At 43.6% G+C, this 288,358-nt stretch overlaps 12 protein-coding genes across 19 annotated transcripts; 5 read left to right on the top strand and 7 right to left on the bottom strand.

Annotated features, from left to right (window-relative positions):
• Window positions 1-50,883: 50,883 nt before the first annotated feature.
• tbxas1 (thromboxane A synthase 1 (platelet)) lies at window positions 50,884-59,409 on the top strand. The gene is made up of 15 exons (XM_084554712.1): window positions 50,884-50,931; window positions 52,484-52,576; window positions 52,709-52,852; window positions 53,137-53,230; window positions 53,484-53,536; window positions 53,695-53,791; window positions 53,909-54,025; window positions 56,170-56,258; window positions 56,352-56,500; window positions 56,822-56,952; window positions 57,056-57,400; window positions 57,504-57,592; window positions 57,691-57,828; window positions 58,506-58,668; window positions 59,011-59,409. Exons 3-15 carry the CDS (start codon window positions 52,752-52,754, stop codon window positions 59,089-59,091), a joined length of 1,647 nt encoding a protein of 548 aa, XP_084410838.1. The 5' UTR covers window positions 50,884-50,931; window positions 52,484-52,576; window positions 52,709-52,751; the 3' UTR covers window positions 59,092-59,409.
• A 367-nt stretch (window positions 59,410-59,776) lies between these two features.
• LOC311495424 (protein mono-ADP-ribosyltransferase PARP12-like) lies at window positions 59,777-63,208 on the bottom strand. Its single transcript, XM_084554860.1, has 7 exons — window positions 62,610-63,208; window positions 61,174-61,409; window positions 60,971-61,058; window positions 60,709-60,839; window positions 60,614-60,628; window positions 60,317-60,573; window positions 59,777-60,121 (listed from the first exon to the last, which is right to left on the bottom strand). Exons 2-7 carry the CDS (start codon window positions 61,266-61,268, stop codon window positions 59,865-59,867), a joined length of 843 nt encoding a protein of 280 aa, XP_084410986.1. The 5' UTR covers window positions 61,269-61,409; window positions 62,610-63,208; the 3' UTR covers window positions 59,777-59,864.
• Window positions 63,209-66,808: 3,600 nt separating this feature from the next.
• LOC311495423 (thromboxane-A synthase-like) lies at window positions 66,809-71,701 on the top strand (the record flags this gene model as incomplete). The annotated part of the gene is made up of 6 exons (XM_084554859.1): window positions 66,809-66,909; window positions 67,689-67,785; window positions 67,903-68,019; window positions 70,948-71,036; window positions 71,123-71,271; window positions 71,558-71,701. The coding sequence occupies 6 exons, from the start codon at window positions 66,809-66,811 to the stop codon at window positions 71,695-71,697; spliced, it is 693 nt and encodes a 230-aa protein (XP_084410985.1). The 3' UTR covers window positions 71,698-71,701.
• An 876-nt stretch (window positions 71,702-72,577) lies between these two features.
• On the bottom strand, window positions 72,578-80,810 carry LOC311495308 (protein mono-ADP-ribosyltransferase PARP12-like). 2 transcript variants are annotated; one of them, XM_084554708.1, is made up of 12 exons: window positions 80,318-80,810; window positions 78,436-78,571; window positions 77,890-78,154; window positions 77,629-77,790; window positions 77,299-77,494; window positions 77,009-77,183; window positions 76,463-76,698; window positions 76,262-76,349; window positions 75,995-76,125; window positions 75,603-75,754; window positions 74,647-74,899; window positions 72,578-73,474 (listed from the first exon to the last, which is right to left on the bottom strand). In XM_084554708.1, the coding sequence occupies exons 1-12, from the start codon at window positions 80,635-80,637 to the stop codon at window positions 73,429-73,431; spliced, it is 2,160 nt and encodes a 719-aa protein (XP_084410834.1). In that variant the 5' UTR covers window positions 80,638-80,810; the 3' UTR covers window positions 72,578-73,428. The 2 variants fall into 2 exon arrangements, with proteins under 2 accessions (XP_084410834.1, XP_084410835.1); XM_084554709.1 differs by having other exon boundaries at window positions 73,322-73,446.
• Window positions 80,811-81,315: 505 nt separating this feature from the next.
• LOC311495271 (protein mono-ADP-ribosyltransferase PARP12-like) lies at window positions 81,316-87,425 on the bottom strand. 2 transcript variants are annotated; one of them, XM_084554668.1, is made up of 10 exons: window positions 87,047-87,425; window positions 85,115-85,250; window positions 84,629-84,893; window positions 84,378-84,539; window positions 83,980-84,287; window positions 83,648-83,883; window positions 83,441-83,528; window positions 83,201-83,328; window positions 82,760-82,911; window positions 81,316-82,599 (listed from the first exon to the last, which is right to left on the bottom strand). In XM_084554668.1, the coding sequence occupies exons 1-10, from the start codon at window positions 87,364-87,366 to the stop codon at window positions 82,343-82,345; spliced, it is 2,052 nt and encodes a 683-aa protein (XP_084410794.1). In that variant the 5' UTR covers window positions 87,367-87,425; the 3' UTR covers window positions 81,316-82,342. The 2 variants fall into 2 exon arrangements, with proteins under 2 accessions (XP_084410794.1, XP_084410793.1); XM_084554667.1 differs by having other exon boundaries at window positions 83,980-84,539.
• A 300-nt stretch (window positions 87,426-87,725) lies between these two features.
• Window positions 87,726-90,711, top strand: cfap263 (cilia and flagella associated protein 263; the record flags this gene model as incomplete). The annotated part of the gene is made up of 9 exons (XM_084555992.1): window positions 87,726-87,817; window positions 88,140-88,263; window positions 88,560-88,718; window positions 88,816-88,965; window positions 89,469-89,579; window positions 89,821-89,919; window positions 90,077-90,184; window positions 90,300-90,455; window positions 90,571-90,711. The coding sequence occupies 9 exons, from the start codon at window positions 87,726-87,728 to the stop codon at window positions 90,709-90,711; spliced, it is 1,140 nt and encodes a 379-aa protein (XP_084412118.1).
• An 846-nt stretch (window positions 90,712-91,557) lies between these two features.
• srgap1a (SLIT-ROBO Rho GTPase activating protein 1a) lies at window positions 91,558-200,920 on the bottom strand. Of its 3 annotated transcripts, none has more exons than XM_084556068.1 (22): window positions 199,807-200,920; window positions 172,115-172,310; window positions 136,830-136,992; window positions 130,490-130,552; window positions 126,154-126,333; window positions 125,285-125,413; window positions 122,491-122,712; window positions 121,816-121,917; window positions 116,662-116,859; window positions 116,164-116,248; window positions 115,142-115,169; window positions 113,565-113,670; window positions 111,727-111,787; window positions 111,041-111,118; window positions 110,784-110,918; window positions 108,592-108,697; window positions 108,162-108,386; window positions 106,578-106,657; window positions 101,250-101,430; window positions 99,019-99,156; window positions 94,867-95,257; window positions 91,558-94,181 (listed from the first exon to the last, which is right to left on the bottom strand). In XM_084556068.1, exons 1-22 carry the CDS (start codon window positions 199,868-199,870, stop codon window positions 93,768-93,770), a joined length of 3,345 nt encoding a protein of 1,114 aa, XP_084412194.1. In that variant the 5' UTR covers window positions 199,871-200,920; the 3' UTR covers window positions 91,558-93,767. The 3 variants fall into 3 exon arrangements, with proteins under 3 accessions (XP_084412194.1, XP_084412195.1, XP_084412196.1); XM_084556069.1 differs by lacking the exon at window positions 113,565-113,670 and adding an exon at window positions 112,858-112,891; XM_084556070.1 differs by lacking the exons at window positions 91,558-94,181; window positions 94,867-95,257; window positions 99,019-99,156; ... (5 more) ...; window positions 111,041-111,118; window positions 111,727-111,787 and having other exon boundaries at window positions 112,911-113,670.
• A 1,069-nt stretch (window positions 200,921-201,989) lies between these two features.
• rxylt1 (ribitol xylosyltransferase 1) lies at window positions 201,990-206,109 on the bottom strand. Its single transcript, XM_084554645.1, has 6 exons — window positions 205,814-206,109; window positions 205,472-205,657; window positions 204,792-204,894; window positions 204,354-204,668; window positions 204,095-204,265; window positions 201,990-203,310 (listed from the first exon to the last, which is right to left on the bottom strand). The coding sequence occupies exons 1-6, from the start codon at window positions 205,959-205,961 to the stop codon at window positions 202,908-202,910; spliced, it is 1,326 nt and encodes a 441-aa protein (XP_084410771.1). The 5' UTR covers window positions 205,962-206,109; the 3' UTR covers window positions 201,990-202,907.
• A 167-nt stretch (window positions 206,110-206,276) lies between these two features.
• On the top strand, window positions 206,277-208,153 carry uqcrfs1 (ubiquinol-cytochrome c reductase, Rieske iron-sulfur polypeptide 1). Its single transcript, XM_084555308.1, has 2 exons — window positions 206,277-206,488; window positions 207,424-208,153. The coding sequence occupies exons 1-2, from the start codon at window positions 206,377-206,379 to the stop codon at window positions 208,032-208,034; spliced, it is 723 nt and encodes a 240-aa protein (XP_084411434.1). The 5' UTR covers window positions 206,277-206,376; the 3' UTR covers window positions 208,035-208,153.
• A 115-nt stretch (window positions 208,154-208,268) lies between these two features.
• On the bottom strand, window positions 208,269-210,218 carry LOC311495745 (protein C19orf12 homolog). Of its 2 annotated transcripts, XM_084555310.1 has the most exons (3): window positions 209,974-210,218; window positions 209,445-209,605; window positions 208,269-209,311 (listed from the first exon to the last, which is right to left on the bottom strand). In XM_084555310.1, exons 2-3 carry the CDS (start codon window positions 209,602-209,604, stop codon window positions 209,046-209,048), a joined length of 426 nt encoding a protein of 141 aa, XP_084411436.1. In that variant the 5' UTR covers window position 209,605; window positions 209,974-210,218; the 3' UTR covers window positions 208,269-209,045. The 2 variants fall into 2 exon arrangements, with proteins under 2 accessions (XP_084411436.1, XP_084411435.1); XM_084555309.1 differs by lacking the exon at window positions 209,974-210,218 and having other exon boundaries at window positions 209,445-209,904.
• Window positions 210,219-211,792: 1,574 nt separating this feature from the next.
• On the top strand, window positions 211,793-220,477 carry uri1 (URI1 prefoldin like chaperone). 3 transcript variants are annotated; one of them, XM_084555014.1, is made up of 11 exons: window positions 211,793-212,096; window positions 214,494-214,528; window positions 216,399-216,477; window positions 216,694-216,829; window positions 217,947-218,038; window positions 218,128-218,191; window positions 218,340-218,517; window positions 218,599-218,833; window positions 218,922-219,067; window positions 219,177-219,417; window positions 219,732-220,477. In XM_084555014.1, exons 4-11 carry the CDS (start codon window positions 216,718-216,720, stop codon window positions 219,918-219,920), a joined length of 1,257 nt encoding a protein of 418 aa, XP_084411140.1. In that variant the 5' UTR covers window positions 211,793-212,096; window positions 214,494-214,528; window positions 216,399-216,477; window positions 216,694-216,717; the 3' UTR covers window positions 219,921-220,477. The 3 variants fall into 3 exon arrangements, with proteins under 3 accessions (XP_084411140.1, XP_084411139.1, XP_084411141.1); XM_084555013.1 differs by having other exon boundaries at window positions 211,793-212,155; XM_084555015.1 differs by lacking the exons at window positions 211,793-212,096; window positions 214,494-214,528; window positions 216,399-216,477; window positions 216,694-216,829 and adding an exon at window positions 216,845-217,060.
• Window positions 220,478-269,020: 48,543 nt separating this feature from the next.
• tshz3a (teashirt zinc finger homeobox 3a) lies at window positions 269,021-285,664 on the bottom strand. Its single transcript, XM_084554919.1, has 2 exons — window positions 285,254-285,664; window positions 269,021-273,363 (listed from the first exon to the last, which is right to left on the bottom strand). The coding sequence occupies exons 1-2, from the start codon at window positions 285,291-285,293 to the stop codon at window positions 270,053-270,055; spliced, it is 3,351 nt and encodes a 1,116-aa protein (XP_084411045.1). The 5' UTR covers window positions 285,294-285,664; the 3' UTR covers window positions 269,021-270,052.
• Between the last annotated feature and the right edge of the window lie 2,694 nt (window positions 285,665-288,358).

Below are 288,358 nucleotides of genomic sequence, written 5' to 3'. Positions count from 1 at the left end.
TGGTTCACCCTGGAGCCTGAAGTGTATTAAACTCAGCCGGCGGGTGCGTAGGTGTTTTTTTTTTTTTTTTTTTTTTTTTTTTTTTTAATTGTCACGTATCACTTTTCACAGGCCGTCGCAGCAGATATACGGTTCATTCACCACTAATATTATAAAACCCGATGATTGCATGATTGCGAGTGGGCTGATGATATTGTTTGTGGATTTGCCCACTGCTTGCCTACCTGCCGATCATAATGCGGGATTATTCACGGAGTGAAACAGCAGAGAATTACTTTGAGCCCAGTGTAATTATACGGTAACTCAAATTGGCCTTATGTGGGCGACGGAGATATAAAACTCACATGACAGCAACAACACTACATCTGATTAAAAGTTTTGTTTGCAGAGCACCCGCTAGGTCATCGCGGCATGCTGTCACTCTTAACTTTGTTAAGAGTATAAAAAAATATTAAAAAAATATATATAAAAATATAATCAACTGTGACAACATGCATACAGTACAGTATTAAAATTGTACTGTATAATGCACAAGTGTCTGTTTAAAGCACACACAAAGGCAACACTGTTGTTTTACAAACGCTTTATGTGCTCAAGTGCACGGCATGAACTCTGGCTGCAGCTCATGTAACCCAGGAGGAAGTCTGAATTATGATGATCATGAACGAAGCTGTGTGCTCTGCGTTAACTGACATTAGTGATAGTAATGTGATCCTAAATTACCCACTGCTGCCGGGCTTTTAGGAAAGAAAACCAGCCTCTTTTCTTACCACATCTCTTCATGTCTTCCGCGCGTTACCACGTTACGTTGTTAAGCGTTGCGCAGCACTGTAAGTGTTGCACGTTCTGGGTTGAGGAATATTCATCCAGACACGCGTGCAACGTAGTGCGGCGGCGTCTCTGGTTGGCGTTTGACGGACGGATCGGAGTTACTTATACACAAATCTGTGAAATGGTTTAACGATTTGCCTTAAATGTGACCAGGAAGGGCAACACATCATGTATTTCAGACCTCTTCAGAGTCCAGTAAACATGACGTATTGTCTGAATCACTGTAGTTGTACAATATAAGAGTTCTCGCAAGTGACTTTAACTCATTGCCCACAGTTTGAGCAACACTTTGGTTCCTTTTGCAACACGAAGCCTCCGGCACGCTGACAATAGAAGTTTGGTCTGTTAAACCCGTCTTCACACATTGTAAGCTCCCTTATTAAGCACGACTGCGGTTATTGATATGCATATCATATCATATGCAAGCTGCAAGGTGATTTGTATTCATTGTTAAATCACACACACACAAAAAAAACACCTTACTTTCATTGTTATAAATAAAACAATGAGCTATAATTCATTGCATGGATAATTTCTATTTTTACCCAGTTTTTGCTTCATTCCCTTGAAAGACAAGTGTTACATCTAGTCTAGTAAACATGCAGTGAGCAGAGTTGTGAAGGTCGTGAACGAACCGAATCTATTGACCGGCTCTTTAAAAGGAACTGTGGGAACCGTGTCGTAGTTGTGAGCCGTTCCTTTTTATTTTTATGTATTTATTTATTTATTTTTGCCGTGTTTCACACTGATATACACAGAATATGGTATAATGGCGAGCATAGCAGTGGATCCGGATTCGACTCCTGGTTAGCACAGAGGTGTTTGCTAAATTTCTCAAGCGATACATAAGGCATCTGTCTATTTCGAATCTATATTTCAGATATAGATAGACCAACCAAGAGAATATGCATTGGTGGGATTTCTAAGTTTGTAATCTTACCCTCTCACAGTGCTTACAAGCCAATCACAAGCCAATCTTTTGAATGGCTATTTGAAAAGGAACGAATCCACCAGATCCGGCTCCCTTCAAAGAGTCATAAATCCCATCTCCTAGTAGTGAGGGACCTCCGTAAGACGTTCTTAACAACAGCTGGCACGTCTCAACTCGGCATCCTGATCAGGCCACAGCTGCAGTTTAATAAGTCAGGGGACTCTTATCAGCTATAACATTATGATCAAACCACTGAGTAACATGTGAACTCTTCTCACACATATCTATTTCTTTCTCCAGCCCTCTTCCTTTGTGTTAACAAGGTTTTCACGTTTCCAAGTCTAATGCAACAAAGCCTTATCTCCGTCATAATATGAACAGAATGAGACATTATATTATGACTTTCCCTGGTTTCTGTTTTTAAAGCCACTAGGAACGAATATGTAATTCTTCCGAGTAAATTGGAGTTTAATCCCTGTGAGTGACATGCTTTAGTTTGAGATGTGCTGAGCTTTAACTAACTGTCACATGAGCACGCTTGGTCAATCACGTCTGTCCTCAGTGTTCAGAGAGAAAAAGAGAGAGAGCTTCTGTTCATTCTGTTTAGTCCACATACACTAATATGCCGTATGTCTCAAGTAGGCGATGTTGCAACGATTATTCGAAGCAGCCGGGCCCTGAGACGTGGTGTCCATGCAGAGTGAGGCGTATTCAAGAAACCTGTTTGGTTGCAGGCGGTGAGTAAAAGTGAGTTCTGCTCCAACACTGTGGCGCCATCGGCAGACATGGAAATTCTTGTATAGTAGGGATCTGAAGTTGTCAATAAAACAGTAAAACTGAATTTTGAAATAAATAAATAAATAGGAATTATGGACATAAAGCTTGCATTGCGGCCTCCACAATCTCCCCATCCCACTCCAAGTACATTGTCCGAAAGGAGTATATGCTGCTTCCAGGAGCTTATTCCCAATCCTTCCCTCCATCCTTCCACCCCCACCACCTTTCCTCCTCTTGCTTTGTGCTAGTGCAGGAGATGCATCTCCCAGAGAGGTTTATTTCTCACCTCTTTCTCTCTCTGTGGTAAGAAATGAGTCTCTCTCCAGTTCTCTTTCCCTGTCCGTGGCCTTCCCAGTATTCCTCCGTCTCTCCACCCCCCTCTCCCCCCCACCTCTGGTGCCTTGTTTAGAAAGGGAGAGAGAGAAAGATACTGGTTCCCAGAGGCAGACTGCTCATCCCTCAATAACTCCGGCAGGCTCCCCGCGGTGCTGAGCCCTGTCCTCCATCACTCAATTACTCCGTTCCATAAAAACGTACAGACGGGCTGGGGATGCAACACACACTTTCCACTCGCGCAAACATACACATGTACTCATGCCAACATGCACTCGTTGACAGTGCACACAGTCAGGAATCAATGCACACATGTTTTGATCAACCAGCATACAGTAGTTCGCAGACCGTTCGCCGCCCTTCCTCCTCTCGCACACTCACAAAAGAGGAAGACAAACCTTTCCTCATTTTCCTTGTTTGCAGGATTCGGCGCTATAATCATCGTCTCTCTCTGTATTGTTTTGTTCGTCTATCCCATTGTTTTTTTTTCCCTCTTTCTTTTTCCCCTCGCTAACTGTGCAACCACAGGCGGTTAATGAGAACACAGCACAGATCGGCTCACCTGCCCGCCTTCCCGCCTCTGTTCGGCAGAAAGCCTTTCTGAGCCCGACAATGACTCGCAGTCAGCACATCACAATCACCAATAAAGGCTGTAAAGGAAAAGGAAAATACAAATGCGCACAGACACGAAGGTTAATAAAGGGGCAGTGCCGTTGCTAATCATGATTTCCACAGGTTATTAGGGGACGGCGCACACGCAGCATTTCAGAAGCAGTACAGGTAAGTGTTGTGCTGCAGGCGTAATGGTGTAAATGAGACGATCTGTTGCCCTCACTACACCCTCAGCTGCATGAATGCTTGAAAAGATTTATGTTTTTCTTCCCTTGTTTCAGCTTAATCCTAATATTTTTCATTTTGCTTTCATTAATTTAAACTAGTCTTGGTCACTTTTTTTTTTAATATCGACCACATTTATTTGCATTTTTTTATATTTTATGCTCCATCGAGCGTCGAAGTAAAAAAATAACATACTCCTTAAATAAATACTGAAAATAAATCTTGTTTGCACTCGTAGCAGATGTCTGCCGTGCCAACACTGATTGGTGGATTTCTACTTGTTGCATCTTGCAAGCAAACACTGAAACACGTGTTCAATTTTAGGGCACTGAATTAATTTCAAATTTGGCCTCAAAACACGAGTCACTTATGTTTTTAATATTCCTAACACCAGAATATTAAAACACCAAGTTGCTTGTTACAAATACAATGAGTCTGATGTAATTTCATTCAACTTTTCTTGCAGCTTTTGCTGACGACAATCATAGTGATGATGAACATTTACAGGAAAAAGACAAAAATATTAATGTTTGTGTACACCGATCAGCCACAACATTAAAACCACTGACTTGAGAAGAAAATAACATTGACCATCTTGTGACAATGCAATGTTCTGCTGGGAAACTTTTGGACCTGGCATTCGTGTTACTTAGACATGTAGCACCCACCTAGGCCAGACCAGGCACCCCCACCCCATAGCGATGACACTCCTTGATGGCAGCAGCCATCCAAAGCAGGATGCAGCCTGACACAGACACAAAAACAGTTTAGGAACAACCAAAATAGCAACTAAAAATTGTATGAAAACTCATTAGCAGCCGCAGTATCCGGGGGACAAAAGGTTTGTTTTGACAGTGTGCCTGTCTTTTGTCAGCACAATGAAAAGGAAAAGGCACAACCTTTATCCTGCTCTGGTATCACACATGCGCACTCACACGTCGTGGATCGAAGACAAATAAATTAAATAAATAGAATTACTGCCTTGTAGCTGTATGCTTCTGCCAATTCGAGTCAGGTAGAAGTGTACATCAAGTCCATTCAGACTCATTTTTATGATATATGTACGCCGATCAGCCACAACATTATGACCGCTGACAGGAGAAGTAAGTAACATTGACCATCTTGTGACAATTCAATGTTCCGTTTGGAAACTTTCGGCCATCCCCAGCAGGATGCAGCCCGACTAAGGCACACACACACAAAAAAAACAAAAAAAAAAAAACAGCACAAGGTGTTGACCTGGCCTCCAAATTCACTAGATCGCAAACTGATCAAGTATCTGTGGGATAATCCACAGAGGCCCCTCCCCTCAACCCATAGGCCCCCCACTGACAACATCGTGTTGCCAGACACTACAGGACACCCTCAGGTTTTGGTACAAGGGAGACCTACACGATATTAGGAAGGTGGTCATAATGTTATGCCTCTAGTACACTGCATCTTGACCCTTTTAAATCGTGAGTGGTCTAGATAAGCGTTCGTCCACTGATTCAAAATGAAGCAGGCCGTCATCCGCTCTGGTCTGTTTTAACCATACCTAACATTATGAAGCTGTGATATTATGCATCAAACAGCACACTCTGAGCCCTGCATATTCCTCTGTAGAAAATCTCTGAGTTAGTTTCTTTTTTATTTATCTGTAGCTATTTGTACAGCCTCACATTTGTTGATTTTTATGGCTGGAATCAAGAAAACAATGTGTTTTCCTCTCATATACACACACACTGCCTTTTTCCCTTCTCCGCAACACACACACGGACCTCACCGCGACGGCAACAAGGGAAACAAACATTGTCTCTCCCCCAGTCTGCGGCGCTTACGCTCACATTAGACGCCAACCGCTGTGTCACTCAAAGCCACAGAATACAATCCATTGAACACAATGGAAGCTTAGTGTCAGACACGGAGCAACAGTAAACTGTGTATGCTATAATGTATCTGGGGTTTTTCAGCTTAATGAGAACTCCTGCTGAGAGTATCCCACACCGAACGCTGTTTAGAACACAACAGTCTACTGTTGTTGTTGTTTTTTTGAATTTTTTTACATTATTCAGGCTATTTTGTTTAAGCTTCCCACAGGTTCTGGGGGTTATTTGTAGTACGGCGTGGATTGGGCATGAAAGAGATGGAGAACAGGAGAAAATAAAGTCTTGTGTAAACGCTCAGTCGGAACGTACCAGAAGGATTTTTTTTCTCGATCAATTGAAAACTGTCAATAATTTGTTCATTAGGAAAATATTAGCATCTATTTAGCCGTGTAAACACTTGATCCAGTTGTTTATTCATCGTTGGAATAAATAATTTTTTTCTGTGTGTGCTTGACACGTGTGAGACAAATATTGGGAAAATGGAGGTAGCAAACAAATCTGTTGTTTAAATGCTGCAAGCGTTTGATAAGATGCCTTGGTTTTTTTCTGCTGTTAAATTAATTTAATGTCAGTAAAGCAAGAAGGTTCCGGGTTCGAATCCTTCAGCCGACTGGGGGCCTTTCTGTGTGGAGTTTGCATGTTCTCCCTGTGTCTGTGTGGGTTCTCTCCGGGTACTCCGGCTTCGTCCCACTGTCCAAAGACATGCTCGTTAGGTTAATTGGTGGTTCCAAATTGGCCGTTGGTGTGAGTGTGAATGGTTGTCTGTCTCTCTGTGTTAGCCCTGTGATAGACTGGAGACCTGCCCAGGGTGTACCCCACCTCTCGCACAGTGTGAAGTCAAAAAAGGTTATATTCTGATGATTGATGTTTCCAAGTATTTATCTTTTTCATTTTTTAGAAGTTAGAATCTCTAGAAGGATTTTAATCATGCTGATGATCCACAGCTAATGACGCCTTGAAGGGATGTAATCCGCTTGCAATAGCATCTGCATCACCCCACTCTCCACTCCTTCTGACACACTGGACGTTGTCCAATGTCCCATGTCCATTCTCTGATGAGTCAGAATCTTTTTTTGGAGGCACAAGGGAGACCTACACAATATTAGGAAGCTGGTCATAATGTTTTTTTTGTATTGCATAAGCTGTATATAGTAATATACAGTTGTAACCTGTGCATCTTGACTTGCAGGTACCACATTTAGATGCCAATACCGTAGTTTTAGTGTCTTTTGCCGTCATCATGTCGTCACCAGGAAGGTTTCCAATGGCCTATTTCGATCACCAGTGAATGGTAACTCAATCTATGATTCACTGATTTATTTTATTTTTTTTTGGAAGTTCAAGGGGACCTACCGTTTTTTACAACCTCGACCTTATTTTTGGCATAAAATACAATAGCTTACTCACCCATATAACTTTGGTGTCATTTGTAGTCATTCGGAAGATATTTAGATCCACGTATATATATCCATGTAATGGGAGTGACTGGGGCACCGAAACGCAGCCTCTAAATAACGCATTATCTGCCGCAAAACTCGTTCATTTCACCAATATTTTGTTGTGATACGCTAGTGCTATTCCCCGTTGAGTCTGGAGTTACCTGCTATCATCATCCGGGGTCTGTAGATTGACCTACTAACCTCTGACCTGGATGATGTCATCTCTGAGCGGCAAGCGGCTTGTTTACCTGTAATTTGCTACTGCTAGTTTTTTTGCAATGTGGCTGAATATTTTTCTGATTCTGAGGTTGTGGACGACGACTTTGTTTATGATGGACGCCCTTACTGTTTTGAGCCAGAGTATACGGATGAGGAGCTCGTTGAAAGGAGGATGCGGAGGCAGAGAGAGGAACAGCCGGCCAAAGAACAACAAACCGCTGCACGTCTGCGAATAGATAACAGGTAACTCCGGACTCAACGGGGAATAGCACTAGTATATCATAACAAAATATCGGTGAAATGAACGAGTTTCGCGGCAGATAATGCGTTATTTAGAGGCTGCATTTAGGTGCCCCAGTCACTCCCACTATATGGATATACACAGATGTAAATATCTGACTCCAAATAACACCAAAGTTATATGGGTGAGTAAACAATCGTATTTTATTCCAGAAATAAGGTCCAGGTTGTAAAAAAACAGTAGTTCCCCTTTAAGCTGGAATCTCTAGAAGGATTTTAATCATGCTGACAAAAAAAAACTCTACAGCTAATGACGTCTTGAAGGGATGTAATCCGCTTGCAATAGCATCTGCATCACCCCGCTCACCAATCCGTCTGACACACTGGACCTCGTCTCGGTGCCAGTGAGCAGGTGAATAAGCCAGTTTGTCATTGCCGTGTCTATTTATAATGCGGGAAAGTTGATTATGAGCTGAGCCTATATTTAGCGTGCAGAAGAAGAAGAAGAGGAGGAGGAGGAAGACATAGTGTGTGTGAAAGAGGGATAAAGATCGAGTGTGTGTGTGATGTATGCAAGGGCCCTGTCTGTCAATTCTGACACATGCAGTTATAATTATCACACTGTCATTAAAATGACTCAGTGTGAGTGCCTGGCAGGCTTCTTTATTGCCGGGTTTAATCTATGACCGGTTCACATCTCATTATTAATATGGTAATGGATCTCCTTGAAGAGATTAAGGGATGGAGTGGTTGGTGGTGACAGTAAAAGCTATTTTAGATTTTAGAATCAGCAAGGGCTCGGGGAGGTGGGGGGTTGATGCCGCTGCAGATGAGTACCGTAATGTAGAGCGGGTCGTTTCATAGCCGCCGCACTTGATACGGGAAAGTGACTTGTTGAGAAACATTATCAAGCGATACGTTTTTTTGGTGCGCTGCGCAGGAGGCTGGCGCGTGAGGGAGTCGAACAGCTTTATTTGCTGCCTGTAAATACCATCAGTATGCTGTTCCTCCCAGCACACAGCGAGGAAACCCGTCCAGTAATTGGCCTTTCATCGGTCAAGACTGCTGCTGGTGCTGCTGCTGCTGCCGCTCTCCGCCATCAACCCCCCACTTTCTCCTTTCTCTTTCTTTCTCTCGATGGAATTCACAGGAAAAAACTGCAGAGCAGACACCAGACAGATAAGGCGCATTACATGTCTGAATAACGTCCTGGCACATCCCGTAACGCCCCTCAGACAAAGTCCTGCACACAAGTCCTCCTTGCGCGTCCAAGGACTTGCACGTCAGCAAAAAAAATAATAAAAAAACGACGCACATGAATAATGTATGGAGGAGGTTTCAGGAGTCTTGGGGGGGGGGGGGGGGGGGGTTTACATTCCCCTGAGCAAATAAATCCATCAAGTGTCACGATGTTATGTGTTTAAGCGAGGAGACGCTTATGTAGTATATCCAGGAGATTAGTTGTGGTAAAAGTTGGTTGGCATTACTCCCTTAACTGGCTTAATGCACCACGCATCAGGGCACTTATGCACACGCTTTCTTCTAGGCGTTCGGTCTTCCTCGTTTCCAGTCTTCTGTCAGTGTGCAAAAAAAAAAACATGCCATCTTCTTCTCTTGGCAGCACGTCTGCGTTTTCAGCAGGTAGGATAAGAGAGAGGAAGATTTGATATAATCTGCAACATCTGCCGTGCACTTCCATCCAACTTTTCCATCCGAGTTTGTCTTTAGCAAAGCATCTCACCCATGTCAAAACCACTTAAGTCCTTGAGTCGCACACACACACACTCACAGAAGCATATCACCCCCTAAGGTGAGAGAAATCTTGCTTCTAACGTATTACTGCACTTCATTAGATTTGTTCATTAAAGAAGGCTCACAAGTAATGACTTTTTTGCACCATGTGACCGCCGAACAGATTACAGTATTGATAATTGCATTAGTCCTATGATGAATATGTAAAAAGTGGAGACGGAGAGTGGGCGTGTTTCATATTGCAGAATTAATAAGGTTTTATTCCGACTCGGCTTCAGTTCACTGCTAAATGTTTTCAGTGTTTTACTGAAGGCCTTTTCAGCTTGGATGTGAGAAAAAAATAAAAAATAAAAAAAACGTCTCCACTGGATGGATGAAAAATATGCTGGATGTTATCAGCAGCTCTGAAGGAAAGCAATAACTGAGAAAGATAAACAGATATACACGTACAGTATATACTGCACATTTCCATACCGGCAGAGCGTTCTGCAGAGCGGATCCTGCTGTGATTCGGGGATCAATACTCACTGAGCCAAAGTGGACACGGCCGTTCTCGACAGTAGATCCACTGCAGACATTTTAACCTGCTTGGTTATGACATATATGAATTCCCCCCCCCCCCCCCCCCTTTACCCCTTTGCGTCCTTGGCCTTTCAGTCAGCCTGTCGGTTTCATTTTCATTTTATTGGTGTGACCTTTAAAGACGTGTGTGCTGCATCGAAAAGAAAACTGTGCACATTACAATTTAAATGTTTACATGAGGATTATTTGAGGAGTTATCGCATAATCCTGTCTAATCGCACAAATTCACTTACATTCTCAACACCGTACGCCGATCAGGCATAACATTATGACCACGTACAAGAGAAGTAAATATTATTGACCATCTTGTGACAATGCAACGCTCTTCTGGGAAACTTTTGGACCAGGCATTCATGTGGATGTTACTTAGACATGTAGCACCTAACTAGACAAGACCAGGCAACCCCACCCCGTAGCAATGACACTCCTTGATGGAAGCAGCCATCCCCAGCAGGATGCAGCCTGACACAGGCACACACAAACACAAACACTATAAACCCATAGGACCCAAAGGAACTAACAACATCCTGTTGCCAGGCGCCACAGGACACCTTCAGAAGGCCCATGTCCATTCTCTGATGAGTCGCAACTGTTTTGGAGACACAAGGGAGACCTGCATAATATTAGGGTTGCAATATGAGTTGCATACATTGTATATAGTAACACACAGTGTAGTTGTAACCTGTGCAGCTCGACTTGCAGGTATCACCTTCAGATGCTAGTACTGTGGTTTTAGTGCCTTTTGCCTTTTTGCCGTCATCATGTCGCCACCAGGAAGGTTTCCAATGACTTATTTCGATCAACAGTGAATGCTCACTCAATCTATGATTCACTCTGTGAGCAAATATTCTAGATTCAAGTTGCCCATACATAACCCACACTCCGTCACTTTCTAAGAAATGTGCTCACATTTGTAGCGCAGGATGAGTCATAAAACGGAAACTGAACTTCGCAGGCCGGTTATTTCTGCAGCTTCTCTAATAAATTCAGTTTTCGTTAAGGTGTTGAATCAGTTCAGATGTGTTCTGTAAAGGTTTATTTTTTATTATGCATTAAGGACCTTCTGTCTGTCTTTTCAAGATCAAGTATTTCTCAGCCTTGATTATTTCTGGGTATGTTTAATGGAAAGTTAACTGTATAGAGATGATGGAGAACGTCAAGTGGCAATGGTCCCAGGTTTGACCCAAGGTTGCTGTTCTAACTGTATTTTCTGTGTTTGAATGGAAGTAAGAATTAGGACCAATGCAGCCCAAACTTGTACATGGAGCAATCACTTTTCCTTTTGGGTTTTTGAATCAGGGTACCTGGTCTGGTCTAGGTGGGTGCTACATGTCTAAGTAACAGCCACACGAATGAATGCCAGCTCCAAAAGTTTCCCAGCAGAACACTGAATTGTCACAAGGTGGTCAATGTTATTTACTTCTCCTGTCAGCGGTCACAATGTTGTGGCTGATCGATGTGCATACATCATAAAAATTAGTTTGAATGGTACTTGATGTACACTGCTACCTGACTTGAATTGGCAGAAGCATACAACTACAGGGCAGTAATTCTATCTATTTATTTATTTGTCTTCGATCCACAGCGTGCGAGTGCGCATGTGTGACACCATAGCAGGATAAAGGTTGTGCCTTTTCCTTTTCATTGTGCTGACAAAAGACAGGCGCACTGTCAAAACAAACCTTTTGTCCCCCTGATGCTGCGGCGGCTAATGAGTTTTCATACAATCGCAAACCAAATAAATTCTGTTTGTCGATTTATATTCCGTTTCCAGTCAACCTGTGCCTGCGCCCACGCGGAAGGTGTTTGCTTTTGTTTCTGTGACATGCCTCGGCACAGGGGCATGCAAATAGAAAAATCTAAATGCGTAGCCGCGGGTCCGTCCAGAACAAACTGCTCGAAAAGGGAATGAATGGAGGAGCTGTGTTGCCCGTGGGTTGGCAAAACGCAGCGAGCGGAGCCCTCTTGCTGTGCGATGGCGAGGAAAAGCTATGGCTGTGACAGACGGAGAAGGTGTTGCTGTGCTCCTCTACAATTTCTAAGTCTATCACTCAGGAGAGGGGAGGAAGAAAAAAAAAAAGCGAGCCGTCCATCTGGCCTTTATGGTGGAGGACTCGATTTGAACGCTCTCTAAAAAAAAATACTGCTCGAGCGAAACTGAAAAGAAGGAATTTTAATTCAAGAGAGAAATGGATAACAATTCAAGTGTTCTTTATGCCATGTGACTACAGCGTTTCACGTATAGGCAGCCTTTTATTTACAGCGTGCCTTCCTCTTTACAAAAAGACAATGTTCTGACTCATTAGGAGGCTAAATGACTTGTCAAGATGGACTTTCTTTTTCCGTAGCGTCGGTTCACTCGGCTTCTAACCCACTACCACCCCCTCTGTTCCCTGAATACCCAGCAGTACATTAGCCAGAGAGCTACTATTACAGAGTCCCAGTTCCAGAGAGCAGCCATGGGAGGCTGCGTGTTACAGTAGGCCCCCACAGGTTTAATGGCACGGACTTCTATCACCACCTTGCCAGTTCATAGCCACTTCTCCCCGGGAGCACCAAGGTCACATTAAAACAGAGGACAGAGCAGCCTCAACGTGTGTGTGTGTGAGAATGTGTGTGTGTGTGTGCACCTCTCTTACTACAAAGGCAGAGCAGAGTCACTGGGAGGCAAAGAGCAGGAAAAAAAAATGTAAAAGTGTGCGAGGTTTCATTTCTTTTCTGTCCATCTCCAGTTTTCTCCCGTGCTAAGTGCGGTTCAGAGATGACGAATGGAAACGTCCAATCCCCCTCGGTAAGAGAAATTCCGATAGGACAAACTTCAGATCATTCTGTGTCGCGTGGAGTCAGGAGTGCCGTATTGATCCGCTCTATCTGTGATGAATTTACAATTAGAGCCGTGGTCGGCCGCGGGGGAGTCTGTCCTCTCTCTGATTGAGCCTGACCTCTCTGACTTCGTGGCTACGGCGTGTGGATGAAACGTTAAGCGGGACGAACGAGGGCCGCGCGGGGAGCGCATGTTCGCACCCTTGCACACGGGAGGTAGTTGTTGCGTGACAGCAGCAGAGAAGGAGAACAGAAAGGGGGTGGGGGGGAGAATAAATGAAGATAAAACAGAGAGATGCTCAGTGACGTTCCAGATGAGGGAAGGTGTGAACAACAAAGAGGGGGCAGCAGAAGTTCCTTTTGGTTTATGAGGGGATTTGGGTAATGGGTGCCCATCTCTTAGGAATCAATAAACAAAAGAAAAGAGACAATCAAAGACTAAAAGAAAGGAAAGCTTTATCTGGGATGATGACAGTGTGAAGCTATTTGTGAGCCTCGCCTGTAACTCATGGATCGCGGGTGAATTCGGCTGCGGGGTCCGGCCTGTAGGAATTCTGGTGTCAGAGCTCGGCGGTGCAGGGGAGAGGCGGGGCAGCGGCGTAGGGGGGCATCCTGCCAACTGGGTCTGCAGCTTAATTAACTCTAAAGCAGGCGAGCTGCGGGCTGCCCCGTTGCCTTGCATATCAACGACCTGAGCACTTTCTAAGCACCTTAGCAGAAAAGCCCTCCTTTGTGAGCCAGAGGAATCTATTCAGCCGAGGCCAGCGGAGCCAGAGCAGCTCCTCTCTTGTCTCCGCTCTGTGTGACGGGCATGCCCTGGTTCCTTCACATAAACATTTGAATGGGACTTTGGTTCTCGTCTGTGTAGAGCCGAGGCCTGATTGAGAGCTGGGCTCGGTTTGTTTCATGCGTCAAAAATGCAGAAGAGATCTATATTTCGGTGTCCTAAATAAACTCCTAACATACAGAACCACGTTAGGCGTTCATAGCAGAGCAGCTGTGATCCGGACTTTCAGATCTGCTTTTGAATTTCTTATCTTTGAGAAGGTCAATGCCGTGCTTTCTCTTAAACAAAGGTTTCTGTGCTGAAGTGCAGCAGTCCCCGTCAGTTCACCGCCAGCGTGAACTTGACTCGCCACTGACCTCTAGTGGCTTCTGCTGGAACTGATCAGTTATCTAAAATTAATTAAGCCCTTTCTAATTAGAATGAAAACGAAGGTGATGGTCAAGGGGACTTGGGTTTTCCACTTAAGATCGGCAGTCTTGATCGACACGGTCCATTATCACCAAGGCACTCGCGGCATTGAGCATGAATAGAGCACAGCAGTTTCCGTTCCGTTCCAATTTTAGTGACTGAAGCATCAGAAACTAAAGTAAACTACAAGTAAATATATTCGTCTTCGCTGTGCATGTAATGTATGCGCACGGGCTCGAGCATCAAGGGTGCTGCGTTGCCGTTCAGTGGTGAGAGACTGCATGACTGAAAATGAACACACACACACACACACACGTGCGTAATCACTCAAAAGGAGACGCCTCTCTGCAGCGCAGCAGTGGCAGAGGTCAGGCCTGATATATTCTACTGAGAGCTCACCAGGATCTGTGATGAGAGCAAGTGGGATTATTAAATTTGGACCTGCTGCCTCCTTTAGGCTGGTTGGCTGGCTGGCTGGCTGGCTGACCTTGAGCAGCAGTTGCTGGCTGGTGCAGATGACGGACTGCGTTTGTGGTGGTAGGCCTGTCTGCAGACATATTGACTACACCGAGTGTCTGCAGGGAAATCTGGTAGTCTGGCTAGAAACCTACTTAGCTGACTGGCTGGGAGGCTGGTGGATAAGCTGCTGGGCTGCAAGCGTTTCAGCCTGCAAGCTGAATGACTAGCTGACTAGTTTGCAGTAGCTGGCTGGCTGCATAGACGGTTTCTATATTGCACTGGTCAATTGTCTCGCAGCTCCACAGCTGCACAGCTGCACAGCCAACAATTCACACAATTCACACACATAACACACCTTTATCGGCCCGCAGATTGCTCCTCGTGTCAAGCGTACAGCTGGGAAAACTAGCCTTTTGTGCAACTGCATCTCATCTCATCATATTTTTCACACAGATCACCCCGGGTTTCAGCGTTTCATTTGCACCGAATAATAGCTACTGGATTCTGACGAGAGAAAACAAAAAAAGCAGTTTGCGTGTCAAATTTAACCACACGCTCTTCTTAAATTAATTAAATCTCACCACGATACAACACATTTAATTGTCCGTCCGGTTTTGCCCGTGCCAGTCATGAGAAAATAATTAATGAAATTAACTAATGTGTTAATTAGAGACCTGCAAGAGATTCAACTGATCTAGTGTTTAACTGATGTGTGCAAAAGGCAAAAGGTTGTTTAGTCTGTTATAGCAAATTAAAGCCTGGAACGCGTTCCAGTGGCAATTGCTTTAAGATCAAAATCATTACCAGTAGTGTGTTTTATTTTCGCTCTGTTAATTACCTTTACTTTGAAGTCATTTGAAGCTGGGATGAAAAGGTATGGAGGAGAAAATTTTAATTATTGCAACTTGTGCTGTTAAACATGAAAAGCATGTTTAGGAGAAAATAAGCTATTCCTGCATTTTCACCTTGACAAAGTTTCAAAGATGAGATGCACACATGGTCACGTTAAGCTGCTAGGAGGCCCCCAGGTTGAAGATGTGCAACTGGGCCTTCACTTACCTCCTTTTCCTTCCACTTTTTCTTAATTGAAGATGTATGCATAACATTGTGACCATCAATATCGATGACATCTTGTGACAATTCAGTGTTCTGCTGGGAAACATTTGGACCTGGCATTCGTGTGGATGTTACTTAGACATGTAGCACCCACCTAGACCAGACCAGGCACCCCCACCCCATTGCAATGACACTCCTTGATGGAGGATGCAGACTGACACAGGTGCACACGCGCAAAAACGCTTTAGGAACAATTTAAAAAAACATGAGTAAAAACACAAGGTGTTGACGTGGCCTTCTAATTCACTAGATCCCAAACTGATCAAGTATCTGTGGGATGCACTGGAACAACAATGCACGGGACACCCTCAGAAGGCCCATGTCCATTCTCTGATGATTTGGAACGGTGGTTTTGAAGGCACAAGGGAGAAGAACACAATATTTGTCAGTGTAGATGCATGCAATATTATTTTTAAGCCTTAAAGTCCAAAACATTACATTAATGCAGAATTCCTCTTCAAGACAGACTGAGTGATTAATGCAGCACCTGCCCTAGGGCTCTCGAGGCTCGTGTCTGCTGATATTGTGGTAAAAGAAAGAAAAGTCGCAACGAAGCACATCACCAGAAACCACACACGCAAAACCGTACAATGTGAATAACTGAATAACCCTCGTCTGCAGTCGTCTAGACAAATGACAAAAAAAATTGGACTCGCAAAGACGGCTAACGTCGATAAACTCAGCCTCTTATCAAGCTCCGTGTTTCACATTAGTACCATCAGCTCCGTCTGACGATCAATGCATCTCTCGCTGTTTAAAATTCCACACATCTCATTCTCAAGTTTCTCGCTGATCGTGTGTTTTTATATAGTTTTTTTCCCCTTCTTCTTTATTTTTGTCCCACCGTTGCTTATTACCTGCTTCGTCTCTATCAGTGATTGCATAAAGACGCCGCAGTGCGTGCGTGTTTGTGCGCGCGCCTAAGCAAACGGGCGTCTGCAATATCAATCTGCAAAACACGTTTTCCGAGCAACGTTACATTGATTTCATTTATGTCACAGTATGAGGTGGGATGAATATATGCGAGCACGCAGATTCGTTTAATAAACACTTTCGGCGAAAGAAGAGATACTTTTAAATCACTTTAGGCGAGACTTTAACACAAATACCCAAGCAAAGAATAATATGAGACTAAGCCGTATGCACACGTAGTCTTCTGTTTCCTTTCAGAATACAGAGTGCAGGTATGTGTCACGAGTAGCACCCCCAGCGTGACAGCCTTCCCGTGGGGATACTGGTATTAAAGTGCCACACTCACCGATATTTCACCTGATCAGTCCCGGGGCTGATAAAACGGGGAGGGGGTGCTTATGAAAGGCAGATTTCTGTTCCTTAAGAACACATCAAAGCAGCAGTCAGGCCTGCTCACTTCCCTGCTTCTAGACTGGAGAACCAAAACAAGAAAGAAAGAAAGAAAGAAAGGTTGGGAGGAATAGGCGCAGCAAATTGGGTTTGCCATGGACTTGATTTGACACCAAACCCTGATGAACTACGTCAGATATATGCCAAAATAAATTACTACCGCTTACTTTCAGCGAGCGTAATCCATTACGTCACTGTGTATTTCCTTTTCTTTTCACAGCGAGAGCTTCTTGCTCGAATTTCTGCTATTTGTAAGTGTATGAAGGTACCAGCTGTCAAAGCGTAAAATATTCACAGTTAATGCTTCACAAAAGTTTAAGTCTAGAGGATTTATAATTCGCTTTGTAGTCCTAACTACACCGATCAGCCACAACATTAAAACCACCGGCAGGAGAAGTGAATAACATTGACCATCTTGTGACAATTCAATGTTCTGCTGGGAAACTTTTGGATCTGGCATCTATGTGGCTGTTACTTAGACATGTACCACCCACCTAGACCAGACCAGACCAGGCACCCCCACCCCATCGCAATGACACTCCTTGATGGCAGCAGGATGCAGCCTGAAACAGGCACACACACTAAAACTGTTCAGGAACAACTCAAAAAAACATGAAAAACAGCACAAGGTGTTGACCTGGCCTCCAAATTCACTAGATCCCAAACTGATCAAGTATCTGTGGGATGATCCACAGAGGACCCTCTTCCTCAACCCATAGGACCCAAAGGCCCCTTACTAACAACATCCTGTTACCAGACATGTCCATTCTCTGGTGAGTCACAACTGTTTTGGAGGCACAAGGGAGACCTACACAATATTAGGAAGATGGTCATAATGTTATGCTCTGAAAGCAGGAAGCTACTGACTTAGAAAATCTTGTGGTTTATAAGTGCAATCACAATACATTCCATCACCATTAGTGTGGCAACTAGCAGCTGGAATATGATGCTAGTAATTATAAATAGAGGCGTGCAACTTCAACGACCTTATATAGCATTCAATAAAGGCTCAATCCCTTCTGGACACTAATAGCTCATTATAACCCTGCTGTTGAAAAGCCCGTGAATCACATTTAACCAGTAAACTCAAGGCACATTAACTGTGTCCGCCTGACCCGAAAGAGTAAGCTGCAACTGTAACACGAGCGCGTTGCACTGAGAACCGTCAGTTCTTTGCTTTTGATTCATAATTTGTGTGTGCGAGTGTATATGGGTGGGTGTGTGTGTGTGTGTGTGTGTGTGTGTGGCCCACCAGCAGTTAGAGGGCAGCATCTGCAGGGGGGCCTGCGCGGATGAGCTCGGTTGCCTAAATCAGTACTGACAGCCCCGCTGCTCTTCTGGAAGTGTGAATACGAAACCTCGCCAGCGCGCGCGCGCACACACACGCAGATGAACATCGGCTCAGCCTGCGACGGTTTCCATTTTTGAGCTTCTCCTCGATACGTTGTCGAAAATCTCCGGAGCAGAGTAGTCACTGGGCATATCTTCACACCTCGGCTATGAAAATTAAGCTTTTTAACGCCGCCACGCGCAATTAATTGTTACCCCAGTTTGCCTAGAAGATGTTTTTTTTTTTTTTATCCAATTATCACTTCAATTCAAATTAGCTTCGCACATCTTATTTTACTCTCAACTAAATTTTCATTGTTAAATCGATTTAAAAGACTCTCTATTTTTATAGTTAACACAACAACTACTTTAAAATGCCTCACACATAAAACTTTTTTTTAAAAAATGTTATTGCTGCATATGCTACTTTTAATTAGCCATACTGTGTGTCTCCTGACAGAGCAACGGGTCTGTGTGTGTGTGTGTGTGTGTGTGAGTCTTATTTTGACAGAGATGATTAAACCTTCCCTCAGGAATGTCAGGATCCCTCATGCTCGAGCTGAGGGTGTATCATTATCAGACTAGCTTATACTGAAGCTGAAGCTCATGCATGCCTGGCCCGAAGGTTCCTGTGGTTTTTGAGAGCGCAGTATATGTACATTCATGTGTCTCTGCATGTTCACATGGGTACAGCAATACGTCGTATGGAGGGGGGGTGGGTGGCAGAGATTCGGCTTTTGAAATGTATTCCATGAAATTTTTATCGCTGGACCGGTATCTTCATCCACCCATTGTTGTGTCGCGTGTGTGAAAACATACCAAGAGTCTGTCTTTGTTTCCCGCCTTACACGGCGTCTTGTCTAAACATGAATTCTCGGGTTTCACTTAAAAGTCCACAGGCTCAGTGAAGGTCAGAGTGCGGTTTGGGAAGCCTGTCACGGTGGCTGCTGTGAATGCTTGAAATTTCTTGGTCATAAAAATTGTCAGTGCGACTGAAATTGAATATCAGCAGAAAATATCGTCCCTCAGCACTTTCGGTCTGAAACGATTTCTTTTTCAGGCACCTCGTGGGTCAAACCAGTGTGGGTCTGCAGTATCTTTTCTGCTTGTTATAGTGTATTTCATGTACTATTTGGCGACAGTGATTAACCCATCCTGATAGAGGTGTCAGTGATTTGAGTCATGAATGAAACTACCCAACAAATTTTAGCTTAGATCAGGGCCGCCTAATTAATTTTACCCAAGGGCCAAATATTGTGAAGCATGCCGAGTCGAACCACTGTTTTAATGATGTAAATGCAAATGTGTGGACCATGTTGCTGACCATTAACGAACAACATCCCTACATCAAGTGGCACACAGCAGGAAAGGAGAACCCTGAGGCTAAGACAACTATGCCAGCTATTCTACAAAGGCCTGATATACCTCTGCCCACCACCAATAACATCGATAACAACAAGTGCTGATTGTTAAACAGTGTACCAATCAGCAAAATGTCCTCAGTGACAGCTATTCCACAGAAACAGCTATTGGCAGCATCTCCTCCACCACATTCCTCTCTAGATGAGCCAAGTGACTGCAAAGACACAGACAGGAAGACTAACAGAGACGTATGAGGTCAAATACCGCAAGAGACGCATGCATATCAAGCAAGTCGGCTTAGCGTTGGCGTGGTTCGGTAAAATTTGTCGGTTTTCCTGGTCGATTTTGCGTTTTTTCATGCAGGGCATGGTGGCAACTAGTTGACAGACGGCTAAGCTGGTTAAGGAGCATATACAGCTGCAGTACGTCATGTATTATAATGCCTAATAGCTCGATGATCAAGTGTAACCCTGGGTCGAGGCCAAACCAGAGCAAAGCAGTGCACATTTTATTATACATGTTGCTCACAATACACGGGCTAGACATTTGGCGTCTCTGGGCTGGATGTGGCCTGTGGACCACTAATCGGTAGCGGAGATCGTCTGTGGAACTTAACAAACCAGTGTACGAGAAGCAAAACTAAGCAAACACCGAAGGAAGGTCTTCTCTCAGAACATTACTATACTCAAATATTTGCACAACAAACAAAGCCGTCTGGAATGAAAAAAATGTGTAGACCAACGTTTACGGCCCCTGCGGTTATTGCCGTTGTTCTATGTATGCAGATGTTCTTGTCCTTTCCCTCAACGGTGATTGGATAGGCCTCACCACGTGGTTAGCCCTTTGGTGACTGCGATTAAGAGAGAGCAGTTCATCCAGTACCCTAGCTCTGTGTATATTAGGATCTGTGCTTGGTTCAAGCAGTACCTTAACCGTTTGTAAAGTGAAGCACTTCTCTTATGGCCTCTAATAGCTGGGCCTTGCACTTTTCACTCTTGATAGTAGCAGTTAGGTTCGGGGTGTTCTTTGTTCCCAAGTTTTGGATTTGGGTTTTTCTTTTGGGATTTTTGTTTTAGAAAAGGAGCTGGTCTATGAGTTTTGTTCAGTTTTGTTCTACTAAAATCCAGCTTTAACACCCCCTTGTTCAGCCTTCGCGCCGCGCTTTCTGTTTACTTCAAGCCACATCCGCTTTAATGTTGCTTCCCTCTTCCTTCTAGCAGAGTTGGGTTGTAACACCTGCTGATCAACATGAATCAAGAGAGGACAGTTCCTCGCTCTTGCAAGCCGGTCCAACCTCTTCCAGTGTTCTGTTTTGAGTAACAAATTGAGGCTACTGCCACCTGCGAGTACGCACAGTTATTTCTTCTAATGCGGGCACAGAACGTTCATGCTGGTTGACTGTTGGTTGAGTCTGGGTAAAATCTCACTTCTTTTAATAAGTGGTGGACAGAACTACTTCTGGAGCTATGGATCTAGCTTGTTTAAGACAGAGGAAGTGGTAGAATTAAAAGAAATACTAGAAGTGCAAAATGATCAACCCAAAACCACTTTACTTTCGACATAATTGTATAGATGTTGGTGATAGCCCTTTAAATGATCCGTGAAGAAATATTTTAATATCTGAGCAGGTTCTTAAGCTACTTGGCGCCATTGGATTCAAAGTCAAACATTTATTTGTCTCAGTAAGGAATTGTATTCAGAAGCCTGGGGCAAAACTTGTATTGTCTTAGTTTCTCCTATAATCCCATATCACATCCAAGTAGGGTCAGCTGTGTATGTGTGCGACCCTGTATTGCGAAAGTATGAGGTGTGTTTTCTGTACAACTTCACGCCTTGTGATTTCAGAACAGTCTTTGGGGCTTTAGTGTCCTCATCCGCAGATCCCACAGCTGAACCTAATACAGGGGAGCGGTGAACGGAGGCAAGAGGGCAGGGAACAGAGCACGAAGGAGCAAAGCAAGACGGTGCGGGGTGCAGGAGAGCTGGACTGAGGAAAAAGGAGAGTTTGAGCACAGCCGAGCAGAACAGAAAAGTACACAGAAACAGAACGGAGGGAGGAAAACTGGAGAGAGTAGAGGATCAAACTAAATCGTCAATACACACTGAGGTGGGGAGAGGAGTGGACTATACTTCGGTGAGATGAAGAATGCAGAGTGGATCCGAATAGAGCTGTATCCCATGTTGCTGCTATCACTGCTAATGATACTGCTGAGTCATGCATCAAATAGGGTTCAGAGGTCACAAGGCCACCGTGCCTTTCATCACCCTGCATATTGGCTCTGGGCTGTACAGTCTATGAAATGTCAAAGGAGGCTGCAGCAGACTGGAGGAAAAATCAATGCACTTCGGAAACACTGTTCGGCTCCTGTGCTTTGTTTTCGGTGCGAACGCGAGCACGAACACACACACGCTCAAAAGCATGACGCAACCTTGTTTTGACATTTTATCTGAAATAAATTGGTCTGGATTGTACTTTCAGCTCGCATTGTGGAAGACACTGACTTTAATTTGTCATATCACATTCCTGTAAATGAAATGCATTAAGCCTTGCCTCTGGCGGCGAGCGTAATTACACAAACACTGTCAACTCGTGCACATGACGCATGGTTGCTAGCCTTGGAACGTTCCAGGCTCAAATTCAGACATAGACACAAGAATACAGAGATATTTCCATAGCTCAAAAACAATTATCCATTATCTAGGAAGAGTAAATACAACAGCTGCATAGCCTGCTCTGAATATTTTAACTAATTCCAACCTATCCAAGAGCAGAAAAGTGACATCCGTGAAAAGCCACTATATTCTTGTCCTTTCAGCCTCAACATATGCTCCACCATTCTTCAACTTCCTATGCTTGCTCCAATCTTCTGGATCTGGCAAACCAGTCACTGCTAATTAATGTAAAACACGTTTGGCAGTTCAGTCCTTGTACAGACACGGACAGGAGTGTGAGCACGGTAATTTTTAAATCATTTATTGTGCTATTAAAATAACAATTAAAGTAACTTGGTGTTTATGTCATCTGGTTTTCAGATTCCTTGATATTTCCTTCCTGTGTGTGTATAAAACATTTCCACTCACCTATAATAAAAAGAAAAACACCTACTACAATTCATTCAATTTAAAGATAAAGTTGTTAATAGGTGATTTTGCCGGCGTTCTCTTGACTGTCTGAACCAAAGACTAAATAAAGATGGAAGGCGGAACAGCTCCTCAAAGGTGAAGTCAAAGCAAGTAGAGCTCCCCCTGGTGTCTGGCTGCAGTATAGCCCATAAGCTCCGCCCCCTCCATGTTAGTGGATGGGCCAAATTAAAACACTAAAATACATGTCAAATAATTTTTTTCAAGGATAGTTTCTGTCATTTTAGGTAATTAATATAATGCTGATACATGTTCTAGTGTTCAAGTTTTGTTTTAGTTAGTTATCTGACACTATAGAAACAGGATGTGACCTCATGATGCCAACTGCTCCGTGAAGCATCCCGTACGACCATGAGAAGAATAAATAAATAAGTAAAGTGTATAATCCAACATTTCCTTGTGGAGGTAGAGCAGAGTGCAGTATTAATCAAAAACAAAAACACAAGTGAGTCTAGAGGAAGTGTGGGCGGGTCATTGATATCGCGGTTCTGCGTGGCTCCACTCTCGGACCAGACTATGACGCCAGATGGCGTTGCCCGTATCCCCAGGAAACTAGCGCCAGTCTGGCCAGTGCAAGGAAGTGGGGACGCATTGTTCATATTTATATACAGTCTATGGTCTGAATCAAGTAGCAGGATCTCATCAATCTCATCAGGATTCTGCAGAATTACTTAAAATATTAAATTCCCCAGAGCCCCTCTGAGCTGAAAAACACAGATTTTTGTTAAGTGAGTGAATTTAGTGTACTGTCGAAAAAGAAAATTGGTGCCTCGTCTGTGGTTTACTTCTGCAGCTGTCAAATTCAACTCGAGTTAGGCAGACTGGGAATGTAGCTGACAAACAGCTTCATTTTGATATTGTGCAGTAGATAGCCTATCCTGTGTGTTTTTACTGCGTTTCCAAGAGACGTTATTACAGAACCTCCCATAGTGATGAGTGTCAAACAAGTAGCCAGAGAGTGAAAGGGCTATGCCGATGCACGATTGGGCTGACAGTGAGCATGTCTCTAAACTTCTCGACATTCATCTTTAATTTTCTAACTGAAAACTAGCTGAGGATGAAGCCAGTCTAAATTCTGGCTGCATGTGCTGGCATGTACTGTACTATTTTGATGCCTCTAAGCATCAAAGGATGGTCCCAGAAATCCCCCGTCTTCCAGTAGACAGACAACCTTAATATGCAACTCCACGGTTGAAACTGGCCAATTTTGCAGAAACCCTGCATTATAATCAACGATTGTTGTGTCAACAAGCAGCCGTTTAGTTTGTATTCCTCCAGAGTTCTGCTTTCCTGTTGTATTTTTGCCTTAGAGGCCTGGAGATGGAGGGATTGAGGATTTAGCGATCATCAGACTCACTGGACTGGACAGGAATAACACAACAGGACAGGCTCCCTGACTCCTCCATCTATTGTCGAGATGATTTGACCGTATGGGGAGGGGGCCGGCTGAGGCCGTGGAATGAAATAATGACCCGGAGAATTGCTGGTGGAGGATGGGGGTGACAGAAGGGGCAGCAGTGGTGTGATGCGCCAAGTAGAGGTGCGGACAGGATTGCAGTATTTCTTTTTTTTTGTTGTTTTTCTCAGGCACCTGATTCCCTCATGCGATGTGGACACATTTCAGAAGAGGAAGGGTGTCCTGGAGATCCATGGTGTGAAATGACACAGTGACTTCTGCCTTTCTCACCCAGCACTGTTCCCTTTCCTTTCCACATCTATTTTCATCTCTTATTTTTATTTTTTTTTACACTCAAGCCTTTTATTTTTACGTCTTTTGTCTCTCACATCTCACCCTTTATTTCAGAAATCCTAACGCATCTGTGTTCATTTCTTTCATCTCCTTCTCCACACCTCTACGACACCCATACATATTCATCCTCCCGCTATTTATTTTAATAATGTCATCTTTGTATGCACGGTCACGTTTGCGTGCTCATCATATGCTCATCTTTCATGTCCATTTACATCCTCAGCAGCTGTTTCTCTCGACTGTTTATGCTTTGATCATGTCCCACTTGATGTTTTGCCTTTTGATTCTGAATTTCAAAATTCCGGCTTTGCAGAGATCACCAACCCGGAAGTCTTTCTCACTCTAGATGTGGATCTGCATCGCTGCTGCAGGACCTTTTAACCAAGAGGAATGCTCTTTCAAACATGCAGTATTCCTAAAGTGGACCAAAAACTTGGGGTCGTACCGACTAGTGAAGCAGGAAGTTGACTACTCCCCTTGACTACTTAAAATGAAGTCCATTCTACTGTAACACGCAGAATATGTAAGTCAGTCCTGAAATACAACAAAAGTACTGCTGCAGTGCACACTCATCTGTAAAGACATCCTCTAACGCTAGCAGAGGAATGATCCAAATCCTGTCGACAGCAGTTAATTAACAACTTCACTAAACGTCCTGCGGTAACAGAGAGAAGGAGGCTGCACATCAACAATTTGCTGGTGAATTTCATTGTCAAAGTTATTAGACCTTTAGCTGCTGCACACGGAAAAGGCTAAAACACGTTGTGAAGTACTATTAAACGCAGTTGACGGTGCAGATTTACATAGGCTAAACATATCTGCAGTTTATGTTGCTGTGGTCGTAGAGAGAGTTTTTCGTCCTTGATGTCAGTGAATGCACCATGCGGGGACCGAAGTTATGGTAGAGCTGAGAGTTTGCGGAGCAAGAGCCGCATATTAGAAATGTCAGACTGTCTGTGTTTATGGTGTTGGCGTGGGCTACAGCCGACAGCAGCAAGTGTTCAAGCTTCAATAAATTTGCAGAAAAGCCTATGTAGCTTCATTTGTGTGAGACGCTACAACATGTATTGTGTACTGTGTTTTTATGCGCGATGTTGTTGACTAGTCGATGACTTTCACCACATATTAGTCGACTTTAAAAAATCAGAAGTCGTTCAACCCCTAATACCTACTAGATTCATCACATAAATGGACAAAAAAGTGTCAGTGAATACGCGTTATACATTGTTCAAAAAGATCATGTGCAGATTCTCTATTTATTATTTAATTTATACTTTTAAAACTCCAGCATGTGTGGACCAAAAAGCAGTGACTCCCTTTGCCGCTCTGCTGTTTTCCCCCTCTCCTCTCTGCCATTGTATCACACTCACTCTTTCTGCATCCATCTCCTCCTGCATGGGTTGTGACACCGTGACAGAGTGCTATTTGACGAAGCTCCTTCTCAGCCTAGAACATAACAGTGAAGGTCTATTGCTTTCTGTGCTTTTGTAGCACTTATAGCCTTCCCTCTTCACGCACCCCCCTGCCCCCCCTTCTTTCTCTGCCCTTCTGTGATGGAGAGATAAGTGGCAGTGGCACCACACGCCCTTGTAACCGAGCCTCTGTGACTCCTCTTTCAGTCTGCAGGTACAATATACTCCATCTTTCAGTTAATGTTGATGTAATGGCAGCTCACGTGAATATAATGCAGCGTCTAAACGCGGTGCAATATACTCTCGGCAGTCCCCTGCTGCTGCACGAATAGGAAAGTTCCCGACCAGTTCACGGCGCAAATGTGCAGCGCATATTGATTTTTAATGTTGCTGCTAATACCGCCACATTAATGTAATGAAAAGGCCCTTTTTAGCCTTGAAGATGACAATTCTTTTTTGGATACTATTGTTTCCAGGATTATTTAGCAGTACAATAAAAAAGAGGGCAACCACAGTGCTTGGGTGAGCTGAGCCGAAGTCTATAATTACCCAAGAGACGGAGGGGGTGAAGTGAGAGAGGTGGTCATTTAGATGGGATGTTAATTGTAATTACCGTTCTAGTGGGGTGTTGCCATAGCAACCCCAGCCACCGTTGGTCTTGGCCTGACCATGGAGGCTGTGTGTGTGCAGGAATAAATGTGTGTGTGACAAATGAGAGACGGGTGGCTCCAGTGTCCACAAACAGCAGTGCCACTCGAAGTCGGTTTTAAACATTCAGCGGTCACAGGCACATAACACTCGCTTGGCAGTTCATTGGGTACACTAGTGAAAAGAAATGCATTTTAATTTAACAGTCCTGCACCAAATCGTAGCCTCATGAGGGTCATAGTATTGAGCACTGTTGATTCAACTGTGTTTTTTAGTTTTGGATTTTAACTGTGGTGAATTGTATTGTGTTGCACACTTGTTTCTATTATTTTGGCAACCCCGATTTTAGTCAGTGGGCTAGGTTACATAACAGAAACACATGCTCCAAAATGATCTCACCACCTTTCTTATGGGGTTTCAACATAAACTGAACCATAAAGCTTGTTACATACTCCGCGAGAAACAAGAAATTTGTTATCGCTTCCTATTGCTGCAAGAACAAGAAAAAAGTTCGTTCTGGCCAGGTCGTTCATACTCCAGGAGAAACTCAAGTGCCGAACTCCCGTGAAGTCCTCATAGGGCCCACCGACCGCAGTATACATCACATGCGCTAAGCATTGTGGGAGACGCAGGATATAGATGACGAGATTATAATTTTCAGATGTCGGCCAGTCGTTTTGACGACCGTGTCTGTCCGATCACGCCGCTCATGCAGCATGCCCATCTCGACCCAGGAGAGATTAACGGTCTCACTACAAATATTAGCAAGTGGGATCTCGCAGAGTGGCCGCTAGCATTTCCACCTTTCCGCTTTAACCACACCCACTCCAATTTCTGACCAATCACAGAGTAGTTGTCGGAAATCAGACAAGAAAAAAGTTCTGCCCTGTAGATGTGCCGAGAACAAGCTGTGGGAACTCCCGTCATTTTGTTCTCACAGCCCAAGGAGTGACAACAAATTTCTCGCTTCTCACAGACTACGTAACAGTCATTAAGGGGGATTTAGTGCAAGACTGTTATATTAGAATGCATTTGTTCACTCTAGAGTACCTAATGAGGTGGCAAGTGAGTGTAGACATCCCTCTGTAACTCCTCTACAGAGCACCTCCTCTATCCCTCTCAGTCATGCGCCCTCTCTCCTTCATCTCTTATTTTTCCCCTTTTCATTCATTCAGCTCCTTCACCTCCTCCTCCTGATAATTTCTTGCCTTTTCCTCCTGCCGTCACTCACTCGTGCCCTCTGACCCAACTGTTTTGCTTCCTGCCCTCCCGCTTTCTCCTCTCATGTCAGTTGTTAAACCGTACGCAAGCAGCTCAGACAGAAGTGTACCCACTTGGTTTCTGTTTACGCCGTATCAACCAAAGGCTCTTCTATTTTCCACATTCAGCTCGTAACCCGTGTGTGTGTGTGTGTGTGTGTGTGTTTTAGCTCCTGGGGAGATGGGGCTTTGGTTTGGGAACTGTACCTGTGATTCACGTCTGGCAAAAATAGCTCATGGAGGAAAGAGCGCATGCGGAGAGCTGTGCAAAACACCAGGGCTGCGGTCAATTCAATAAGAGTTAATCACTATTTACCGATTTTGGTTTGCGTTAGGGATATTGCCCTGCTTCTCTGCATAAACATGTTTTTCTAGGGATGAAGTTAGCGGTCAGTCGGGAGAGCGTGCACGTGCGTGTGTATTCGTAATGCTATGCTGTAACCAGGACTGTGTTATCTGTTTTTTTTAACACTGTCCGATGGATTAACGAGACCACCAATTAAAGCTTGCTCTATGACAGACTGTGGGCAGCGATAGACAAACACATTTACTCACACATAAAGCACAGATCCAAGTTTAAACATGAGAGACCGATTTCAGTGGCAATGATCTGGTGTGGTTGTAAAAACCATCTAAAATGGACCTCACAGACCGTGCCAAACAAACATATTTGACTCGAACGCGAACGTTATCTCATCGCCCAGCAGAGTTTCTGTTTACTGCTTCATGCCTGCTTGCTGTGTTTGCGGTGCAAAGCGGCATGGCCAGCGGTTAGGGCTGAGATTTCCAGTGACAAACGTATTAGCTTTGCCACTCCTGCCATTTGGCTGCAGATGAATATTCTGTGTGTGCATGTTTGTGAACGGCTACCGGGCAAAAATGTGTTGATCACCTAGTCAAATCAATTGTAATAACTGCAATTATTTTTTTTTTACGTCACACAATGCCATGTGCTAAAGTGCAATATTATTATAACAAATCTTCATTATAAGGACAGATGGATAAGATGAGATGAGATGAGATGGCCCACATCGTCTTTTAGATAATATGAAATAGGAAATGATGGTACAATAAATAAAGCACCCCCCGTAATCCAAATGTGTGTTCATAAATGCAGGCCAGCAAACCAGGACAGCTAATAAAGGAACGACAGAAACTTAATACAACCTGCTATTATCTTATCCCTCATTTATAACTGATTGGCAAGTAAATCAGGCATATCAGATTGGAAAGTGATTAACTAAACACACAGGACCAGAAAAGACATCAGCTTGCTAATAGCAAGGGCTGTTAGATGAGAAGCAGAGAAGCAGAGTGTGAATCTCTAATAACGAATAAAAACTGCACAACCATGCGTACTCCACTAACAACATGATTTAGTCGCCTTTTTCTTTTTTCTTTTTCCCTTTAGTCAAGGGGCAAACTGCTTTTCAGAGTGATCGGCAGAGTAAGAGAAGAAGGTCAGTGTCTCGAGTTTCTAAAGCCCGATGGAAGAGGAGCTAATCATGAATGAAAAAGCTTTGGAAAAGAAATTCAGATTTCAAGGACCGTTTCAAAATGCAAGCAGAAACCAAGATTAGTCAGCGGGACGAGAGCAGGATGGAGTCGGGAGAGTGGCAGAGGTAGGGCCGGTGCAAAGTCTGATCTTAAGATACAGAGGCCTGGGCTGGAAATGAATGCAAAGGCAGGCTATTTTAATGGTACAGCCTCGTTGGGACGTTACCTTTTTATTCTAAATCGAACACCCGTAGGCAAAACGGTCTGCAATAACCTCTACCATCAGGTTATAATGAGGGCCATAGTGAGATTAAACTGTATCAATCCTAGAAAATACATTAGACACCAAGTTCTACAATACTCACGGAGGGGGAGGGGGAGATTCAGCTGGTTGTAATTCGCAACCTCACTGCTAGGTGGCACTAAATCATACACACTGGGCCTTTAAATAACCTACTGTAAAAGCAGTGACCATTGTTCAGGCTACATGATGATATCTGTTCACTCTGGCAGAACAAACTGCTTTATAAGTCTTTAAATTTACCTATTAAGCCTCACATTAGGCGTGGAAAGAGTTGCAAAGAATAAAACTGAGGAGTTAAAATAAAAAAAATAATTAAAAACACAAAGGTGCAACTAACATATTTAATATCGAACTGTTAATGTGCACTTGTTCAGTCTCCATCAAATTCGTCAGATCATTTCTAAATAAGCAGGACTTTTATTCTGTTAGTCTCCAGCAGAATAGTGTTGTTGTAATTGTGCACCATGATTCAACCACATTTGCCTGTCCAGTGGTCTCCTCTAGTCTACGAAGGTGTGCTGCTGGCAGCGTGACGTATAGATTTTCATTTGGGACACCGTGCTGCAGTGGCGAAGGACACTGCCGCTGTCACGTCCAATCAGCTCGTCTGTTCTTCTTCATCCGAGCTCCGTTTTTGTCTGCCTCAACCCTCCGACCCACCGCCCATCCATCCTCCACCCAGCCGCACTCAAACCTCTACATCTCAGCTTAACTTTGAGTCAAATCCCACTTGATGTCGAGGGAACGGTAGCGTTTTCAGATCGCGCCGATGAAAGTCCTCCAGTCGCGGCCATGACTGAGAACTGCGCCGACCCCTCGGAACAAAACGCGGTGTGCTACCCTGCCCACCGGTGTAAAGATTTCATATTTCATTTGATCCAACATGTATTGATTACTGGAGAGTGCAGCGTGCCAAAGGGGAGACAGAGAGATGGTAAGGAGAGACAAGGATGAGATGTGTAAACTCCTCAGAATTTTAGTCATTTCAAAATCAAACCAGGCACATCTACAAACACATATGCAAACTCTTGCTGTTGATTTTAATATTCTATTTTAATCTATTGTCCCCGTTTTACTTTCCAAAGCTCCACTTATCTATATGTACATATACAGACGCTCCCCCTCCTCCTCAGACCCCGTGTCCCCAGGCTGAGGAAGCAACATAGCATGTTTCTGTCATTTTCTTGGCCTCTGGTCCCCGAGCCATCTGAGAAGGGATCAATACCCATCGTTGTCTGCTGCTCCGTAATCACAGCTCCACTGGTGGGAGATGAAGCAGAGAAACAGACTGCGCGGCTTCCTCTCCTTTTGCCTCTTTTCCTTGGCCCTGCAGTTTCCTCTCTTGCCTCCCTCTGCCTTTCGCTGCAGCCAGACTGACACCTAGTGTGTGCGCGCAAACGGGCTTGAAAGCGGGCATTCTTTGCGTTTCAGCGTCCTTTGAAAAGCAGCCAATAGCCTACTCTGGTAATAAGTCGCCTTTGATGTTGCGTTTCATGTTTCATATTCATACTTTCCGTCTCATGTCAAGTTTTGATGTTTCTGCTGAGACGCTCCATTTTCATTACATTGCACTAACCGTGCTTGCATGAGAGCACCGCGTTAATGAATAAATGAATTAATTAGATCTTGTTTGATCCACCATCATCATCAGGCACCCCCCCCCCCCCCGCCCCCGCCCCCTCCCCCCACCTTGGTAATGACCTCAATAATGGTGCTGACTTTAATGGGATTTTAATTGATTTAGCTGCTTTAGGTTTCCTGGTGTGGTGTGCGTGTGTCCCGCGCAGCTCAACCAGAGGTGAGCAGAGGAGCTTCTGCTTAAAGGTGCACAACATTTTCATGTCACGTTTGCTTCTGAATGCTTCTGAACTGTGAAATGTAAAATCAAAGCAAGTTAACCTCCCTATATAACACAGTTGAGCTAAAGTTGCACCGCAAGTTGTGATTCTCATTTGATAAACGCTAGACTGAAATGTCCTTATTTTCTGCCTTATTTCATGAGGTTTTATCTGAAACTGTTCACAGTTCTGACGCCCCCTGGCAAGCTGCTCGGTGAGGGCCAAACACGCTAAATCTGCCTCTCCATAGGTCTTATTATAGCCAAATGTGACGGGAAAGGGTACATCATTGGGCACATGTTCCAACAGTAATCCAGAAGGTGATTTGGAAACCAAGGAGAGCAACTTAACGTCTGTAATAAAGCTTTACGTTTATTTTTTTATTCCTCACTCTGGATTTTCTTCACCCACGTTGCTGCGTAAAAGATGTAGATAATTTATGAACAGATACGCAAAAGGAGCACGGCCCTAATGTAACACAAACACGGCACATAGCACGGGAAAGTAGTACTCGAGGAAGCTGCGGTTAATGACTTTTGAAGGGTACGAGCCGAGCAACGAGAGATCAAGAGGAGTATCTACCGCCTCCATTTGTGTTCAATCCAAAATAGAACACGAGGAAACTTCTTTAAAATTCCTCTTGGGGAATGTGAAAGAGGTTTGTGCAAAGAGAAAATGTGTTTAATCTGTTTGTTATCTGCTGTTATTATCAGTTATTATTTCTCATTTCATGAATCTCAAACACAGTTCGATATAATAGTAATGATGCAAAGCCTTTCAAATTTTCATTTTATGTCCATTCATTAATATAGTTTATTGCTGAAAAACACAGAGCCTGGTGAAAAACGCAACAATTTATTGCCAAGACTGAAGGTCAACGACACATCCGACAGTTCAAATATTTGAGGATTCGATATCTACTATTAAAAGAATTGGGGGAAAGCATGGATAAGCACCCATGTTCGGCTGGAGCAGAAAACTCAGTTCTTCATTACATTCTCTCTTTTTTCTTTATAATTGCCTGTGACAGTTTTGTGGTTGTTCCCCATCTTTCGTTACTCCAGGCGCCGCTGCTGACAAGCTTCAGAGTGCAGACAGCTAGTAATGCTCAAGCCCCTGTCATAAATAAAGTACATTACCACTGCAGCTGCACTGTAATAACTCCCCTCTCTCATCACCCCGTTGACCGCGGAGGTGAAGTCGGTTACACATGTACGGTGTGTACGTATGTGTGCACATTGTACGAGTTTAAAAAAACAACAGGATATCAGTCTTTTTTTGGTGATGTTCGACTAGGATTCTCCTTTTCAATCTCTCTCAGTGTTCAAATGACGTTATGAAATGTAATACTTTATTTATTTTAGAAGACATGTTTAACCTCCATACTTAAGAGTAGTGTGTGGCATTTGGTTCATCCGTCACTGAAAAACTTCATTTAAAAATGGCACAGTTCTGGATAATTCAAAGACCTTGCTGTCAAGTTTCGTATTAAAAAGCCCAAAGCTAGCAACCTGTGCCGGCACCCACCTGTCACCCGAAAACAGTCATGTATAAATTTAAGGCTTAAGCTTGATTTACAGTACTGTGGCAGTCAACGTGCGTAGAGGGTCACGCCATCCAATTTATACCTGTGCGCTGATGTGTCTGTACTGTTATGCAATTACTCCACTAGGCGGCGACTGGTCAGCCGCGTTGAGTTTTACTCCGCACTTTACACAATGAAACTGAGCGGCTCATGTTGGAGTTGAAGTAAATAAATGTGAATTAACAGTGAGTTTAACTAAAATCACTGCAGCACAGAAAATACAGAAGGCGTCCGAGCAGACTGTGTGTACAAGCCCAAACAACGAAAACTTTCTGTACTCGTCCAGCCGTTGAGTCACGTGAACAAGGAAATGGATTTCGGACCAATCGCAGCCATTATGGCCCGCATTGCCACGACGCATAGTTACATTTTTGGAAAAATGCACGTCAAGTTATGGCATAGGGTCCTGCGTAGGGGCGACGCCAAAGCTACACCATCAATTTGACGTGGTACTATGGATTGTGCATTAATATAAACGATCGAGTTATGTAAAAATTCAACCCCATATAGTTGTCAGAAATTTTACTCGTATGAGACTATACACCTGTTTAAATCTGCTTTTTTAACATTTTAACACGGAGGTCTATGGGCACTGACTCGCTTTAGGAGGTAGCCTCAAGTGGCCATTTGAGGAACTGCAGTTTTTGGTACTTGGCATCGGCTTCATGTTTTAGCCTTGGAGGTTACTGCTTGCTTGATTTTTAAAAAGAATTATACTACTGAACTTGACTAAACTGACTAGACTAGCCAAGTTTAGTTAATAAAAAACAGACATCGCTACAGTGTGAGTGAAACAGCTGAATTAATGCATTTAAAAAAAACTTTACTGTGATTAGAATAGAGATTTTTACTCAGAGACTAAAAGGCCCAATACATGTAGCAATATTGCCCTGGTGTACATGAGTGATTATGTGCTTCTGCGCGCCTTTAGGGATGTGTTTGCAGCTTATGAAGGCCATCCTGTCCTCTCCTCCATGCTAATGCCCCGACCGAGGCCTTGGCTCTCGGCACTGTTCTCAGGCAGCCAGCCGACCAGAAGACAGGATCAAACACGGGGAGGAGGAGATCTCAGCGACTGGAGTCAGACACTCTTTCATCTCTTCTCTGCCATGCCAGCACACACTCTAATGCTTCATTTTCCCCCACGCACAGGGGGAGGGAGTCTCCACAAAGAGAGCTTTCTGAGTGAACCCTCTGTGCGTCTGTCGCTCTTTTTCAATTCTGCTTTAACTGGTTCATCCCTGATAGAAATACAGATCAAGATAAACTTACTTAGCTATGCGCTTGAATTTTACATGCATCATTTCCCCCTGATGCACGAAAGTAAATATGTGTTTATTTCTGCCTTTCCTCTCAGGAGATTTCAGGGCTCTTGCAGGCTGCGAGATTGTCTCAATAGACTATTTCCCACGTGAGGAAGTGAGGCTAGTATACATTTCTTTCTCTTTAACAGCAACATTTCAAACATACGGCATCAGTAATAGTATTAGCAGGAATAATCAACCAACTGAAATGCTATTAAATCAATTATATCTAAGGTGAAGCGAGATTTTTCACATGAAAGGTTATTAGCTACACACACAACTTGTCCGGATAATAACCGCTTTCAAGGTCAGCCGAATGAGACACGGTTTCTTTGTGTGTAAAGGTCAGACCCTCTCTACCTGCTACACTAGTATTTGCCTCCCACTGCTCTCCATTTCACAACCTTTCAGAACTGAGAGACGAGGAAAAAAACAAAACAGGTGTTTGCCTTCCTCTACGTCTGAAGCCTTGTGAATTTCCGCTGACGTCTCTATGAAGAGGTGTATGTTCTGTGTGTTTGTTAGAGTTGAGGAAAGATTTTACTTAGTGAGTAATGTTAGGCAAGAGAAAGTAAAAAGAAATACATTCACAAAGAGTCTGGACAGCTACGTCAGTGAAAACCAACCCCTAGAGGTTTTCCAAACCAGAAGCACTGAGAAAATAAATAGCAATCGTTTACCCCGTATAGATTTTCAATGGACAAATGAGGCAAGGAAAGTTCTTGGTATTAAACTGCTTTGAGAAATTTTAGCTGGAGACCACTATTACAGATCTGCCCGCATGCAGGATTTAATTATGCTGAATTAGCAGCCTAGAAGAAGATGTATCAAACTTGAACGCACTATCAAAGAAATTAGTATCTTTGAGAAAATCCGGTAATGGAAATGGAAGAATAAATTATACAGCGGAGAGGGAGAGAGAATATTTCCACTGCTTAGTCTCGCGGTGACATCTTACCTGTTCTGTTTAAATTATGCATCCATATCTTGACAGGCCAGAGCAGAGCAGAGTCTGGGGACAGTCACTGATATTGATTACACACAAATATGAAACAACACTTTTCCCTTAATGAACCTCAATAAGCCCCCTGTGAATGTAGCTGGACGATAAGCACCCCTCAGCACCGGTACCTGACCTGTGACCTGTAGCTATGATTTGTGCTTCTTAGAGGTTTATTTTCCCTGTTCATTTGCGGCATTGAATTTCCATTCTGTAAACATGCTGTATCTTGGTAAATGTAAACTAGAGGCCTCCTATATAAAACAGACCGGCATACAATAAATTTACACTGATCAGGCATAACATCATGACCACCTGCCTAATACTGGTTATGTCTCCAGTGTTTCCCATACAATGTTAAAGGGGAACTACTGTTTTTTACAACCTGGACCTTATTTCTGGCATAAAATACCATCGTTTACTCACCCATATAACTTTTGTGTAATTTGTAGTCAGTCGGGAGATATTTAGATTTGCGTATATTCATACAGTGGGAGTGACTGGGGCACCGAAACGCAGCCTCTAAATAACGCATTATTTGCTGCGAAACTCGTTCATTTCACCAATATTTTGTTAAGATACGCTAGTGCTATTCCCCGTTGAGTCCGGAGTTACCTTTTATCATCATCACCCTGGATGATGTCTTCTGACCTGGATGATGTCATCTCTGAGTGCAGCGCGCACCCGCGATGGTTGGCTTGTTAACCTGTAATTTGCTACTGCTAGTTTTTTGCAACATGGCTGAATATTTTTCTGATTCTGAGGTTGTGGACAAACCATAGCAGTAGCAAATTACAGGTTGTATTGGTGAAATGAACGAGTATCGCGGCAGATAATGCGTTATTTAGAGGCTGCGTTTCGGTGCCCCAGTCACTACCACTATATGGATATACGCAGATCTACTTATCTCTCGACTGACTGCAAATTACACAAAAGTTATAAGGGTGGGAATATTTTTTGCAGGTTTCTGTAAAACGTGCCCTGTTTTTCAGTCACACATCTGTTCTGTACTGCATTTAACGGAGAAAACGCACGGAAAACCCGTGTGTTGTTCACTAATAAAACTTCATGTTACCATGTTTGTGTGCTTGATTTTTTCGATCAGAGATTTACATTTTTAAAGAGAGTTTGTCGAAACCCGGAGGAAATGACTCCAAGCGTAGCGTGAACTAGCTTAACTTTATAAGAGCTAGCTAGCAAAGTTAGACTGAAAGTCAACTGTTTATGATAAATTGGATTTATTCGCTGATACTTTATTTAAACTTACATACATTCACCCATAGAATGCCACGTCTCTACAACATTATGTTTAGTATTCCTATAACAGGCTGCTGCTATTTGTTGCTAAATCCAATAGCCGCGTTATTATGGTAATTTAAAGACGGACTGATACAAAACGTATGAGCTTATTTGATTTCATGTACTGTATAAATAGTTTTTAATAATTGGAATAGCATCATAATTTGCGGCTTTTATTAAGAGAAATCTTGGCAGATAGCTGACGAGGTTAAATGAGTTAGCTAGCTGCATATTCTACAGCTATCCCTCTGCTGTCTTAACACGAAACCTGGCAGTAACATTGTTTAAATAGCCACCTAGTTATTCCTACATTAGATGCATCAGCAATAACAGCTTTTGACTACCAATCTAACAAATTGTGATTTCAGCGTCAAAACTGAATTCCTTTACTCTTCAAGAACCCTCTGTAGGGTTCAGCAATGTTTACTCATGTTTTGCTTATTTTTCCATCTTTGTGTTTCTCTCCTTTTTACCTCAAACTGTGTTTCATGCTTAGAGGACCGTTTAGACTACTACTTCTTCGCCTCAGGTTGGACCGAGTTCTAGATGTGACATTGACTCACAATCCCCTCTTGTGGTATAAAGTGGTATTACACTCTAGCTGGTTAGTATGCAAACTTCATCTCCCCAGCACAATACAGCGACCACTTTAGCATAACACCAGAACTATTGTAAACTACTGATATCTAACAAATTGCTTTTTGAAAGTGCACAAGAACCCCTATGCAGATAGAATAAGAGCGAATGAATATGACGCATGATATGAAGACGGAAAGCTCTTAAAGAGACAGATAGAGGTGATGAAAAGTCCAATTCCTCCACCTCCATTAAATTGAAATTTGCAATAAGAAATTCAAATTCATATTAAAACATACACACACAAACATCTTTCAGTGGTTGCATTTCAAATCAGAGTAGCCTCTCCTCTCTGCTCCCTGGTGTTCACAGATGCCCGACACGTCACCATGGAAAGACAAGAGAAAGGGAGAGCATGACACAGATGCATCCCCCCAGATGCGGAGACAGGCAGATTGAGAAGTGTAGCTGATCCCTGAGAAGCACTGCAGCCTTAATATCCCCTCTATATCCTCTCTTTGTGCTGTCTGGTACCATGAGGCTCTGGACTGACGTCAGTGTTATTTCTGTCCATCTCTTGGTCGGGGAGGGGTCATCATCTCTAATGCATTATTCACACACGCAGCATCAGCCGAGACAGATCTTATCTCCACAGGGCAAAAGCAACCATCACCCCTGGCTCATTGACTAAATAAACACAAAATGCATAAAATAGCTCCGGCCTTTTTTTCTTTTTTAGGTTAATATAGCTTCAGAAGGGATTCTCAAAGAAAAGCAAGATCTTGTCATTTCAATGTACCCGTCTTAAATGGCCCTACACATAATATTAGAGTTATTCTGCAGTGGATTTCTGAACGACGTTTTGAATGTCAACAGCTGTCACGCGGCACACATTGTTAGATAAGCCCTGTTCTCTCTGGGGGACGTTGAACCACAAACACACACTTGCACAAACTTGAATACATAATAAAATACATTTTTTTCCTCCCCGTCGTCAAAATACAATACTCAAAATGAGAGATGAGGAATCATTTCCTTATATCCCTCTTTTATTCTTTTATTAGCCGTGCTCTCTCTCCCTTTGATGGCAGTGATAATGTCAGGCTGTCTGTGCTCATCGCCAGAGTCTGGCCTAGACAAACACCGTCTCACATAAAGCCTGGAGCACCTTGGTAGGATTCGGACATGTTGCTGATGCACGTTGCACCAGTGCGCTGAAATACAAGGTTTCAACGCAACAGTGCAGGAGCTGCTTTGGTATTTGTGTGTGCATTTATTTAAAGATATCATTGATGCAGATTCATATTGTCAAAGTGTTAAGAGAAAATAACTGCTTGAACAGCTGGATCTTGAGATGTGGATACTTCTGTCTCTCTGCCTGATCCATTGTGATGAATAAATGTGGTTCTTTCCCAAATGAGATCTTCTATGTTCTATATTAAGTTAAATAAAGGGGGAGAGCAACTCATCAGAGAATGGACATGGACCTTCTGAAGGCGTCCGGAATGTTGTTAGTGGGGGTCTTTGGGTCCTATGGATTGAGGGGAGGGGCCTCTGTGTATCAGGCTTGTTCCAGTGCATCCCAGAGATGCTTGATCAGTTTGGGATCTAGTGAATTTGGAGGTCAGGTCAACACCTTGTGCTGTTTTTCATGCTTTTTTGAGTTGTTCTTAAACCGTTTTTATGTGTGTGTGCCTGTGTCAGGCTGCATCCTACTGGGGATGGCTGCTGCCATCAAGGAGTGTCATTGCTATGGGGTGGTTTGGTCTAGGTGGGTGGTACATGTCTAAGTAGCATCCACACGAATGCCAGGTCCAAAAGTTTCCCAGCAGAACATTACATTGTCAAAAGATGGTCAACGTTATTTATTTCTCCTGTCAGTGGTCATAATGTTGCAGCTGATTGGTGTATATCGGTGCATTGAATCCCATTATTTGATCTGTTTCGCTCGTTCCTCCGCTCTGAGATCATCTTGATTTTGAGCCTTGGGTCAGCATTAGATTTGGAGCTTGACTTTTAATGATATTTATGTTACAATAATGTAAGACAAGTAAAGCTAAAAATAGTTTCCATCATGGATTTAAAAGGTAATTTCGTACTGATATTCTTACCAGTCGGTTTTTGAGTCAGTGCACGGAGAATGAAAAACACCAAAATCAGGTCAGATGTTGTGGATCTTCTTTTAAGACACATTATCTCCATCGTCACGCCTTCATTATTGCTCTGAGCAGCTGTTCTAGCGTAGCATGACTGTTATTTTGATCTTCAAATGGTCAAGCTCCCTAACATATTGCGATTTCACGGTGAGAATATACACTTGATAGCACTAAATTAACCTGGTTTTATCTTTTAAGTGTCTAATATTGTTTTTTTTTTTCCCCCTTCACTGTTATTCTTTCAACTGATGAGATAGCTTATATTTTTCCAAGTTTCTCCAAAGCAACACTCTAGGTGCTTTTCTAATATGCCTCTCCCAGACTGACTGATGGAGTAATGAGAGGATCCAGTTAATCTCACAAGAACAGAAAGGCATCGTCACGAGCAACAGCTTGTTCCCTGTGGGATGAGCACTTGGAAGACAGACGTACAAAACATGTTTGCAGACAAAAGCTTACACACAGCAAAGGCGTCGTAAAAGTCACCGTCTTGGCACCGCGTCCGAGCGTCGGCTGCCCGCATGCTTCGTCAAAATGGCAGTCCATCTGCATCTTGTGAATATGGACACCGTCAACACAACATAATGTCATTAGAAATCACATATCTGCTGTGGGCGCTTTATGAACAAGACAGGTGGAGGAGAGAGAGAGAGCAAAAAGAGTCTGCAGCTGCCTGAAATGACACAATCACAAAATCATTTATGAGCCCAGTGCAAGAAACCAGGCTTTTGTATCTCAGTCAATTGAGTTTGTGCCCACTTGGTGGCAGTGCAACCAGCTGTACAAACACAACTGATACGCTGTACTGTATATCTCCTTTTTAAGTTCAAATGGCGAGGCTCTTCGGCTGCTAAATGCATCAGTGGGCTAGTTGCTCTTGTGTCTGTGCTGTGGAAGGTATTTCAATTCTGTAGTACAATGCTGAGTAATCAATCCATGCAACATTAACGGGGAACTACTGTTTTTTACAACCTGGACCTTATTTCTGGCGTAAAATACGGTTGTTTACTCACCCATATAACTTTTGTGTAATTCATATTCCTTCGGGCGATACTTAGATCAGCATATATCCATGTAGTGGGATGACTGGGGCACCGAAACGCATCCTCTAAATAACGCATTATTTGCCGCGAAACTCGTTCATTTCACCAATATTTTGTTATGATACGCTAGTGCTATTCCCCGTTGAGTCCAGAGTTAGCCGTTATCATCATCCGGGGTCTGTAGGTCAATCTATGTCTTCTGACCTGGATGATGTCGTCTCTAAGCGCTGCGTGCACCCGCGACAGTCGGCTTGTTTACCCGTTACTCCGGGGTCTGTAGGTCAATCTACAGACCCCGGATGATGATAACAGGTAACTCCGGACTCAACGGGGAATAGCACTAGTGTACGATAACAAAATATTAGTGAAATGAATGAGTTTCGCAGCAGATAATATGTTATTTAGTTGCTGCGTTTCGGTGCCCCAGTCATCCCAATTCATGGATATACGCTGATCTAATTATTTCCCGAAGGAATATGAATTACACAAAAGTTATATGGGTGAGTAAACAACCATATTTTATGCCAGAAATAAGGTCCAGGTTGCAAAAAACAGTAGTTCCCCTTTAAGTAATGCATGTTCTACATTACTACATCATGAAGATGTCACATAATGTAAAATATAATAATCTTTTAACCGACCGAAAATCCAGGACTCGAAGAAAAACTCCAAAAACCAAAAAAAAGGAACTTCTTTCATTCATTGATTTTCTGTGACCGCTTGTCCTCTGGAGGACACTTGTTTATTAAATGGACTTTCACAGCTCTGTATGTTTTAATGTGATTTTTAATCTCTTATTGCAAATCTGAATTTAATGGAATTGGACTTTTTATCACCTCTATCTGTCTCTTTAAGAGCTTTCTGTCTTCACATCATGCGTCATATTCATTCGCTCTTACTCTATCTGCACAGGGGTTATTGTGCACTTTCAAGAAGCAATTCACACTCACACCTTAGGCCAATATAGAATCACCAGTTAACCTAACGAGCATGTCTTTGGACGGCGGGAGGAAGCAGGAGTACCTGGGGAGAACCTGCACGGACACAGGGAGATCATGCAAACTTCCATCACTTCTTCCAAAGTGTAGTCTTTTTGAGCTTGTAAGCAACATCCAACATAGCTGCATGATGACAAACAAACTAAGAAGCTAAAAGGCACCGATACCACTTTTTTTTCCAGTCCAAGTACAATTACAATACCGATTATTGATAGGAGTACTACAAATAAAGTTTTCGGAATCTGAATCTGAACTGTGTGTACCCTCCGATGTGCATTCAATGAAACCACACTGTTACAGTCATGCTACAGTTCTTCACCACGTCGTAAAGAGAACGGAGAAGACTCATGTTTTTCAATTTCAGGTAATAGTTATTCATTATCCATGTAATTTCTGCCTCCATCCCTTTCCACGATCCTCGGCTTACCATATATAAACGCGCCGCTGAGAAGAATGGCAACTGATTGATGTGTACTGCAGCCATCAGCTGCCTCCGCTAACACTGTAATTGAAATGGTAATTCATATGATACAGGATGATGACCTGTGTTCACCCAGAAATCCCAGGCCTTATTGAATAATGAAGAGGGGGAGAATCGTCCCGTCAAAATTCACTGGCGTACACGCTCACAGTTCAGTGGTAGGAAAGAGAGAGAGAGCGGAGTGGTGGATGAGCACGGACTTTGTGAAGTGTGTATTATTCGTCTGGTGTGAATGTAGTTTAGCATCTTCCTCCTTTCCTTCCCCCTGCGTTTCCATTCTTTTCCACTCCATATCAGTAAAGACTCAGCTCTGATATGCTAATAGATTGAAAAAAATGATTTCAATAGATTCAGTATGTACGCCTCCAGAAAGCACTTCACTATTTTGCCTTCATGTGGACAATGTGCCTAGGCGAGTGTCGCTGCACATGTGTAGCAGCGAATGTCTATGAATAAGGCTTTGCATAAATGAGTTTCAGCGGAAGCCTGTCTATACTTTTTAAATTCATTTATTTTCCCAGAGCAACTCTCATCTTCTGTTCTTTGTTTCCCACTCCCTGGCCTGATAGGCAAACGTGGCACTTTCTGTGCTGTATACCAGACAGGTAGCTTTGTGTTTTTCCTCATTCAAATCGTTATCTTAATTGCTTTGCATTGCTTTGATGGCTTGAGGGTGGCTTGCCAGTGAACTTGAACGAGAATTTCACAATGACCAGCGCTTATTTTTTTTCTCTCTCTCTTTTCCAGGGCTTGTCTTCCGCTGTCTGGTCTTTTGTCAGACAACAACACAGCCTCTCTCAGACACACAAACCCACACACCTTTAGAAATTGCTCAAAATATTTGGCCACTGGGATAAATATTCCTATAAAATCGGGGTGGCATATTGAGTCTTGCTGTATTGACTCACTTTTGGGGTCAGCCTCGAATGGCCACTCTTGTTTGCATGTCTGCATTAGTTTCTTTCTTCAGCCCCAAACACCGACGCTCAGTAGAGGCCGTAGACAGACTAGCCGACTAGTCGGTCTGTCGACCTCACTGCTGTGCCATTTAGAGGGGAACTACTGTTTTTTACAACCTGGACCTTATTTCTGGCATAAAATACGATCGTTTATTCACCCATATAACTTTGGTGTCATTTAGAGTCGTTCGGACGATATTTAGATCCACGTGTATCCATATAGTGGGAGTGATTGGGGCACCGAAACGCCTCTAACTAATTATCTGCCACGAAACTCGTTCATTTCACCAATATTTTGTTAGGATACGCTAGTGCTATTCCCTGTTGAGTCCGGAGTTACCTGTTATCATCATCATATCCGTAGATTGACCTACTAACTTCTGACCTGGATGACATCAACCCGCGACAGTTGGCTTATTCACCTGTAACATGCTACTGCTAGTTCTTTGCAACATGGCTGAATATTTTTCCGATTCTGAGGTTGTGGACAATGTGGACATAACAAAATACTGAAATGAACGAGTTTCTCGGCAGATAATGCGTTATTAAGAGGCTGCGTTTCGGTGCCCCAGTCACTCCCACTATATGGATATACGTGGCGCTCCGCTGGATCTAAATACCGTCCTTACGACTCCAAATGACACCCTATTTTATGCCAGAAATAAGGTCCAGGTTGTAAAAAACGGTAATTCCCCTTTAAGCATCATGTCAACTAATCACGTGACAATAACAACGCTTCCTAGAAGACAGGTGAGGAGCCCAGAGGGTCGCTGCAGCAGACTAGCAGCAGTTCATCAAGCGTGTGGAAATACTTCTCGAAAGATGAAACCCATACTACCGTGACATGCAGAATATGAAAGTCAGTCCTGAAATACAATGTACTACTGCAATGCACACAAAAGTTACTTGCTATTTGAAATAAATAAATAAAATACCAATGACAGTCCCTTTAAATTTTTTGACTTGTTTTTTGACTTTTTGACACGTTTCTCGTCACACCCACTAATAGTAATACATACAACATTTTTTCAGCATCGCTCTGAGGCAGGATGTTCAAAATTATAAACATCCTGCCTCAGAGCGATGCTGAAAAACGAGTTCATGCATTTGTGTCTTGCAGGCTGGATTACTGTAACTCATTACTGTCTGGCTGTACAAATAGCTCTTTACAAAGCCCAAGCACCAAGAGCATTGACAGGAATTAGCAAGAGGGATCGTATTACTCCAGTTTTAGTTTCTCTTCATTGGCTCCCTGTAAAATCCAGAATAGAAATGAATAGAAATTAAATTATACAAACAAAGCCCTTAAAGGCGTAGCTCCATTATATCTTAAAGACCTCATTGTACCATATCATCCCAACCGGTCACTTATCAGAGTGGTCAAAGTGCAGGCCCTACTCGTGCTTCCTAGAGTTTCAAAAAGTAGAATGGGAGGTAGAGCTTTCAGCTATCAGGCTCCTCTCCTGTGGAATCTGCTCCCAGTTCGGGTTCGGGAGGCAGACTTTTTTGATAAAGCTTATAGTAAGGATTGGCTCAGGTGACACTGAGTTAGTTATGTTGCTATAGGCCTAGGCTACTGGGGGATGATAGACTGAGCACAGGTCCTCTACTCTCTTCTCTCTCGCACTGAGCCCCTGTCCTCTGATTTCTTATATCTATTTTCTTCTCTATTGCTATTCACACATTTGTGTGCTACTACTGCATAGCATGATAACAGCTGCGTGTCCCTCTCTCCGTCTCCCAAGGCCACCAAGGCCAGGAAGACAGTGAAGACACTGAAGGGACTGGGTGGCAGGACAAAGGAGCATGGGTGCCCAAACACAAAGACAAATCAGAGATGAAAGGGAGGGCCACTAGAGCTGACATTATTTGCACAGTAATTGGTTGTTTTTGTCTCCATCAAATGGGACCTGTTAAAGAATGGATTGGAAATAAAATAGAAATAAGGACACCTCGAATCTTGAGGAGGCGGACCACTGAAAAGAGATTGCTGTTTTTTTAATGCCTTCATTAATTAACCTCAATTCACAAAGGGAAGCTTAATGTAAGCATACAGAGGCTATTTGATGTTCTTGTCTGGCTCTTCTGGAAGGACCCTTGAAGTTTTTTGGTGCACCCCTCAGAATACATAAACATCCAAGGATTTTTTTTTAGTGCAACGTTGCATTTGTGCTTTGAGCTGTTAGACATTATTTGACATGTCGTCTGGTGGTTAATGTTTATTTTGAGGTAATTGCTTCTGAAGGCAGGGTGGTAGGGATTTCATTATTTCCCTTGCCCCTGTCTCACAGCAAACATTTACCTGGACTCATTAGGCATCAGACATGACACATCAGAGAAACTGTTCTGCCAGCATTCAGGCTGTTACTATGCCAAGGTCTGCCCTCTCTGAATAACCTGCCAAAGCTGAGAGCCTCTTTTCTCTTGTGTATTCTCTTTTTGCTGGAGCAGATTTGTCTTTAAAGTGAGTATTTAGTCCAGGCAAAGACGTATGGCTTTTCCTGATTAATGCAGGGCTGTGCGGTTAAGTCAAAGGGTGAAAATGTATTTATCTGCTGAGAGCATAAATGCTAACCCATTATGAATGTATTTCGGACCTATTTAACAAATGTCTGGAGGGTTCAAACTGTCTAAAATTCATTTTCCGTTTCTTCTTTCCCTGCGGGGATATTTCACCTTAAAAAAAATAATTTAGATGTACGAATGTACGTTGGGTCTTGATTCGAGAGGTCTTCAGTCAGTCAGTATTTATGAACAAGAACTGCCGTGTGAGTATGCAAAAAAACACAACAACTCACAAATAGCTCTGGGCCCGGTCCATTTCTCATGAATTATAAATTTGAGTACTCATGATGTTTCATATTGGCTTGGACATACACATTTTTATAAAAGTCTGCTGAAGTGCTAGAGCGAATACATATTTTCTCTTATGTTTTGTAAATGAACAACTCCTAGGCTGTCTTAGGCCAAGAAGAAACTTTGACGTGCATTGTCTGAACTGCAAATTAACCACATTTCTGTGCAATATCCATATCGTAATATTTTGTATCGTTTTTAACAAAGACAAGGAAGAAAAAACAGAGAGACAGAAAAGCACGCCATGATTCAGTGTATGATGAAAACCCTCCTGCAGGTGCTTTGCCCTTTTAAAGGTTGTCCTACAGACTGTGCCTTGATGGACTCTGCAAGGAATTTGAATGATTTAAAAGGGTCTGATGGTAGTAAAGCCCCTATTTTCAAGAAGAAGTCAGAGAAGCAAACATTGTATGACAAACATGACGACGCCATTAAAAACACGGTAGAAAGCAATGAAATCTGCCTTCTTGATTTGAATACATATGCTGAGAACAGACAGCTCATGCTCTACATACTGTATAGCCTGTATAAAAACAGGCAGTACCTCAGCACCATCAATAGCATTTAACAGTACTAATAATATTGTAGCCGGGTTCTAGCAAATGCAGTATTTCTCTGAAGCCTGCTATATGTACTGCAGCTAAAGGTCTAATAACAGGGCGTTTGATTAAGATGTTAATTGGCTGCTGCCGACAGGATTGGGACCATTATCTTTGCTAGCGTTAGCGGATGCCTTTTCAGATGAGTGTGCAGTCTTGTATTTCAGGACTGACACGTCACGGTAGCATGGGCTTCATCTTTAGTGAAGTATTTCCACACACTTGATGAACCGCTGCTAGTTTATTGCGACGACCCACAGAGCTCCTCATCCGTCTTCTCTGAGGTGTCTGCGTTGTCACTGTCAGGTGACATGTCGATTAATCACAATCAGTGATTAATCGACATGATGTCTGTACAACCCCTACTTTATACATGTATATGCATAACTGGTGCTTGGGAATCAAATCAACAGTGACTGCATTGCTTACAATTGCCTGTAGGTCTGCTTATATGCACCGTGTTCTCTGCAGTATTTCTTTCACACCTCATTCAGCCATACTGCAAACTTCAAGACAGCATGGCTTTAGGCAGCCTAAGTGGTAGCAGACTGTCAGAGGACGGGGAGAGTTCATGTTTCATTTCAGGCACCCAGTGCCCTCTGGCGGTCCTCAAAGCAGGTGACACACAACCAACTCCTCATTTCTTGCTCAGCTAGACTCTCCATTAATAGCTTAGTGCTGCTCCAGCTCCCATTGTTATTCCTGCCTGGCTGCATACTGAGCAAGGAATGCTGCATGTTTATCAGACCAGAAATATCGTGCGTCTCAGCTTTGTGAGGCCGAACAACAAAAGAGCGCCTCCTCCGACTCCATCCTCTGGGGTTCTTTAACTTTCTCTATCTGACCTTTTCTCTATCATCCCTTTAAAAAGGCTTGATCACTTACGCCAAACGTAAAGATTGTGGCCTCGCTCTTCTTACTCTCAGGCCACAGCACAGCTGCACTGATTTTCCTTCTAGATATGAACTATATATCTTTCAGTTGAAAACAAAATACAGATCTGGAGGTCCTTTGCGTATCCCGTACCCTGCGAGATCTTTTTGCAGAAAGACGCTGACTGATTGTCAAACACACTTTGATCTTTTGATCTCGAGTCAGCTAGGCTTAACACCTCAAAGGATTTGGATAGGTAACTGTCACTGAGTTTGCATAATTGCGACACATATGCTATCTGCATTCAAATAGCCCACTTGCCCTAATGATCTGTCACATTTCCTGACGGTCATGTGAATAGTCACTGTACAGACCAACATCACATTACTGCATGAACTACATTGCTTCCTCTTTAAAAAGAAGAAGAAAAAAAAAAGATGTTTTGTCCCATCTTGAAGACTACAATGCCCTTTCTCTTAGTGTTGGCCAAGAAATGCATTTGTCATGCACATATTTTCCATACTGACTCCCCTTCACTGGATGCCGGTGCGTTTTATGACTGACTTTTAGAGTTCCAACTCATCGTCCTGACCTCCTACAACTATTTGTCACTTGACTTGAGTATGTCATGGTCGCTCAGATCTGCTGACAACACCCTTCTTGGTAGTCCCAAGGCTGAGTAAGAGTTTTTTTTGTGTTTTAAATTTAGTTCCTTTTCCTTTTATGTGTGTGTTTGTTTTTACTGTGTGGTTTTATGTTTTTTCTTTTGTGACGCCAGGCACTTTGGCCAGCTATTGTGGTTTTTAAATGCGCTTTATGAATAAATTGGACTCTTCTCCGACAGTCTGAAATATATACACAGGGTCGTTTTTAAATCAAAGCGGTTGACCATGGACTGACAGATACAGGAAAGCATTTGTTCATGGCCACAATCACTAAAGTGAAATGGGCTCTTTTCTCAATAAAACCGATTTAAATGACCAACATGACCGAAATGTACTGGGGGAGCTCGTGGATTAGTGGAAAGAAGAGAAGCAGACTTGAAACCATAATGTCACTGGTCGCTCCCCTTATATGCGTAGCTGAAGTGCCCTTGAGCAAGTCACCGAATCCCTGAAATAGCTCCCTGGGCTCGGCACCGTCGACTGCCCACTGCCCCAAATGTGTGTACGAATAGACAGGTTAAAAGCAGAGGCAAACGTCACATATTAAAGCCAATGGACTTTTTGAAATGCTTTTAAAACTGTTAAGGAGGTTTACTTTGGAATAAGATGTGTAAGATTAAGATTAGATATAAGATTAGTATTATGTATGTATTATTCAGATTGAGGTCTGGTCTGAATAAAGACACTGCAACAGTATTTAATTAACTGTTGGTTGTGTTAATATAGAAGGCGCAGTACTTAGGTAATATGGAGTGTGAGTGCTCTCTACAGACAAGCTAATGAATTGCAACAGGCAGCCTTGTGAGTTCAAATTTCTATTAATTTGCTTCCGACATATCACATTTGAGCCTTTCCTGCTCCATAACTACCAACATGCCTCAAAGTGCAATTTAACCAAGCAGACAGGAGTGTTAAACATCCCGTTCCTCATTTATTTGAATCCTTCAGCTTAAAAATAATGTTCTGGCCGTAAAACTTGAATCTGAAGCCTATGCTTGTGGGGATAAAATGAGAAAAACTCAATATAAACAAACACACCGAATGCGAGGTTGACGCACGGAATCTGTGTGAGAGCAAGAGCCGACATGGAATATTCATCATTACTGTGACGAGAGCACCGTTTGCTGTACGGCCACTCAGGTCCTCTGGCTCGAGTCTGTTGTTGCACAGAGCAGAACTAAAACCCTTGGCGTGGCAGCTTTTAGCTTTTATGCTCCGAGCCACTGGAACAGTCTGCCCCGAGAAACCGAGAGCAGCTGGAAGCACTGAAATTTATAACCGGTCTTCATCCTGGTTTTTGATTATGCATGCTCTACTTACCTTATTTAATTCACTTATTTCACTGTACTCATATCGTAGCCTTAATGTTTTTAAAGCCAGTTCAGTCTACCTTTTATTTTATTTATGAGCTCAATTATAATTATTATCATAGCTATTAATTGTGATATACCCAGTTTTATTTAACTCTATTAGGGTCTACAAATGCTGTGTCTCATCAGATTTCCACTGATGTTCCGTAAACTTACATAGAGTGATTGACAATCTCTCAGTTACAGGCCGTATTATAGACAGAAATGAGTCAGAAAAATGCTGGAGTTTTTGGCTACCTCTGACGAAACCTCAGTAAATCATGACTTGTAAACTGAAATATTCAGGAAACAGGAATAATTCAAATAGGCATTTTTGTCTGAAAACAAAGTGCATTATATTCAAATTATTTAGGTCCTTTGGATGTGCAAGATTCTTCATGCTGCAAAACCACCAACAGAAGCAGCTGATCGGCCCCAGATTGGATCTGACAAGTCGATCCGGGATTCAAGAGACAGAAGCAACTGAAGCAGGCTACAACCAGAAAGATTATTTTTCACTCCCTCTCTCCTAAAGAGGCTAAAAACACCACCAACTATTGCAGGTAACCACATTACATCACATCTGCTACGTTTTGAAATACAGACCTACACTTTAGTCATCAAGGAATGCCTCCTGCGTGAGAAACATTGAGTCTTCATATTGTGTCTTTACATTAGCAGGTTAATGTTCTGTATTAAGACTGGGGAGGGTCCTGGAGAACAAACTGAGGTGGCGTTCAGCTTCCAAAGGGTCCGCTTCCTGTGACTCCAGGCTAGTTGTACAAGGTATGCAATGCCACCAAACTGAATGAAACCCTCCTTACAATAGGCTATATGTACATATATTAATAAGCATCATATAGTAGGGCCAGCACAAGCAGGTTTAGTTGAGAAGAAGACTTATAACTCACAGTTAAGGACTGGGCTCGATCCTGGTCTCGATGTGGAAACTCCTCAGGGTCTCGTCCTTCCTTCAGTCCATTCAGGCATTCGCTTGAGAGGCCTCTCTAGCAGCCAGGCCACCTGAACCAGCTGCGTCCTGCGTGGCGCACCGAGCCACAGTGGGCAGTGGGGACATCCTCACGAAAGAAAAAGAATTCGCAGACATCAGGATGGACGCACCAGTTGTAAAACCATGACTCAATGCGGCCAGAGAGCCGACGTGGCTTCCAGGGTTGTAGTACTTGGAGAGTCATTTTGTTTTGTCCAGCTTTTTTTGTGTGTTTGTTTCCTCGCGTTCTTATTTGTACAAATAAACGGCACACTTTCAACCATGGCTGTTGTTGTTAATGTCACAGTTTGCACCAATACACATGAATCCAAAAGAGAGTCATTTTCTCTAATAAAAGCTGCAAGTTCAAAACATTTTGTTCCCATCACGTCCTCTTCCCACAACCTCCTCTTTTTTGTGTGTGTGTGTGTGTGTCAAGACAATTATCCGACGGATATGAGGACAATTATCCTCATATCCGTCATTTGTCAATTTAACATTACTATTAGCTATGCCCAAAGGCTTTGTAAACTCCACGTGAGCTTGTGCCATCCTCAATCTCGCATTTACATGCGAGATTTGATGACAAGACCGTCGTCCATCTAAATAAGTCACAGTTAAAATGTACACCAAAACAGATAATATGTGTATACAAAATTTTTTTACACATAAGCCTGTATATTTTTCGTTTTACTAAAAAAAATAAAAAATAAAATAAATCTTGACAAATCGAGAAGCCTGTGTCTGAGCCACTGTGGTCTGAGCATGCGTCCTGCCTTTGCACTCCTGTACAGCAGGTGGCGATATACAACAGTATCCGGTTGAGATGCGAGGCGACAGCTGAAATCTATCACAAGACATCATCAGTGGTGAGGAAGTGTGTGTTACGAGAGGTGAGTGTATCTGCGTTTATATCCAGTTAATAACACAGCCGAGCAAACCTTTTGCAGGTATAACTGTGGGTTTACTGTTAACGTTTAGTTATAACGAGTTGCCAGCTTGTTATGTATTGTTAGCACGCTAGCTTGTGGATTTTAAATTCGCAAACCGGTTTGACTAGTTTGTTGTTGTTGTTTTTATGTGGTAAAAATACGTATATACGTACGTATATATATATATATATATATATATATAGAGAGAGAGAGAGAGAGATAGATATATATATGTGTGTGTGTGTGTGTGTGTGTGTGTGTATAATAAAATATATAATCCCTGTAACCTGTTTACTGTTTACATTTGCACTTTTGTCACTTAAGTGACTAAATGAGAATGTTTACATTCTCATTTAGTCACTGTTTAGAAACAGACTGTATGAGTAAATTTACTCAGTCTGTTTACATTCTCCATGGACATTTTAGATAGTTATAACATTTATGGCATGGTAACTTGTATATATTTTGTGTGTTGTATCTTGTTCTATTTCTGTGTTTCTGAATATATATGGATCTGTATACTAATAATATCGTCCTGACTACCAGGAAAAAAAATACAGTCACATTTCTTTTTAAATTCCCCAATTTTTGTAAGGTAATTATGATACTGAAAACATTTTTCTTTTTTGAAACAAACATTTTTATTTTTAAGATATCATATAGGCATAACTGATGGACGACATGTTCCTTAATAATGAGAAAGAATCGTACCATCACAGTCAGGTATCACTGACAAACCCCTAAATGTCCTCTGTAGACAGCAAATTGCATTAATCCAGTAGTACGCAGTGGGGTGGGAGATATTCAGTTCTGCAAATGTCCTCCACAGAGGACAAATTTGACCTACTGGTAGTCAGGAGGATATAGGGGAAAGGTGAGCACCCAAAGCTTCAAACAAAAGTGTTGGGATAATCAATAGCCAGAGATCATGGTCCACAATGGGATGTTTAGTCATTGTCGTGTGTGATTTATTGTTTTCCTCACAATTCAAAACCTTAGGGCAGGCTAACTTGATAACAAAGTCGACCTAAACATGTATTCAGAATAGGGCTTTGACTTTTATTTCTTTGATTAATCTATTGATTATTAGTCGATACAATATCTGTGAATGAAAACCCCATTTCAAACTTAAAGTTTTACTAAATTATACCGTTCCAACAAATGCGCAAATCTATTTTGCATAATTAGGAAATATGTTTTTCAGTCATTAACTAGCTTAATGGCTTGTGCCTATTGTAATTAGAAATACATCTCTATTATCCTGTAGAGGGTCACCATTCAAACACAGCAGACACAGGGAAAACAAGCAGACTCCATGCATGTGATCCATGCAAAACATGCTGTAATGCAACACTAAAGTTTGCTTCCACCCGCTTAGAGCCTAACGATTGATTGAAATTTATGTTGTTTAGTTTTATAGCTCTATATGTGCTGAAACAACTTGTAAATGCATTAGAAAACAGTGCTGCCATGCTAGAGTTTAGCATCTGATGCTGTCTCTTCTCTTCTCAAGAACAACTCATAAGTTCTTTGACCATCAACCAACAATGAGACTAAATTCACTGTAACAGTCCGGCTCAGTTACAGTTGGGAGCAGTCAATTTGCGTAAGTGTGGAACTACTTTTCCCTCTACTTTGGGTTTTTCTTGCAGTTTTGTGTCGAGTTAAGTAGTCAAGGTTGTTGGAGCCTGAATTCAGTGAAAAAATTAAAAATAAAAGCATTTTTCTGTCCCTCCAGGAGCCTTTGCCTTGTGTTGATTGTAAGGAACTGTTCCTCCACCATGGAGGCTGTGGCTGACTTTCTAAGCGTATTCAACGTCAAGGCCAGCGGGTTGTCAGTGACACTCAGCCTCTTCCTCACTTTTCTGGGCCTCCTCTACTGGTAAGTAAATGCCCATAGATTTTTCTCAGAGGTGGAAATTAAGCAAGTTACATTCAGGGGCGGAGTGGGGCACTAAAATCCACCGGGAAAATTCTGACCGCACCGATTGCCACTCCGCCCCTGGTTACATTTATCTTCTAGACATATTCTGTAGAGCTGATATGGGAAAAGACTGTATGAATGAATCTAAGACAGAATTTGGGTGAATCTTGTGTGTATACCCTTTTAATGTTTTATCTTTTATTCTTCACATTAATTTCTCATTTGTACCCTTTTGCATCCAGGTATTCTATCTACCCATATTCATTCCTCTCCCGATATGGCATCAAACATCCGAAGCCAGTTCCTTTCTTTGGAAACTTATTCTTGTTTCGCGAGGTAAGATACCATATAGCATAGGAAAATTGGAATAATATCCAACATCTTCTTCATTTTTGTCCAGCTGGGACTTATTCCTACTTTAAACATTTTTGCAGATCCTTTTTATTAGGCCGTCAGCTGTCACAAAGTCGTGAGCTGCCATGATGTTAACTTTTCTGTGCTTTACATTAGGTAGCTGTCCAAATACAAGGTTGACCCCAACATGGGATTGTTTTGAGACTGATCATGTTTTTTTTAACATTGTTTTCAGGGCTTTTTCAGACCTCTCACTGATCTTATAAATACACATGGCAGAGTTTGTGGGTAAGTAAAATATACTTTCTACATCAGCTCCTGATAAAACAAGAGTCTGAACATTTTACAGTTTTTAATTCTCCACACTGCGCAATAAAGTGTACACTTGGCTCGTCAGCATTTGGGTTTGTTGATTCCACACATTTGGTACACGCTGTATGTTTCAGGTATTATTTGGGACGGAGGCCCATTGTGGTGATAGGTGACCCTGATATGCTCAGACAAGTGATGGTCAAGGACTTCAGTAGCTTCCCAAACAGAATGGTAGGGACATTAATCAAAGCATGTAACTGCACACTAAGTGCTTATTTGTGACTCCAACACAAGCTTTAATAGGTTTAACAGAGGTTTGTGCTTTTATTCTTCTGTCTTTCTATGCAGGCTTTTCGCTTTGCTACCAAGCCCATGAGTGACTCTCTACTCATGCTTAGAAGTGAACAGTGGAAGAGAGTACGGAGCATCCTTACCCCTACCTTCAGTGCTGCCAAGATGAAAGAAGTGAGACAGTAATGTTCTGATACTATTTGTTTGCGTGTTTATTAATATTTTGACCCATAACAGCATTTCTGCTGTTTAGTTAGTACTTGTTGTCTTTGTGGAACCAAATCATCCCAAGTATGTGACTTTGGTTCCGTTCAGAGGTTGCATTAACATCCGTTCTGGGCAATCTGATGGTAAATGGGCAGCTTAAAGTACACATGTGAACATATCCAGGATTCAATGAGGTCGCATTTGACTGATCCGATCTCAGAGCACATTTGGAGGTGGTAGTTCCTTTGGTAGTGTGAACACAATGCATCCTGACCATCTACTCAGCAGTGGTGCTCTTGCATAAGCAGCATTTTACCTCAATCATTCAAAAACACACAACTGCCATTATAAAATGATCTCCTGAATAGGAAAAAGCTCATCCAAGTCCTATCTGTTCATAACTAATGAGAGCCTGTTATGTTAAAAAACGATTACCACCGTTTGTACGAGGCAAAGAACCAACACAATAATCGCACGCTCAAAAGGCTCTCCTATGGCAGGAATGGAGTGGAGCAGGAGGGACAAGCTGAATAGGCTTGCCAACCACCTGGCACATGTGACGGCTATGACAGTACTTTTTAATCCAGGCCAAAATAAGTGCTTACGGATCAACGGATACGTCCAGGTCCGGACTACAGACTTTCACGTTCCAATCCGAGTTACCCATGTAACCGACTGACATTTACTCACAAGCACATCCTGATCAATGAAAGAACGCAATGGTTCCATGACTAGCTTTATCAGCACTTACCGTACTTGCAAAATACTAAACTAATGCCGAGTGTGCTCTGAGCAGCATTTTTTCCCCCTTCCTTAGTTCAGCTTCCTCTGCAAAAACTGGAGCAAACAAGATATCAGACAAAACACCGTCAATGTCACGAATAGCCGAGACTGTTCATCAAACTCTGCGGTATTTTCAGCCAGCTCAGTAGCAACAGAAACCAACTGCATCTGCAACACAACCATGTTCAAAGTCCACCAATTTACTTGGATTTACTTATATGGACTTGAGCCATTTTTTTTTCCCCCACACAATTTGCTCTGCATGCAAGACACCAAAATTGCAACTACTATTTGCAACAACTAATCTTTTCCACACATTATCAAGAGAGGAATTAGCCAAACACTGCTCAAGATCAGACAGTGTCATGATGGCTAACGGCAGCAATCAGTTGCAGCTGCACACCTCAATTACACACTCAACTCGCTAAGCACAAAACAACCTACCTCAACTTTTAAATTTGCCGGTAAAAGAATATCCTGTACCTGGGTGAAATTATCCCAAATTGATCCTGGAGATCCCAGATGAGCCTGAATTAATGTTACAACTCAGTTCTGCTCAGGGATGAAGGAAGCAACATTAAACCAGATTTAACTGGTTTTCAGTGATGATAAAGTTCAGAGATGATCAAAAGGAAAACTTTACTCCTAATTCAAAACACATCAATAAACACCCCACCGAAATGTCTCTATACAAATATTAGCTAGCTCTTAGGCTTAACAGTGTTTCAAGTTCTCGATAACTAAATACTTAAAACGGTCATTTTCAATAACAATAAGCACAAAATACACACAGAGGCAAACACCAGAGTCAGTCAAACTGTCCAAGTCCAGTTCCACTCTGGCAGAATGATGTCAGCACGGTATTTAAATAGAGCTCAGAACCAATCAGATGACCGTCCATCAAAGGGCATGGTGATGCTTATCCAATCACAGACGAGGAACAGCACAGGCACATCTGCATACCTGACAACTGAGAGGGAACATCACAACAGGCACAGTAATAGCAGTGGCCATAACGGAGCCTTTTAAATTGTTCTGCTCTTGTAGCTGTGAACCAAATAATGAATAAATCTAAACACGAATTAACAGAATAAATAACTTAAAACACAACAAACAGCTGTTCATGGTTCTGATACAGCGGTAGCGACCTATTATACGTAGCGGCAGTTGCAATATTCCGCAACACCCCAAAGAATAGTGGTGTTCAATTGCGTACAGAGTGCCGAACTGAGAGCGCATATCAGTGCTGGTCAGTTGCGTTCACATTGCCCAGGTCAGATGTCGCGGCGAGGTCTGATCGGGGCCTTTATCTCTGTATTTGTGTGCAGATGGTGCCGCTTATCAACACAGCGATTGATGCCCTCATGAACAACTTGAATGTCCACGCTGAGTCAGGGGAGGCCTTTGACATCCACAAGTAATCACAAGTACCTATGGTTATAAAAATGATTTTAAATGACTGTCTGTCTTGTGTCTTATTGTTGTTTGTTTGGTTTTATTTTTCTCTCAGGTGTTTTGGCTGCTTTACAATGGATGTTATTGCCACTGTGGCGTTTGGAACTCAAGTGGACTCACAGAACAACCCGGACGATCCGTTTGTCCGCCACGCACAGATGTTCTTCTCCATGTCTTTCTTCAGGCCCATCTTCATGTTTTTCAGTCAGTCATTATTTCTTACTGAAGAGAAAGAAAGAGATTTATGTAGTGCATTTATAGAAGAAGACAACGAAGACATACAAATTCAATATTCTTTAAGCATAGACCAGACTGTCATCTCTGACATAGATTTAAGTGGTGACTATGGCAGTCTAGTGTATGGGTTTTCCAAGTATTTTTAGGCTTAGGCTTAGCTATAGGGAAATTAAGCCGAAACAAAATTCTTTTGTAAGGTTTTTTTCAACATCATTGGTCCTTGTATATGCTCATGTATAGAACTGGCATTTCAAGATGGTTAACACATTTTAATATTTGTCTGTCCAGTTGCTTTTCCTGCCATAGCTGCTCCTCTTGTGGGAATCCTCCCCAACAAAAGACGGGACGAGATGAATCACTTTTTCATCAACACCATTCAGAAAATCATCAAACAGAGAGAGGAACAGCCTTCTGAGCAGGTCTGGTTTAAAAAAAAAAAAGCAAAAAAAGCACAAATTTTAAAGTGTCTTAATATACTGTGCAACATAGATACAGTCATTTAAATTCTTATTATTATTTTAGAGACGTAGAGACTTCCTTCAGCTGATGTTAAATGCTCGAACCAGCAAAGACTCCGTGTCTTTGGAACACTTTGACACAGCGAACCATGGTGATGAGATTGATCACAACATGCCCTCGACCTCGGATCAGGACGACGGCCATCCACGGCAACAGGAGCCGTCCGCCAGGGGCCAACAGAAAAAAATGATCACTGAGGATGAGATAGTGGGTCAGGCTTTTGTCTTTCTTGTGGCAGGCTACGAAACCAGCAGTAACACATTAGGGTTCACCTGCTACTTGCTGGCACTGAATCCTGAATGTCAGCGCAAAGTGCAAGAAGAAGTGGATGATTTCTTCACCAAATATGTGAGTGTGCTGCGCTCTGCTGGGAACTTTTGTGCTTCCTGTTCTTGTGACATGAGCTGACCATTGAGGACAGCGGTTTATCTCATGCTACTTGTTGTTGCAGGACTCACCAAATTATGCAAATGTACAGGAGCTGAAGTATTTGGACATGGTTATAAGTGAAGCGTTACGCCTCTACCCTCCTGGATTCAGGTAAAAGAAGACGTTATAGCTCTCATTCATTGTTACGATTGTAGTCGTGTGTAGAGAATGAGGGATTCACCTTTTCTATGGCGTCTTGTCCCGCTTAGGTTTGCACGTGAAGTCGACCAAGACTGTGTGGTGAATGGCCTCTTCCTTCCCAAAGGATTGACACTGGAGATCCCAGCCAGCTTTCTCCACTATGACCCAGAGCACTGGCCGGAGCCTGAGAAGTTCATCCCTGAGAGGTTTTTCAGTTTTGTCTAAAATTTGTAGAAGTCTGCACCGCTCTCAATCAACTTGGTAGTTGAAATTGACAACACCCATACAAAATATACTTACTTAGTACGTCGTACTTATCATAACGATAAATGCTAGCCTAAAAAATAGCTTCCTTTGGCTGACTCTGTACATTTGCTTGGTAAAAGCTGATCGAAGATCAGGTCAGAGCTGTGAGTCCACACCAAAGCAGCAGTGAAACCAGATTTGTTTTGCTGTTTAATCATCCGTTGAGGTTGTTCATTTGTTTACTTCAATAAGGCATAATCAGTTTTCCTGTTGGTCAGTTGTAGCCTGGAAGACAGACAAACTTCCGACTCACACAAAAGATCTGTCTGGCTAATAAAATGATTTGGGACAGGAGAGTATCCGCGACATAGTTGTACCCGTCATCTGAGCGCCATGGACTTGAGTTTGTTTGCAACAGAATGACTCGGTTGTATAACTATCCAATTGCATGCTTGGGTTTGAGTCTGGATACGCCAGGCTGGGTAAGTTGTGAACGCGACTGCCTTAGTGTAATTCTTCCATTGTGTTTCAGGCCTGATTGGGTAGACTGGTTTTATTTCAGTTACTGTAAAATGCCAGTGTATAAAACAGACAGAGAGAGATTTTGTTTCAAGGGGGTTTTCACGTTGTATTTAAGGTTTACACCAGAGGCTAAAGCCAAACGACATCCGTACGTGTACCTTCCATTCGGGGCCGGTCCCCGTAACTGTGTGGGAATGAGGCTCGCCCAGCTGGAAATGAGGATGGCTTTGGTGCACCTGTTCCGCAAGTTCAACGTTGTGGCCTGCTCTGAGACCAAGGTAAGACGAAGCAGATTCTCAGGAAAAGAGAAAAATATTGGTTGAGAGTAAAATATACAATCATTTGTTAATGAACACATTTAAGATTATTATTATTAGTTGGTCAGTACAGAGAGTGTGTTTTCGTAAAGATAAGGGTAAATGTAGGAATGGCCAAAAGCTGCTAGTACAGTACACTGCTTACCAATAATTACAAATTCAGCTTTATTGTTTATTGGACAACCGAAATGTGTACAATTTGCCAAAAGACACTGTTTCACTGGTCATCTTATTCCATATTTGATTTTGAAAATAATTGTACATTTACACAAATATGTTTTTTTTTTTTTTTCCATCTTTCAGGTTCCTCTTGAGTTAAAGTCATCAAGCACCCTTGGACCCAAAAATGGCATATATGTGAAAATCACAAAAAGAGATATGTGAGGAGTAAATTCTTCCGTCACATTATTAGAAACTCACCACTAATTGTACAATCGCTGGCTCACTTTTAAGCGTGATTCTGTCTTTTTATTCTTGATTTATAACTAAATATTACCAGTTACTCATCAAACCTTATTGTACCAAGTGGGCCAAGGTAACATTATAATTATAGCATTGCAGCTGTAACGATAGATGATATGACTGCAGTGGTTTAAGTGCTCTTTACCTGTATAATCAGATATTTATATATATATGTAATAGAATATATATTACATTCCTTCTTATCTCCCTATCGATAAATTCATTGTCATCCAAAAAGCAATAATATGATTTGTGTGAAAAATAAATGAGTGAAATGGGCCTAGCTTTTTTGTAATGTGTTTATTTGGTAACAATCACTTCATTTTCGTATATGAATAAAGTATTATCATTATTAACAGCACCCATTAGCTCCCATGTCAAAAAACAAAACATAATAAACACAGTAAGACTGTGCAGTGCAACAAGTATTTTCTGACACCATCTCATTGAGTTGCTTCCAACTTGATCCTTCTTTCTTGTTTCATTATTGTGCTTTGCAATACATCAAACCTCTTAACAGTATCATATAATAACACTATAGCAGACATTATAATTGATTATGATCACCTTGAAGTCTATTGTATCAAAATTAATGTAATTTCTTCCCCCTCTGCTGCAAAACACCATGAACCTTTTTTGTTCAATCTAAAGTGCATCAAATAATCAGACTATGATAGAGAGTGCAGCATTACGACTTACGAGTAGTTGATAATGTACTCTGGATAAATCTGCTGCTTTTCAAAGATGACATATATGCTGGGGTCCTTCTCGCAGTTAACGCAGCTGTCGTACAGAGTTTTGCTTCTTCCTTTTGGAGGGGGTCGGACGTAGCTGCTGCTACCCTTGATGTAGTCCCCCACCAGGACCAGAGCAACAAACATGACCTTGTTTCGGTTTCCTTTGACATTAGAATAGTTGTCTGAGTAGGATGCATCTCTGGCAAAGTAGCTTCCTAAAAAATATAATGAAGTTTTATTAATGACATTGAAAAGCAGTGTTTGGTTCTTTTTTTTAATATAGCAAAATACTGAAATCTGTATTTTTTTGGGGGAAAAAAATAATTCTTTCATGGCTTGTCAGCTCTTGGCATTGTAAACTATATATTCATCGTATAACTAGAATGGATAAGGAGGCTGCATTGCATCCCCTTTGCCGTAGGCCGTGCCATGGACACCACACATCCTCCAGTCAAAGTTCTGCTCACAGATGGCCTCAACCAGGGACTCATCCGTCCCGTGAAACAAATGTAGCTTATTCACAAGCTTCCCTCCACCCCTTTTCTTCATCTGATCTTCCTGCCTGGAGTAAAAAATATGCGAGAATGTTACATATGGGGACATATGGCTCCTCCGTCTGCAGCAGAGGGAAGATTTGGTCTTCATAAAGATAGGGGAAACAGCTAATCTAGGAGAAGACCAATGGAGACCTCAATCAGTTGCTCTACCTTTGATAACTTCTACTGGTAAAGGTTTCACAGTTAACACTAAATATCACTTTTCCTATCTAACTGGCCAAAACTGCCTCCAATAAATAGATTACCATTGAAAGAGATTCCACAGGGAGGGGTTCTGGATCCTCTGGATGCTGTTAATTTTACTCTGAGGCATGGTGCGCATGAACAACATCTGAACCATGTTGTACTCATTCGCGTCGTTGGAGAGTTGAACAAGCTGAAAGAGAAAAATGAAGTACAGATAAGTAACTCATTAATGAAAAACGTCACTATGCACCTGTTTATTAAAATAACAAAACACAGTAAAATGTAGAAAGTATTTATCACAATATACACTCTCAAAGATACCTTGTATCCAAACTCAGGAAGTGCATTCTTGTCCCACTGTGATGGGACACTTTCAGGTTTGGAGGAATTGGGGCTCTGTGATGGCGTACTGCAGGAAAGATACAGTACAGAAGTTATTGTCTTAGTGAAGTCCCTTGAGGCAGACATATACAAAAACAGGAATGTTATGTTTACAAGGAACATATGACTGGAAATCAAATCACCTCTTCAGCTTCATCTCCACATCCTCAGCAGACACGAAGCGAGGCCTCCGTCTGACGTCTCTCTTGGTTTTGAATTTTACGTTCTCCTGATGCATCCGCTGGGCTCCTGATGCATCTTTGAGGTGGAGCACATACTGCTGCTGGCCAGCGGTGAAATGAATTTCTGTGTCTCTGTCTGCCAGGTACACATTCTCCAGGGATTCAGAAGTGACTGTGGCTGGTGTTGCACCACCACCCTAAAGAGAACGCAAAGAGCATAAAACTACTGACTTCTCATCCAGTCATCATTGAACAAAGATGCATACAGTGGGTACATAACATCATAAGTCTAGGAAGAATAACCCAACTGCACAAGTGTGCTCCTAGTTTTATAACCAGGTATGTGTCTGTGTTTAGAATCGAAATAGTGCAAGCAGAACGAGCCCGTTTCTGAACCTGGTTCTAGGGAGGTCCAGTAGCAGCTCGTCTGTTGATCGCAGAGCTCTGGTGCCCGGCCATTAAGACACTTAAAAACCAGTAGTAAAATTTGAAAATGAATCCTAAAATGGACTGGAAGCCAGTGTAGGGATGCCAGTACTGATGTAATGTAATCTTGTCATTATTTGTCCCAGTTAAAAGACGAGCTGCTGCATTTAGGGTCTACAAATGCTGTGTCTCATCAGATTTAGAGTGATAGAGTGATTGACAATCTCTCAGTTACAAGCCGTATTATAGACAGAAATGAGTCAGAAAAATGCTGGAGTTTTTGGCTACCTCTGACCATGAAATCAAGCTGACGAAACCTCAGTAAATCATGACTTGTAAACTGAAATATTCAGGAAACAGGAATAATTCAAATAGGCGTTTTTGTCTGAAAACACAGTGCATTATATTCAAACTATTTAGGTCCTTTGGATGTTACAATTTCCAAGATTCTTCATGCTGCAAAACCACCAACAGAAGCAGCTGATCGGCCCCAGATTGGATCTGACAAGTCGATCCGGGATTCAAGAGACAGAAGCAACTGAAGCAGGCTTCAACCAGAAAGATTATTTTTCACTCCCTCTCTCCTAAAGAGGCTAAAAACACCACCAACTATTGCAGGTAACCACATTACATCACATCTGCTACGTTTTGAAATACAGACCTACACTTTAGTCATCAAGGAATGCCTCCTGCGTGAGAAACATTGAGTCTTCCTTTTCATATTATGTCTTTACATTAGAAGGTTAATGTTCTGTATTAAGACTGGGGAGGGTCCTGGAGAACAAACTGAAAGAGGTGGCGTTCAGCTTCCAAAGGGTCCGCTTCCTGTGACTCCAGGCTAGTTGTACAAGGTATGCAATGCCACAAAACTGAACGAAACCCTCCTTACAATATATGTACATATTTTAAGAAGCATCATATAGTAGGGCCAGCACAAGCAGGTTTAGTTGAGAAGAAGACTTATAACTCACAGTTAAGGACTGGGCTCGATCCTGGTCTCGATGTGGAAACTCCTCAGGGTCTCGTCCTTCCTTCAGTCCATTCAGGCGTTCGCTTGGGAGGCCTCTCTAGCAGCCCGGCCACCTGAACCAGCCGCGTCCTGCGTGGCGCACCGAGCCACAGTGGGCAGTGGGGACATCCTCACGAACGACGTGGCTTCCAGGGTTGTAGTACTTGGAGAGTCATTTTGTTTTGTCCAGCTTTTTTTGTGTGTTTGTTTCCTCGCGTTCTCATTTGTACAAATAAACGGCACACTTTCAACCATGGCTGTTGTTGTTAATGTCACAGTTTGCACCAATACACATGAATCCAAAAGAGAGTCATTTTCTCTAATAAAAGCTGCAAGTTCAAAACATTTTGTTCCCATCTCGTCCTCTTCCCACAACCTGTTATTTTCCTCTTCTGAACGTCTTTTGTGTGTGTGTGTGTCAAGACAATTTCTCATATCCGTCATTTGTCAATTTAACATTACTATTAGCTACTGCCCAAAGGCTTTGTAAACTCCACGTGAGCTTGTGCCATCCTCAATCTCGCACTTACATGCGAGATTTGATGACAAGACCGTCGTCCATCTAAATAAGTCACAGTTAAAATGTACACCAAAACAGATAATATGTGTATACAAAAAAAATACACATAAGCCTGTATATTTTTCGTTTTACTAAAATAGAAAAAGAAAAAGAAAAATCATGACAAATCGAGAAGCCTGTGTCTGAGCCACTATGGTCTGAGCATGCGTCCTGCCTTTGCACTCCTGTACTACAGCAGGTGGCGATATAAACCCCAGCAACCGGTTGAGATGCGAGGCGACAGCTGAAATCTAGAGGTGTGCGATACCGCTAGATTTGATATCGATCAAATACCAAGTAAATACAGGGCTAGTATCGCCGATACCGATACTTTTTAATAATTACGGTGGATGCATTATCAGTCTGAATTAATCTAAATCTGAATGAATTTTCATGACATTTAAGTGTTTTTGTGATTTGCCTTTTGGATTATTAATCAGTTAAAATCCAGTATAGAATGTGGGCAAAGTTTATAAGTAAATAGAAAATACTTTATTATCACAATAAAAGTGTGTTCAAAAACAACACAACATGATCACTTGAGGACAAATAAAAACAAATTATTTTTCAGGCAGAGTGTTCAGAAACTACAATACAATTATAAAACTAAATCTCTTCCTTCATTGCACTTCTTTCTGGATTTGGATGTAGGCTACAAAATTATCACTCCACAAAAAATACTATAAATAATATAAGGAAGTGTTTAGGAAGTACAATACAATACAAAAATAAGACAACATTTCTCCCTTTTACTTCACTTTTTTCTTCTTTTCAGGGGTCTGTCGGGGCCAGGTGGGCGGGGGATTTTAAAAATTTCCATATTCTTATACAAGTTTGTTGCGTTACCACTGTATCTTACAGCCTTTTTACAAATGGTAGCTACAGCTTGCTATCGTTTCATTTTCGGCCCGAAAATATAACCAAACAACCCTACTTGTTTTCTTGTTAAATTTTCTGATGATACTGCTCTGCTGTCACTCCTCCATGGCGCAGAGTCAGACCACGGACGTGCACTTCCTGATTTTGTGTGACGACAGCTTTCTCGACCTCAATGTTCTTAAAACTAAGGAACTCATCATCGATTTTAGAAAAAAAGGGACAAATACCTCAGTATGCAGGATTCATGGTGAGGATGTGGAGATCGTAAATTCTTATAAATATCTGGGTACGGTTTTTGATTCTCAACTGAAGTTTGAAATGAACTCTGAATCAGTGGTCAAACGTGCCCAGCAGAGAGTCCATTTATTGCGCAGGATTAATTCATTCGGGGTCTCCAGATCTATACTGTGCACTGTGTATCTGTCTTATATTGAGAGCCTTCTTACCTTTTCTTTCATTTGTTGGTTTGGTAACATTACAGTGAAGGACTGTAATATTGTGAAAGTCTGCTCCAAAATAATTGGAATCCAAATGTGCGACCTGAATTCTCTTTGGGAGAAACGTGTCCTCCAAAAAGCAAAAAGTCTGATGAACCAACATCATATTCTGGAAGATGAATTTGTTCTTATGCCATCAGGTCGGCGTTACTTGCAGCCTTCCAGAAAGACAAACCGTTACGCAAGATCATTTATTCCTTCAGCAATTACGCTATTAAATATTGAGCTGAGGAAATAATTATTGACTGATCTGTTCTTGGCACAATGCACTTTAGGAGCTACGGATATGTGCAATCCATCTTCCATTTATTTATTTATTTATTGCATTTTTATTACATTTTTGGCAATTTTTAATTTTGTATTTCTTACTGTGTTTTTAATAAGCACACATTATCTTTATTCTGGGCTGCTATTTTTATTTTTATCTTATTTTTATTTTTCTCTATCAGGACAAGCAGTTATTTGTATTATTTTTATCATTATTTACTCTGCTTCTGATGTCTTGTTATTTATAACTTGTACTGTCTTGGACCCAGACCTTATCACGTTACTCCTGCTATATACTATTGCTGTGTGAATGGTTGTATGTCTAGATGGTGGACTGTAGAAACTGAATTGCCCTTTGGGGATTAATAAAGCTTTCTGTATTCTGTATCTGTATCTGTATCTACTCTTTCTCTCGTTGTGTGCAATGCGTTGCTGCTGGCTGGGCCTGACAGGTAGCGGTGGGCGGTGTTCGGTCACCTGGCGTCGCGGAGTCACGTGACGGTACAACAAACACACGAGGGGGGAGGAGGAGCAAAATGAGCCTGCTCTGCTCTGAGACAGCAGCGGCATTTAGACTGTCAGGTCGCCTCTTAATGAAACGAGAGAAACTGAAACTTAAGTATCGATCTCATTACGTTGGTATCGATCAATCTCGATATCTTTTGCTCCTCCTCCCCCCTCGATATCGATATTTGGATCGATCCGCCCACCACTACTGAAATCTATCACAAGACATCATCAGTGTTGGGGAAGTGTGTTACGGGAGGTGAGTGTATCTGCGTTTATATCCAGTTAATAACACAGCTGAGCAAACCCTTTGCAGGTATATCTGTGGGTTTACTGTTAACGTTTAGTTTTAGCGAGTTGCCGGCTTGCTATGTTTTATTAGCGCGCCAGCTTGTGGATTTAAAATTCTCTAATGGTTTTACTAGTTTGTTGTTTTTATGTGGTAGCCTACCATGACACCGTGTCCTAAGGCACGTTTGCATACTGAATATAAGTTAGCATGGATAAGCCTTCATTTGAAAAAATAAAATATATATAATATATAATAAAAAATAGGATATAGGGGAAAGGTGAGCACCCAAAGCTTCAAACAAAAGTGTTGGCATAATCAATAGCCAGAGATCATTGTCTACAAAGGTGTGCTGACTCATTGTCGTGTGTGATTTATTGTTTTCCTCACAATTCAAAACCTTAGGGCAGGCTGACCTATAACATACTCGACCTCAACATGTATTCAGAATAGGGCTTTGACTTTTATTTCTTCGATTAATCTATTGATTATTAGTCGATACAATATCTATGAATGAAAACCCATTTTTAAAGCTTTACTAAATTATACACTTCCAACAAATGTGCAATCTATTTTGCATAATGAGGAAATATGTTTTTCAGTCATTAACTAGCTTAATGACTTGTGCCTATTGTAATTAGAAATACATCTCTATTATCCTGTAGAGGGTCACCATCCAAACACAGCAGACACAGGGAAAACACGCAGACTCCATGCATGTGATCCATGCGAAACATGCTGTGATCCAACACTAAAGTTTGCTTCCACCGGCTTAGAGCCTAATGATTGATTGAAATTTGTTGTTTAGTTTTATGGGTCTATATGTGCAGAAACAACTTGTAAATGCACTAGAAAACAGTGCTGCCAGTCTTCTCAAAAACAACTCATAAGGACACAACAACAACTCTGAGTTCTCTGACCATCAACCAACAATCAGACTAAATTCACTGTAACAGTCCGGCTCAGTTACAGTTGGGAGCAGTCAATTTGCGTAAGTGTGGAACCACTTTTCCCTCTACTTTGGGTTTTTCTTGCAGTTTTGCGTCGAGTTAAGTCGAGTTGTTGGAGCATGAAATCAGTAAAAAAATTAAAAAGTAAAAGCTTTTTTCTGTCCCTTCAGGAGCCTTTGCCTTGTGTTGATTGTAAGGCACTTTTCTCCCACCATGGAGGCTGTGGCTGACTTTCTAAGTGTATTTAACGTCAAGGCCAGCGGGTTGTCAGTGACAGTCAGCCTCTTCCTCACTTTTCTGGGTCTCCTCTACTGGTAAGTAAATGCCCATAGATTTTTCTCAGAGGTGCTGTGGAAATTAAGCCAGTTACATTTATCTTCTAGACATATTCTATAGAGCTGATATGGGAAAAGACTGTATGAATGAATCTAAGACAGAATTTGGGTGAATCTTGTGTGTATACCCTTTAATGTTTTGGCTTTTATTCTTAACATTAATTTCTTATTTACGCATTTGTACCCTTTTGCATCCAGGTATTCTATCTACCCATATTCATTCCTCTCCCGATATGGCATCAAACATCCGAAGCCAGTACCTTTCTTTGGAAACTTATTCTTGTTTCGCGAGGTAAGATACCATATAGCAAAGAAAAATTGGAATAATGCCAACATTTGCTTCATTTTTGTCCAACTGGGACTTATTCCTAGTTTAAACATTTTTGCAGATCCTTTTTATTAGGCCGTCAGTCGACAGCTGTCACAAAGTCGTGAGCTGCCATACTGTTTATGTGTGCTTTAAATTAGGCAGCTGTCCAAATACGAGGTTGACCCCAACATGGGATTGTTTTGAGACTGATCATGTTTTTTTTAACATTGTTTTCAGGGCCTTTTAAGACCTCTCACTGATCTTATAAATACACATGGCAGAGTTTGCGGGTAATTAAAAGATACTTTCTACATCAGCTCCTGATAAAACAAGGGTCCGAACATTTTACAGTTTTTAATTCTCCACACTGTGCAATAAAGTGTACACTTGGCTTGTCAGCATGTGGGTTTGTTGATTTGACTGGGACTCCACACATTTGGTGTTTCAGGTATTATTTGGGACGGACGCCCATTGTGGTGATAGGGGACCCTGATATGCTCAGACAAGTGTTGGTCAAGGACTTCAATAGCTTCCCAAACAGAATGGTAAGGACATTGATCAAAGCATGTAACTGCACACTTAGTGCTTATTTGCGACTCCAACACTAGCTTTAATAGGTTTAACAGAGGTTTGTGCTTTTACTCTTCTGTCTTTCTATGCAGGCTTTTCACTTTGCTACCAAGCCCATGAGTGACTCTCTACTCATGCTTAGAAGTGAACAGTGGAAGAGAGTACGGAGCATCCTTACCCCTACCTTCAGCGCTGCCAAGATGAAAGAAGTGAGACAGTAATGTTCTGATACTATTTGTTTGCGTGTTTATTAATATTTTGACCCATAACACCATTTCTGCTGTTTAGTTAGTACTTGTTGTTGTCTTTGTGAAACCAAATCATCCCAAGTATGTGACTTTGGTTCCGTTCAGAGGTTGCATTAACATCCGTCCTGGGCAATCTGATGGTAAATGGGCAGCTTAAAGTACACGTGTGAACATACCTGGGATTCAATGAGGTCGCATTTGACTGATCTGATCTCAGAGCACATTTGGAGGTGGTAGTTCCTTTGGTAGTGTGAACACAATGCATCCTGACCATCTACTCAGCAGTGGTGCTCTTGCATAAGTGGCATTTTATCGTATCAACTGATACGTCCAGGTCCGGACTGTAGACTTTCATGAGCTACACTTAGAATATGAGTGCAATAAACTGACTACTTCCTGCTAAACAGAGTTCCAATCGGAGTTACCCATGTAACCGACTGACATTTACTCACAAGCACCTCCTTATCAATGAAAGAACGCAATGGGTTCCATGACTAGCTTTATCAGCACTTACCGTACTTGCAAAATACTAAACCAATGCTGAGTGTGCTCTGAGCAGCATTTTTTTCCCCCTTCCTTCCTTAGTTCAGCTTCCTCTGCAAAAACTGGAGCAAACAAGATATCAGACAAAACACCGTCAATGTCACGTTTGCAGGCTGATGCACGAGTGACACCGTGCACGGGGAATAGCCGAGACTGTTCATCAAACTCTGCAGTATTTTCAGGCAGCTCATTAGCAACAGACAACAACTGCATCTGCAACACAACCATGTTCAAAGTCCACCAATTTACTTGGATTTACTTATATGGACTTGAGCCATCCCCCCCCCCTCCACACACACACACACACACACACACACACACACACACACACACGCACACATCATCCCAAGTATGTGACTTTGGTTCCGTTCAGAGGTTGCATTAACATCCCCCCCCCCAATCAGATAAAAAGAATATAGCTACTGAACAGCCAATCAAAAAATAGCATTGCTGTAGCCGGGCAAGATTTAGATTTTTCTGGTTCAGACGCTCGCTGAGAAAACGACTGTCATATCGAGTCACATCTATTGGTCTCTCACTCATTACAAAACTTCCGGGTCACGTAAACTCGACCAATTAAATATTAAAATCAGTCCTGTGTCCCGTTTTTCCATTTCGTATTTTTGATATGAGTCTAAAATTGAAATATGAAAAACCAGCCATTTTTTCGTTTTGTGTTAGATTAAAAAACAAATAACAAATAACCAGTCACTTTTTCATTTTTGGATTTTTGATTGTCATTTGAAAATGGAAAGAACGACTGATACACCAAGTCATCTCATTATTTGATTTTTGTTGCTGGGGAATATTGTGTCCAGGCAGCTGATAATCAGTAATGTTAGCAGTTGACCAGTGTGTGAACTAGCCTATAGTTGAATCCCAGCTAATTTCAGCAGCTATTCTGACACTTGTTTTTTGGTCTTAGTTCAGTACACATTATTCACAGAGCTTTTCTCTTAGGCCACCGCTTAGTTTTTTCTTTAACGTTATTCACAAAGCGTTAAGACCAACTTCTAGGAAGGACATTACCAACGTAAAATGAGATTAAAAAAATAAAAAAAAGCTCTGCTTTGCTTGAAGGCTCAGGCTAAATTATGTAATACCATATTATTGATAAGCTCAGACATTATCAGACACACACACACACCTGCACTAAGAAATGCTGAATTAAATAAATAATTTTATTTGTGCGAATTTATGTGTCATTTATCAGATCAAAGTCCCGTCCCCACCCCAACCAAATTCCTGCCGTCGCCACCAAAATCTCACTCTGAACTCAGTTCAAAACTTGAGAGCCCTGCTAATATAATGTTCATAATGTATATATCTTTGATTTATTGTATTGTACTTTGATGCTTTGCTTTGGCAATATTGTTTTTTAAAAAAACTTTCATGCCAATAAAGCCCATTTTGAATTTGAATTTGAATTTGAGAGAGAGAGAGAGAGAGAGAGTGATACCGATAAGATATAGATATAGTCAGAAGTGCGTGTATAGTTTTGGTTTGGTTCAACAAAGCCTCGATTGCCCATCACTACTAAATACTTAAAACGGTCATTTTCAATAACAATAAGCACAAAATACACACGGAGGCAAACACCAGAGTCATTCAAACTGTCCAAATTCAGTTCCACTCTGGCAGAATGATGTCAGCACGGTATTTAAATAGAGCTCAGAACGAATCAGATGACCGTCCATCGAAGGGGCGTGGTGATGCTTATCCAATCACACGAGGAACAGCACAGGCATATCTGCATACCTGACAACTGAGAGGGAACATCACAACAGGGGCGGTAATAGCAGTGGCAATTAAATTAGTCTGCTCTTGTAGCTGTGAGTCTAAACACGAATTAACAAATTAAATTATGTAATATCAGTAAATCGTGTATGATTCCGTTATTGATCATGTTGATGTATAAGGCGCTGCGTGGAGTGAAGTTACATATTTCTTCAGTTATCACAGGTGTCTTTATCACAGTCTACACAGTGGTGAAATTACGGTTCTTATGGAAGCTTCCAATGTTCAGTTATAATCTGAGTTTTGTTTTTGTGAGTTGTGCAGATAGTAAAATAACTATCGACAGGGTGGAGATGAAAAAAAATAAATAACTTAAAACAAAACAAACAGCTGTTCATGGTTCTGAGACAATGGAATAATCCACAACACCCCAAACGATGCAAAGTGCAGAACTGAGAGCGCATTTCGGCGCTGGGCCGCATGTGGGGACGCATTTGAATGCCAAGTGTGACCACAGGTACTAAAAGCTGGTCAGCTGCGTTCGAATTGCCCAGGTCAGATGTCACGGCGAGGTCTGATCGGGGCCTTTATCTCTGTATTTGTGTGCAGATGGTTCCGCTTATCAACACAGCGATTGATGCCCTTATGAACAACTTGAATGTCCACGCTGAGTCAGGGGAGGCCTTTGACATCCACAAGTAATCACAAATACATATGGCTACAAAAATGATTTTAAATGATTTTCTGTCTTGTGTCTTATTGTTTGCTTGTTTGTTTTTCTCAGGTGTTTTGGCTGCTTTACCATGGATGTTATTGCCAGCGTGGCATTTGGGACTCAAGTGGACTCACAGAACAACCCGGACGACCCGTTTGTCCGCCACGCACAGATGTTCTTCGCTGTGACTTTCTTCAGGCCCATCTTGATGTTTCTCAGTCAGTCATTATTTACTTATTGAAGAGAAAGAAAGATATTTATGCAGTACATTTATAGAAGAAGACAACAAAGGCATACAAATTCAATATTCCTTATGCATAGACCAGACAGTCCTCTCTGACATAGATATAAGTGGTGACTACACCAGTGTAGTGTCTGGGTTTTCCAAGTATTTTTAGGCTTTTGTAAAAAAAAAAAAATTCAACATCATTGGTCCTTGTATATGCTCATGTATAGAATTGGCCTTTCGGGATGGTTAACACATTTTAATATTCGTCTGTCCAGTTGCTTTTCCTTTCCTAGCTGCTCCTCTTGTTCGAATCCTCCCCAACAAAAGACAAGACCAGATGAATCACTTTTTCATCAACACCATACAGAAGATCATCAAACAGAGAGAGGAACAGCCTTCTGAGCAGGTCAGTTAAACAAAAAGCATTTTAAAATGTGTTAATATACAACATTTCTAGATACAGTCATTTAAATTCTTATTATTGTTTTAGAGGCGTAGAGACTTCCTTCAGCTGATGTTAAATGCTCGAACCAGCAAAGACTGCGTGTCTTTGGAACACTTTGACACAGCAAACCATGGAGATGAGATTGATCACAACATGCAGCAGTCACAGCCCTCGACCTCGGATCAGGATGACGGCCATACACGGCCACAGGAGCCGTCCGCCAGTGGCCAACAGAAAAAAATGATCACTGAGGATGAGATAGTGGGTCAGGCTTTTGTCTTTCTCGTGGCAGGCTACGAAACCACCAGTAACACGTTAGCGTTCACCTGCTACTTGCTGGCACTTAATCCTGAATGTCAGCGCAAAGTGCAAGAAGAAGTGGATGATTTCTTCACCAAATACGTGAGTGTGCTGCGCTCTGCTGGGAACTTTTGTGCTTCCTGTTCTTGTGACATGAGCTGACCATTGAGGACAGCGGTTTATCTCATGCTACTTGTTGTTGCAGGACTCACCAAATTACGCAAACGTCCAGGAGCTGAAGTATTTGGACATGGTTATAAGTGAAGCGTTACGCCTCTACCCTCCTGGATTCAGGTAAAAGAAGACGTTATAGCGCTCATTAATTGTTACGATTGTAGTCGTGTGTAGAGAATGAGGGATTCACCTTTTCTATGGCGTCTTGTCCCGCTTAGGTTTGCACGTGAAGTCGACCGAGACTGTGTGGTGAATGGCCTCTTCCTTCCCAAAGGATTGACACTGGAGATCGCAGCCAGCTTTCTCCACTATGACCCAGAGCACTGGCCGGAGCCTGAGAAGTTCATCCCTGAGAGGTTTTTCAGTTTTGTCTAAAATTTGTAGAAGTCTGCACCGCTCTCAATCAACTTGGTAGTTGGAGTTGGCAACACCCATACAAAATATACTTACTTAGTACGTCGTACTTATCATAATGATAAATGCTAGCCTAAAAAATAGCTTCCTTTGGCTGACTCTGTACATTTGCTTGGTAAAAGATGATCAAAGGTCAGGTCAGAGCTGTGAGTCCACACCAAAGCAGCAGTGAAACCAGATTTGTTTTGCTGTTTAATCATCCGTTGAGGTTGTTCATTTGTTTACTTCAATAAGGCATAATCAGTTTTCCTGTTGGTCAGTTGTGGCCTGGAAGACAGACAAACTTCCGACTCACACATTTTTTTGTGGCAGAAAGTTGCCCCTCTCCCATGGGAACTGATTATGCTCCTGCAAAAGATCTGTCTGGCTAATAAAATTATCTGGGACAGGAGAGTACCCGCGACATAGTCGTACCCGTCATCTGAGCGCCATGGACTTGAGTTTGTTTGCAACAGAATAACTCCGATAGGTTGTACAACTATCCAATTGCATGCTTGGGTTTGAGTCTGGATACGCCAGGCTGCATAAGTTGTGAACGCGACTGTCTTGGTGTAATTCTTCCATTGTGTTTCAGGCCTGATTGGGTAGACTGGTTTTATTTCAGTTACAGTAAACTGCCAGTGTATAAAACTCACAGAGAGAGATTTTGTTTCAAGGGGGTTTTCACGTTGTATTTAAGGTTTACACCAGAGGCTAAAGCCAAACGACATCCGTACGTGTACCTTCCATTCGGGGCCGGTCCCCGTAACTGTGTGGGAATGAGGCTCGCCCAGCTGGAAATGAGGATGGCTTCAGTGCACCTGTTCCGCAAGTTCAACGTTGTGGCCTGCTCTGAGACCAAGGTAAGACGAAGCAGATTCTCAGGAAAAGACAAAAATATTGGTTGAGAGTTAAATATACAATCATTTGTGAATGAACACATTTAAGATTATTATTAACATTATAATATAAATTAACAAGGTCTTATAGTTGGTCCGTACGGAGAGTGTGTTTTCATAAAGATAAGGGTAAATGTAGAAATGGCCAAAAGCTGCTAGTACAGTACACTGCTTACCAATAATTACAAATTCAGCTTTACTGTTTATTGGACAACTGAAATCTGTACAATTTGCCAAAAGATATTATTTGATTGTGAAAATAATTGTACATTTACACAAACATGTTTTTTTTTTTTTTCCATCTTTCAGGTTCCTCTTGAGTTAAAGTCAACAAGCTCCCTTGGACCCAAAAATGGCATATATTTGAAAATCACAAAAAGAGATATGTGAGGAGTAAATTCTTCCGTCACATTATTAGAAACCCACCACTGATTGTCTTGTGACAACACCGCACAATCGCTAGCTCACTTTTAAGCGTGATTCTGTCTTTTTATTCTTGATTTATGACTTAATATTACCAGAGTTACTCATCAAACCTTATTGTACCAAGTGGGCCAAGGTAACATTATGATTACAGCACTGCAGCTCTAATGATAGATGACATGACTGCAGTGGTTTAGCTCTTTACCTAATATATATTACATTCCTTCTTAACTCCCTATCGATAAATTCATCGTGATCCAAAAAGCAGTAATATGATTTGTGTGCTCTTATGAAAAATAAATGGGTGAAATGGAACTAGCTTTTTGTAATGTGTTTATTTTGTAACAATCACTTCATTTCCGTTTATGAATAAAGTATTATTATTATTAACAGCACCCATTAGCTCCCATGCAGTCAAAAAAAAAAAACAATAGACACAGTAAGACTGTGCAGTGCAACAAGTATTTTCTGACACCATCTCATTGAGTTGCTTCCAACTTGGTCCTTCTTTCACATTATTGTGCTTTGCTATACATCAAACCTCTTAACAGTATCATATAATAACACTATAGCAGACATTATAATTGATTATGATCACCTTGAAGTCTATTGCATCAAAATTAATGTAATTTCTTCCCCCTCTGCTGCAAAACACCATGAACCTTTTTTGCTCAGTCTAAAGTGCATCAAATAATCAGACTATGATAGAGAGTGCAGCATTACGACTTACGAGTAGTTGATAATGTACTCTGGATAAATCTGCTGCTTTTCAAAGATGACATATATGCTGGGGTCCGTTTCGGAGTTAACGCAGCTGTCGTACAGAGTTTTGCTTCTTCCTTTTGGAGGGGGTCGGACGTAGCTGCTGCTACCCTTGGTGTAGTTCCCCACCAGGACCAGAGCAACAAACATGACCTTGTTTCGGCTTCCTTTGACCTTAGAATAGTTGTCTGAGTAGGATGCATCTCTGGCAAAGTAGCTTCCTGAAAAATATAATGAAGTTTTATTAATGACATTGAAAAGCAGTGTTTGGTTCTTTTTTTTTTTTAAATAAAGCAATACTGAAATCTGTATTTTTTGGGGAAAAAAATTATTCTTTCATGGCTTGTCAGCTCTTGGCATTGTAAACTACAGCTCTGGAAAAAATTAAGAGACCACTCACACAAATGTTTCTTAAATCAGCATCTCTACATCTATGGCAGCCAGTCTTTGTTTGTTCGATTCCAACACAAGCATCCTCATTCTACTTACTGAGACACTGATCAGGTGATCACCTGAACCAAATCTTATTTTATGAGGAAGATTATAAAAAACACTGCTGTGATTAAAGATTGAGATTATCCCACCAATAATGATTTCTAAACTCTTTCTAAGTTAAAATATTAGTGTTGTGTTGTTTAAGAAATGTTTCCTTTGCATTATTCAAGGTTAGAAAACACTGCATCTTTTTTGTTATTTTGACCAGTTGTCATTTTCTGCCAATAAATGCTCTAAATGGCAATATTTTAATTTCAAATTTGAGAGAAATGTTGTCAGCACTTTATAGAATGAAACAAAAATGTCCATTTTAATAAATACATAGCAAAACCAGCAAAACTGATCATTTTGCAGTGGTCTCTTATTTTCTTCCAGAGCAGTATATATCCATCGTATAACTAGAATGGATAAGGAGGCTGCTTGCATCACCTTTGCCGTAGAGCGTGCCATGGACACCACACATCCTCCAGTCAAAGTTCTGCTCACAGATGGCCTCAACCAGGGACTCATCCGTCCCGTGGAACAAATGTAGCTTATTCACAAGCTTCCCTCCATCCCTTTTCTTCATCTGATCTTCCTGCCTGGAGTAAAAAATATGCGAGAATGTTACTTATGGGGACATATGGCTCCTCCGTCTGCAGCAGAGGGGAGATTTGGTCTTCATAAAGAGAGGGGAAACAGCTAATCTAGGAGAAGACCAATGGAGACCTCAGTCAGTTGCTCTACCTTTGCTAACTTCTACTGGTAAAGGTTTCACATTTAACACTAAATATCACTTTTCCTATCTAACTGGCCAAAACTGCCTCCAATAAACAGATTACCACTGAAAGAGATTCCACAGGGAGGGGTTCTGGATCCTCTGGATGCTGTTAATTTTACTCTGAGGCATGGTGCACATGAACAACTTCTGAATCATTTTGTACTCATTTGCACTGGTGGAGAGTTGAACAAGCTGAAAGAGAAGAACAAAGTACAGGTAAGTAACTCATTAATGAAAAACGTCACTATGCACCTGTTTATTAAAACAAACAAACAAAACACAGTAAAATGTAGAAAGTATTTATCACAATATACATTCTCAAAGATACCTTGTATCCAAACTCAGGGAGTGCATTCTTGTCCCACTGTGATGGGACACTTTCGGGTGTGGAGGAATTGGGGCTCTGTGATGGCGTACTGCAGGAAAGATACAGTACAGAAGTTATTGTCTTGGGGAAGTCATTTGAGGCAGACATACAGAAACAGGAATGTTAGAATTACAAGGAACATCTAACTGGAAATCAAATCACCTCTTCAGCTTCATCTCCACATCCTCAGCAGACACGAAGCGAGGCCTCCGTCTGACGTCTCTCTTGGTTTTGAATTTTACGTTCTCCTGATGCATCCGCTGGGCTCCTGATGCATCTTTGAGGTGGAGCACATACTGCTGCTCACCAGCGGTGAAATGAATTTCTGTGTCTCTGTCTGCCAGGTACACATTCTCCAGGGATTCAGAAGTGACTGTGGCTGGTGTGGCAGCACCACCCTAAAGAGAACGCAAAGAGCATACTGACTTCTCATCCGGTCATCATTGAAAAAAGATGTATACAGTATTCTACATAACATCATAGGTTTATGTAGAATAACCCAACTGCACAAGTGTGCTCCTAGCTTTATAACCAGGTATGTGTCTGTGTTTAGAATCGAAATAGTGCAAGCAGAACGAGCCCGTTTCTGAACCTGGTTCTAGGGAGGTCCAGTAGCAGCTCGTCTGTTGATCGCAGAGCTCTGGTGCTCAGGTGATCGCATTCTCTTTACACCCACCTTAGCCGTATTATTTGTACTTTTCAGCTCACCTGTCCATACTCCTGCCATTGTGTGCTCTCATCCTTCCAGTACCAAACCCACTGTGTCGTGAGAATGAAGTGAGGCGGCTTCGAGGCAGAGGAGGCAGTGGAGAGGCGACGAACTGGGGACCCTCCATATGTCATTGCCACGAAGTCGACTGACAGCTCAGCAGGGGATGGAGAGCTGAGAGGAAAGTGAACTCCGTCAAGATGAGCGGCCATTCCAGACTTCCACTAAAGTTACATACAGTTAAGTTAAGCATTTCTCTAGGATGCATTTATAGGCCACCTTTCTATACCTTTGGAAAGACAGAAATCTGAGAAAGGTGCTGATTGAGGTGGGCGATGGTTTATCCATGCAGCTCGTATCGTGTGCTGGGTCGCAGTATGCCTTTTCAATGTCCTCCATATTGACCATGTCCTTCCAGGTCACGCCGTCGCTGTCTAAGACTTGCCATCTGTACGGCAGGTGCCAGTGGACGCGGGCACACTTCTCTGTGAAATATAAACACAAGGCACTCTTTTACAAAGTACGCCTGGGTATAATTTTCATCTCTTCACACAGATCTGCACGTGTTTAGCCGCTACCGTGGATGTGGCTGGTCACTTCTACAAGAAAATAATGGTACCTTTGAAGCTGCAGTGTCTACGAATGAAGTAGAGGCAGATTTCATTCCTGTCAGCATCACTTATGGGTTTGGCTGGACAATCTGAACTGGTGGGAGATCCAGGATTTGACTGGGAACGCTGGAGAGGAGCCAGCTGTGTGGAGACACTCTCCTGGGGCGGGGCTGCAGAAGACACACATTTACTGGGTAATGATACTGCTCTTGATCAGATGACAGAAAAAAAATTCAGCAGAAGCAGTTTTTCTAAAAGTCTGTCTTTACCATTGTCGACAGTAAGCGGCCTTTCCTTTTGGGCCACGATGATGAATTTATTTCTGTAGATCTTGTGAAGGTTTTCAATATACTCCAGGCTGAATCCTCGGAAAAGCTTCTTTCCGTGCTCGTCAATGTCGTGGGATCTCTTACACGAAGAGCCAAACTTACAGTCGCCCTGGAAATAGTGCTGGCAGATGTGGAGCTTGTTGCAGGTGGTGGTGAATTTACAGGAGCCGTGCGCGCCGTTGCCCCTGTTGTAATGTGGACATATCTATGCAGGGATGAGATTCCAGAAAATACATTCAAGTTTATTACGACAGACTAAAATCAAACTACAATGAGATAAATAAAAATGTATATAATATAGACTGTAATATATTAGTATTAATACTATTAATACTAATACTTGAAGTGTTACAGTGGCAGGGCAAGGTAAAAAAATATTTACCTGCCCTGCCGCTGTAACACTTCAGTTTCACCACGGGATCAGTAAACTCTTATCTTATCATTTTGTTCAGAAGCCCAACAGTTAGCTGATCACATGAAACCTACCTCTGGAAGCAGAAAAGGATCATTCTGCAGTAACAGCTGGAACAGCTGTTTCTCCGTCAAATCGTGAAGACCGTTTCTCCTCAATATTTGCTCATTGTGTGGAAAAGTCAGACTATGGGGTTTTTTGCACTTTTGCCTGAAAATGAAAACATGGAGTCTCAATTAAATGTTTTACAGGAAAAAACAACAACATTAAAACAGGTTGTAGATATTTCATAACATAAACTTCTGGATAATTGCAAGATAAATGTTGATTCTGGTGAATGGCAGCCTGTTTATTGTTCCTATGTGTATGTTATGTGTGGTTTATACAGTACTTCTGTGTCAATTTGCCGCCATAGCTACGGCATCAAGGCTCATTTAGAGTACTGTGGGACCTAGACGTCGTGACTTACGCACATTGCCAGCGCCAGTGTGAGTCACTTGTGCGCTCATCAGTCTGGCTTGCTCTGTAACAACGCAACCCAAACACTAGTCGGCACTCTGTCTTTTTTCCCAGTCGGGGTTCATTTTTGTTTCTACTTCCTGCTTCAATTTCAACAATGCCGACTGAAACTTTCGCCGAAATTTCACTGAACACCAAACCTCCTCAGCGTCACGGCAACGTAGACCACAAGAGCGGTGATTAGTCCACTTGGTAGTAGCGTATTTCCACTTTGGTATTTCCAGCTGGTTCTCAATCTCCCCAATTTTCAAATTAACTGAGGAGGTTCGAAGATACAAATATTTGTAAGATTTGTCTTTGGCGAAAATTCAGCAAAAGTTTCAGTCACCATTGTTGAAAGCGAAGCAGTAAGTAGAAACAAAAATTAACCTGACTGGCGAAAAAAACAAACAAACCCCAGGTTACACTGTCTACCTACCACAGAAGTATACACCAAGCTTTAGACCAAATCGAAATCACCATAGTGCTTCGGTACTGTTGACATGAGTAGGGTGTGGGCTGATGCTGTAACTAGGAGGTGAGGAGATGCAAACATTTGTATGACTCAAGTTTCAGTCGCCATTGTTGAAAGTGAAGCAGGAAGTAGAAACAAAAATTAACCCGACTGGCAGAGAAGTCACAGTGCCGGTGGTGTTTTTACAGAGCGAGCCAGACTGACGAGCACACAAGTATAAATGGCTCGCACCGGCATAGGCTGCGTGCGTGGTTGCACGTCTACATCCCTCAGTACTTTAAATGAGCCATTACAGTGTGAAAAGCACACACAAACCAAGGAATACTATCATTTAATAGGGTGCAATCTATTCTACCATCATCTGCTCAAAATATTGACCCTACAATTGATGTATGCATTTTGGAAAAAGTTAAAAAACTGTTTTGTTTGTCACAGATGCCCTAGTAGATTTCCAAGCAGAAAATGTTTTGCTTTCCATGTAGGCCTACTGTTGACATAGATTGTGGTGATAAAGCAGTCTATGTTAAGCATAGTTTTATTATTTGATCACCCCTTAACTGCTGATTATTACTCTTTCACAGGCGTTTTTGGTTATTCCAGCTGATAAGACCTGTGCTCTGGTGAAACTGGGTGGAGTCGCGCTTGTTATCCAGGTCAAACTGGATAACAAACTGGCAAGGTGATGACTGTGTGAGTTGTCCGTGGGTGAAACAGTGCCCTCGTGAGACTGAGGATGTCTGTGCACGTGTTTTTTTTTTTTTTCAATCAGACCATACCAGACAAGTGAAAACATCTGTGTGGGTGTGCAGGAACTTAAAAGTTTTAAGTCTATTTATTTGACGTGCTTTGCCATCGACATCTCACTTTCCTTTCTTTCTGTCCGTCTGTGCTTTTCTTCTAATGAATGTGCACGCATGGGCCTAACGTTACCAAGTTTTTACTGTAATCACACCACAAACTACAAAACAATATAGCCTACTCACCCGAACGTGCAGTGTCCGCAAACAAAATACCTGCACAGGTGTAAGCCGTCGCATTGCGAGCACTCTCCGGGTTTTTTCTGACAGAGGCGCAGGCTTGTTTTAGCCACTACCAGGCTGTCTGGCCTGGTTATATGCGCCCCGGGGACACACTCTTTGCCTTCTTGGATGGCTATTTTACCGTCGTCCGAGAGTACTTTCCGCAGGATTTCCTCCGCGACTGTGAATCTCTGCTCGATCTTCTCGTTCAGCTGCTTGAAGTCCAAACATCCCTGGTTGTCGCACAGGGTCTTTATGATGAATTTAGAGATCGTTGATGTCATCCTGACACAAGTTTAGCAAAGAAATCCGTGTCCTGTGATTAAAGCTGGGTAGAGCTCATCTACGTATTTAAAGCTCAAGCGATCACTGGTTACTGAGAAATGAAACTGAAACTTGCAACAGAAGGGGCGCAGTCTGATCATCAACACAAGACTCTTTGTTTGTAAAACACGGGGGTAGTGGAAAAATCTGAATAATGTTGGGGTTTTTTTCTACAGTTAATTGGGTTACAATAGACTGCAGAAACGCAAATATACTCCTAAAATGAATTAAATGCGTTATGGTGTATCACTGTGGCTCGCAAATCCGTCTTCTGTCTTTGCAACGAACATTTACGGAAGTACGTGAAGGCAACATTTAGCGCATAGCAACCATGGTTGAGGTTAGCAACCATGGCGGAAGTAGCGAACCGGTTATTGATAAACAATACGAGGAACTAAAGTAATTATAATTAACATTTACGAACACTTCATGCGTAAAAAAAATAATAAAAACAAAAAACAAATCGTGACTTCTGCGTATTGGTGCCAGCCTTACTCCCTAATGCTAACGTCAATTCTGATAAATATTTGTATATCAGCTAAATATTTGACTGCCAAGCAAGATCATTGCAACCATTATCTACAAGGCAAATGCTATATACTAGGCTAGGTTACATTTTCATTCCCAGAGCGACTCAATATACTCTCTAAACTGTATGTGGTAGAGACAGAAATAAGCAGCAAGCAGCAGGGTTTTGGTGGGTCACATTTATTCAGGAAAACATAATTATAAGTCAAGAAGCAAGGTAAGCTGTGGAAAGTTGTGTAGGAAAAGCATTATTTCTGCAAAGCAGGCAACATCCCATGATAATGTTTCTAATTTGACCGCTCTTTCAGAAGGATTATTGTAACACAGCATTGTAACAGTATCCAACAACCTACCACACAGAATACCTCATCATAGCGACCATTCTGCTGGATTATATGCACATTTACTGCCAGGAGAAGTAAATAACATTGATCATCTTGTGACAATTCAATGTTCTGCCCCATAGCAATGACACTCCTTCATGGCAGCAGCCATCCCTAGCAGCAAAAACGGAACAATTAAAACAACAACAACAACAACAAACAGAACAAGGTGATGACCTCTGGCCTCCAACTTCTCTAGATCCCAAACTGATCAAGTAAGTACCTGTGGGATGCATTAGAACAAGCCTGATCCACAGAGGTCCTTCTTCTCACCTCACGGGACCCAAAGGCCCTCAGTAATAACATTCTGTTGCCAGACAACACAGGACACCCTCAGAAGGCCCATATGACTCTGATGAGTCACAACTGTTCTGGAGGCACAAGGGAGACCTACACAATATTAGGATCATAATGTTATGCCTGATCAGTGTACTTGCAGTGTTTGAATGCACAGTGAATATTAATATTGTCCAGTCACCCCTACTGCCCAACCTCATATTAAAACCACTCCCAGTCTGTACACTAAGAATTAAAATCCCAAGAGAAACCAGGTAACGTAGCTGAAAAAAAGGGGAAACATTTACAATTGCTTAGTCTTACACTAATATTCTCTTGTATCAAAAACGAATGTCCCTTAAGATTTTGAAAACAAGAAATGAAAAAACACCACAACCTTTAACATGGCCATACATTTTGTTGCTCAAATTAAAATCCATCCCATAATACAGTATGATAGAGAGTGCAGCATTATAACTTATACATAGTTGATAATGTACTCTGGATAAATCTGCTGCTTTTCAAAGATGACATATATGCTGGGGTCCGTTTCGGAGTTAACGCAGCTGTCGTACAGAGTTTTGCTTCCTCTTTTTGGAGGGGGTCGGACGTAGCTGCTGCTACCCTTGGTGTAGTCCCCCACCAGGACCAGGGTAACAAACATGACCTTGTTTCGGGATCCTTTCTGCCTGGCGTACTTGTCGGAGTAAGATGCATCTCTGGCAAAGTAGCTTCCTAAAATGAAGAGTTATATTATTGACATGGTCCATAAAAAAGTGTGATTAAGCACATTTTTTAGGAAAACACATTTCTTGTCTGCCTTGTCAGTATTGGATATTGTATTCTGTAAAATCATCATACAACTAGAATGGATGAGGAGGCTGCATTGCTTCACCTTTGCCGTAGGCTGTGCCATGGACACCACACATCCTCCAGTCAAAGTTCTGCTCACAGATGGCCTCAACCAGGGACTCATCCGTCCCGTGGAACAATTGTAGCTTATTCACAGGCTTCCCTCCATCCCTTTTCTTCATCTGCTCTTCCTGCCTGAATATATAAAATAAAAAATATCTGATATTATTATTTACGTTGATATGCTTACTAGCTTTCTTGAAGAACTTTTTTTTTTGGATATGAGGGAAACCGAAAATCTACGGCTAACCAGAGCCAACCAAAGACCTTGGCCTGTTACTGTGCCAGCCAAAACGTTTTCACCTTTGGACAAAACCAGTCAAACCATTCCTATGCTTCCAGTGTTTCTGCTAAGCTAAGCTAACCTGTCCTGGTAGAGGTTTCATACCAACTCGTCAAAAATTTTAATCAATAAATAGATTACCACTGAAAGAGATTCCACAGGGAGGGGTTCTGGATCCTCTGGATGTTGGTAATTATACTCAGAGGCATGGTGCGCATGAACAACTTCTTAATGTCATCATACTCTTTAGACCTGGGGAGAGGCACAAGCTGTAAAAGTACAGATAGGCAAGTCATTAATGAAAGATATGAATATGTATTCAATAATTAAAATGTCATTAAAACAAATTATTAATCACAATAACATATTCTATGACATTACCCTGTATCCAAACTCAGGGACTGCACTCTTGTCCCAGAGGGAAGGGATGCTTTCAGCTGTGGAGGAGCCTGAGCTCTGTGATGATGTGCTTCATGGAAGATACAGTACAGAGAATAAATAAGTGAAGTCACTAGAGGCAGACAACAAAACAACAACAAAACAGGAATGTTAGAATTACAAGAAACATATAAATGGAAATCAAAGCACCTCTTCAGCTTCACCTCCACATCCTGACCAGATACAAAGCGAGGCCTCCGTCTGACGTCTCTCTTGGTTTTGTATTTTACATTCTGCTGATACATCCGCTGGGCTCCCGATGCATCTTTGAAGTGGAGAACATACTGCTGCTGGCCGGCGCTAAAAGGAATTTCTGTGTCTCTGTCTGCCAGGTACACATTCTCCAGGGTTTGAGAAGTGACAGTGGCTGGTGTGGCACCACCACCCTAAAGAGAACGCAAAGGGCAGACAACAATCCACCAAAGTTTAGATTTCAAAAAATAAATGACTTAAATGATGTGATTCATACCTCTTCAGCTCACCTCTCCATACTCATGCCATTGTCCGCTCTCATCCTTCCAGTACCAAACCCACTGAGTAGTAAGAATGTAGTGAGGCGGCTTTGAAACAGAGGAGGCAGTGGAGAGACGATGAACTGGAGACCCTCCATATGTCATTGTCATGAAGTCTATTGACAGCTCGGCAGCGGATGTAGAACTTTTTTCACGTGATGGGTCACAGTACGCCTTCTCAATCTCCTCCATATTGACCAAGTCCTTCCAGGTGTTATTCAGTTGATCGAAAAGCTGCCACCTGTAAGGCAGGTGCCAGTGGACACGAGTACACTTCTCTGTGACAAAAAAAAAACAAAAACACAATGAGATACTGTTGAGAGATACTGTACAGTACATGTGGGTGGTTTTACTTGCAACAATTATACCTTTGAAGCTGCAGTGTCTGCGAATGAAGTAGAGGCAGATTTCATTCTTGTCAGCATCGCTCGTGTGTTTTGCTGGAGAAGCAGAGCTGATGCGAGGTGCAGGATTTGTGCGGGGGAGCTGGAAGGAAGCCTGGGGAGTGGAGACTCTCTCTCTTGGCGGCACTGCAGAAGACACACATTTACTGGGTAAGATATAGCTCTGATCAGATGACAAAAAAAACAAAAAGGTTTTTCTAAAGCTCACTCTTTACCTTTGTCAAAAGTATCCTGTCTCTCCTTTTGATCCATGATGATGAATTTATTTCTGTAGATCTTGTGAAGGTTTTCAATATTCTCCTGACTGAACCCTCGGAAAAGCTTATTTCCATGAGCATCAATCCTATGGGTTCTCTTACACGAAGAGCCAAATTTACAGTCGCCCTGGAAATAGTGCTGGCAGACATGGAGCTTGGTGCAGGAGGTGGTGAATTTACAGGAGCCGTGCACGTCGTTGCCCTTGTTGTAATGTGGACATATCTATGCGGAGATCACAGAGGCGAAAGGGGTAAAAATTATAAATTATAAAAGATCATAAATGAGACAGTAGTGTATATTTCAAACCCAAAATAATAAGTAAAAGGGTAAAAGGTAGGACAAGCAGATCTACTCAAGAAACAAACGAAATAAAACTCGAATAAAAGCTCTTTGATTTCATAATTTACCCTCTCTGCCTCCCGCTTTTAGCCAGTGAAACCTACCTCTGGAAGCAGAAAGGGATCATTCTGCAGTAACAGCTGGAACAGCTGTTTCTCCGTCAAACCGTATTGATCGTGTCTCCTCAAAACCTCCGCATTGCACGGAGAAGCCAGACTATGGGGATTTTTACACTTGGATCTGAAAACGACAACATGAGCTCTCAGTTAAAAGTGTTTCTGTACACATACTGTTCTTTAAAAAAAAAAAAAAAAAAAAGAAATAGTGTTCTGGATAATTACTATTATTCTGCGTTGACTCTGGTTCAGTTAGTTGGAATACATACATGTATTTGCTGTTCTATTTATTGTCACTACGTGCAGATGTAGGCGGAAAAAAACACATTTGAGATCTTTTCATTATATGTTTTCTTTCATAATAGGCACTTATTATTTTGCTGTCTCAACTATTTGTCTCACTATTTGCCTTACTTGTGAAATGTGAGTCATGCACTGTGGGATAAATTAAAGGATTATCTTATCTAATCATATTACAGATAGTATTGATGGTAAGCACGAACATACAGTCCTTTGCTATTGTTTACTACTACTATTTACACTGTGCACATTGTTAGGGAGGAATTTGTGGTGATGCCGATGAAGAAGAAGAAGTACCAGAGTCCTGTATGTCTTATGCTGAAGGAGTTTATTTAGGCTCGATCGAGGAGAACAGAAGATTCGTCATCACAACATAAGTGCATGAGTCCACCTCAATTCTAAGGGTCAAACAGTAAAGCTCAGATTCTTATACTAGAAAGGTGGGCCGAGGCAGCAAAGGGGAGATGTGTTAACATCCAATTGCTATAGTACATAAACATGAAGATAAGGATTCACACCAGTTATAAAATACAAAGTGTCATCCAGTGACGGAGGGCGTTATCATCTAACTCTACAGCTGTGTCTGTAGACAGACAGAGAGTGAGACTGAAGACGCCAAAGAGGGGCCTTGGCATGTTCCTCAGAGAGAAAATAGGGCAGATAACTGACGCCAGCAGTAATCTAACAGAAAGTCACTATGACACAGATGGATTGACTATTAACTACACAAACTATCTATAGAGAAGTGAAATTATTCTCTAACACACACTAAGAGGACTTATAGTGAAAACCCAAAGTAAGGTATTTTTAATCGGATGCATATTATTTCCCTCCAAGTCAAAGCAATAGATTTAAAATTACTTTATTTGCTTTAAATCATACAGAATAAGACACAAGCTCTTTATCAAACTTCGGTATCAACATTAGTATTCATACTCCGAGTATTAAAGGCACTTGGTATTCCCATGCAGGAATTTTTTGGTAAATCTTCCTGACAAGACCTGTGCTTAGACTTTAGCTGAGTGGAGTGGAGATACACCGATCAGCCACAAGATTAAAACCACTCACAGGAGAAGTAAATAACACTGGCCATCTTGTTACAATGTTCTTCTGGGTTTGGATGTTACTCAAACATGTACAACCCACCTAGACCAGGCCAGGCATCCCCACCCCATAGCATTCCTTGATGGCAGCAGCCATCCCTAGCAGGATGCAGCCTGAGACAGGCTGAGTCACAACTGTTTTGGAGGCACAAGGGAGATTTACACAATATTAAGAGGATGGTCATAATGTAATGCCTGATCGGTGTACACTGGAAGTTGAGGTTACCCGAGTGCAGCAAGGTGTGACCTGTTCTAAGGTGCAACGGCGTCATCGTGAGGGTGAGGGTGTCTGTGCATGCCCAAAGAGCCCTGGGGGGATTTAAAGTTGTAAAACTCTTAAACCAGCCTTCCTTCTCCTTTTCTGTTTGTTTGTTTGTTAGTTGTATTAAATACGTGCACGCGTGAATCTGGGCACTTTGCTCTACCAATCTTTCATTGCAATAAGTCAATCCATGTCCCTGTAAACAGAGCAGTGATTGATACAAGTCAGTGCAAGTCGTCCCTGCAGGTTACTCACCCGAACGAGCAGTCTCCGCAAACAAAGTACCTGCACAGGTGTAACCCGTCGCACTGCAAACACTGTCCGGATTTCTTCTGGCAGAGCCGCAGGCTGGTTTTAGCCACAATCAGACTGTGTGGTCTAATTATTGAAGCCCCATGCTTTTCGCCATGTGAAATTGCGATTTTACCAGCCAGGACAAGCCGCTTAACTTCTTCCGCGACATCGAAACTGCGTCGTTCCACTGGCAGAAACTTGTCGCTCAGCTGCTTGAAGTCCAAACATCCCTGGTTGTCGCACAGGGTCTTTATGATGAATTTAGAGGTCACCGATGTCATGCTGACACGAGTTTAGACAAGTAAACCTATACTGTGATGTTAGAGCAAGCGAGGGCTCATCTGCGTCTCTGTAGCTCTGACCAGTTTCTGTGAAGTGAAACAGAAACTGGCGACAGAGGGCAAGTGAGATTTAAACGTTGAGTCATGGGTATGCATGGGAATATTTTATGTTAAATGCATAAAAATATAAATATAGTCCTAAAATCAATAATAAGTGACAGACTGTTAACAGTTTTTATTCATTTAAATTTGTACGAATATATATATATAAAAAAATGTACTTTTGTTTACGGAAGTACATGAAGGCAACACTTCGCGCATAGCAACCACGTCGTGAGGTTCAGTGTACCTTAGCAACCATGGCGGACGAGGTTTTGTTGTTGGAAGAAAACGGCATAAAGGTCACACAAGAACAGAAAGAACACATTTACAACCGGGTCAAAGAACTAAAGTAATGATAATTCATATTTACGATCAGTTTGTGGGTAAATATGATTTCAACCGGTGATGTTTATCAGCATAAACGTTGCTTTTTGCTCATTGGCAGTAGCTAACGTTGCTCGCTAATGCTAACAGTTGTTATGTTATTGAGAGATGTTTGTATAGCAGTTAAATATTGTAAAACCTAACTTACTGATATCAAAGAACCACATGCTTAAAGAGACGTGCTTTGTACTAGGCTTGGTTAGATTTTGACACATATTATAAAATGTCATGTTTTGCTCTGGATACACTTTTGAGCTCTCTTGCTTAAAAAATCACTTCCTCTCAAGGTGTTCCAATGCAGCTCTCCTGGCAGAAAATGACATGTTTGAGAAGTTCATTAGCCACTTGGATCCAAAGGACCTGGTGTCCCAAACTGGGGGAGACGGTCCAGTGGCAAAAGCAGCCATCCAGGTGGAGAAACAACTTTTAAACAGGACAAAGTCAAATAGTTTGATTGCTGCATAGTAGTAAACTGTGTGTGGCCTCCAACAACAGTTGTACAAGTAATAATTGACATTTCTAAGTTTCATGGTGTGTCCATAAATAATTTGTTTAAATAGACCAAAATGCAGTTTTTTAGCTAATGTTTCATATATCTTGAGATTGACACTAAATCTGATTTTGATTTTAATTCTCCCCCTAAAACAAAACAGCTCTGTGCACCGTACTCCTGTTAGCTTCCTTCATTATTTTGCGTGTGCCTTCAGGGTGGATGGAGGCGGAAGTCCCGGTCGACCATATCAGATCGCATCCCGCTGCTGACCTTGGAACAAAAGCTCTATGTGGCACAGAAAGAAGTGAAAGAAACACAAGAGGTCCAGAAGAAGCTCAAGGAGAAATACGACAGCATCGAGGACGGCCACAAGGTTCCAACACATTTGCAAAGAAACACATTAAAGGAAACACACCAAAACACACGTGCACTCTTCTAGTACACAGTGATTATACTTCTTCTTTCTCCAGGCCTCCCTGAAAGAGGCAGAAGTGCGTCTAGCTGAGATCAATATGGCTAAGAACAAGTTCGAACGCAAACTGCTCAAGCCCATGAAGGACAACAAACTGGAAATGAAGGAGCCGGAGACCGTGCTCCGGTACATTGAAGACAAGTTAATGGTAAAAATTAGATTTAGTCTAATGACATGAACCAGTGCAAAGTAGTATTTCAATAGTTTATGAAATATAACTGGAGTAGTTATTTCAGTGTCAATGTAAATCCTTTGAATTTGTTTAAAGATATACACACTTCTCATAGATCAAATATCTTTACCACTTTCAGATACAACTTCAGTTTAAGCACTTCATATTTTATTTGTTTGCAGATCACTTTATTTTGGGTATGCATTACTTTCTCCACTCCAAAATTACGTTTTTAGCATATGTAATATTCTATAATCGAACCATTATTATGAGCTAGCTTCTGCAGATTTCTAACAATCACAGTGATCATAAGGACCAGCAGTTCATATCCCTTCAAAAGATAAAGGGCTGCCATATAGACTTTTATAAAAAAAATTACTTTTATACTTTATGCAGTGTAGTTTCTAACCACTACCCGTACTCATACTCTTTGTCCCTTTATCTTTCTGTTCTCTGTTCACACAAACAAACTCAAACAGACTACCCAGTTGGAGAAGTTTCATCTAAAGAACCAGACACTGATGGTCCAGGAGAGGAAACTTTCGCAGCAGCTCCAACAGAAGAAAGAGATGGGAAAGGCAGAATATAAGGTAGAGAATGAAAATTAGGTTACTGACAAAGAGACTAAGAAAGCTGACAAAAGATACAGACTATCAATTACAGTATGTCTAAGTATACTGGCTTCATTTAGATTGTTAGAGAATAGTGAATACCTAGTTTGTTACCTGGTGGCATATTTATGAATATTCAGATTGTATGTTTTTAAAATTTTGATAATCTTTAACATTTTTGCCTGTTTGAAAAAACAATCATGTCGTGTGTTGCATTTAGGAAATTTACCAGGAGCACCATGAGCCGAAAATTGACAAAAACCTGGATGAACTTCAGACGACCAGTTCTAAAGTGCAGCGTGGCCTCAGCTCACACAAGGTGAAGTGGCTCACTATAAATTAATCTGAGAGACAGCCATTATTTAGTGCACATTTATGAAATGTCCTGCCATCTTAGTAAAGTTAATCTTTGACTTAGTTAAGGTCCGTCAAATCTACACGTGTGCTTATCAGTCTATGTGTGTTTGTGTGAGCAGGATAAGCTGAGGAGTGTGACGCTGGAGTCACACAAGCTGAGCAATGACATCACTAAAAAGAGGCAGATGCTGGCAAAAATTGACGAGGAGATGCAGCTCGTTGAGGAGGTTTGTTGGTGCAGTTGGTCGAACTTTAACGGCCTAAAACTCGAAGCCCTGTTAGACCATGTTCCTTATTCAGTTATCTCCACATTTTCTACTTGATCTTTTTTCCTTTCTTCAGGAACGTTTAAAGGCAGAGGCCCTCAACCGACACCTGCGCCAGCAGCTCGCAGATTATCAGGCTCCAGATATCGCTGAGTACATGCAAGTCAAGGAAAAACACAAGAGGCTGCAGCAGAACATTCACATGTGGGAGAGAAAGGTTAGGGTGGCTGAGGTAAGCTCTTATTGTATTTGGGTTAGGGCTGAATTATCTGCACGATTCTCTGCCCCCTTCTCTGTCGGATAAGATTTTCACATGAATCACATCATGTGCTCTCTGTTTTCACTAGATGGCCATGAAGAGCTACAATAAAGCTTGGAGCAAGCAGAGAGCCACTCTGACCCCTGCCAACAGTGCTGTGGCTGGGACTAGGTTTGAAGAACATCAAATTCCTGTAAAGCTCCCGGCTATAGACGAACATAACGCTTAGAAAAAGGAGAGAATTCATTAAAATTTCACATTATTAGTTACTCAGCATTTGATTTGACATAGAAATTGGATACGGTCCTGTAACGCTGAGGAGGAAATGTATAAACAATGTTTAATTTTTACTACAGTATGTATTCTAGTTTTCAAAACTAGGGTTTCCCCTGGCACATGCTCGGCAGAACACACATTGTAGCATGGAATCACCACTTCTTTGCACTGACCTCTGGACTCAGATAGAGGACACTAAGGTGGAGAAGGGTTCGCTTTGACCTGGTACACCCAGTGACAGCAACCTGAGACAGGGCGACCCATTAAGGGAACTTGATTCCACGTCGTTCTGCCTGGTTCTGGTTAGAATCTACATTCTGAAAAAGTAAATGCTAAGCTCAGTCAAGCTGCACTTTGTTAAATACCATCAAAAGTTTTATAAACTTAACAACGCAAGTATTTAAAATAAGCAAGTGTTGATAAATCTGATGCATGGGAATACCCATGCTTTTTTGTCTGATGCTTAAACTGTGCAGTATGGAGGACTGAAACTGTTTAAATACATAAATAAATGACTCGGTAGATAAATATACAATTAAACAAACCAAAAATATGAAATAATATCACAAATAAATACAGCCATTAATCTATAAAATGCAGCATGAATTGATATTTTGGCAAAGGTTTTAAACTCTAAACGTTTGGTGCATTTTATGGCATTTTCATTTACTTACTGAGTAATTTATTTATTCATTTTTTAATAATAATAGTTTCTGTGCTCCGTAGCTGTTGCACTGTGACTAAACCGCAGCCAAAGTTGCTCCATATGAATCGTGATGATAAAAAAAAATCCACCCGGTCTCGACAAACTATCTCCTTTATTAGAAAGAACTCCTTGAAGGAAAGAACTCTAAGCGTTATGATGTTACATGCCATATGTACAATTATATACATAAAAGTGCAATGTCACAATGAGTAAGCTGTTTGTTTATTATTAATTTCGCCATATAACTGTTTGGAAAATGGCATTATTTCTTATACACGTCTTCTTCCTGCACTGCATTTTCTCAAAAACACGGCATCTAATATGAAAATGTGACAGGACAGAATGTCTGAAGTTCCTCTAAAACATTTTCAAAGGCACTTTCACGAGTACATACTACAGATGTACATAACACCACAGAGTAGCTTAAAGCCTAGAGACGGCATAACTGGGTCCTACGGTCGATGATGTTACATAGTGACAAAAGCACACACTTTTATACAACTGGCTTCTTACTGTGGGTGGGACACGCGTATCTCTGGATATTAATTCTACATCATATGTTCTGATTTCTTCCCAGAAACACAGGAAACATAACAAAAAAAATATTATAAAAATAATGAAAGTTAGTAGTTAATTAACTTTTGATTATTATACACACATTATTTGTCAAGTCAAAGAGAGTGTAAACCTGTGGTTAGAGAGCATTGCTTATTCATTGCAAACCAAGTCTTCTCGAGATGTAGTTATGCTAGCCAAAACATTCCAAGTACATGCACCCGGCTCTGTTATTTCTACAGTACAGGTGTTGAAAGGGACACAGACAGGGGTGCAGTCACAAAAATGGAGCTCTGGCACATACAGATTTACGAGGCTATTGCATTTTGAAATTATTACTTCGGAGCTGACAGACACGCGGCGATCTCCTCGCGTTCCACGTATGGCATTACCTGCCACACGTCATCAAGTATCATCATCCACACACATCGCTGAGCCTCAACGTCAGTCTGAGAGCAATACAAACAAAACATCACAGACATTCTCACCTGCACACAAAACACACCGGAGAGAGACATTCACAAAGAGAAGCATAGGAAAGCAGGATGAACTTTTAAGGAGGCTTTTACACTAACAGTCATTAGGTCCATGGCTACCGGCAGCACTCCCACGGGGCGCTGCCTTGAGTCTATACACATCAGTCAATATGAAGTATCAACATCCATGCTTTAACTTATACACTCATATCTTTGGGTAGATAAAGCCAAGCGAGGCATAAAAGAAGCTATGGCATGTGGTCCACACCGTCATTTCTCCACACACTTCTCCTCTTATCGGTTACACGGATGCTAAAGCTCTAGGCATATTAGATCCCTGCATCATAAGCCAGTGATGCAGGTATCTGAGAATGCATTGAAATGTTTAAAAGAAGTTCACAATGAAGTAGTGGTTTTATCCAAATCTCATATCTTATTCCAGGCATTGTGAGTGAAGCCAGCACAGAGGTAATCCTTTGTACGTCTTCATATATCTGAAACACAACTGATGGTATGCTCCGCTAAAGAAGGCTGCAGTTTACATGCTAGTGGGCGGGGGGAGGAAAAAGCATACTGGTGTCAGTACTATCAATTTATTAACAGAGTACCGTTAATAAATAAGCTGTTAAGGACTCTTCAGGCCCTTTATCAGTCCAACCTCAGAACCACTTCTGTCCGGGTAGTCACAGCACCTTAAGAATATTGAACAACTGAAATCAGTTACATCGAAAACTCAGTAGGGCCTTTGAACACTTTCAAAGGCCCTCCTGGGTAAAAAGTAAGAAAATAAACAACAACAACAAAAATAACAATACAAAAACTTTTTCTAGCTCTCGCCACTGCGGCTACTACAGTTCTCATCAAGCTCCGTTTCAGGTTGAGTGGTAAACAGATGAGCTGCATGCACCGTGTTTTGTTCACAGCTGCACAGTTCATTAACGTCTGTAAACTAAACTAAACACTTTCTAAATCTTTCAGGGAAGCCTTTGTGATTTGTTGTTTGAATTTATTCTTAAAATGATATACGTTAGATAATATTAACCAGGGCATATTAACACATAAATCCACACATGGTATTGAGACAGAAGATTTGTCTGTCTTACTAATCTGTCTACGCTGTAACTCATACACCAGTCTTTGAGATCTCTGCGGAGTCCTCTTGCTTTCCTGTCCATATCCAAGTATTTTACATCCTCTTTGTTATTGGTTTATGAAATGTAGACACTTCGCTCCTGGCTCTTGGAACTGGATCTCTGATTTTTGTCCCAGAGGTTACATGGTGCAGGATTTGTCCAAAGGGTCCTGAGGGGACGTAGCAGCTGGAGGCTGTGGGGCCTGGCCAGACTTTGGCAGGACCATGGGCTTGGGCCTCAAAGCGGGCGGTTTGAGCTGCACCCCCATGCGCGGCGCCACCGCCGGCTTGAAGGTGCTCATGGTGTCGCTGGAGGAGCTGGTGCTGCGGCGGATCGGCGGCTCGGTGTTGGCAGTGGACCTCAGCATGACGCCGTGGATGGGGCTGAGGGACTCGCTGGAGCTGGCGGGCGTGGGGCCGCCGCCGCCGCTGCTGCCGGAGTTCTGCCGCTGCTCCAGGGTGTCCAGCACCACGTCGGGGGCGTGCTTGGCGGAGCTCTGACGCTCCAGCTCGCGCAGCTCGTTCAGGGCAGTGTTCATAGTTTCTTCTATGTCCTGCAGGAGAGAAAAAGAGTGTGTGTGAGAGGGGTGAGAGACGGGGGAGGATGGTAATATATTGTAGCTGATACAGAGATGAGTGAGAAACAAGAAGGTTATAAATGAGAAACAACTAAACGGACTAAGACTGGTGGGAATGATAAAAGGAGTGAAAAAGAAACAACGTGATATGAACAGCAAAGACGTGAGAGAAGGTGGAGTTAGATACTGAAGTGAACATGCACAAGAAAGCACAATGCGTCCAGTTTGAGAGTATTTACACCTCTCCCTCTGCACAGTGGTGAGTTTGAATGGAAAAGGAGATGCAAAGATGTTCATCTGAGCATGCTCCAGTAGGCAGACAGACAGTCCAGCACAGTGTAAAGTGCTCTGTTCAATACAAACACTATTTTCTGTTACTAATATGAAGAGTATGCAACAGAGGTCAAATTAAGTCATGCAAAAATTGCTTAGATTCAAACTATTCCTAAAGAAGACTACAGTAATTATACTCTGCGTCCCAGTGTCCAGCTATGCTCCCTGCTGTCTGCCTGTGAAGCTAGTCTTTTGCGTGTATTTAGCACACAGACACAGTTGCAGCCAGAGGAAGCAGAAGACAGGGACTGACATATTTTTACAGGGCGGGGCAGGGCTTTGATGGTGGAGGGAGCTGCGGTCGGGTCGCCGCTCGTCCCGCGCTGACCTGTGCGATGGTCTCCGGGTCCAGGGGCTTGCCGCCGTGGTGGTGGTGGTGGTGGTGGTGGTGGTGGGCGTCGGTGAAGCCCGTGTACTGGCCCGACGAGGTGGAGCGGCGGATCGGGGGGCTCTCCATCTTCTTCAGGGACTCGTGGCGGCTGATGTTAGTGAGGCTGCCGTGGCCGGTGCGGCGGCGGCGCTCGGGGCTGTCCATGGGCATGTGGTTGCGGCCTCGCAGCATGTCCCGCGGGCTGAAGTGGCCCAGAACCGGGGAGCCCATCTCTGGGGTCCCGCCGTGGCCGCCGTGGCCTTGCTGGGAGGTGTGCACCATGCAGTGGACGTCGCTGGGGCGGGCAGGAGGTCGCCGGGATGGCGGGTCTGATCTTTTCCTGTGCCTGCTGGGAGAAAGGTATGGGACAGTGAGGAAACGACAACGACAATGGTTCATAACAGCAGGGCATGTTTTAATATTTTAACAGCTATCACACACTGCAGTTGAATTAAACGGTGATAATTCCTTTTAATCACCACTAACGTGCCACCCTGTATCTCCCAAATTGGATATTTTAACAACGGGACCCTTATCTTGGATCGACTGATGAATTTAATAATTAAAACCCTTAAATTATTAAAAGGTGACACTGACAAACAGACTGGACTAGATCCTCCTGAAACATTTGTCACTTTGTGCGACAAAAAGCAAACACTAGCGCTCCTGTGAAAGTTATTTCAGAGGGCAGATAGAGTGGACTTGGCTGTCAGCCAGAGGAGGGAGGCCTGTGGTTCCTCAGAGCAACCAAAACAGGCTCCCTGGGAGAAGCCGCAGCTGCCTCGGCACCACGCCTGTCCTCTATCTGAACCTGGATCAGCGCACGCCACGCGCACCTAACCCGAGATGCGCACAGAAAACACGTTCATGTGTCCGATTAGACACTTCACGTCCCTTCACACTCGGAACTATGAAGGACCAAGAAGCATTTCACTTGCTCCATAAAAGGCCAACACAGCCTCCTCAGCTTCGGCACATTTATAACCGCAGAAATACAAAGCCTACAGCGCAAAAACAAATCTGCAGCCGTCAACATGTATAGCCGAGCGGCACAACGACTGAAACATTTTGCGGCGCCGCTGTCGGTGCATAAAATAGAATTTAATCTAGCGGATTTAATTATACAGCAGCGTGATATTTATTTATGACACGCCGTCTCAGAAATTCAGATTAAACTTCTAATAATATACTGTATACTATTACGCAGTCACTTTCCAGTTGTTATTAACATTTAATCAATAATATCTGGGAGCTGATAACGTGTCAGATGAGCTGTTTTAATTAGTTTTCTGTCCGCGTTAGTTACTGGTTCTCTGTGACGGGGAACAAGAAGAGAATTACTCATCCTTTAATCGCTTCTTTGAGACAAATGGCTTCATTTGGGGAGTTTGTGTCTGCCTAATGAATGCTGCCTCAGCCATTATTATTAAGATTTACAAGCAAGCAGCTCCGTCATTGTGCTACACAAAAAGCAATGATTTATGGATATTAAGGGCTGTGAGAGGGTTGGGATATACGCCGATCAGGCATAACATTATGACTATCTTCCTAATATTGCGTAGGTCTCATTTGTGCCTCTAAAACAGTTGGAACTCATCAGAGAATGGACATGGGCCGTCTGAGAGTGTCCTGTGGTGTCTGGCAACAGAATGTTGTTAGTGGGGGGGCTTTGGGTCCTATGCTATGGGGTGGGGGGTACCTGGTCTGGTCTAGGTGGGTGGTACATGTCTAAGTGTGGATCATCCCACGGATACTTCATCAGTTTGGGATGTAGTGAATTTGGAGGCCAGGTCAAGGCCAGTTTTTTAAAAACTTAAAAACGTTTTGTGTGTGTGTGTGCCTGTGTTAGGCTGCATCCTGCTGGGGTGTCATTGCTATGGGGTGGGGGGTACCTGGTCTGGTCTAGGTGGGTGGTACATGTCTAAGTAATGTGGGACCTCTATGCATCATCCCACAAATACTTATGGAGGAATATGAGTAATAGAAATGAGGAATATTTTGAGTTGTTCCTAAACCGTGTTTGTGTGTGTGCCTGTGTCAGGCTGCTTCCTGCTGGGGATGGCTGCTGCCATCAAGGAGTGTCATTGCTATGGGGCGGGGGTGCCTGGTCTGGTCTAGGTGGGTGCTACATGTCTAAGTAACATCCACATGAATGAACGCCAGGTCCAAAAGTTTCCCAGCAGAACATTGTATTGTCACAAGATACTACTTCCCCTGTCAGTGGTTCTAATGTTGTGGCTGATTGGTGTATAATTTCAGCTCTTACTGCAAAACCACCGTTAATTTCATCAACCAGGAAATCTCAAATCAATCCTAACTGAGGGGTAATTAAGTAAGACTCACATAAACCCCCATACATGCTCATACAGTGCGACCCTCCGAGGGTAAAAACGTTAAATAATATGCACAATCAAATCTTTCTGACTGCATTAACGGTTACTGACGACTGTACAAACGTTGAATAATAACCAGTCAGTGGTAGTGTGCTGCAGCTTGGTGCTCGGTGAGGGGGAGAGGAAAAAAAAAAACTGACTGCAGTGTGAAATCTTGAAAAAGTAAACAACTGTAGGAACCGCCAAAAAGCTGCAGGTGGAGCAGTCTACATTCACAACGCAGACCTCCCTCTGGGACAGAGTGTACTACAACTGGCACCGCAACTTACCCTGCAAGCTGTCACCGCGCTGACAGCTCTGTTTATTATGGCTTCGGCTAATAACGCAACATAAATCACAAGGCGTCCTACAAGTCCCTCGTCATCCGCGCTGACCAAATGTAGCCCTTGTTATGGTCATATCGACGCGCTGTCCTGTTCACCGAGCGCTCGCTATGATCGCCATGCCGAGCTCCTCTAGTGAGTGCGCCGCTGATGAGAACACCGGGAGAGGAACATATCTAAATAAAGCCCGGGATATAAATGATTCAACACTTGTGAGGATTGTCTAAATGGGAGTAGAGAGGGGGGGTGGTGGGCGGGAGAGAAGAAGGGAGAGGTGGTGATCACCTGGGAGCCGATGACAGGAAGGAGAGGTAGGTTTAGGGAGTATGAGGAGACTCACTAATGCCGGTGTTAAAAGGATGATTCATTCAGATACAGACTTCATCCACATACCAATACCAGCACTGGTGTAAATATTGCCACTAGTATGAATCATCATCGTTACAACACTGCAGGAGAGGGAGTGAGTCTGGCTCGGAATAAAAATAAAAAAAGAAGCATATGTTCATGTGTAAGGCAAGAGGCGGTAACACACATTTTCAAGGTCGCTTATTTCACCAACACAAATAAAGAGAGGAGCCGGAGACTAACCGCTGGCAGGCAACCAGCAGACGCTGCCAAGAAGACTGAGGTGTGATTAGAGATGTGTGTGTGTGTGTGTGTGTGTGTGCGCGTGTGTGCCGTGCGTGATTAAAATTATTATTTAATACTTCATAATAGGAACTGTCTGGTCGCTGGGGAGAAAACAGAGCGGGCGAAGTGGGGTCCTCAAGTGGCGAATAGGCTGAGAAAGGTGGGCTGAGGACACAATAAGACAAGGAGGAGGAGGAGGAGGAGGAGGAGGAAGGGGGGATTAGGACTGATGCCTCACAGCAAGAAGGTTCCGGGTTTGAATCCAAGCCTAACTCTGTGTGGAGTTTGCATGTTCTCCCTGTGTCTGCGTGGGTTCTCTCTGGGTACTCCGGCTTCCTCTCACCCCCCAAACACATGCTTGTTAGGTTCATTGGTGATTCTAAATAGGTTGTAGTTGTGTGTGTGAATGGTTGTCTGTCTCTCTGTGTTAGCCCTGTGATAGATTGGCGACTTGTCCAGGGTGTACCCCGCCTCTTGCTCAATGACAGCTGGGATAGGCTCCAGCCCCCACCCCCCGCGACCCTTCACAGGACAAGCGGCTCTCATTAGGTAAAGATCTGTTCTGGTCACGCTCTGCAAAGAGGTGTGTTGGGTTTTTAGGCAGTAATAAACTGCAAATACAGACTTTTATTACAAAATGAGTCTAAAAACCACAAGAACACTGATGAACTTTGGTTAAGATTCCTTGTCGCGTGCCGCGTCTTTCCCCTTTGGCTGTTCGGGTCATTAAGAGCAAGTTTTGCAGCAGCACACAAACCTACCTGGTGATGTAGGCCTCAGAGATCCTGGTGTCAGAGGGCGAGCCGATGTCTTTTCCGGAGCATTTATCCTCCCCGGCGTGGCCGCTGCTTGCCTCGCTGTCAGCCTTCTGACTCAGAGTGTCCGAGAAGTTGTCATCTCTGGGACACGGAGACAGTGTGACATTGAGACACGGAGGGGGGAAAAAGGAGCAAGAGGAAGTGACAGACAAACCGACAGAGGGGGAAAAAAAAAAGGGAGAAATCAGCAAATCAGTCCATCTTTCATATTTGCGCAGTTATTCGATAACAGTATTAGATATCGGTTTTCCTGCGAGTCAGCACGTATTTCTCTCTCTCTCTTTCTCGCTTTCTTTCTTTCTCTCAAGGTCCAAAGAGTCAGATGAGTCATAGTCCTGAGCCTCTCAGTATTCTGGTGATGAACTGTGGGGGAGACGCGCACGCACACAAGCCAGCTGTATGGGTTTCAGAGATGTATGTGACTGAATACCGGGTACAGTCGGTGCCTGTCAGGTGGGAGAAATCAGAGCTACTGAGCTGCGCCGCTGCCTCTGTGTATTAGGGAATATAAAACAGTCACTTATTTAGCGTGTCCACATGAATGCACACGGGGCCCAAGACGGAGCAAGGACAAGCTCTTCTTACAGAGCAGACGCGGCCGTAAACTAAATTTACAGACACAAGGGAGTCCGAGCACCGTGCTCAGATTCGAATGTCCCGTGTATTCTCGCGCTCAAGTGGCTTCTCAGACGTCTCTCTCCGCAGGTTTCACTCTGGGCTGTTTTACGAGACAGGCAACGATCACAGCCTCGTGAGCTCTTACGCCCCTCGGGCCGGCTCTGTTTAAGCGAAGAACCGGATGTTACAACACATTGGGCGCACGGCCGTAAATTCCCCGCCGCTCTTTCATTAACTAACAAGACATCAGCGGTGGCACCCCTGGTGAATTATTGATAGAGGCCCGTTGACGGGACAGCAGCAGGAAGGAAAGAGGGGAAGAGGAAAGAGCAAGAAAGCATTCTAAATAGCCATTTTGTCAGCCAGCTACTAAGTGATTGGAGTGATTCTGTTCCAGTCCTAATGAGACAGTGAGTCCAGTCCATTAAGCACCAACAGTTGCTATGGCAGAGTGTACGCTTGTTAATGCCGAGAGCACGGGGCTGTGACAGGAGGGCCGGTTAAGGACCCTGGAGATTGAGAAGTCTCCACAGATGAGCGGGGACGACAGCGGCGGGCGAGACAAATGAGGCTGTAGGAGCTCCACGCGTGACCCTACAGTCCTACGGCGCCTTGTTGAGCAAAATCAACAATGACGAGTGTGCTGCTTAAACCGCAGGGATATCAGCTCTCAGGCTCTAAGTGGAGCTGGTGGTAGTGATGTAACCTGAGGAAAAGCAATCAGCTGCTGGAGGATTTTTTTTTTCTCTCTCAAATTATAGGATTAAAACACACAAGTGCTTCAATTTAGGGCTAAAGCATTGTCAAAATTTTGAAATAGGCAGCATGGTGGTACAGCTGCAAAACCGGTTAAGACTTAAATGCATACCCTGACATTCTACGCTTATAAAGACGGCACATCTTTGGTTTAGACTTGGATATAAAGTATTTATACAAAGAAGTATACAGTATTTATTAGAGGTGCTTGAAGGAGAGCTGTATTATCTTTGGATTACATTAACTAGTAACTGTATGAACTGGGAGTGGTTTTCAAACACTGCCGATACACCGATCAGGCATAACATTATGACCACCTTACTAGTATTGTGTAGGTCTCCCTTGTGCCTCCAAAACAGTTGTGACTCATCAGAGAATGGACATGGGCCTTCTGAGGGTGTCCTGTGGTGTCTGGCAACAGGATGTTGTTAGTGGGGGGCCTTTGGGTCCTATGGGTTGAGGGGAGGGGTCTCTGTAGATAATCCTACAGATACTTGATCAGTTTGGGATCTAGTGAATTTGGAGGCCAGTTTTTTGTGCCTGTGTCAGGCTGTATCCTGCTGGGAATGGCTGCTGCCATCAAGGAGTGTCATTGCTATGGGGTGGGGGGTACCTGGTCTGGTCTAGGTGGGTGGTACATGTCTAAGTAACATCCAACCCAAGCAGAACATGGCATTGTCACAAGATGGTCAATGTTTACTTCTCCTGTCAGTGGTTTTAATGTTGTGGCTGATCTACGTAGTCCCCCAGCATTAAATCAAAAATCTTTATACATATTTAAATACACATAAAACACTCACATGTCTTGGACTACGATGTACTGGTGCGGCACCAGGCCGTCGATGCCATTGTGCCGTCCCTCCCACCAGTCTTCGGATGCCCGCTGATACAGCAGCAGGGACGCGCCCTTCTTGAAGGACAACTCTCGAGAGGAGCGCCCGACGTAGTCGAACTTGGCGATGGCTTCAATCGGCTCGCCCTCTGCCAACAGAAAGAGGATTAGGCGTGTCAGGTAGGTCAGACGTGGCACAGTCACCAGGTAGATATGGCTGTAATTACAGGAATGATTGACACGAGTGTTGAGGGCTTAGAAAATAAAAGCTCTGAAACGCGTACCAATACATGTTGGCTATGATACAGTCTAATACTGGCGTGTTTGTACACATGGAGTCCAAGTGTGCGAAGCAGGTTGGTTATTTTAGCTGCAGCCGATAGTAACCCAGCTCAACAACACAAGGCCGGGGTCACAACAGGCCCTGAGGAGCTTTAGCAAGGTATTTATAGAAGCTGTCGAGAGGAGATCTATATGACTCAGGGGCATGTCAGTTACTGTATGGATCATTAGACTGGGCTGATAACTACTCAATAACTGTACAAGTAGAGCAGTGGATCACTGACAAGGAAAACAAACACCAGGAAACGTGACCATAGACAATACTCACAATTGCTATGAAGGTTTATTTCAATTTATCTGCGGGAATATGGTAGTTATTAAAATAAAATCAGTCTTCTGTTAAGCACCAAATCTGAAGGAAACATTTGCGGCTTCAACGGCAGCGACAGTCGACTCCACTTATTGAAAAGGTACACGTCTCCCAGCCAATATGCATGCACTACAGCAACACAGGTCTAAAAATAGCTTCTTTATTCCTCCCTCGCTCCTACTTCTGCCCTCCTCCCAACTCACTTTCTCACTTCAAGTCAGACAGGGGGTCCCTGGACAGACGCCACCTCACCCTAACACGAGCTTTCTCCACACACACACACACACACACACACACACACACACACACACACACACACACACACACACACACACACACACACACACACACACACACACACACACACACACACACACACACACACACACACACACACACACACACATGAAATGAAATGTGACAAGCAGGAATTTACTGTCTGAATTAATTGGGCCTGCACTGCAGCGGGCAAGGCCGCTAATAAAGCTAACGCGCCCCGACCGGAGCACGGGACTTCTCTCCCTCTCCGTTTTCTCTTCATCTCTCTTCATTCGCGTCAGCACGTCCATACATCCTCCTCTTCTGATCTGCAAATGTTTATCTGCCGCTCGCACGCGCCAGCACTGCAGTGACGTGGCGGCGGCTGGAAGCAGCAGGATATAAAAGATCCCCTCTGTCCTGTTGTACAATTATAACTGAGAATAGCTTCAGACGCAAATACCCGAAATTGCACGCACACACACACACACAAAGTCAAATATTCTCACACTGAGAGTGGAGTTTAAGAAATGCAGAACTGTGAGAGTCCCGAGGTGTAAAAGATACGAACTGTCAGATGTCTTGCACAAGCCAGTGGAGCGCAGTTGGGTGTGGATGTAGCTCCACATCAGTGTTCATACATAGAAATAGAGCAGCAGAGGCCTGGTGGGAGACGTGGCTGCGATCGATATAACAAGGAAGGTAGAAAATCCTTCTTTCTTTTCGATTCACATTTTTTTTTCTTTGAATCCGAGATGCTTGGTGTGACAAACAAAACAAGAAACACCATGACGGACATGATGAGAGCGGGTTAAATGCGTCTCCTCCTGCACGCTAGAATACGTCTCCCTTTAACACGTGCAATCCAATATGTACAGTATGCCTGCTGGGGCACTTGACAACAAGGGCATCCTGATACATTCCTGCAAAGTGATATATAATCAATGTCCCGGGGCAGTTCACCTCTGACCTCGTGTTGAATTTACCAGCAGACAGGACGTCGATGTATTGATGGCGCGCGAGAAACGCCACTCTAAAAACAAACAGTTAATCTTCCTGTATGACAGCCATTGTCCATGACACGGTCATCGGTTTCAGGCGCAAGCAGGATCACACTGAGTCCTGGACAATGTGTAACGTCACATAGCACCAGTATGTTCCTTTAATCAACTGGGTAATAATAATAGTCATTTAGCTAATAGTTTTGCAGGTATTTAAGCATAAACCAAAGTAGGTGGACAAATGTCAGTTTTGATGATGCTATAATAAACGTGAAAGGGGATCACCAAAGTGGGATTCAACCTCTGTGGATCATGATCGTCTGTTCAAAATGTCAGTAAGATATTTCAGTCTGGGTCAAAGTGGTACTTAGGCTGACAGTGTCATTGCTTGAGCCTTGGCCAAAAACTGTACAAGAAGACAAATGCATACTTTGTTTTTAGGATATACATGTTAGATGCTTCTGGCTTGTATCTCTCTTGTGCCTCCAAAACAGTTGTGACTCATCAGAGAATGGACACGGGCCTTCTGAGGGTGTCCTGTGGTTTTTGGCAACAGGATGTTGTTAGTTACGATTTGAGGGGAGGGGCCTCTGTGGATCATCCCACAGATGCTTGATCAGTTTGGGATCTAGTGAATTTGGAGGCCAGGTCAACACCTTGTGCTGTTTATCATGTTTTTTTAGTTGTTCCTGTGTCAGGTTGCATCCTGCTGGGGATGGCTGCTGCCATCAAGGAGTGTCACTGCTATGGGGTGGGGGTGTCTGGTCTGGTCTAGGTGGGTGGTACATGTCTAAGTAACAATCAATACCAGGTCCAAAAGTTTCCCAGCAGAACATTGTATCGTCACAAGAGGCTCAATGTTATTTACTTCTCCTGTCAGTGGTTTTAATGTTGTGGCTGATCGGTGTATATTGTCTGTGAGGGACAAAATATTTTCCACATTGCAACTCTATTTCCTGATCCAGATCGCCAGGAATGCAAACACAGGCAAAACACAAGTGCAATGTTTTAGATGAAAATAAAGATTATCCTGCACAAATTGTGTTATTTCCAGATTCAGGTTGAAAAAAATAAAAATAAAAGGTTTATTTATCCAGATACCCTCAGAGTATTTTGTTAAAAGATGTTGTAATCCATGATTATTCTAGGAATATACTGCATCTTTCAGAAATGTGGGCACTTAGCTCTCTGGCTCGGAAGCAATGATAACACGTGTGAGGCATGGAATGTGACTGGACTTACGTCCATATCTTGATCATCAGTCACCCGCACAACTGTCCTCCTCTTCATTCTTTTCCTCACACCCCGATTAATGCACCGCATCCCAAAACTTGAGTGAGTCTGGCCTGTCCTGATCATTTATCTGAGATAAAGACTTCTAATAGGACGACTTTTACTCCTCTCTTTCTATACCCGTCTCTCTTGTTTACACTTTCTTCGAGGTCAAATAGGAGTGAACGCATCTTGAGGCTCGGTAAAAGAGGAGAAATCAAGTCTGCAAAAACCTAGTGCTCGGTGCTAAACAGGAAAGAGACGTCGGCTTTTGTGTCTGAAATCCAAATGAGGTCATGGGGATTTAAAAATAACCGCTGACAATAACTTGACCGCAGTTCAAGTCTGCACAGGGAGGGACTCGGCCAGTGAGGACATCCTCCCGGTGTCCTCGGGGGAAGCTTTTGGAACAAAACCATGGTAGCAAGTGTTTTCTGGAAAACACGATCTTCCATTAATTACTTAAATACTTCAAAACAACCGGATGTGTTTCCCAGTAGGAGGAACCTTCGCACGCAGAAGTTTCCCCGTCCAATCTCGTGCCTCGTTCAGTTACGCAAGACGAATTACTCGAAAGCGGCTGATGTCATGAGAGGAGATCATCCATATTTTCCTAAACTCTATGTCCATGGAGACTGATGATGAATGATGACGAGGAGCCCCTGAAACTCGTCACTGGGTGTGAAAAGGAGACAGGATTGGGGCAACTGCTGTCACCATGGAAACAGGATTGGGAAAGTCTGTTACTAAGGTAAGATATGAAGAATTGGTTCAACTATACTCTGAGTTTTTTTTTTTCTTGTTTTGTTTTTATAGCCCGCTCTGTCTACATCTGGTCAGCTCTCGACAAATTTTTTAACGAGCTGGAAGTTTTATTGTCTTTTTCTTGTTTTTCACTGGAAGCAAAACAGCATTGTCTGACCCCACATGACGTTCTGGTCTCTACGGACACCCCCCGCCCTCGCTATTTGATTTGGCCCCCGACCAAGTGGTATCCGTTTCACCCGGACCCAGGACCTCATGTATGATCACATAACTTGAACGTGTCACACCATGTCTGAGACATGTCTACAATTTCTTCCATTGTCTACATTTTTACATCTTGGACATATGGAAATGCAATTAAAGCCAGAAAACCCAGACAGTATTATTTCTGAAGCCCCATTAAAACTCGACACTTTTGACACGCACCCCATACGTTAACTATTCTTTTTGACCTTTAGCAAACATGATCGCTCTCCAAAAAGGGTCCAGTGGGTGCAGAGGACCACCACGGCGTTGTTCAAAATGGGGTGTGAAGATGTTCGCGGGGCTCAAAGGAGAAGCACAAGCATTAAAATATGGATGGCTGTCCATCACTCTGAGAACAGTTCCCTGGCCCTTCAAGGTTAATGCATTTAGAGGGCTGAAAGGAAGGATTGGCCACCTCGAAACTGCAGGGAGGTTTAACGCTTGAAACACCTCAGACAAGAGGGAAAGCTTAAATTTGGACGATTTGATTCACGTGTGTGTGTGTGTGAACGGGTTGTCAGTGGACAATAAAGTCAATAAAACAGCAAAACTAAGGTCTAAAATGACAAATTTAGGCGCTTATTTTAGTTTTTCTGTGTGTGTTGGGGGGTATTAAATTACCGTAATAACACAGATATTGGATTTAGCGACAAATAGCAGCGACTTGTGCGGTTCATATACAGGAATACAAAACAAAAAGCCCATCATTATATGGGTAAACGTATGTAGGATTAAATAAAGCATCAGTGAATAAATCTAATTTATAGTAAACAGTTGACTTTCAAACTAACTTTGCTAGCTAGCGCTTATGAAGTTAAGCTAGCTCACGTTACGTCTGGACTCTATTCCTCCGGGTTTTGACCAACTCTCTTTAAATAATTGGAAATCTCCATGGCCTAAAAAAGTCAAGAGCACACATGTGGTTTTAAAAAGTGGTGGTAACGTAAATTTTTGTTAGTGAACTACATAAATAGCTTCTCATGCTATGTGAGCTGTTTGTGCCGTTTTGTCCGTCAGGTTAAGTTCAGTACAGATCAGGTGAGCGACAAGTGTGTGTGTAAGGTCAACGTCGTATGTGAAACCCTGGATATACGTCACTCACCATCCTCGCTGGTGTGCGTCTCCGTTCCTCCCTCATTGTCCACCTCCTCCAGGGCTCCATGCTCGCTGTAAGGGCTCTCACTGTGGGGGGAAAACACGCAAAGGGTCACAGCCACGTCACGTCGCTTCACCTCTTTATCTTTCTGGGCGAAGACACCTCTGTTCCTAATACAGTTTGTGAGATATTCTTCTAATCATCTCAACAGTCAAATCTCATTCCGGTGAATTAATAAGACACAGAGGAAGTTCAAACGGCGGTCATTATCAGTACTCTGCGTCTCTGGTTCGGTCTCTTTGGCACTAATGCCACACACACTTCTCACAGTTCACCCCTGCCAGGAACAGAGCGTCTCCTCCTATCCTAACATGTCGGAAGCCACCTCCTCTTCTGCAAGAAGAAGAAGAGGTGGAAACTGAGACAACAAATCTCCCCAGGGTTTCATATCGCCGAGGGGGGGATGCGGCCGTGCTGAGGCAGGTGATAAGCTGTGTCTGTGGTGATGTGGGATGCAGAAAAGGAGAAAGAGAGGCGGATAAAGACAGGAAGAAACAAGTGATAAGCCCTGCGTACAGATGTGGAGCTGGCAAGGAGCCTGAAGTTTGACCTGTTTGACTCCAGTATGTCCCCACATTACGACTAATCATCCCTTCCCCTGCCAGGTGACCTCCTACTCTTTCCTCCTGCCGTGCTTATACAAATTAAAGTGATTGTTTCAGCCTGTCTCACGGGGAGAGTAGTCCACCAAGTCAAGTCAGAGCCGAAACACGCGTTACCCCGTCATGTTCCTTAACCACAGACGCCTAACAGGGGTGTATAATTACTCATATGAACTCCAATCATTCTTCACACATCTACAGCGTTGAGTGTGCACGCATACCGGCATGTTTAATGTGACCCTAGTGAAAGGTCATTGGCTGGAACGAGAAAATCGCAGCCATCTGTCCAGTTTTTTTGTTTTTTAATCTACATCTCATTTAAGAAATATGTGCAGCTGCAGAAAGTAACTTCACCTGAATGCTTCCCACCTTTACAGTCATACACCAATCAGGCATAAAATTATGACCACCTTCCTAATATTGCGTGGGTCTCCCTTGTGCCTCCAAGGGATATTCAGAGAATGGACATGGACCTTCTGAGTGTGTCCTGTGGTGTCTTGCAACAGAATGTTAGTGGGGGGCCTCTGGGTCCTATGGGTTGAGGGGAGGGGCCTCTGTGGATCATCCCACAGGTTCTTGATCAGTTTGGGATCTAATTTGGAGGCCAGGTCAACACCTTGTGCTGTTCTTCATGTTTTTTGAGTTGTTCCTAGGCACTCTGCTGCCATCAAGGAGTGTCATTGCTATGGGGTGGGGGTGACTGGTCTGGTCTAGGTGGGTGCTACATGTCTAAGTAACATCCACGTGAATGCCAGGTCCAAAAGTTTCCCAGCAGAACATTGTATTGTCACAAGATAGTCAATGGTATTTACTTCTTCTGTCAGTAGTCATAATATTGTGGCAGATCGGCGTATGTGATTGGTGGCCTTACACTTAACTTACAAAAATGAAGCAATATAACATCTTTATTTGAGTTCCTATCTCTCACCAGTAGTCTCCACCCGCCATGCACTTCTCGTAGAGGGGCCCATCCAGCTCTTTGGCGTCAGGGAAGATTGTCTCGTGGTGGATGATGATGGTCTTGATGATCTCGTTGACGTGGGCCTGGCAGGACACCTGGTCCTGGCTGTCTGGCGTCGGCATGAGCGTGGGTCCGAAACATATGGCCAGGTTGTACGGGTCCATCATGTTCTCATCGCTGTATTGAGACAGACTGGGAGAGAGAGAGAGGGGCATGGAAGGAAAAGGGTGGAGGATTGAGAGAGGGATGGAGGAAACGTTAGAGATAAAAGCACATCAGGGACTGTATTTCAGCAGAAACAGAGGCTCATAACCTTGAGTTACATCTTATTAAGAAGAGACAAGACTTATATAGGGAGGTATATATTGGATTTCCTGGTTAGTGTCTATAAACTTACTGGTTGAGGAAGGCAAAGAGGTAGCGCATCACGACGAGGACTGATCTGGGAATCGTCAGGAGGATCTTACGGATGTACAGCGCTCTCTCATACAGGCTTTCTATTCCTAGAGCGGCAATAAAAGGACACAGCAGGTGTAACATTAACACAAGAGGAAAACGTCAAATAAATAAGGTCTGCAAGAGAGTTTAAAACGATCTGTCATGCCGTCCACATAATGTTTGTCACGACACAGAGTCTCAAGATATAAATAGACAGAGTAATGCTGAGCTTAATGCTTATCAATTCCTGTACTGATGTGGTGATATATAGAGCGTGGGTACAAGTCATGGGGAACTGTGTGACCTTCACCTCAACTTCAGTTCAACTGCTGACACCACACAGAAAGAGGAAGGAGAGGAGGAAGCCCTTTCCTCCTTGTTATTAGCACCTGGCAACCAAGTAGTTTGTTTCCTGCTCTAAATGAAAACAGCATCTTTCTAAAACCGTCGCTTCCGCACCTCATTTCCAGCCTTGCAACGAAGAAACTTTACATGGAGACAAAACATTTTAAATACCTCTTTTATCGTACTACATCAGGATAAACCTTTATATATATTTTCTTACTAAATCATTTGTTCTATACTGTTGCACCTGAAGCAGTCTATTTTACTTGGCCAAGCTGGGGCTGTGCTTGCTACTAAAAATAGCCGTGTCACCCTCCAGCTATTCTCTGCCATCTGGGATTCGGGATCCTGGGATACTTGTGATGCACTCCATTTTTCATGAATACCTAACTAGGGCTCTGTGAGGCTCTCGAGCACTTCACAAGCAACTGTTTAAAGATTCCTGTGCAGCGTTATGCGTCACCTGCAAACATGCGTGTGAGCAGATCTGCGCAAGGCATCCGTACTGCAAATTGCATGCTGCAGTACATGATTAAAAAAAAAAAAAAAAAAACAGTCAGCCGTTAAACAGAAAAGGGATCTCGTAGCCGGGCTGAGCTGCTCCATATGGAATAGAAGTTTTTAATGTGGAGCCGCCTGGGCGCTTGGCCCACGCTGCAATCACTGGCATGTTGGGGCTGGGGAATGTAAACAGGGAATCCCCATCACTCATGCAGCACAAATGTGTAAAGGAACACCCAGGAAACACACACTTCACACACTTACAAGTACACAAAAGCCTGCACATACACCACATGTTGTGTCCATGTGACTTTGTGCATATTAAACAAAGCTGCAAAGGACTCCCACGTAATGTATTTCCCGGAATTAAAGGACCAGGAAAAATCTCACTGATCTTTGAGCTGACTCACAGCCAAAATGACAATATGAGTCAGCTCCAAAGGCATGCTAATAAGCATGTCTTTGGAGTGGGAGGAAGACGGAGAACCCACGCAGACACAGGGAGAAGACGCAAACTCCACACAGAAAGGCCCTGGTCGAACCCAGAACCTTCTTGCTGGGGCATCAGTGCCAACCACCACGCCACTGTGCCGCCCGTGCTGATAATGCAGTCAACAATTAATAGTGCTGGTCTACAAGATATTTGGAATTAGAGGTTTATCTAGTTACTAGAGACAAGTCCAAGTCAAAATGTTTCAAAAACACTGGACACTGGGCTTCGACAGCAGGGATACATATTCAGAAAATGTCTGAACAACTATGGAAGCTGCACGGCTGCAGGGTTTACCTGACCATGGCACAATATAACATAATGATAGGCGCAGTGCTATAGTCCATTATAATGTGTGGTATGCACACACTAACATCCTGCTTTATCTGGATAGTAACTCACCTTTCTGTAACAGATAATCTCATCTTATTCATGTCAGTGCTCCTCCATCCATAATATTGCACCTTATCATTTATCCTTCCTATGTATATAGTGTATATTTACTTCTATTTATATTTCTTGTACATTTGTACATATATAAATCTTGCAAATTTGTTGCTTATACTATTTTTATTTCATTATTATGAGCAATTTCCCTTGTGGATCAAAAAAGTCTATCTAAGTATAAGTCTAAATCTAAGAGAAGAAATATGTGACACACACTTTATTCTAACAAATGGCAGTTTCAGCTTTACCCTAAAGAGACCAGGCTCTGGATCGGGGGAAACTTACTTCAGAACCACAATATGTCATTGACTTAATTTTCCAGCATAATCTAATAATAAAGACAGAAGAAGAAATAAATGTGTTCTCACTGATGCACGAGAGCAGGTCATTGAACCTCTCCTTGGGGAAAAGAGGGTTCTCCAAACCGCGGAAATACAGTTTGAGAACGCCGGCGACTGAGTTGATGTCGTGATTGTTCTCCTCGTCCGTCAGGGGATCGTTTCCTAAAACACATCAGACGGACATGGAACTTGTAGAAATGCCCTTGAATTTGTGAATTTGATAAAAATGAGGCAACGATAGATGTAATTTATCAATCCAGATGACATTGATAGTGATTCTGTACCTCTCTCAAATGAGTTCTTTATGTCATTGACTTCCAGCTGGGACCCAGAAACACGAAATATCCCTTGATGTTGGAGGCCTGAGCAGGGAAGTTTGGAAAAAGAGGGTAAGAAAGTGCACAAAAAAAGAAAAATTGAAGGACATTCAGCAATCTCATAAGCCCACCCTGACGGTCATAAAAATAAATAAATAAATAATCCATCACTCAGCAAATAGCGCTCCTCTGGTTGGACGTAAAAGGCACTTCCTTTTTCGTTAAGCCCCTTCACTTTGCTAATTAAAGAAAATAATGAGTCAGGGAGAGCACAATCAAGCTTTACTGAAGCGTCTTCCAGCTGGGATTAGGATTTAATAAGGGAAGAGGTTGAAAGTCTGGATGAATCGTAATAAGTCCGCAGATTTCTCTCGTCGCCACTTGGCCGCCTGATAAAACACTCGCTGGCGTCACTTCTTCAGATGCTCGTTAGAGCCGCAATTCCCCGAGGATCTTTTTACAAATAACTAATATTCAGACTCATCACTCGTACGCAGCTAAGATGTCCACGTCACAGTATGTCACGGGGGAGGCTGGTTGGAAAAGGCTGCGCCCAACACTTCTCAACTCTGATAGACCCCAAATATCAAAACAAACTGGGAGGAAACCATAGAAGAAAATCTAAACAGTGATCATGACTGGCGGTGACTCACCGTACAGATTTATGTATCGAATACAGCTTTCAACCACGCGGGGGATGGCTTGTCCAGAGTCCTTTGGAGACAGAATAAACAAAAACACTCCCATTTCAAATCACGTAAGATGTTTGCTTTCGTTACATGCAAAAAAAAAAAGTTAGAGCCTGACCAATAATGACGTCCTGAATGCAAATGCAAATTTTGTCTGATTCTTTCTTTTTTACATAAATACCAAAAATGTAAATGCTGCTGCTGTATTGGTTGGGCTCTAACAGGAGCTGATGGCGACGGTAAAGACATAAAAACACACAGTGTAAATGAAGTTAGTGAGTTTAGACAGAAAGAGAGTGTTTTGTTTGTTACCGAGACAGACTGAGTTGAATTCACCAGCTATTTATTTGTCTGTTCACGCCAAGTCTCCCAAAATGGCCTTAAGTGGCTGTCCCGATCACGTGCAAGTGTGTTGTGCAATGCGTTTTTAACTGGCCTCCAGTGCTGCTAAATATACTTTGTATGTGTTTTTTTAATGCTATCAATCAAGAGCATGCCGAGTTTAGATTAACAGGAGCTTATCTAAAGAGCCGTGCACGCTCTATATGGAGTTTAGTGCAGCAGAAGTGGCGAGATGAGAGCGAGAAAACACGTTCCTCTCACTCACTTAGACTGAGCCCTTGTTCTGGTCCCGGTGCCAGCTGCTCCTGTGACTCTGTGCTGGACAGGCAGGGACGTGGTGCACGCTTTCAACGATACAGTGGATCTGTTTTCAGGCCTCAGGGGCATACAGTGGGTACAAACACAACAAACCGTGCCAAAATCGACTTGCTATCACTGGAGTTCAGCCACGAGGATTGAGGCAGAGGTCTGGGTGCAACTGGATTATGTAATGCAATCTCTTTGGATATGCGAGACTGGCATTTTATCAGATCGTTTCAATTGCGGAGTAGAGGCTTTGCACCCGGTATTGACGCTAAAGATGTAATTTGCAGCGGGAGAAAAGCTTCAACTCAGTCTGTCGTCGTTCACAGAGATGAGTTAGTAGTCGATTAATAACGGAGGTAAACAAACAGGAAGTGAGTGTGTTTAATGCAGGATAGATAAGGAAAAGTCAAGCAGCACGGGCCCCCAAAGATCCCTCAGAGTGTCTACCTGATGTCGAGTGTGTGAGTTCCGTCGTCCACGGCTACAGAGAAATGATGCAACAGTCAGAGATGGAGAGAGAGACAGAGAAAAAGAGAAAACAAAAGCAAGATCCAGATTAAGACCACAGCAGCTGCCCACCAAAAAGCCTTCACTAAAAGCACACCTCCATTCCACACCGTGCTGGCATCAAACCCAAAAGAGGACAGTGAGAACCGGGCTAGGCAGGACCGGACGCGGCCACCAGCGAGAGGCAGTGAAGAGGCCGGAGGAGGGAGGCGGCGGCACACCTTATCGGTCTGGCATCCGCTCCCCGACTGCTATTCATCCTGCTGCTTTCGCTGGCCTCTGCTCTCACTCTGGAGGAGGACAGAGTATCTCCGCCAGAGCGGCTCAGCGATGCCAGGTCAGCAGTGAGTCAGGGGAGCTGACGGAGACAAACATTTATTCCTGCAACTGCCGCTCCCCTCCTCCAAATCTGTCAGTGCCACCCGCGTGCATCCCAGACGCAGACCGCCAGAGCTCACCTTCGACTCACGAGGAAGGTTTCCAGAAATCCATCTTAGCACAACTATGTTGTTGTTGATTTTTTTTTGTTGGCAAACCATAAATCAAAGCTAAGATGCTTTGGGGGAACCCACCAACACCAGAGCAAGACAGAAAATAGATAAGGAGGAGGAGCAAAAGTCAGGCGGGCCGAGACTGGTAATCAGTACCTTGATAAATGACTCCAAATTGCCATTAAATAACCTAACATTAAAAACAGAGCGGGGTCTAGCCCGCCGAGTGCCAGTGTGGGTTCTGAGCTGCCCATTGGGATGTCTAGAATACAAAAAACGCATTAGAATAAGCAAACAATGCAGTTTTCATCTTAAAGTGAAAGAAAGCTGAGGCGGAACGCTCTTTAAAAACCCTTCAACTCCACAGAATGGGACAGGCGAATAAGGGTATTTTCAGACACAGCTGAAACCCATGAATTAACTTTTTCTTTATAATCTTTTCTTTTTCCTCCACACATATCACAGGTCAGTGAAATGCCAGACCCGCTGGGAGTATAGTATGCGTCAGTATCATGACAGGCCCTGCGGGGGGGCGGTTCAGGCTCTATTAGTGTGTGTGACTTGATTCTTTATGGCTCCCGGTGACCTGAAGGATTGTGACGAAGACTTGCAGACTTATGTCGCCTCCGCTGCTCAGTCACAGCAGCAAAACATATTAACAGGAAGAGGCTGAATTTTTATTTTTTTTGCAATATGATTTGAGCTGTCGTTATGAATACCCCCGTAAGGATTTAGCAAATGACCTAAGATGTAAAAGTGGATCGGTGGATTACTGATTGATCCGTTATTTTATTTGACTAACTGTAAGAAACAAAAATATATCCGGCTCAGAAGAACACTAAAACAGAGAAGAATGAAATTATCACTGCTGAGAAGCTGGAACTGAAACTTACTCAGAGCATCAACAAAATACCACAAATGTCGCCCTTTGCTTTGTGTCCATCAACGACTTAACACACAAATTATTTCTGCTCTTCTTAAGACGCGTTCACAAAGCAGAGTTTTAACATGCATACAGATCAAACTGCTATATTGCATAATATATAATAATTATGATATACACCAATCAGGCATTACATTATGGCCACCTGCCTAATATTGTGTAGACTTGTCAGAGAATGGACATGGGCCTACTGACGGTGTCCTGAGGGGTTTTTGTGGATCAGGCTTGTTCCAGTGCATCCCACAGATACTTAATCAGTTTGGGATCTACTGAATTTGGAGGCCAGGTCAACACCTTGTGCTGTTCTTCATTTTTTTTTTTTGAGTTTATCCTAAAGCATTTTTGTGTGTGTTCCTGTGTCAGGCTGCATCCTGCTTGGGATGGCTGCTGCCATCAAGGAGGGTCAATGCTATGGGGTGGGGGTGTCTGGTCTGGTCTGGTCTAGGTGGGTGGTACATGTCTAAGTAACATCCACATGAATGAATGCCAGGTCCAAAAGTTTCCCAGCAGAACACTGAATTGTCAAGATGGTCAAAGTTATTTACTTCTCCTGTCAGTGGTTTTAATGTTCTGGCTGATCGGTGGGGTGTTTGGTAGATGAAAACATATCAAGCACGATATGACTTCTCTGCTTTCATGGTCACTGAGGACGTCACTTAAGAATTGCAAACTGTCTTTGCGCTCATGAGCTGCAACGCTTTATAAAAGTTTCTGTCAGTGACGAGAGTTAAGTAAAATGTGCATGTATCTTGAATACACATGTGCTCGTGTGTGCAGGTGTGTATTTTACCTTGTGGTCATGTAGTCAGCTCTGTGGCCTGCAATAATGAGAGAAAAGGGAAGAGATGTAAAGGAGAGGTTAGTTGTGGGGACATGCCGGGACCTGTTTCTGAGGTCCCCGTGGTGAATTGTGCACACAACTAGTGAAGCATTTGAAGCCTGCCATCTGTCCACCGCCTCTGGCCTCCAGAGCAGTGCACATTAAACCTACACACTGTAGCTACATTTACAGTTACAGTACACAGTTACGTAGGCACACAGACACACTAATAATTATGAGAATACACCACAAGAGCGACAAGTTTGGACAAGTGGTGTCATTTTAAGCACAAAATAGCTTCCAAACGGTTTTGAGGAACAGTAGAAGTTTCAAATGTGAGGCCATCTGTTCCCCCTGAACAGGATATGACCTGTCTCTGTATCTGGGTGACTCATTCTGTCGTTTAGCTCTTACAACAATATGATGAATTTGAAAGAGTAGGAGGCTTCTTCGTTAGCTCGCGGCTCCATTACTCATTAAGTGTGACAGAGACCACCAGGACTGCTGGTTAGCGCAAAGACTGACTGATGCTCGCTGTGGCCTCCAGGAGATCCCACCAATGTAGAACAAGTTCCATTGTAATGACCGCCACCTCTCTAATACACGGCGGTCCATTAAGTTGGAAGCAAATCAGTCACTAAGACGGATAATACCGGTCCACAATCCCCCTCAGCTCTGGCTTGCCTGGCTAAAACCCAGATTACAATCTCGGAGCATTTGCCTTACCATTTTCAAAAAGTAGGCAAAAAAATGGGAAGTTTGCCACAGAGAAGCTTTCAAATGACGAGTAGAACCGCAGAAAAAAGACAAAATTCAATAACTAATTTGCTTGGTTTACTGGAGACTGAGCAGGGCTAATGTGTCCTAATTTGAGCTGGAGGAAGAGCGGCTAAAGTTTCACATTGGGAGATAAGAAACAAATATCCGATACTGTGAGAACAAGAGGAGCGGGAACTCTAAGGGACGGGGAGGTGCAGGGATCGTGACTGTACCTTCACCAAGTGTCCTCTTCAGCAAGTCGTGTTTGGCCTGCAGTTTGGAGATGAGATTGCTGCCCTCCAGAAACTCCCGGAATTTCTGTGGAGAATTGAGAGTAATTAGACGGTGGCGCAGAGTGCCGGCCAGAGCACTCGCTCTTCAGATGGCAATGTATGATAAGCCAGTCAAGGGCAAAGGACACGCCGAGAGCCTTTTTTGAAGCCCTTATCAGAGCATGTCCATCTCCAGACTGGAATAAGATAGCGGTTTAGCTTTACCAAATGGAAATACTTCAGGAGGGTTACCCGTCTGCCAGCTGATCAACGATTTCAAGTATTGTTCTCAGATTAACTTCAGGTGTTTTAACTTCATTTGTAAATAAAAGAAGGAGAAAGCAGAGAGAGATCAAAGGGAGTCTGTGGCAGAGATTGTACAGGACTTAAATACACCTCTGAAGTCGTAAACCCTTTACGTTTTGCCCACTCACAGCAGTTCCCTTTCTCTGCACTCACCATGAAGTAGAACTGCTCCGTCTCTTGCTGGTTGGCCCTCCTCTTGGCGATGCTGGGTTTGCTGAGGTACGTCTCCGACACGGTGGACTTGACAGACTCGGTCGACCGGCTGTGGTGGAAACACTCGGACACGTCATAGTCCTCAATGGTCACCATGTCCTGGATGGTGGTCAGGGTGGCCTCTGACGTCTTCTTGATCTGCGGCAAAGTTGAGAAACACTTAATGAACTGGTCCGAGCAGAAGACCGGCAGATTAAAAGCTCCGTGTCATCTCTTCACTATCACGATGTTACCACGGCAGCGTACACGACAGCTTGTTTCATCACGCTCCCTAAAAACCACTCTCCTCGTCCCACGGCACTTTGAAAAATTCATCCGTTTTTCTGACAAGAAGCGTGTTCCTAAAAACCCACTGGCTGTTGAATATGACTCAGAGCAAAAGCAATCAATTTGGATGCACTCAGAGGGGCCAGAGGTGAACGGCGACGGCTGGAGACGGTACATTCAGTCGGAGGCTTTTAAGATTCATTTCCATAACCGCCGCTTCTCCCGTCAACAGTGCTTCTCCCGGAGCTTATAAATGTCAGGACTTGGCAGGGTGTGTTCTGCCACTTAATGGGAAAACCTGTCCAAGGGCTGCCGGCCATGACTGCGTCCATTTTAAGAGGACATAGGATGACACAGCAGGTGACGTACAAACAGGAGGGCAAATAGGTTTGTCCATAAAAGTTAAAGATACCACAACCTAATGAATAAATGATTGCATAGACTACAAATAAAGAACATGAAATGGTTACATGTGATGGTCTGTTTGAGCTTTGAAGCCACAGTTGAAGAAGATTTCAAGAATTAAGTTTACATTTTGAGCAAAAGACGTGCATGGAAAACAAAGATGGTGAAATTAGCAGAACAAATTAAAAATTGTATTCAATTTGTGCAAACAAACAAACAATTGTGCAGATTACAGATTTATTCCATCTAAAGTACTAGCACAGGCGAGGGAGTGACATTAAGGGATGTCACTGTGACTGCACCCATAGATCTTCCAGGTCCTTGCTCCACTTAATTCCCAGCTAATCCGAAAAGGTTCAAAGAGGTGGAACCACAAGTGGAGCCGAGGCAGGCAGCTAGCGACCCGCGATGGCCTCCGCTTGTCAATCCAAGCCCTTAATCATGCATAACTTCAATACCAATTTGGATGATTGAGTTGTATAAAAATGTGTCCCCCGTACAGTTAGCAATTACCAATTAGCTACAGACTGTTTATTTTATTTATAAAGTTATGATTTATATGTGGTGGTCCATAGGGATTGACTCCCTTTTGGAGTTAGCCTCCAGTGGTCATTTAAGGAACTGCAGTTTTTGCTGTTCGTTCGATTTTTCAACCCCCAAAGCTTCGCGGAAATCAAGACTGGTTGATGTTTAGGCTTTACAGTCACTCTCTATACATGCATTCTTATAGCAAAGTGAGCAATGATATAAATAGAGTGAGAGAAAGAAAAAATAAAAGAGACAGAGAAGGAGGAAGAGTCTAGAGACTGTCAGCTTTGAGTATGAATCACCGGTGAGGAAAAGACACCCAGCTGATGTATAAACAGCAAAAATCAAGCAAACACTCCTCTGCCCTCCTTGATGGAGGAGGACACACTGGAGGAGAGTGAAGCGTCGTGACCATCTCAGTTCAATTGTGTGTGTGCTTTTAAAAAGGCAGGGGGCCACGTCGGTCAATGAAGCCCTGAACGAAAAGCAGCAGGAATTCCTCCTAATTAGTCTTAATGGTCAGCAGAAGGAAAGGTAGTGACCCTGCGTCTGAGCAGGACCTCAGCGGCAGTGAAAGAACAGCCTGGATTACCGCTGTAACTGTTATACGCGCCGAGACAACAGCTTGTTTCTTTTAAACTGCTTGACCTGTGACTCATTTCTGCCTCCGACAAAGAAAAGAAAAAAGCCACCTGAAAAGCAAAGGGGGACTTCAGAGCTTTCATGCGTTACTGTGATGGATTACGGCGCTGACACCACACGCTCGGGTGCACAATGTGGATGTAGTTACGGTGTTATTCAACCCATCATGAAGCAAAAAAACACACACCGCGGGTTTGGAACATGGCTGACAGCACAAAAGGAAATGGAAGCCGTTCTTTATTATCAGATACAGACTTTGGAACATTTACAACGGCACTAATACTTTTTTTTAACTGTATGGACCGAAGTTTTACCCAAGACATGCTCCTAAATTTGGTAGCTTATTGCGACATACAGTCATTAGTTGCACTTTCTGAGTGAGTTCGGGCTCCCTCTCTCAACATCCCCGGCTCATCCAGGGTGGCCCCGTGTATTCGGGAGGCCCGGCTGTCATCATGAAGACAGGAGCCATGCATGCGAGAGAAATCGCTCGCAGTGAAAAAGCTGTCGGGTTTATCCATTATTCAGCAGACGAATAGTTACCAGTGTTCACCGTTGGGCTCAATTACAACACAGCTCTTAGAGAGAGTTGGTGGATATGCCCATTAGTCCCTGCAGCTGCACATTAAACCTGGAGAAAGGCCATGGGATTTTTTTTAATACAGTATTATCCACAGTCGGATACAAGCATTCCACCAGCAAAGCACCGAATCAGACTAGTTTACAACACTCATCGGTCTCTGAGCTGAAAATAACTAATGCACTGTCAAGATAATTCCTCTCACCGCGCTTTGAAAAAAGTGTTATTTTGCAGAGCAGCAGTGCATCACTCAACAGTTATTTCAGCATCTATCATCACATCTAAGAAGTCAGACTGCCGTCCGTAGCTTTCGACAGGCCCTGCAGTGACTGTGTAATCTGCTGATCATCCATCTGAGCACACACACACATACACACACACACACACGGGCTTTGATGTGACTCCCAGATATTTATCGGACGAAAAACAAACACGCCCTGCAAAGGATGTGGTATCACATTGCCAGAGTTTAGCGTGAAGCATCTTGAGAAGAACCATTAACCGGGCTTGTATATTTGCTGAGAAGATGACAGAAACCAGAGGAGGAAAATGAGTCTGCGCGAGCTCCGCGGAATACAGAAGCAAATGAGATCTAAATGAGAAGATTATGAAATCTGAAAAAGAGGCATCACGGCGGCCCGACCGAGGAGCTGAAATGAATGATGTCCTCGGAGAAAAGACTTTTCAAATGAACATTTATTCGACTGTAATTTCTGCGGCGAAGCGCCTAGCGGGGTTAACGCAACAATGAAAGGGAAATCTGGAGTCCTCCTTCCCGTGTCAGACCCCACCCAGCCCACAGATGCAGATGTAAATTATTCATCAATGTTTTCTTTTACCACTTCACGGGAGTCAAAAGGGTCTGAGGAAGCAGCTGCGTTTCTATTAAGCACTGCCCTGTAGCTTTTCCTGTCCCGATAAAGACAGGCGCTCTTTCTCCGCCGCGCATTTGACAGTTGAGCTCGTAGGTCGCCACAGCGCTTTGAAAGTTCATTTTCCAAGGATGTATCTGGCACGCCATGCCCAGGAAGAGAGGCCATCTGGTGACGCTAACATGAGGCAGCAGCGCCCTCCAATTCTGACCCACCAGGACATCCGCTTCGGCGAGGCAGGACGGACAAGGACACAGAGCCACCAGGGCTTGTTAGTTCACACACACACACACACACACACACACACACACACACACACACACACACACTCGCGCGCACGCACACAGGACCCAAACACTGGTCTGGATACAGATGGTAAAACAGCACATTATGAGTCCCAGCGACATCTATGATCAACTGAACAGGCATAACATTATGACCACCTTCCTAATATTGTGTAGGTCTCCCTTGTGCCTCCAAAACAGTTGTGAATCATCAGAGGATGGACATGGGCCTTCTGAGGGTGTCCTGTGGCGTCTGGCAACAAAATGTTGTTAGTGGGGGGTCTTTGGGTCCCATGGGTTGAGGGGAGGGGCCTCTGTGGATCATCCCAGATACTTGATCAGTTTGGGACCTAGTGAATTTGGAGGCCAGGTCAACACCTTGTGCTGTTCTTCATGTTTTTTTTATTTTTTTGAGTTGTTCCTAAACTGTTTTTGTGTGTGTGTGCCTGTGTCAGGCTGCATCCTGCTGGGGATGGCTGCTGGGGTAATTGCGTGGGAGTGCCTGGTCTGGTCTAGGTGGGTAGTACATGTCTAAGTAACATCCACACCAATGAATGCCAGGTCCAAAAGAAGTTTCCCAGCAGAATACTGAATTGTCACAAGATGGTCAATGTTATTCACTTCTCCTGACAGTGGTTTTAATGTTGTGGCTGATCGATATACATTAATAGATTTGTTTATTTACCTAACAGGACCCAAAGACGTAAGGTTTAGAGATACTGGGTGTGCAATAATAAAACACAAAAAAGAAGCATCTACATTCCTGTAGATGTATTTTCAGTCGATTTCACGAAAGATTTGACACTTTCATCCAAAAGACTGAAGGAGGCGGGAGCTGAGTAACACACTCCTGTGGGTCTTTGTAGAAGGATAAAAGATGTGGAGGGAGAGACGGGAGCTCATAGAGGAGAAGCTGGTCAGACATGACACAAAGCCAACCGTGATGGATGCGATTTCACTCTGTGAGCCAGCAGAAGAAGTCACAGCCTCTCTCCCCTTTGTTTGATAAGGAAATGCATGTTACTCAAGCACCCTGCAGGCGTATTAAAACAAGACAACCTCGGAGGGTAAATGTACTTCCAACGTCAAGAAACGGAGCAGTGGAGGGCAGATTTGTGCAAATAAAAGCGAGCTGGTGAACTGCACCAGTGGGAGCAAACATCGAGGCTTCACAGAGAGGGTTTGATGGCTACCTGCGGGGCATGAGAGGGAGGGTGAGGGTGTCTGGGTGTGTTGTGTACATGCAACTAAATCTTCAGCGTTCGTCAGCAACTATTTTCTGTCTCACCCTGGATGACTTCAGGCAGAAGTTAACTTTCTTTAGTAGCTTTAATTCTCTGCAACTGTCAGCATCTTGCAACCAGCAAAGAGCAGCAGAACAAAAGTCTCAAATCTCTCACAATAAAACTGGAGTTGAAGAAGACATGTTTGACACGACGAAGCCGCCAGAAACCAGAAACACCTGGACTGAGATATACAATTTTTTTAAATAAATTTTTATTTTTTTGTATTTTACCTCTTCGTTTTCAATTTTCAGAGTCGCCAGGCGAGACTGCAGCTGCTGGAACCTCAGGATCAGCTCTCCATTCACTGGTGGTTGTACTGAGATCTGACACACCTGGAAATAACAGAAAACAGTCATTGACAGAGGGCCCAAAATTTCAACCTACCGTGGGAACGCGGTCATGTCAGCTCCGGTTTAAACAGGACGCAGGCGTTCAAATTCTTTTCCAATTGCAGAGCAAACCACAGTGACTTCTGCCAAGTGAATGCAGACAGACGCACGACAACAGCTTGTAAACAGACATGATATCAGCGTAGTGCCAGCCAAACAGTAAAACCCCGAACACATGCTGAACTGCACGGCTGCAGGGGGAGGAATAACACATGATTTGTCAATTTCGGTGCCCCATTAAACCTGAACTTGCGGCCCAGACGCAGTAAATATAGGACCTCATTAAGACCGAGACCTTTTAAATAAACTTTAAATTCGCTTCCGTGTTTTTTTGGAGTACTTGCAGAGAAGCACACAGATGACCTAAAAAAAAACAGACATTTTAAAACTCATGTTTGGAGTCTTTGTTTCTCTAAATACACTTTATTTTTACGTCAATGAAATTAAATAATCAACAGATTAAACTATAAACTGTGTTAAAATTATCGCAACAATATCGTTAACGGCATTACGTACTTCGTCTCCCATGTGAGGCTGGAAGTCAAATTTTGCCGGCGGGCAGAAGGCGGTCGGGTACATCTCCATGAACCTCTGCCTGTCGCTCCGCGGGTCCAGACTGTCCACGGCGTTTTCGATGATGTCCAGACCTTCGTGACGCGATGTCTCCAGGTTGTACTCCGCCGACAGGTAAGTCCGAAGGGCCCGGTTCAGACTGGCGTGGTACCCCAAATCACAGCACTGGGGGTGGGGAGAGAGAAAAACAGGGTCATGGTCAAGTGTTATCCAGGATCTGGAAAATATTTGATTTCTGATTTCAGAACTTGGGACTGAAACTGAAGAGTTTTCAAAATAAAAGCTTAAAGGCAAATTCTCCAATATAGAAATAAAAAATAAAAATAAACCTATATATGACCATAATTATACACAAATTAGAAGTGTATTATTACTTGGTTTACACTATGGCAAGGAAACAACACTACTGACAATAAATCATTTGGTTTGGGGAAAAATGTCCGTTACGAACTACAGCACCATAGAAATAAGGTCCACGTTGTAAAAAAACAGCAGTAGCAAATTACAGGTAAACAAGCCGACCGTTGCAAGTGCGCGCGGCGCTCAGAGATGACATCGTCCAGGTCAGAAGACATCATCCAGGGGTCTGTAGGTCAATCTATAGACCCCGGATGATGATAACAGATGACTCCGGACTCAACGGGGAATAGCACTAGCGTATGATAACAAAATATTGGTGAAATGAACGAGTTTCGCGGCAGATAATGTGTTATTTAGAGGCTGTGTTTCGGTGCCCCATTCACTCCCACTATATGGATATACGGAGTTCTAAATATCTCCCGAACGACTACAAATGACACAAAAATTATATGGGTGAGTAAACGACCGTATTTTATGCCAGAAATAAGGTCCAGGTTGTAAAAAAATGGTAGTTGCCCTTTAAGGTGAAACTGATGAAATATGTTTGTTTAAAAATTACATATATCGTTATCAAAAGAGGAGCAGTGGATAACACTGGTGCCTTCTCCTAGTTTTTTAAGGTTTATCTATGGCAGCATATACGTAAACACAAGAAAACATGAGCAATTAAAAGGCAGAGCATTTGATTCTTATAATTAAATGCTGTGTCCTGAATAATAAATGTAGTAAATAACAAAAAAACGATGTCTTTATCTTTAAATCAGACACATTTCCGTTCCAGGAGTATTGCTTCTGTGTTACACAACTTGAATGTTACCTCCTGCGTCTCTAATGCTGATTTTTACCAACTAGAACCTTGTCCAAGGTCTCTCCTGAGAGGACACACAAGCCCTAGGCTCACACAGATCCAAAACACAACCACACACACATACACGCTTACAGTTATACGTACACACAAAATCATCATCTGAATCATCAGCAGCAGCAAACGCGCCGTCTGCTCGTACACTTTGTTTTCCACGATAAAAAAAAAGTCTCTTCATCACTAAACAAATGTGTGCAAGTCTACACACACGGCTCACGCAGAGCGCATCCCACACACAATCACGCGCGCACGCACACACGCTCCCCGTTGAGATGTGAAGGCTTGCGAGCAAAGCGGGGAGAGGGGTAATTTCAGCGCACAGCGTGGCGCTGAATAGAGGTTGCGTTTCTCTCTCTCCTTCGGTCCTGTGTGGAATATAAAATCCCAAACACTTGCTAAAAATCCAGCCTTCCTCTGTTTCCTTAGAAACGCCACGGAAAGTGGTGCAGTACATTTATTTCTCTTTAAAAAAAATAAATAAAAATAATAGTAACCCAGGTGAGCCATATTATAAATAAGTCATGTTTGTTGCTGTGGTAGCAAAAAGGTCAAACAAAGCAATATGCTAGCAAGGTATAAAAGAGAGACGTGAGTGCTGAGGTGAATGGAGTGAAAAACCTTGCAGACCCGCAGCTGTAAATTATAAAAAGCTCAGCTCAGGGCCGGATTCACTCTGACTCCGCGTTCAGAAAAAAAAAATCAGAACAGTTACACAATGTCAGAGTACCCCCAGTTTAACTGAGTATAATGAGTTGGACTTTAATAACAATGTGGAGAGAATGGAAGAAGGAAGGAATGGTTTTCATCAGAACATTTAATAAGCTGCTTTAATTCTGTCCTGCGCTGTAATTTCCATCCCACGGTCTGGTGTCCGAAAATCTCTTTTGCATTAGGAACAGCTGCTGAAGTCATCAGCGTCTCTGTTGATCTGATCAAGCATAACATTATGACCACATTCCTAATATTGTGTAAGGTCTCCCTTGCGCCTCCAAAACAGTTGGGACTCATCAGAGAATGGACATGGGCCTTCTGAGGACGTCCTGTGGTGTCCAACAACACAATGTTGTTAGTGGGCGGCCTTTGGGTCCTATGGGTTGAGGGGAGGGGGCTTCTGTGGATCATCCCACAGATACTTGATCAGTTTGGGATCTAGTGAATTTGGAGGCCAGGTCAACACCTTGTGCTGTTTTTCATGTTTTTTTTTTAATTGTTCCTAAACTGTTTTTGTGTGTGTGTGCCTGTGTCAGGCTGCTAAGGATGGCTGCTGGGGTAATGGTGCGGAGGGTGCCTGGTCTGGTCTAGGAAGTAGGTACATGTCTAGGTAAATCCACATGAATGCCAGGTCCACAAGTTTCCCAAGCAGAACACTGGATTGTCACTACATGGTCAATGTTATTTACTTCTCCTGTCAGTGGTTTTAATGTTGTGGCTGATCGGTGGCAAAAAAAACACTGGCGGCCAGTAATGTTGACACAGAACATGGCTGACAATATCATGTGGTGTCATACTTACGTCAATTAAGTCGGACAAGTCGTGGATGTAGTATTTGAAAACGGACGAGTTCGTGGCTTCCAGCGTCAGCAGGTACTCGTTCCGTGCTTTGATCGACTTCAGCTTGTTCTCCGAGTACTTGGCTTGACGCTGATGAGAGAATTAGAGGGGAGAAGAAAAGAAAACATGACAAACAGACGGCAACAGAGCGAGTGAGACGAGTGGAGAATTGCCTTTTGACAAGCGATCGCGCTGTCACGTCTCTGCACGCGCTGCCAGTCACAGAGCTGGGACTGGATTACCGGCCGCAACAACATCCTCAATAAACATTAGAGGAGGAATAAGTCGAATTATGTTATAAATAGCAAAGAGGAACGAGAGCGGAAAAAAAGGAAAAAATGAACAGACAAACCTAAAACAGCCCGCGACCTTGACTTCAACTGTGATAGCTCAGTCTGGGGTGTCTGTCTTGATTCTACACTTCCTCTCTAAACATGAGGCTGCAAGTTAGTCACCATCCACTGACCAATGGGCTCTGACTCACACATCCACTTCTAAATCAGCCATATTTTAACACTTCCCAAATGCATTCCTGGAACAGTTGAGTAAAAAACAAAAAAAAAATTCCTCTGGCCTTTAATCATTTGCCACAGAGAGTTAACAGACACCAGGCCTGTTCTGAGAATACAAAGCCTGTTAATTTGGCTGCGACTCCTTTACTGACTGCATCCAATATAAAACATGTGAACATGAGAGCGTTTAAAACAATCAACAGAAGTTTAGTTGTCTTGAAAGTGACTAATGTAAAGGGAAATGGGTGGCTCCTGATTTTATTTTCGTTTAAATGCAGTTGTTACAAATTGAATTAAACTGTTAAACCGGCATTTTACCTTCTCTTTCATCTTCTCAATTTTCTTCACGGAGCTGCGCCTCTGGTATTTGTCCTCCATTCGGATGCTGAAGACGGGGTCGGCCCGGCCGATCTGCTTCTCCTCCTGCTTCTCGGCCTCCTTCAGCTTGCTCTCCGCGCTGATGCTCTCCGAGTGGTACATGTGGTAGGTCTTCATCACCTGGAGAGGCACGAAAGTTGGCGTAAGACAAAAAGAAAATCCTCTTTAAAGAACAATCTGACACTAGTTTATGTTCGGCTTTTTTCGTCTTCTGTAACCGCTTGTCCTATGAAGGGTCGCGGGGGGTGCTGGAGCCTATCCCAGCTGTCATTGGGCGAGGGGCGGGGTACACCCTGGACAGGTCTCCAGTCTATCGCAGGGCTAACACAGAGAGACAGACAACCATTCACACTCACGCCAATGAACCGAACAAGCATGTCTTTGGACAGTGGTAGGAAGCCGGAGTACCCGGAGAGAACCCACGCAGACACAGGGAGAACATGCAAACTCCACACAGAAAGGCCCAGTCGGCCCATGAATTCGAACCCTGTGCCTAGTTTGTGTCCTTGCTGAGAAACCTCGAGCATTGCGTCAGTTTCTGCGGGGTCAAAGCTCACGATAATCTATCTTCGGAACGGAGACTGACCTTTCATAGCCCACAACTAAGCCTCCTATCCTTTCACCCGCTCATTCATCACATATCGATTCAACTCCTCTCACAGCAGGCTGCTCCTCTCTCTCCAAACCACAAACCAAACTCAGATCCTCTCCGGCCCTTTTGTTTTTTGCACGTGACCACGACGACCACAACAGCTAAATCTGACGTGGTGCCTTCATTGCTTAATGTTTGAAGAAGTAAAAATACTCTCAGGGAGCAGATTTGGGTTTAGAAATGAGGAAGTAGTGTCTTTTTTTTAGGCCTTGAGTGACAATTTAGCCATTGTCTTTAACAACAATGAACATAACAAAAGGATATTTTACTGAAATCGTAAAAAAACATCTGCTTCTTGTTTGAGAGAAAATCAATCAAGTCAATGTGTCAAAAAATACTTTTTGGAAGAGAGTGGTACATGTTTTTCTATTTACCATATTATTTTATTCATTATTATTTTGTTGTACCTACATCATTGTGCCTTACATCTGTTTAACAGGTAGAATATGCTCCTGAAAGATATAACGGAAAAATAAGCTGAACCTGTCGGCCTATTAATAACAAAGGAAACACACTGAACGGTTGATAAGAGCAACTCCCTAAAGTTTGAGTCATCGTCTTGAGGAAGCGTTAGTCACATTACTTCATTACTTCCACTGGACTGTGACTCAGTTGTAAGTATCAGGTAAACTATGAAATAACAAGGAGTTCTTCAAGAGCGCTGAGAAATGATAACAGGGTTGTTAACGCTGAAGACTAACACAGGGATCCCGGAACAGTACCGCTGAATCACCGACTGTGGGAGCAATGAGGAGGCAAACTCATGATGGCAACGTGGAAGCATGCACCGATCAGGCATAACATTATGACCTAATGTTGTTCAGATCTCCGTCATGCCTTTAAAACAGTTGTGACTCGTCAGAGAATGGGCATGGGCCTTCTGTGGGTGTCCTATGGTGAGTAAGATCAGAATGTCGTTAGTGGGGGCCTTTGGGTCCTATGGGTTGAGGGGAGGGGCCTCTGTGGATCATCCCACAGATACTTGACCAGATTGGGATCTAGTGAATTTGGACCTGCTGTTTTTCATGTTTTTTTAGTTGTTCCTAAACTGTTTTTGTGTGTGTTCCTGTGTCAGGCTGCATCCTGTTGGGGATGGCTACTGCCATAAAGGAGTGTCATTGCTATGGGGTGGTCTGGTCTAGGTGAACACTGAATTGTCACAAGATGGCCAATGTTATTTAACTCTCCTGTAGGAGATCCCATTGACTCTCGCAGATGAATGAAAATTAAGAATTTAGCGGAAATGGGACAGAGAGGGGAAGGAAGAACCCAGAGGAAATAAAATAGTTGGGAGATGAAGAGGAGAGGAAATGAGACGAGAAGGTTTACGGCAGCTGGCCAAACGTAAACGGGCCGGGGGAAGGCAGCAATATAGAGCACCAGTGGTTTAACCTGGAATGAACCAACTCCTGCAGATTGTAGCTCCACAACCGGTGTATGAAATACAGTTGTCTGCGCAAAACCTCAACTTCAGTACAAATAGACTCACCCAGCTCAAAATCCAAACATCTTTCCCCCCACACTGAGCTATTTCTGTACGAGTGGAACGAGAGAGAAAAGCTGGATTTGTCTGGAGCCCTTCGCCTTTGGTGGGGTTTGGCCTAACTTGGAACCCGTTTAAAGATGGGTGACTGACCTTGGTCCCTGTACTCCTCACTTACTGGTCTGGAGTCTGCCACTGCCGTGTTTACTTTACTGCTCTTTTTAGAGGGACATATTTAGAGACGGGCCAGACCTGTTATTTCAATGGCGGAGGCCGACTTGGGGACTGTGGCTGTCTGATGCAATAGCTAACCAGTGTGTGTGTGTGTGAATTTGTGTTGTGCGCACGTGTCCTCCCCCGTAGGGCTAAACCAGGTCAAATCTGGAGCGTGGACGGTGGTGAGAGTGACACACATTGAGTTTTGGAGTAACACGTTGTGTTTGGAGAAGCAGAGGACTGGAGGTGTAGTCACTGCGGTCCTCTGTGGTGAGTAACAGGAGACGCTATGAGCTAACAGAACAGCTCTTCACTCCATCTCTTGGAAAAGCACAATGACTGCCTGGACTTGGATCACCGTCAGTCAATAGGACAATAAATGGGAAAGGCTAACACAAAATGCTAATCTGATTGACACAACTCCTCCTAAATTAACAGTATCTAATACACCAATCAGGCATAACATTATGACCACCTTCCTAATATGGTGTTGGTCTACCTCATGCCTCCAAAACAGTTGTGACTCATCAGAGAATGGACATGGGCCTTCTCAGGGTGTCCTGTGGTGTCTGGCAACAGGATGTTGTTAGTGGGGGCCTTTGAGTCCTATGGGTTGAGGGGAGGGGCCTCTGTGGATCATCCCACAGACACTAGATCAGTTTGGGATCTAGTGAATTTGGAGGCCAGGTCAACACCTTGTGCTGTTCTTTATGTTTTTTGAGTTGTTCCTAAACAGTCTGCTGCCATCAAGGAGTGTCATTGCTATGGGGTGGGGGTACCTGGTCTGGTCTAGGTGGGTGGTACATGTCTAAGTAACATCCACACGAATGCCAGGTCCAAACGTGTCCCAGCAGAACATTGGACTGTCACATGATGGTCAATGTCATCTACTTCTTCAGTCGATGGTTTTTATGTTGTGGCTGATCGGTGTAACTTACTTTATAATATTAATACCTGTCCATCTTAATAAACTTCTACGATTCTACACACAATATTGCATATATCAGAGGTTATGCAACAAAAATCAAGCCATGAATTCCATCCTTCTATCCCATCTCTGTGTTCGCTGGCATCCGACTGTCCACAGCCATGTGCGAGCCATTAAACTAAGATAGTAGGCTTGCAGGGTTAATTGCAGTAGTTGAGGCTGTGGAATTAGCTATTGATTCATGACTTAAGCACATCTATGCACCGACGAGGTCGGTCACAGAGTGCTGTAACGCAGGAGCTAGAGTACAGATGTGTGGCCTGTGTGATGCAGAAGTTTGATGGTCTGGTGAAATGCAACTAATACCTTGAGAAAATGTAACCCGTGGGTTCAGAGGTCTGCAGCCACATCTGTGTTTAGCACTTGGGCCTTTTCAGAATATATATATTTATATATGTCTGTATGTACAGGGGGCAAGATAAGGGGTCACATGCACATATGCACGTATTGCAATGTCATTCTCACCATGAAGCTTTGCCACATGTAACGTCTTGCTCTCAACCACCGAACAAAGGCAACAACGCCAAAAAATAACTCAAGAAAGAATGAAAATCTATAGAGCGCAGCGTGGCTTTGCGTTAGATTATTTTTAAGAGCAAGAAAACACAGCAGATGAGAGCCATTAAAAAACAAAATACGAGTCAAGCAAACACGAAGCTGACACTTCACAGCTCTCCATAGCCGGGCCGTGAGTAAAGAGGATTGTTTTAAGCTTTTGTGTTGTGTGAAAGAAGTCGGCGCAATTACATTGGCGGCGTGTTTGCTTGAATGGTGAATTCCTTGCAATATCTCAAGAGTTACAAGGTTAAAGACGTTGAGCTGTTACAATGAGTTAGGAAGCGTTTAGCTCAGTGCAATAAACCAGTCTCAACCACAGCCAAGATGAGCATACTTAAGTGCATTAGAGGGGGAAAAAAGGGTAGTCATTACTACTTACTGTGTATAGCTCATTTAGGACTTTCATTAAGTCTTCCTGGAGCTGAAACGCGATTTCCTTGCTCTGAAAAAAAAGAAACACAAACAGAAGAACAATGAGACCAGCATGGAAAACACTTCAAAATACTTTTAAAACAGATATATAACACATACTACTTTCAAACTAACGCAGTGACACACTTTTCTCAGCATTGTCAGCAACTTCTTCGTCTGTCCAGCGCCGTTTACTTCATAAATGACCAGACGCTGACCCGAGGCGACGCTCCGGTCTGCACGGCGCGCGCACACGAAAAGAGACCAGTGCATTTATCATCCCGTGTCAAACACAAGGTCTCTGTGAGAAAGTGGTATCGATGTCACGACAGCTTTCCCACTCAAATCATCGGCTTGAGTTTCACCGTCCACATGCTCAACACATTAGCCGGCTTCCACAGTTGAATGTAAAAGATTTCTGCCAAATATGTTAACCCAATCAGCCGTGCCACAGGGCTGACTCAGTAATACTATCACACACACACACGCCCACATTAATGCATCTCACGGTTGTGGGATACAGTTTAACGGCGGTGGTGTGATGGATTTAGAGGGGCTTTTTCTATTAATTTAACAGTGGAGCATCCGTATTTCCTCCACGCTGACTCATATACTGTATCGCATGTTTATGAGATTATGAGTCATGATGACAATGAATTTTTGATCTCCCCCACTACGGTCGGATACCGCAGCGCTGATACCTGGATGATGTTACAGCCTTGGCCCACACGCCGGGTCTTTCTCTAACCGAATTATGCTCAGACAAATCTCATTCTTGGAGCCGCTCCCAGTGAAAAAACAAAAATCTGTATGAGTGTTCTGAGAGGGCATCAAGTCACATAGTGTAGTAGGATAAAGGGGCGATTTACTACTGATCAGGAAATGGAGAACATTTTGGAGGCTCAAATGTAAACTGAAGACACATCTACAGTTGAAGTTTTTGACTCATAGCAGCACTATGGAGTTGCAGTTCTTTAAATTACTCAGCACATAATCAAAAAACACTTGTGCTACAGGTTTTTAGACCGTTTCACTGTCGTTTCACTGCCAGCAGAAATAGGGCCTATTCAGACCTTGCATCAAGATCCGATCCGGGCTATCCGATTGCAAACGCCCAGCTTTTGGTACGTGCGTTCACACCTGGTATTAACATGTGTCTCCAGATCCGATCTCGGTTCCGCACTCTGTATACAAATAAGCAAGCGCACCTCTGGTGAGTATAGGGGATCTTTAATGTGACTCAGGACGCATGGCGTTCCCACTACCAAAGGAACGCAGACACATGCAACCCAGACCACCTCCAAATCTGGTCAGAGATTGGATCTCTCGGTCCTGAGGGTGTTCACACCTGTCTTTTACGTGATTTAGTCGCTCAGATTGGGTCTTAATGCAAGGTCTGAACAGGCCCATGGATTTAAACAACACAGGAATTCAAATATCTTTAAGGAAGGAAATGTATTTAACCAGTTTGGCAGGAAATACTGAATGTAAATGGAAATTTCCTTTGTTTACCAAAAACTACACCTCTTTAAGAGATGCTCAATGGGAGAATGTCTTTTAACAGTGGTTCAAAACACATCAATTCCTGATCAGTGAGTGTATGCATATAACCATTTCATACATATCAAATATGTATTAAATGAATTTATTGCATATTAAATATGCAGTGAATACGATTTAAATGTAAAGCCGTGTCTCCATAGTCGTTGAAATTTATGGCTTCAGAACGTGTGAGCAGTTCAAGTGCTGGTATTATCTGTAGGATCCAGGTCATATGGAGATAAACTGAATAAAACTATCTTCCAGCAGCTCCTCTCAAATCTGAAGCATCTCTTTGTTACACTGCATGTTGAACTTTTGTGGTTATATTAGTTCAGTACACTGACAAATCCAGTTAGTCACATGCACTTTGTTACCCTGCACCCATGTGGTTTCTTGTGGGTGATGGCAACAAGTAAGAGGCTCTGCTGCCGTCACATACCTCACTGGTGCAAATGAGTTCTCAGAAATGTTCATAAATAAAAAAAATTAAAAAAAAAACACAGTCATTTTCAGCTTTAAAAGCTGCAGAGTCATGAATGTGCAACGACAAAATCACACGTTATCTCAATCTTCTTCTTCTTCTCCTTCACATGTCCCTCACAAGTTGAACTGCAGAGCTTCCAAGCATGAGAACAGACAGCAAAGAGGATTACACCCTTGGTTACTGTCTGCCAGGCTGCTGCCTTAAATTAGAGAGACACGCTGGGTGACCTGGCCGATCAGCATCACCTACCTAACCTCCACCTGGTCTGCCAGTTCCCTAACTTTATCATGGAGCCAAACAGGCTATAAGCTCCGGATAACCAGATCTTGAAACCACCAAACTTGGCAAGAGGCGGCCTCCTTACAGGGAGTGCAGAAGATAGAGTTGCGCAACTGTCTTTTTAGTGAATTACAGGATGGTCTGGTCCTGGAGATTATCTGTACCAAGTAAACTGTTCATTAATTATAAATACAAATCCTGCGTGTCCAAGAGAAATTCTCCTGTGGGAACATCCATTAGCTACTGTTCGTTCAGAGGACCGAACCTTTGACTATCTGTCACATCTAACAGACATCAACCCTTCACCATTGAGAAACCTGGGAAGTGATCCAGAGCTCAATGAAAAGCCTTCTCAGGGATCACATGAGCCGCGAGCGAGTGTGCGCTCATGGTTTTCCCATATAGATGGGGTCTACTTAGCGGTAAGACCCCCTTCAAACGAGGGTCAAGGTTTGGTTTGATGAAAACTGCGTTAAAATCAGGTTTAGCGTCCAGTTGTGACGGTTAAGTGTGTGAGGAGGAGTTTACCAAATGCCGTGTTGTGTAACTCATGTCGCTGATTTAATTTACGCAACTCATCCCCTTTCATTTTAAAAGAATCTCGGTCGGAAGGGAGATGGAGGGAGGGGGGTCCTATTCAGTCTTAATTCATTAAAAGGATCCTACAAATGGGTTTCCCCTTTTAGGTTCATACCATCTGTATTCCAACCACATTACAAAGATGAAACAAGCCCAGAGAGGAGAAACCAAGGCAGCCTTTAGGGAGTGGTGGGTTTCATATTGCCACTGACATAAATCATGGTGCCCTGCAGGGCTTGTGTGTATGTGTGTGTGTGTGTGCACTGCAGATCGGTGGGTCTTGTCACTGCAATGGCCTTTGACTAAATAACATAGATACATATGCAATGCTTTTATTTAGAGGTGGCATTTTCAAGAAATACAATAACTGGTTGGGTTAAGGTTATAGACTAGATTAGCAAACAGCTATCTAAGCAACACCTCTTGAGTGGTCTGACGTGCTATTTGTTTGCTTATCCCAGCAGATAGAACATCTGTGGTTTTAGGAAGAGTTACATGTTTAAGCTTGAGCAATTTTACGCAGCTTCGCCTGATGTAACGACAAGTTGACAGGTAAGATCATCGAGCACAGATTTTAGTTTCAACAAGCATGAAGCGTGAAGCACAGAGGTACCGAAGTTGGCAACCACAATGTGAGGGGTCGTGCGTGCTCATTGTATCCTGGCTCCTAGTTAGTGACTGTTAAAGATTATGGAAGGTGTATTTGGGGCCATTTCCCAAAGTCTAACTCTCACGCTCAACTAAACACATCCTGCCTCCAGCTTCGTACTTTACACACAGATAAAACTGGTATTGACTCGGTCGACTCCTCTAATCTTTTAACTGTTCCTTTCGGATGCACAGCGGCTGTGCCTCAGTTGGTAATGCAGGCTGTCCACAAACCAGAGGGTTACTGGTTTAATTCCCAGTACATGGGCCATATTCAAAACCAAAGTGTGATTGTGCAAGACACTGAACCCTGATTTGCTCGCTGCGTGCTTGCCACTGGTCTATGAATGTGTGGATGTGTCACTATGACTGTAAAATACTTTGAGCACCAATATAAAAGCGCTATATAAACACAAGATCATTTACCAGATGCACTCTATCGTCATGTATCATCTTAAGCACATTCAAATGTCTGGTTAAATAGGCCTTTTTCAGTGAGACGGCACATGACCAGTACCCTTAAACTAGAGCAGCTAAAGGGAATTCAGCTTCAGTCAAGTTTATTATTTTTCACACCTGTGACTTTGCTACTGTGACACGTTTCGCCGCTGGGAAAGTTCAAAACCGCCTCGGGCTTGGGGAAATCCACCTTGTAGCTGCAGCAACAGAATGTGACTTTCATAAATAAAGCAGGGCAGAGTAAAACAAAGAGCCAGTTGTATGAATAATGGAAACCAACTACATGTGATAAGATCTGTCCAAGCGTGAACGAAGAAAAAGAGGGCAACCGCAACATTCAGACGAAAAGAAGGAGTTTTTTTAAAGGAGTCTGTGGCTGCTTTTAAAAAGTGACCACAACGCAACGCTGAGAAGACAAACAGGTCAACCAGAGAATGTTAACGTAGGCACCAGCGCTGGTCGGGAGTCGTCCTCTGATGACGCATCTCACAGCAGGAAGCCCCAACTTACAAAGAAATAAAAACACATGTCTTTGATGTGCTGGAAGGATGACAACAGTACAGCTGTCTGCTCTAAACTGTGAGGGAGCACATGTAACATGGGGGACTTTTCTGTTGTATGTGCCTCGTTACTGGAGCTCTGCTGGGATCAAAGGCTCGGGGAAGCTTTAATTAGAGGGCGCGCTGTGTCTCAGGTCTCCTGCGAGCCGGGACCTCCCGGCAGGCCGCTGTTTGTCTGCGCAGTGTCACCTGAATCCACAAAGAAACTCTAAAGGGACGGCCATTTCACAACGCGGGTTAGATATCGCAGATTCCACAGCGGCGACGACGCAGGTGGAGCAACGACAGCGCAAGCGTGCCGGCGCGCTAACCGAGAGGTTGCGTGGATTTGGCAGACTACAATCGGGATTCCACTAAAAATGTAAATCAGCGCTGGGAGCACTCTGTCATTATGATCATCAAAGTATGTTGTGTAAGGGGAAGCAACAAAACCAACCGCTGAAAAACGACTGTCTGTTTCACATCTGGCCTCATTAGTAGAACTATAAGCCTTTAAACGCTATCAAAAGGAAATGACTGCTGCAGCTTCCTGTTTGCGCGCTAGAAGTTCAAGCAAGTATTTTAAAACCAAATCCCCGTAACATCAGAACGAGCCGCAACCTAGCAAGAGCTACTTTGAAGGAAAAAAGAAGCTTCTCTTTTGCTTTCTGAGCATGAAGGTAGGGCATATCGGGTTTACAGTAAAGTGGGGCGAGCCAGGGAAGAGAAACAGAGATGGAAATGTTGCACGAGCTAAACTCATACAAAGGCACTCCTCTGAAGAAAATACACGTTGTAATTTAGGCCTGTGGTGGGCTCATGTGACTCCTGCAGCATAGGAGCTCATAATCTCTTAGGGAGTTGTCATCTTTGTGGTGGAAAGGGCTGCGCGTTGGTTTTGGAGACCAAAGCCATGGGAGACTGAAGGCGCACTGATTTGAAAGTGTGTCGACCGAGCTTCCACAGCTTTACTCTAATTCAGAAAACTAAACCACGGGAGCCCGACAGAGAATCCCACCATCAAAGGAAAAGCTGAATCTGTATACTGTACGTACCCTGCGACTAAATATACGCTATCGTCAAATGAATGGGTTAATTGAAAGTGAAAGATCGTTTATATAACATAAGGAACTGGAGGCACTGCTGCCCAGTCTGACCGCTATGAGAAATCTGGATTGCGTTAGTGGTGAGTTCAACTGTTTGGCTGATCATAGAAAGAAAAGAAAATCAAATGTTGACCTCTTCTAGTGGAGGTCGAACTTCGGTTTAGTGGAAAGAAACTCAAAAGTAGCGGGGGATGTGTTCACATGAGGAAATGGAGACTGAGGAGCGAGCTTCTGGGTGGAACTTGGAATTGCATTATCTTATAAAAGTGCATTAGCGTTAAACATCACGCACACGGGAGCAGGGAGACAGTTTTTTCATTTGTATACGAGATAAACCTTGGCCCACATTCATCATGACTTCCTCTGCGAATTTGTTGGCGGCCGTCTAATTTATTTAAAATGTTACTCGATTTCCTCTCATGCAGTTCAGTTTCTTTGGGACTTCTCCAACTTCAAAGTTAACGTATTTTGAGCTGCCGTCTGCCTCGGCTCCACATATGCTCCACTTTAAATTTGGTGCCGAGCATCAAAACTGCTCCCGATGAAGCACATGACGTCACAAAGGGTCTGTCCGTCTTTATCTACAGTCTGCAGCGCCTGGGTGGGTGAGCATTGCACTAACAATTATTTGACTGCAGGGTGAGCCGGGTAATGCATATTCCCTCCACTCACCTTCTTGAGTAGCCGCGCGGAGTCGTCGCTGATCTGCATGAACCTCATGATGACGTTGTTGAGGTAGATGTCGCTCAGTGTTGCATGGTCCTTACTCTCCCTCCTCACCTGGTTCAGCAGCAGGTACCAACAGTTGACCGGCGAGAGCAGATTCTGGTCTTTCCTAAAAAAGAAAAAGGACCGGGGAGTCAGATCAGTTAGGGGACGCATGTTTTAATAACTAGGCGCTTAATTTGTATATGCAATAAACAAGAACACACACCATCAGAGATTTAAACCTACTCTACAGTTAAGCAGTCTTCTAGAAATAAGCTAGCAGACCTGTTACAAATATCTGTTTGTGTTTTGTGTCAGTGATTTGAACATTTTCTCAAGTGTACACACATCAGTGTCACCGTCCTCAGACAGTATTTGTCATTTTAACCAGGAGATTGTGGCACAAACACGTCAAGTGCACCAGGGCCCGCTACCAGAGCGGCAGAAATATACATCACATGCATCCCTTGGTGTTAAATTGTCCCATATACGGCCGTTCTGAAAGGTTCTGCGTACATACAATACACAGCCACGCTGAAAATACTTTGTATCGGTGACATTTCTAGGGCAGAGCTCTTGCGTTGCTCTGAGCCAAGATGACTTTCTACAACAAGAGAAGAGTGCACCGCGGACTTTAAATACACGCCGCGGACTGAAAGTAGAGACGGCGTGTATTTTAAGTGAAGCTGAAAAGTACAATTATGAAAGAACCGTGACAGCAGGAGACAGAAAGGGGAGGGGGGAGAGGTTGTAATAAAGGGGTAAGAATAGAAATATTAAGAAAAATATAGAGTAGTCGGAGAGCAGTTTCCTGAGCCGCGGGACCGCCGCTTCCAAGCTAACTGTAGGACATTGTCCAGGCCAGAGCGAGCTGGGGCCCTGTGTAAGCACTGGCCTGCAGGCGGACTTCCTCTGGGTTAATCTGTAACATTCCTCCTGCCTGTGAAAAAGCAGCACAGCATATGAGAGCCTGTGCATGGGGGTGTGTGCTTGTGTGAGTGCGTCTGGGAGAGGCTTTAAGGCTGGGTCTGGAGGTCAAGTCTTGCAGGAACCATATGGAGACTCGCCTCTGCTCTCCCCCCCGTCACAAAGTTAGTTTGCATAGACAGGCAGCACTTGTCAACGCAACAGGTGAAACTCTGCACTCGGCAAGTGACCTAGCCCTGAACCAACCTTCAGTAACGGGCACCACATCTGCTGGAAGTGCAAAACTAAGCAGATGAATAACTGATACAAACATTCCAAGCGGCTGAAATGTTCCCGAGACTCTGCAAAAACAGGAAGCAAACTACGTTTGATTGCGGCAGAGCAACACGCGTTGACATGAAAAACATCTGACGGCGTTAATTTTGAAAAAGAGACCAGGAAACTGTGAATGTAAATTGACTGATGAGGCTAAAAGCTGAGGGATGTAGTGGTGACATGTCCAGGCTACAGGACACGTGTAGGGGATAGAAAAACTAGAGAATTAGAAAGTAAGTGATATAGTCGCAGAGTTGCAGCAGCAGCTCTGTGGGACAGCGACACACAAAGAGCAATTACCAGAAACCCTTTCTGCAATACATACTGAGGAATGCAATTTTTCTACTCCATGCAACTGAACCTGGACATGTGACAACGGCACATGTATGCGTTTATTAATTCATGCACACTTGCATGCATGTGCCAGTGGATAATGTCCAGGTGCTCACTGACCTGATCCTCCACAGAATTGTACAGAATAATCTCCTAGACTTCAACAGCAGTTCTTTGCTTTTTCTTGAAGACTCTCTATCCACATGAGACCATTTTGTACCTGCTGTACAAAAGAATTAAGTCAATTTGATTTGATGCAATGTGTCTCTAGGGGAAAAGCAGCCCGCTGGCAGGATTAGGCAGGACATTTCCAGTAAGTATTTGAACTGACTGAAGGGGACACAGACTAACCTTGTTGGTCAATTAAAGGCTTTATCTAATTCAGCACCTGAACATGGGATGAAATTCATGTGATCTTTCTTATTTTTATTTATTTATTTATTCATCTTTTTTTTTTTTTTTTTTTATTGTTCTCTGTGTTCAGCTTTAAAATTTGTTATGTCACTGGTTCTCAGAAACACTACGAGCCGTTTCAGCTTGTTGTTGTAGTGTCCGTCACTAGGAATCCAAAAAGGGCGCTCTAGACGTCAATCAAAATCTGACATTTGCTTGTTTTACCAACTAACTACGGATCTAGAAGCAAAACTGTAATCTTTTAAAATAAGTGCGGAGGATGTTATGGGAGAGATTTTTTTTTTTTTTTACAGTGTGCTGGCTGCCTCAGTAGATGGCCAGTGTATTTATTTTTTGAAGCGGAAAGAGCAGGAAGCAATCCGACAGAGAGACGCTGAGGCTGCAGCTGCAGCTACACTGGCCTCGCAAGAGGATACAGCCATCAGGGGCTGTGCAGAAACTGAGCTGCCGAAAACAAACAGCAACTGGTGGTGGCTGGTGCCTTTGCTCAAATCGCTCTTCGATTGCCATCAAAAACAGAATCATTCTGCTGCCATGAGCTTCAGCGTGGGCTGTTTCTATAGGACGCTTATAGTATGCCAACTCTGAGGAAGTAAATGAAACTGTTGAAATTACAAGAATAATTAAAGCTGCAAGCAGCATTGAGGTGGCCAAGCAGGAAGTTCGGCAGCGCAGATTTGCCATGTAACTCAATGCAGTCGCATCAGACATAAAGCATTAAGCAGTCACAGCAGGTTTCGAGCCAAAAAAGCCAGGATCCTGTTTGGCGAATGCTTTTGCCAGTTGTTCCAGAAAGCAAATACATCGATAAGGCATGGTCCGAAGATGGCCTGTTCCAATTTTGGTGAAGATCAGATGAAATTTGTGACCTGTGAAAATGTTTTGATGTTTCTGATTAAATCCAATATGGCGGCCGAATCAATTACGATGACATCACAAGTTGACGTGGGTCGGCCTAATGACGTCTAACAGTATAACCAGACACCATTAGTACATTTTAATTCCAAAGACATCAACAGCTACAGCCCAAAATGCATGGTTGCTAATTGCAGCGCCCCCTAGAGGTCATAGGTCGCCAAAATTTATTGAGCGTTCCCCTGATCGGGTCCTGAGTCCATGTACCGAGTTTGGCTTTGATACACGCAAGGGCTGCTGAGATATGAGCTCACTTCCTGTTAGGGGCTTCGCCGCAAATTTCGATTGGCTGTTACGGGAGAACGGTTTTAGTTCCGAAGACAAAAAGTAACGCATTAATGAAGCACGGTCCGTAGATGACGTGTGTGAAGTTTGGTGTCGATCGGACAAAAGTTGTGACCCGTGAAAACTTTGAAGTGTTTTCGATAAAATCCAAAATGGCGGAAATTCCAATGGGGCGAAATTAACATCATAGGTATCGTCGATCTCGGCATGATCCAAGGAGTCCAACAGTACCAAGTTTTTGAATATCAGGCATACGGGTCAAAAGTTATAAGCGAAAACGCAATTTTGCTAATTACATCGCCCCCTAGTGGCCGAATGACACCAAATTTTCATTGCGCACTTCTAGGGGAGTGTCGAAGCGTGTGACCGAGTTTGGTCTTCGGAAGTCAAAGCGTCGCCGAGATATAAGAAAACTTCCTGTTTGGCGGCGTTGCCGCCGACTGCGATTGGCTAACGCGAAAAGTCGGCATGAACTGTCACCGGGGCAACCCACGGTATGTGCGGATATCGTAATTTCATTTCAAATAAAAACGCATCAAGAGATATGAGCAAAAACAATGTTTTGCTAATTATAGCGCCCCCTAGTGGAGAAATGACACCAGATTTTTATCGTGCACTTGGGACAGAGTCTGGAAGCGTGGTACCAAATTTGGTTTCATTGCACCAAAACGTTGCCGAGATATGAGCTCAAATGGAAAACGGCGCCTTCGCCGCCAATTTTGATTGGCTGTTACGGCCAAACGGTTTCGAATCTGAAGATGACTTCTGATAACTTTTGTGCGCATTGGTCAGAAGACGGTGTGTGCCAATTTTCGTGAGAATCGGACAAAATTTGTGACCGCTGAAACTTTTTTCGTGTTTTTGATGAAATCCAAAATGGCGGAAAATCCATCATGGCCGAAATTGACGCCATATGGTGCGTTGAACCCGGCGTGGTCCAAGGATGCCGAGGATACCTTGTTTTCAAAAATCGGACATACGGTTCAAAAGTTACATGCACAAATGTACTTCAAACTTTGACCCGTTGGTGGCGCTAGAGCGTGGTTAGTGCTTACATGAAACTCAGTCAATGTAAAGTTGAGACTGTCCTTAAGCTGTGTGCAAAATTTGACAACTTTTTACCATACGGTTCTATGGGCTGCCATAGACTCCCATGGCGGAAAAATAATAATAATAATAATAATAATTAAAGCTGCAAGCAGCATTGAGGTGGCCAAGCAGGAAGTTCGGCAGCGCAGATTTGCCATGTAACTCAATGCAGTCGCATCAGACATAAAGCATTAAGCAGTCACAGCAGGTTTCGAGCCAAAAAAGCCAGGATCCTGTTTGGCGAATGCTTTTGCCAGTTGTTCCAGAAAGCAAATACATCGATAAGGCATGGTCCGAAGATGGCCTGTTCCAATTTTGGTGAAGATCAGATGAAATTTGTGACCTGTGAAAATGTTTTGATGTTTCTGATTAAATCCAATATGGCGGCCGAATCAATTACGATGACATCACAAGTTGACGTGGGTCGGCCTAATGACGTCTAACAGTATAACCAGACACCATTAGTACATTTTAATTCCAAAGACATCAACAGCTACAGGCCAAAATGCATGGTTGCTAATTGCAGCGCCCCCTAGAGGTCATAGGTCGCCAAAATTTATTGAGCGTTCCCCTGATCGGGTCCTGAGTCCATGTACCGAGTTTGGCTTTGATACACGCAAGGGCTGCTGAGATATGAGCTCACTTCCTGTTAGGGGCTTCGCCGCAAATTTCGATTGGCTGTTACGGGAGAACGGTTTTAGTTCCGAAGACAAAAAGTAACGCATTAATGAAGCACGGTCCGTAGATGACGTGTGTGAAGTTTGGTGTCGATCGGACAAAAGTTGTGACCCGTGAAAACTTTGAAGTGTTTTCGATAAAATCCAAAATGGCGGAAATTCCAATGGGGCGAAATTAACATCATAGGTATCGTCGATCTCGGCATGATCCAAGGAGTCCAACAGTACCAATTTTTTGAATATCAGGCATACGGGTCAAAAGTTATAAGCGAAAACGCAATTTTGCTAATTACATCGCCCCCTAGTGGCCGAGTGACACCAACTTTTCATTGCGCACTTCTAGGGGAGTGTCGAAGCGTGTGACCGAGTTTGGTCTTCGGAAGTCAAAGCGTCGCCGAGATATAAGAAAACTTCCTGTTTGGCGGCGTTGCCGCCGACTGCGATTGGCTAACGCGAAAAGTCGGCATGAACTGTCACTGGGGCAACCCACGGTATCTGTGGATATCGTAATTTCATTTCAAATAAAAACGCATCAAGAGATATGAGCAAAAACAATGTTTTGCTAATTATAGCGCCCCCTAGTGGAGAAATGACACCAGATTTTTATCGTGCACTTGGGACAGAGTCTGGAAGCGTGGTACCAAATTTGGTTTCATTGCACCAAAACGTTGCCGAGATATGAGCTCAAATGGAAAACGGCGCCTTCGCCGCCAATTTTGATTGGCTGTTACGGCCAAACGGTTTCGAATCTGAAGATGACTTCTGATAACTTTTGTGCGCATTGGTCAGAAGACGGTGTGTGCCAATTTTCGTGAGAATCGGACAAAATTTGTGACCGCTGAAACTTTTTTCGTGTTTTTGATGAAATCCAAAATGGCGGAAAATCCATCATGGCCGAAATTGACGCCATATGGTGCGTTGAACCCGGCGTGGTCCAAGGATGCCGAGGATACCTTGTTTTCAAAAATCGGACATACGGTCCAAAAGTTACATGCACAAATGTACTTCAAACTTTGACCCGTTGGTGGCGCTAGAGCGTGGTTAGTGCTTACATGAAACTCAGTCAATGTAAAGTTGAGACTGTCCTTAAGCTGTGTGCAAAATTTGACAACTTTTTACCATACGGTTCTATGGGCTGCCATAGACTCCCATGGCGGAAAAATAATAATAATAATAATTAAAGCTGCAAGCAGCATTGAGGTGGCCAAGCAGAAAGTTCAGCAGTGCAGATTTGCAATGTAACTCAATGCAGTCGCATCAGACATAAAGCATTAAGCAGTCACAGCAGGTTTCGAGCCAAAAAAGCCAGGATCGGTTGAGATAAAAGGTCACTTCCTGTTTGGCGAATGCTTTTGCCAATTGTTCCAGAAAGCAATGCACTGATAAGGCATGGTCCGAAGATGGCCTGTTCCAATTTTGGTGAAGATCAGATGAAATTTGTGACCTGTGAAAACGTTTTGATGTTTCTGATTAAATCCAATATGGCGGCCGAATCAATTACGATGACATCACAAGTTGACGTGGGTCGGCCTGAGGACGTCTAACAGTATTACCAGACACCATTAGTACATTTTAATTCCAAACACATCAACAGCTGCAGGCCAAAATGCATGGTTGCTAATTGCAGCGCCCCCTAGAGGTCAAAGGTCGCCAAAATTTCTTGAGCGTTCCCCTGATCGGGTCCTGAGTCCATGCACAGAGTTTGGCTTTGATACACGCAAGGGCTGCTGAGATATGAGCTCACTTCCTGTTAGGGGCTTCGCCGCAAATTTCGATTGGCTGTTACGGGAGAACGGTTTTAGTTCCGAAGACAAAAAGTAATGCGTTAATGAAGCACGGTCCGTAGATGACGTGTGTGAAGTTTGGTGTCGATCGGACAAAAGTTGTGACCCGTGAAAACTTTGAAGTGTTTTCGATAAAATCCAAAATGGCGGAAATTCCAATGGGGCGAAATTAACATCATAGGTATCGTCGATCTCGGCATGATCCAAGGAGTCCAACAGTACCAAGTTTTTGAATATCAGGCATAGGGGTCAAAAGTTATAAGCAAAAACGCAATTTTGCTAATTACATCGCCCCCTAGTGGCCGAATGACACCGAATTTTTATTGCGCACTTCTGAGGGAGTGTCGAAGCCCGTGACCGAGTTTGGTCTTCGGAAGTCAAAGCGTCGCCGAGATATAAGAAAACTTCCTGTTTGGCGGCGTTGCCGCCGACTGCGATTGGCTAACGCGAAAAGTTGGCATGAACTGTCAATGGGGCAACCCACGGTATGTGCGGATATCACAATTTCATTTCAAATAAAAACGCATCAAGAGATATGAGCAAAAACAATGTTTTGCTAATTATAGCGCCCCCTAGTGGCAACAGGACACCAGATTTTTGCCGTGCCCTTAAGACAGAGTCTGGAAGCGTGGTACCAAATTTGGTTTCATTGCACCAAAGCGTTGCCGAGATATGGGCTCAAATGGAAAACGGCGCCTTCGCCGCCAATTTTGATTGGCTGTTACGGCCAAACGGTTTCGAATCTGAAGATTCCTTCTGATAACTTTTGTGCGCATTGGTCAGAAGACGGTCTGTGCCAATTTTCGTGAGAATCGGACAAAATTTGTGACCGCTGAAACTTTTTTCGTGTTTTTGATGAAATCCAAAATGGCGGAAAATCCATCATGACGGAAATTGACGCCATATGGTGCGTTGAACTCGGCTTGGTCCAAGGATGCCGAAGATACCTTGTTTTCAAAAATCGGACATACGGTTCAAAAGTTACATGCACAAATGTACTTCAAACTTTGACCCGTTGGTGGCGCTAGAGCGTGGTTAGTGCTTACATGAAACTCAGTCAAAGTAAAGTTGAGACTGTCCTTAAGCTGTGTGCAAAATTTGACAACTTTTTACCATACGGTTCTATGGGCTGCCATAGACTCCCATGGCGGAATAATAATAATAATAATAGGGAAGAAAACGTACAATCACAATAGGTGTCCTACGCAGCTTCGCTGCTTGGCCACCAATAATAATAATTAAAGCTGCAAGCAGCATTGAGGTGGCCAAGCAGGAAGTTCGGCAGCGCAGATTTGCCATGTAACTCAATGCAGTCGCATCAGACATAAAGCATTAAGCAGTCACAGCAGGTTTCGAGCCAAAAAAGCCAGGATCCTGTTTGGCGAATGCTTTTGCCAGTTGTTCCAGAAAGCAAATACATCGATAAGGCATGGTCCGAAGATGGCCTGTTCCAATTTTGGTGAAGATCAGATGAAATTTGTGACCTGTGAAAATGTTTTGATGTTTCTGATTAAATCCAATATGGCGGCCGAATCAATTACGATGACATCACAAGTTGACGTGGGTCGGCCTAATGACGTCTAACAGTATAACCAGACACCATTAGTACATTTTAATTCCAAAGACATCAACAGCTACAGGCCAAAATGCATGGTTGCTAATTGCAGCGCCCCCTAGAGGTCATAGGTCGCCAAAATTTATTGAGCGTTCCCCTGATCGGGTCCTGAGTCCATGTACCGAGTTTGGCTTTGATACACGCAAGGGCTGCTGAGATATGAGCTCACTTCCTGTTAGGGGCTTCGCCGCAAATTTCGATTGGCTGTTACGGGAGAACGGTTTTAGTTCCGAAGACAAAAAGTAACGCATTAATGAAGCACGGTCCGTAGATGACGTGTGTGAAGTTTGGTGTCGATCGGACAAAAGTTGTGACCCGTGAAAACTTTGAAGTGTTTTCGATAAAATCCAAAATGGCGGAAATTCCAATGGGGCGAAATTAACATCATAGGTATCGTCGATCTCGGCATGATCCAAGGAGTCCAACAGTACCAAGTTTTTGAATATCAGGCATACGGGTCAAAAGTTATAAGCGAAAACGCAATTTTGCTAATTACATCGCCCCCTAGTGGCCGAGTGACACCAAATTTTCATTGCGCACTTCTAGGGGAGTGTCGAAGCGTGTGACCGAGTTTGGTCTTCGGAAGTCAAAGCGTCGCCGAGATATAAGAAAACTTCCTGTTTGGCGGCGTTGCCGCCGACTGCGATTGGCTAACGCGAAAAGTCGGCATGAACTGTCACTGGGGCAACCCACGGTATCTGTGGATATCGTAATTTCATTTCAAATAAAAACGCATCAAGAGATATGAGCAAAAACAATGTTTTGCTAATTATAGCGCCCCCTAGTGGAGAAATGACACCAGATTTTTATCGTGCACTTGGGACAGAGTCTGGAAGCGTGGTACCAAATTTGGTTTCATTGCACCAAAACGTTGCCGAGATATGAGCTCAAATGGAAAACGGCGCCTTCGCCGCCAATTTTGATTGGCTGTTACGGCCAAACGGTTTCGAATCTGAAGATGACTTCTGATAACTTTTGTGCGCATTGGTCAGAAGACGGTGTGTGCCAATTTTCGTGAGAATCGGACAAAATTTGTGACCGCTGAAACTTTTTTCGTGTTTTTGATGAAATCCAAAATGGCGGAAAATCCATCATGGCCGAAATTGACGCCATATGGTGCGTTGAACCCGGCGTGGTCCAAGGATGCCGAGGATACCTTGTTTTCAAAAATCGGACATACGGTTCAAAAGTTACATGCACAAATGTACTTCAAACTTTGACCCGTTGGTGGCGCTAGAGCGTGGTTAGTGCTTACATGAAACTCAGTCAATGTAAAGTTGAGACTGTCCTTAAGCTGTGTGCAAAATTTGACAACTTTTTACCATACGGTTCTATGGGCTGCCATAGACTCCCATGGCGGAAAAATAATAATAATAATAATAATAATAATAATAATAATAATAATAGGGAAGAAAACGTAGAAACACAATAGGTGTCCTACGCAGCTTCGCTGCTTGGCCACCAATAATAATAATAATAATAGGGAAGAAAACGTAGAAACACAATAGGTGTCCTACGCAGCTTCGCTGCTTGGCCACCAATAATAATTAAAGCTGCAAGCAGCATTGAGGTGGCCAAGCAGGAAGTTCGGCAGCGCAGATTTGCCATGTAACTCAATGCAGTCGCATCAGACATAAAGCATTAAGCAGTCACAGCAGGTTTCGAGCCAAAAAAGCCAGGATCCTGTTTGGCGAATGCTTTTGCCAGTTGTTCCAGAAAGCAAATACATCGATAAGGCATGGTCCGAAGATGGCCTGTTCCAATTTTGGTGAAGATCAGATGAAATTTGTGACCTGTGAAAATGTTTTGATGTTTCTGATTAAATCCAATATGGCGGCCGAATCAATTACGATGACATCACAAGTTGACGTGGGTCGGCCTAATGACGTCTAACAGTATAACCAGACACCATTAGTACATTTTAATTCCAAAGACATCAACAGCTACAGGCCAAAATGCATGGTTGCTAATTGCAGCGCCCCCTAGAGGTCATGGGTCGCCAAAATTTATTGAGCGTTCCCCTGATCGGGTCCTGAGTCCATGTACCGAGTTTGGCTTTGATACACGCAAGGGCTGCTGAGATATGAGCTCACTTCCTGTTAGGGGCTTCGCCGCAAATTTCGATTGGCTGTTACGGGAGAACGGTTTTAGTTCCGAAGACAAAAAGTAACGCATTAATGAAGCACGGTCCGTAGATGACGTGTGTGAAGTTTGGTGTCGATCGGACAAAAGTTGTGACCCGTGAAAACTTTGAAGTGTTTTCGATAAAATCCAAAATGGCGGAAATTCCAATGGGGCGAAATTAACATCATAGGTATCGTCGATCTCGGCATGATCCAAGGAGTCCAACAGTACCAAGTTTTTGAATATCAGGCATACGGGTCAAAAGTTATAAGCGAAAACGCAATTTTGCTAATTACATCGCCCCCTAGTGGCCGAATGACACCAAATTTTCATTGCGCACTTCTAGGGGAGTGTCGAAGCGTGTGACCGAGTTTGGTCTTCGGAAGTCAAAGCGTCGCTGAGATATAAGAAAACTTCCTGTTTGGCGGCGTTGCCGCCGACTGCGATTGGCTAACGCGAAAAGTCGGCATGAACTGTCACTGGGGCAACCCACGGTATCTGTGGATATCGCAATTTCATTTCAAATAAAAACGCATCAAGAGATATGAGCAAAAACAATGTTTTGCTAATTATAGCGCCCCCTAGTGGAGAAATGACACCAGATTTTTATCGTGCACTTGGGACAGAGTCTGGAAGCGTGGTACCAAATTTGGTTTCATTGCACCAAAACGTTGCCGAGATATGAGCTCAAATGGAAAACGGCGCCTTCGCCGCCAATTTTGATTGGCTGTTACGGCCAAACGGTTTCGAATCTGAAGATGACTTCTGATAACTTTTGTGCGCATTGGTCAGAAGACGGTGTGTGCCAATTTTCGTGAGAATCGGACAGAATTTGTGACCGCTGAAACTTTTTTCGTGTTTTTGATGAAATCCAAAATGGCGGAAAATCCATCATGGCCGAAATTGACGCCATATGGTGCGTTGAACCCGGCGTGGTCCAAGGATGCCGAGGATACCTTGTTTTCAAAAATCGGACATACGGTTCAAAAGTTACATGCACAAATGTACTTCAAACTTTGACCCGTTGGTGGCGCTAGAGCGTGGTTAGTGCTTACATGAAACTCAGTCAATGTAAAGTTGAGACTGTCCTTAAGCTGTGTGCAAAATTTGACAACTTTTTACCATACGGTTCTATGGGCTGCCATAGACTCCCATGGCGGAAAAATAATAATAATAATAATAATAATAATTAAAGCTGCAAGCAGCATTGAGGTGGCCAAGCAGGAAGTTCGGCAGCGCAGATTTGCCATGTAACTCAATGCAGTCGCATCAGACATAAAGCATTAAGCAGTCACAGCAGGTTTCGAGCCAAAAAAGCCAGGATCCTGTTTGGCGAATGCTTTTGCCAGTTGTTCCAGAAAGCAAATACATTGATAAGGCATGGTCCGAAGATGGCCTGTTCCAATTTTGGTGAAGATCAGATGAAATTTGTGACCTGTGAAAACGTTTTGATGTTTCTGATTAAATCCAATATGGCGGCCGAATCAATTACGATGACATCACAAGTTGACCTGGGTCGGCCTAAGGACGTCTAACAGCATTACCAGACACCATTAGTACATTTGAATTCCAAACACATCAACAGCTGCAGGCCAAAATGCATGGTTGCTAATTGCATCGCCCCCTAGAGGTCAAAGGTCGCCAAAATTTCTTGAGCGTCCCCCTGATCGGGTCCTGAGTCCATGCACCGAGTTTGGCTTTGATACACGCAAGGGCTGATGAGATATGAGCTCACTTCCTGTTAGGGGCTTCGCCGCAAATTTCGATTGGCTGTTACGGGAGAACGGTTTTAGTTCCGAAGACAAAAAGTAACGCGTTAATGAAGCACGGTCCGTAGATGACGTGTGTGAAGTTTGGTGTCGATCGGACAAAAGTTGTGACCCGTGAAAACTTTGAAGTGTTTTCGATTAAATCCAAAATGGCGGAAATTCCAATGGGGCGAAATTAACATCATAGGTATCGTCGATCTCGGCATGATCCAAGGAGTCCAACAGTACCAAGTTTTTGAATATCAGGCATACGGGTCAAAAGTTATAAGGAAAAACGCAATTTTGCTAATTACATCGCCCCCTAGTGGCCGAATGACACCAAATTGTTATTGCGCACTTCTAACGGAGTGTCGAAGCGCGTGACCGAGTTTGGTCTTCGGAAGTCAAAGCGTCGCCGAGATATAAGAAAACTTCCTGTTTGGCGGCGTTGCCGGCGACTGCGATTGGCTAACGCGAAAAGTTGGCATGAACTGTCACTGGGGCAACCCACGGTATCTGCGGATATCGCAATTTCATTTCAAATAAAAACGCATCAAGAGATATGAGCAAAAACAATGTTTTGCTAATTATAGCGGCCCCTAGTGGAGAAATGACACCAGATTTTTATCGTGCGCTTGGGACAGAGTCTGGAAGCGTGGTACCAAATTTGGTTTCATTGCACCAAAGCGTTGCCGAGATATGGGCTCAAATGGAAAACGGCGCCTTCTCCGCCGATTTTGATTGGCTGTTACGGCCAAACGGTTTCGAATCTGAAGATTCCTTCTGATAACTTTTGTGCGCATTGGTCAGAAGACGGTGTGTGCCAATTTTCGTGAGAATCGGACAAAATTTGTGACCGCTGAAACTTTTTTCGTGTTTTTGATGAAATCCAAAATGGCGGAAAATCCATCATGACGGAAATTGACGCCATATGGTGCGTTGAACTCGGCGTGGTCCAAGGATGCCGAGGATACCTTGTTTTCAAAAATCGGACATACGGTTCAAAAGTTACATGCACAAATGTACTTCAAACTTTGACCCGTTGGTGGCGCTAGAGCGTGGTTAGTGCTTACATGAAACTCAGTCAAAGTAAAGTTGAGACTGTCCTTAAGCTGTGTGCAAAATTTCACAACTTTTTACCATACGGTTCTATGGGCTGCCATAGACTCCCATGGCGGAATAATAATAATAATTAAAGCTGCAAGCAGCATTGAGGTGGCCAAGCAGGAAGTTCGGCAGCGCAGATTTGCCATGTAACTCAATGCAGTCGCATCAGACATAAAGCATTAAGCAGTCACAGCAGGTTTCGAGCCAAAAAAGCCAGGATCCTGTTTGGCGAATGCTTTTGCCAGTTGTTCCAGAAAGCAAATACATCGATAAGGCATGGTCCGAAGATGGCCTGTTCCAATTTTGGTGAAGATCAGATGAAATTTGTGACCTGTGAAAATGTTTTGATGTTTCTGATTAAATCCAATATGGCGGCCGAATCAATTACGATGACATCACAAGTTGACGTGGGTCGGCCTAATGACGTCTAACAGTATAACCAGACACCATTAGTACATTTTAATTCCAAAGACATCAACAGCTACAGGCCAAAATGCATGGTTGCTAATTGCAGCGCCCCCTAGAGGTCATAGGTCGCCAAAATTTATTGAGCGTTCCCCTGATCGGGTCCTGAGTCCATGTACCGAGTTTGGCTTTGATACACGCAAGGGCTGCTGAGATATGAGCTCACTTCCTGTTAGGGGCTTCGCCGCAAATTTCGATTGGCTGTTACGGGAGAACGGTTTTAGTTCCGAAGACAAAAAGTAACGCATTAATGAAGCACGGTCCGTAGATGACGTGTGTGAAGTTTGGTGTCGATCGGACAAAAGTTGTGACCCGTGAAAACTTTGAAGTGTTTTCGATAAAATCCAAAATGGCGGAAATTCCAATGGGGCGAAATTAACATCATAGGTATCGTCGATCTCGGCATGATCCAAGGAGTCCAACAGTACCAAGTTTTTGAATATCAGGCATACGGGTCAAAAGTTATAAGCGAAAACGCAATTTTGCTAATTACATCGCCCCCTAGTGGCCGAATGACACCAAATTTTCATTGCGCACTTCTAGGGGAGTGTCGAAGCGTGTGACCGAGTTTGGTCTTCGGAAGTCAAAGCGTCGCCGAGATATAAGAAAACTTCCTGTTTGGCGGCGTTGCCGCCGACTGCGATTGGCTAACGCGAAAAGTCGGCATGAACTGTCACTGGGGCAACCCACGGTATCTGTGGATATCGTAATTTCATTTCAAATAAAAACGCATCAAGAGATATGAGCAAAAACAATGTTTTGCTAATTATAGCGCCCCCTAGTGGAGAAATGACACCAGATTTTTATCGTGCACTTGGGACAGAGTCTGGAAGCGTGGTACCAAATTTGGTTTCATTGCACCAAAACGTTGCCGAGATATGAGCTCAAATGGAAAACGGCGCCTTCGCCGCCAATTTTGATTGGCTGTTACGGCCAAACGGTTTCGAATCTGAAGATGACTTCTGATAACTTTTGTGCGCATTGGTCAGAAGACGGTGTGTGCCAATTTTCGTGAGAATCGGACAAAATTTGTGACCGCTGAAACTTTTTTCGTGTTTTTGATGAAATCCAAAATGGCGGAAAATCCATCATGGCCGAAATTGACGCCATATGGTGCGTTGAACCCGGCGTGGTCCAAGGATGCCGAGGATACCTTGTTTTCAAAAATCGGACATACGGTTCAAAAGTTACATGCACAAATGTACTTCAAACTTTGACCCGTTGGTGGCGCTAGAGCGTGGTTAGTGCTTACATGAAACTCAGTCAATGTAAAGTTGAGACTGTCCTTAAGCTGTGTGCAAAATTTGACAACTTTTTACCATACGGTTCTATGGGCTGCCATAGACTCCCATGGCGGAAAAATAATAATAATAATAATAATAATAATAATAATAGGGAAGAAAACGTAGAAACACAATAGGTGTCCTACGCAGCTTCGCTGCTTGGCCACCAATAATAATAGGGAAGAAAACGTAGAAACACAATAGGTGTCCTACGCAGCTTCGCTGCTTGGCCACCAATTAAAGCTGCAAGCAGCATTGAGGTGGCCAAGCAGGAAGTTCGGCAGCGCAGATTTGCCATGTAACTCAATGCAGTCGCATCAGACATAAAGCATTAAGCAGTCACAGCAGGTTTCGAGCCAAAAAAGCCAGGATCCTGTTTGGCGAATGCTTTTGCCAGTTGTTCCAGAAAGCAAATACATCGATAAGGCATGGTCCGAAGATGGCCTGTTCCAATTTTGGTGAAGATCAGATGAAATTTGTGACCTGTGAAAATGTTTTGATGTTTCTGATTAAATCCAATATGGCGGCCGAATCAATTACGATGACATCACAAGTTGACGTGGGTCGGCCTAATGACGTCTAACAGTATAACCAGACACCATTAGTACATTTTAATTCCAAAGACATCAACAGCTACAGGCCAAAATGCATGGTTGCTAATTGCAGCGCCCCCTAGAGGTCATAGGTCGCCAAAATTTATTGAGCGTTCCCCTGATCGGGTCCTGAGTCCATGTACCGAGTTTGGCTTTGATACACGCAAGGGCTGCTGAGATATGAGCTCACTTCCTGTTAGGGGCTTCGCCGCAAATTTCGATTGGCTGTTACGGGAGAACGGTTTTAGTTCCGAAGACAAAAAGTAACGCATTAATGAAGCACGGTCCGTAGATGACGTGTGTGAAGTTTGGTGTCGATCGGACAAAAGTTGTGACCCGTGAAAACTTTGAAGTGTTTTCGATAAAATCCAAAATGGCGGAAATTCCAATGGGGCGAAATTAACATCATAGGTATCGTCGATCTCGGCATGATCCAAGGAGTCCAACAGTACCAAGTTTTTGAATATCAGGCATACGGGTCAAAAGTTATAAGCGAAAACGCAATTTTGCTAATTACATCGCCCCCTAGTGGCCGAATGACACCAAATTTTCATTGCGCACTTCTAGGGGAGTGTCGAAGCGTGTGACCGAGTTTGGTCTTCGGAAGTCAAAGCGTCGCCGAGATATAAGAAAACTTCCTGTTTGGCGGCGTTGCCGCCGACTGCGATTGGCTAACGCGAAAAGTCGGCATGAACTGTCACTGGGGCAACCCACGGTATCTGTGGATATCGTAATTTCATTTCAAATAAAAACGCATCAAGAGATATGAGCAAAAACAATGTTTTGCTAATTATAGCGCCCCCTAGTGGAGAAATGACACCAGATTTTTATCGTGCACTTGGGACAGAGTCTGGAAGCGTGGTACCAAATTTGGTTTCATTGCACCAAAACGTTGCCGAGATATGAGCTCAAATGGAAAACGGCGCCTTCGCCGCCAATTTTGATTGGCTGTTACGGCCAAACGGTTTCGAATCTGAAGATGACTTCTGATAACTTTTGTGCGCATTGGTCAGAAGACGGTGTGTGCCAATTTTCGTGAGAATCGGACAAAATTTGTGACCGCTGAAACTTTTTTCGTGTTTTTGATGAAATCCAAAATGGCGGAAAATCCATCATGGCCGAAATTGACGCCATATGGTGCGTTGAACCCGGCGTGGTCCAAGGATGCCGAGGATACCTTGTTTTCAAAAATCGGACATACGGTTCAAAAGTTACATGCACAAATGTACTTCAAACTTTGACCCGTTGGTGGCGCTAGAGCGTGGTTAGTGCTTACATGAAACTCAGTCAAAGTAAAGTTGAGACTGTCCTTAAGCTGTGTGCAAAATTTGACAACTTTTTACCATACGGTTCTATGGGCTGCCATAGACTCCCATGGCGGAAAAATAATAATAATAATAATAATAATAATAATTAAAGCTGCAAGCAGCATTGAGGTGGCCAAGCAGAACGTTCGGCAGTGCAGATTTGCCACGTAACTCAATGCACTCGCATCAGACATAAAGCATTAAGCAGTCACAGCAGGTTTCGAGCCAAAAAACCCAGGATCGGTTGAGATATAAGGTCACTTCCTGTTTGGCGAATGCTTTTGCCAATTGCTCCAGAAAGCAATGCATCGATAAGGCATGGTCCGAAGATGGCCTGTTCCAATTTTGGTGAAGATCAGATGAAATTTGTGACCTGTGAAAACGTTTTGATGTTTCTGATTAAATCCAATATGGCGGCCGACTCAATTACGATGACATCACAAGTTGACGTGGGTCGGCCTAAGGACGTCTAACAGTATTACCAGACACCATTAGTACATTTGAATTCCAAACACATCAACAGCTGCAGGCCAAAATGCATGGTTGCTAATTGCAGCGCCCCCTAGAGGTCAAAGGTCGCCAAAATTTCTTGAGCGTTCCCCTGATCGGATCCTGAGTCCATGCACCGAGTTTGGCTTTGATACACGCAAGGGCTGCTGAGATATGAGCTCACTTCCTGTTAGGGGCTTCGCCGCAAATTTCGATTGGCTGTTACGGGAGAACGGTTTTAGTTCCGAAGACAAAAAGTAATGCGTTAATGAAGCACGGTCCGTAGATGACGTGTGTGAAGTTTGGTGTCGATCGGACAAAATTTGTGACCCGTGAAAACTTTGAAGTGTTTTTGATCAAATCCAAAATGGCGGAAATTCCAATGGGGCGAAATTAACATCATAGGTATCGTCGATCTCGGCATGATCCAAGGAGTCCAACAGTACCAAGTTTTTGAATATCAGGCATACGGGTCAAAAGTTATAAGCAAAAACGCAATTTTGCTAATTACATCGCCCCCTAGTGGCCGAATGACACCAAATTTTTATTGCGCACTTCTAACGGAGTGTCGAAGCGCGTGACCGAGTTTGGTCTTCGGAAGTCAAAGCGTCGCCGAGATATAAGAAAACTTCCTGTTTGGCGGCGTTGCCGGCGACTGCGATTGGCTAACGCGAAAAGTTGGCATGAACTGTCACTGGGGCAACCCACGGTATCTGCGGATATCGCAATTTCATTTCAAATAAAAACGCATCAAGAGATATGAGCAAAAACAATGTTTTGCTAATTATAGCGCCCCCTAGTGGAGAATTGACACCAGATTTTTATCGTGCACTTGGGACAGAGTCTGGAAGCGTGGTACCAAATTTGGTTTCATTGCACCAAAACGTTGCCGAGATATGAGCTCAAATGGAAAACGGCGCCTTCGCCGCCAATTTTGATTGGCTGTTACGGCCAAACGGTTTCGAATCTGAAGATTCCTTCTGATAACTTTTGTGCGCATTGGTCAGAAGACGGTCTGTGCCAATTTTCGTGAGAATCGGACAAAATTTGTGACCGCTGAAACTTTTTTCGTGTTTTTGATGAAATCCAAAATGGCGGAAAATCCATCATGACGGAAATTGACGCCATATGGTGCGTTGAACTCGGCTTGGTCCAAGGATGCCGAGGATACCTTGTTTTCAAAAATCGGACATACGGTTCAAAAGTTACATGCACAAATGTACTTCAAACTTTGACCCGTTGGTGGCGCTAGAGCGTGGTTAGTGCTTACATGAAACTCAGTCAAAGTAAAGTTGAGACTGTCCTTAAGCTGTGTGCAAAATTTGACAACTTTTTACCATACGGTTCTATGGGCTGCCATAGACTCCCATGGCGGAATAATAATAATAATAATAGGGAAGAAAACGTACAATCACAATAGGTGTCCTACGCAGCTTCGCTGCTTGGCCACCAATAATTAAAGCTGCAAGCAGCATTGAGGTGGCCAAGCAGAAAGTTCAGCAGTGCAGATTTGCCGTGTAACTCAATGCAGTCGCATCAGACATAAAGCATTAAGCAGTCACAGCAGGTTTCAAGCCAAAAAACCAAGGATCGGTTGAGATATAAGGTCACTTCCTGTTTGGCGAATGCTTTTGCCAGTTGTTCCAGAAAGCAAATACATTGATAAGGCATGGTCCGAAGATGGCCTGTTCCAATTTTGCTGAAGATCAGATGAAATTTGTGACCTGTGAAAACGTTTTGATGTTTCTGATTAAATCCAATATGGCGGCCGAATCAATTACGATGACATCACAAGTTGACCTGGGTCGGCCTGAGGACGTCTAACAGTATTACCAGACACCATTAGTACATTTTAATTCCAAACACATCAACAGCTGCAGGCCAAAATGCATGGTTGCTAATTGCAGCGCCCCCTAGAGGTCAAAGGTCGCCAAAATTTCTTGAGCGTCCCCCTGATCGGGTCCTGAGTCCATGCACCGAGTTTGGCTTTGATACACGCAAGGGCTGCTGAGATATGAGCTCACTTCCTGTTAGGGGCTTCGCCGCAAATTTCGATTGGCTGTTACGGGAGAACGGTTTTAGTTCCGAAGACAAAAAGTAATGCGTTAATAAAGCACGGTCCGTAGATGACGTGTGTGAAGTTTGGTGTCGATCGGACAAAAGTTGTGACCTGTGAAAACTTTTAAGTGTTTTCGATTAAATCCAAAATGGCGGAAATTCCAATATGGCGAAATTAACATCATAGGTATCGTTGATCTCGGCATGATCCAAGGAGTCCAACAGTACCAAGTTTTTGAATATCAGGCATACGGGTCCAAAGTTATGAGCAAAAACGCAATTATGCTAATTACATCGCCCCCTAGTGGCCGAGTGACACCAAATTTTTATTGCGCACTTCTGAGGGAGTGTCGAAGCGTGTGACCGAGTTTGGTCTTCGGAAGTCAAAGTGTCGCCGAGATATAAGAAAACTTCCTGTTTGGCGGCGTTGCCGCCGACTGCGATTGGCTAACGCGAAAAGTTGGCATGAACTGTCACTGGGGCAACCCACGGTATCTGCGGATATCGCAATTTCATTTCAAATAAAAACGCATCAAGAGATATGAGCAAAAACAATGTTTTGCTAATTATAGCGCCCCCTAGTGGAGAAATGACACCAGATTTTTATCGTGCACTTGGGACAGAGTCTGGAAGCGTGGTACCAAATTTGGTTTCATTGCACCAAAACGTTGCCGAGATATGAGCTCAAATGGAAAACGGCGCCTTCGCCGCCAATTTTGATTGGCTGTTACGGCCAAACGGTTTCGAATCTGAAGATTCCTTCTGATAACTTTTGTGCGCATTGGTCAGAAGACGGTCTGTGCCAATTTTCGTTAGAATCGGACAAAATTTGTGACCGCTGAAACTTTTTTCGTGTTTTTGATGAAATCCAAAATGGCGGAAAATCCATCATGACGGAAATTGACGCCATATGGTGCGTTGAACTCGGCTTGGTCCAAGGATGCCGAGGATACCTTGTTTTCAAAAATCGGACATACGGTTCAAAAGTTACATGCACAAATGTACTTCAAACTTTGACCCGTTGGTGGCGCTAGAGCGTGGTTAGTGCTTACATGAAACTCAGTCAAAGTAAAGTTGAGACTGTCCTTAAGCTGTGTGCAAAATTTCACAACTTTTTACCATACGGTTCTATGGGCTGCCATAGACTCCCATGGCGGAATAATAATAATAATAATAGGGAAGAAAACGTACAATCACAATAGGTGTCCTACGCAGCTTCGCTGCTTGGCCACCAATAATAATAATAGGGAAGAAAACGTAGAAACACAATAGGTGTCCTACGCAGCTTCGCTGCTTGGCCACCAATAATGAAAGGGTTGCGGAGATATGAGCTCACTTCCTGTTTGGTGGCTTCGCTGCCGATTTCGATGGGCTGTTACGGGCGAATGCTTTTGCCAATTGCTCCAGAAAGCAATGCATTGATAAGGCATGGTCTGAAGATGGCCTGTTCCAATTTTGGTGAAGATCAGATGAAATTTGTGACCTGTGAAAACGTTTTGATGTTTCTGATTAAATCCAATATGGCGGCCGAATCAATTACGATGACATCACAAGTTGACGTGGGTCGGCCTAAGGACGTCTAACAGTATAACCAGACACCATTAGTACATTTGAATTCCAAAGACATCAACAGCTACAGGCCAAAATGCATGGTTGCTAATTGCAGCGCCCCCTAGAGGTCATAGGTCGCCAAAATTTATTGAGCGTTCCCCTGATCGGGTCCTGAGTCCATGTACCGAGTTTGGCTTTGATACACGCAAGGGCTGCTGAGATATGAGCTCACTTCCTGTTAGGGGCTTCGCCGCAAATTTCGATTGGCTGTTACGGGAGAACGGTTTTAGTTCCGAAGACAAAAAGTAACGCATTAATGAAGCACGGTCCGTAGATGACGTGTGTGAAGTTTGGTGTCGATCGGACAAAAGTTGTGACCCGTGAAAACTTTGAAGTGTTTTCGATAAAATCCAAAATGGCGGAAATTCCAATGGGGCGAAATTAACATCATAGGTATCGTTGATCTCGGCATGATCCAAGGAGTCCAACAGTACCAAGTTTTTGAATATCAGGCATACGGGTCAAAAGTTATAAGCGAAAACGCAATTTTGCTAATTACATCGCCCCCTAGTGGCCGAATGACACCAAATTTTTATTGCGCACTTCTAGGGGAGTGTCGAAGCGTGTGACCGAGTTTGGTCTTCGGAAGTCAAAGCGTCGCCGAGATATAAGAAAACTTCCTGTTTGGCGGCGTTGCCGCCGACTGCGATTGGCTAACGCGAAAAGTCGGCATGAACTGTCACTGGGGCAACCCACGGTATCTGTGGATATCGCAATTTCATTTCAAATAAAAACGCATCAAGAGATATGAGCAAAAACAATGTTTTGCTAATTATAGCGCCCCCTAGTGGAGAAATGACACCAGATTTTTATCGTGCACTTGGGACAGAGTCTGGAAGCGTGGTACCAAATTTGGTTTCATTGCACCAAAACGTTGCCGAGATATGAGCTCAAATGGAAAACGGCGCCTTCGCCGCCAATTTTGATTGGCTGTTACGGCCAAACAGTTTCGAATCTGAAGATGACTTCTGATAACTTTTGTGCGCATTGGTCAGAAGACGGTGTGTGCCAATTTTCGTGAGAATCGGACAGAATTTGTGACCGCTGAAACTTTTTTCGTGTTTTTGATGAAATCCAAAATGGCGGAAAATCCATCATGGCCGAAATTGACGCCATATGGTGCGTTGAACCCGGCGTGGTCCAAGGATGCCGAGGATACCTTGTTTTCAAAAATCGGACATACGGTTCAAAAGTTACATGCACAAATGTACTTCAAACTTTGACCCGTTGGTGGCGCTAGAGCGTGGTTAGTGCTTACATGAAACTCAGTCAAAGTAAAGTTGAGACTGTCCTTAAGCTGTGTGCAAAATTTGACAACTTTTTACCATACGGTTCTATGGGCTGCCATAGACTCCCATGGCGGAAAAATAATAATAATAATAATAATAATAATTAAAGCTGCAAGCAGCATTGAGGTGGCCAAGCAGGAAGTTCGGCAGCGCAGATTTGCCATGTAACTCAATGCAGTCGCATCAGACATAAAGCATTAAGCAGTCACAGCAGGTTTCGAGCCAAAAAAGCCAGGATCCTGTTTGGCGAATGCTTTTGCCAGTTGTTCCAGAAAGCAAATACATCGATAAGGCATGGTCCGAAGATGGCCTGTTCCAATTTTGGTGAAGATCAGATGAAATTTGTGACCTGTGAAAATGTTTTGATGTTTCTGATTAAATCCAATATGGCGGCCGAATCAATTACGATGACATCACAAGTTGACGTGGGTCGGCCTAATGACGTCTAACAGTATAACCAGACACCATTAGTACATTTTAATTCCAAAGACATCAACAGCTACAGGCCAAAATGCATGGTTGCTAATTGCAGCGCCCCCTAGAGGTCATAGGTCGCCAAAATTTATTGAGCGTTCCCCTGATCGGGTCCTGAGTCCATGTACCGAGTTTGGCTTTGATACACGCAAGGGCTGCTGAGATATGAGCTCACTTCCTGTTAGGGGCTTCGCCGCAAATTTCGATTGGCTGTTACGGGAGAACGGTTTTAGTTCCGAAGACAAAAAGTAACGCATTAATGAAGCACGGTCCGTAGATGACGTGTGTGAAGTTTGGTGTCGATCGGACAAAAGTTGTGACCCGTGAAAACTTTGAAGTGTTTTCGATAAAATCCAAAATGGCGGAAATTCCAATGGGGCGAAATTAACATCATAGGTATCGTCGATCTCGGCATGATCCAAGGAGTCCAACAGTACCAAGTTTTTGAATATCAGGCATACGGGTCAAAAGTTATAAGCGAAAACGCAATTTTGCTAATTACATCGCCCCCTAGTGGCCGAATGACACCAAATTTTCATTGCGCACTTCTAGGGGAGTGTCGAAGCGTGTGACCGAGTTTGGTCTTCGGAAGTCAAAGCGTCGCCGAGATATAAGAAAACTTCCTGTTTGGCGGCGTTGCCGCCGACTGCGATTGGCTAACGCGAAAAGTCGGCATGAACTGTCACTGGGGCAACCCACGGTATCTGTGGATATCGTAATTTCATTTCAAATAAAAACGCATCAAGAGATATGAGCAAAAACAATGTTTTGCTAATTATAGCGCCCCCTAGTGGAGAAATGACACCAGATTTTTATCGTGCACTTGGGACAGAGTCTGGAAGCGTGGTACCAAATTTGGTTTCATTGCACCAAAACGTTGCCGAGATATGAGCTCAAATGGAAAACGGCGCCTTCGCCGCCAATTTTGATTGGCTGTTACGGCCAAACGGTTTCGAATCTGAAGATGACTTCTGATAACTTTTGTGCGCATTGGTCAGAAGACGGTGTGTGCCAATTTTCGTGAGAATCGGACAAAATTTGTGACCGCTGAAACTTTTTTCGTGTTTTTGATGAAATCCAAAATGGCGGAAAATCCATCATGGCCGAAATTGACGCCATATGGTGCGTTGAACCCGGCGTGGTCCAAGGATGCCGAGGATACCTTGTTTTCAAAAATCGGACATACGGTTCAAAAGTTACATGCACAAATGTACTTCAAACTTTGACCCGTTGGTGGCGCTAGAGCGTGGTTAGTGCTTACATGAAACTCAGTCAAAGTAAAGTTGAGACTGTCCTTAAGCTGTGTGCAAAATTTGACAACTTTTTACCATACGGTTCTATGGGCTGCCATAGACTCCCATGGCGGAAAAATAATAATAATAATAATAATAATAATAATAATAATAATAATAGGGAAGAAAACGTAGAAACACAATAGGTGTCCTACGCAGCTTCGCTGCTTGGCCACCAATTAAAGCTGCAAGCAGCATTGAGGTGGCCAAGCAGGAAGTTCGGCAGCGCAGATTTGCCATGTAACTCAATGCAGTCGCATCAGACATAAAGCATTAAGCAGTCACAGCAGGTTTCGAGCCAAAAAAGCCAGGATCCTGTTTGGCGAATGCTTTTGCCAGTTGTTCCAGAAAGCAAATACATCGATAAGGCATGGTCCGAAGATGGCCTGTTCCAATTTTGGTGAAGATCAGATGAAATTTGTGACCTGTGAAAATGTTTTGATGTTTCTGATTAAATCCAATATGGCGGCCGAATCAATTACGATGACATCACAAGTTGACGTGGGTCGGCCTAATGACGTCTAACAGTATAACCAGACACCATTAGTACATTTTAATTCCAAAGACATCAACAGCTACAGGCCAAAATGCATGGTTGCTAATTGCAGCGCCCCCTAGAGGTCATAGGTCGCCAAAATTTATTGAGCGTTCCCCTGATCGGGTCCTGAGTCCATGTACCGAGTTTGGCTTTGATACACGCAAGGGCTGCTGAGATATGAGCTCACTTCCTATTAGGGGCTTCGCCGCAAATTTCGATTGGCTGTTACGGGAGAACGGTTTTAGTTCCGAAGACAAAAAGTAACGCATTAATGAAGCACGGTCCGTAGATGACGTGTGTGAAGTTTGGTGTCGATCGGACAAAAGTTGTGACCCGTGAAAACTTTGAAGTGTTTTCGATAAAATCCAAAATGGCGGAAATTCCAATGGGGCGAAATTAACATCATAGGTATCGTCGATCTCGGCATGATCCAAGGAGTCCAACAGTACCAAGTTTTTGAATATCAGGCATACGGGTCAAAAGTTATAAGCGAAAACGCAATTTTGCTAATTACATCGCCCCCTAGTGGCCGAGTGACACCAAATTTTCATTGCGCACTTCTAGGGGAGTGTCGAAGCGTGTGACCGAGTTTGGTCTTCGGAAGTCAAAGCGTCGCCGAGATATAAGAAAACTTCCTGTTTGGCGGCGTTGCCGCCGACTGCGATTGGCTAACGCGAAAAGTCGGCATGAACTGTCACTGGGGCAACCCACGGTATCTGTGGATATCGTAATTTCATTTCAAATAAAAACGCATCAAGAGATATGAGCAAAAACAATGTTTTGCTAATTATAGCGCCCCCTAGTGGAGAAATGACACCAGATTTTTATCGTGCACTTGGGACAGAGTCTGGAAGCGTGGTACCAAATTTGGTTTCATTGCACCAAAACGTTGCCGAGATATGAGCTCAAATGGAAAACGGCGCCTTCGCCGCCAATTTTGATTGGCTGTTACGGCCAAACGGTTTCGAATCTGAAGATGACTTCTGATAACTTTTGTGCGCATTGGTCAGAAGACGGTGTGTGCCAATTTTCGTGAGAATCGGACAAAATTTGTGACCGCTGAAACTTTTTTCGTGTTTTTGATGAAATCCAAAATGGCGGAAAATCCATCATGGCCGAAATTGACGCCATATGGTGCGTTGAACCCGGCGTGGTCCAAGGATGCCGAGGATACCTTGTTTTCAAAAATCGGACATACGGTTCAAAAGTTACATGCACAAATGTACTTCAAACTTTGACCCGTTGGTGGCGCTAGAGCGTGGTTAGTGCTTACATGAAACTCAGTCAATGTAAAGTTGAGACTGTCCTTAAGCTGTGTGCAAAATTTGACAACTTTTTACCATACGGTTCTATGGGCTGCCATAGACTCCCATGGCGGAAAAATAATAATAATAATAATAATTAAAGCTGCAAGCAGCATTGAGGTGGCCAAGCAGAAAGTTCAGCAGTGCAGATTTGCCACGTAACTCAATGCAGTCGCATCAGACATAAAGCATTAAGCAGTCACAGCAGGTTTCGAGCCAAAAAAGCCAGGATCGGTTGAGATATAAGGTCACTTCCTGTTTGGCGAATGCTTTTGCCAATTGCTCCAGAAAGCAAACGCATTGATAAGACATGGTCCGAAGATGGCCTGTTCCAATTTTGGTGAAGATCAGATGAAATTTGTGACCTGTGAAAACGTTTTGATGTTTCTGATTAAATCCAATATGGCGGCCGAATCAATTACGATGACATCACAAGTTGACGCGGGTCGGCCTAAGGACGTCTAACAGTATTACCAGACACCATTAGTACATTTGAATTCCAAACACATCAACAGCTGCAGGCCAAAATGCATGGTTGCTAATTGCAGCGCCCCCTAGAGGTCAAAGGTCGCCAACATTTCTTGAGCGTCCCCCTGATCGGGTCCTGAGTCCATGCACCGAGTTTGGCTCTGATACACGCAAGGGCTGCTGAGATATGAGCTCACTTCCTGTTAGGGGCTTCGCCGCAAATTTCGATTGGCTGTTACGGGCGAACGGTTTTAGTTCCGAAGACAAAAAGTAACGCATTAATGAAGCACGGTCCGTAGATGACGTGTGTGAAGTTTGGTGTCGATCGGACAAAAGTTGTGACCCGTGAAAACTTTTAAGTGTTTTTGATTAAATCCAAAATGGCGGAAATTCCAATGGGGCGAAATTAACATCATAGGTATCGTCGATCTCGGCATGATCCAAGGAGTCCAACAGTACCAAGTTTTTGAATATCAGGCATACGGGTCAAAAGTTATGAGGAAAAACGCAATTTTGCTAATTACATCGCCCCCTAGTGGCCGAATGACACCAAATTTTTATTGCGCACTTCTAGGGGAGTGTCGAAGCCCGTGACCGAGTTTGGTCTTCGGAAGTCAAAGCGTCGCCGAGATATAAGAAAACTTCCTGTTTGGCGGCGTTGCCGGCGACTGCGATTGGCTAACGCGAAAAGTTGGCATGAACTGTCACTGGGGCAACCCACGGTATGTGCGGATATCGCAATTTCATTTCAAATAAAAACGCATCAAGAGATATGAGCAAAAACAATGTTTTGCTAATTATAGCGCCCCCTAGTGGAGAAATGACACCAGATTTTTATCGTGCACTTGGGACAGAGTCTGGAAGCGTGGTACCAAATTTGGTTTCATTGCACCAAAACGTTGCCGAGATAAGAGCTCAAATGGAAAACGGCGCCTTCGCCGCCAATTTTGATTGGCTGTTACGGCCAAACGGTTTCGAATCTGAAGATTCCTTCTGATAACTTTTGTGCGCATTGGTCAGAAGACGGTCTGTGCCAATTTTCGTGAGAATCGGACAAAATTTGTGACCGCTGAAACTTTTTTCGTGTTTTTGATGAAATCCAAAATGGCTGAAAATCCATCATGACGGAAATTGACGCCATATGGTGCGTTGAACTCGGCTTGGTCCAAGGATGCCGAGGATACCTTGTTTTCAAAAATCGGACATACGGTTCAAAAGTTACATGCACAAATGTACTTCAAACTTTGACCCGTTGGTGGCGCTAGAGCGTGGTTAGTGCTTACATGAAACTCAGTCAAAGTAATGTTGAGACTGTCCTTAAGCTGTGTGCAAAATTTGACAACTTTTTACCATACGGTTCTATGGGCTGCCATAGACTCCCATGGCGGAATAATAATAATAATAATAGGGAAGAAAACGTACAAACACAATAGGTGTCCTACGCAGCTTCGCTGCTTGGCCACCAATAATAATAATAATTAAAGCTGCAAGCAGCATTGAGGTGGCCAAGCAGAAAGTTCAGCAGTGCAGATTTGCCACGTAACTCAATGCAGTCGCATCAGACATAAAGCATTAAGCAGTCACAGCAGGTTTCGAGCCAAAAAAGCCAGGATCGGTTGAGATATAAGGTCACTTCCTGTTTGGCGAATGCTTTTGCCAATTGCTCCAGAAAGCAAACGCATTGATAAGACATGGTCCGAAGATGGCCTGTTCCAATTTTGGTGAAGATCAGATGAAATTTGTGACCTGTGAAAACGTTTTGATGTTTCTGATTAAATCCAATATGGCGGCCGAATCAATTACGATGACATCACAAGTTGACGCGGGTCGGCCTAAGGACGTCTAACAGTATTACCAGACACCATTAGTACATTTGAATTCCAAACACATCAACAGCTGCAGGCCAAAATGCATGGTTGCTAATTGCAGCGCCCCCTAGAGGTCAAAGGTCGCCAACATTTCTTGAGCGTCCCCCTGATCGGGTCCTGAGTCCATGCACCGAGTTTGGCTCTGATACACGCAAGGGCTGCTGAGATATGAGCTCACTTCCTGTTAGGGGCTTCGCCGCAAATTTCGATTGGCTGTTACGGGCGAACGGTTTTAGTTCCGAAGACAAAAAGTAACGCATTAATGTAGCACGGTCCGTAGATGACGTGTGTGAAGTTTGGTGTCGATCGGACAAAAGTTGTGACCCGTGAAAACTTTGAAGTGTTTTTGATTAAATCCAAAATGGCGGAAATTCCAATGGGGCGAAATTAACATCATAGGTATCGTCGATCTCGGCATGATCCAAGGAGTCCAACAGTACCAAGTTTTTGAATATCAGGCATACGGGTCAAAAGTTATGAGGAAAAACGCAATTTTGCTAATTACATCGCCCCCTAGTGGCCGAATGACACCAAATTTTTATTGCGCACTTCTAGGGGAGTGTCGAAGCCCGTGACCGAGTTTGGTCTTCGGAAGTCAAAGCGTCGCCGAGATATAAGAAAACTTCCTGTTTGGCGGCGTTGCCGGCGACTGCGATTGGCTAACGCGAAAAGTTGGCATGAACTGTCACTGGGGCAACCCACGGTATGTGCGGATATCGCAATTTCATTTCAAATAAAAACGCATCAAGAGATATGAGCAAAAACAATGTTTTGCTAATTATAGCGCCCCCTAGTGGAGAAATGACACCAGATTTTTATCGTGCACTTGGGACAGAGTCTGGAAGCGTGGTACCAAATTTGGTTTCATTGCACCAAAACGTTGCCGAGATAAGAGCTCAAATGGAAAACGGCGCCTTCGCCGCCAATTTTGATTGGCTGTTACGGCCAAACGGTTTCGAATCTGAAGATTCCTTCTGATAACTTTTGTGCGCATTGGTCAGAAGACGGTCTGTGCCAATTTTCGTGAGAATCGGACAAAATTTGTGACCGCTGAAACTTTTTTCGTGTTTTTGATGAAATCCAAAATGGCGGAAAATCCATCATGACGGAAATTGACGCCATATGGTGCGTTGAACTCGGCTTGGTCCAAGGATGCCGAGGATACCTTGTTTTCAAAAATCGGACATACGGTTCAAAAGTTACATGCACAAATGTACTTCAAACTTTGACCCGTTGGTGGCGCTAGAGCGTGGTTAGTGCTTACATGAAACTCAGTCAAAGTAATGTTGAGACTGTCCTTAAGCTGTGTGCAAAATTTGACAACTTTTTACCATACGGTTCTATGGGCTGCCATAGACTCCCATGGCGGAATAATAATAATAATAATAGGGAAGAAAACGTACAAACACAATAGGTGTCCTACGCAGCTTCGCTGCTTGGCCACCAATAATAGGGAAGAAAACGTAGAAACACAATAGGTGTCCTACGCAGCTTCGCTGCTTGGCCACCAATAATAATAATAATAATAGGGAAGAAAACGTAGAAACACAATAGGTGTCCTACGCAGCTTCGCTGCTTGGCCACCAATAATAATAATAATAGGGAAGAAAACGTAGAAACACAATAGGTGTCCTACGCAGCTTCGCTGCTTGGCCACCAATAAATAAGTTTTACAATTCATGTGGACAAATATGTGTGCAAAACACTACTTTTTGTTCCGCAGATCTGGTGTTAATGAATTTATGTCTTTTTTGCAGAGTTCTGGTCAAATAGCGTGCTAACATTATTTTAGAAACCTTAACTTTCTGTACACAGAGCCTGTCAGCACATTTCAATGAGCCGAATAGCTGGCTCAGGTGCAATGCATCGTGGTACATGGCGGCAGTACAATATGGCAGTGTGAGAACTCCGCGTCTCTGCTTTCTCTGTCAACACTGCAGGCACGGAGGAATTTAACGTGACTAAATTACCATCAACACTAATGACCACATAAGAATTGGAAAATCTGGCTATTAGGATGGTCTGTCACTAGGCTGACCTACTAAATCAAACTGGAGACGTGCAGTAAAAAGAGGACAGACTAAGAAAACAAGTGGGAGACCCGCACGGGCCGTGACGACACATCGCCCTCTGGGAGTTGCTTACCCCACATAATGGCAGGAAAATCTCTCAATGTCATCATTTCCCCCTCAGCCAGGCCAGGAACTGGGTCAGACACACTCACTGACAGATAGACGGGCCCCCGGGAGGCTCAAGAAACAGGTACGGAAAGGGAAACTAATGTCCACGAGAGGCATGGAGGGATACAAGTGAAACAGAGAACTCATTATGAACTTAATGCCTCCAAGAAATGTGTGCTTATGTGTGTTCTGTCCATTCAAGCCGTCTAAATCCAGAAGTAACTGGGTCAGTGTCAACATACTTGAACTCTCATGCTGTAGGAGGATGCTGACAATGGAGAATAATTACCTTTTCAGAATGCAAGGTATTGAAACAGGAGCTCTTATCAGCGGCAAAGGCAAAATAGCAAAGTCTTCTCAAAGTCCTGATAAAATATTTTATTAATAAACTGCAGTAGCGGTCGTTATAGCTGCAGCCCAGCAACTGACGCCGACTTCCAGCTGCTACCGGAGCAATATCACTTTCTAAGTTATACTGAAGCTAAGAAGTTCTAATTTTAGAGGCGGTAACGAGGTGCCGATGAGCAATTAATTCCCGAGCAGAACAAATTAGCAATTTTCTTCCGTCCATGCATCATTGATCGAGTGAATTAGTCCAAACGGAGTCAAGTTTTAATCAAATGAGGACCTATCGACAATTTTCTCCTCCGTGCCATGCAAACTCAGTGCACCGCAAGACCACAGCCTGTGGCTTCAGCAGCAACATGTTTCACGCCTCCTTTTCGATCCTCAGGGACAAAACGAGGAAGTCCTCTAACCAGAAGCTTGATTCTAGATAAGAGCGGCGCATTTGAGACAATCCCAGCTGCGGCTTGGGCAGCATAAATAATTCAATGATTCCTCTGCTCGTCATCTCCGTGTCCCTCCCTGAACAAACTTTGCATAATACAGTATCTGTTTGCACGTGTGTGTGTTTAAGAAAGAGCGAGGGAAACGGAGGAGAATGTTTGCCCATATTTGTTCATTTGTGTGCGTTCTGCAAACAGCCTATAAAACACAAGTGAATGGCTCTCCCAGGAACTGCTGTCGTGGGCTGGGCACTGTGACACTGGCCTGTTGTTCGGTTTCCTTAAGAGAAGAAAACACTAGTGGCACTGAACTTTTCCATAGCACATTAATGGCTATTTATTGTCTAAACCCACTAATGCATCCGCTATAACCAGAAGCTGCTGCTGCTGCTGCTGCTGTCTGGTTTACCAGATCCTGGAAGCTATGAATGCTTTCAGCTTTATTATTTCGCTGCTTCGACCAACATAGCACCTCACGCTGAACAGCATGTGTTCTCTGCAGAGTCCACTAAGTTTATGACAGGTAATTATCAAATTTAACTGGGATGCTAGGCAGATTTTCCATTACTGTGCAACTTTACGTGTACTTAAAACTGAAAAAACACAAACTTCTCTTTGTAATTCATTATGAAGCAAAGAACAATATGTAATATAAGAGTATTATATGTAAAGAATGAATGCTAATTTGTGTTATTCAAAGGAAGAAGAGAGTTTGTCAGGGAAACAGGTCGTTTGTGGTTTCTGTGGTATTTTTGCGTTTAAGCAAAGAACATCTAAGGTGTTCAGACTGGTCATACGTGATAATGTCACTAAGACAATTACATTAAACTAGCAAACCTTTTATTAATATTATTATTATAATAAATGAGAATTTATTCCAAGATATTTTCACAGTAGCTATAGAAAAACATTTTTACTTTAGCATTATCCATCATCCACTGCTGTCTTGCCACCGCTTCTGTCAGACTCCACACGGGGAAGCCCTGAAGCAAGATTCCTTCTTCTCCAGCTGAGAAGCTCTGTAATACTCCCGCAGGTGGCAAGAAGTCAGCGCTTTCTGACAAACTTTATTTCACTCCTGACGAGAGTGAAAACTTTTTCATGGGTCAAAGTAGCGTGTGTGTGTGAGAGAGAGAGAGAGGCAGCTTTAGACCATTATGGTAACATAAATATGGTTAAAGGGCGACATTTTTTGACAGCCACCCGCAGAAACCTGGGTTTTTATCCTGTCACGCACGCCAACAAACACAAATGCCAATGTTTACATGGGAGGACAGTGTGGCATCTTTGTTGCTTAAATAGCAGCACGGTTTATGGGAGGAGGAGGGGGAGGGGGATGTGGGAGGAAAGCATCCGTCTCCACCTGTGTTTTGCCCCATTTCCTACAGGCAGCTGAAACAAGGTCCCATTTAAAGAGGCATATACTTACACCGATCAGGCATAACATTATGACCACCTTCCTAATATTGTGTAGGTCTCTCTTGCGCCTCCAAAACGGTTGTGACTCATCAGAGGATGGACACGAGCCTTCTGAGGATGTCCTGTGGTGTCTGACAACAGGATGTTGTTAGTGGGGGGCCTTTGGGTCCTATGAGTTAAGGGAAGGGGCCTCTGTGGATCATCCCACAGATACTTGATCAGTTTGGGATCTAATGAATTTGGAGGCCAGGTCAACACCTTGTGCTGCTTTTCATGTTTTTTTAGCTGCATCCTGCTTTGGATGGCTCTCATTGCTATGGGGTGGGGGTGCCTAGTCTGGTCTAGGTGGGTGGTATATGTCTAAGTAACATCCACATGAATGCCAGGTCCAAAAGTTTCCCAGCAGAACGTTAAATTGTCACAAATTGGTCAATGTTATTTATTTTACCTGTCAGTGGTTTTAATGTTGTGGCTGATAGGTGTATATGTCTACACTGGTACTGAGCATATTCCAAAAATAATCCAAACTGAAGATGTCAAAAGAATTGGCATCAGTTAAAGTTCCCTTGTCTTGAATGCAGCTTGTCTTGAATAATTACCAGAGTTAGCTGCACATTTTAATGCTACTTTAGCATTCTGCTTCTTTTCCAAGAAGACCTGTCATATGAAAGCTGGCTTAAGTCTACAGGCAAAAAAATTTATTTAAAAACATACCTTTCCCTACCACAGACACATTTGTCTAATAAAAACAACCTAGTGAATACTGAGGCAGTACTGTTCAGGTGTTTCCGTGAACATGCATATGTATGGCGCAAATACGGGTCGCGTGATTTAAAACCCACAGGATTAATGTCATCCCGACGTATTTATTTAAAAAATATAGTCCGAGGCACTTGCCAAATGTTTACCCTGTGAGTGGAGTGACCAGACTGTACATCACACAATGAAAACCCACACAGTGCCGCACCGCAGCCTCCTCGCCGGTTACTCACACTCACAGATGCTAAAGCCATTGGTGCTTCAGACAGAGAGCAGAGGCTGTTTGCAGACGGCGAGGACAAACACGCGTTTTATTTTTGTTCGCTCCGCCGTGCTTCAACAATATGCTAATGTCTGCTTTTTCCATTGGCGGACTCCTACGCTGCAATAAGGCCAAAATCTACAGCCCACTTAACTGTGTCAAGAGCTATAAAAAGGCTCAGAGTCAAACTGTGATGTGCATATGCATAAGATAGAGGAAGAAATGAGGGAAGAAGAAGACGAGAGAGAAAGATGGGACAAAAAGAGGGAAAGGAAATCTAATTTCGGTTTTATCTTTTTTTCATATGTACTGCCGCAGCAAGGTTAATTCTATCTGGAAGAACAAATCAAATTCTGGTTTCTGTTTCTCCTTGAACAGCTGTTACACTTTTTCATAATGACAAAGCTAAGTTTTGATATTATATAACCTAATAGTTAAACACGTGCCGATCATATGAAATTGTTCCATAACTAGAAATTCAGACGGCACCACAATTTGCAGGGCGGGAACGATTTGCATTATAATGATGGAGATTAAGGGATGAAGTCTCTGGTCGTTGGTCGAACAAATGCCCGTGTTACTTTCTCAAGGAGAAAAGTGCTACAGCAGTAGCCTTCAAACTCAGAGTCTGCACCAAACTAATCGACACCATGTCGAAGAAGTCATACGTGTGTGGCTGCAGCTTGTTCACAAAAACAGTCAGCCTATGAATGCACCATCATTTGGGACGGTGTACGCCGTTCAGCACCGAGTCTGATGTAATCATTTTAGTATAAATCATTTAGGATAATATTACATGATATGGTCCATGTACTAGAATTTTATGTTTATTTATAATCCACTTATGCAACTAAGGTAGGGCACTCACTGCACTGTGGCTAAATCTGGATATATCATGGATAATATTACATTCTCTCCACCCCAACTAATCTATTGCCATACCTATCTAAATATCTATTGCTTTTCTGTCTGTGTTTTACCAACTTTCAAGATGAAATAATGATTGATTCATCAGCGCGATAGTCTCTTTAAAGGGGAACTACTGTTTTTCACAACCTGGACCTTATTTCTGGCATAAAATACGATTGTTTACTCACCCATATAACTCTTGTGTCATTTGCACTCGTTTGCTACTGCTAGTTTTTTGCAACATGGCTGAAAATTTTTCAGATTCTGAGGTTGTGGATGAACCATAGCAGTAGCAAATTACAGGTAAACAAGCCGACAGACAAAGCCGATAACACAAAAGTTATATGGGTGAGTAAACGATCGTATTTTATGCCAGAAATAAGGTCCAGGTTGTAAAAAACAGTTTTCCTTTAAGACTCACTCAGCAAATGCAGTCCAAGTTCCATGTGGCTGCTACGGTTTTTAAACAATAAATTGAGCTCAAAGGTGATGATAATCCTCATTCTGATTCTATTGTCATGACCGTATGACATCAGAAAACATCAACAGCGTGCCCTCACTTGTACTGCTGGTGATCCTTGGTGCTGCGCGTCTTGGCCATGAAGCGCTCGGCCAGTTTCTCCAGGTTTCTGGAGTACTCCATCTCAATCTCCGACTTCTTCCTGAAGAAGTCCTGAAGGTCCTGCAGGAGCTGGACCCGCATTTCCGTCTGCTGGTCCAGACATTTCTGCTGCTCCACCAACTGGGCCCTGATCTCTGAAGAGACGAGAGAAGAAAACGAATATTAGATTAGGATGGAAAAAAAAAAACTTTAAGGGTGAGAAGTTAGGGAACCTGTTAAGAGTTAAAAAAGAAGAAGGAAACATCTTTGAACAGAAGACAACCAGGCAAAAATTCTTGATTTTCATGGTTTAGTCTGGATGAGTCATGGACATAAACGCACCACAAATCAGTGCATGTTCAAATTTTAAAATCTAGCAGTTAACTTTTGAGGTTTGCGACCTGACTTAACAAATCAGGATGCAAACATATAGTACATCTGAAATCTGCTGAGTACCATTAGATGACCCAGTGCAGCTTATTATCCTTTGGTTATGGGTCTTCTGAACGCTTGTAGAGATACGAGGTTAGCAACACTGGTCTCAGGTGTTTCATTAAGGCGGAGAATAACTGCAGGATGAATGCAACCTGACTCCAATCACATCCTGAGTTTATAGCACACGCACAGATACACACAGATACACACAGATACATGCACCCTCATCAGTGCCTGTGACTGAAAACCAAATCCACAGAGGAAACCAAAAGGGCAACAGCAGGCCCCACTTAAACAAGTTGTATGTGGAGGTAAATTACCCTCTAAGGTCTTTTCTGAGGAATCACGCCTGTCAGGAGTGCCCCTCATTTAAATTTACATCCTCAACAGGACGACTGGGATCTAACACACACACAAGTACATTTTCACGTGAGTGCAGCCACACACACAAATTGTTTCCTCTGTGAGCGCCGTCTCGCCAGGGCCATGTATAATGGATTTCTCCTAATGGAAGGTACCCTGGGCCAGACATCTTCAGCAGAGGAGGCAGATTAATGAGGTGATTTAGAGCCGCGCGGACACCGGTGGAGAGGGGGTACGTAGCGATTCCTCATTTTAAATGCTAAGGATGCAACGTACTTCCACAAACAATTTGTATAATTCGCTGCAAAAAACCAGGTGTCATTATATAAAGATGACAGCTGAAGGTCTTACTGGCGGTTTCTGGGCACACTAACAAAATAGCAGCACAGAATAAAGTCCCAGTATATAAACATCAAATTCTCAACAGAGGAATAACCTGAAAATAAGGATCTGCCAGCTCTGATCTATTTGAGCTTGGTGTGCCAATTCTTGAAGCCATAGGAGATCTTCGTGAAGCTACACCCTCCTGATGATACTGTTATCCAAAAATATGAGGACACCTTCATCATTTTACTTGCTGGCTGCACAAATTAATTAGGAGAAAGGGCTGCCAATAAATGGAGCATATTTAAAGCCAAGAAAAGGCCCATTGTCATATGGCTCGGGATGCTACACATATACACACAAAACAACTTCTGCAGTAGGAACAATCAACAATGGAATAAATGCTTTGCACTGCAACGTAGATCTAATTGTAAAGCTGTTTCAGTCTAATTGCCCATTGCCTGGATCATCCGTTGATCAGGCATCACGATCTCCCCAGTGAAACTTTCGGTTCATTTTATCTACAAATGCAAGAATAGTGATGGTGATCGAGGTTCAGATCAGGCTTAGATCTTTTCTTGAGGGAAAAAAATATATATGCAGTGCAGGAATAATCAGGTGCTTTATTGTTTACATGTAAAATGAGCGGGTGGGCTTCAGTCCAGTGGTTATAACACTGTATGTACAGAAAGTTATTTTATTCGTTTATTTAAATTGACTTAAAATTCTATTTTAATACAACAAAATACAGGTAATCTTATAACATTCACGTCCAGTTCCACTATATCACGTCATATTAAAGCAACAGCCTTTTGTACGTTGTCCTAACTTGAACAGCAGGCTATAAGCTTTTATAATATTCCTGAAATTTCCATTGTATAGTTGTTTAGGGTCTGACAGTAGCTGGGAAATACTTTACCAACTTTACCACATTAAGTAATTTTACCATTTTGTGTATGAATGTCTAACTTGCTGACAAATTTCCTACTTGCTGTATAAAACCTGTGAAGTAGTCTAATTGTGACTCACAGCACTTCCTGGCATACGACTCGTCTGGTAGTTTTCTCTCCATTTGTGATAACAGCGGCAGGAAAATGTATTTTTATTTATTCGAGAGCTTTTGTAGTTATCGCCACTTGAACAAGTGACTTATATAAACCAGAGCCGATGGAACGGCACAGCGAAACACATCCTTGGCCGAGAATTTCTAGTCTACTTCTGTTTTCATGAGTGTATTCATTAAGCAGCAAAGTGGACTAAAAGAAAACAATTAGACGGCAACAACTTCCTTTGTAAAAAAAAAAAAAAAGGGACAAAAGATCCCTAAGAGCCTTTACAGGAGACCATCAATAGTTCAGTCAATCAAGATACTTAATGGCCAATCAGCCGCTGACTCAGTTACAAAGCCGCCGGTTAAAGTGAGGGTGAGAGCTGCGTGTGTGTGTTTTAGTGTGTACGGACACGTTTTCTTAATGCAGTAATCAAATTAGGGCTTTGCTCCATTAATCTGAATTAAAGGCTCTTGCAGTTCTGATAGATTAAAGATTTACACTGAGTCTATTGGAAACTGTTGACTATGTTTGGCTTTTTTCACGTAGCGGCTACGTCTTTGAGGCACTCGTGAAGAAATAAACCACTTAGACACAGAGGGAACACAGCAGTGCTATATCTGAATAAATGCTTATCATGGCAGTAAAACTCTCAACCACAGAGAACCACTAACACCGCAAATGAGGACGGTGGGATTTCAACAGCAAAACAGAAGCTTGAAATCACCAAGAACTGAAAACTATATATAAATATCAAGACTAACCTGGTGGTAACCGTTACCACCAAGGAGCACTAAGATAGGAGGTTGGTTTTAAATGTGACTGAACTGACGTCCAACAGGTTTTTCTGATGAACGGGTAAATGATGCAATGGCTTCCATCTCCAGAGGATGTGGGGATTAAAACAAAGCTACCATGGCACCGACACAAGGAAAGAGTGGAGTGGATCATTTAACACAATTACACTCATGACCGCACACGGAAACTCATTAAATCGTTCTTTTTCCGAGTCAAGCATTGGGCACGGTAGTACGGAGGAGTTGACGTGTCGGGAAATTAATACAAAAAAACGCCACCACCTGTTGAAGAAAATGACAGGTCTGGAACTAAGATGTACTGCAGACTCACATTTGAGAGCATTCAACAGTGAAAAGTCACACAAGGGATACGACCACAGCTACGCAGATAAATCTGAAAATGCATCTCTTCTTCCTCAATTTTGGCTTTTTTCCTCCACATGGGGCTGGTGTTTTTCAAACCAAAATCACTGCTTTTTAAAAACTGCTCTCCATATGTGGGCCACCCACGTGGTAGTCATCTCCCTATGATTGCTGGTGTTGAACTTCAGCGTAGTCCTCATGCGACGCAGCTCTTGTAATTTAGCCGTGTTTCTGTTAATGCTGTCAGATGCAGTCATGAGGTAGTCATTTTATATACTTATAAAGTCAGAGATGTGTGTCAATTACACTGTGGGACCAAAGCACAATAAGTCTATCTGTGGTGAAATCTATAGTGTCTGTTCAGACTTTGTATTAAGATCTGATGTGGCTGATCCGATCATGTTAAAAGACAGGTGTGAACGCACCCAGGATGCATTGAGGTCACATTTGACCTCAACCCTAGCCCCTAACCCTGACCACATTCAGAGGTGTCGCATGTGTCTGCGTTCTTTAGGTCGTGTCAATGCAGTGCATCCTCGGTTACATTAAAGATCGCCTATACTCAACAGGGGTGCTCCTGCATCAGTGGAGTCTTGCCCGATTAATTCAAAAAAAACATACAACAGCTATTATAAATGATTGCCCGTAAAAGAAAAAAGCCCCGTTTGTGAAGTCTATTCATTGGTAATGTGAGCCCTTTAAAATATTCTGCCCTTGTAGCTGTTAACCAGCTAAAAAGGAATAAATCTAAGCACAAATGAAAGTGTTTAATATGAGTACATAAGTGTGATTCTGGTGTTAATCATTGATGCGGCCATGTTGATGTATGAGGAGCCAAGTGTGGTTAGGTTATGTATTTCCCTGAATCCTTAGTGTCCTCGGAAACTACAGAGATAGAACTACATAGATCAGTAAATAATAACTTGTAATATTTTACTGCGCCTGCCCAGATGATGTCGGGGTTTATTTGCATAGAGAGAGCAAAACTGAGATCAGATTTGGAAGAGATATATGTTAATGCCAAGCCTGAACACGCATAGTTAACGCTGGTCGCTTGAGTTCGGACAGCCCAGATCGGATCCTAATGGCTGGTCTGAACAGGGCCTTAAACTTCAGTGATGTAAGAGGTGCACGGCAGGCAAAGGACACACCTCACTAACGTCAATGTGACTAGCAGATGACAGATTGTCTGGCTGAGTAGAAAATAAATGTTAATGACACTTTTGAGTGTCACTTTTGAGAAGTACGGCCAACTTAACTGTAGTTTTACGCCAATAATGCATTATATACGGAGAACAGAAACATGAGAGAGAGATGGAAAATTAACTAATCCCATAGGCAAATATTTGAAGCAAATGTCTAAGTCACGCTGGTGTTGGGTGTCAGTCAAACATCTCCCTTTGATCGTACTCGGGCTTTACCCCCATGATAAGAGCAATGCCAGCTGTCTGACTGGTTTCTTACAAAGCTAACACCACCGACCGAGACTGACACACGGGACTTTGAACGTCTTTAAAAATGTACCCACTGTAATCCAAAGTTTTTCTCAAACCATAACCACCTTACTGTCACTGAGATTCTCTTCGCCATTACATGGTACATTCCTGCCATTCTGAGGTCATCTGTATGGTAAACACGTGTGGAGGCCCTCAGTGTCGAGGGATCTGGGTATGGAGGGGGTGGGGGGTGTCTGTTGTGGGGACATCAAAGCTCTCTGTGATCCCTTTCAAACTACAGAGCTGAGGGGAGATGAGAGCACCTGTGCACTGTCTTGAGAAGCTACTCTGCGGGAAACGGGGACAGAATAATGTTGCTGAAAAATAACAAAAGTCTGTCATCCAATCTCTCTCTGTGTGTACCTATCTAGAGAGCAAACAATCTACAAAGCTCTGCGAGCTTTTATAGCTATATCCAGGTACATGCTGGCATAATTGGACAGAAGCTTGCAGAATTAAAGCACGGCCTATAAAGTTGTCAGCAACAAATTCAGCTGACTGATGGACATCCAGTCAGTGTGGCCAAGAATGGTGTCGATATGGACAATGAGAGAGAGAGAGAGAGCTATTCGGTCTTTGTGGTTGGTCAGTTTGGACCAAAGACCTTTTGTTTCCGAACTGGACGTTATCCAATTTTTCCTTTGGAGGCCACATCACAAACTTCCCATAACCCCATTCATGGCAGCGAATATGTCCAAAGCTGCAGTTCAGAATGGCTCCTGATTTGCCAGATAGGTCTGCTCTATTGTCAAAGAAAGTGCCTTGTAAGCAGGACGGGGATGACACCCCCGAGAGACAAACTGGGCTTTAGTAAAAGCCACTCAGCCACTGACAGAGAGCCAGAGAGATAACATTTTTTGTTCTCTCTTGACCCCAGCACTATGCTCTCTCTTGATGCTCCCAATTAAATTGAAAATGCATCTGATACATTTGCTGCAAGGAGGAATGTATTCCTCTTTGGGTACCACAACAGGCTATAAACTAGGAGAGTTTCTCCTAGTTGATTACAGTTTCCACCCACAGCTATCTGGGACATGACGTACCCACATCAGTCCCAGGGCTGCACTTCCACATGCAGACTGGCTCATCAGCAGCACCTGAAATAGCTGCTGAGGCCTGAGGAGAGATGATACAGGAGGGTGCCCGGCCCCGCCATCTGCTTCAGATCTAGAGTTTGGGACTGGGGGAGTTGTCTGTGCCTCTTCTGGAGGCTGGATACAAGACAGGATAAATACCATCAAAGGTAATTACGAAACGGCACATCAGTTTTTAACCGAGCACAAGCTTTCAATTACAGCTGGAGCGGGATCAAATGGCAGAAAGCGCTAGTGTGTGCAGCATATACACTTCTGACATTTTTCATAATCTAACAAGGCCCTAGCATCATGTTTCTTTGATAGATACGTAACATGAGGCTAAAATTATACAAAAAGTAGTTTTATCCAAGCAACGAGATTGATACAAGATGTTGCCTACCACTGTGTTCGTTTTCACCGAGCGTGACTCACCATGCCTCAAGTTTTTTTTCCTTATGATCTGGTGTTGGGTCTGGTTTACCTTCAAATGACTGCACAGACTACATAGTCATATGCATTCATGCTTGTAACAAAAGTAATGTTAACCATGTGACAAGTGTTGTAATATATATCAAAGTAAAAAGGAAAAAAAAAAGAGTAAATAGGAATGGGCATGATTGCACCACACACATGGAACACATCTGTGCCATGAAGCTACCAGCGCTATCTGCACAGTCCCTGTCCAACAGATTCCCAGGCGCTCTTGTTTGGATGTCGTATGCACCACTGTAATCATCTCGGCCGTCGACCTTTCATCTTTCCTCTCTTTTCCTCTGCCTTCTGTGTGAACCAAACGCCTGCAGTGAATCTCGACTAGCCCTGCTCCACTCGTCCATGGTGTGGACCAAACGCTAAGTTGACCATCGTCATGCTTGCTGTGGCACCCACCAAAAAGTGTCCCCGATGGGCAAGGCCTATACATTTGACACCCTGACTCATGACACGTATTGTGCAATGACTATATTTAGCCACACAGTATTGTCATGAATCAGATGACTTCAATCGGTTGGTTTGACCAGTAAGAAATTCATCATGTGCTTGGTATGTCAGACATGGTCAGAGCCAACCACCTCTGTCTTCCATCTGGGCATGACTGCTGGCGTATGTTAGCGTGTGGTTGTTCTCTCAGATAACATTATTAATGACACTAAATGACTGGCACCTAGGCCTTGCGCTACATGAGTCACACCAGCTGTGTCTTTGATAAAATATAAAGACCTAAAAACAAACATGGAAAACCCAGTTTTTGAATGAAACAAAGCTGCCAGAGACGCTGTTGCAGTTTGAGGAATAGTCAGGTTGGCCTAAAGTGATTTAGACTTGCCCAAAAAGGCTGAGCAGATTTCCTTGAGTCACCAACGGCGGACAGAGCAGAGCCAAATTACACAAAGCATACTTGTCAGCTTCGCGAAAGCATTTTATCTCAAAATATCGCAGGGCCGCAAATGTGGTCCCCATTACAACATCTGACTGACATCCATGCAGCTTCCAAGACCGCAGAGAGGCTTCCAATGGAAGTACTGTAGGCTACTGTGATCCAGAGGCTGGCTGTCAAATCAGAACGGGAAAGAGCCCGGTCCGTAATCTTCTTTTCAAATGCTGTAAGCTGAACCAGCATCCTTTGGGATACATCATGATCCAGTAGAAGCTATACTTGTGTGATCTGACTTCCAAGAGGTATGAATCACTGCAGTTTATTCATTGGCAGCAGTGATCAACAAACAATGAACTTGCATATATCAGCTCGAAGAAATCATTTTTAATACACAAAATAGGCCTAATAGACACTAAGAGAAAGATATACATACACACCAACCTGCTGCTTCTCTCAACAATTCCAACACACACACACAGGAAATGCAGTAGTGATTGTGATAAGAGTTCTTGCATTTTCTCTTGGGCCCGGGAGTATTGTGGGCGGCAGACCCGAAGAGTTCAGGTTCCTTCCTGCGCTCTGGTTTTTATAGTCTGATTCAGAAGCAGCTCGGCCATGACGGCCAACTGTGCGTACTTCTCCAACACAATACACTCCCGAAGTCAAATAACAGATGTCAAACTACGGGATACTAATGGGGCAAAACAAACACTTAAATCTACGTCAGATCCACTCAACGAGGTCGCATTCAAATGTGCAATTTCAATAACTGAAATGTAATAATCTTTGCCAATTAGATTCGGCTCTGCTAAACGACTTACGAGCCCGAAAGCCACGGTTGCTAAGGCAACGCCCCGACGGGCTAGGGGCCTAGTGCAGGCGGGAGAGAGATCAATCACCGCTGACTTTATGGTGGCCAGTGAGGACCGTCATTTTGATCCAAACAAAATAAAAGAGCGGGGAGCAGAATGCTGGGAGAAGTAAGCACATTTCAGAGGCAGAGATGTTTGTTCAGCTGCTGGTTAACATCTAGACATTCTGTTTGATCTGGACGCCAGTCTGGTGTGTCGGTCCCCCACACATGCACCGGCTGAGTTGTGTTGCCGGGTGTCTGTTTGTGTGTGTTGAGTATACTTGGGCTTATTTTTGTGTGTGCAAGTTTGTCGACATAAAAGTTGCACCCCCCTCCAAACTTGAAAGGTGACTCTCAAAAGTTTTGTCAGCAGCAAGTCCTCCAGGCCTCCAGGCAAGGAACTGCAATGGCAACCACAAAACGAGGTGTGCGCAAATATTTTTCACATCACTACTGCGGTATATTGCAGTCCGCTTTTGATCATGATCATGTTCCCAACAAAAATAATCCATAACACGAGTAAATATATTAATACTTGTTGAGCTAGGACATGTTCAGTGCTCGAAAGTACAACGACAACCAGTGGATTTTGTGACTTATTAGCATGACTTTGAGCCTTTTCATGTGCAGTATATAGACGATGTTGCTTTTCCTAGGAACTACATACATTTTGGACTCGCTGAGGTTTGCATTGTGAAGACAGCTTTTTATTATTGTGTCGTACCAATTAAGAAAGCAACATATAATTGAAAATGTGCGTGAATGTATTTTCCTCAAGCAATTCCCCAGATTGCAGCAATTTGCAATTTCAATTTGTCTCAAATACTGGCGTGACCAGGCCTGAAAAGCAATTTGAAAAGTTTCCATGCTTTTTTTTCCCCTCCCTGTAGCTCTGGGTCACCATTGAACCATTGGAATCCTTTTGTAGCTGCTGTGAATCAAAGCCCACCACAGCTGCCATCCTCTGCAAACAAGCAGGCAACACTCTTTCAGAGGCACCTTTCAAGCCGACAGAGTGAGTGAGTATTTGGTAATGAAAAGCTGAAATTTCAGCAGAGAATCGCCGCCATGTCACATTAAAATGAAGCCAAAAAAGTGCCAAGTAAAACTTACGATGGGAAGTGGTTGCATCTGTGTGACTCAACATCAGAGAAGATAAAATCTGTGTCAGTCTCTTGGCCAGACCTCACCCACTTTCCTCATTCATCTCTAGAACTCTGTCTGCTGCCCTAGAGCGAACAGTGTGGGTTCATGTGAATAAAAAATAGGCAGATTGAGAATAAACTATATATCGGAGGACAGTCTGGGCAGAGGTTCTCTGCTTGATTTAATTTAAAGGAAAACTGCCATAGACTTACAGTATCTACATATTTAACTTTTTCTATTTTCCCCAAAGAAAACTGACACCCCACTTTGCATCTGGCATGCCTTTGTGCTTTTGTTTGTGGGTATTAGCGATGAGAGAGATAAAGGGGCTAAAGCTCATATGTCACGGCAGCCACTAATTCTCAACAAAGCTAACCTCAGGCAAAAAACTTGGCTGGGCATGCCCTCAGCTCTTACAGTTGGGATGTTTGTTTGGGGTGACAATACTATGAAAATTGTGTGGTCGGACAACTGAAGAGGGTGCAGCCCGAGAAACATCTGGGTCGTCTGCACACAAGCTTTCATCCAGTGGAATATTTGCTCGCCCTTTGCAGTAAACAAATGGAAACTGTAGCATCCTGGCAAAGTCTTGAATAGTACAAAGTCTGAAAGATAAACCTAAAGAATGGCGGAGCAGTTATGTGGCCTGTGGCATTTGAAGGAGGGGTTGTTTCTAAGAGACTGTGAATCTGTTCCCTCTGTAAGGGCCCCATGAAGGTGGGAAGGACAGACAGAAGGAGGTGGGGCTTGCACTTGCAGGGACGGTTCAGACTTTGCATTAAGATCCGACCTGGGTGATCCGATCAAATAAAAGACAGGTGTGAACGCCCCCAAGACGCATTGAGATCAGATCTCTGACCACATTTGGAGGTGGTCTGGGTCGCATGTGTCTGCATGCGTCCACGTTCTTTTGGTAGGGTGAGCGCAATGTATCCTGAGTCCCACTATAGACCACTGATACTCAACAGGGGCGCTCCTGCGGCAGTGTTGCCTCATACATTCAGAAAAAAAGACAGCTATTATGAAAGATTGCCTGAAAGTTAAGTATTTCCCAGAATCACAGATGTCTTTATTTACCTTTATTACCAGAGATGTGTATGGAAACTTCTAGAGTTTGAGTTATAATATGAGTTTTGTGCTGGTTTAACTAACGTCAAGGAGATCAATAAATAAAATAACTTGTGAAGCCAAGGTCATGATGCATGCACATAAAACAGCACTATCCTCGGGTCTGGAGCAGCGGTAGAGATCCATTAGAGACGTCTTGTGTTATAATATTCTACCGAGATCGGATCTGGGGACGCATTGGGAGATGCATGTCAATGCCAGGTGTGAACACGCGTACCTAAAGCTGCTCACTTGCGATCAGATAGCCCAGATCAGATTCTAAAGCGCGGTCTGAACAGGCCAGTAGTGAGCTTGAGTTGACAGGAGTATGCAGCCAAGGGTTTTAAATCATTTTCATTGGGGTTCCCTGCTGAAAGCTTCGCAATCCGCTACACATTTTGGTCTCAGTTCAGCGATTTCAGATTTGTTTATTTACCTCTGCATTCACTGTAATATAACCAAGCAGATATATGCTTTGTCTATCTATTGTGGTTTTTGGATAAATGAAGTGTCCTGTCTATAATATGTCAGAATGTTTTTTTAAAACCAACCAACCCAAAAAGTAGCAAATTATCTCCTTTGAGAGGCACTGAATATCTGGCATGTTTAATCACCCACAAATATATTTTTCTGTCAGCCTGCCAGTATCTGTTGTGCATCTGTCTGTTTTTCTATGTCCAAACAAGCTGCATAGCTGACTTTCAAAGTCGTCCGTCTGTCTGTTCACCCAATGTGTTTGTACATCTGCCTTCTCTCACACCATGTACACCCCTACTTTAAAGCCCCTTTCTTTTCTAATGTCACTTTTGCGACGTGGAGACACCAGAGCTGGGAAGGAACACCGACTCCATGGCTCAGAGCCAGCTAGAACTGCTGGCAGCTTGGGTTGACATGACAACGTGTTCCCACAGTCAGGACAGTGTGGCACCATTCAGGCACAGGAAAGTATGGGAGGAGGGGGAGACGGCTGTACGCCACTAAAGCTGAGATGTCATTGATAAAGCTGGACCGGTCAGTATACCAACTTAAAAATAAAGGGGAATGCCCCACGTCTGGAAATCAAAGAGTCAGATAATTTGATGTAAATGTTATTTACGTTGTGCTGTAATGACCGGATGAAGGGAAAACTGTGTTTTTACAGCAGTAAAGCACGTTCATTCAACTTCCTCTGAAATCTGACTCACAGGAAACAGCATCCCATTATTCAAACCGAACCCTTTTGCAGTAAATCAGTCTGAAATTACTAAGAAGCATATAAATAACTAAGGATATCGTGCAAGAAAGTAGGAAACTACAATGTCTGTCATTTGCTCTTAACATCCAGGTCTGAACGGACATCCGACTCTCTCTTCAGAAATGTTGAGCTCCTAAATGAATTCTACACTCCTGTTCAAATATTTAATCTTGCAAATTAATAAACACCAGTGATAAGACTTGACGCAGTAAATTCAGACCAAAACCCCACATGGTAAACAATGATTCCTCCATCATTTGTCCTATATAAAATCTAACTAGCATTACCACAGAAAAACCAGCACCTTGCAGGATGTGCGGTCTCTGGGCCTTTGATAGGGTTAAGCCAGCAGAGGAATCGGAGGGGCCGAGGAGGAACAACCCTACTATTCAAGACCAGGCCTGTAATTCCAGAGGCAAGGACATGTGATGCTAGGGGCGAGAGAGGGAGCAAGAGAAAGAGACCGGAGAGGCAGAAATACTATGAGGCTGGTTATGTGTTGAGAAAGTGTTGGAAAGGAGGACTAAAGGCCCAGTAATGTCTAACACTGAAAGAAGAGATGTATAACCTGAGTTTAAACCACAGTCTATGACGGGATTAAAAGAAAACATTTGATTGTGCTTAAAAAGGCAACGCAAAGAAGCTAAAACACCAATCTGAGATGTTTTCCCATGGACATAAAGCTCCATTGCTAGTAAAGAGAACATAAAGTTGCCAGGACTGCTCATGTCAATGTTCACCCCACAACAAACAATGGAGTCTTTTCTTGGTTGTACACAAAAGCCTCCATCTGTTGCTCTCGTTTAGCTTTTTCAGCTCATGCCAATCTGAATATTTCTTTACTTTTTACTAGGGATGCACCGAAAATTTTCGGCCAAAAACCGAAAATGCACTTTCGGGCCATTTTTCGGTCGGAAATTGTTGCGGTTGTTGCTTGCGTCATCACAACATCCTGTTTCGGCCCTATTGTTTCGGTGATAAACTTTCAGCCGAAAGTGGCCCGAAAGTGCATTTACGGTTTTCAGACGAAACTTTTCGGTGCATCCCTACTTTTTACATCCACGGATACCTCATCTTGCTCATCTCACAATGTCAAGCAAGAGATTCAACTTAAGCTATACTTTTCATTTCAAAGACCCACTGGGGAAAAAAGACACAAACATTTATCCCATGAGACTTTCATACCTAAATTCCAGCATCCCTTTCAGTTCTTTCAAGGCCGGAGAAGTCGAACAAAAATGTCTTATCCGAGACAAAGCACAAATAAAAGTTTGCACCGTCGTGAACACTCGCAGCGTGCTAGAGACACCCAAGCCCATTCAGCCTTCTCTAAAAATACTTTTACAAACCCCACTGTGTCTACACAACAGGCTGTATTGATCAGTAGGGTAATGCCTTTAAATGAGACTCCGGGCAGCACAGAGCGCCCTTGTGCGCTCGTCTTGTGAGTGTTAATAGAACGTATTAATGATTGTGTAGTGATGTGCTCTGTGTCTGTTTTGCCGTTTGTTTGTCTGGTTTATCTGACTGCATACACCTCGCCGTCATCTTTTCAGCCTTTCTGTGTGAGTGATGATGATTGGTCATTTAATCAAAAAGCATTTGCAGGTCAGGACTGAATTTTTACAATGGGGCAGTGTACAATCCCCACAGTGTATATTCATTAATTATGTAATGATGTTTATTCAATTATTTTGTTATAACTAAATCAAATAAATTTCTGTATGAGTGGAAATCCAGCAGAAATGCAATATATTGCATGGGAGAATGTCTACAAATATGACATGAACTTCAACCAGTTGGCCTTATAACTGCACTTTACAGGCCGCAAACCATAAAAAGCACTGCATAAATATACAATGCTTTGCAGCTACAAGCTCTGGCGCAAATGTCCGGCATCATCACAATTTAAACCATCCTGGTTTAAGATGCTCAAAACGGCGTGCAGAAAGCAGAAACTGCGCAAAAATCCTCAGAGAAAAAGCATCTTTTACCACCTGCTGCTCGGAGTTGTGACAGCTGAAATAATTCACTCACGGAGACGTCCTCAGCCTCATGTAAACATACCCGCTTTGAGGAATGCGGAGTCTGATCTCTGGCGTGAAAGGTTGAGCCGTGTAAGAGCCGTCTGTCAGCAGTTCAAAAATATACCGTATCCAGTGCGCTCCTGAACATGCTTAAGATGTCAAGAGTGGAAACTCATTTTGTTGTTGAGATTATAATGAAGCAACCTGCCGCATGTAGTCAACTGAGAAGCAGGGACTTCATAAAAACTTAACAGAGTCTTCAGGTTAGAGGCGTTGATGCTAAGACAAACACCTGAGTCAAGTTCAGAACATTTGACTTTCTGTTTACTAGATAAATGTCATATTTAACAGCACCTGCTGAGTAGAAATGAATGTTGGTCACAGGAAACATGGCTTAATTGTGCTCATTTTAAAACTATTTCCACACTGCATCCCAGTGAGGTTATTTGGATTGGATTATGTGGTCATCGCTGTGTGCAGGCAGATCAAACAACTGATATATCTGGACAGCTGATGTCCCACAAGGAGAATGGGAAAGTTGGAGCCAACTAAGCAAAATGGATTCTGAATATCTGTCTCACTTTCTTACATGTATTCTAAGACAGTGTATCTTACGTTGTCCAAAATAAGGGAATAACTACATTGCTTTAAGCGTTGGACATAGACGGCGTAACCTACGCACGTAGCCTACGCCGGTGCTAGCCATTTATACTTGTGCGCTCGTCAGTCTGGCTCACTCTATAAAAACGCCACCCAATGCTTGTTGGTGCCGTCGTTTTTGCCAGTCGGGTTAATTTTTGTTTCCACTTCCTGCTTCACTTTCAACAATAGCGACTGAAACTTTTGCGACGAGTCACACAAATGTTTGTATCTCCGAACCTCCTCAGTTAACCTTTCCTCGATGTGTTCCACCTTTATTGATCCAAACCAATCGATTCAAAAATTACAGAAATGGGGAAGCAGCCGGATATACCAAAGCGGAAAATGCACACCTACCAAGCGGACCAGCCACAGCTCTTGCGGTCTACACCACCATGACCACCACATATCAGGCTAGGGCGTTAGGGTCTGTGTAGGGTTTGGGCTAAAGTTGTAGCTACAGTGTCAAATTAGCGCAGAGGTATGAACCATGCATTAGCATAATAGCATTAGCATAGTACCATGGCTCTGTGGTGTAATTGCATGTCACTGCATACATGCTAAGAGTCCAGCAATGTGCAACATGTACGAAAAAACTAATCTAATGACATGGACAATTTCTTCCCCCCACCCACACCGTGTCTTTTACTTTCACCTTCCAGCAACAACAATGACAACACACCTAGCTAGCTTCTTCAAACGTGTCTGCTACACTGCAATGATAGTGTATTAACCCATACACAGTCTTGTCAAAAACACACTTCTAAGATTTCCAAAAGGATTTAAAAATATATATATATGACACAAGAAGCTTTGAAGCTTTTTCAGGTGTCAGTACACGACGGTCCCTTTCATTCAAACAATGCCAGGACCGATCACAGGCAGCCTGGATAGACGGCAGGTGTCCTGGTCTGAATGTGAGCATCAAGAACATCAATATGACTTTGGCCTTCAGCTTGGCTGGTCACAGGCGAAGGATTGAGGGCACAAGGGTTGGGGGGCTAAGCAGGGCAGGTTGGGGTTAGAGTAATGAGGTGCATGGATGGGTGAACTAAAGCTGGGATTGAAGATTGAGGATAAAGAATTAAGGGCAGGTGGAGGATATTGTGTGTGTGTGTGTGTGTGTGTGTGTGTGTGTGTGTGTGTGTGTGTGTAGGGGGGCTTGGGCTGAAGCTGGGAGAATCATTTCACATACATATAAAGAAAAGGGCTGGCCCAGAATCCACTCGTTCACCAAGCTTAATCCGCTCTGATCTGACAAACGATATAATAGACAAAGATCCCAAACCTTACATAGTGAACACAGCCACAGTAAATGTACTTTTAGTGACTTTTAAGGCATTATAATTAGCTGAGTTGATGTTGACATTAAATGAAAACCGAGAAACCAACTAAAGGGCATATTTAAGCCAAGTCCCACCAACACAGACATTTGTGGTGGGTCTTCCCATAGCCGCGGGAGAACACACTGAAATTTTGCCAAGAGCCAAACTTCAAAGCAAAAGCATAATCTGAAATCAAAGACGTATAATTATGCTAATACGATACACGTTTTCAGTTGCACCCCAACATGCACACATGTATTTTTAATGGTCATTTAAGAGACGGGAATAGCTCATCAGAGCCCAAGAAAGAGGTCCGTTCTTAAGCAAACAAACATTATCGTTTTATCATCATGCAAGTTTCAAACGTTCCCGAGGATTTAGCTAAATATTAAACGCAGCCTCATGCTTCTGGGGCTGTAACTAACCGAAGTGACAGCTCCAAGCGAACTTTAAAGAAAGAGGGAATTTTATGCTATACTAGGGGATTTAAATTCTTTGCTCTCAGCCTGACGCAACAAAATCTGTAAGTCCAAAGCTGCACTAACAGGGCATAATAATGAGGCTGCCTTGATCGAGACAGCTCGCTGCAGTGCAGTTGAATTTGGTGGTTTTGAAGGGAAGCGCAGATAGACATTTCCTTCACACTGCTCCACTCGCAGCGTAAGATTAAGTTTAGAAATGCTCACCTCACAAAAGGGAATCGAAAGAAGAGGAGGACTAGCAAGAGAGCAAATTTCTCAGTAGAACTGTACCAGTTCATTCATTCATGGACCTCAGAGTGTGAATCTGGAGATGATGACTGATGTTTTTGATTTTAGCGAGATGTATTCATGTCCTCCTCGAGATGATTGAGCTCTGGTATCAGGTCAACTGATATTTTTATCACCACATTTGTCACAGCCTCGTGCTTTTAACAAATTGAAACAATAAACAATAATGTGGTTAACATTATACCTACTAAACATTAGCATTAGCATGGTTAAGTAGAGCCTTCCAGAGCTGCTAGTATAGCTATAGACTCTTTGTCTTTTTTATCTTATAGCCAAGATATGCAACGGACAAATATGAGGAATGCATGGCATATTAGCTGCAGTTCAAATCACATCCTAATCTTTCTCCTCGCTCAGGTTTCAAAGTCCCACACAGCATCCTGGGGCCAAATCAGTCGCCTTGTCACAGCCAGCAGGGATTGATTGCTCACAAGGCATCTGGTGGTGAAAGGCAAGCCGTAAAGAATGAGGAAGTCCACGATGACCCCATCGGGCACTGGAGGCCAAGACAGGCTAACATGACCAGCTCCAACTCTGGATAATGAGTAGGACTCACAAGCTTCCTCATTTCCAGATAATTATAGTGGAAGCCAATATGGGGGAAGTGACAACGAGTTACGTTACGAGTTATCTCCTCTGAGCCACCCTCAGGGAGGCTGGACTCTGAGACCAGGTTCTGAGTCTGGTTCTCAGGCACCGAGATGACATGTCCATCAGAATATCTAATTTAAAGACTTTGTCATGCTCCCCTGCACGAACACAAACCTGACAAGACTGGACAGGTGAAATCAAATGCCAGTTTAGCCTGAAGGAGGCAACCCCAACAGGATCCACCCAACGGATTAAGAACTGAGACAAGAACGACCGGAGAATGCGATCAACCTCGGGGCGGCTGCTCAGAGTGCCGGGCCATGGGACAAAGAGGAGGAGGAAGAAAAGAACAGACAGATCAGCTTTCGTTGCTCTTTGTTTTTCTACACTACAGCGAGCAAGACTGGGGCTTTCTCTTTTCTGTCTCCCACTGAGCCAGGAGGAGATGGAGGCCACCCTTTTCTTTGGGGGTGTGTGTGTGTGTGTGTGTGTGTGTGTGTGACCACAATCCCACCATGCATGCGCCACACACCCACCCAGGTTACCATGCATCACATCCCTCTGACACGCCATTAACCAGGACAAATCACAGGACCCCAGGGGAGACGGGAGCTTCCTCCACACTGCCTGATTAAAAAGTAAGATATATGAGACATGCCCATGGTGTCTGTGTCCACGCTGGGCAGCTGACAGAGCAAGTGTATGCAAGCCAAACACAAGCGCAAACACCGTGCTGCCATTTTTTAACTATAAAAAACAATCTTAACAATCTTATTCCGCGGTTACACTGGTGACTCTGCAATTTGTGTCAAATGGGCTTTGCTCTACTTTGGGTCATGAGAAACGGGACAGATAAGGACAGCGCAGCGCTCGTTCCACTTCCAGACCACTCTGATCTAAAAAACAAAACTGACTTTACTTTGCTGCTCATGTCATTCCTATTAAACTATAATAAAATGTCTGGAGTCTGCTGAAACATCTTGCAGACAGCAGCGCGCTCCAGATCATCCTAACCTTAAAAACTCGACAGGAAGGGAAAGAACATGACGCTTTCCAAGAACTGAGTGGTAGTTAACTGCAGTAGCAGGACACTTCCCTCAAGGTTTCCTCAAATAGATGTTATTAAAACTACTGGAAATGTGGTAACAGACAGCTGAAATAGCTTCGTATAAGATTAGTCTCTTACTTGTCGCAGTTGCGGGAAATTTAATTTTAGCCCATGAATCATTTTAGGAACTTGGGTACTTTGCCTGGATTTTGACCAAGCAGCAAAATCTACAGTTCCTAGATTGGCCATCAATTGCCATAGATTGCAGATTTTCCTGTCGATACCAACTGGACAGCAGAAGAAATTTCACATAACTCAGTCGTTTCAATTGAATGCAGACGAACATTACTCATTGTTAAGAGCAACAGGTACCTTTACAGAGAGTTAGCTGTCAGAGCTTTACATGGCCAACGCCGGTGCGAGCCATTTATATTTGCGCATTAGTTGGATTATGTGGTCATCGCTGTGTGCAGGCAAATCAAACGGGATTACTACATTGTATTAAGCGTGGTTTATACCTCTGCGAGATGTAGATGCCATAACCTACGCACGTAGCCTACGCACATAGGCTACGCCAGTGCAAGCCATTTATACTTGTGCAATCATTCCCACTCTGTAAAAACGCCACCCAAACACTAGTCGGCGCTGTGTCCTTTTTTCTGCGCCAATCGGGTTAATCTTTGCTTCTACTTCCTGCTTCACTTTCAACAACGGCAACTGAAACATTAGCTGAAATTTCACCGAAGACAAATCATACAAATGTGTGAACCTCTTGGTTAACCTTTCCTCGATGAACTCCATCTTTATTGATCCAAAACGATCAATTCAAAAATTGAAGATGAAGAAGCAGACGGAAATACCGAAGCGGAAACACGCACGTTTCTGGGGAGGTGCAAGGGTCTGCTTATGTTCTGCGCTGTCGCCATAGCTACGGCTATGATTCATCACTTGTTTATGTGGCTAACGGCCATCCACGACCCCTGCTGTGTACACAACAGGTACAATGACCCAAATGAACGGAGTGAGACCCAAGAATTCGGGTCAGAAAACCGAGGTCAGTGGCTTGCTGACCAGAGGGTCGAGCTGCCGTGGACAAGAGGCCGCCAGAAGAGGGTCAAAGAGGGGACAAAGGGCAAGAGAGAAACTCAATACCAACTGAGATGCACGCCCCTAATTTTAATGATCGACTTCTAGTTTTAACTGGGTCAAAGAAATATCACATTGGTCTAATAATTGCTAGGCATGAGGCATCATGAATGCGTTAACTGTAAATATATAGCTTCATCTTTATCTATTGCTTTTATTTTTTTATTTTCCTGTTTAACATAGCTTTTAGTCATCTTAGAAACAGACTGATGAGACGGGACATAACATAGCCAAAGGGACTCTCTTCGTGTGTGACCACTGGCAGTAGGGCGTGGGAGGAACATGGCTGACACAACTTTATCCGTAAATGGCCCCTTTTTTTTTTTTTTTTTATTTCCAAGCACCCCACATATCTGTGGCTGAAACCACAGCTATGGCTCCAGTTTCCATCTCGAGGTAGGGCGGAGGAGAGTTCAGGCTTGAGCTCAAAGGACCTGCCTGGGACGGCTCAAACACAAGCCATGGGTGCTGCGCACTGAGGCGTCCTGCTGCAAAGCCACAATGAGACACATTATAGAGAGGCTGATAAGCTGAGAGCTGAGACCATGGGAAACTCATCCGAGTTCCTCTCCGCTCTGAGTGAGCACACCAACGGAAACACAGACAGAGAAAAGAATGACCACATAATGCATCGCAGATATTCTGGGGGTATCCTCAGCAGCAAGGCTCTATTATATTTTCAAATAAAACGCAGGGGTGGCTTCTTGACATTAAACTATAATCAATCAGACTTACCAACACAAAGGACGTGAAGCCTTTGGTTGACATTTAATTGACCGCTTCTTTTTTTAACACAGCAGCGCCAAACTTTTCCTCAGGGCAGCAGCATGACATGGCAGTCGTTCCTCGAGGGGTGGTCCTTGCCTATTGATTAGGAGGCTCAAAGCCCGCTTCCCTCGGGGTCGTGAGGTCAAGGCAGAAGAATGGAAAACGGGGGAGGTGGCAGGGAGGAGTCGAAAGATCAGTAAATTAAACTTCTGTTCATCTGTGTCACGGGCGGCTGGGAAAGAGTTTACGACAGTGGGCGGAGGATAGGATTGTGTTGGAGAGATGTGTGAAACTCTACACTTGATGTAAATTACATATTATGCCTCCAATTTCCCAGCAGCAGAGGGATGTCTGAGTTTTTTGGTTTTTTTTGCGATTACTGACAGAAGAAATAGAAGTTTCTTACTGCTGATGCAATATTGCAGCCTATTTAATTTAGCATATAGCATTCCAGGTTACACACGGCCTGGGCATTGGACTGTTGATATCAAGAGTATTTCATGTCTGGTCTGAGAACAGCTGTATGCATTTACTTCACTTAAGCATTCAGCTGGAATTATTTAATAACGTTAATATTTCTAATAAAGCAAGTCGCTAATGTAATTCGGCCAGTCCTTGTCAGGTGCAGGAAATGTGACTCACTATTTGATGAACGCAGGCAAGGCTCGACTTGCCAAGCTCGATATAATTTGTCATTCCTGCCGAACTTTTGATTGTTTTGAATTGCATTATTTCGGGCGAGCTGGGACGGCCGCCAGCCACAGGCAATCAGAGGTAGGGAGCGAACGGTATACAGGCACAAGTGAGGGCTCAGGATCAGATAAAGTGTTGTTAGCAAGAGACCGCTACTCCTTCAAGCTTTTGTAAAGACATTTCTTATCACTTTGGGCTTTGGCCTGTTTATGTCTCGGTGCTATAATGAAGTCAAAATATTACACAGAAGCTTGTTTCCATGTAGACAAAAAGCAGGAACACAACATAGGAGTTTGTTCAAATGCATTCAACATAATAATTGCTCAAATCTGCAAGGAATGAAGAATAAAGTTCTTATAGATTTTACATTGCCCACTTTAACCAACAGCCGGAGGGTTGTGCAGCTGTCTGGAGGCCAACAAACACCAGAAATATAAAATATAAGTGACTTTTGCCAGTGCTGGCTATATTTTCTACCGTTACCAGATACTCATACCCAGAGCTCTGTGCAGCCAGTCCAACACAGACTCTCCAGTCAGTGCATTAAGCGAGAGCAGCGAGACCCCGCCCACACAGGAAGTGATTCATTGCTGTCCATTAACTTTGAGGATGCATTCTTCCGAATAACGCCCAAAGCCTGCTGTGTCACTATGTTCACTATGAACAAAGCAGAGACCCCAGAAGTAAGTTATATATGCTGCTGAACTGAAAATTGAGCCTAACAAAAGTGAATGAAGACAATAAGTCACAAGGCATCAGCAAGAAGCATTGGGAAAACTGTGGGATCCCGACACGCAGTATGCAGAGAATGGACACGGGCCTTCTGAAGGTGTCCTGCGGTGTCTGGACACAGAATGGTGTTAGTGGAGGTCTTTGGGTAATATGGGTTGAGGGGAGGGGGCTCTGTGGATCATCTCACAGATACTTAATCAGTTTGGGATCTAGTGAATTTGGAGGCCAGGTCAACACCTTGTGCAGTTTTTTTTAGTTGTTCCTAAAACGTTTTTGTGTGTGTGTGCCTTTGTCAGGCTGCATCCTGCTGGGGATGGCTGCTGCCATCACGGAGTGTCATTGCTATGGGGTGGGGGTGCCTGGTCTGGTCTAGGTGGGTGGTACACATCTAAGTAACATCCACATGAATGAATGCCAGGTCCATAAGTTTCCCAGCAGAACATTGTATTGTCACAAGATGGTCAATGTTATGTACTTCACAGTGGAAGTAAGTCACCGGTAAGACAAATACATCAAAATGGAATTTCAAAGCTACTGTAATTCTGTATAAGGTATAAGTTAAGATAAATCCTTGGTAGAATGCGACACATAGAACGTGAGTGAATCAGAAAGCCACACATTATTATATCAAAGCTAGGTGAGTTTCCTTCCTCTTTCAGAGTGCATGGTTTAGTGATGCGTAATGCTTTGTCACAAATCAGACGTTAGCTTGACATTTTATTTATTTGCATCTAATCGCACTTAAGCTTACCGCAAAGCATGGCTTAGTATCTGAAACCAACATACCCACATATTGAAAGCAAATGTAACCAGAAGCAGTGCCATACATGGCGCCCAGTGAGGCTATTCCGGTGGGAGCTGATGACTGGAAACACCCCCCACAAAGCTCAGCTTCAGTATCCAAATGCTTGACAATGACTACCTGAGCTGCAGCTGTTTAAAGTTTGTGGTCAGTCAAAGCTTTGCTATAGAAAAAAAAAAGAAGAAACCAGAGTGACATATGTCACGTTGTTCACAGGAAACAAGAACCAGCAAGAGACTCCACTTCTAGTGTGTTTGCAGTCTTCTTAAAAAGCTTTCACCACTGCTAACCACATAAACGGCTTACATCCGGCAGATGAATCGGCTGAAGTCACACAGACGCAGATTAAAACAAGTCAGCCAAGTCAGAGCTTATGACCTCCGCCTTCACTTACTCCTGCATTGACCTCATACCGCTCTCTCTCCCTCTCTCCCCCATCCCCCAGTCTCCTTCTCCCTAATCCAGCCCTACTGGGTGGCAGGCAGCGAGCGGCATGGCCTGATGGTCAAACTGTGTCTGTCTGCCTTTCTGTCTGTCCATCTGCTGGTCCCCAGCAGTGGTTCAAAGGAATTAAAGTTGCCAGGAAGTGGCCAAAAATCTCTCCAAACCCTCCTTTTTATTTCTCCAGGCATGTTCCAATCGCATTTACACCATCTACCTTCTCTTAGCAGCTACACTCTGCATCTCATCCACCTCATTACCAAGCGCTCGCAGGGATTCTTCTTTATGCCCCAACATCCCCGACAGAGAGGGGGGAAATTAGCAGCGGAGCATGGCATGTGTGACAATCAGCTAAAAGAAAAACTTTTCAGTGTATGCATGATTCCTTCACAGTCTGAGCTGCCCCAGTCAGGGTCACGCTGCAGTGGGTTAGATTTGATCCTTTCTGGGAAAAAATTGAATAAACCAGTGTCGGGTACAATACACCAGGCCTCTTGTTTTGTCATTAAATGGCAGCGGGTTTGTTTGGTTTTGAGGATACAGGGACATTGATAGAGGTTGGTAGGGGTTGGGGGTTGCTCTAATGTCCTGGTGGCCTTTGTGGCTACAAAGAAAAGCACAGCAGGGAACGTGAAGCCTTGCTTGCGCTCAGCGGAGTTTATTAAAACTCGCAAAAAAAAAAAAAGGGTGAGTGGCCACAGATGGTGCTGTCAATAACAATTCACCCAGCCATGCAAACGCATGCTCATGCACAAACGCCACACCCGGTGCCATACCACTGCGTGGAGACAAACTACAAACACACACACACACATAGAGTTATAAAACGAAAGGCAGTAAAAACAGATGGTAAGCGCGTGAACGGATGTGTGACGCTGCGGAGAAGTGCTCGAGGAGGCGTTAGAACTCCATTAGTCTTTAAACTTCTAACCTCCTTCAACGCCTCCGAGATGCTGCCAAGACGGGGCATCGCATATCCACCAGCAACCACCGGCGTGGAGCGTCAGCCGCAACTCGACTGCCGCAGAAGTCTTCAGCAATTTGACCGAGAGCCAAAAATGTCAATCTGTGCTCCACGAAATAGCTGTTTATGTTCATTAATTAGCCGAGGCCAGAAAGAAAGAAAAGTTGGGGTAAATTAGAGGCTTCCTGTTTGACTGCACGTGCAGGGAGGGGCCTCGTCACATGATTGCAGCACGGTGTTAATGGGATGAAAATCTGTGACAAAAAGGTCAGCGAGTGCTGGTTTCAGATGCATTCACACCCCGAACTCACCACTGATAATATTTACTAAACATAAAGGCAAAGGTGACATATGTGAATATACGGGAGTCTGACAGCTCATCTGATTCTCATCACTGTATTTTCTAAGTGTATATGTTTGACTTGGATTGATTATATCCACTGCCTATCTATTAGGCAGTGGATATAATCAATTATAAACCATTTTAAATGAAATATCAGGTAAACAAAGAAAGGCTGGTTGTTAAATATGCTGTTTCTTTGTTCTTTTAATGTAAAGGTGAACAAAGAAATTGAAGAATGCCAATTTGGGCTCAATGAAGTCGTGATATGAGGAGCATATTTCACATGTTTAATCAGTTACTTTTAAATAATAATTGGAGGACTAATCAAAAAGCGAAATTGGCTTATTTATGTTGCATATAGCAGTAAATGTAACACTGGTGTAAATAAAAGGCAGGAGAATGAACAACACAGTTTGGAATTGTTATACTTCCATCTCTGAACTATTTACTTACGTGCTATAGAGCATTTACTTTTTTATAACAATCTAAAACAAGAAGGCAGCTTCAGCCGACCAGAATCCATCACCGGTGACACACTGGATTTATTTCACCAAGAGCCATAAAAGACAGATTTAAACCAAAACTACAGTTTGGACTCCACATGATCCGCAGAGGCTTATGTAAAACATCTGGGCCGGGTAATGTATAGCCTTCATACGTACGTGTACATCTGCCATCCAATTGGACAGTGACAGATTCCACCATGAGTCATGTAAATAAACCAATTGTACGTTTAACCACAAGAAAAGTCCTTTTCATTTAAAAGATAATCAAGACCATGCCGCCTAAGAAGAGCCGTTTCCTGCCTTTAATCCCCCTTTCCTAACAACACGGACCAACTACTCCGTTTTTTTTTTTGAGTATACATTGGGGCACGGTTCTGATTTCAAACAGCAGTGAAGGCAGGTCAAAGAGGTCAGCCTTTATAATGACCCAGGAGAGGACCCCTGTCAGGGGCTCAAGGGGTCCTGCCATCTGAGCCGTGACCCCCAGGCCACAAACCACAAGCCACAGTCGGACATCAAACCAACACTTCAGGCACGAGAAAACACAGCAGCGCCGCCTCGTTCCGCCAGTCCACGGGAACAGAGGCACACATGTACCCGCAGCCTTCCCCTCGCTGCTTTAACTGACTTTAATTGACTGCAACTGATGCGCTCTATAAAGCACAAGCAAATTCCACCATCCTAACCCAATCTCCTTAATGCTTTTGTTTTTCCAAAAACAGGCGCAGTCCTCGCGTAGATGCCAATTCTTGGCAATTAGCAAAAATTAAATCCCCATGCTACGGCGCTTTTTCAATAAAGGGATAATTTCCCTGGATCGCCAAAAATGACATCCACTCTCATTTTATCTGCAGGAGGTAAAGAGCTGTTGGAGGATACTTAAGAAGTGAATGTCAGCTGAATGACGACCGAGGCCTGACAGCAGTCGTGTCAGCCACAGTGGGAATGCTTTCAAACTTTAAGCATAGAAACCGCATTAAATACCTCACCTCTGCTGACCTGCGCAGCAATCCTACACGGCACACAATTAGAGACGTTAAAAAAAACATTAAAAAGATGATTCTCAGAATAAAACATGAATTGTCGGTGTAAATATGTATAGATGTCGGATGAGTAGAGGAGGCGAGACTGCAACAAAGCACACGTCTCCTGTCAAAATCAGTGCATCGGGCTCCGGGCTGCAGATCAGTGCGGTTATGTAAGGAAAAAAAAGCTGCCTTCCAGATATTTGTCTAAATAGTGTGCAAATTAGACAACTTTTTTTTTGTTTTTTTTTTGCTTTGAGCCGTGAGACGGGGAGAACGCCGACCAGAAGATCAAACATGAGCTCCAGCTGTTTTCTGGGCTGCTTGTTGTTCTCCTTCTTGAGTAATCGTTGTCTGTTAACCAGAGTCTGCCTCTGGCTGTCACAGGTCCGCTGCAGATGTGATCCCACTCATTATCGCTGCAAACCCTTTACTCATAAAGGGATTTTACAACTGCAAAATCGGCATCTGCTCTGAATAGACGCCTTAATGCATGTTAACACATCGCTAAGCGGTATCATCCAGGTATAATTACTCATATTCTAATGCTGCTACTCCTACTGAAGAATCTCATGATTATACTCAAGCATAAACACAAGGTTTTGGAGAGACGATTGTTGGGTAAAAATAGATTTTTTTTCTTTGCGGCTAAAGCCTAAAAGAAGGCAATAAATAAATAAGCTTGCAACGTTTGAACTGAATACCTGGAAGTTATTTACAATGCAAAATGTACAAGTACAGTACCTTATGCAAATAACTAGGCACTGCCTGTGACGTGTTAACTCCCCCATCAAAAAACTATTCTCACGGCAAGCTTCAGTGCACAAGCCTTGGGACTGAATCTTCCAACAAAACTGTGCCTACACCTGCACATTGATTTAGCGAGGCTTCAGCTGTGCTCATGAAGCAACAGCTATTCTCAGCAGCATCAGGTTGCTGTTATTATCCCACCGGGTTCTGCATGACAAATGGGAAGCTTCGTCATGTCTTCCCCAGAATCCCCCATGACCGTGCATCACGCTCTATTAAAGGCTGAAAGCCCTTAGTCATCCTCGCGGGGGGGAAAAGAAAGGGTCCTGGGCAGTTCTTATAAATAAGAGCTTGTGGCTCCTCAAGCAAGACTGGTGGCTTCTTCTCTCCAACCCCCCGCTTTTAAAACCCCACCGACCTCCGCTAACCTCCCCCCTTCTTCTCGGGATTTAAGGTTGGTTACGGGGACGTGAATAGGTGGTATTTCAGAATACTAACAGCACTAAGGAACAGAGCTGCTTGGCCGGGGGCCAAATCCCCATGGTTACCCCGGAGCAGCAACTACCTCTTTTCTTGTGGCGGTCTGTCTGGGAATAGGCTGCCTCTGCTCTGCATGCAACGGGGGACTCCAAGGAGACATGGATAAGTTAGGGCGGCATCATTAGACGCCTCTCGCACACCTCTAAATCACCTCCTTAGCAGCTTTCAGATGAGGTGTGTGGGTTTGTGGCATTAAACAAGAAGGCACGGAGAGGGGCACAGAGAGCAGCGAAAGCGCAAGCAGCCCGGCTGTGTTTAAGCAACACGCTGAAGCTTAATACACTTGTGCTGTCTGAACTCGTGCTCTTCAGTTGCATGAATTGGCAGCAATCTGGTGGGAACAGTGCAGTAACAACTGACTGTTGACTTTATAGTAACAGGTTGTTTGGCACTAAATAATAATGAACCGCTCAGAGCAGGAATGCTGAAATGCATTTCTGCACACAGCAATAAAGAACACTGATTATTTTTACATAGATGTTGTTTAAATCCGTGTGAAGGATCTTCTCTGGAGCAGCGGCCAGTCTGCTGAGCACTTTCATTGGCTTTCTCATGCAAAGCTGCACACGACTAACAGAAAACCTCCCCTGAACTGAACTTAAGTACCAGGCTTTTATTTTGCTAATTAACTTTATTCCCATTGTAATGTTATAATAAATATCAATGAACAACAACAGGTCTGTGATTTTTTTTTACCAGAGTTATGTGAAGATTGGATATAATGGAAACAGGAGGTGATAATTCACCAACTTTTTACTTATTTATTTATTTAAATCCAACCTGAAACTGGTAGTGACTCACATGCAGGTATCATGAACTAGCCTGGTCCCAATTAGTCTCCTATCCAGCGGCTCCAACGAGCACATTTCCCAGCGAAACATTTCTCCCCCCCTCCTCTCTCTCTCTCTCTCCAGCCTTCTTACCTTTGACTTGACTCTCGTACTCCGCGATGATTTCTTTATCCTTTTTGAACCTCGGCGTAGACATTTTCTGTCTTCCTGCTCTTGTAAACTTCTTGAGAAAAACTGTTTGTCAACAAGAGGGAGGGGAGGGGAGGGGGTATCCTAGAGCAGCCGACGCATCCCGCACAGGACGGGAAAAATGAACGCCCGAGGAGGAGGAGGAGGAAGAAGAGGAGGAAGAAGAAGAAGCGCGACGCAAAATGACTGGAACAGGATTTAACTGTGCAACAAGAAGACTTGGAGCGAGAGGGGGGGAGACGTTTAGCACTTCATTGTTCCTCTTCCCTCTGGATAAGCGGCGGATACACGCAGCAGGGCCAATGCGCAATCCTGCTCCAACCAATGAATCCCCCTCTCAACAACTATCGGAGCAGTCGGCGCGGCGCAACAGCACCTACTGCTGCTGCCACCACAGAAGAAGAAGAAGACGAAGAAGGGGGAGGAAAAAACTATCGCGCAAGTTTTAGGGTCTCCGTGGGTTTTCAGAAGTGGTGCCAAAAAAAAAAAAACCGTAGCGAAGAGCTTTGAAAGTCGACTTGAGTCGTGAAGTGCGCGCTGATGTCTTTCTTTTCTTTCTTTCTTTTTTTTCTTGTTGTTGGATTTCCAGTTCGGGACCAGCGTAAAGCGCACACTTCTCTTCACTTCACCCCCCTGGCTCGCTCTCCCTCGACGGTTTCTTCTTCTCTCTCCCCCCCACCCAACTCCCAGCAGGCTCAGAGGCAGACAGAGCAGGACCGACTGCAGCACACACAGCAGCAGCTGGAGCCAGGGCAGGGAGAGGAGACGAGAGGAGAGGAAAAGAGAGGGAGGGAGGGATCTGCACACACGCAGCTAGTGGACACCAGTGGACTGACACTCCTCATGATCCCAAATCTGAAGGCTTTTTGTCCTTATTAGTCATCTTGTGCACCGACTACTTACATGGTTTCCCTTAGGATTACTTGGAATAAAAGCTACTGTGTATTTGTTTTATACTCATAAATAGGTGGAATATTAATCGTTGTTTTACAGCAGCAGAATACAACATAATCAAAAAAAGTTAAAGTTTGCAATATAAAATACAGTCAGAATTAAGTAGGAATGTATGTGAACAAATAAACATTTAAACGGACAGTGTGTTCTGCAAATAGTGCACAGTGGTAATATGATATGTGAAGTAGCAATAGAATATGCTGAATGTTTAATATAATCTAATTATTGGATCAAAATCTTAAGGGCTTTGCAACATTAAAACCGCCGACAGGAGAAGAAAATAACATCGACCATCTTGTGACGATGAAACCTGACATTTGTACGGATGCTACACACACACAAACAACAACATTAAAAATAGCACAAGGTGTTGACCTGGCCTCCAAATTCACTAGATCCCAAACTGATCAAGTATCTGTGGGATGATCCACAGACGCCCCTCCCCTCAACCCAGAGGACCCAAAGGCCCCCCACTAACAACATCCTGTTGCCAGACACAACAGGACACCCTCAGGAGACCCGTGTTCATTCTCTGAGGAGTCCCAGACCTACACAATATTAGGAAGGTGGTCATAATGTTATGCCTAAACGATGTACACTCACTTGCCAAAATCTTCTTTTTGAAACATTCTTCTATCACAGTCCTGCGTTAAATCCCCCTTCATGACCGATGTAGTGTTTAGTTTATGACATAACAGTATAAGAAAGGTGGTAATCCAACTGTGTGATCATTTTGGAGGGTTTAGTTTGTGGTGCTGTTAAACTGGATTGAATTAAACACACCAAAGTCTTTTTGTTTTTGAGCTTAGCCCACTGACTAAACAACACAATACGATTGAAAAGCACGAAAAGCCAAAGCCTCCAAAATGAAAAGTTGAATCAACGGCTGTTATTTTGAAGAAACGCTGAATACCATAACCTTCATCATGAAGTGAAGTCTTAGTGCACTATCACTAGTGTACCTAATGAACTGGAAGGTGAGTGTATAGCATCATGTGCTGGGACAAACAAATTTACATGCATATATATGAGGTCCCATTTCAATTCCCGTAAACTGAAATACACCCAGGAATCTAATATTTCCTGATTACATCTTCATGACAATCCAGTCCACAGCCAATACAGCTATGACATTAACATACAAACATTTAATTAAGTTCTTTATTGGGCATTCCAAAAGTACAGTAAACACAGATAATGCTTCATTACATTTACTCCAGGTGGGTAAATGTAACGGCAGTAGATAAAAACACAACGTGATAGCAAAATGCAATATCCGAAACAGCAGAAACAAGTGCAAAAAAAAAAAAAAGTTTGATGGTGAGCAATAGGCAAAAACAGGTTAGTGTCCAAATGTACATGTAGTGCAGAGCATAATTTTATAGTTATCATGCTTTATTCTGTGTCCATTTGCTTCAGTCAAAAGTAAAACTTTTCTCAACTTTTAAAAGCCAATCATTGAGGCCTCCAAAATTTTAACTGGTCCACGGCTCCATCTGCAGGACCAAAAACACAAGTACATTCACTAATTTCTCATAAGGACAACACTCATTTTACTTTATTGCACTTTCAAAAAAAAAAAAAAAAAAAATCATGCAGCACGGCACTGAAATAAATAATTTTTCATTTGGTTTTGACCAGAAATGTAATACGAGTCAAACCAACGACAACCACTTGCAAGCAGCTCACAATACAAAATTGTTGGACTATTTTTGAACGATAAAAACACATTATCTCGTTCTATATGTTAGTGTTTCCTAAAAGTCAAATTTAAAGAACGTACAAACAGAGATATAAAACCTAGTTAAAGTAAAATATGGGTTCTGAAATGCAAAGGCAGCTTCTTTTTTTGATCTTTAAATGCCTATACATTCCTCCATTGTAAACATTTAGTTAATTCGTGAATTTCTTGGGACCCTTTACTGCCTAGCAATGGCAGCTCTACAATTTTACCTATACGTAGTAAATGGTTTTATAATAACCTGCACCAGAATATTACACTTAACGTCACCATGTTCACTATGCCAGTAGTACATCACATTTCTCCACAAACAACAAAATAAATTAAATCAGTGTTAAAAGCACCGCTGTCAGACGTTTTTGAAGAAATTCTCCTCGATGACCTCGGTGAACCTCTCCTTCATCTGCTGACGGAAGCTGGCGTACCACTCCAGTAGCCTCCTCCTCCTGTCGACCCTCTGCTCCTGGCTCATCCCCTTCTCCCTCTCCAAGATGGATGGCAGTTCCCTCCAGTCGCTGATGAAGATGAAGGGCGCTCCGGCAGCTTTGAGGAGGCGGAGCGGGGAGCTGGCCCCTGCGGCACAGCTCCCAGGTGTCAGTACATCTTCCACCACAGGCACCGAGCCGTAAGAGCATGCCTCGTAGATGCGGTAACACTCTGTGTTGATCCCGACCGGGCAGAGTGTGAGCTCACTCTGGGCCAGAGCTGTCTGATAGTGTCTCAGGCTGTCAGCTGTCTCCTGAGGGAGCCACCTGAGGCAAGGAGGAAGAGGAGAATACTTAAGCCAACAGTTTAAGCCAACTGTTCCATTAAGAAAATTTATAGATATCCCCCATATCCCCATTTAAAGTCTGAAAGAACAAACTGAATTATAATTCTTAGAGCAGCCCGACAAGTGAAATGTAATGACTAATAATTCCAGGGTCCCTTGACATTTTTATTGTTTAAAATAAATGGTATTGTGATATCAATATAGGCAACAGCCCATAAATCACGATTAAAATACTAAAATGGGAGACATTGTAAAAACTCTTATTTAACACATAAAGAAACAAGAAAAAAAAAATCTATTAAATTATAGGCATTTGACACAACCCGTTGTAAACTTCTAAATAAGAGTTTGGTTAAAGATTTCCATTAATTATCATTACTAGTTCTTGATTTTATTATTTATGAAATTAAATAAATTATAGTCTTCCTGAATGGATGGTGCGTACTGTGGTTTTGTAATCAATATGCAGTTTCTGAGTGCTTCAGCTGCCACTTCGAGAGAAATGAAAAAGCCCATCGATCAACATGTCGATATGGCAGCCACTTAAAATGTATTGCACCGAGGTTTCTTTCCTTCATATTGACAGGATTAAATGCTTAGACCTCTGCGATGTCTGATTTTAACGAGTACATGTGAGTTCCCTAACGACTGTAAACAACAAGTGCTTTCAATAATAATTTTATATCACAAAGACAAACTAAAAAGGTTTTGGTGACAAATGACACAGCCATTAAAACAATACCTGGTACTGAATAAAGACTTACTTCTCCCTGGGAGCTGTGATACATTCCTTATCCATGCCTGAATGTTTCAGCACGTGCATGAGCATTTCTCTGGAGGAATTTCTGTAAAGAGTTCCTAAGAAATTGCAGAGGTATGGCCGGTTGGAGGTAATCAACTGGGTGTTGGGCCTGATCATAGGAAATTGTCTGTATCTGCAAAGAGACAAACAATACAACTATGTGTTAGGCAGTGTTGAGAGGTGGACACAGTACACAAACACACAAACAAGACTTTACATACGTGGCAACACCGAGGGGCCACTGGAAGACGTCCTTGTCGTTGACCCAGGGGCTGTCGTACACTACAAACAGCAGGTCCACAAAGCCGCCGTTTCTCTTCAAATGTGGGCTGAACCAGTCATTGTTGCAGTGCTCATTTCCCAGCAGGACCACGGCCACATGAGACACCGTGTGAGACTGAACCAAAGCTTGGACATGCTCCAGCCACCGAGTGGAGTAAGAGACCTTCTGCGGCTCACGACCATTGAGAACAAGAACCAGGTTGTTCATATCCAGAGGGACGTGACCCTGGACCACGGCAGGACCAGTGTAAAAACTAAAGACGGGGCGTTACAAGAAAAGGAAGGAAGAATGAGTCTGACGGCTTGCATTCCTCTGTTTATTCAATGAATTTTTGTAATATAATCAACTGTCAAACGTAGGCTATGTGGCCCATTACCTGAAATCAATCTTTCCCGACTGTAGCTCCCCCTCTCTCCACTGTGCTACCTTGTCAGTAGGGTTTAGGGGTCCTTCTAAAATATGTTCCCAAAGGTAAAGTCCTGAGGAGGAAAGGAGGGTTCAATTTAATTTGTTATCATAATTAAACTCTCCAAATGATCAGTGCCATTACTTTCTAAATCATGAACTACCTAACTTTATACTAAGACAAGAAAACAGAAATATGTCACACACGAAAACTCTAGCAAATGTTGTTTTTAAAATCATTTTTTACATTTGAAATATAGCTCCAAGTGATAGAAATATGCAGTCTAACAATGTGTGGGGTCTATAACATGTGGTGCCAAATGTGAAGGAGTACTGACATAAGGGCCACACCTGTGTTGCAGAAAGTATTTACTTATTTGCAAAAAAGATTTACATTGTGTGCAGTGGCATGCATTTATTTTTATTATTTATTTTTTTACGTGTAACTCTTAGATGCTTTTTGTACAGTTGCTTTTTATGCAATTTCAGAGAGGTATGCGGTCCCCAAACAACCAAATGCTAGACTAATTTATTTGCCAAATTGACAAAAAAAAAAAGAAAAAAAAAAAGTGAGAATCTGAATGCATTTCAGTGATGACAGCTCACGCCTCTTCTGCAACCTGTATTAAACCTAACTACACCATGACTTACCTATGGCGGCTTTCCCCCAGATTTGGACCTTGTATCTTTTGGGTTTGGTCTTATCAATTTTACCCATATACTTTTTGAATGCTTCTCTCTTTTTGTTAAGAGCCGAGTTGTACTCCACTTGCTCATCCTCCCACGGATTCCACTCATCGGCGAAAAACGGATGAGCACCGCCATCTCGGACGCCACCTGCAAACACAACACACGCCCCCCGCTTGTTTACACGTCGTGTCGTTTTGGAAACCATAAACATTAAAAGAGAAAGCAATTTCTGATCAACAACTTGTGTTTTGGTGCCTTTCCGGCAAAAGATAAGAAAACGGTTACAGCTTTAATACAAATTACCCGATAGTGCCCCTGCCTCTTTCTTCACTACCCTGTGAACACGGGAGATTACTTTGGTACTGAAGAAGACATTATATGCAGCATAGAGTGAAAATGCCACATATGCAAAAATAATAAGAAGGAATAATTTTCTTTTGGGTATTTTCATTTTTTCTTTTCGTTTTTTTCCTCAGGTTACCATTGTGTAGCCCGTCTCCATATTTTGTGCGAGGACCCTTGTTTACATCACAAGGTCCCCTGGACACAGGTGACTTAGAGAAGTGCCTGTACTAAATTACGTTATTCAATATTTATATATAATAACCCGTGGCTGGAATTAAAGTGTTGTATGTAAAATTCAAACTGTATGTAAATTTGAGTCAATGCAGCTATATATAATGAAGCGATTTATTTAGGAGGAAAATAACAAACAGGCGCCACTAAGTCCAAACTCACGTAACGCGGAACGTTTGTACAAAAGCAGATCGCGTTTCGAGAGGCAGAATAGAGTGGTGCACGCAAGATTCGTACACGCAAGGTCGTGTCCCCAGCTGCGGGGTTGAACTTACTTAATTCAAGCAAAGATGATGTCTCTAGCCTCTCGATCCGGGGCTCTTTCCCCGTACCTGAAGGCAACAAAACAAACAGTTAAATCTCTGGTGATCCCTGGAGCCAAGGAGCTGGTGCCCGCTGCTGGTAAGGCCGAAATGACGGACAGAGATATACGTTAGCCGAAGTTGCTACTCAGCTGCGCTATGTAATGATAAAGGTGGACGTACTGGCGTCTTATATGTTAGTTAACATGTCAGTGTTGTGTAATATGTGAAACAGACAGTTCTTTAAACACTGATTACCTTTTTCTATGTAATAATGTCATTGCTAACTGAGCTCGCGGAGGCTAACAGGAAGTAGCCGTGGTGTAATCTGTGACCTGTCGAAGGGTACGCAGTGGTAAAGACATAACGTTTTTTTCGAAATATTACAAGACAAAAACTCAACAGAACAGTTAAATACTACGGTTTGAACTGAAAAATGTATTTCAAATGAATACTTTATTTCTTAAAGATATACAATTATAAAAGCACGTTATGTAAACATGGTTCTGAGGTTTATTATTCCTCTTAAAGTCATAGAATAAGGTGTTTGTCATTGGTTATGTTAGTAAAGAGACGTCAAATAGCTGAAACTGTCTATGTTTTGGTTACTTGGTCAATTTATAATATAATAGATTTTCTCTTTTTAAGCAGAACACCAGGCATTCAGTTAAAAGCAATTTCTAAAACCACATAACTTCATAAGACGTTCTCTTTCATTTGAATGCACCATATTTTTGTGGAAAACGACACAAATGTATTCATTGAGAATTGTGGAAACTGAATAATACAGCGACACAAAGAGCGTAAACAGATTTAAGAAGGCTGCCGCCCAGTGCTGGAACAGTCAAGGTGCATACAATACATGTAATGTAAGCAATGCTGCTTGTGAAAGACAGATACTTGAGCAGGGTGTGTAAATGACAAAGCCCGTACCTCGACTTTTTTGTCATTATTGTCACACATGATACAAAAACGCTTAGACGTCAAACTTGATTTCATGGGGAGGTTAAAATCTGCATATCCATGTCTTTCCAGCACCTGGAGGAATCCGTCTTGCCCACACAGACATCAAGATTCCCGACTTTTCAGACTACCGTCGTACTGAGGTTGTGGACCCCAAACATTCCTCCCAGGAAAGCAGCGATGGCAGGAAGTCATTCTCCTACTTGGTCACCGGAGCTACTGCTGTGGTCGGCGTCTATGCAGCCAAGACGGTGGTCACCCAGTTCGTCTCTTCCATGAGTGCGTCGGCTGATGTCCTGGCCTTGTCCAAAATTGAGATCAAATTGGGCGACATCCCAGAAGGCAAAAACATGACCTTCAAGTGGAGAGGAAAGCCCTTGTTTGTCCGTCACCGCACAGAGAAGGAGATCGCTGTGGAGGAAGCCGTGAATGTCGGCGAGCTGCGAGACCCTCAGCACGACAAGGATAGGGTGATCAACCCCAAGTGGATGATCGTTCTCGGCGTGTGCACCCATCTGGGCTGTGTGCCCATTGCTAATGCTGGAGACTTCGGTGGTTACTACTGTCCTTGCCATGGCTCCCATTATGATTCGTCCGGAAGAATAAGAAAGGGACCTGCTCCTCTCAATCTGGAGGTTCCCTATTATGAGTTCCCTGATGATGACACAGTTGTGGTGGGATAAACGCTCCCAACCTGTCTCTGTTCCTTTCTGTTAAATGAATTTTAGGTGGTTCTGTGAGAGTTGGGGGTGGCAGAATATGTGTATTCACTAATAAAGGGGTATTCCCAGCTTGTTATAAAGTTAATTAATCTCTTTCATTTTCTTCTTCTGTTTATCAGTGTTAAGCTACATGTCTTCAATTCACTGCAGTTTCCCATTGAGATTAATAAACTACTGCTACAGTTCCATTGAATTTCTATCATTCCTCACTGCTTCAAGCACTGACTGTTTTGCCAGTAACACAAAGTTACCGGAAGCTAAGCAGATCGAGGCTAGGAGAAAGGCAGAACCAAAACAACGACCGCAACAGGTGTATGAAACCAAAGATAAAAATGCCTCGGGCAGGTTTTAAAAATAACCAGGAGTCTTGAGTTTCATCCAGGACAAACACTTAAGACCATTAAGAAGGGTATATAAGTATATCACAGTTGGGGGTCAATAGAAACATGAATATGAGATGAACAGAATAAAAAAAAAATGCAGATGGATTTAAAGAGGAATCAACTGCACTGTGTAAACAATCAGTAACCAGTGGTTTTGCTTTTATTGAAAGAGACCAATATGATGTATAGATGGTGGCAAATTCATAGTTACAATACAAAAAGGCTGCAACTTCAATAATTTAAATACGATAAAATATTACACAACAGCAGTTTAGGTTGAGTCTGTGATCATTTTTGTACAGTAGACCATCATAATCATTAAAACAGTGCTGCTGTGTCGCTGCACCACACAGTCAGAGCTCAGATCAGGTAGACATGATTACCTACCATTAAAGTTCATAATTCTTTCAACTCATAAGTGCACTTTCCACGTCTTTTAACTGGCACATTTCGAGGGATTAGCTGTGATGGTATCCACACTTTTTATAATACATGATTTCACATTTAATTAGGAGTCACTCGGGTTGACTTTCTTCTCAAAACTTCATCATCCCGACCATGTTGGCCTCTGAGTCAGGTTATCCAGACACTAATCCACATAGTGCACCTCCGCCTGGAGCTCCTTGGTGACATATCCAAGAAGAGCGGCAGTAAGCTGCTGCTTCAGGGCGGCGTTGCCCATCACTAGAGCAGTTAGCTGAGCCACATCAGTCCACTGGATGTCTCCCAGTATGGCCATGAGGTCGCCATACAGCTTCTGCTGCTGCTGAGGGCTGAGCTCCATTATGATCTGAGGCAGGGGTTTGAATTGTCCACTGGTCAGCCAGCAGCCCAGAAGGCCCCCGACAGCGCCGCCTGCGGGGGAGGAGGGATTCAGACTTGTGAAAGAAGCAACAACAGTGACCAGGTCATATTATACATTGCAGTGTGTTTCCCAATTCACCAGTGAATAGAGGTCAAAGTTGGAGGATCTACTTTTCCCACTCACCTACGGCAATACCAAGAGGACCCCCGATCAAGCCTCCAGCAAAGGCCAGTCCCCCGGCTGCTGCTGCTCCCTTCCCCGAGCCTTTCACTGTGGTCTGAATTTGCTGATTGGCAGATAACTCACAACACAGCCTCATAACATCATTAATGCGATCAGCCATGCTGTGGATCAGATTCGTAGTTTTAGACATGGCTGAAATTGGAAATGCAACTCTCAACTATAGGATATCAGAAAAATAGTAAAATGTGTTTTGCTCCAAAATGAATTTACAACACTGACATCCACAAAGCAATTCAAAGGACAAGGATCAAACATGATCCATATATTAACTATTGTTCTATACAGTTTATGACTTTCTAACTTTAATGCACTGGTTCCACAATAAAAAAGTGACATAGCCCTGATTACATCAGAAACTGTCATACAGCTATCGTTACACAGGCTGACATCATAACCACTATCTACAAAACACACAGTGGGTGAGAGCTAAAGCCTGCTATGATAACAGTAGAAAAATATATTTACAAACCTTGCTGTGAATCAGATCCTTTTTAATATTAACTGAGCTTTATTCTTTGGTTGTTGTTTTTTTAATTATACTGTTAAGTTTATCTGGGCTCTGTTCAGCTCGCTACTCATGATTCCTGAGCTTGCTCGCTGCCCGTAGCATGATTCTTCCCGCAATGCCTGATGGGAGACAACTCCGACGCTGCGTTCAAAGAAATTGGACACAACGAATATATAGTAAATGTAATCTTTTTCAAATAATGCGCACTGGTAATCCGTATGCATTCATTTATTTATTTATTTTATTTTATTTTTTGCATACATATTTAATCTTGGCATGTATTATTTCCTAAACTACAGAACTGGGAAGGAAGGAGCAGATTTCTTCGCACTAAGGATAAGGATCATGTTTTTCTAATAATAACAGAGGCAATGTGTAACTAAATTTAATGATAAGAGATTTTTTACATGGAAAATGTTTTCCAAGCAATTTTTTAAACCAAAAACCTTAATCACTGGATAGCTACCGTACCTAAGATAAGGGTAAATTAATTGTTAATTAAACAGTACCTTCTTAAATTGATCAGTAATTTGTGTTAATTAAAACCTTTGTGAAATAACAGATTCGCAAGATTCGCCTTCAGTTAAAAAGATTGTACAGAATCTTTCAAGCGATAATGAAAATATGAAAATGATTACAAACGGATTAATTCGCGTTTGCTTAACAACTGATATTTCCGACAGCACCTGAAAGCGTCATAAACAGCCAATGAACGTCAAATATTAAGGGGGATGGAACCGAGGAAGGATTGTATTATTTTTTAGAAACTAAACTTGTTTCCAGAACTGTTCTGTTTGATCTGACTCATATCTACTGATGAAGATGCGACCAGTTAAATAAATGCACGTTTAAATATGATCTGTTACTGCTCTTGCAGCTTGCAGGCAGATAAACGGTGGAGGATTTAAACCCCACAAACAAGTTTTCAAAACCCAAAGCTTTAAAAATGACTGTGGTCGTTGCTGCGTTATTGTGTCTTATTTAAAGCAGCTACGTTTTTATCTCGCTGCAGAATGACGACTGTTTACATCTGTGCAGCCGTCAACATTTACCCAGAGTACACCGGGAGCAGCCGCGTCAAGCTGGATGGATTTGTCTGGAAAACGGAATATGCAATTTGTAATCTACAAAATAATAGTTAAAAAAACAAAAACAAACAAAGTAATGCTAGACTGTGAGAATTTATGTGTTTAATGGTAAAAATAAATAAATAAATCAGATTTTTAAAGCAAAGTTTTGAAGTGAGGGTATTTTTTTAAACATTTCTATCATACACTACTTTACATTTACACTACATTTGTACCTTGATGAACTACAACTGTTTTTTAATTCTTACACAGCAAGGCACCATATTAAAAAGGCTATACGACATTAACATAATAATGCAGCAACAGTTTAACATTGGAAAGTATCTTTATTTATGCTTAAATTCTTTATTAAAAACGACCTTCTAAGTCTTAAGCGTCATTAAAGACCCTGAAATCATTTACTGTACACACTGCTTAGAGAGTGGGAGGATCAGTGTTAATAGCAGCCTATTTTTGTCTCAGAGCCCCAAAGCAGATTAACCTTGCCGTGCATTTTGATAAGTAAGGTTGTATTCATAATGGGGCACATTTACAGAGAAGAAGTCTTGCTGTTGTCAGTCATTACCTATTAGTTACCAAATCAATTTCATGTTGAAATGATCCAAAATGAATAAAAAAATAAAATTTGCAAAAGTCTTTTATTTTGAATGTTCCGTCCGGAAGTTCAACTGACGCTCCTGTTGCCTTGACGATCGGACGGAGGTGCATGGCGCAGCGAGAGTGACGAGGAATATTTTTGCCAACCTTTGGATATTAAAACAGCGGATATTTCTGGAGATCATGCAAAAATCCTGAAATGAGAGTGTGAGATGATACCACTTCCGAAAGTGTGGATAACCATCACTGCCCCATTGATGAATACGAGCAGAACGGGTCTCAGGAATCGCTGCTGCTGCTGCATTCATAAACACTTCTTTAGGACTCACAACAAACCCTGAGCTTTGTTTTTCTGAACGAATTCCTGCTGTTCACGTGGATTGACAATGGCTGAAAAAGGTAAAATGAACACAGAGCATCTCGGCGGAGTTGTCAGGCTCCGAGAGGAACACGAAAAGGTAATTTGACCACTAAGCACTTTCTTGCTAGTAAAATAACGTTAGCCAAACCGGAGTCAGGTTCTGGCCACGCGGTGAACCAGTCTTTGACCTATGAGTGAGACTCTTAAAAGTGTTTTTTTTTTTTTTTTTACTTTAAATGTGAACGCCCGTGCACTTCTTGTATCATATGTCACATTTTGAAGGTGAGAGTTTACTGCTTTCAACTCGCTCACACACTTTTCGAGAAGCTTCCTCTCTTTGCAGCCGCTCACATGTTCCAGTTCTGGTTTAAATGTCGAGGGGAGGTTCGTTAAGTTTGGTTTCGTTTCTCTGCACTGTTGTTCTCCGGCTGCGAGGTTTATTAGTGGGGAATGTTGACTTCTTGGTGTTGGGAGATGAACTTTGAACGTTTTTTTATGAACTGTTAGTTTAACGGACGGTGGATTAGCTCCTAGTCCACGTCTACGCCCCCCATACAGACGAATATCCAGACCGGAAGTCCCTGCAGTTTATTGTTCATGATGAGGACGTTTGAATTGTTATTATCAGGCTTTATAGTGCTCAGTTTTACTGTCCAACACCGAGGGGATACATAAATGATGATCTCATCTTATTAATTTTAACCTGAAAGACTGACATGTGTCAGAGAGAAGGGATGTTTGTCCAGATGTCCTCACCATTTGAGGTGTCATTTTAACAGCTGTGTTTGTCTTCCTCTCATTGTTCCTTGAATTTCTTTGATTTATTTATTGTGTTGCTTTCTACTGTGTGTGGTGATTCTGTAACTATTTACCCACGTCTTTATAACTGCTGTGTACGTATACACCAATCAGTCACAACATTAAAAGTAGTAAATAACGTTGACCATCTTGCGATAACGCAACGTTCCGCTGGGAAACATTTGGACCTGGCATTCACGTGGATGTTAGCAATAGCAATGACACTCCTTGATGGCACTAGCCATCCCCAGCAGGATGCAGCCTGACACAGGCACACACACAAAAAAACGGTTTAGGAACAACTCAGAAAACATGAGCACAAGGTGTTGACCTGGCCTCCAAATTCACTAGATCCCAAACTGATCAAGTATCTGTTGGATGCACTGGAACAAGCCTGATCCACAGAGACCCCTCCCCTCAACCCACAGGACCCAAAGGCCCCCACTAACAACATCCTGTTGTCAGACACAACAGGACACCCTCAGAAGGCCCATGTCCATTCTCTGATAACTCACAACTGTTTTGGACGCACAAGGGAAACCTACACAATATGTTATGCCTGATTGGTGTATGCATGTTAAGATTCTCAGTCATCCTGGTGATCTATCTCCCAAAAAAAACATTTGAAAAAGTGAGTAAAGAGTGTGTCAAACACTGAAGAATCTACTTGGGTGAGAGGCGAAACTTCTTCAGGAAACCCTGCGAGTCCAGTTGCCTTCGTTTCAGCTTGTTCTTGGACGTACTACGACCTGGATGTCTGAGAATCTTCACAAACGTCATGGTGTATCCAAAAACAAAGCTGAAACAAACTTGTAGGGTGTCCTTGAAGACATGTCACCACTCATAGTTTTTTATTGGGAACATAGTTGCGTGTGGAGCCCACGTGAAACTCGCATGACTAGGGCCTGTTAATAACCAGATGTTCAAATATAATGGGAGGAGTTTGTTTTGATCCTGTTTTTACCCCAATCCACGGTACTGTAACAACCCATTAATGGCCCGAAGTTTGTTTAGTTTATTTTTGCAGTGCCGGTCACTGGTTGGGTTTACATGGACAAAATTTCTTCAACGCTATTGACCAAAACATCGTACACAATAGAACACAAAAGTTCTTCACGCTGTGGAGATTCAAATCTGCTGGAAAAGTAGCAGAAGAAGAAGAAGAAGAACTTTGAATTCACTCAATAGAAGAAGACCATCTATACCGGCTTTGATCATCTTTTCAAATATCTGTTTAACGACTTGTTGTTTCCACTCATTCAACAAACCAGTTCTGTTTTTTACCGCTATGTTTCTGGCAAACCCGTACAGGAAGAATGTATTTATTAATAATAACAAGTGAGAAACAATCACAATAAGCACTTAACTGGCATTTAACAATTCCTCCCAAGCAAACTGGATCAGGGCAGTTTGTTCCCACTGAGGTGGTTACCTTTTTTTTATTATTCTGATTGAGTTTAAATTCCACTTCATCTATTATCTAAATACTAGTGTCCAGGTAAAAGCTCTAATTGGGAATCTGATTGCGACAGTGATCACAGTTGAAGTTTCTCCCAGTAGTTCTTAGAATATAAAGTTATTAACACGCAACTGTTTTTCCAGTGTGATTCATAATGAAATTATTTGTCCTGAAACAGGTGGTGAAAGACTGTGAAAGTCGGATTCAGCACTGGTAAGCTTCAACATTCCTATAGACTGTTTGAAGGTCAGTAGTCTTTAGCGATGGCTTTGCTGCAATGAGCAGTAAAGAGCAGCTGGTCAATACGGTGATCCACGTGAACTTTATTACTTAGAAATATAGATGAAACGCTGTCTAATTGGCTTGACTAGGCTTAGTTATTTCTGTTGTCCTGTGTTGCACAAGTACCGTTATGAAAAATGATAATCAATACGCTGTAGGACCAGCAGCGACTCCTCTGCCTGTGCTTGTGTCTGAGTGAATCCATGCCACTTAAATTAATTTTGTCAACTTTAAAGGTTCCGAACGCTCACACAGTGGTATTTAGGTTTTCTGTCCGATTTCCTAATGAACTGCAGTATATGCTAAAGATGTATTTCCAATATTTGTCATCTGTTATATGCCATTAGACTTCTGCACAGCTTCAGTGGACCAGTGGGTCCATTAAAGGAACAGAACACACATTACTATTTGATGCGGTAAACCAGGAATCAACTATGTTAAATTAAATTAGTTTCTCCTGAGCCTTTCCTGATTTGATCTGTTAAAATTAGAATGACTATTAGAGGTGTTAGTTTTAACAAAGTTAGCAAGGGATTGACGGAGATGTCAGCCCTGAAAATCTCTCTCTCTCTCTCCCTCCCCCCCTCACTCTTTCTCTCTCTCTCTCTCTCTCTTCCTCCACTGAGAGAGACAAAGATGCAGGTGATGGAAACGTGGATGTGATTTAGGGAATTGAGACGAACACTGTGTGCAGATATTTAGAGAAAGCGCCGCTCTGATCCGACAGATTAAGTGGAAACACCTGTTTGATTGAACATAACGGTGTGAGGGCTTTACAGGCGTGTAACCTTGTTACAGTAAGTGCGTTTTCAAAGACGGCAAGCGGGGCGTTACCATCAATATTCTTAGTATTGATTAGAAAGAGAGAAGCAGCGGTCGTAGTACGCTGTAGACTGGCTCTGACGGGTAAAGTGATATACTGAAATGTCACGTTTTATTTAGTGTTTTTATACTTTTACAGATGTAAGAAAGCTGTGATCTTAGGGTTTGGCAATGCCTAAGCAATTTGGTTTTTGGTGTAAAACAAAAAACCTGAAATGCGGTTTGTAGGGAACCAGAATCAAGCTGTTTTGAGTCAGATTTCTACACTTACGTTTTAGTCTTGAAACTTTGGCCAGTGTCTGTTATGTCACTCTCAACATGACACACAGTGCTATGGAAGACAACTTGTCACCAGTGTCATTCCCATAGAAGCCCATGCAGAACAAACTTGCAAACAAAAGTACTTTCCTAAAGATGTGACGAGAGAAACTTATGTCATTTGCCTGCAGTCTGAGCAAAATCATAGTAACCACTGCCCTAGACTCACACAGGTGATTTGACATGATCCTGACTGCACACCATCTTCCTCTCTCCTCTTAGCTTTTGGGCATCTGTTAGGACAGGGCAGCATTCACTCTTATTGCCACTGGCCTCATCTACTTTATGTACTAATTATGACAGATTAACCTGAAACACCTGTGCGCACAAGCCTTGTCGTAAAAAAAAAAACATCTGACTGTCATTGTGAATGAACGCGTCATCAGGCCACATTACTGAACAGTGCGACTAAAACTCTGCGCTTGATGTACAATGCTTTTCAGCGTGTAATTGCAGGAAGGGCACACCTGATCACCCCGGCCCTCTTTCACAGCAGACAATTTGAATTTTACAGTGTAACAGCGGCCCCCGTAATTGTTGTTATTTATTTCCCCTTGTTACTATTTTGACGCCCTGGTCAGATAGCCGTGGCTTCAGATTAGAGCGGTGGCTCCAAGTAAAGCCAAAATTTCTTTTTAATATCTGTTGAATCCTTTCGCAGGAAAAAAGTGTCAGGTGACTATGAAGCGCTGCACGACCGCCTCCAAACTTTACCAGATCAACTGTCCTACGACATCACGGTGAGTGCTTGCTTCTTAAAAAAAAATAAATACACAGGAACAAAAACATTCTTAACTTTACAGAAACTGACCCTAAATGAGTAATTTCTTGGCGTTCACTGAAAGTTTTATTTCTCCTTTTTGTCCCGCTTTCACGTCCACTTTCCGCCACCTGCTTTGTTTTAACTGTTTCTCTTTTGTTCTAATCTTTTTCCATCCGCTGTGTGTTTTGAACAGGTGCCATTTGGTCCCTTGGCCTTCATGCCTGGGAAGCTTGTGCACACCAACGAGGTCACAGTGTTGCTCGGCGACAACTGGTTCGCCAAGTGCTCTGCCAAGCAAGCTCAGAAAATCGTCGACCACAGGATGAAGTGTGAGTGTGTTTGAAACAATAGTTTCCTGTCCTCCCTGAACACGCAGCGCTGCGCGATTCTGACGTTGCCGCTCAGCGCTGCCGTTCATCCAGCAGAGGGTGTTAGTGCGCCGCGGCCAGACAGCTTGCCTGAACCCTCATCCGCAAACTGACTTCGTATGGTGCCGTCATTTACCTCCGGAGTTGGACAGAACCAAAGACACTGTAACTGTCGCTGTTTTGTAATAACAGGTTTGTGACATTTGCAGGTTGCTGTTTTTCACATGTGGTTAAACTGCTGCAAGCTGCAACGCACATTTGCAGCACTCCTTGGCGGTGATGCTCTTTTATTCATGCGTTACAAGTCACCACTGTCGCTGCCGTGGTTGTTGTGATAACATTTAATACCTTGGTCTGAACCCAAACCCCTTCCTGTCGACGTCGTAGCCCTGTAGCAGTTGTGTTCAACCTAACGTGCGTCGCCCCGCGTGTTAACCCCGCTGCTCATTCTAGGTCTGAAAAATCTCATATCAAGTCAAATGGGCCCAAGTAACGATCTCTGATGTGAACATTATTAGAATGTTTAGTGAAGCAGAAATGCGCTGCCACAGCCCATCCACAGACGCCCCCCCCCCCCACCCCCCACCCCGCCCCCTCCTCCCCTGTCTCCTGACCCTGCCCACCCTGCTATTACAGAGCTAAGTGCTGTAATACAAACATAGCTAGCTGAAATGTGTCAGACAGCGGCTGAGTTGTCAGGCCGTCTGTGTTTGACCTTTCCTCACTTTCAGTTGATGCACTGACTGGAGGGGCTCCCGATCGCCATGGAAACAAGGGCCCTCTGCTGCTATTAGTGAAAGGGCTTAATTGTTGTGAAGATTTAATGATCCGGAGTAGTATTCAGGGCAGAAGATATTATGAACTGTTTGTGTCATCATTTTTCATTTTTTTTTTTTTTATTTTGCCCCCCCCCCCCCACCAACTTGTTTAGGATTTTAACTCTTCAGCAGCTGGTTGTCATTTCTGTGTTGAATGTTTTATTGAAATCCGCGTTTGCCTGTGGGGATATTTCCTTCGCATTTGTTTTGTCCTCCTCTCCGACTGCGCATGTTGATGATGTTGTGTCGATTTTGTCCAGATGTGAAGAATGAATTAGATGATCTGTCCAAGACGATAAAAAACTTTGAAGCCAGAGTTGGGTTCGCAAAGGATTTGGAAAACATCTCAGCCGTATGTCACGTTACCTTAAAGTCTTTTCACAACACAAGGTATTCTGTAAAACACAAATATTTGTTGACTTTGGCGTTCTTGATCTTCAGAATAAAGGGGACTATGCTGACATAAGAGAGGAGGTCGGAAACATTGACTCTGCCGTCACCAAAGGTATCTTTGACTGCATTTCTTCTGCCCTCATTTCACTTGTTCATTATGGCTTATGAGAAGGCAAACAAAGCCATTGCGTAAATCTACACCGTAATGAGGTTGTTTAGGCATAAGGATTTATTTTCTGCCCTGAATGCTTTATTAACAGGAAAGCAAAGAACAGCTCACAAACCAAATTCTAAGCCCAAGCTGGATGCGGTGTTCGATTTAAAAGAGGAGGAGGAGGAAAATGAGGGGGCAAGAAAGAATGTATTGACCGAGGAGGAGCTGTGGGCTAGACTGGATGAACTGGAGAAGCTGGAGGAGCTACAAGATGAGCAAGACAGGTATATGAACACAACCAGAGCGAATTGTAACTTTTTTTTTTAAGATAAATTTAAATGTCTCATGGAAATGTATGTCTTCAGATTATCTGACAACGCGGACATGAATGGCGAGGACACATCATCTTCTTCCTCAGAGGAGGAGAAGGAGGCAGACGCCGCTTCTCCAGTAAATGGCCTGAGTTTGAAGCCAAGCTGGACTTCCATGCCTCACAGAAAAGAGCCACTCAGTGTAGACAGGAAAGAGGAAGAAGACTACGAAGAAGAGGAAGGCAGTTTGCCCACCATCTACTTCTCTCATACAGTCGAACCCAAGAAGGTCAGAGGGACATATAACTAGTTTTAATGCTGCAGAGTATTTCTGCGTCTCTTATTTTCTTCAACCCGTGTCTTCGTTTTTGCCTCAGGTGAGGATAAACACGGGGAAAAACACCATGCTGAAGTTCAGTGAAAGGAAAGAACAGAAGGAACACTCAAAGAGGAAAAAGAAAAATGGCCACAGTAACGGACATCACGAACTTCACAAAATCACAACACCAGCAGACATTTACAGGTAAAAACAACATATTTATCAAACCAGCTGACTACATTCCAAAAACAGGCTCTGGTCTGCTTTGCTCGTCCCCCTTTGATTGGTAAAACTGCGCCGTTGTTTTCAACAGATTATTTGTGGATGTGAAGAACGGGGAGCCCATCCCCAGAAAGTCCATTCTCAAGTCACGTAGTCGTGAGAACAGCGTGTGCAGTGACACAAGCGAGAGCAGCGCGGCGGACTTCGAAGAGCGCCGGATGATTGGACGCAGCTTCAGCCACGATGACACGACGCACAGCGACACCAGTGACGGCATCACGGAGGAGGACAGTCCCACAGCGGTGCCGCTGCAACCCGCCAGCCGCTTCGAGGTAGAAGACAATGTGGTTTTAGTTTGTTGTTGCTTGCTTGAGTGCGTGGTGATGTTTCTTTGTCTAATCCCTAAGCTAATTTCACTGTATCACTGTAATTGATTTATAAAAATGACAGCCTCGGAGTTTCAGTTTCCAAAATGAGAACATGACTACCACAGATGCATCTTTAAGTTGACACCTACAGTGTGACTTGGGTATGATGGTGTGAGCAAGATAACACAGCATGAAAACGGCCGTTTGGTTTCAGTGGGGAGAAAGTGATTAGCCGTCGAGTACCAACATTATTTTCTTTCTTTCTTTCTCTTTCCTAGGCCTTTTCAGGTACAGTGGTAGAAAAGGACCCTATGCCTTCAGTTGTCCCTCATCTGACCATCGCTCCACCAGCTCTGCCGACCATACCAGAGAGGAAACAGGAGGAGGTGGCGCCCGACATTGCCCCGCCCCAGCAGGCCCCAAAAAGGGTGTCAAAGTTCAAAGCCGCCAGGTTGCAACAGAAATGACTGTTCAAAAGAAAACACCCCGCTTTCACACTAACACCTTTTTTCTTTCTCGAGGCTTTTGCTTGTTTACTACACAAGTGAACAAAAAAACAAACCATCCTCTCTCTTTCTCATCTTTCATCCACTTATACTCTTAATCATACAGGGTTTCTGTAATTAATTATGACTGTTCAGTGAGAAGTCCAGTAGCAACATTAGCAAATCAGCCTTGTGTGTGCTTTTTCACAAGCCGCAGACGCTCTTTAATGCCGTCTCTTTTGCTTCTCACAGTACAAAAGACACTTCTTTCTGTTGGGCTTGTTTAAGCCGTTTGCCGTCTCTCGTACCACTCTTCCGTTGATTCTTGCTATCGCCTGGTTAGGTAAGACTGTAGGCTTTGCCACATAGAACGAGTTGCCTTGTTTTCTTTTCTTTTTCCAAGTATTGATCATTGAGCAGAATCGGGTGGCTCTCATTTTACCATCTCTTAACCTGCCTAGTGAATGTACGTGTTCCTTTGTGACGAGCTTTATGTAAAGACTAAATAAGAAACTAAAAAGGAAAATAAATGATTTTGACTAAAATTCTTAAGTCTTTTTTGTCACATGAAAGATTCTCTTACGCTTCCCCAGAAGACATGGATGTTTAGAGTATCAGAATCAAAGCGAATAGATTTTCATTTCCTACACACTACATAATAATAATAATAATAATAATAATGAGTAATAGTAAAACATTGTTTCCTCCTGATACTTGCTGTAAATTGGTTTGGTGTTTAAACAGCTATTACAAGACACTGACTGCGCCAATATGGGTTTTAATGAATTATTGTTAGTCAGTGTGAATTCCCTGTTGAGCGTTGAAATTTGAAGAGATAACTAAAGCAGCAGCCTAAAATTGCAGCCAAACTTTACGAAAGAACAATGTTTCATCAAAGCTGAGGGCGAGCCGAACACAAAATGCCTCCTCCAGTCGGTAAAAACTCACTCAAACGGCAGCTTTAATAAAACCGAAGGAATTTCCGAGCCAAAAGACATCAAGAGTCTGTGCCACGGGCACGGCACCAAAAATGTTCACTTCTAAAGATGAGAAGAAAGTCTCGTTGAGAGATCAAAATCAGCAGTTCATGCTTGCAGTCGGCGAGATTAGGGGAAAGTGAGCGATACATAAAATCATTGCATAAGTCTGTGATGGGAGTTTAGTTTGAGATGAGAGGTGAAATCTTTCAAAATTTACTCAAAGGAGTTTTGAAGGTTTTATTTATTGTCATCGTCCGGTTAAGAAAACAACAACCACGAAATACAGTTTAGCAGCTCTCTCGTTCGGGAGCAATAAAAATAAAAGCTATAGCAGCATAAAGATTAAAAACTGTAGCAGCAATACACAATTCATCCCACAGCCAGGATAAATAAAGTATCTATCTATCTATACAAGTACAGTGGTGAATTAAAGTGACATTGATATAGAACAGTAAACTGGTACGGCGGTATTGTAAAACAGCAATGTAAAACCAAGATTGTCACAGAATGAGAACAAATAGTAATTAACGATTTAGCAGAGTTATCCTAAATGGTGCCAATTTGTCTAGTGCAGGTGGACTAGGGAACAGGTACGGGGGCTATCACACACAACGCCCTCTGAAGGAGAAGTTGAAGACATCGGGGATTTAAGAGCTTGAGGGTAGAAGCAGTTGTTTTTAGTCCGTTGGTTCTGGATTTGATCACTTTAACTTTTAGTCTGCAACTTTTATAATCATATACACTTTTTTTAATCTAAAATCTTGACCAGAAAAAGAAGCAAACTTTAAATAAGAGCATAGTAGTGAATGCAGACGTAGACGATAGATAATAGAAACTTACCAATATACAGTAGGGCTTCAAAACTTAAGTGCCATATTTATAAAAAAATATGTGACTGTACAATAAAACAGGCTTATTGCCATTAATAAGAAGTTCATGAAATACCGAACAGATATAAAACACTTATCCTTTGATGAGGATGATGTGAGTTAATTTTAAATTGTGTATATTTTGGTCTACGAGTGTGAGTAATCATTCTCGGGTGAGTATTCTCTGATACAGGTGAAGGAAGGACATCATTTACTTATTAGTGGACTTTAAAAGTTCATCTTGATGGATCTGCCTGCTTTATTTTTTATTTTTGATTATTAGCTCAGCAACAGATACACACTGCTGTACTTCACCTACCCCCAAAAGCAGCTTTAATTAAAGCCGTGGCTTATGAGTTGAAGGGCTATCACTCCCCTTTTAGTTAAATGGTGGGAGTGCAGGTCTCTGATAAGAAGCTTTTAAACAGGTCCTGAGGTGACTCCCCCCCCCCTCACAGCCCTCTCCTCCCTCTGCCCCTCTCTTTCATCAGGATTATTCCTCCAATATGAAAATCCAGGTAGCATGAGACAGATTAGGCAACGCTTAACATGCTAGCGTTGTGTTGGTGAGGCACAGATCAATGGACTTATGTAGGTTAAGCTGCGAAGGTATATGCCGGAACACAGCGGAACTACCTTTCAAAGAAATCTAGCATACGAACTATGTAATGAGCTGGAACACACTTGCAATCTACACTTCAGGGATTAAGAGGGGATTTTAAGAGTTGTGTGATGAAGGATTCAAGCAGGTATTGTTGTCCAGACAGGTGCCCGGGCCTGAGAGTGTGGGGGGGAGGAGGAGGTTGAGGAAGTTTTGCACTAGAATGGATTAAACAGCAGTCGGAGAGTGTCTCCTTCACCGCTGTTTGAACATGTGATATTAAAGATCCAAGTGTCTCGTGCACAGGTCATTTACACGCGTGCCCTATAAGAGCAACTGGTTTCTGTTCGCTAATGAACCTCAAGTGGAGGTCACAGGACAGAAATACATGTTTCACGCTGCTGTTTCCAGCCTCAACTTCCCCTCTAGTATCGCTTTGATTTTTGCCGCTTCTTTAGTCGGTTTTGAAAAAAAGAAAAAGAAAACCTGAAAGATATTCATTAATAAAAAATAACATCTTTATCACAGCTGAAGCTCAAGCTGACTGACAGGATATTAAAAAATCTGTTACTGTTTTGATAGTGGTATGTGGTAACAGCTGATCAAAAGTCAGGTTTCTGCCTTGAACTGTCTTACACACTGTTGCTCATAAAGTTGGAATAAAATATTTTGTACCTCTTCTCCTGAAATGGCAACGTGATTTATTCTTGACCGATGAAGTGTACGCCTCCTCAAAACTGTATCGATCAAAGCTCTTCCACACGTGCGACTGATGTGTATAAATAGGTCAAAGGTCAAAGAGGTTTTTGCTGACATTTCGACCACATATATAGGAGGTGCAGTGCATAGTGAGATGAGAGGACGTTCCTCCAGGACCGTGGAGCCGCACGAAGACAGGACTAAGTGCAACACAAGGGACTGAGCATAAAGTGCGCGTGTGGAAGGTTATTCAGACAGCGGTGCAGACAGTGCAGACAACAGTGCAAGACCGAGAAACAGGGCAAAGACAATACAGACAATGCAAAACACTTGGAATAGGAATTAAAAAAAAAAAAAAAAAAAAAAAAAAAAAAAAAAAGGAATGTGTACTTTTTTAACAAGATAATAGGTATATAACATTTGGTAATTTTCCCATTATATTCTGACGTTTGATATAGACAGATTGATCATTAGTTGCAGCCTTGAAAAGTAACTGACTTGCATGAAAACATATGGACCTCTTAAGCCTTAAAACTAAATTTAAAACACCACAGCACGTCTGCACTGCCAGTACCTGTTGCAGTGTCCTTTTAGAATGGCTTTTTTTTTTGTCTGATTGAAATATGTTTTTCTTTACTTTCTGGGAGGAATCAGTTTGCCACGCTTTCACCTTTTCACTTTTTTATTTGCAGTAAAGTGACGTATCCCCCTCGCTTTCTTGTGAGACAATCTACAGTGAAGGTCGGCTGGAAAGTAGAGGTGTGATAGATGTTACAAGCATCCAATTAGGCTTCCTTAATGGAGCCATTTACCAACTGAAATGCTAAATCACTGAGGTATAATCCCTTTCTTCCTTTATATGCCAACAAAATAAATAAAAAATGCGCTGACAAATAAAGCAATAAACAGCTGCTCCAGTGCACGGCGGTTAACAGCAACGCTCTGTGCTACGATTCCGTGCGATGTTAAAGATTGTAATACCGTCTCACGGTTCCGTGGAACTTTTCCAGCGTAATACTCTTGCAGGTAAGCCCCCTAGCAAATGTGACACGCGTAATACCACATAATATTTCCACACGCATGATTTACAGAAACAGGATTGATGAGGTGTGCGTTCTGGAGGCGCCAGTGCACATTTTACGCACGCTGTCAGTCTGTTACGCTTACATACCAGCGGCCAGATGAGGGAGACATACGGCTTCGGGACATGTCGAAGTATCCCGAGTATTATTTTTTTTATTTATTTTTTTTATTTAATAAGATTTCATTACCTCTTTCTTCAGCTGGAAATACTACAGAGCAACGCGGCGTGCTGCTCGGCTTCGTGTGACCGAGGCGTTTGAACGTTTGGTTTAGAGAAGAGAAATCGACAGTTCAAGAGGGAAAGCTGGCTCCCACCGTGTGCTGGGCGTTTATGATAAAGCGTCTGAAGCGTACAGTCCGTCAGTCAGCACTCAGTCATCCAGTTCAACATCACTCCACGCTGAACTCCAGCTGTCACACCGCGTCCTCGGCGCCTTCTCGGACTGGCCAGGTAAGAGAAATCACTGCCGCTCTTTGAGATTTACTCAAGTTATTCGTGAAAAGTTTCTGACGGGATCCGATTCCGACAGACGCGAGATGCCACTTCTGGCTTTCCCCACGATTTTTTTGTTTTTTTGGGTTTCAAAGTAAGTGATGGCTGAGGGCTGAAAGGTGACCAAGGAATTTAGTGTCGTTAGATTAGTCGAGAGTCTAAAGCAAATGTGTTTGCTCGGTGTTTGTTGTGCATAGGATTTGTGTACTTGGAGACTGGTCCCTAAGATTTTCGATACGACCTTTCATCATATCATATCATATCATATCATATCATATATAATTACAATACACAGACTGAATATGTGATTATTTCATTTCATGGAGTTGTGTGTCTCTGACTGAGAATAATGAATCAAGGTGTCTGTGCATCACAATGTCCAGTTTGTCCGATGTGTGTTAAAAACCATCCAGCTGCTACATATAAATAACACAGTTCCTATGTTGTTGTGTTTTTTTAAGGGACCAGCCTTTATGTCTGCTCTCAAGTTTTAGAGCCTCCGCTTTAGATTCTGTAAGATTTTTTTTTTAAGTGTCACCTGTACACAGAGTGGCACAGCCACTTTCAAAGCCACCCTCACCCTCTGCCTCCCCCTTCCTCCTGTTTCCAAATGCTCTCCTTTGAAGCGATGATGCCCCATCTGTCATATGTGAGCAAAGAGAGACCATGCTCTGCTCTTCTCAATTACTGAATTCTCCTCATGCCAGCTCCGGTGGGACAGGAGGAGGAGCAGGTGGGTGGCAGTCAGTGCGATCAATCAACATGAAATATTCAGCTTTGAATATACACATCATTTACTGCTGCTGCGGCTGCTGTCCTTGTTAGAAACATCCCAAAAAAAAAAAAAGAAGAGTTTGTGTGAAATGTTTCGTATCTGGGTCCATAAGCTTTGACACAGTTCCTGATGTATATTTACCAAAAAAAGAGGGGGCCAGTGTGGGTATGTTCAGGTGACTCTGTGTCGTCTGTGTTGAGGGGCGTCTGAAATTATTATCATCATAACTGGGAGGAAATTAGAGAGAGGGAGGGGGAGTGGATGCAACTGTATTAAATGTAGAGCCACAGCCGATTTCTCATTATGCTGCAGTAAATTCATGCGGCTTACATGACAAAGCTCTGCTTGGCAACTTTCTCCCCTGATAGAGGCACTTGTTTGAAAACCAGGCACATGATTTGAATATCTGTAATCCATGCTGAAATCAACAGGCCAGATGAACTTTTTGGCACCCTCTTACCACCACACTGAGTAGGATTTTCTTCCCCCCTCCACCCAAAAAAAAAATGCCTAAGCTATTTAGACTTAGGCTTAAACTCACTTGAAAGGGGGGGAAAAGGCATGCAAAAGTTATTTGACTTGCACTTCCCAGTGTGGACCGCAGAAATCCCGCAACTTTGAAATCGTATCAGAGGGAAAAATCGGAACCCGCTCCAATCACTCAAACTCTTCAGGAAACTTTTAATCTCCTAAGTGTCTGCCTTGTGATAATAATATCTCTGTGATGTTGCCTCATGGAATTTGCCTGAGTACCATGGCCCTAAGTATTTGAGCTATGAGGCAATACAGTGAAAAGCATAGCCCCCTCATATGAGAACACAACAGTGAATAATTAATAACCTTGCTCCCAATTCCAGGAAAACAATAGCATATTGTAGGAACACTGCACTAATTTAACTAGGGGAGAGAGAAAAAAAAAAAAAAAAAAGGAAGCAGTCGACAACTTTAACCAAATCTGGAATGCGTCGCCATCGTCTGCCTAACTACTGTTGCTTCACGCTTTGCTTTCCGTGCTGCTGTGCGTTCCTATAATGTGGCGCTGCACGCCGTATAGTGTCGTAGTGTATTGTTGTTTGCCTTTGAGATTAATCAGAACCCATTAAATACCCCTCTCTCACCTGCTGGCAGTATGCGAGGTGGAAGTGCACATGCAGGAAGCTATTTTCCACAGGCCTCCTCTCTTGGCTGTCAGCTCCCATTAAGGGGGAAGGTGTCATATCTGTAACACAGCTGAGTGCAGATGGCAGAGTGGAGGGGATGGCTCACCGATTTAAACAATGATTAATGAACAGAGATGGAAAACAAATTACATTGGACTATTGGAGGCAGGGAATTGTTTTTATGAAAATGTTAATTGTGTCTGCCAGGCTGATACCAGGGAGTGGGGGAAGGGTGGAGTGAGGGCAAGGCAGCGAGGCAACCGAGGGGCTACTGATAGGACGTCTACTACTCCCCTGGCTCAGATTATCGGCGTGTCTCAGCATGCGGTGTTTAATACCGTACCTTGGCTTTAAGACCTCTAATGTGCCATAACTTTCAAGGTTTGGCTTTTTATGATGAACCCCATGAAGAATTGTCGCCCACCACCGCACCAATTAGCGTTATCTCTAATAATAAGTGGTTGTAAGTGACGAGAGAAGGCGCCCTGTTCTAGTTGTAATTATTGCAGGCGGGTGCAGCTGCACTACTTAGGGAGATGATGATAATTATTTTTCTTTTTTTTTTTTTTTTTTTTTCATTGCGGGTTGATTATTTAAGAGCATCATACACTCATCAGAGTAATCAGGAGAGAGTGATTAGTGAAAATCCACGAGGCTAACAGCTGCCGCATTAAACACTTGCCTCTGTTGCCAACACACAGAGGCACAGCCCTTCCACAGGACAGAGACCGACGAAAGCACTTCACCTTCAAACTCCAGGACCACGCGTGTTTGTCAGAAAGTCAGGGCTCGAGTTATGCAGGAAATTTAGAGTAAACAAGAAGAGCTCTCAGTGAAAAGGCGCATTGTTGCGCGCCAAGGTCGGTCTTCGGTGCTTTTGGTGCACAAACACAAGAGCGTGCGGAAGGGGAGTCAAAGTTTGACGTGGCGTTCTGTGGGAAGTGTGGGAAACGGAGACAGGTACGATTCTGTGCTCTCCTCCAGAACTGCCTTCTAATGGAATAAGATAACAGAACTTCTAATGCCCTGCCGACTCATGATCTCACACTCAATATGACACACAACCCCCCCCCCCTCGCCAATAATAAAAAAAAAAAAGAAACTGTCTCAATTAGAAGCGCGTGCCACGGCCACGTCCGGTGTTCATGCCGCGTCGCCTGCCACTGTTGTAAGGCCGCTAAACTAAGGGCTAATTCTCTTAGCCCAGATGTTGCCTGAGCACAGTCCTGGGATCCCACTGGGTTGATGAGCTCAATCAGTGAAATGATGAAAAGATGATTTTGTCCCTGTAATTACAGTGTGTAAACTACTTAGCTAGGATTGCAAAGGAAGTCATTTTCTAATTACGTTGGTACCCCGTTGTCTAATGGTGGATGTTTTGTTGTTTTAGAGAGCAAGAGAGAGAGAGAGAGAGAGGGTGAGAGGAGGGATATGTAGTATGTGTGTTAGATGGAGGGATTGATCGAGAGAGAGAAAGAGAGAGGAACTTCATGAGGGGTCTGTGCTCTGCTGCTGCTGCAGCTGAAAAAGGACCATCACAAGGGCAAGATGGCTGCCAAATGAGAGTTCATTGAATTATCAGCCCAGTTAATGTGCCTTGGATTGTGCTCTTTGTTTGTCAGTTTTTTTTTTTGGTTTTTTTCCTGTGGATGCCATAGCTTAATGAGATATTGTAAGTGGCATTACCAGACTCCTGCTGTGATTTTGTGATGACTCGTTTAATGACTTTTGTTTTAGTGCCTTCAAGTGCTTTCGCAAACTGAAAGCAGACACGTCTTGTTTTTCTTCCATTCCCCCTCCACTTTTTGCAAATATTGGGCAACGCGAAATCGGGACGATCCTCTCTCGGTGGAGGAGCACCGTTAGACGATGTGGCGACGAGCGCTGGCAATCCTGCATTTCGTTCGCCGGTGGGGGGGAAGCTGTCCTCGCCGAGAAAGCAAAACATGTCAGTATGTTGTGAACTGAAGGAGCTCTATTCTTTGAGATCCGCGCGAGTTATGTTGGAGCTGGCTGCCGTCACGCAGGGCCCAACCATCTGATGCAGCCTACACCATGTGGATAGGCTTCTCTTGTGCAAGGCATCCCCTACGCACCACACACTGTTAACACACCCCATCGTACGCCAAGGCTTTGTTTGTGTCCAGAAAGAACAGGTGGTCTGTGCAAACAAGAGCAACTGTTTACACATTAGCGATTTAAAATACATTCTATATGCACGTGCCAATATGTGTGTGTGTGTGTGTGTGTGTGTGTGAGTGAGAGAGAGAGAGAGGGAGAGACAGCATGTGAGAGTGGGTGTCTTTGCATGTGCTTGGCGGGGAAGAGTTAAGTTTATATTCCCTTAATCTGTGCCTTGTGTGAGAGCTAGTGAAAACAACAGAGGAATCTTATGAATGCAAAGTTTCTATATGACACACACGCGCTGTAATATGGCTCCGTGTTTCATCCAGTGCACTAGATGTTCCTTCCACACATATGAGATTTACAAAAGTGTGTGCCATTTGAAAAAGACTCCGTGTTGACGTGTTAGAACGAGGTGTTCCGCAAAATCATCCCGGCCGGCGCGGACATCCTGCAGTCGCTACACCTTGTAGCTTTTAACATGTTGCCGAAGGAACTTTTCCCCCCAGCTTGCCTTTGCCTTCCAAGGCCACCAATCTGCATTGCTGACCGAGACGAACACAATTAATCGAAAGGCTCCCTTCGCTCAACATGTGAAATAGCTGACTGGCTCCCAAATCGCCGCACGCCACCGCCACTTCACGTGCACAGCCAGATTTATTTTCACAGGGCAGAAGCCAGATTTTTGATGGTTGTAAAAGGAGTGGCATAGATTTACTGCATCCACAACAAATGTGTATGTATTCCTTTATGAGTTCTTTAGCTATTACTCACAAGGAACTAGTTTGTCAGTGCTGTGTGTGCTCTTTCTGTGCTCTGTACTCCCACAGTAATGAATGGTGCTGGTTAGACTATTCTGTCTCCGTCAGGCTTTTGGGGGGCCTACAGAGGAGCTCCTATAGGGTTTCATTAATCTGGCTGTCAGAAAGTATATGGGTGCTATCTTTTGTATGGGTCATGGTGGGCAGCTGTGTTACCGCTGCCCTCTTCCTTGTACGGGCTCTTCATCCCACTGACAGGGCACTGCACGGGATGGTCGGCCGGCCGATTCGGTGGGTGGGAATGTGGGTGAAGTGTGCTACAGGGGCCATGAAGCATGGCATGGGGCTTACTCTGTCTGCACATAAGCGCGCTCTGTGATAATGAATAAAACTACTGTCTTCTGAAGCCTGAGAAGTCTGAGAAGGGAATTCCATTATCACTTGAAGTAGGCAGAAGCACATTACGAAGTATCTGAAACCGCACCGTTGTTTCTGGAAATGACGTGTGTTTAGCCGCGTCAAACTGTATCATTAGATATTCTTCAGAAGGTTTTATCACCACATCTGTGACTGTATGAATGACTGATGAGTAAAGTTTTCTCACTATTGTGTCTTGCATGCCCGTGTCTACATGTCTTTCAGTGTAGATTTTCTTTTTTGTTTCTTTTTAAAGAGAAAACAGAGAAGCTGTTGAGGAAAAGTTAGCAGACTCCCACTTAAAGTTAAGAGTCATTCCAAGCTGTGATCATCTGTACACTGGAATATTTCAATGCATTTTGTTCAGCATAATCACAAATGTATATTACATAAGAAAACAAAGGAGTCCGTAACCAGCAATGCACACATTTTATATATAATCTATATTTTCGGTTGCATTGAAGTGCACTATGGTAGCTGTTTGCTTATGTAGCTATTTGTGGTACAGTCATAGTAGTTTATAGCTCTGCAATCCACATGAATTATTAATGATTTGTAACTGCCGTTGAAAAGAAAAATGAAATATGCCCTTCTGATCTATAAATTTCATTAATGTGTTTCATCCCAGCGCCACCACTTTGTGCGCTCACAATACCGTCCATCCGCGCCAGCCGACATCAAGTAAAAACTGTTATATATTCGTTCTCTCAATGTTTAAACCATTCGTAGGTTCCGATACTCGACGACGGTGAAAACAAATATAACAGTGTCAGAAACAAAAAAAAAAAACACCCCGAATGCACGGCTCCCGTGGCCTGCTCGAAAGCGTATGTACGCACGTGTCACATTTTTGTTTCTCTTTTATTGCCTGCGCTAAATCACACCTGCTCCTTGTTTGTGTATGTGCGGCCACACCTAAGAGGCGCCGCTGTGACACGATGCTTCATAACAATCAAGCACTCTCTCAATTGCACCAAAAGAGCCTAATCCACTCTGACAGGGAAAACACCTGATCGCTGCCATCTCCCGCCGATCCCTGCTAAACGTGGTCCACACACGCGCGCGCGGGTAATGAAGGTTTTGGGCCTCCTCGCTATGCTTAGTTAATCAGAGGAATACCACTTTGGCAAATATGAAGTGGATCTAGTGTATGCTAATATCATTCGCTCAGTTTCTCCCTGTCAGATATGATTAGGTCAGGCCCGTATCTTTACATTGATCTCAGCTCGGAGCAGACGCACCGCTCACACCAGCCATGGCTGCAGGCTGCAGCTCTTTATCTGCGTTGCTTTATCTATAACATTTCTCTGACTGAGCGAGGTTGCTAGGGACTATAAGTAGCAACAGCATGAGCAGCAGGTGTCATTGTCAGACATTTTACTTGAGGAGGTTTTTAGTTACATTTAATCTAGTGCCTTGGTATGGGAGATGCAGAGTGTTTAATTTGATTGAGACACACAGGAAGTGTGGGAGATGAGAAGAATGACAAAAGGCTTTGACTGGTTGGGGCAACCGAGGTGCCCCTGATTTAGTGTGCTGAGTGTGCTCACCTTCTTATTATTTGCTCGATTCATTCTTTCAGCTAGCTTGATGTGACAGCAAGATAAGAACGTGCACATGTGCAAAGAAGTGCACCTACAGTTATAGGGCATTCAGAGTCATTTCAGAAGAATTCAAAAGCCATCTAAAGTAGTTTGATCAGTCATCAATGACTTGGCCTTCAGACTGGATGTACAGTATTACACATTCACCACAGCAATGACGTTAATACAGGCATAAATGCAGCAATAGTTCAAATAACAGTAATCCTGGAAACCCTTGCTGTCTCTGATATGTCTTGACTACTGAGGTTAAGCAATATAAAGTGGATCTACTATATTATAATATAATTTGCCGACTTTTTTTCCCCCCCGTCAGATACGATTAGGTCAGTGCCGTATGGTTACATTGATTTCTGATCTACAGCTTAGAGCAGACATGCCGTTCTCACGAACTGTTGCTCCCAGCCTGCCATCTCTTTATCTGTGTGGTTTTGTGTACATCATTTTTTTGTGACTGACTGAGGTTGCAGTCCAGGATGATGTAAGCCTGTGTTAATTCAGTGTGGACAGTACAGCCTTTGTTCTGTGCCCTTTGGTACTGCACTAGAGCTGTGCAGGGCTCGCCTATGTGACCTCTACCATTGTTTCATGATGTGAATTTGAAGCTTTGTTTTGCTGCTTCAGTTGAATAAAAAAAAAAGGGAACTGGAAAGGGTAGACTTTCAATTTGGATATTCTTCCTTTAAGTTTAGTATGAATTTTCGCACCCATCATTAAGCTGTTTATTTTTTCTTAGTACTCCTGTGACATAATTATCCCTGTGAGTTTTTTTTTTTTCAAATATGCATCAGACCTGCTGAAAAAGCTTAACTATGTACTTTAATCTTTTCAAAGATTTGTGAGATGCAAAGGAAGGGCAAGCAGAAACAGCAGTCTTTGATCTCTGTGCTGCCTTAGTATTGTGTGTCACAACAAAATAAGATCTAGACAAAGATTTTCACCGTACCCTTTAGTAAAGATGAGATATTTGTTGAGGAAGCCTTTGTGGTTAGACATAATCAGCATTTTTACAGTCTCCAACAATAATCTAAAACCACAGGTATACTTAACACAGGATGAGGAGAGTCAGAACCTGCTTTGCTCTGTTTCCTGACCTATTTGTGGTGCATCATTGGCATTATACAGCAGTTGCAAAAGTACAGATTAGACACTTAAATGTGCTGACATTTTACTAACCTGCTCTTGTGTTCTTTGCTCTTGCTGGAATTTAGATTATTTGAATAAAATATTTGTTGTGCCAGATTTTGAGTTCGCTTAATGTTCTCTTTGTTCTCTCTTCAGGTCTGATCAAAAACAAACAGACGTTTCATCTAAACAGCATGAATCCACATCCTGTTTCAACTGCATAAGCGCAAACACTCTTCTTCTTCTTCTCACTGCTAACCGTCACACTGTCCCAGATAGACATCCTTGACCACCATACTGTAACATCACCCAGTCGCTGAAAGGACAGCTTCATTACCCCGTCCACCCACCCAATTAGGAGCCAGATGGCGCTTCTGGCCAATCAAATCATGGACGCAAGGATTCTCAGCAGTATGAATGGAAGAGTAGAGCTTTCCCAGTTCCTGAGAGTCACCAGTCAAAGCATTGCCTCCCAGGTAAATTCGGCCCAGGAGGACAGTCGCAAGAACAGAAAGTACCCCTGCCCATTGTGTGGGAAGCGCTTCCGCTTCAATAGTATCCTTTCGCTTCACATGCGTACTCACACTGGTGAGAAGCCTTTCAAGTGCCCGTACTGTGACCACCGGGCCGCGCAGAAGGGCAACCTGAAGATACACCTACGTACGCACAAGCAAGGTATTCTGGGCAAAGGCCGTGGGAGGATCAGGGAGGAGAACAGGTTGCTCCATGAGCTTGAGGAAAGGGCAATACTGAGAGACAGGCAGATGAGAGCTGGTCAAGTTAGCCAGCAGCAGCCGCAAACATCTAATATAAACCAACTTCAAAAGCCCCTGCTGCAGACTGTCCCAACACCACCTCAGTTCCTAAGCAACTGCAGTGCACCGGACAGCCAGCCGCACGCATCCACCTCTCCGAAGGTGACTGCCATCCACGATGAGCCCATCCAGCCCCAAACCAACGGCTTCCGCTGCTCGTTCTGCAAGGGAAAGTTCAGGAAGCAACAGGAACTTGAGCGACACATCAGGATCCTACACAAACCCTACAAATGCACCTTGTGTGAGTTCGCCGCCTCACACGAAGAGGAGCTCATCGGCCACGTTGAAATGGCGCATATAACCGCCGATTCAGGCTCGGGACAGAAGCCTGCAGTGGGCGCTAGTGACAAGGGGAAACCTGTTGGTGAATTCCCCTGCGAGGTGTGTGGCCAGACCTTCAGCCAGGCCTGGTTTCTGAAGGGTCACATGAGGAAACACAAGGACTCTTTTGAGCACTGCTGCCAAATCTGTGGCCGTCGTTTCAAAGAACCCTGGTTCCTCAAGAACCACATGAAGGTCCATCTCAATAAGCTTTCCGCAAAGAGTAATCTCCCTGCTGACCGCGACTCCTCTCTTGAGATGAGTAACCTAACACGGGACCATCCGGGCAACCTCTACTCCCAGTACATCTCCCGAATTCACAACAGATTCCTGACAGCCGACAGAGCTGACCAACCAGATTACAACCAGATGATGGCCACAGCAGGCGTTGACATGACTGTCAGAGAGATGTTAGGGAGGATGATTTCCTCAGGCCCTCTGACAGACGCCGAGTCATCTTCTTTGTTGGGCTTGAGTCCTCTCCACCCTCCTTTGGGCTCCACCGGCATGGAATATCTGCATAAAGTCATCTCTAACCGAGATACTCTCAACAACAACAGCGGCTACGCAGGTTGGCAGATCATCGCGCCAGGGCTGCCTATTGAACAGCAAATGTTCAGTCCCAAAGACCAGCAGCAGCAGCAGCAGCAGCAGCAGCAGTGCTCCTCCTTCCTACCTGAGAGATGTCCACCTTTAGGGGGTGATGGGAAACTGTGTCTTGGCGACCCAGGTGACATCAAGGCTGGCAGCAGACCTGGGAGCCCTGGCAGCATAAACCATCATGGGCCAACGGAGATGATCACAGAAACAGGAAACTCCCTCTCTGGCGGCGCCCTGGACCATCGACCACAATCTTCTTCTCCAGCTACAGGTACTTAATTAAAGTGAAACTACTTTTATGAACGTTTAATTCTTTTTAAAGGGGCACTTCAACTTGATAAAGGGAACTACTCATCCTCTTGATAATGTTTTTCTCGCTCTGGATGAAGCTTAACAAATGGTGTCATCAAAGATAAGATTAGTATGAACATAATCACGTTTTTTTATTATTATTATTATTTTAGGAACAAAAAGGATTGATATCTCAGGATATTCTCTCCATCTCTCCCTCTCTCTCTGTATTTTTTTATATATACTGTTTATCAACCCCAAAAATTAGGATGTCGTAAGTGATAGTGTGCCATTATCTTTCTTCTCACTCAGAGTAGGTGGACATGAAGCACAGGGTCAGCAACGCCACCACAGATTTTATCCTCCGCAAGGACTTTGTCTTCCTTTTAAAGATAATGGCATCATGTTGTATTGTAGGGATAATTAGTACCCTCTATTTTATATCCGTCACATCCCCACCCCTTGCCTACGGGGGCACAAGATGTTAATGCATGCCATCTGGTGTTTTTAATGATTTGATATATACCACCCAGTGATTTTTATGATTTGATCTACCACCTGGTATTTTTATTGATAGTCTTCTGTTCCACCTGGTGATTTGGATGATTCGGCTCTATGGGTAAATGCCTTTCTAGTCATGGCATCCTGCTAACATGTTATCATGAGCCTAAATTACTGCTATAACAGTGTTATTAAGAGAAGAGACGAGGAGAGAAATCCAAACTTTGCTTTGTTTTTTTTTTTTTCATAGCTTCTGACTGGCTTCCTCCAGCGTCGGAGTACTACTGTTATGCACTTCTAAGTCTGCTGTGCTCTTGTGGGATTTGATCCAGTATCCTCTTAAATGATGGCCGTATAGCAGAGATAAATGGATCAAGTCTAATCTCATTAGATGTTTTGTTTCCACATTGTACACACATAGTGGTATCTGCATATTTACATGTAAATGCTCACAGTTTATGGCCAAATCCCTCTCCGGTTGCTCTTTAAGAAACATATTCAGGCTCTGTTGTTTTCGAGTTTCCCACTTCTCCCCTATCTCCGCGACCATACGGTGTCACTTCCAGAAACATTTATGATAGTTGGCTAGCCGAGGATTTGAGAGTGCACAGTTCTGGGATGCCACATTCTGTATCAGACTCTAATTTCAGTCAATATTAAGCATGGAAACTAATTCATTGTAAAGGTCAGGCGTCATTGCTTTAGTCAATGATGGATCCGGCAGGCTCTCTCTCTCTCCCCCTTCTCCTCCTCTCTTCTCTGTTCTTAGTCCTGTGTAATGGTAGACTCACTCTGGGGGCTTAGCACCGCATTGTTTAGCTCTGACAATATATCCCAGAGACCTCTGCAGCTGCTCCCTGCGCTCACAATGACAGATTAATTAACACAATCACACGCTGCTGGCCCTGGCTCAACGCACAGGTCTGCTGCGGGACAGATAGGTAAATCCTACACATATGGAGAACACGCACCACTTGATGAGGGTTTAATAACATGGATAAGTTTTTTCGGAGGTGGGGGGCTGTAACTGATCAAGTCTGTCTGTCTCGATGGTTGGACACGGAGGAGGAGAAGGGGGGGAGAGAGTGAGTGTTTTCTAATTCAGGAGAGCGGAGATGCTGAGGAAGAATTACCACTGCCAGATGTTCAGCTTGAGGAACATTGATTAGTCCAGAATTACTGGCTGCATTATTCATAGTCAGCCTATGGTGGTCATGAAGTTATTGATGTTCTCAATATGGATAGCAAATATAGTACAGTCATGGCTGTCAGCGTGAGAGACGGCGCCTTTGCTCGATACGTCCATATACAGTACGGTGCTAGATTTAGATTTTTAACTGCAAATACTCGGCATCTTAAATTAGAAATCCCTCTTTGATTTCAATAGGAGGCGTGCTATGAATTACTTCTCTGAATATCTAATCAGGACAGATTTGAAAATGCACTTGACTTTAATTACAATTTGAGATTAAGAATAACGACTCTTCTCAAAAATGCTAAACTCTTAAATGGTAGATGCCGCGGGGCCTCTGACCTACATTGGACCAGTTTCAGATCTGAATAAAAAAAATAAAAAAAACACGCCTCACAAACATAAAATGCTCTGACAGTTATTAATTAGTCCCATTCAGCACTCTTAACCTCAAGGTCAGTGAGCAGACACCATGTAATGATGCTGTCCCCACACGTGTTTTATCCCTTATTCGTCGCTTTTTATGCCACTTTTTACTGTAAGCATTTCAAACCGAGGGCGCCTGAAGTGATAAGCATCCGTAAAACTGTGAATGGTAATATGAGCAGTGGTTTACCCAGAAACACAGATAAAGCAGGCTGCTGTACAGAATATCACTTTTCATTTTGCTGTTCCAGTTACACCAGCCTATTCTTTGTGTGACTGCTGACAGTAAACGCATCTTTCAGCTAAACAGGTCCTTATCTTAACTCTGCCTTAACAAATCCAGTTCTTATTCAGAGATCAGAGTCTGACTGGTTTGTCTAAACTGATTACCTGTTGGCTTTTCCGTCTCCCTCTCACTTCTGTCTTTTAATCCTCTTTTTAATTATTATTGCAGATATGAGGCTCAAATTAAGCTCAAAATGCTTGTTTTCCTAGCATGCAGATAAAAAGATTTACCCAGGGAGTTCTGAACACCTGCCTTGAAATATTGTTCCACCGTCTCCTGAATGCCATTTGGCTTAATTGACTTGGAAACGTCCCAAATGCGTCATTGACTATGTGGTCTAATTAATATTAATAATATATGCTATTATAAACATCAAAGAACATCTGGTGCCCCTGTTTTTCTCACCAGTCTTGTGTGTGACTCTCGCTCTCACTCTGTTTCATCTTAAACCAAACCAGCCACTATGTATCTGTGTTTTGCATTTCAGGTGCTTGATTGCATATTTAGAAAGAGCCAAAGCCCCACTGTATATAGAGTTTGATATGTACAATATAAATGCCAAATGCCCATGTAAGCATATAGTGTGTGAGTCCGTGATTGCGTTGACGGTGATATATGGTTGTAAATCTTAAAGCCTATTTCCATATGAAATGAATCACTTGTCCAAGCCCAGCTGCACGCTTTTCCCACAGACACGGCTCACTTGAGGCATTTATTTATTTATTTATTTATCTATTTACCTTTTCTCTCCTCCTTGCACATCCAGTAAGGGCGGATAACTCATATGCATCACTTCATTAGATGCTCTGTGTTAGGTGAGAGAGGCTGGGGTTTGTAATGATGCAGTAATTGGAGTTTTGGTTGATAAATCTGAGCTCTAAAATTACTCCCCTCACATAATGTGAGCCTCGGCACTGTAAGTAAATCTTAAACTGATTAAGTTAGCATGAACCAGGCAATCACAAAGATGGCACCCATCCAAAGGAGGAGGAAAAAAAAAAAAAAAAAAAGGCAGTGTCTTCAGTCTTTGTGTTGTTTTACCGCTCTCATGTTGGCTGGCAAATGGGTTTAGGAAGGTCCACGCTGAAAGATGAGGTCAGATATACGTGTTTTCTGCATTTGGAGCTGGCCGGTAATGTCATCGTAATTTAAGCCACAGAATAATTGAGATATATAGCGTGTCTGAAAGACTTCCATTAAGCTGTTTGGATTTTTTTGTCTGTTACTGGAGACAAGGGTGTGGCACTGTTGAAGTGTCTTTCCCGCTCTTGCACAGCCACGCGCGTTGCCACGCACATGTAAGGTACGCAGACATTAAATCAAACATACTGTACTGCGCGGCAGACGCACTCACAACCCGAGCAGCCGGGGCGGGGGCTGACTTTTAGTTCAAGGACATGAATTTTCTATTTCGGCTGTGGCTTTTTTCAATTTCATTAGGTAGAGCTCTATTTAATTAATACGTGGGTGTTATTTTACGGTTTTGTAAATTGTAATAGTAAAAAACAGCCCTGCTTTTACCGCCATTCACCTCACAATGATACCTTTTTCTATTAAAGTTGGAAGGAAAGTAAAGAAACTACTACAGATCATTAGATTTAGATTTACCTCAGAGAATTACCTCAGGGTCAGATCTTGAGGTGTATGAAATTGATATTTCTCTGGCGGGGATGAATCACTGTTGTAACTCAGATATTAGTCCATTAAAGAAGAACAATAAGGCATCAATATGCATAGAATTAAATTAATGGTGGTGGGTTTATCTCCCTATCCCAGACGCATCCCTAAAAGACACAGTATAATGTATGACCTGACCTTCAAATGCCAGGAGAGTGTTGGGCAATAAACTGCCAATATTTGTGGCTTAATGGCGTCGGATGACTTTTACTGTAATTGGAATGGCAGCGAAACAGCTGGGCTGTTTAAAGACAGTGCAAGGCTGAGGTCTCAGACAATCACTAACTCAAAATGGTCACAGGGAGTGTGTTTAACCCTGGAGGGTGTCTCTGTGATAGCTGTACGGATTAAACTGTAGGTAAACAGAGAAGAAGACATTTAAATTACCTTTAATTAAAAGTTATGGGGTGCAGGATCAAATCTTGCATCCAGATGGAAATTATTCACTGGCTAAAAGGAGAAAAATTACCCTTTGTCATTCCCCACAATAATACACTTTGTACTTTCTGAATTATGCTCCCAACGTATCATTTTTCAAGTATGAAGCAAAAATAAACTCAGCTACAGTACATGGTGTGGTTAATCAGAACTGCTCACATGTTGGACTTCGTTATTTCTGACTGGGAAACCCACTTACTGGTTTTGATGGAATGAGGTTCTTGTCTGCAACATCTGCCTTGTTCTACTTGCTTTACAATTTCACTGTTTATTATTTCTGGAAGAATCTTGTTTGGTGTTAACATCTTTGGGTGTATTTATTGCACATGGTGGTGGCGTCCATACTGTAAAATGATGGATCACTGGAGCTGAAAGCTGATTACAAGCTTGATTTACTGCAGGGCAGCACTTAAATCATTCAACTCAGCCTGGTGTGGGATTGCAACATTTTTCATGTTTAGACAACTGTTGTTGGCGCATACTTTCCTCAGAACAAAATGCTCAGTGTGCCTTATATACGCATAGCTTTCTAATTTGATTTGGATTGTATTATGTTTTGCTGTTATTGTCTGCATTAGGTGAGAAAGCCTACAGGTGTCCACTCTCCAGCGACTACGCCGCTGCACAGACTGCCCCCCTCGGCTTCCATCTGGACCGCTACCACTACCCCCACTGGCAGAACAACAGGGACCTTTCGCCCCCACTGCAGCCCAGCAGCAGTAGCAGCTCCAGCCCCAACCCCAAGCTCAGACCAAGATCCAGGGAAGACTGGAGCCCAGCTGCGGGCCAGTACCTCGGTCTGGAGGGCCACAGTGAAAATGCCTTGCTCCTCAACAAGCAGTCCGACCTCCCCGACAAAGACGCGGGTGTCGGCGGCCCTTCATCTGGTCAAACCAGGAAGTCCCAATATGAGCCTTTGGATTTGTCTGTCAGGCCCGAGTCTGTCCCGTCTCATTCAGCCCCGTCCCCTGCTGCACTGGTGCAGATGTCTGCCGTTTTTAGTAATGGACTGTCTTCCTCCATTACCCGCCGGCTACAAAGTTACTCTAATGCACCAGCTGAACTCTGTGTGAAACCCGCATATCAGTGTGACCTTTTGGAGCAGGGAACAAAAGAAGAGATGAACACACAGAATGCAGGCTCTACGGGTCACAACGGTGAAGGTGAATTTGAGCAATCTGAACACGGGAGGGAGGACGAGAGCGACGACGTTGCCAAGTGGAAGATGCCGAAAAACAGCGAGGCGAAGGAGCTGGGCCAGGCCGGCGCTGATTTTGAGGGTCCTGGCGAGCAGAAGCAAGACAAGCTGGGACAGTGGGGTAGAGCTGTGGCTGAAACCCCCATCCCCTCCCTGGAGTGCTTGACTCCGGGACAGGCCGATCCACTCCAGCACCAGGGTGGCCTGCTGTCCTTCCTCAGAGCCCAGGGGAACCTGACCAGCACCCCTGCGCACACAGTCAGTCTGAATGGTGTGGCGAACCTGGACACAGATGTTGCATCAGGTGAGCTCAAGCTTATACATCATATTTCCTGAAAACAGCTGTCATTATTATCAAGACGTAGGCAGCAGCGTATGCAGATTTGAAGGTATACATTGCCACCTAGTGGACAGAAACCGGTTGCTCCTCATCTCGTTATCTACTGACAGATGCTTTGCACCACACTATCTGCATGTGATAGACTGCCCCAAATGAGAATATTACAATTGCTTGATTCTATATATAGCGACTGAGAAACTTTAGGTTTTGCATCAGCTCGTGACATTGTCAGCCACAGGGATCCTGCTATAGAAAGCCCCTCCAAAAAAAAAAAGAAAAAGTTTTGGCAGTATCACAGCCCAACATCACCTGACAGCGGAAGTGTGAAGAGTGTGAGTGTGTGACTGAATCATGGCAATTATGAACAACACGCTTCATTTATACTTATAGCACTTGAGTTGTTTTTTTCTTCTCCTTCTCCTTCTCCTTCTCCTTCTTCTTGCCAGATCTTATCTCCGATCTCAAATAAGGGCTAAAGAAGACACAGGTGTGTGGCACTGATTACCCCTACACTTTAAAGGATGATATAATCTCCTTGTGTGATAGGTTACAAATCGCCAAGCCAATGGAGCCCACTGATGGAGAGGCTTAAGCTCTTGTGCTGGTGTGATATGCTTGCTGAGTGCAGATTTAATAATGCTGTCTCTCAGGAGAGGGAATCCAACAGCTGGGGTCTTTGATATGCATGTATTATGAGTGCAACATGATACACCTTCCCTCTGATCCCCCTCTTATTCAGAAACTCAATATGCTCATGTGAAAGACAGGAAAGTGCCTGTCAACTCCATTAGGGATTAACATCTGTTCCCTTTCTTTATGATTCTAACAGCAAGATGTAGTTTTCTATTTGATTGTACAGATGGTTATTATAATATGCCGAAGAGCACCCCCTCCCCTTCTCCTCCTGTCACAGCCATCACACTGTTCATGTTTTTGTTCTTCTTTTTTTTTTTTGCTTTTGCTTTGTATAATGACAATTGAATTAAAAAGTATATATGTATGTGAAAGTGAGTGTTCGGCGGCGTACAGCTGCCTCGGCCCTGAAACAACATTTTTTCCTGTCATATTAAAATTCTAAACTATGTTTTTCCAAAATCCAATCAATGCATGGAGTTATTTGGAGCGTCCCTCGCTGTTCGATTGTTGCAAGGTAGATCCTCCTCTGCGCTCTTTCCCTCTCTGGAAGCAGATGACACGCCTGCGCCATAAACTCCTGTCAGTCATAGCCGACACCGAGACGAGCAACTGACATTGAGAGTGCACCGAGTGTCCTCTAAAGCCCAACCAAGCAGGTGGCCCCGCAGCCTGTCCTGTCTGCAGTGCTGACCAGGTGGCTTTGTCATGGGGCTGTCTCCTGTTGCCCCCATCCTCTCCATACTGTATGGCACGTCGAGTGGCATGGTGACATATTGCCGGGCAGTTTGGACATGGAGTGATGTGTTTGTGATGACAGTTCAGGTCGGCTCCAATGTGCCAGCAGTGGTAATTGGCCAGATGGTGACCTCTGGTTGAACCTGTCTGCATGCTCATTAGTCTCACTGAGCCCTCCCTTGTGTTTTAAACACTTTCTCGCACCCTGCGCTGCTCAGCTTGAACCGCTAGATGGCGCCATTCACCCTTTAACAGTTGAGCTGCAGCAAGCTTCAAAACATCTTTCCAACAGGAAGTGTTGTGACATGCATTCATATTTCACAGACACAATTAGGACGACTATTTTTGAGAATCACTTCAAATGGTGGATACCTTGAGGTTTAGCATGTGGCGGCGCTTTAAAAGGAGTTGACCAGTTAACCAAATCATCTGTCTCTTTTTGGTGACATCAGATCAGGCCTCTCAGACGCATGAGAACAAGTGAATATGAGAAGATCGATAAAGAAAGGATTAAGAATGAAAGAACACGGAGGACAGAGAGAAAGAAAAGGCCCTGATTTGAAAGGTTGAAAGGGGTGAGTCATTATCTCATTGTCTGACCTCTGTATACCCTCCGTGGAGAGGGTGACAGAGAGCTGGAGAAAAAGGAGAGAGAAAAGGAGCGAGAAAGATCACCATAGATGGAGATAGATGGAGCGACAGCGAGGTGAAAGAGGAGCGGTAGTGCGGCTGTCTCCATGAGCAGATGTCGTTTGAGGGCAGCGAGAGGGCAGCGCGGCCTGCCTTTGTGCCGCGCTTCTCCCCATAGAGATAATGAAGGGTGGAGCTCTGGGAAGGATGTGCAGTCATCACTCACTGTCTGTGTGCCATCAGAGCTCAGGCCTGTGTCATCCGTCACCATTCAGCTCCTCTGGCCCCCGTCGGCCCCGCCACTGTCATCATGGTCATTATCTCAGCCTCTGACACACAACGCGCTCTCACCGCACACACACAGACAGACACATGAATGCATGCATGCAGGTGCAAACATATACATGTGTACGAACTCACACAGATGTGCATGTCGGCAGAAAAGTGTGTCCTGTGATACTACTCAATGTGCAATAATCTTTTAATAATCTTAAATTTCAAGCCAAAATATACTTTTTTTTCCCACCATAGACGTTCATGTCTAAACACATGCCATACAAGATTGTTGCACAACTAAAACTAAGATTTAAATCAGTCTAACTGAAACACAATTTTAACCAATTCCGAGTTAACAGAGAAGATTGATTCCACTATTTGTCCTTTATAATACAACACTACATCCAGGGGACAGTTAGCTTAGCTTAGCATTAAGACCGGAAAGACAGGGGAAATCCGCTAGCCCGGCTCTGTGCAAATAACACTGCCACAACTCACTAACTTAACATGTTAAGACCTGTCCGTTAAACACACAAAAGTCAAAAGTGTAACAATAACAACAGCAGTGGCACCACTCAGCGGAGCGACGCGATGAATTTGCAAATCAAAATATGAGTGGGAAATCTCTGCAGATTACACAAACTGTTCATTGTGCCTCCGTCACAGTTTACAGAATAAGTAATCTTTGACCTAGCACGTTTGCACGGTTTTTACGTTCAGTGATTTTTAGGTGCGATGCTGCTTTTGTTTAAATGTACGTTTAAAAGAAAGCAGATTTAGAAAATCTGGTCACGGTTTCTCATCCCGCCGGACTGTTATTTTGCAACGTTGCCAAACCGGGGACTAAAACCATGAGAATAAGACTCGAGTTTTAATAAACCGGAATTACCCTTTATTTTCCAATGTCAGCGTGAGACAGAGTCAAAGTCAGTAATCACTCATTCTGTTTTTTTTTTATTATTGGCAGATCTCCACTCTTCCTCTCAACACCACACAATCCTAGCCTTCTCATTTCCTGTTGAGTCTCTTTGTGTACGTGCGCACGCATTGGAGTACACGTGTACTTGTGTGCGTGTGTGTGTGTGTGTGTGGATGTGTGGCTTGAGCAGCCTGTGAATGGAGGATCATGTGGTGAAGAGATGGATGGCTCAGAGCCCACTGCTGTCTCCTCTAATTGTAAAATATTAGTTACATTAGACTCTGGCCTGTGATTAATGGAACTTATTTGGAGGTTGCCCTCTCTTGGACCTCCCCTCTCCTCTGGTGGGAGGAAAGAAAGAACAGTATATCCAGGAAGACGAGGGGGGACAGAGAGAAAAAAAAAAGGCAGACAAGCAGGGCAACAAGCGACTAATGTAGACGCAAGACCTTTGGGCTTTTTATTAACTGACTTATTGAAAGTATAACAGGCTGCAGAATCGTCCCCTCTGTCTGGATGCATTGACAAGATTTTAACAAGTTTGAGGCAAATCAGTTCAAATGAAATATGCGAGAGGAATGTTTATTTTTTTTTTGTAAACCCTCTTCCTGTTTTTCCACTTTGACTGACTGAGTGCTGAGGGAAGTCGGAGTGAGGCAGGTGGAGTTTAACACACCGCAAACTGCTCTGTACCTAGATTCTGACAAAGCTTTTCTTTTACTATTGTTCCTTCCAGACAGCTCCTACTCCCTCCCTCCGTACACTACTCTCTTTCTCTCACACACACACACACTCACTCGCTCACGTAGCCGCACACAAACCCCTCTGTGCCATCCTGATGATATTCAGATGTGTCAGGCCTCATCCTCTCCCTGACTAGCGTGTGAGCGTGCGCGCCGCGTCCTTTACGGCCATCAGGTTATTATACACCAACAGATGGAGCATTACCTTTTATTGCTCGCACCTTCTGTGAGTTTTCCCACTTTTTTTCCCCCCCTCCCACCGAAAAAAAACACCTTTTTTATGTAGATGCGAAAGCGAGTGTTCAGCGGCGTACAGCTGTCTCGGGCCCCGATGAGGAGCATGATAGAGGGGAAGAGGCGAGGGTGGGGTGAAAAGGCTGAGACAGCCCTCAGTTTTTGGGAAGTGATGTCAAATGACATCAGCACATAATGGTTTACTGTAACCATGAATCACAGAAAAACACATTGAAGTGTTCGACAGAGGGGAAAAGAGAAAGTCATTACGTGAGGTAACATCTCAAAAATAGCACCGCGGTGAACAAGGACACATGGCTGTCTAGGTAGAAAGGTAAATGAGTCATCCAACAAACAGAGGTTCGTGTTTTGATCCTGGCGACACCTTTGGGCTTTGGTGTCATACTGACTTTTTATTGAGGTCAGATAAACGTCTGGAAGTTATTAACGGTATGCTTTGTTGTTTGTATCTTAAGGGTACACTGTGTACTGTTTCACGTAGGTTCACATTATTCACGTAGCGGGCACTAAAGAGGTGGACAGACAGGAAGTTTTGGCATGCCCGGCCTCCCAGCTGCAGACGTCTGTCATTCCTCAACTCAACACTTGCGTGCGTGTTTATTTATCTCTCTCTCTTTCTTTCTCTCTGTCTGTCTGTCTGTATGTGTGCGTGCGCGCGCGTGTGTGTGTATTTGTGCGCGAGCAGGAAATGTGTTATAATGAGCCAGAACTTACTGGTCTTCTTGTAAAAACAGCACGCCGCTTCCCGTGAAGTGCCACAGTGTTTCGTTTTCGTGCGCTAAAGTGCAAATGATTATTCTTCGGATGCCAGATCATTTTTACATTTTCCTTCAGCGCGCACTGAAGTGACTGAGCTGTAAGAGGAACTTTGTTTGAACTCCGCTGAATCCTCCGAGCCAAATACTGGAAAAATGACCTGCCAAGAATCACATCGAACGTCCAAACATAAAAACATACTTACAGAGTAATCAGTATCATCCTGTTGGTTTTCTCAAGGCTTTTACTTGAAGTGATTTCTCGGCGGCGTTGCACAGTCAGTGGTGAGTGTGCAGGAGTCACCGTGGAGACAAAGTTTGAGTGTTTCAATCTCAAAAAACACCTTGTGAGGATTGTGATTTATTTACTTTACAGAGTGAATTCACAAGGTGGTCATGTCGAATTACTTACTACATCAGTATTAAACGTGTTTTCTTGATTCTTTTTCAGCTCGGAAGCCGTTCCAGTGCAGGTACTGCCCCTATAGTGCCTCCCAGAAGGGCAACCTGAAGACCCACGTCCTCTGCGTCCACCGCAAGCCCTTCGACAACAGCCTCTACCCTGACCGCCGCCTACGCCGCTCGCACACGCCCCAGACGCCCTCCGGTTTGCCTCCGAGTCTCGCGGGAGACAACCACGCGCCGGGGAGAGACCAGATCGGCATGACGTCGCTCTGCGGGACTTGATGCCGTCGTAGCAGCGGCACATGCAGACAGTTATGATTATTGTTTAGCTTCACCTCAGAAGGGTTAGAACTGGCTGAGATTGTTAAAAACTAAAAAAAAAAAAAAAGAAAAATAAAAGAAGAAGAAGAAGAAGTTACCAACCAACCTTGATGTACATTCCAGTGTTTACTTGAAGAGCCACAGTGCGTATTTATCTGTAGCAAAAGAAGCTGCCTATAATAATAATAATAATAATAATAACAATAAAGTCCATTTGTGATGTGAAAGTGTAGCGGGCGTGCTTAGTGCCGTTCATTTTGTCAAAAAGTGTCCAAACGATTTACTTGTGTTTACACGCATCTATCAGTCCAACACTTGTCTGATAGGGAGAATGTACCGTGCCTGCCCAAAGCACTTGTTCTTTCATCCAGTAAATACCCCGTGTTACATTTTTTTTTTGTAAATATCGCTCGATTTCCCTTCCAGTCCAGAAGTCTTGTCTATCTGTCAGGATATGGTGCCAGATGTTCGGGCTTTAATCGCGGCAGATGTAATGAAGTAGAATGTTGCACATCGCGGCTTCCATTTGTTCTGGATTCCACTCCAGGGAGAAAGCCTCTCTCACATATAATTATTGCCCATTAACTCCTATGCTTCATGCCCTCGTGCTGGAACAATGCTCAATTAAGGGGAACCAAGGAAATGGAAAAACTGCAGAGATTCATTGATAGTACATTCAAAGGAGTTTTTCTTTTTTTTGAAATTGTGTGGAACCACCCATGTGCCTATATGCCAGATCTGCCCACTAGTGGAACATAAGTCCAATCAGGGCTGCTATTGTACGCTGCTACTGCCGGGTATGGTAATTTTAGCATGATCTTAGCCGCCCGAGCCTCCTGTGCCAATAGTCTGCCTGTACGCCCAGAGATCACCTTGGGCAGCTGTGTGCCTGTTCAGCCGGGGCCTTGTAGCCACAGCGATGTGACTTTGACTGACAGTCGGCCTGACAACTCCATTCATGCGCCACCTGCTAGCTGTCAATCAGGGCGGCCATCCTGGGGCTATTGACGGAGCTGTCAGCCTGTGTGAGATGTGTCTGTCAAAGCCCACCCACTCTGCCATGCTGCCTCCCTGCCTGGGCAGTCTGACATTCGTTTACTGTCCTCCTTCTACCCCTTCTTCCCCTTCCATCTCGTCCTCTTTCTTCTGCTCTCTGTCTGTCTGTCTCCTGCCTGTTTCCCATCAGAGACACAGCAGCCCCTTAATCCCCGATCCAATCACAGATTCTTTGGGTACACATTTGTCATCCTCAAACCCTCCGGTTTTTGTAATGGAGTGCTTCACAAACACTTCTGCAGGTGACTCAGGCTTGATATACATATGTTTTTTTAAAGTACTTGCCTGAACTCAATTGTTTCTCTCTTCTCCTTCTCTCTTAAGTTTCTCTTTCCACCACCTTCCTCCTCCTCCTCCTCCTCTTCTGCTCATTCACCCTTCATCTCTCTACCTGACAGGTGACAAGGTCTGGGCCTCCAGCTGACTGGCTAATCGGGGGCCTGTCATACTTGTCAATACTCTTTCCACAGCCGTGCCAAGCCAGATCAGACCAGGCCAGACCGTCTTCGGAGTTGACCAAGGGCACAGAGATTTTTTTTTTTTTTTGTGACGAGAGGAGGGAAAAAGCTGAGTTTTCTGGGAATTCTGTATCCTGTACCCCGCCCAACAGCCCTCTGGATATGGATCATCCCTAAAGCCTCATCCTGTCAAACCTCCTAATTAAGCGCAATTTCCCTTAAAGCAGAGCTCTTTAATTAATGCCAGCGAAGTTTGTTAATTACTCCTAATGGTGATGAATGTTTTAGTTAACGTCTCACTACCATAATGTCACACTCATGCATCTTTGAGGGAAGGGCTCGTCTTCCTCGAGTGCGACCCTTTCATAGTATTGTTTTACATTCGAATTCGAGTGACACCGCTTCATCTCAAAAGGGAAGTGTGCGCGTTACCGAGGCCTGTCGTGCCTCAGCGCTGTGATCGGCGTGACAGACAAGTGAAACACGGAGATGCCATATTCTTGTATTTCATCCACCTAAGCTTTGGCTCACCTTGACCTTTTGCTGAGAATGACATCCTGTTTACCTGCGGTAAATCAATCCTCATTCTCTGACACCTATAAATAACCCGTCTCTGGAGAAAAAGCAGACATGCTATCTCGCAGGCTGTCAACGCGGGGACCTGAGATCAGGATCGTGCCGTTTTTAATTGTTAAGTGAAATGTTGATGTGGAAGTTTACTTCTGAGACATGCCAAACGGGGTTAAACGCATTAAACCAATATGTGCCTGCTCTTTCCGCTATGAAAAGGATCACAAGCGTCTTTCTTTCTTCTGTTTTTTTTTTGTTTTTTTTTCTCATTTCCTCATTATTATCCCTCTCATCATTGCTAGTATTTACTGTTGCTTATCTGCATATCATATTTGAGGTCTCTTTCTCAGCCTCATCGAGAGAGGCGGGCCATGTACAGCTAATCAGCTTGAATAAGTAAAGGAAACAGTTTGACAGGCCAGGTAATGAGAAGTAATGAATCACTAATCACAGTCTCTTACAACCCTTGGAGCACAGATGAAAAATTAAAGGTAATTAGCTTGCACAGTTGTGAAAACAATATTTAAGACTGTTGGCATCACATGGCACAGACTTAACAGATTTTCTCCGCCGATAACATACATCAACGCGGCGCTGAAATCCTAATATCAAGCTGTTATTGGAAAAGCTTTCTCGATGTAATTTTAGTGACTGATCTGATTGGGGTACACAAGTCCCGCTTTTTTATTTATTATTTTTTTTTACCCTTTCTCTCAGGCAATCTTACCAAAATGCAAGCATGAAAAATGTTTCACTTAGTTTTTTTTCCCCCTGTGGATTATTATTATTTTTTTTCTTTCTACTGAGGGAAAACGGGAACATGCCAGGAACATGCTTTTGAGGTTTAGTTTTGGTAAAAGTAACACAGCTGAACTGTGAAGCGAGAGGTAATATTCGTCCACCGCTTCACGGACGCACTCGGACACAGAATGGAAGATGATTCAGAGACACGGCGGTCCGGGCTGCGAAAAGCCTCTCCAGCAGCACTCCATGGTTCCCGTGCTTGACAGGAGAGTGAGGGATGCTTTGACAGAGCCCGTGTTTGACAAGTCTGCGTGAGACTCAAAGTACAGGATCCAGACATGGGCTGTCAGTCAAATCCGGCACATCTCCCAGCTGAGACGTGCCAGTTTAGTCACAGTTACAAAGGAACTAATATGCGTTAAGTGGAGCAAGGCACACATATGGGCCGGGTAGAGCCCTGTGTCCCGAGGCTGGGATTGAATGGATGCCAAAGAACATAAGCCCAAGATATAAAAAGAATTACAAGGGGACAAATAAAACATGGGGATTATGTCAGTGTGAGAAATGGAGGCGTTGTATTTCTGCATGTGTGCCGGCTCGCCTCTCCTGTTTCAGCATCCAGGGCCTGTGGGCTGTAGCCCCGCAGTCCTGCACCTGTGCTCTGAGGATCCAGGAGCTTTAGAGACAGAATGGAGAGGAGGCTGTTACACTCTATGGGAGAGAGAAACAAAAAAACAAAAAAAAAAACAGGGAGGGATGGAGGAGAAAAGTGGGACAGGACAGGCTGATTGGGGGGGGTAAGAGACAGCAATCAGGCGCCCGAAATGCTGCATGTTTTGAGTTTTAGGCATACGTGCAGGAGAGTATCCCTCCTCATATTGCACAATACACATGTTCTGTTAAATACCATTGACAGGAAGTGACAAGATTGGAGCCCATAGCTACTCCCGTGCTCAGCCGCTCGTGTCATGTTATCACCTAAAGTTCATTTGAGTTTCAAGCCTCCCCTCTCCCGTTTTCTATCTTTCTCTCTCTCTCTTCACATTCTGCTGAAAAGCCCTGTCTCGCATAACAAACAATTGCACCAAACTCCATTAAAATCACTTCATGGGGATGTGATACTGCCTCAAGTTAAAGGCTGTAATTGAAACGCATTTGACAAACCACGCACCGCAAAGCGACAATAGACAAGCTGTGATTCTCTCTTGAGTTATTCAGTGGAAATGATTATCATCATTTTATTCGGTGTCCTACACAACTTGCTCGAAGAGTGCGTCCCTAAAACAGTTACTCTCGGGTTTGTTTCATGCTAACGATCATCAGATGGATAGACGCCCCGGTTAATGATTTTTCTTTTTTCACTTCACGAGTCGTCATATAATGGCCACTGGAACGTATAGACAGTTCCTTGATGAAATGAAAAGCTAAAATTAGCTTTTTTTTTTTGATTTCATGGCACCAAAGCAGGCCTCTCCCCCCCACCCGAATGCCGCTTTGACAACTCACTGTTCTCAAACCTGCACTGAAGCGCAGTGCAGCCAGTCAAACCCTAAGAAGAGGAAAGTCTCCCTGGGAAGACGCTCCCGTCCGTTGATTTGAAGTGACAGCCACATCCTTGACAAACACACCTGTCATTGTTCGAGTCACATCACATTTTCAGTTTCAAAGACGGAAGACGGTAGGAGGTGTGCAGGTGTGTGTGTGCGGACGCGCGTGGTGGACATGTGTGCTTATGCACATGTGAGCATGAGCGCCCACGAGAAAGTTTCTTCATCTCCCTCTTTCTCTCTTTTTTTTTTGTTTTTTTCTCTTTTTTTTTTCCGGATAGATACGTCCACTCGGCTCCAGCTGTTGAGCAGGAACGCGGCCAGATTCTTTCATTGGCTTTTTCAGCCGATGTTTATGAAACAAGACATCTGGGATATTTATTTTCAAACACGCGTCAGAAATGGATTTAATGTGCCAGAATCTGCTGACCATCACTCTCTCAGTGTGTGTGTGTGTGTGTATAGTTTTATCTCAATGTGTCTGCATTGGAGTGGTAAGTTTTGGGTGGGGAGGTGGTGGTGGAGGGGGGTGGGGGCTGGTAACGGGGACTGAGGGAGGGGGAGGGTGATGAGCTGCTGCAATAATAAGCAGATTTTAATGATTTACTATAAATCAGCAGCCGAGGCCTCTGCTTGGGGAGACTGAGGGGGATGACAGCTCCTGACTCACACACCTCGCAAATGCCTTGCTGATGATGTGTGTGCGCTTCAGATCATCAATCACCGAGCACACACACACACACACACAAGCGGACGCCACACTTTTGCAAAAAAAAAAAAAACATGCTTTCAACACACGTACGCAGGTGCACACATGTCCGCGGTCTCACACACACATGTTTCTTGTCTCTAATGTCTCCTCTGCTGTGGCAGGGGACAAATCAATCATGGGTACAGAAGTTCAAGGGGGTAAGAGATTGTCTGGTCCGTTTTTCCCTATGCTATTGATCCCATTTTACTGGCATCATCGCCAAGCTGTCTCACAAACCCCGGGACGGCGATGGATTGAAAGTGGATGATTGAGAGAGGAGGTAGGGTGACATTCACTGTAATCTCAGCCCCCTCACACACACACACACTCATGCACCCAATGCCCCGCCCTTTTCCTAACACACAGACAAATCCAGTGACATTGAAAGTTAGCATTGCACAAGGAGTTTTTTTTTTTTTCTTGGAGCAGATAGAATCAGGCCCATCATCTTAAATCTGCGCCATCTCGCCGTGAAGAAAAACACGCTTGGCAGAGATTAACAGCGGGATTTTTTTTTTTTTTTTTTTGTTTTTTGTTTTGTTTTGTTTTCCCGTCTCTTCGCATTTCTTCTCCAGCCATCATGCAGCATGTCTGAACGTCTGAAGGTGTTCTGCCGTCTCTCCCCTTCCCTGGAACTGATGAAAAAGACACCGGAGAGAGAGAGAGAACACCTCCTGACAGCACATCCCAGAGTGTGTGGGAGACGCGAATGGAGTGACACAGAACATTTCTCTGAAATTTCAAAATGAGGCTCATGTGGGAAATATTGATGCATGCTCGGTTTCCTCTTAAGCACTCGCAGCGTTCCCTTATCTCCCGCGTATAAACAAGTGAGGGGGAATTTTTGGCGGTAAATGATGGAGAGCCGTCCGGTTTTGTCAGCCGCTGAAAGGAATACTGCTGAAGGAGGGAGGAGTCGCTAGATAAAGTGCAGCAAACAGATTTTCCAGGCGATAACAGTGGCTGCCAAAATCAACTTCCGTCCAGTCTTCCACTGAAAAGTTTAAAGGATTACTAACCAACGTCCTCCCAACCACTTTTGAATCCAGTTAACTATACGTTCAAGTTATAGGAACTTTCTCCTCTGGGTTATTCGTTCTCTACTTACAATAAAAAAATCTTTAACTCCAACGCGCTGAATTATGTGTTAGCGAAAATATACGGTTGCTCATATCATTCAGCACAAAAATTTTACAATGTAAACCCATAATGGCAATATAGCTCAAATCATTTACCTTCAGAATTACAATGCAACCTCCAACCGATGATGAAGTTTAAATCACTCGCTCCACTATTAGTATCGGTATATCACTGGCGGGCTGTTTATCACATTATATCTACATTACGATGATGCACAAGTTTAATTGCACATAGATGGATGCCCCATTCATCTTTCCTGTTACTGACGTCTTGATTAAAAATGTTTAAAGGATTATCTACGGGGCTCCCATTTGTGTCCTTGTGTTTGTCTTTTCAACTTTCATCCACTCGGCTGATTTATTCCCCCCTTGTCTATAAATAAGTTGACAGTGTCCACGTGATGGATTAGTCTGTTGACATTGTACCAACTGCAGGTAAACAATTACTATTCATGCTTCATCGTCGGCGCAGGATCTATACCAGGATACTGCCACTTAAGCGAGGGACAAAAGGTTAATTCGCCAGCTATTGTTCTGCATTTGGTCAAATGTCATTTAATTCGCAAACCCAAAGCAAAAAACAGGGTTTTAAAAGGTATGAGCTGCAGCTGTCAAGAGCTGAAAGACCCTACGTGTGAGCAGTTTCCTTGTAATCAAACGTCAGGCCTGTTTGCGTACTACTACTGAGTGTCCGTTCATGTTGTGAAATACTGTTCTTTTTTTTTTATTTTACGACCACATGCAGCTTCTCCTCATACGTCATTCATTGTTTATTCAGAATCCAGTGTTGCTCCAACCCTCAGACCCTGTGGGCAGGATCAGTCCGCGGTCATTATGCTGATATGAGCAGTGAGTCATCGGGAGAAGAAGAAGGAGGGGGTTAAATCCATGTTGAGTGTGTGTGTGTGTGTGTGGTTGTATGCAGCGGGCCTACATCTGTCAGAGTGTGATTACTGTGTTAGGAGTTTATGAAACAGCCTCTGTATCAACATTATTCATGTCCCTTAGGCCACGGAGTGAAAGGCCTTTTTCAGACTAGACTGTGGAAAAGAGGATTAGGCAGAAAACTATGAAACGTGTGGCGGAGGGTAACATGTTGTACAATACCAGCATTCAAACGCTATTCAGTCAAACAAATCATCTTTTGGACAAAAGACGACTTGTCCGCTTAGTAAGATCCAGATATAGTCTATAGCTATTGTTTTGTCTTTAGATGTAAATGTAAAAAGAAATCAAAGGAAAATATTGTAATTTATAGTCAGTTTAAAAGAAAGAGTCAGAGACTATCACAAGCCAAAGACCCGGACTATATATAGTCATATTATGACTCATTGCGTGTGTTTTAGTTGACAAGCAAACGCAATAATGCAACATTTGAGGTTCACCGCAGTAATCGCTGAGATACTAAAACATGTCAACACCTCCACAAAGAAATCAGATAAGGAGAGAGATGTGATGGACAAGTTGGAAATGAGCCAGCGGTCTAAAACACCTTTTCTGATATGGATGTTTGCCGTGGACAGTTTGGCTGATAAGGTTACAATTAAAAGTGATTTTAATGGAACTTTAATTAAAGTTTGAAGGAGTGTTTATTTATTCAAAAGCAGTCGAATTTCCGGATAGTCCATGATTCTTGACCCCCCCCCCCCCCCCCCCCCCAAAAAAAAACTGTGCCATGAAAGCTTTAACTTTCTAAACCATCCATGGAGGATGTAAACACGACTGTAAGAGTAAAGTGAATAAAGTGCAAGTGTAAACAGGAGTGAAAAATGAGTGAAAAGGTTTAACTGAAGCGAAATGCAATGGTGATGCAACCAGGTGTTAAGCTGCTGCTGCGACTGGTGCTGCTTCATATCCTGACCCCATCGGTGAGCGCGGTGAGTCAAATATTATCGCTCATAGAAATCCTGGTCTGAGCAACAAAAATAAGATATGCAACAAAAAAAAAGTGTAAATTAAATTGTATTGAATGGAAGTTTTACTTCAAATTGACCGTACACATCAATAAACTGAAGAAACACAGGTTTCTGTCGGCTTGGAAATTAGCGCTGACCACAGCACATCCAAAGTCAGAACCCAAAGCGAGCGGAAAACAAAGTGATAATGATAACAGGTCGCATGAAAGTGAAGCAGTGATGCCATTAAGGCGAGTGTTTATGTGGAGGCACATTAACAGTGACAGCAGCAGGCTGCTGTTTGGACTCAGCTGTGATGGAGGGACAAAGCTGTGGCCCGTGGTTCATTGCCTGAGACATTACTGGGCCATTTCTGTCTGAGGCGCCGTGATGCGTTGTCACCTGACACTGGGCTGCTTTGACAAGCTGTAGCACCTTCGCTGAAGTGTTCTGAAGACCTCGTGTGCACGCGCCATCGGTTTCTTTTACTCATGTTTCTCGAGGACTTGTCTGGGTGTGTTTGTGTGCCATATGAGGTCAGACTTTCTTTAAATTACTGAGTCCTAGAAGAGGATATCGGTGGCTGTTAAGATTATAATGTGATGGCTCAGTTTTATATGACTAATAACTGGAGAGTAGTTAATGTCTGACTACATCATGCCTAGATAGAAGCTAAAATCACGGTTGCATAGTTGTGATGCAAAATATTAGTGCATGCCTGCCAGTCAGGTAAAAAGAACTGGCTAATGCTCGCAAGCTAATACCTTAAGATTTTCTTAATTTTTTTGTTGTGTGTAAAAATAGAAATATAGTAAAATATATACAACAGTACAATTACAAGTAGTGTTAATGCTGTATAATGTATGAGAGGCATGAGAGGCCACCTTCCTAATATTGTGTAGGTCTCCCATGTGCCTCCAAAAAAGTTGTGACTCATCAGAGAATGGACATGGGCCTTCTGAGGGTGTCCTGTGGTGTCTGGCAACAGAATGTTGTTAGTGGGGGACTTTGGGTCCTATGGGTTGAGGGGAGGGGCCTCTGTGGATCATCCCACAGATACTTGATCAGTTTGGGATCTAGTGAATTTGGAGGCCAGGTCAACACCTTGTGCTGTTCTTCATGTTTTTTTTGAGTTGTTCCTAAACCGTTTTTGTGTGTGTGGGCCTGTGTCAGGCTGCATCCATCCATCCATCCATCAAGGAGTGTCATTGCTTTGGGGTGGGGGTGCATGGTCTGGTTTAGGTGGGTGCTATATGTCTAAGTAACATCCACACCAATGAATGCCGGGTCCAGACGTTTCCCAGCAGAACACTGTATTGTCACAAGATGGTCAGTGTTATTTACTTCACCCGTCAGTGGTCATAATGTTGTGATTGATCTGTGTATTATGCAGTAGTCAGAAAATAAATGATGACTATTTGAAGATTAATCTCAGAATGGTTCTGCCTCCACACTGTTTTAATTCACTACAGTAGTTTAATGTATGTGGACGTGTAAGATTAAGGAATATTTCCAGTTTATTTCTCTTTCTAAGTGAGATTGGGATTCGGTACAATGTCAGGCCAAGAAACGCTGACTCCAAAGGTTGCTAATCTTAAACAAAAAGCTTAATTTTACAGTTTAAATTTCTTTTGATGGCCATGAAAAGACTTGTTAACATCTAGGCCTTTTAATACATTAGGAACCTAATGATCGTCAGCACTGATGCCTCACAGCAAGAACGTTCCAGGTTCGAATCCAGACCGACTGGGGGCCTTTCTGTGTGGAGTTTGCATGTTCTCCCTGTGTCTGTGTGGGTTCTCTCCGGGTACTCCGGCTTCCTCCCACCGTCCAAAGACATGCTCGTTAGGTTAAATGGTGATTCTAAATTGGCCGTAGTTGTGAGTGTGAATGGTTGTCTGTCTCTCTGTGTTAGCCCTGTGATAGACTGGAGACCTGTCCAGGACGTACCCCGCCTCTCACCCGATGACAGCTGAGATAGGCTCCAGCCCCACCCGTGACCCTTCACAGGACAAGCAGTTACAGGAGATGAATTAATCAAATTAATGTTTCTAGCTTTTCACTAACTGTTTTCTGGTTGTGCCTTTACTCTGTATGAGATGAGAAAGCCAGAAAGAGACTCTGGTGTTTGTTTTTTTATCATAATGTGTAACTATTCATTATAATAAGTAAAACTTATTTGGTCTAAAACCTCACTGCAACTTTATTATTTTATTTTTTTCAAAGCATTTTGCTCTACTCCCTACAGCAGGTGAACAACTTGTTTGCTTGTGCACTGAGTGTTAAGATAACATGAAAGGTCAGAAACAGGATTTGGGAGACAGCTGCTCATGGTGTAAATATTGATTGAACTGTAGTGGACCACAGGGAAAACATGCGAATTGTTAAAGTGAGCTGTAAACCCCTGTAAGTGGTGTGTTTGCTCTAAACATTAACCTGTAACTGCCTGCAGCTTACATGGAGTTTGGGGCTTCCAGGTATTGTGCATCTGTTTCCTTTCTTCGTGAAAGATGAATAACGTGATTTACTGGGTATCTATTGTTACACTTTATGAGCATTTGAATTCTCCGCGTGTTTCTGCACGCCGCTGATTGTGTGCGTCTTTTTCGACATGTGTCCGCAAACACAACACATTGTCCGGTAAATCTCAGGAGGAATCAGTTTCACGTCCCCTCCTCTTCCTCCTTCTCCAGCCCTCAGGAATGGAAGACATTTCTTGTGAGAACAAACCTTTAATTGTCTGCCCTGTCGACGTGTAAAGGAAGTGATGCGTTATATTATATCATCATTCTCCCCTGACGTCCCCCGAGTGACCCCGGGAATCAACTATTCAGCTAAATGGGCCTATTGTTGCTCGCATTTTAATCTCAACCTTTCGGTCTTCTGATGAAATATGTGTGCGACATGCACAACAAAAGAAATAACGGCCGGTTTTAATCATTTCCTGTGCCTGTTTATTTGACATCCCGGATTTCTGATCAGGATTGACACTGGCCCCGGCAAACCGTCTGCTCCTGAGGGCCTCGGTCGATGGAGAACATTCACCATCCTGGTCGAGCCTTAAACTGTTACTGTTCTTCCTCTTTTGTTCATCCCTCCTTGCGGCAGCACCAGAGGGGAGAGGAGCTGAAGAGGGACTGCAGCTGAGTGACAACACTGACTGAATTACCCTTCACCCCGTGAGGGTGCAAGTTTGGGTCAGTTACTATCGACAAGCCTCCGCTGTGCCCCGGAGTAGCTGGAGGGAAGAAGCGAGGTATTGTTGTCTGTTTTGTGCTGCTATTATTGTGCGCCTAATGTTTCTGCACTTAGACAAAACACACAAGGCTACAACTCAGAGCCGGAGAAAGTAAAGTGAGCATACAAATTTCCCTCAAACCCATTGTCTTTATTAGCCTGTTCTCTAGTGGTGGTAGTGGTGGGGGGAGGACCACACATCTTTCCAGTGACTGACAGCTAAATCAGCTGTGGAATTGCAATGCTATTTCTCTTTTTGTACACAGTGCCTCGCACAAGCTGGGCCCGTATTGGATAACTAATTAGGCAAAGAAAGTAAAGTACGAAATTCTGTATCGCTGAAAGGTTTGAGAAGGGAAAACGGCAATGCATTCTCAGACAAGCGACTGTTTGGTGGACCGTATTGATTCCGCGGCTGAGGCAGAGATCAATGAAAAGAAACAGACTGAGACAAAGAGTGGCATTTAAGGGTGGAAAAAGCTGACATTTTCTCCATCACTGTCACAGCGGCAGCCATAAAGCAGCAGCAAATATTAAAACATTTCTCATCTGCGCGGGAGTATTGGCAGCAGAAATTGTTTTCTCCGCGGTGTGATACTCAGGCTGAACTCCCAGTAGAATCCCTGGGGACTGCAGATTGGTGCCTGTGACATATCGGCACCAGCATTTACACACACCTGCCACTCATTCCCAAACAGCCCAGGAGCAGGGCTGTAGAGGGCAGATAGCAGCCGAGGAGGCTGTCGGTTGGACTGCTGTCAAGGTGGGTAGGTGTGGTGGAATTCATCACTGATAACGCGCTTATGTTTGCAGGCCGCATAGAGTGCTTCTATTAGTCAGCAATGCCCTCGACGCTGTATGCCGGTTATGCATTGGTAATGAGCATGTGTGTATAAGTGTGAATGATGTTTCTTTTCCGCGTCCGCGCGTGCTTGTGTTTGCTCGCCGCCGTTAGCGGGTTAGCGTGTAAAACACAACGCATGTTTATGTGCGTGCGCTAACCAGATCGTGTGTAATTATTAGTGTGTGTCCTGTCCTTTGAGTGCACTCCCCGAGTCTTGAACTCTGAGTGACACGAGGAGTGCAGGGTCATATGTCTATTTGTGGGATAAATGATATTATGCTACACTAAGAGAATTACATAGAGGATGTCCCTTGGAGTCACCGGGCTCGGCAATCAGTCATAGTTACTTTGTGTGTCTCTTAAGCCCTTCTATCTGTACTCATCCGCTGGTCTGGAACGAGTGTTAAATGGATCCTAGACCGCATCCCATCATTATGAGCTTATGATTTCAGCCTTATGACTGGGAGAGAGGGAGAGGGAGAACAGCACAGAGGGGAATTAAAGAGGAAGACATCATGGAGAGAACACAGAGCATCATTTGTTTTATGCACTGTTCGTTCTGCGAGCTCCTTTTTGCACCACCTCTCTACAGGCAGTCACACATCCTTTCCTTATCCCAGCTCCTGATCTCTTCATCTCATCTCCGGGTTTTCTCACTGTACCCATTTCCCCCCCTCTCCTGCTCTCCCTTTCCAAAAAATCTTCACTCCCCAACTCTTCTCTCTCCTCCCTCCCTCTCTACCTTCCTCCCTAGCCCTTCCTTCCCTCGCTCCTTCGCTCTCCCTTGGTGGTATTTGATAGCAGTAAAGCAGGAAGCAGGAGAGCAAACAGCAGGTGAACCCACTCTAATACTCAGCTGTGCCATCTGCTGCGGTCACATGACTGAGCTGCAAAACCCGCTCTAACACCATGATGCCCCATCATACCTGACACATCGATCAATCACGACCAAAGAGCCAGAGAGAGAGAGAGAGGGAGAAGACGGAGAGAGTGAGAATGAAAAGAAATCACTGCAACAGCAAATGAAACACAGTCAATTATGATTAGATATATTACCTTGTTTTGACATGCGATTTTGGCATCTCATCTGGGCTATTTAGCATAATTAAAATGGGTTGTATCTCGAACGGTGAAGTGCACAATTGAGCCAAATCCTATCAAAATCCAATAAGTTGATTCCGAAAAACAACACGGAAATCCGAGGGAGCACTGTTCTGTCTTTATTAACGGAATCGCAATCGCACGTCGGGATAACCCGAATATCCATCAAAGTCTTATCACCGGCGGCGGCAACGGGTGAAGACCGTGGCGTGGCGTCTTATTTAACCAAACAAAAGAACTAATTAAAGGAAAACCAACAAACCTCTTCTGGTTCAATCAAAAGGTCTTGATCGGGTGTGAGGAACACATTCAATTACAGCAACAGTGGCCACAGGAAATGATTTCAGTCAAAGCTGTCCCTACCACAATTAAGCTGTGTTAATTATGTATTTCATTAAGTAAGTGGATTAGAAGCAGCGCTGATGAAATCATAACAGGGTTTGCTGGAGGCCAGGCTGCAGAGAACAGACAGGAAACGACTGATATCTCTCTCTCATGCTAACAGTTCTCCGTTATACCCTGAAATAACCCTATAAATACTTAACACCTCCACCGGTCTATCTAGATTGTCTCCATTCGCACACAGTCACCTGTTCTCCCGGTATCTGCATACCATTTTTGTGCAGGATCATATAATGTAATTGTGCCATAGATACTGCTGACATCCGCATGCTGTTTGCGAGTCCTCTGGAAGCGATGAAGTCTCTCTGTTTCATCTAAGCCAGTTCATTACCATTCAGGTGCAAAAAGGAGATAAAGCAAAATGCAGATCGCTCTTTCTGTCTCCCCTCTTTCACACACGTACTCTCTCACTCACTCACATGCACTCTTTCATTCTATCTCCCCCTCTCTCTCTCTTTCCCTCTCTCTCTCTGTGTTCTCTGATGTTTTATTTGATATCCCACAATAAAGCCTCTCTTTGAACTGCCATCAATTGTGTATGGATTTTTCCTCTGAGGAGAAACAGAGAGCTGTCTGAAAGGGCTCCAGTCCCGCAGGCTGCCTTCATATTGATGCAGAGGAGTATTGCCATCCTCATTGCTGGATCAATCACTCACGTCACTGTTGTTTTATGGCTGGGGCCACTTCACAGAAAGAAGCCTGACAACATCACCGCAGAGGTTTGCAAAACGATACAGCTCTGATAGTTGAGGAGGGTGGATCGGGGGGGGGGCGGCGGAGGGATGCGGGAGGCTTTTCGGGAGGCAAGAGGGGATGAATTTAGATTCTGTAACTGTCACACATATGCACCCGCACATATCGCCCTTTCTCCGTAGCCGTGGGAGCCTCTGGTTTATTGCCTGGCGTGGTTAAGGCAAACAGAAAGCATGGAGGAGGCCACGGGATGTTGTCAAAGCTTGATGTGATCTGGGTCACCTTGTGGATGCAAAATCCGTGCGCTTATCTCCCCGCTCTAACTTCCTGTCCAAGTGTTCATGTTTTTGTGGACGGCTCCCCAGTTCACTCTCTTGTAGTGCTGCGGTAGTAATCATCTTGATATCTTGACACAGCGTTACGTATTTATTCCGAATCGCTTCAGTTCTTCAGATTAGTCCCCTGAATATCCCTGATGTAAAATACTTGTTTTTCAGTTTCAGTTCTCCACCTGTGATGTTTAATCATCCCCTTTTAAACTGTTTGTGACAAACACCACAGTGATTTGTTGGTTGCTGTTGTATTTTGACCCCTGACCCCTGAGTTACGTCTTCGGGACTAGCCCATGTCTTTGGAATCAATTTACTGAAATTTACTAATTATAACCGCACTGAAAAGAGGAAACTTCTGCAAAATCTGTACCTTTTCTTTGATAATTAATTTACTCTTTGCTTATAATACCATAAGAACCACAATTAAATAACGTGGCTTTGGTTAAAAAACTCCTCTTGTATTAGTACTACGTCTGTTGTCCCAACGTTGATGCCGATGAGAGTCTTTAAGATTTTCCGTGAGAAGCCAAGGTTGTTTTTGCCAAAATTAAACAGTTTAATTGTCTGCCGTGAATGCTCAGTTTCATGAAATTAAAGATTTGCTTTTCTTTGCAGTTCACCACAACAAGTGAACCGATCTAAAGAGGACTATTTTTCTGTGTTTACTTTCAGTTATACAGAGAGATTTCTGTTGAACTGAAGTGTTTTGAGAAACTCTAGGGGTCTTCTGCTCCTTGTCATTTTCTCTGAATTCATGCAACGGCACTGGTGAGTACAATATTACGTACAAATACAAGAATTTTCTTTTAGACATAAAAAAAAAATTGTAATTAAAAAAATGCAGCGCAGTAATTGTGCTAAGCATAATTTGCGTCATGGTCTCACTCTAACCCTCCAAGGCATTCACCTTTGGTCACATTTTTTTGCAGCTGACAAGCTGACTGATTGCTAGAATATCAACTGAGTTGTTTTAGGTTTTAGCAGAGAAAGAACAGACTTTCCACGAGTTGTTGATCCAGTAAACGACGACCGCCATACACTGTGACTTGAGTTCCGCCCCGGCTGGCCCTGGTCCGGTCTCAGCTCGACCTGGCCCCGTTCAAAGCCTGGTCTTTGAGGTTCAGCAGCAGACACCAGTGTCCCTCTCCAGCCATCAGTCAACGCTCTCGCTCTGAACTCTATATGACCTTCCCCCTGTACTCTGGAAGACTGGTTGGCTGTGTGGACTCTGGCATTTCCATATACACCTTAAAGAGACAGGACCTGCTTTTTTTTTTCTATATCTGAATTAACCTTAATGGGAGGGTTAGTCTTTCAGCACACACAAGGTATCGCTGATCTAAAAAGGACTAAGCGCAGCCTAAGAAAGAAGTCAGGAGGCCCGGTCGAAAAGAAGTGGAAGTCTTCGCGTCTTCTAGTGAATGGCCCTTTAATTCCCTCTCCTGACAGAAGGCAATGGCAGCCTGGAGGAGGGTCAGGACACCAGTTGGCATGAATAGACACATTTTTGTCTCGTCTCCAACTTTCTCTGCTCTGTGCCTCCACTGACTGTAACATCTCATTTTTTTCCCCCCAAGCTGGAAGTCTCAACAGCCATTCTCTTGTCATTCGGAAGGCGGGCGGGCGGGCAGGCGGGCAGCTCTCTGTCTCTTCACCCGCAGATGAATAGAAAACATTGTGCCAAAAAGCTCGAAAATCGCCGCGATGTTTTCGATTGCATTTAAAACACAGAAGTTGAGAACATGTTCGAAAATGACAGGCTGATTGGCTGTGGTCATTTCAGGCTGTGTGGGCCTCATTTTTTATTTTTTTTCTCCTCCTCCCTGTGTTTCATCAGTGGGTGCATTCATCCATTCAGGATAGATTGAAGCAGTAGCCTTTAATAAAGTCACCAGGCTTGAAAATATATGAATAAAATGACATCCACTGCCTTGGATGGATCAAATTGACTTATCCTGGTAATAGCCCAAGGATAATGTGTGCGTGTATGCGAGTGAGAGAGTGAGAGAGTGTGCGTCTGTGCGGAGAGAGAGAGAGAGAAGGGAAGAAAAAAGAGAAAAAGAGAGCAGAAACAGAGATGGATATAGTGGTAAGACAAAGGCAGGAAAGAATATCAGAGAAATAAAACAAACTTGACCTAAGGGGACAGAATTCAATGAAAACCTGCAGCTGGACACACGACTTTGAATCTTATTTGTATTGGTGAAAGTGACCCATCTGAGGCGCAGGCGTTATTAGGGATGCGAGGAAGGAGAAAAACAAAGCCATTAAAGGAGAAAGCAGAGGAGGAAGAGTGACAAACTTGATCCTAACAAAGTTAAAGGGTTATTCAACACAAAACATCAAAATTATGAGTCCAATTTCTCCAATTCTACCGCAATTTGATCGCGTGGAGCCGCCGAGGATTCCCAAATCCAATGATGTAGCAGAGGAGGCATTAAGAGTTGAAGAAAGAAAGTTTCATATTTCAGTCAGTTTATAACGAAAAAAAAAAACACACAGTCTCATATACTGAACCACTGTACTGCTTTTCCACCATTTTCCTTCAATATTTCACCACCCGTGTTTGACAGCTGGGTATCAGACTGCGGTTTTGACGGAGCGCCTGTGAACGGCAATAATGACAGTCAGAAGCGACGGCTGTACAAGAAGACACATGTCTGTTCTCCGCTCTTCAAACGTCCGGCTTAAACTCCTGCTATGTGTGAATAAAGAGGACAGGAAGTGGCAGTTTGGCAGCTCCAACCAGGAGTGTCACTCTCAATTGCGTCCCCTGCCAGCTCCAGACACATCGCTCGGCCGAAGAGGTCACGGGTCTGACTCCTCTTTCTCTCTCTCCCTCTCTCTCCCTCTCTCTCTCTCTCTGTCTCTCCCTCTCTTTCCCTCTTCTCCCCTCTTTTGTCTGCTTTACAGGACATTCCATTCCAATGCCACCTACGCAAAGCATAACAGTCAAGAAGACAGAATGATGTACGGAAGACACGAGCCAGGGCGACGGCGGCACATTTTTTTATTTATTTATTTTTTTTCCTGAACGCGCCGATACAACATGAGGCTTGTCTTGTCAGATTACCCTGACACCCTGTGTCAAAATCTCTGCCGTGTGTCTCTGTGTGAAGCAGAGAAGCAGATGTCCCGAGTTTGCCTTCCTGTTCTGGACAGAGCTGTCAAGATTTGCCGGTGAAGGACACTGAAGACAGCGCAGATGAAATAAAGAGTTATACGAGGTTTAGCCGTCTCACTGTCGGTGATGAATATCATGATGACAAACAGTAAAGTCTGTGTTTCAAACTTTTCTATTGGAGAATTTATGGATCTTAGAAGAACACAGTTGAGTCTTGAGTCTTCAACTATTATATTTTAGCTTGAAACAATGCCCGAATAAGCTTGTTGAGACTTGTCACTTCCTCAATAAAGTCAGTTAGCGCTGAGCTTGATCTTTAATTTAGGACAACGGCATTTAGAACAATCATTCATACCTGTTTTACCTGTAAGGGAGTCTGTTTACTCTGTGGTATTGCTGCTTTTGTTTAAATGAACACTAGAAAAGTCAGCTCCTGCACACAAGCTGCTGATGCAAAGATTCACATTAACAGCATTACATGTATTAAATTCAGGAACGTAGATTAAAATGCACTCGTAAATGTCATCTGATAAGAAAGGATTCCCGACGCCTTCCTCAAACAGAAAGGAAGTCAAATGGATTTTGATTCCAGTCCAAATCATTCAGTGGCTCCCCCACTAATGTAACTTGATCAGAGCACTCTCAAACCCCGAGCCCTGTGAAATGACAGCCGAGATTAATTTTGTCAGCCCTGTAATCGCGCCTTATTGATGTGTTTCCTGTGAAATGGCACATCGGGAAAGAGCAGTTTCAGCCACGGGGCAACTGTGTTTCATATAGTGGTCCTGGATGGACATTTGATGTTGACCTCTTGATCGCACACCTCCGTATCATCGGGCAGGCAGGCAGGAAGGCAGGCGGGCAGGCACACACGCACACACCCTCGCAGGTAATGCTCTATTATGCTGATTTATTGAAGGTTAATTTAATCACTCTTGTAATACCTGACCAGAGGGTGTTCTTACCCGTGAAAAACCCAAGAAGCGGCGGGAAAAAAAAAAGGGAGAAAAACATGACAACAAATCAAAAAGTGATTTCATGAAGGTGGCACCAGAGACAGGCCAATCCATCAGAAGGGTGGCAGAGTGTGGACGTGTTGCCACGCGTGGTGCCAGGCGAGGTGCCAGGCGGTCCAAGGCACATCCTCCATGCCAGAGCCCCGAGGCTGTGTGTCCTCGTCGCAAGGACAGAGAGGTCGTTAGGACCAACTGCACTAAATCACATACCTCCTCCCCACCCACTGTCGCGGCCAACAAAGCAGGTTGATGCAAAAACGCTGGGAGAGGCAGCGCGGCTACTGGAGGGGGGGGACTCCACTGGTTTTGTTGCAAGTAATGCACATCATATCCTCTTATTCCAATTGATACAGTGAAATATGATGTTGTTGTGACACGTCCCCTGCTTTTGAGAGCACCCCAATGTCAACAAGGCTTTACGCGGAGTGAATGATTCCTCCTAAATGCATTTTAGAGTTTTGCACAAATACATTTTCAGAGCTAAGTAAACAATCCAGGCCATTATCGAGATGTATTGTTTATGCATTTTGTGCTCCGTGGCTTGGATGAGCAAGTGAGTGAGGGAGAGCAGCAGAGGGAGAGAGAGAGAGGGAGAGACGGAAAGACAAAGACACTGAAAGAGAAAGAAAAAATAAGAGAAGGAGAGAGAGAGAGAGAAGGAGAGAGAAGAGGCTCCTTCTCCAAAAGACATCAGTTCTGCGAAACAGCACTGGCAGATTTTCCATTCCGTCAGCATTTTTCTTTACGTGCCGAACAGATAGCTAAAGGTACCACTTAATGTGATGGGAGACAGGATCTAATGGATTGATACACAGGTTTTGACATGCTATTTGAGCATGGAGCTCGCTATAATTGGTCATGTCATTGTGCATTAAACTAACGATATATAGAGTACTGCCCTGAGACGAGTGTCTTTAGCAAATCTGTCAGATATCACACCAAAATGCCTCTGACAGCTATCTCAGGCGGCGGCGGAGCACTGCAACACGGGCGCCGTGGAAAACCTGCGCGCCGCTAGGGAAGGCACATTTGGAAATCACATCACCTCAGACTCACCTCTTTGTCTCGGTGTCCTGTGTTTGCATCTCTTTACCACTTAATCCCTCATAAATCACTGATATTACCCACATAGATTATTTGCATATTCTCTTTGGTATACGTTCCTGCCTTGCACAGATGTTGACAAGGCAAAGACCATTAAAGCGGTTGTTATGGCTGCGTGTGACTCCTCCCATACATTAGAGACAGGGGTCAGAGGTCTGAGGTGAAGCCAACTTGGCTCTGCCCATGACTCCTGCACCGCTGTCAGAAGTCGTCACGTCACCTCTGGCATGGAGGCCACTTGAATGAGCAACACTTCCTGCGTCGCATTGTCTTCCATCTTGGCACGCGAGGATTTTCAGAGATGCCGAGGTTATCTGTAGCCCGCATCGCGGCTGTCAAGCCAAAAAAGGCTTGGAGGAAGGTTTGATTTGTTGTTCCTCTTTTCTTTTTTTATCCTCTAAACCTGTTGATATTTTAAGACTTTTATTAGATTAACGTGAAGCATTAAAACCGAGATGAGAGCTGGCCTCTATAAATCATACCGAAATCTCAATTTATGGATTTACAGAAACGGGTACCACTGTGCAGCGTGGTGCCCTGCGTCGCTTCAACTCCACAAGCGCACCCAGACAGGAGTGATTTATATCAATGCGCTCTAAAGACATCCACCACTATTTTGGCAGCCATTTTGTTTTCCTAAATACATGGTCTCTCCTCCTCAGCTGTCGGTCTGTCGGCGCTGTCAGCCACTCTTGTGTGATTGGTCTGATGGGCTTGATGCTCATCACTCTGTCAGGCTAGGCTCGCCTTTCATTAGTCTGGGCCCCTCCATCCGCCACACTCACACAAATCACATTGACATCCAAACTCCTCAGATCCACAGAGCAATTTAACTGATATTCATTAGAGGGATGACAAGAGCTGATGGGAGATCTGTGGAGTGGAGGAGTGGGGGGACTCATTGTCCTCCTATCCTATCCCTGTCCTGTCCGCCTCCTTTCTTCCCCCTTCACTACTGACTTTGTTTTAGGAGCACTGAGGCGCATCGGCGTCTATAACTACCCAACCCTCAAGGATAGTCAAGACAAAAGAACAATAGATAACACATCTAATCTCTTCTTTATTATCGCGGAAAAATACAATTGAGAGGAGGTTTGTGTTTTTCATGCTAAATAATTGGCTACAGCAGATCTGCAGCTTCTTCATTGCTCTCCAGCAGCCACTATAAAGCTCATTCAAGCAGAAGTCCAATCATTTAGCCTTCTCCCTCCAGCCCCTCATTAACCCCCAAAGTGTGAACTATCTCATTAACGCCCCCAACCATCCTCACCCCGAGTCCTTCGCTAAGCCGAAAGCAACACATTCGGCGTCGGGGGTGAGAAAAAATTGATCACGTCTGAGAGATAAATTTTATATCTGCAAAGACTTGGTAAGCTCCGAAAAAACTCACAAGATATTCAATAAGGCCGCTGAGCCTTTTTCATTTGCATTATCAATGGCTACCGGCCCGAATCCCATCTTTCAATTATCATCCTTTGTTAAGGGCTTTATTCTGCTTGTCAGATGTGAGTCATCACTGGGTTCTCCCACAACGTTTCACCAATGTATCCTAAACGTCGGAGGGCCGGGAGCAAGTCTGAGGCGGTAATGAGTTTGTGTGAGAAGACGGGGTCAGGACACAGTGTGTGTGTGTTAATTAATCTGTTCCCGGGTGGGAGGAACTGAAGCGAGATGATGAGATTTAAGAGAGTAAATGGGTGTGCTGCACTCGAGCTGTCCTCTGTTGAGTGAGCGAGCGGGGTTAGAGGCTGGGCAAATGGCCGTCACCATAGTAACCAGATAACTTCCCCGGCCCCAAGTCACTCAGTCAGTCAGTCATGACAAGCAAAGCCTGGGAACATCAAACAGAAAGAACATGGTGTTCCCAGGCATCTTCAAATGAGACTGAGGTGGATGGTCGAAAGGCTAAGAAGTAAATGTGTGTATGTATGTGTTGATGCGTGTGTGCAGGCACTGTCATGCATACTAAAAACATTTAAAAAAAAACATTCTCATTACATGGCACTGAGCCTGAATTGTGACTACTCTGATAGCATCAACACCTGCCAGTAATATTGTTAGATCCAAAAGCCTGCTTTGAGGGAATAGCACCTGTCTGTGCATTCTGCACCACTGTCAGCTTGTCTCAGCACGCATATATAGGATCCGCTTTATTTTTTCCAAGGGACAGTCTTTGAGTCCAGGTGTGTGCCAGATCTGCTGTCTGTGCCCAGGGCTCCTGATGGCATCCAAGCCCCCGTGGTAATCAGCCCACTCTGCCTGCTGTTGTAGCCCGCCTGCCTCCTCCTCCTCCAGTGGCTCGTTTCAGAAACATCTGGTGGTTTACATGCAGCACACACCACCTGCCAGACGCCTTGCAGGCAGTGGCACCACTCGCACCTCTCGAGTCCGCCCCAACAACAACGCGACGACACAGAAATCACCAGGAATACTTGACAAATTGTGGTTGTGAGGAAAACTGTAGAGGAAATTGTGGAGTGTTTTTACGTTCTGTTTGGTGTACCTGCAGATGCAGCATCTGTAAATGCTTAGTCATGGCAATGTGTGACAACATTTGGGAGTGTTTTGTTTTCTGCTGCATGACTTTGCCATGTCGCAATTTAAATTTTGAGCATTTTCAAACGTGAGTGTTGCATTTTGAGTAAAGTGCACCCCGATCTGCAAATCTCTGGTAGGTGAATGCGAAAGAAAACAATGGTTTTATGCAGCAGTTAATTCAATTTAATCATAGAAGCACAAGGCATTAACATATCTGTATTGTTCTATTTTTTTTTTTTATCAAATAACATTTATAAAACTATTGTGCAAAACAGTGTCCTTTTAATCTTCTTCAAAGGCTCTGCACCAGTGGATAGTCATAGTCCTCTTAAATTAGGAAATATAACAAGTATGCATAATTTAAACAGCAAATTGTAAGCTTACACACGGTATGTACATTTTGTTTTTTTCTTTGTTTTTTTCTTTTTTTTGTTTTTTTACACAGACCTGGATTTAAAGTGCCCCTCACTCAATGATAAAGAACAAGGCAGCTTTTACAATCAGCAAGGAAATCAATAGGCTGTACAGAGAAAACTATAAAAAACAAGCAATGAAGTTCTGCTGTCTGGCAGATTCTTTTAAGGAGCGTTCCCAGGCGTTTGGCTGTTTTAAGGTGTTAAAAAATGACCCGTTTGAAAGGGCATTTTAAAATCGGGGACACGACGGGACAGGACTGTACAAACGTAACAGTTAAAACATGCAGTCTATTTGCAGCAAATCAAACCGAACTCACAAAAATAAAAAACTAAAATAAATACAATAAAGTTAATACATTTCAAGTTAAAAGCCAAACTTCTAGTCAAAAAAAAATAATAATAATGTACTTCCATCAGTCTTCTGTTGTCTCACCACAGTGAACACAGACTGAATATCTTTGACCTACAGTATATTTTGATGTGAAATAAACGTCTTTTGAAATACAGAGAAATCAGAAATGCTTATAGGCCGAATAGATGTAAACACCTTGTGCTGATATATTTTTCTTTTTTTTTTAACAGTAGTTTATGGCATTTTGTGCATTATCGCACACACATTTCAAATATTCTGTTTTTATCTTTTGTTTTTAACAGTCAGTTCTACATATGTTTTCCAGTATATCTACTGCAAAGAGCCGTTTAATGTTTCTCTAGTTCACACAAGTATAGCAAATGGTCCTCCGGAGACTTCCCGTGGCTCTTGCTGAGGTGGAGCTTGATGGCGTGCTTGGTGGCAAACTTGCGGACACATAGCTGGCAGCGGTACACTGTCCCATTACTATTGCAGTCGTCTTGTGATTGTGGCGTGAGGAAGGACTCCAGGGGCACGAGTTTCTCAGTGAGAGTGTGGGAGTCCCTGGCAGTCTGTTTGGACGACAGCTTGGCCAGGTCCCTGATTCTGAACCCCAGGTGGGCTTCCAGGTGGCATACATAAGCTGCTGGAGTTCTGATCTGTGAGGAACAGTCACTGCAGAAGAATGTGGGCTGACCGGAGTCCAGGTTCTTGAGGAACTTGGTTCTGCCTGTTCTCCTAAGTTGGTACTTGACATTAGCCAGCCAGTGGCTGATGGTGGTCATGGAGAGACCCGTGAAACGAGACACGTGCATTCTTTCCTGTGGGCTGAGGTCATTAATGATGTACTTCCCCTCTGACGTCTGCCTCAGGCTTGAGGCAAACTGGGCCTGCAGAAGGAGGAGGTGTTGTGGGTTCCAGTTGGAGTGACGGCCCTTGCGCTTGTGCCCATGCAGGGATGCGTCGTCATCGTCGTGGGTAGAGCCTACCACCTCGGTTTTGTCTGTGACCCGGGATCGTGAAGGAGGCTTTGCGACATGGTGGGACTGTGTCAAGTTTCTCAGCATGTCTGAGATATCCGACAATGCATTTTCATGAAGAGGGCTGCTGGATGTGTAGGGAGAGACCACTGTTAGTTTTGCAGGAGTAACGACAGAGATGGGGGAGACTGAGGAGCCTGTGGATGAGGGTGTTAGGGGGGCTGGGCCTACGGAACCTCCTCTATCACTTTTCCCTTTCGTTAGGTCCATAGGTTGGTCATCACTGGGTTGGCAAAAGCTATTATCAACTACACTTTTGGTCTGTGATGGAGGGGTGGCCACAGCGGCTTTCTCGGCCATGCTCTGGCTGAGCTTAGAGAGCAGACTCAAGGGATCTTGGTTTGGCAAAGAGGGCTTGGCCGCTTTCCCCAAATGAATGTTCATTACTGACTGAAGCGCACTTAGAGGGTTGACAAAGGGCTGCTCAGGAGGAGTATGACCAGTGATAATGGCAGTACTGCATCTCAGTGTGGAGGCAAGTGGGGATTCGACTGCCGTTTCTCTCTTGGGCTCTGTTGCCGGGGATGCTCTGTCGCTATGGCTTCCCTTGTCGCTATTGGCTGGGGTGACTTCCCTCCATTCCCGAGGTGAGTCAGCCTCTCCTCCCTTGTGTGAATCTCCAGCCTCGCTACTACAGGGGGAGAGCTGGTTCTCCCTCTTTGGAGACAGCTGCTTAACCCTTTGCTCTACCTTTGCTACTTTTTCAGTCACTTTTTTCACTAAATCCTCCATAGCTTGAAAGTTGTTGCTGGGAAAGGGGGATGACTGACTAAGTGGTGGGGAAACGAGGGGCTGGTTCTTGGCGAGGGAGGACAGCGCCATGTCCCCACCGTTGAACAAGTACTTCATCTGGGAGTTCTTTTCCATGCTGCCCTGCTGGAGCTTCAGGGCGCTGGGGAATTGGTAGGCTGCATGGATGCTAGGGTAGCCCCCCCAGCTTGGATTTCCACTCTGGGCCTTATTGATGGCTGACGTCACAGTGTTTTCCAGTGATTTCAGAATATCTAACCCGCCTTTAGGGCTCTCCTTCAGATCCTCTTCAGTAAGATAGCTATACTTTGAAATGTCATATTTTTCCTCCCTCTCTGTTTCTTCCTCCTTACCAACAGTAACTACAACTTCCTTTTCTTTTCCAAAAGTCTCTTGCTTAGTGCACTCCTCCTCCATCTCCTCCTTCTTAATCTCCTTCAGAGGAGGGGAGTTGGCAGGGGGAGTTGTGGTAGTTTGAGGAGGTGGAGGAGAGAACGTGGACGGTGCCAGCGGTACAGACTGGACCCTCTGTTCAGGAGGTGTGGTAACCCTCCCAGGATTGGGGGAGGTGGCCTCAGGAAGTGTCTTGATTCTCTTTCCTACAGAGCTCGTCACTCTCAGGAAGTGTCCCGTCACCATCATGTGGGTCCTCAGCTCCTGGAGTGTATTATGGGAACTCCCACACTCCATACACTTAAGGATCTGGAGTTTGTTGGATTCAAACTGCCAGGCATAGCTTGCGCCGTTCTGGTGGTTGTAGCGGCTATTGGGGGTGGTGTAGGGGCTGGAGGAAGGCTTCTGTGAGTGTTCGCTCAGGTCGGCCTGTGGGTGCTTAGCTTTTGGGGTTCCTTCTCTAGAGCGTGGCGCGGCAGTGAGGTCCAACCCCACAAGTCCCCTTTTCTTAGAAGACATGATTTTGGCTGCCACGGGGGCCATGGGCTCCTTCAGAGGCACTTTCTGGTAGTGTTTGGTTTTGATCATGTGGACACTGAGGTCCTGGAGGGACTCAAATGAGTGGCCACAATACATGCACTTCAAAACTTTCTGTGCATCCTCCTTCCCCTCCATCTCCAACAGGGACCTCTTTCGTGGTTTGGACCAGCGCTTTGCACCGCTGCCTGCCTTGTCCTGGTTGTCATCACGGTAGTGGCCTGTGTCGTTCATGTGAACCGTCAGCTCCACTAGGGTGTCGTAAGCTGCGCTACAGCCCTTGCAGCGGAATTTACTGGCCCCGGTGAAGATTGAGCCAAACAGCTTTGGGTTTTGCCTGTGGAGTTGGACTGTACTAAAGAGGCTGGGCTCAGACTGAGCAGTGTGACGGCTCTGAGTAGGATGCTGTTGTAGTGTCTTTGCCACCGCAGATTGGTGCCAGTCATAGCTACCGCTGCTGCAGCTACTACTGCTACTAGTGCTGTTGCTGCGAGTCGGCTTCTCGGCAGAAGAAGCCGCAGACTGCGTTTGTAGAGGTGCAGAATTAAAGTTCAGAGGTGACCACAAAGGGCTAGTTAGGAAGCTGGAGTAGATAGCCTTCATTTGTTCTAAGGTGTCCATGCCTATGGGAGGTGTCTTAGTGCCAGCATTCAGAGACGCCGTGACCAGATTGCCCTCGACTTTTCTAGAGGGGCTCTCAAAGTCCGAGAGGCGGTCACTAGTTTCACTCACATGTGACTCACTGTCCATCTCTTGTCCTGAGAGCTCTGTGGCCTCAGCTGATTCTTGGTCACATGCCTGCTCTTTGGCAGTCCCTACGCTTTCCTCCACAAACTCATCTTTCATGGGAAGGTCATCCTGGGGTGCTGAGGGCAGTTTGTCTGCTTCTGCTTCTTCATCCTCCACAGTCTGCTCTGTCAGCTCCTCAGGAGAATAGGCTGCAAGGAGAATGGAGACAAAGAGAGAAGGAAAGAGATGAGTTAAATTGCAGGGAGTGAACACGCTATGTTAGAATAACTGGAGAAAAAGTTTCCCTGCTATGTGTGCCCGAGGACTCCCAGGGATAAATGAGCCATCTGTGTGGGAGCCTTTAAAGCTGAGCTGAGAAATTACAGTCATCCCATTTCACCTCATCAACCGTTGAGGTGTTATTTTCCTCTAGGCGAGCCTGTATTTATATACTACCCCAGCCACACGGAACTTATGCCTCCCCTCCTTTCACTCCTTCTATTGGAGGAAAACAAAAAAGAAATATCTTGGCAAAAACATAATGCACCATTTTATTTATCTCAGGGCGCAACAGCTTGAAATGAAAACTAAATCTGAAATTAATGAAGCCCAATCTCACTGTGGCATTCTCCTCTGGGGTAATAAATGAGTTGGATCAACCTCCATCTGTCAGTTAATATGTCTGACGCCTCTTCATCTGCCTCTTCTCTGATTACACACACATGCATACTGACACACACACACACACACACGCATGCACACAGGAAGAAAAGCATACAGTATCTTGAAGAATTTCAAGAAAGGGGTGTCAAAATGTTGTCGATGAAATTTGGATATGTTGAATAGACACACGGCAGAGTCACGTGGGATGAAGTTAGTTGATTTGTTTATTATTATGAATGAAATGCGGTTGTTTCAAACTATTTTCTTAAGGGTAAATATTAAATCTCAAAATAGGTGTTAAATGAAGTAGTGAAATGTGATCATGGGAAGAGAAGGATGAAGAGGATGAGTTAGGATCATCAGCATGATGGTGATGCATAAGTGACCAGTCACTCTGCATGTTGGCGCCCACTGTTAACTTTATAAATATGCTAAGGGTGGGTGTGTGCATATGTTTTTTGTGTGTGCATTTCACTGGGCTCCTTTGTGGCGACGACTTTACCCACCTAACGCCAACTCACCCACCACTCACCCCTCTCACCAAGCCCCCCCGCTCTCTCATTTCCTGGCCACTTCACTCACAACACAGCCCAACTTAAGGAAAAACAAATAATCTCTGAAAATAGTGGATGGCCTGTGGACAGGTCTTACGCCATTCGGGCATTACTGTAAACGAAGACAAATGCCGCAGAAAGGACGCGTAGGTACGCCTTAGAGCCCTCACACAGTCCGAGGCTGTGCATGTGGACAGGCACACATACACGCACACAAGCACTGTGACTAAATCCTTGATTCCCCCAGCCACCCCACGCGCACGCATCCAGTCTAAACAAAAATGTCATAGCTGAAATAACTCTCATTTCCAGTGCTAACAGCCAATCTCTAGGCAGGCATGCGGCTGGCGCTGGTCTGATTTGGACCCTGGGGGCAGAGTCAGCAGGCAGCCCCACTGAGAGGCCAGCCTAATGGAGACCTGGCAGGTGCGGCCCACTCTCCGTCCTCCCGGAGATTTGGTTTGTCACTGGGTATCCATTACCTGCCATTCTCCGCTGATAGGCCCCGACAGCCCTGATCAAAAGATGTCGTCGGGCCCCAGTCCGCTTGGCAGTCAGTGGCATGTCGTTTGTAAAGAGGGCCAAGCAGGGTGTAAATAAAATGACATGATCACTTCCCCGGCCCCTCATGTTCTGGACACAATTATGATAATGCGGACGCGGAGGAGAGGGAGGGGTCTCGGAGAACGGAGAAAGGGGACGAGGAAGTAAATCGCTCAAGCGTGGGCAAACATACAAGGGAGATATCTCTCTGCGGCCGGTGCTCAAGTGACTACTTACAACCTCTTTCTTTTCACTCGTACTTTCTCTTCTGCTTCTCCTCTGGAAGGTATTCATGTCAGATTCTGATCTGAAAGAGGAAATCCAGCCAGGATGAGGTAGTTAATGTGTTTGTGTCCAGACTAGCTGGTCACAGATGTCAGCTTGCATCAGGCGAGCCTTGCACATCGCTTGACCAAGTTGTCAGGTCACCTTTCTTTTCCTCAACGGGAAAATACTCCACATATTTCTTCGGCATTGTCTAGCTATTGTGCTACATCCGGTTTGAAAGCAACTCGGCCTGCATCCCGGGCCTCTATCTGTGCCTTAACCTGGTAGTAAATGTTTTACATTTCATACTAATAGAGTTGCGGCCCTATGGGTTATTGTTCATTTGTCATTAAGGGCAGATAGCACAGAGAGGGGATGGGGAGGGAAGTCCAAAAGGGCCAGCTATAAAAAAACCTATAGAGTAAAACCGTGCTCCCAGGCAATTTAAAATGCAAAACAAAAACCATTATGTCTGAGCACTATCTGTTAATTTAATCCCCAATGACTGATAATCCATCACACAGGGCGACAACCACATCCAATTATTCTCCCTGCCTTGACTGACAACAGAGGTGATTTATCAAGCTAATAAAAGGTGATGGGAGTATAGAGGCTCTCTTAGAATAAATTATGAATATTATGAATACAACAATACTCTTGGATGCAGCCTTAACTAATAACTAAGCATATGGTGCAGGGCCAATGTATGAGTTTTCCTAGTGTGTGTGTGTTGGTGTGAAAAAATGAAGAAGAAAGAGTGTGTGTGTGTGCGTGTGTGTTCTTCTAATGATAAACTGAGCTAATGCCACGTGGAAAGACAAGAATCATTAGGTTCCATGAATGATTCCTTTGGGGTGGAGAGTGGTGGGGTAGTGGTGGTGGTGGTGGTGGGGTGGCGGATAAGAAGGGTAGGAGGTGCACTTTCACACAATCAGCATTCAGTCACAGCTCGCGCAGAAATAGCAAATAACAAAGTCACAGAAACACACGAGCTGCAGAAAATGGAAGTCTCGCATGCAGGAGCACACATTTCGCCTTAACATACACATCCTCAAATACACCCCCACGTAATTATAAATAAGGCTAGTCAAGTCGGTTGTAGCTGACACACACACACACACAGACACACGCAGAGGCACACACACAAACACACTCATACACGTAGATGCGAGCGATGAGGAAAGACAGTGACATCTTGGCATGCAGGAGGCATTCCTGTGGAGTATCATTTTCATAAACATAAGGGCCGCAGACGAGGAGGGAGAGATCATCTGATAGAAATACTGCAGTGCTGCTCTGACGATCGGGAACAACAGAGAGGGCAGGGACAGGGGGTGATTAAGCAGGAAGGTGCTGTGGCTGCCTCTGAAGCAGAGGCTTTCTACGTCTCTCTCTTTCCCTGTCTCCTTCCCTCTGTCCTGTGGGTTACTCCTCCTCGTATACGTGCTGTGGAAATCATCGTCCGATTTCGATGCCGCCTTCCAAAACAACCCTCGTACCTTCTGCCGTACGCTTTAACGATTAAACCAAAAAAAAAGAGAATTGAGTTTGCAATTTTATTAGCGAATCAAAAAACGCGTGAAAACACTTTTTCTTTTTTTCAGCCCTCCTTGATGACCGACATATTCCTGATCAGGCTCCCACAGCTGGGGAAACATTCTGGGAGAAAGATCACACCCAACTCAGGAGCAGAGTAAACAGGATGTGTCATTAAAAAAAAAAAAAAAAAACTCTACCTGCATCTCACCCTTGTGCTCAAACGACTGCCTGGTCAAAAACACAACCTTGCCAGAGGCATTGTGATTTAAAAAAAAAAAAAGGTTAGTCCTTTTGTGCGGTCATCATGTGCGCCATACTTTATCTGTTATTTTTCATATTTTTTAATTTTTTTTTGCACTACAAAAGGGACTGCATGGACAAATGATGTCTATGAAGGGTCGAGACAAAAAAATAATACACCGTCTCTCTTTATTTTCCCGGAAATTATTGTGAAAAATGTGGTAAGGAACGAGAAATACAAATACGAGAAAGCCAATCTTGTGCATAGGGTAAAAATCGAAGCACACGTTTTGTTTTATGTAGGTAGAAATGCTCAGTTCTATTGTGCAAGCTTGATTAATATATGTATATGTATATATATATATATATATATATATCTTTGTCATTAAATAACTGTACAGTGTACAAAGGCACAGGTTAAGAGGAAGTTGTCTGCATGGGTGGTCTCTCATAGCTCGCTTACAGCATTGTTTCAAAGCCATCCATAAAAATTAAAAACAGGAAAAAGCCCAAATTCTGCAGCTATCTGTGATGCTGTGATTTCGTTCGACGGAAAAAGATAAAAAAGAAGAGAACCGGAGGATAAATGCGGCATCCGAGACCTCGATTAAATGTCGGTTAGGCTATTTAAAGATCAGAGGGAGTTAAACTGTATCGCCCCATGATGTTTAAGTCTCGACATGTGTACAGTATTTTAGCCTTTAGACCCCGATGACCTTAAACCAAAGCGGCCCCTCGGCGGGGGGCTCTTACTGACAGGAAACAGCTCCAGAACACTACAGGACAGGAAGTCACCCCAGTCTCAATCACACACACACACACACACAAAAAAGAAACATAAACCACCGCCTTTTGCTCTCTCAAGTTTCCCTGCTGTCTAAAACTCTTTAAATAGATTAGAATAATTTAGTCCAAAACAGCCCCATTCTGTCAAAATAGCAGCAGATCAGTAACATACCTAAAATGCCTTTCTCTTGTACACATTTGTCAAAGTAAAACACTCAATCAAACTTAGTTCCCTCCCTCGTCTCCCTTTGATCCTTACAAGCTGGCTGAAAGTCCCACGAGAAAAAAATGTAACAGGTGATCTGTGGCCATTTTAAAAATTAACCAGTCCTGACATAAGTCGCTTTTTCAGATACGACTCGAGAAGGCCGCCCCCCCCGCACTGCCCACTTTCCAGGTTTTTAATGCTCTGCTACTGCGTTGTGTTTGCACGGGCTATCGCGTTGCAGCCGATCGAGGACGTCTTTGTCACTTTTTATACGTGTGTGTGTTCGGCTACCCCCTGATGGCATTGTGAATGCATTGTGTCCGCCGATTGTAGTGCAGGATGTGTGATATGGGAGATGGGAAAAACAGAGAGATCATTCTGGCCCCAGGCAAAGCTTAGGGCTGAACCTTGTCAATGCACTTAGCAAGAGGAGAGAGGGAGAGAGAGGGAGAGACACAAACACACACAGAAAAGGAATACATTCAACCCTCAGCTGGTTGTTGTGTTTTGACTGGACCTCAAAGCTGCCAGCTGCACATACAGACCTTCAAGACCTGAAAATTCATCTAGTTTATCTGACACGAGACGAGCCGCGGACACATAAAGACCTCCCGTTACTTACTCCGACGCGGAAGAGAACGAGGTGACTCAGGAGGTCTCGGCGCGAAGCAGCCACAATAAGCGATAAACAAAATGGAAACATACACACAAAAAAAAAATACTTTAACTACTTCCACAGGTGCAGAACCAAGGGCAGTAGTAATAAGGGCCGAGACTCCTCAGGAAGCCGATGTTCCACCCCGGCGTGCACATCAAGCCCGTCTCGTCTGATGATACACAGTCAGTCAAACTTCCTTCAGCTATCCCACATCTTCATGTCAATCTTTCCCTACAACTTACTCGAGCAGTTTTCAAGGAAAGCTCGATTTTCAGACGTTTCTTGAACTGTTTAGACCTCATATATAAAATATGTCATAAGCCTGGAGGTTGAAAATGGGAGATTTTGCAAATCAAATTAAATACTAGGATTGGTCCGACCTTTTTTGACACTACTGCTTAAAACATTTTGCTTGTTAACATTCACAGCCGAGCCTGGAGCACGAAGCCCGAAGCAAACACCGGTTATTTTGAGCCACTAAAATCGGCTATTTGGAAATTTATCACAGCGCGCCTAAACTTGCCGTTTTATCTCTCATCATGTTATAAAACGAAATGCAACCAAGCTGCAGTTGGAACAGCAGATCGATTTGCAACGGCTAGCTTTGTCGGTAATTTGGACGTTCATATTTCTTTTCACCCTCGACGTAATGCTCCACAACTGGATTAAACCGAAGCCATTTAAAATCCGAAATGCCCCTGCCTAAGTGATATCATGAGGATGTCATAGCAGGACAGGCAGTTATCTAATTTTTTTTGTCATTGTGTCCTTTCTTCACTACAACCAGTGAAGTATTAAAGTAGGACATAGGACAGAACAACAGACGCTTGAAAAGGTTGGATGTTCAAGTAAGGGTTGACACAGATTTATGACAGCTCTGACTTTCGTGCAACTACAGACATAAAGAGTAAGAACTCCAGGGCTAAAGTTTAGGCTAAGGGATCAATTCCGGGTTTAAGGTTTCGTTTTATTGCTGGAACCGCATTTAAAGTAAAAACTTTAATAAAATAAAAATAAAATTGGGGCTGGGGAACGGGACAACCGACAACCCCGCTCGCAAAACACACAGCTGCTGCCATGATCACCTAGCAACGAGGAGGTGATGGACGCAGGCTGAAGATGGATGGCTACCATAAATCACGGCGGTGTGTAGGAGGAGGAGGAGGAGGCAGGAGGCAGGAGACAGATAGAAGGGAACGAGAAGAGGACAAAAAAAACAAAACAACATTTTGTCCACTTTTCAATAGAAGCAGTAGAGGCGGCCTTGCCTTGACCTCTCACTGTACTTTTTTGCTCGTGGATTTTGGGGGAACGGCTCGAATCTGGAGGCTCTTCTGGGAAAAGCAAAGTGGAAACTCCTAGGTAATCATTACAGTCAGTTAAGTCGGATCCAATAGGTCATTTTGAAATGTATAATAACAATAAACTGCTTAGAGGCTTCTTGATGCCCTTCAGTGTTTATAGAGTTGTGTGTGTGTGATTCCACTAACTTTTTAAAGATGATAATAATGACAGACTATACCTTTCATAAAGCAACCCTCCAGGCAAGGCAATCTGGGTAGTGTAGTTGCGGGATAAACATCCCTGGGCTATCTGATTATGGCTTACTGCTGCGGCACTGGTGTCTAGTAACACTCAGAGAGAGCGCTCAGCCATCCATCACACAGTGAGTGTCTGTCTAAGGCTTTCCACCCTGCTTCTTCTCGTCCTGGCTCTCCAGTTACAGCCATACACGGCCGGCCTAAATAATATTCTTCATGATAAATGGCACTATAAGCCTGGTATCCATCATTAATCTGATTTTTAAAGAAGCATCCATCTTGGAGAGAGCCTGTTAGGGCCACGGGAGAGCAGAGCAGCTCGGGTTCATTTAAAGGCCAGGCTGCTGCATGAGTGATACCTGTCAGCTCTGTTCATCAGGGAGCAGCACGCACACACTCAGCATTAAACATTGACGCCATATGGCCACATGTGCGTGCACACACACACACACACACACACGCGCGTGCGCCCCCCTACAGCGCCTCTGCGCGCGTGCGCTGTGCATATATTATGAGTAAACAACGGCAACGCACTTGTCGGACTTGTATACTCACAAAGCATATTCCCCCCCCTTCATTCAGACATCTACGGACGTGTCATGGAAGAACATTCTGTCACTCATCAAAACACAACTCAGTGTAACTCAATCCTCCCTGTCATCTCGAAAAAATCTCCCCTCCCAAGCGCTTCTCCTCAAGGGTTTCAGGAAAACTCACTCTTCTCTGGAAAAACTCTCCCTCTCTCACACACACAAAATTTGTCGTTTGTGTGTCTCTCTCCGCCGACTCTGCACCTCATTCCCTTTCTCTTTGTTTCTCTCAGTCCACTTTCTGTCTTGTTTTTCTCTCTCTCTCTCTCTCTCACTCTCTCACTCTCTCTTTCTCTTCCTTTCTGCCCCTATCCACCTCCCTTCTCTGTGTCTGGTAAAGCCTGTTTGATAAATGACACACGTCACCGTGTCAGAAGCGAAGGGTGGGTCAGTGATAAATGACTCTGTTGAAAAGGAAATCGGCTCTCTGGCATGGCCGGGCTATTCTCCTTCTGGATTGGGTTTCAGGACCCCTGAAGACCGGAGCAGCTCGGTTTCCCCGAAAAGAGCACACATCCCACCAGACTCTAACGCCGTTCACTACCTCTGGGAGGGGTGGGAGACAGGAAGAAAGAGAGAGGGAGAGAGAAAGAGAGAGAGAGAGAGAGAGAGAGAGGGTGGGTGGGTGGTGGGGTTGGAGGCATCCAGCCTGTCCCAATTGTCGCCACAGTGCAGCTGCATCTATCACAACAGCGGTGGGACTATTTTTACAAAGCCTAAGACTCAGTGCCCAGACAGCAGTCTCGGCTGAAAACCTCGGCTGAAAGCACACTGAGAGCTGAAAGGAAGAGTGGATGGCTAACGGTTTTCTATTTGTGACACTACTACAGCACTTACACTTCTTTTTCTCTCCTAAAGCCCAACCCTATGGCTTGACATCTGCCAAGTGTGTGTTAAAAAGGAGACAAGGCCCATTTCAACGCCCCCGCTCTTCTCCTCCTCATCGTCCCCACCACTGGCACCTCCTCCTCCTCCTCTTCCTCCCCCTCTGCCCTCTTTCTCTCCTCTCTTATGCTCTCTCTTTCAGTCACTTGCTGGCAGGGTGGCACTGTTATCATTACACAGGCAGGATTTATGGAGTAAAGGCCTATGGCAAAAACAAAAAGGCGTCTGTCAATACCTGTGGGAAACACTCTGTCAGCCTTCCTCCTCCCTCCCTCCCTCCACTGGTGCTCACAGCCTCATTAGGTATGCACTTATCAGACACATAGATCACAGACGTGACTCAACCTCGCCGGAATCCAGCCACAGGACTTTCATTAGCAACGGGGCCTGCAAGGCCAAAACATTTGCCTCGCTCACACCTGCAAACAACGCCAGCGGAGGCGTATTGTTGTTAAAGCTCGCTAGTGCTGTCAGAGCGCGTATGTCGGTTGAACAATTAAGTCCTAACTGGAGCTCCCCCGCTGCTTCCGTAAGGGCATGCTTTTCACACATAAACAACAGGAAGACAGACAGATAAAAAAGCAGCTTGCTTCACTAGCTGCTAGCTGCGTTTACAACCCAGCCACAACACGCGTGCGTGTGTCTGCAATGTGTGCCGTAAATGCTCGCGTCTTTACTAGAGTCAACACTCCGTATCTGTGTCTTGAGTTTCTAGACTGGTAAATACGGACGTTCAAAGAGTGAGGGAAGAGAGAAGAAGAAACTTTAGGCCTACGGGGTGCAGAGAATTATGGCCCGGCCCCAGCAGGTGCTCTACGGTTACCATTCCTTTTATTAGTATCACAAGCCAAACCGCACACGCATTCAAACCCAACAAATCAGAAAGCGCATGCCCACGGATTTGAGTGCATACACACACTCACAGATAGACATGAGTGATGGCTGCCAGTCTGGCAGCCGTAATCCTGACCCTGCAGAAAGAGGAAACTGTTGCTGTAGAGTACTGTCCAAATCAGACCAACTCCTCTACCCCTCTCCTTCCGTACTCTGTCTCTCTCCAAGCCAGTCTTACACAAGTGCAAGTTTTGAAAAAGGAAAAACGTAGAGTGCACCGTCACTTGCAACACTCCGGACACAGTGACTACACTGCATCCATTCTGCAGGAATTCCAATAAAACAGTCGCATCTTTGCACGCACGTCGCAAACTCGACGTCGACTTCCTGATAACTCGGCCGAGTCTTTCAACTTCCCGAAGCCATTTCAACAGCTCCGGGCCTGGAGCTCGCGGCAAAGCTAATCTCCAGCCACGAAGGAAGGAGGTCTGCGTTTCCACAGCCGGGAAACTCTCCCTCGCTCATGTTTGCTCGGTTGTTTACGTGGCCGGCTGCCCTCGGTTGTTAAGAGCACTCAGACCTGACCCAGGTACGCAGGCCCATTTGTCACCTGCAGCAGAAAATTGAGTTACAGCACAACCAAAGGCGAGCGTCTCTGTGTAATATCAAGTTGATTACATCAAAGTGGTGGCAAACCTCATTGGGCTGGGCACCCCGAGCTTGTCATCTCCAATCACAGGGCCTGTCAGGACTCCATCAGCCTCACGGCTAATTGGACCAACGCTAATGAAGCAGGCAAAACAAGTTTTCTACTGTGGAGAGAGAAACCCTCTCAGACAGGAAAGAGAGAGAGAAAGAGAGAGAGAGGGAGAAAAGCTGAGAGAGTGTGTGTGTTTGAGAGACAATGAGAGTGCAAAGCAGGGTGGGTGGGTGTGTATATGCGTGTTTGTGTGTGTGGTGGGGCGGGAGGAGGTGTGGGGGGGGTAGATTTTTCATGCAAGTCTCAAGGTTGCAGTGGGCTGACTCTCCCCCTAAGTCCCTAATCAAGGCCCATCATCTGTCATCCTTTTCTTTGCTCTCTCTATCACCATGCTCTGTGCTGCAATCAATTCATCATCACCCTTTGTGTGCCACTGAACAGTTGACAACTTTATAACTTGCAGCTGCACGGGCTGACTGACAGGGGTGGAAGGGGAGCATGAAAAAATGAAGAAATGAATAGATGAATGAATGAACAAAGGAGCGTGGTTTCAGGGAGAAAAAGTTGTTTTCTAAAAACACAAAACGATCCATATTACAGCCTTTTATTCCCTTTCGTCAACAGAGAAACAGCAGTGTAGCAGGGAGGAGAGAGCGGAGAGTAGAGGAGGAGGAGGAGATGAAGAAGAAGAAGAAGAAGGAGAGAAAAAAAAAAAAAGAAAAACATCCTTCTCACTGATCTGAAATCAGAAAGCTTTCAGTCATTCTTTATGTGCTCCCCGCGGCCACTCAGAGCCAGTGAGCATGTACATTAGGCTGGGGCATTTTGATGAAATAAAAGCCCAGGCCAGCTTATGGCTAAACAGAATGGGAGCACTCACTCAGCCTGTCTCTGATTGACCATTAAAGCCATTGATGAATGGGCCTGTCAGGGGAGAGACAATTAAATCAAACATGAAACAAAGCCGTTGTGACGGCCCGGTCTGACAGAGCAAACCCATTCCTCCCCTCCATTACATAGCACACGGCTCCTTTTACAACCCCTAACCCACTCCTCCCGCCTCCTCTACCCACTGTATGTGTGTGTGACTCTGTGTGTGTGCGCATGGGAGTGTGATGCTCTCTGCTGGAAGTGTGTGTCTGTTTGTGTGCATGATGTTTCACTGTGAAACCACTTTGTCCCCCCTCCTTTCTTTCACTTTTTTCGTGAGTCACTTGACCAACAGGAAGATAGAAAGAGTGTGTGTGTGTGTGTGTGAGACAGAAAGAGAGAGAGAGAGAGACAGAGACAGACAGAGAAAGAGAGAGAGTAAAAAGTACACAGGGCCTTTCAAAGTGGTTTAAACGTGACGTCAGGGGCCTGCAGCACATGGTGGGAAGTGATTTTCTGATGCAAATCGGGAAGGATCAGATCAAAGCCGCATGACAGCCAATCAATCAACCGTCAAATCAGACATGGCAACTGTCGATTATGGCTCCTTCCAGCCCACGAAACCCCCATTGTCTGCACTCAAATTGTTTATCTTATCCCAAGAAAAGAAAAACCTCGGAGGTAGGGCTTTTTTCCGCTTGTGCAAAGAAGTTATGCGCTCGGATCAAATGCGCACAAAGCCCTTATGCTCCCCTTATGGCACGCCTCGGGCAATCACCATCAAGAAAACACCGCTCGTTTCCAGAGGGCTCGGCCCCATTACAGATAGATCGAATTCACGCCGACGTCGGGATCGGGATCGGCCAACTATCCGGGATTCAAGTTTGGAACAATGGGAAGCGAAAGTTTACAGCAGCCGACTCGTCCGACGGGCGCTACAGCAGCCGCAGCGCGCGGCGTGGGGAGCGAAAACCACACAAGCCCCGAACAGTACATCCGCTTTAAAAGAAAAAAGAAAAGAAAAGGTGACAGTTTCTATGGGGTCTCGCAAGAGTGGCCAAGAGTGATAAAGCGCGTCGCCGGAGAGAGCAAAAGACACAAAGTGGAAACGGAAATGCAGTGGCTGCGATGTGAGCTTTACAAAACAAATGTAACACACACCGCAGCAGCTTTGACACCGCTAAAGCCTATTTTACGCACATTCCGGTTGGATACACGTACCTGCTGCGCGTTTGGGCGCTTCTTGTTTCCTCCGTGGCATTTTTAGGAAAAACAAAATATCTGTGAGGATTTCCGTGAAAGTCTTCTCTTCTCTCTCTTTTTCTTTATTTAATATAGCTACTCCTTCGTCGTATCCGGGAAGATCCACCTCTACTCAAAAAAGATTTACGCCTTCGTATAGTAGACGGGGAGTCCGATGGAAAGAAAAACTAAAAATCATCGTTACGGCAATAGCAGCCTGCAACGGGAAGTCAGCGGGACAGTAAATAAATAAGGTGGGGGCGAACGTGATTATTATTATTTTTCCTTCCCTTCCCTTTGCTTTTTTTTTTTTTTTTTTTTGATCGCGTTCAGAATGTCAGCGGTGATAGCCAGCGTCCACCTCGGCTGCCTGGTCTGGCAACAGGCAAAGTTGAGGGATAAGAGAGATGATCGCGTCACTCACAGCAGGAGAATGGGCAAACCCACCGCTCCGTTAACTCTTTACTTCTCAGAGAGGGGCGGACACCAAAACACGAGTGTCCTCCTACCTCTGGTTTTCATCTGAATCACTGCTCAGGAGCTGATTATTACACACGGGAGGCTGATTGTTGTTCCGAGGCGCAAAAAGACAAACAAAAAACAATCCTTCGTCAGAGAATAACACGCGTAATCACGTTTTAGTTTGAATCGGTGATGTTTCAACGAGAAGTTGTGACTTTTGGATGTGTTTTTTAGTTATTATAGTTCAAAATCTCGTCGTAAAATTGCATTTTATTTGTTTTGCCGCAATGAAACACCTTAAAACTGCGATACAGAATGTATTTAATATGATTTTCTGCGTAATATGACACGTTTTTTATCCAACGTGCATAACACACACTAAACATGTCCACTTATTTATGCTCACTTGCTCTTTATCAAATTTCTTAAGTTTTTAATTATATATACATATACATGCATATATATATACACACACACATTATATATATATATATATATATATATATATATATGTATACAGTGTGCACTATATTCAATATTTTCCTTTTTGTTTAAAATTTTATTGTTATTCTTAAACTATTATCTATATATCTATCTATATGAAGCTGCTATGTTAAGTATTGGCACTAACTACTTTAGATAAAGTCTTATTATACATAAATATGATGTACAATTAGACAATATGTTCAAAAATCAGTGAAATGCAAATACGCCGGGCACTAAGCCGAGGAAGTGGCCTTTGCTTAAGTCGTGTCTGGTGTGTGCTCCCAAAGTCAATACGTTTTATAACTGCTGCAAAAATTTGTCAAGCAACAACACGCCCCCCACCCCCACCCCTACCCCCCTCCTCGCCCTCCCTCCACTGCCCCCAAAATGCAAACACACGCCTGATGCCGTTTCCTTGCTAATTTAATGCGAGCAGTTAAATGTTAGCTTTCATCAAAGTAAAAGAATCAGTTCTGCCATATATCCACATTAGGCGGAGATCAAAGCCAGTTCAAGGAAGCAGCGTTAAGTCTTAGTGCCAAGGTAATGAGTTTTTTTATTTTTTATTTATTTTTTTTGCCTTCCACCGCCGCTTGTCTCCCTTTTTTCTCGAGCCAGCAGTATCTCTGCGGAGTGGGATGGTATCCGGGTCTCGCCCCTGCGCCTCTGATGTGTGCTGACCCCTGCCAGCAAATAAAAAAAAAAACAATACAAACACCAAAACATGTGGCGTGTGGGTGCTCAGTGCCACACGCATGTTGTGCAGACACGCAAATGCAGTGCTTTACACACATGACAAGATACACATCCACTTGTTCTCCTTCTGCATCTCCCCCCACACACGCATACTTGTGCACACACAAGCATCCCCACTCAGAGAACTAAAGGCCTCTCTGATCAGGACTCGCCCGTCTCCCCGTCTCCCTGAGAGCACAGAGGCTGGGTCCCTGTCACTTTAACAACATGAAATTACAACCCAAATGGGATGTCAGGGGTTAGCTGTGTCTCTAAGAGAACTACGTGAATATATTTCCTCCTATGGACTTGCCCCCATCATGACCTCCCCCAGGAACAAGAAGTAACCCGGTGATTGGCGTTTTTACAGCCAAATTAAACCATCTTGCAGCCTGCTGAAGGCAGCAGGAGAAAGGAAGCGTTCCAAAATTAGTGAGCCATCATCATGACAGAAAGTAGAGGGGACATGGTGTCATCCTGCTACTGTATCGATTAACCCATAAATAGTATATGGGCCTCCACGCCACGGCTCTCCCGGGCTCACACTGTAAATGGAAGTTATCTCAGCTGTGCATCTGTCTGGCCGTGTGTGTTAAAACCCTGACGTCAAGAGACTGCAACCTGGCTGGGTGTTTGGCACGTCGCTGAGGAGACAGCGTAAAATTAGTTTAATGCAAATCTTGGATGTGTGTTTGTATTTTTACATTGTTGCGCAGATAAAAGCCTGCAATGCAATGTGAAGTATTTTATTTAAGAAAGACAAAAAGTCTCATGGATTGGACTGGGTTATAGCATGCATTTTTATACAGGAAGTCTGCATATTTAAAAATATTCACTATGTTTGAGTCTCTCTCATGTCAGGTAGCCTCGCTGCATTATTCCTCTCTTCTTGCTCTTGACACCGGGATTATCATAAAAGAGGAACATCTGTCAAGCCCGCATTGATTTGCGCACAAGTTCGCCCAATCAATCTCGAAGTTGTGATTAAAAAGCGCGAGCTGCTTCTATTTTTCTACCAAAATCTCCTTTCGCAAAAAAAAAAAAAAAGAGAAAAAGCGAGAGGCCTTTCAATTCCATTGCCTCCAGAACACTCAAGTATTCATTGCGCTCTACTTTTTGCTTTCAAGCTCTCTGCAGGAGGCAGGACTCATGACATCCATGTATGCTGCTCCTATTCATGATGCTATTCAGCCTTCAGATGCGTGCTGCAAGTGATCCCTCAGTACCATCAAATTGTTCTTATTGGTCTGAGCCCAGTTATGGGGTTGTCCGGAGAGTCATCAGAGCGCGGAGGCGGAAAGCAAACTTGATAGCTCTGTTTCTCGTGAGAAGTCTCATTCTGAAAGACCTTGTCCGCTAAAGACCGATCTTCAATAAGACGGCAAAGTTTTGCCGCTGTCC

This window comes from Chelon labrosus (assembly GCF_963514085.1).
Source record: "Chelon labrosus genome assembly, chromosome: 11".
Lineage (NCBI taxonomy): Eukaryota > Metazoa > Chordata > Actinopteri > Mugiliformes > Mugilidae > Chelon > Chelon labrosus.
This window is presented reverse-complemented; position numbering and strand designations above follow the sequence as displayed.

Bases quoted from the DNA above. Each gene is read 5' to 3' on its own strand.
- LOC311495308 (XM_084554708.1), bottom strand. From the start codon at position 80,637: ATGACATCAACGATCTCTAAATTCATCATAAAGACCCTGTGCGACAAC. The intron at 76,126-76,261 runs GTATCTTTGAGA...CTTCTCTTTCAG, and splicing joins TCCCTGAGTTTGGATACAAG to CTTGTTCAACTCTCCACCAG. The intron at 75,755-75,994 runs GTAATCTGTTTA...TTTTTACTCCAG, and splicing joins CTGTGGAATCTCTTTCAGTG to GCAGGAAGATCAGATGAAGA.
- LOC311495745 (XM_084555309.1), bottom strand. From the start codon at position 209,634: ATGTCTAAAACTACGAATCTGATCCACAGCATGGCTGATCGCATTAAT. The intron at 209,312-209,444 runs GTGAGTGGGAAA...CCTCCCCCGCAG, and splicing joins TCCTCTTGGTATTGCCGTAG to GCGGCGCTGTCGGGGGCCTT.
- srgap1a (XM_084556068.1), bottom strand. From the start codon at position 199,870: ATGTCTACGCCGAGGTTCAAAAAGGATAAAGAAATCATCGCGGAGTAC. The intron at 136,993-172,114 runs GTGAGGGCACGC...TTTCTTTTTTAG, and splicing joins AAGGATCACCAGCAGTACAA to GAAAGACCAGAATCTGCTCT. The intron at 108,387-108,591 runs GTAAGTTTATAG...TCTCTCTCCCAG, and splicing joins CTCTTTGCCTTCCTCAACCA to TCTGTCTCAATACAGCGATG.
- LOC311495271 (XM_084554667.1), bottom strand. From the start codon at position 87,366: ATGACATCGGTGACCTCTAAATTCATCATAAAGACCCTGTGCGACAAC. The intron at 85,251-87,046 runs GTGAGTAACCTG...TGTCGTTTTCAG, and splicing joins TGCGGAGACTGCTCGTTCGG to ATCCAAGTGTAAAAATCCCC. The intron at 84,540-84,628 runs GTAAAGAGTGAG...TGTCTTCTGCAG, and splicing joins ACAGGATACTTTTGACAAAG to TGCCGCCAAGAGAGAGAGTC.
- uri1 (XM_084555013.1), top strand. From the start codon at position 212,084: ATGGCTGAAAAAGGTAAAATGAACACAGAGCATCTCGGCGGAGTTGTC. The intron at 212,156-214,493 runs GTAATTTGACCA...GTCCTGAAACAG, and splicing joins TCCGAGAGGAACACGAAAAG to GTGGTGAAAGACTGTGAAAG. The intron at 218,039-218,127 runs GTATGTCACGTT...CTTGATCTTCAG, and splicing joins ATTTGGAAAACATCTCAGCC to AATAAAGGGGACTATGCTGA.
- tshz3a (XM_084554919.1), bottom strand. From the start codon at position 285,293: ATGCCACGGAGGAAACAAGAAGCGCCCAAACGCGCAGCAG. The intron at 273,364-285,253 runs GTACGTGTATCC...TTCTCCTTGCAG, and splicing joins AGCGCCCAAACGCGCAGCAG to CCTATTCTCCTGAGGAGCTG.
- tbxas1 (XM_084554712.1), top strand. From the start codon at position 52,752: ATGGAGGCTGTGGCTGACTTTCTAAGCGTATTCAACGTCAAGGCCAGC. The intron at 53,792-53,908 runs GTAGGGACATTA...CTTTCTATGCAG, and splicing joins GTAGCTTCCCAAACAGAATG to GCTTTTCGCTTTGCTACCAA. The intron at 57,593-57,690 runs GTAAAAGAAGAC...TGTCCCGCTTAG, and splicing joins CTCTACCCTCCTGGATTCAG to GTTTGCACGTGAAGTCGACC.
- LOC311495424 (XM_084554860.1), bottom strand. From the start codon at position 61,268: ATGCATCAGGAGAACGTAAAATTCAAAACCAAGAGAGACGTCAGACGG. The intron at 61,059-61,173 runs GTGATTTGATTT...TCTTTCCTGCAG, and splicing joins GTGGAGATGAAGCTGAAGAG to TACGCCATCACAGAGCCCCA. The intron at 60,122-60,316 runs GGGATGCAATGC...TATATTTTTTAG, and splicing joins TGGCACGGCCTACGGCAAAG to GAAGCTACTTTGCCAGAGAT.
- rxylt1 (XM_084554645.1), bottom strand. From the start codon at position 205,961: ATGAAAATACCCAAAAGAAAATTATTCCTTCTTATTATTTTTGCATAT. The intron at 204,895-205,471 runs GTAAGTCATGGT...TTTCCTCCTCAG, and splicing joins CTGGGGGAAAGCCGCCATAG to GACTTTACCTTTGGGAACAT. The intron at 204,266-204,353 runs GTATGTAAAGTC...GTCTCTTTGCAG, and splicing joins TGGCCCCTCGGTGTTGCCAC to ATACAGACAATTTCCTATGA.
- uqcrfs1 (XM_084555308.1), top strand. From the start codon at position 206,377: ATGATGTCTCTAGCCTCTCGATCCGGGGCTCTTTCCCCGTACCTGAAG. The intron at 206,489-207,423 runs GTAAGGCCGAAA...ATGTCTTTCCAG, and splicing joins GGAGCTGGTGCCCGCTGCTG to CACCTGGAGGAATCCGTCTT.